At 38.4% G+C, this 288,358-nt stretch overlaps 3 protein-coding genes and 1 long non-coding RNA gene across 8 annotated transcripts; 1 reads left to right on the top strand and 3 right to left on the bottom strand.

Annotated features, from left to right (window-relative positions):
* Window positions 1-77,095: 77,095 nt before the first annotated feature.
* Window positions 77,096-88,873, bottom strand: LOC108701862 (inducible T-cell costimulator). Its single transcript, XM_041577120.1, has 6 exons — window positions 87,494-88,873; window positions 85,566-85,916; window positions 82,605-82,717; window positions 81,736-81,839; window positions 78,550-78,583; window positions 77,096-77,711 (listed from the first exon to the last, which is right to left on the bottom strand). Exons 1-5 carry the CDS (start codon window positions 87,543-87,545, stop codon window positions 78,577-78,579), a joined length of 627 nt encoding a protein of 208 aa, XP_041433054.1. The 5' UTR covers window positions 87,546-88,873; the 3' UTR covers window positions 77,096-77,711; window positions 78,550-78,576.
* A 6,657-nt stretch (window positions 88,874-95,530) lies between these two features.
* Window positions 95,531-149,067, bottom strand: LOC108701459 (alsin). 2 transcript variants are annotated; one of them, XM_018236174.2, is made up of 34 exons: window positions 148,464-149,067; window positions 145,304-145,404; window positions 144,183-144,337; window positions 141,222-142,093; window positions 139,444-139,813; window positions 136,646-136,814; window positions 136,013-136,109; window positions 135,604-135,681; window positions 133,257-133,433; window positions 132,187-132,358; window positions 131,078-131,258; window positions 125,863-125,928; window positions 119,296-119,458; window positions 117,868-117,999; window positions 117,241-117,369; window positions 112,699-112,769; window positions 111,891-111,957; window positions 110,735-110,934; window positions 107,987-108,052; window positions 107,802-107,900; window positions 107,311-107,475; window positions 106,927-107,038; window positions 106,335-106,412; window positions 105,606-105,739; window positions 104,503-104,667; window positions 103,635-103,752; window positions 102,210-102,367; window positions 101,101-101,229; window positions 100,394-100,570; window positions 99,676-99,721; window positions 98,621-98,682; window positions 97,500-97,649; window positions 97,322-97,418; window positions 95,531-96,366 (listed from the first exon to the last, which is right to left on the bottom strand). In XM_018236174.2, exons 2-34 carry the CDS (start codon window positions 145,321-145,323, stop codon window positions 96,328-96,330), a joined length of 4,914 nt encoding a protein of 1,637 aa, XP_018091663.1. In that variant the 5' UTR covers window positions 145,324-145,404; window positions 148,464-149,067; the 3' UTR covers window positions 95,531-96,327. The 2 variants fall into 2 exon arrangements, with proteins under 2 accessions (XP_018091663.1, XP_018091664.1); XM_018236175.2 differs by having other exon boundaries at window positions 148,687-149,067.
* A 5,453-nt stretch (window positions 149,068-154,520) lies between these two features.
* On the top strand, window positions 154,521-227,446 carry cdk15.L (cyclin-dependent kinase 15 L homeolog). Of its 2 annotated transcripts, XM_041575877.1 has the most exons (15): window positions 154,521-154,960; window positions 157,728-157,759; window positions 165,786-165,935; window positions 166,707-166,804; window positions 169,988-170,067; window positions 171,330-171,424; window positions 175,624-175,686; window positions 179,171-179,294; window positions 186,742-186,862; window positions 190,620-190,713; window positions 191,237-191,300; window positions 201,689-201,737; window positions 214,685-214,824; window positions 224,169-224,289; window positions 226,949-227,446. In XM_041575877.1, exons 1-14 carry the CDS (start codon window positions 154,915-154,917, stop codon window positions 224,276-224,278), a joined length of 1,266 nt encoding a protein of 421 aa, XP_041431811.1. In that variant the 5' UTR covers window positions 154,521-154,914; the 3' UTR covers window positions 224,279-224,289; window positions 226,949-227,446. The 2 variants fall into 2 exon arrangements, with proteins under 2 accessions (XP_041431811.1, XP_018091662.1); XM_018236173.2 differs by lacking the exons at window positions 154,521-154,960; window positions 157,728-157,759 and adding an exon at window positions 163,018-163,157.
* Window positions 175,536-210,437, bottom strand: LOC108701458. 3 transcript variants are annotated; one of them, XR_001933176.2, is made up of 3 exons: window positions 207,928-210,436; window positions 206,999-207,100; window positions 175,536-176,842 (listed from the first exon to the last, which is right to left on the bottom strand). It is a non-coding gene; the product is annotated as an uncharacterized LOC108701458 (long non-coding RNA). The 3 variants fall into 3 exon arrangements; XR_001933177.2 differs by lacking the exon at window positions 175,536-176,842 and adding an exon at window positions 195,666-198,002 and having other exon boundaries at window positions 207,928-210,435; XR_005963999.1 differs by lacking the exon at window positions 175,536-176,842 and adding an exon at window positions 199,448-202,585 and having other exon boundaries at window positions 207,928-210,437.
* Window positions 227,447-288,358: the final 60,912 nt, after the last annotated feature.

Here is a 288,358-nt window from a genome sequence, read left to right as displayed (position 1 = left end):
CTGCAGTACATCAAATGATAAGGGACAGAGGTCTAGAAATGGCTAAATAATTCAGCAGAAGTGATTAGACTATATAATATTATAACAGATGACATCATGGCTCTGCTGTGGCTCACATGCCAACGGCAACATGAACATAGAACACATTTCTCCTTCATGTTACAGATGACACATTGAAATAATGCAGTACAGTCAGGGAGCTCTAATGTGATTGAAAATGAATGCCAGAGCGTTTATGAATAATAAAATAAAATACAGTCTTTATAAAAAGTGTATAATTTCACAGATTTATGTTAAGGTTACAAGAGCCTTTGAAAAATCTGGGGAACTTCTCAGATAAAAGCAATTTGCTGAGCTGCATTAATTGCCTCCTGATTGGATCTGAATTAAATGCAACTGGGGCATTTTGGCTGGAATTTTATTAAATGTTCCAGATTTGTCACTGGGTCCTTTTACCTTAATTTATGGAAATGTTTTCAAAGGTATAGAATATAAACACCCATTATAGTTTCAATATTTTTATTTCCCTTTTGCATTTTTGTAGTAAAAATATAACAAAGGTATCTTTTTGTGATGTCTTGTCTTGAAGATGGAGCTTTTGTTCTCATAATTCCATCTCATCTCCAAGTTGCTGGCAGGGGAGTTGGCTTAGAAATCAAGTAGGTATTGTCTTTGTCATTTGGCATAGCATTAACAGGAAAATCCTCTAAGTATGCTTATAGTCTGAACAGAAAAATAGCTTCAAACTAAAAAGTGTAAACAGATGTAGTACACCCTTGAGTGTGAATTGTAGGGAGTTATTTACTAAACTCCGAATGCAAAATCACAAAACATTTGTGATATTTTTTTATAAAATCTGACTTTTTTTAAAAATCATAGATTTTTCAGTATTTATTAAACCCCCAGGATACTTCCCTGAGCCTTCCTCTTGCTCCTAGAGGAACTATGACAAAACTTACTAGCACTAACTAACCCTTTTCAAATCTTGACCACCACAGTAACCCTGGGTCTGTAACAACCTCTCAGAGAAGGGAGGTCCCAGGAATGACCTTGAGCACATGGGGCTATACCCCTTTATACTTTAATATGCTGCCACCTAGTGGGCAAATCATAACTAAACAAAATTACCTCGACCCAGGAAGGGAGACATAGCTGCCTTGGTAGATCTAAAGGACCACTTTAGGCATCCAAAAATACAAAGGGAAAAATGCCTCAGAATGTCTAAACCCCAGAGTCCCTACATAAATATTGTCCTTTACTACACACATTTTAGCAGAAAAATGCTTAGGGCCCTTAAGATATTTCAAATAAGAGAAGAATATACACACTATTTTCCTTGCATTCTCCTCAATAGCATCACAAGATTCTATTTTTATAAAGTTTATAAAGTTCTATATAGCCATAATTCATACTGGTCTTAATAATTTATATTTACTAAGGGGCTGTTTTGATAAATGGGCAAAGGGTGCATTTGCTCAGGGCCCACCAGGAAAGGGGGCCTACCAACAGATCTCTGCTATAACCTTTGACTAAAGCATCCCCTAGAGATGGCAGACACCTCATTATAATCCACTGGGAGAACAACATTACATTTTAGAAATGACAAAATTCTGTATTTTTCACTTAATATCTTGTTTTTTTTTCACATTTTGTACTTATGGTTCATCCACTACCTAACTGGACAGTGCACCTGGGCACACTTCTACTTTGGTAAACACGGTCTAATACTACTCTCATCCAAGAAAGGACAGCCCCATCTGCTGTTGATATCTCTATCATGGCTTCCCATTAAGCAATGGGGCTGAAAAACTCGGCTTATACTCGAGTATATACGGTAATGTTTATTGTCAATGTGAGAGAAACACATTAAATTCCACCCCTGACATAGTTTATTCGAAATACAATATCCAAAATATCAAAAACAAACTCTGTGGATTTTTTTTAATTATGTTTTTTATTGAACATGTTTCAAATTAATATAATCTTTAAAAAATATGAGGAAAGTAAGATAGGGGTGGGTGTTAAAGAGAAATAGGGATAAAACTTTATACATTCCTTCATGTCCCTTTACTCACTCCTTTCTCAGTGCAATGGCATACACTGCATTTTGATCCGTAGAACACGGTGTGAGCGCACAACCTCGCCTTCCCTTGTCAGTGGCCTGGTGCACAATCCTCCGGGGAGACGGCACTCCCACGATTTCCAATGTAAAGCAGAACAAGGAGAGATCGGCACACAGGAACAATTGCAACATGGGGCAAACCCCTAGGTGTTTATTGTGTCATAGTTTGCACAACGTTTCGGGGGCACGCCCCTTCGTCAGGTGATCAATATATATACACTGCATTTTGATCACCATTACTCCTCGTGGCAATCAAATAGCCACTACTTACCCTAGATGCCCAAATTAGCTCCCACCCCCAGTCTGCTGCATAGGTGACTGATTACCCTGCTTCCCATTCAACTGAATGGGAAGAAATCTGGGGCAGGTAGTGACTATTGAATCACAGGCAGAAACAGTGGCATGCAAAATGCTAAGTGTACCATATTTCTTTACAAACTAAGCATTGTCTAAGCAAGGATCATTGCCCTTCCATTCTTTCAGTTACATTTCTGTTTTTCTTTCTACTTTTTCTTTTAGTTTTCATTTGCTTTTTTCTTTGAGAAGGAGGAAGTTGCCTTCTTCTATTGAAGCTCCTCCTTTGGCTCAATCAGTTGTGGCTCAGTAATCTTCAATGGTCGCAGGATTCTTTTACTTTCCACCCATGGGAGGTATCACTTTCTCAGTCTTAACTACTTCTGAGTTTTGTAGCCACAATATCAGTTAAACCAATCGATCCTAAAACATAACATTGCACTGATTTAATAAACTGTTCCTCATAATTCAGTAATCAACAACACTGGGGCATCCAGCATATACCATATCTGAAATCATGAATATATTTGCAGGCAGGGTGCAGTCAGGTCATTATCACATGTACAATAAAGCATTTATAATACACAAAAGCCATGAATATCCTGTAAATTATATCCTTATAAACGGTGAGTAGTGATGTCATCAGTTATAAACGGTGAGTAGTGATGTCATTTCTGTCACATGACTCACTAAAATTTGTGTATTATAATAAATAAAGTACCCCCAGTTGTAAAATATGAGGATATTAGAAGTTACCTCGGAGTTCCATGACCTGTATAAAAACACTCGGCCTTCGGCCTCGTGTTTTTATATGGTCATGAAACTCCTCGGTAACTAATAATATCCTTATATTTTACAAGAGGGGGTACTTTATTCACTATATATTAAATTATGATTTGAAAGTAAAAGTATAGCAGCTTTACACTATAAGACTAAAAATACCTTGGTTGGAGCATTTTTGGAAGAAGATGAGTGCCAGGCTGTGTATTTTTGGGCAATGCATTTTGTCATCCATGATCTGTAAAAATTAGGGCCACTTTTGTAATATCCAGCTAGAAGCTCTACACCATTTGCATTTTATTTGAATACAATTAGTTTGCAATCAATGAGACCCAGTAAACTGCATTTTTTATAAGCATCCCTGACTCTCCCGCAGTTCTGGTAACCTTACTTTGATAGCAAGAAGAACTACCCAGATTCATTGCTGATACAGTAGAAAGTGATTGATGAGTATGGCCTATGAACAGTCACGCATCTCTTACCACTAGTCTAATCAGGAGGTGTCATCACTCACTGCTGTGCATGATTTAACTCAGTATCTATAGCATTATTCAGAGATATTGAAACATATCTAATATAACTCAGAAAATTTAGTCAAGCAGAGGTGTAAGATTTAGAAGCAAAAGCCTTCCATTATAGCTAGTTACAATGCAGAGCAAAGATTCAAACAGACTAGAATATATATATATATATATATATATATATATATACTGTGTGTGTGTGTATATATATATATATATATATATATATATATATATATATATATATATATATATATATATATATATATATACTGTATATATATATATTCATGTTGATATATAAATAAACCTACAGTATGTCTATTAAAGCCCTGCAATACAGCAGGGGTATGGCAAATAAGGTGGTTTCATACTTTTTATACTGTGAGTATATACAAATTTTGTAGTTGTTTATGAAAGATGCCATTGAAGTCAGGGGCATGAGGCAGAGGTGGTATTGAATGGAGTTTTTTTCTGCTGACAACAAATGGAAAATGGTGGAAAATGCACATTGCACAACAGCATAAATAATCTAACCTTAATAATCTAACCTTGACTATGTAATGTTACAAGGCAACTCAGACATTGGTCTTGTTTCTTTAAGCTAGCGTTATAAACACAAGTTTTTAAGCTATTTGGTCAGTTTCCATTGATAATCATGTGTGCTTATGTGTAATTTAAGCAGGAGACGGATCTTCTGGAATTCAGTTCCATGTTTTAAACTTTCTCCAACCTTACAACTTTAAACACAATGCTTTATAGAAGTTTACCTTCACCTAGTGTATATCTCCTTTTATTCATAATATACTATAAACTACTGTATGTTATGTACCATGCACAGTGTCGGACTGGGACACCAAGGGCCCATCCAAAAACCTCAGACCAGGGGCCCACTCTTAGTATTATTTTTCTTCCTCTCCTCACTCAACCTCTATTCTCCTAGACTCTTTTCTTTACATACTATAATCTATTATTCCACCTATTTAGCTTCTTTGTTCTCACAGAAATAGAGAATGGCCATGAAATAGGCCAAATGTTCAGCAGCATGAGGCCCACTGACACATGGGCCCACCGGGACTTTTCCTGGTATCCCTGTGTGCCAGTCCAACACTGACCATGCAGCATTTTTTACCTACAATGCAGTTTTTTTTACCAATAATGACCACATTGTTGTTGCTATGAAGGGATGTGCCTGATGCAATTGCATAAATTATTTCATTTTGCGCAACTGTGCTTATTTGTGACCATTTTTGGTGTCAGGACTGTGATTTCTGGGGATTGTCTTTAAAATGGCTTCAAAATGCAGAATTAGCTGCTAGTGTTTTTTATTGGCACTACATCTTAAAGGGGAACTCCGGCTTCCAAACCAAAATTGGATAGAGAGACCCACATAACACAGAAACCCCTAATATATTAATTGCAGTTACCTGATTCTTCAAAAAGTATGTATAAATCCAATTTTCTATCCTGAAATCTTCTCTTTCTGCATCATTTGAAATCCTGGCAAGGATTCTTTATCTCTTTAACTTCAAATTAAAGTAGAATCTAATGAAATTACTCTTTGAATTGTAGTGGGCATGTGGTATCTAGGGGTAGAATTCTATAGAATAATACATTCTACAGGGAGTACTTGTCAAGCAATAGTGGAATTTAATTTTCTCGGCATGTGTCATAATATTATACATAGAATACCCATGGAGCTCAGCTAAACATACAATGACATGTGTTTCATGTCTTAAAGACAGCCTATTAATTACTCACTTAATTGACTCTATTTTGTATTCATTCAGGGGGTCACATAGGCCATAACTGCACGAGCTGCAACTCCCATTGACCTCAACAATGCTGGGGAAAAATTAATTTTCCCAATTCTTGCAAAATGGTGCTTGGGTGATTTTAAAAACAAACTGAAAATTTAAAATTTAAAATAGCATGACTTTTTTCTTGCTACTTTTCTCTTGACTAACTATTAAAGTGAAAACTTTCCAGGTTTTGCTTCCAACATGTTTATTATCAGAGAAATATAATTGCGAGCATTTGGCAACACTGACATTTGTCTAGAGTAGCATATTGTTAGTGTTGCCTAAAGCCACTAGTGAAGGAGTGCTTTATAATTTAGTGAAAGTCTAATATCAAATGCACACACATAGGATGTTGTGTAGGGAAAGAATCAATCAATGTCATAGATAACAGATGGCATATTATCTTGGGTGTCAGTGTAGGCCTTGATGTGAAGGAAATCCGATGAAGGAAGAAGTCATCTGAGCAGCAGTCCATTTTAGCTAATCTCCAAATGACACTTCAGACACAGGCTGCTGTAATGTTGACTTTTATCCACTTCCTTGTCTAATCGGTATTTCCTAAACTTTCTCTGTCCTGTGTGTGCTGTCTGCTAATGGCCCCCTAACGCTAGTAGGCCAAAGGTGGGATCACAGTTTTCTTCAGCTTCCTGCTTTCTGTGAATCTGACTGATGGGGGAGGAAATCACAATTTTAATGAAGAACCTAAAGTGAGTAGGACCAGCATGAAAATCTCTGTAAATAAAGGTCAAGAGCAACCTTGTATAAGGAGCTCATTCAGAAGATTGATCCTGTTCTCAGATACTACAAGAAAATCCCACACACATTTCTGCCATTTATGCAAAAAAGGAGGAAAGATGAAAATGCAAAATTATTCAACCATAAACAAATCCAGGAATGAATTTCTTTCAAACAAGGGCATGTGTATATAGTTCCATAGTCAGACACATGGAAGCAGATACACATGGAACACAGGCAGCAGCTATACTAAAATAAGCAGTGATATGTAAACTGTAAAGAGGTGTACTTTTGGGGTAGGAACAATTTTCATGCTTAATGTTCTCTAAGTTTAACAAAGGGGTCTTAAACTAAGAAAGAAATGTCCAGTTTGATATATGCGCAATAACCTGGATTTTTGATTCATTCAAATTATTTTCCCTTTAAGTCGTTCAAATCATTGTGTCTTACAAGTCATTTCAATATTTAGTTGCTTCTCCAAACACTCTCCTGCACCTGCACAATGTGTCCATCCTACTTATTCTGATGAATTGTCTCACAACCGTGCCTACTGAAACCTGGAGCTACTGCCACCCTGGACTGGGTGGCAGTTCCAGGGTTTTCTTTAGTGGGGTGCAAAAAAGAATCATATGCAAAACCATTTTAAAGGAGAACACTCCTAAAGTGAAGTAACCTTTACTCTAAAAATGCTAGAATAAACTTGCACCTGGTTTGCATCAAAACATTTATGGGAATACTGCTACATTATAGGTAGGAAACCTGACAATTTGCATACACTGTGAAATTATCATAGTCAGTGTAGAGATTAATTGTGCTGGTATGCATGGCTAGGCAACACACAGTTCATGAACATCAGTATTTTACTCAATAGGTTACTCATCGATAGGTAGGAGTATGAAAATGGTTAGCAAGTGTCAATAAAAGATAGTGGTCATAATTTGAACATCTACCCGTTCTCTATCCCATGACTAGAGGGCTAGAGTTCTAAAAAATATTAACCTTTATTTATGCCACCTTTCTGAAATTTTTTGTCTGACATGCAACGGAAGGTTCTGCTTGATGATCTTACAGGGTGTAAAATGGGCGGTTCAGTTATATCACTGGGGTGAGGAACTAAGCAGGTATAGGACATCCAGAGGCTGGAAAGACGGCGTATTGGGGGAAAGCTAAGCCAACTACATTGACAAGAAAAGATGTAAGGGCTCATGTGAGGGCCCATGTATGTCCACAAGTGCAATTTTCATGCAGTCAGTTGCGTATAAAACCACTTTATTAAAAAGTGTCAAAAAGCACACCTTGGACTTCCTTGTAGTTGCAAGGAAACTACACTTGCACTTTGCACACTGCAGTTGTGGACATACATGTCTCCTGTAGTGGTTATACTTTTGCTTCATGAGTAGCTGTGATAAGGATTTTAGTAGCAGAGGAGTCTGTTCTCTTAGATGAGAGGAGGAAAATTCAAGCATCATAGTGGAGGTCATTTATAAACACTGGGCAAATTTGCACCAGGGCAGTAACCCATGGCAACCAATCAGAAGATTGCTTCCAGTGTTCAACCTGCAGCTGGCTGAAAAAAGATAATCACTGATTGGTTGCTATGGCTTACTGCCCAGGTGCAAACTTGCCCAGTGTTTATAAATGAGCCCCAGTGTCTTTGCTTTTAAAAGAAAGTGACAGATCTTAGCAATATTGCATAGGAAGGAATGATAGGTCTTGACAGTGGTGTAAATATTATCATTGAAATTTGTAAAAGGATGAAGAGTCATCTCTCACCTATATAATGGCACTGTCACTGTGGTCTCAGACTGTGGTCACAGAAATCCTGAGTGAATTCTTAAGTTCTCATAATAGCAATAGCAAAGGAAACATTATTTTATATATATATATATATATATATCATTTGCAGTCTTGATGTATTACTGGTTACTTCTGTGCTAAAGAGGTTAATTAATATTGCTGGCCCTCTAGCAGCAAGGGGGTTCCTGCTTTCTGACCGAACATGAAAGATGCATAATTCAAGTGAGCTAAACTGATATGTCTGCCTAATTTAAGATGCCTGAAGATTTTAACCCTCATTTTCCAGCACCCTTCTCTTGAAATTCTCAAAGCAAGAGCAGTCATCCTTATACTGGCAAGATGACAATGAAGCTGCATATCAGTCCCAGACATGCTTAACATCCGCAGCGTGGCCCCAGGCCGGTTTGAGAAGCAATAGCAAATGTGTGAGCAGCCAGCATGATCTGTTGTGATAATAGAGAGCGCCAAACGGGTGGTACCGGTGAAAGAATTAGGATCCTCGCTGAGAGGGAAGACGTTAATTGCTTGTAACATGACAGATAGAGGAGGATGTTCCCAGATGTGATTTGCCAGCACAGGAAACAAATGTTTGCCTGCAGAAAATTCTTCTGTAAAGCTGCTCTCAGTAGCCTTTGCCTTTTTTATTTGTAAACAGTTTTAAAACCACTAGTTTCTCTGTGACCTTCTCAATGAGATTATTTTCTTTAATCAGTCAGTTGCCCATTATTGGTAGAAATCTCTGTTCCATTTAATACAGTATTAACTGCTTTATTTTGTTAAATTACTGATGCCAATTGGTTAGCTCTTCTCTAGGCTAAAGTCATGGTGGGCAGACTCTCAGCCAGCAGAGAAACGTCTAAAGTCACTGGAACCAACTCCTATAGACCTTTATGGAAATGCTCAAGAACCTCCCAAAAATGCCTCCCTAAGTGGTGTCGGGAAGTTTCCAGTTAAGTATAAGGGAGACCAGCAGTTTTCAATATTGCTATAGAATTTGCTTAGTTGTGATATTAATCTACTTAGTCTTGCAAAAACCTTAAAATGGGTATGGAAAACCATGGAAAATCTGGTTCTGCTGAATAACATCTAGCAACATACTAATGGAGGAATGTAATAAAAGTCGCAAAAAGAGCAAAACAATTAGCACTAGTGATGGACAAATTCCTCCTGTTTCGCTTCACCGAAAAATCGGTGAATTTCCTGCAAAATTCATGAAATCCGCAAAATGGTGAAAAATTCACGAAAAAAATCGTGAAAATCAGAATTTTTTGCGGATAGTTGGTGAAAATTGGAAATTGACGAAAAAGTCTATTGCGTCAATTTTGATGCTGGCGTTAAAGTCAATGGGCGTCAAAATAGTGTTGACGCACAGCGATTTTGACGCAATCGACTTCTTGGACACGCATCCAGAATACTTCTTCAACTGTTGGAAGTGGACACTAAACAGTTTCTGGGTTCGCAAAAGCTATTTTAAATTCGTACAAAGCAAATTTTTCACACAGAGGCATAACTTTTCGCATTGCGAATATTTTTTCCGTTACCGACTTTTATTACATTCCCCCATTGTAAAAGTTCAGTACATTCAGGGGCACATTTATTAACATTGGAGGCCCATAGCATCCAGTCAGATTTTTGCTGTTGTTTCTTGACTTGTAGATGACACTTGACATCTAACTGCTTAATGATTGCTATGTGCAACATCACCAGTGATTTTTGTCTCCAATGTTAATAAATATGCCCCGAAGTACAGTGTTCTGAAGTGTCTTGCATCCCTAGCATTTTTTATGCTTCATGAATACCAAAGAAAAGAATGCCTAGGTTCCCCAAAATGCACCTGCCACTCTTGTATGCAGTACATGTGCTGCAAGTCTGAGAGTGGCTTGTGCAACTTAACATATAGGGATATGGTTTATATAGGTAAGCCTATATAAACAGTTGCTACTATAAATGTGCCCGACCAGTTGGTAACGGGTTAGGATGAGTAATTCCCTGAGGCAGGAAGTAGTGGGAGAGCGTAGAGTTGCTTTATTAAGTATGTAAGATCTTATATAGTAGTGTCTATGATAGAAAGTAATATATGAGGGGAAAAAGTTGCCTCATTTGTCTTTCTCCTCCATCCTACACTTGAAATGTGTGTACAGGCCTGAAGGGGATAGAAACCAGTGGAATCCAATAAAATATATCCAAGAAATATAAAGGAGTTAGCATAACTTCAAAATTTACCCTTCAAAAAAAATAATGGCTCCACAGCTCCAAGTATTTTACTTACATCATTAGAATTAAAAAAATTAATAACTAATAATACATCATGTAGGTTGCAAAGATGATAGAATCTCCCCTATTAAAGCAATATTCATCTAGCACTTGCACCAACCTGCACCGTGTAGCAGCAGGGTGTTGTATATTGTACATAGTTTCCTGCTTAAAGGGATACTGACACTAAAAAAATATTTTCAAAATGTTAATCTAAAAGTTACCTATAGGTCATGTTGATTGTATTTTGCTGAGAGGTTTGTTTTTGCAAGTTATTGTTACTTGAAGTTCCTTAACCCGACTGTTTTGCCAACCTGACTGTCCCTTCTCAACCTGTCAGTTAGAGTTTCTAATGCTAATCGACTACTGCTGCACAAATAGGGCAGCCCCCTCTTAGAGGAACATGGGGGTAAGAAAGGTAATGTAAAAGCATCAGGCAAATACTTTTATGGCAAAATTATAAATAGTATACAAAAACAATAGTAAGATAGATATAAAAAAAAGTTATTTTCTGGTGTCAGTATCTCTTTAAAGGAGAACTAAATCCCCCAATAAGAAAAGCAACTACCCTAGATAGTTCCCCCCCCCTGTGCGCTTCCTACCCGCATAGGGCATTATTGCAGAAAGTGCCCCTGGACGGCATGTTCACTTATTTATGCAGAGTAGCACAGCAGAACTCTTGGCACCATCTTTGGGGTCTTTGGTAAGGGGACTCTGTATTCTGTGCATGTGCAGTTGGAGCAGTCCAGTATTCATACCAAATGGGGAAGAATGGTGGCAGAGATAGGAAGTCATTGTTTTCCAGTTGGCAACCCTAGCTACAGACCTTACTCTTACTTTTACAGTAAGTGTAACATGGTGGGGGGTTTCTTCTTATTCATGCAGTGTAGGGTATACCCATAACTTTTCAGGAACAAATGCACCACCTTAATTTTTGGTCTGCCTGTGTCAATTAATGTTAAAGATTCTTCTTTCTCACATACTGCCAGTTGCTTATTTAAGTTATGTTATAAATGTTTTTTGCCTGCTGTCAGACATCTAATATATATAATTTGAGACCACATACACTCAGAAATATAATGAGTATTTGGGAGTCTGAAGGTATAAGGCCATGAGTTTCCTGGATCCTGAGTGAAAGATCCTGGATCCTGAATAACAGAATGGAACAAAAACAATGAGCAATCTTTAATGAATTGTGGACTGGAGTTTGCAAGCCTTGACTTTGGTGCTGAACTGTTTATATGAGCAGTAACAGAGATAGCGGAATCTAATATGCAAGTCATGGAAACGAAATGAAAATATTTTTCTGGATGTCTCTATTGTTTCATTTTTTTTCAACATTTCCCATCAATATATCTGTAAAAGAGACGAATGCCTGCAAAGGTATCCAGTTCTGCCAATATATGCATCACTATCAGTATCTTCTGCTTTTCACATGTTTAAAACTGTATTAGGGGATAGGGACTTTGGGAAATTGAACTTCATTGTGAAGGAATAAAAATGACAGCTTGCTCATGGGACACAGAAACAATGCTGCCTCTTTATTACAGTCTGGTTTCATGGAGGGGGAGATCCTTCTGAATAAAAGCTGGATGAATAAATAGTGTCAAATATATAGGCATGTCAAATTACTTCCCCTGAGTAGAAGAAGCTAACAGCCTCATTGGCATCACACCAAGTCAAGGATTGACAGCTTTTCTTGAGAACATAAAGAGATCCCAGGCTCTGTTAGCCTAGTTTACACATGCTTAATAAAGAAAATTAAAATAAAGCAGAGCTTATTTTCTGAAGCTGTTCCATAAATATTTGGGTTTATGGACTATAGCCAATGACAGTGATGCTGCACTATGGACCAGAATGAAGATGGGTAGAAAGTTAAATATGCACATGGGGTGTCCCTTGTTAAGATCCGGCTCATAGTGGAAGAATGCATACATTTAGCAACTGACTAAGGGAATTATTTAATGTGCTCTTTAAAATACTATATGGTGGGTTTTCATTCTCAAAGGTACAATTCGAAAATGTCCTTGCTTAGCTGTGATAAGCTCAGGGAACTATACATAATAGGCACCGTTTATTTCGCTATGACCAAAGTAAGAAAAACATTCATTTTTGCTGAAAAATAATTATTTGACATTACTGTTATTCATAAAAGTTAGTATAGTTGTTGTGGTGTGTGTGTTTGCTGCCTAGACCAATATTAACCCCCCACACACACACTTTTATCTGGATACCCTGGGAGGCCCATTTATCAAAATTCTCATTTTAATGGTTTTGGAGGCTTTTGAAACCATGTCATGATGTCATGTAATTTATTTAAAGATTCAAATATAACAAGCACACACAGAAAAAAAAGCTGAACGATGCAATAAAAATCTGAAAACCTCTAAAACCGGACAGTTACTAGTGGGAAAAAATCTGAAAATCTTTAAGGGGGGTATTTCCAAAACTTTTAAGTTTAATTCTTTTTTATTAAAACAAAGTCGACGTAACTCCCATCCACAAACTGAATTCATTTATCAATAATTCTTCTTGAAAAAAATCAGTGCGAAAAACGTCACAGCAAATTCGTGCGTCCTTTCAAATCATATGACTTTTTCGAACTGACGCCTTGAAAAACTTGTGTTTATCGATATGTCGTCACAAAAACTCGACTTTATTGGATAACCAGCGTGGCTCACAATGTCAAGAAACATCTTCATGGACATCTGCCATTGACTTCTACATGACCTCAACAGGTTTGAGATGAAGTATTTTCGGATTTGGATTTTTAGCAGCTTTGGGGTATAATAAACTTTCTTTTTTCCCACTAAAAATTTAAGTTTTCCCCTTTAAAAACTGGACCAGAAAAGTTAAAGTTTGAGGCTTATTAAATGGGCCTATAAAAGTCAGATTTTTAAGCAATTGGATTAGTGCAGCTCCAAATGCCTTCTATAGGACCTAATTTACTAATTTGCTATTAGATTTTTTTTCATAGTTTTTACACTTTATAATCTCACATTTTTAGAGTTTTAAAGAAATAAAAAAAACACAAATTGTTAGAGAAAACATGTAATTTGTTAGAAAAATATAGAAATAGAAATTTGAATGTTAACAAATAGGCCCCCTAGATTATCACTAGTCATGTGCTTTCAGAAACAGCCAGCATGTTATGATGGAACTGCTTTTAGACAGGCTATTGTTTCTCCTACTCAATGTAACTGAAGAAGTCGCAGTGGGACTTGGAGGTTTACTATTGAGTGCAATTGTTAGGCTATGGAAACACAGCCTGAAGGCTTCAGCTGTTGTCAGCCTGTGTATTTTTTGTGCAGGCTGATAGAAGCAGATCTACTCACTGCCACTGCTCCATTGAGTTGAACATAATTATCCTGTGCACCCTCACACACAGCGGAGCTGAAGCTGAGGTCAGCCCAAATAAGTGAAAGGAGGCTGAACCTTCAGACTGTGTGCCCATAGCCTTATATCTACCAGTGCACTGCTTTTTGTGTCAGAGAGCTGTTATCCTGTTACCTTCATTGTTCTGCTGATGGGCTGCTGGGGAGAAGGGGAGGGGCGAAATCATTCCAACTTGCAGTACAGAGCACAAGTCACATGACAGGGGCACTTGATAAACTGACAGCATGTATAGCCCAATGTCAGATTTCCAAACTAAATATAAAAAAATCTGTTTGCTCATTTGAAAAACGGATTTCAGTGCAGGATTCTGCTGAAGCAGCACTATTTACTAATGCATTTATGAAAAGAAATGTTTTAATGTGACAGTATCCCTTTAATTGAAGGGGATAATTCACATTATTTTGGTGAAACATAAAGACCTATCCTACACAGCATGGGGAACCATTTCTGGGTTTCAATCCATAGGCAACGCATGATTGGCAAGTAAATACATTTTCATAGAAGCTTATTAGCAAGCATTGCGAGCTAAACCTGTACATATAAACATTTCCCTTCATTTGTTGTAGGGGAAAAGTTTTCTGTGTGTTGTTCTATGGGGAAAAAATGTTGACTTTATTAACAATTAAGTAACAGTCAGGAAGAAATGTAAATTGTTTCACTTAATATGGGTATAACAGTGTTCCTGGTACAAAAATTGTACATATTTTATCATTTTTTTCTGCCCAAAAAAATATTTATACATGCCACAGGTGATGAAAAAGGTTTTTATTCCAACCTAGAGTCAGCAACAAAATATTTGGAGAGTACTCTACAGTATATGAATACTGGTATTTAATACACACAATCATCTAATATTGGTAAGCAGATTTGCTCTTCATGAGGACAGTTACTGTAGATTTCTTTCTATAGTATATGAAAGATGATTACATTTTGTTACGTTGCTGAAGCTTGTCTTTAGGAAATGCATAGCCAAAAATCTCTACTTGTTTATAAGGTTCTTAACAAAATTGGGGCTTTCCCCAATTCTTTTCCCCATGGATGAAGGTCGCGGGTACATTTTCCAAAACAAAAGCCATTTTCTATTAATTTTCCTAAGCTCTTCATAATTAACATGATCCTCAGTTCGTTTTTTTCCATTAGAATTCTCATTAAGGTTCTATATAAATGAAATGCACAGTGTAAAATGCTTTGAATGATGAATACAGCTGCCTTTAAATGTCACTTTTTTCATTACCTTATTCATTAATTGCAACATCTGTTTTGGACTATTATAAAACACATGGGAAGAGCATCAGAAATGAAACAGAAGGCTTTAATGTGCCAATTAATTTTAATATTTTATGCTTGATATACCAGAGAGGTGCATGGTTACTTTGGCAATGTGAATCAATATTAGTGATGCACATTTGTGTATAAGTAATGTTCTATTCAAACTGTAATGAATGCCAAGGCATGTGTATTTATCTGTTGAAAGATAAACAATGTTATTATTTTCTCACGCAGAAGCATTAAAATACCAGTATACTCGAAATAATATTCATCCAATACTCTCTATCCAATAGTTTTGCTAATAGAACTGATCCACTTGACAGACACTGCAAGAGCCCTTTACTTGACTGTATATATGAGTGGTAGCATGAAGGGGTTCTTTATTCACTTCAAAGGCACATGCCAACTTACAACCTTTATATTTCATTGAATTAACACATTTTTAAATAATCAACCAAAGTATGCGCCAATGTGAAGCCTCTTAAACCAACCATAAAAAATTTGGGATAAGAAAGATTAAAATGAGTACCCATTGATATTCAATAGCATCGAAAATAATAAACAATGTTGAAAGGAACATTTTGAAAATGAGTAAAAAAAAAAAAAAAGTTTCAAAGAATAATTAGAATAATGTGACAACCATTGCCATTGAACCACTTTATTCTGAAGAAGACCGCAACATTGTATTCCAGTTATGGCATATATTTTCTTCTATGGAAGCAGTGTAATATATCGGCCATTTTTGTGGACAACGGTAACCTCATTTCACTAGATGGACGAGGCTTCAATGTTGACTGTGTTAAGCATCATAGGCCTAAATGAAAAATAGTCTGAGAACATTTTTTCATATATAGATTTTTATAGATTATCACTCTTTCGAAAACTTGCAATCAGTTCTTTGTAAGAAGCCCCCTAAATCCAATTCAAAGGCGTTTATCAATCATATCTCATTTTAGAGACAAGTCTTAACCTCTGTGAATCTCTTTTCTCTTAGTATTAAAAGCAGGATTTACAGGCCTGCCTATCAAAATAAAAATGCTTGGCCCTTTTGTCCTTTATCTAATCTAAATGTTCTACTAATTAATACATTTTTGACTATTTATACATCTGCAGGAACATCTAATTAAACTGGCAATATTACTGATTTCTGCCAACAATCAAAATACATGTTTGTTCAGCTGTACTTGTAAATGTTAATACTGAAGAAGTAAATTTCTATATAGCTAATTTTTTAATCTTTTAACACTGATTTAAATTTCCAAGATAGCCACATCCCACCTTAGATGTTGCACTAGGAGTTTTTTTCTATATTGTTATATCCATTAAGTATAAGATTTGTGTGCCATAAAATCCTGAAGGTTGGGATGGGGAAAACTAAGTCCTCCATATTTTACAATTAAAGGCTTCTTTAAACAGAAAATGTACACACATATCACACTACATAGATAGAACTTTTTCTAAACTGAAAATGAGAGTTAGACTCACACAAAGGCATGGTTTGAGATTAGAAGAAAAGGGGTTCATCAGCTTAAGCAAAAGTTAAGCAGGTTTCACATAGAGAATGGGTTGAACTTGATGGATATGTCCCTTTTTTAACCTATTATGTAAGTATAGATTACTTTAAAGGCAATGATGTATCTGAACACCACGTAGCTTGATGTATCTGAACACCTTCTGCTTTAAACAGGTTTTTTACTGTTAGTTCACACAGTCTCTTAGCATTACACTTTCAATCTCCTCAGCCAATAATATTGTTAGACTAGATTTAGACCAGACTGGTACAAAAAATTGTATACATATTTGCACTGTCATTTATAGCTTCTTTTAACAAAATCTACATGGGCTGGCACATTGCATCAACCAAAAAAGTCACCTTTCTCACATTGGACCAAATTCAATTAGATGAGAAAGACATAACCTCCTTATGTAACCTCCTTATTCTATGTCCCATAGAGCCAGATGCAATTCAGTGAGAGAAAAAAATAATCTCACTCTTTATCAAATGAAAACTATATTGAAGTCTATGGGAAAAAGTGAAACATACAGTATACAGTGTAGCAGCCTTACTTTCTTTTTCTTTCTATTTTTCATATTATTGTGCCAAAGTAAATGAAGTTAAAAAAAGGAACAGGTTGTTTAAACTCATCCTTATTGCCTATGTCCAACCTAGCTTACGAGAGGTTGATCCAGAGTTAGGCAAAAACCTCATCTAAAGCTAATACAAAATTAAAAGACAATGATACCAGTCCCTGAATCAACATTGTGCTAAGAATGAATTTCAAGAAATTTGTATTCTCTTACTTTCTAAAATCCATCCAACCTACTCTTGAATATACAGTGTAACTGCCAGTACAACAGCTTTGTGAAAAGAATTCCATAACTCCACAGATCTCAATGTAAAAACCCTTTTCCAGTCTTTAAATGAGACTTTCTTTCTTTTAATCTGTATGGATGCCCTTAAGTCTGCTGAAATTATCTCCAAGTGAATAAAGTATCAGAGAGTTTACTGTATGTCCCCTTGTAAAATACATAATTAACATATCTCATTTTAAGTGCCTCTTCTACAATGTAAATAATCCCAAATTTCCTCATAAATTAGGCATTCCTAATTCTGTTTTATTAAAAAAACCTTTTAAGGACCAGAAATCATAAGTGTACTGCATATTTTTTTTTTGTAAATCTGGCAATTTATATTAAAAACATCTGCAGAAGCATTACAATAGTTGTTATGATTGTTCAGGTATTATAAATGGCAAAAGACTTTAACAACATTTAGATTATTGAGGTAAGAGTTAGTAAAAAACACACTGAAAAAATTAATGTCCTTATGTAGCCCAATCTTTTTGAAATTTTTAGTGCCACTTCTGGATTTGTAAATCAGGATTTCTATATCTATACGTTTTAGGGGAAGATTTATCAAGGGTCGAAGTAAAAAGTTCAAGTTTTTTTAGTGGAATTCGACTAGGGAATAGTTAAAAATTCGATTCAAGTTTTTTAAAAAAAATTAAAATGAGATTTTTTTTTAGATTTATCATGTACTGGCCCTTTAAGAATTCAAATTCAACTATTTGCCACTTTAAACCTGCAGATTTGCCGTTTGAGCCTATGGGGGATGTCCTGGGATCGATTTGGAGTTGCTTGCAGCCTTTTTGAGTTTTTCCAGAAAAAAATCTGTAACGAATGAAGTGCGGAGCGCACTTCAGGGTTTTACGCGCAGGCGTGACGACGTCATCGTGCTTGGCGCGAAATTCAAACAGTATTTAAAGGGATTTCCGTGTTTAGCACATTGCCGTTGTTAGGTTCTATTAGTTAGTTCCAGGTGCTTAACTCTATTTGAATCCTGCTTGTTCTTCTGGTTTGACCCTTGCCTGTTACCTGACTATTGTGAACTCTTTATCCTGACCCTTGCCTATATTCTGAGCTCACCAATCTGACCATTGCCTGTCTGACTATTCTCTACTCTGCTTGTGCTGGCCTGGTCTGCTCATCCATGTTATATTGTCTGGTCTATCTTCCATCCAGTATCCTTGGTGAAACGAGCGTGCCCCATTGCTCGTCCAGAACCTTTAGCTTTGCGCCTCTCTTATTAAGACCTGGCTGTATCCAATTAGCCGAGGCTCCTCCCGAGGTGAAAGGTGGCTGTTAAAGGCAGAAGCAAGAGTCGAGACCAGGGAGCCTAGCACTGGTTCTGGATTTAGGGTGCCGAACGTGACAGAATCGAATTTGATTTGAATTCGATTCGAGTTTGTGGGTCGATCCCATTCACCCAAGTTTGAAAATTTTTATTTATTTTTTTATAAATTTCGAATTGGCCCATTGTGGGGTAGTGGGAGGCAAGGATTCTTTCCACCTGCGCATAATGAGTTTTTTTTAGCAATAAATAAACATTCTCTAATAACGATGCTTTGTAGAAATGTATCACCGAACCCAATTCCAAATAAACAAGCTTTTTGTGTTCTGTGTCCTTGCACCTGTGACCAAAATGTGGACAGAGCTGTGCATTCATACTGCATATTTTAGATGGGTCCTACAAGTGCTTTTTTTTAAGGGGAAGAATGACTCTATTCAAATTATTCAACCAATTAAATGAAAATGTACCCCATACAGAACTCTGTGGAACTCTACTCTAATTAGAGAATGCACAATTGACTACCACCCTCTGCACACTATTCTTAAGCCAATTTTCTATCCATGTACATACAGCATTAACAAAACCAACACACCTTAGCTGAAACAGCAAACATTTATGTAGCATTATATCAAATGTTCATGGTAATCCCTTTTTAAATGCAAGAACTACTTACCAATACCCCCCCCCTCCACACATGGAAAATCTCCACTGCCACCTTATTGTGGCTCTGGCGTGCCCCAAGAAGGTGCAGGCCCAGGCTCTACTTGGCACTTTACTTAGTTTTTATGAAACCAAATCTTGCTTCTAAGCCTGGATTGCAAAAATAAGCACCTGCTTTGAGGCCACTGGGAGCAACATCTAAGGGGTTGGGGAGCAACATGTTACTCACGAGCCACTGGTTGGGGATCACTGTATATGTTTCCTGCTGCTGAAGCATGTGGACATTGCTAAATTCTTTATGTGTGTTGCCAACTAAATACAAAAGGAACCGAAGAACTTGGAGCCTTGGGGTCCTATCAGTTTGCCAGAATAACAAGAGAGAAAAATATCCCCTTAACATCATACAACCCAATTCTGTTAAAAATGTGCAATGCAAAATAATAGATGAATAAAAAGAAAAGCTTGCATCTGATCATTAACCATAACTCATTTTAATGAAATAATGTAAAAATGCCCTTTAGTATAAATACACTATTGCAAAGACCATTTAATACTGCTCCTAAAATTTATTTTGCCTAACAATTATATCTTGAAAACTATCTTGTTTTAAATTTAGCTTTGCTAATTAGCTCCAAAATGCTGCAGGGGAAAACAGCACTTAATAAACTAACTAAAAAAATGACAGTTATACAATAATGACAAATATTTTATCAGTCTTCTGAGCACTGCCGGTGTAATTTAATATTGCAGACTTTTAAATGTTTAAGTTTGAAATAAAATGTAAAAAGACAGCATTGGCAAATGAAAGTAGGGAGATGTACTTCTCCAAGCTCTGTAAACTGTAAGGAATTTTTTTGATGGGCGCTTATGGGCATCATAACCAGGCAGTAAGTACAATGTTCACTGGTGCTTTGTGGAACCTGATGCTCCCTAGCTTGTACATCAGAATTATATACTATATAAGTAAGATGGATATTATTTTTTGATACTAGTTTACTGAGACGAGGTTTAAATTCCATGTCTTTAGTAAAAATTGTATTGACTATGTCGCCAGGGACATGATATTGTACAGTATATAAGCACTATAAATCATGGAATATTTTGAACAAGATAGGTAAGAGAAGTATATTGTAGATACACTGAATTTGTTTATTCATTAGCTATCTATGGAAACCATTAACCACTATTATTAACTAAGTTACTAACTATTATGACTTATACTGAGTAATTTATTACACCTACATGGTAGATGGGGGAGTGTGAGGGCTCATATGCATTTGTGGAGTATTATGTGATCTAGAGAGTTTTGATGGATTTTCTAATAATGAATTATATGGTTTTTGAACTGCCTTATTCTAAGTGGGTAAGGGATTAACATTTTAAGACCTTACAAGAGGGGTGTGGTTTTAAGTGTTTATAACTGGAACATTTTCATTTGATGTTTTATGTTAATGAATAAGTACAAGACACAAAACTCCTCATTTATATGTTCCAATAAAGATCTTTCATTTTAAATTGATTGTAATGTTTATGTTTTACCACTAGATGTAAAATAGGGTGCAATTACTGGAAACTCCAAAAAAAGCAATAGAAATGTAGGAGGCCTAAAAGGGGTATAAAAGGTGGTAAGGAATAGATTGGGATTTTTTTAATCAGTTGGGAATACAATTACAATTGGGACCTGAGCAGAAAGCCCGAGGTGCTGTAGTGAACAGGACTTGTATTCCAGTGGGATGCTGGTTTAGTGCCTAGGTTAGGAAAGCTGGAGTAATATTTCACTGTAACAGTGATAGACACCAAGGCATGTGAGTAAGGGCAGCTTCAGGGTGAGAGGGGTTCATACTCCAGTGACTGTAGTTAGGTCCCAGGGGGAGAGATCAGGGCATAAAAGAAATCCATGATGTAACGCATATATCCCTACTGCACTGAATTAAATATTGTGGTTAAATTGTAAGAATTGGCCTTACAAGAAAAAGTAAAGATATATTTTAGAGCTTTGCATGTACTGTATAGTCAGCTAAATTTAGCTGCATTGGCGTAATGTTACTTTTTAATCTTCAGCTTATTATGAAAGATCAGATATTAGATGTATACTGATGGGCTGTGTATTAGTGTAAAGAAAAACTCTCCTCCCCACTTGTTTCAGTCCCCCAACCATTACTTCCCATTGTGATGTTGAGTTCCCAGCCCAATATGAAATTGTACAAATAATGCTGAATGGTTAATTATCTGCCAACCCAAGATTAGGCAGGGTCACTAAGGGACCTGTGCAAAATACTTGGGTGTCTTTAATAGGCTTATTTAACTGACTGTGTTGGGTAGGTGTGGGTGTGTGAGAGGGAGTGATGGACTTCTAGGACTCTAGCTTATAGGGAAGTTTGTAAGGAGTAATACAATTTGTGTTATGCAAGTATTTATTGTTTTAAATTGATCATCAATTGGCGCTGTTGGGGGATCCACAGGGACACGTTATACAAGGGAGCGCTCAGCAGATAACTTCCTCTTTGGCTAATATGAATATCAAGGGAATGATTCTGGATAGCTTGAGGCCTGTCACTTCAGAGAGGTGCTATGGAGAAGCTAGATCACTTAGTAGTAAGGTAGCATGTTTGAGCTGGCAGTAGTTGGTGAGAGTCAGGTATAGGTTGTTTAGCCAAGCTGCTGAGCTCCAACGAGGAGAGAGAGAAGGGCCAGTATCCTGGGGGTACCTTGCTAACATGGATCCTGGTGCTAAAAGTCTGTTAAAGTTTTCCATTACTCACGGAGGAGACAGGGAAGGTAGGCAGCAGGCGGAACCTAGTAACCTGGAACTCTAAGTTGTGGTTATGAGAAATTGAGGAAGATAGTGTAGCAAGAATCACTGTAGAAGCTGTGCCAGTGACTAAAGAAATGTTCCTGAGAGTCGCGTGGAACCCTCCATGTATATGCTTGTAAGGGGCCTATTTATCATGCTGTATAAAAATTGGAGGAAAACATCGCTGGTGATATTGCCCACAAAAATCAATCAGATCTTTGCCTTGTTTTCTAACTTCTATAATACAGTTGAAATCTAATTGCTGATTGTTTGCTATGGGCATCATCATGGTGATATTTTCCTTAAGTGTTTACTACAATCTCTTTAGAGTTGTGCTTGTGGTGCAAGTGAGAGTAGGCCAAGTTACATAGGGCCTTCTACAAGTTGGAGAAATATGCTTTTTGTATGTGAAACAAATGTAGGGACCCATACTATGTCCTTATGGCTTTAAATCTCTACACTTCCTTATCTACTTAGATGCTGGGCAGATGACCCTGTACCTAGTTTATCATTTGTATATTTGTATATAGTTTATCATTTGTATTTAGCAAGACTTTAATATAGTGCCTGGTTAGGGGTGAATATTTCCCTTTGACTTCTGCTTTCTGACTCAGCTGGATGTTTTACAGGGAGCCTGGGTACACCAAGGCCCAGTAAACTATTCTGCCCTAGATGGACCTGTGCCTCTAGTGATAAATCAGGGAGCAGGGACCTGTCAATGAGGCCAGCCAGTGACAGGTTAACTCTTTCATAGCACTCTCTAGGAGAGTGAGATAGAGATGTTAATTTGAATGAGCAGCCTGTGCTCCAACAAGGATTTGTAGTAGGGAGTAGCTCTCCCCTAGGCTCTGAGTTTGCCTCAGTTAAGGGACAGCAGCTGAAAAGGGAATCAGGATTAGAATATTTCTCCCTGATCATTCCCCTGTATGGGATCTGGACCACAACAGGGCGTTCCATTGTAGAGGTGTACCTTAAACTACCCTACCTGCGTCAACATGGTGTCGCAGTGTACTGTCTTCGCTTCAACTGTCCTGTCATTCTAACATCTTATCTGCAATTGCACCTTTGGATTGTGAGTATACCCTGTGGACTATTGTCTCGGACAAATAAACTTGTTCTGTTTTGTTGGTGCAAGAACCTCCTGGAGTCCTTATTTTTACTTGTAAGCACAATAGCCCATGTGAGTTGTAATTCCACTACATCCTTTCCTTTATATCTTCCATATAGCAAAGGTCCAGCCTGTTGTTTTAGAGTCCAAGGTAACCCATTCTCTATGGCTTTCGCTGGACATTGACCCCTTTGGTCTAATATAGTCCAAAATAGTGTTACACACATCTGATAGTTGCAGAGCTGAAACAAAATTGAATTACTGTTTTGGAAACAATTTTCATTAGTGATTGCACCTTAAAAAATTTTAACATGAAACATTTTTTAAAAGTAGCTTTAAATCCCCTAAATGAATTTGGTATATTGGCCAAAAAACAGTTGTTTCTGAACATATTTCCAAAGAAAAATCTGAAATGTCTTTACTTCAGAAATTTGACCTATTATTATGTGCGCGCATTTAACATCTGGGCAACACCAGGCCTTTATGTGCTTTAAATTAGTGTCTATGAACTTGGCCAAAAAGTGACTTGTTTTACGAACAATGGAGCACCGGGAGCACATCTGAAGCCTGAAATACGTGTAAACCTTAGATACATCTGACAATGCAAGATTCCTTTGACTGTAAATGATGCAGAACCAACCATAAATAATCCACAGTTACATTGTTCTGGCTGTGTTGTGGATTTATTTTTGATTCCCTTGTTGCCCCCACAACTCACATTTGTGCACTGAAAAAACAGTAGTAACTAACATTTGTGCCTTTGGCAATAAAACCGCAGGCCTAGCAAACCCCACATGGCAAGAAGACATTTCCATTCCAATCCCAGTTTTAAATTAAACTGTAATGAAAAATCAGAAGAGGCAGCTGGGACCGGAGACAGTGATTGTAGGCAGGAATGTACGTAACAAAGAAAAAAAAACACGGAGAGAGAGCAGAGGAAGAAAGATTGAGAAGGAAAGCTCTGTAGGGTAATAAAGCAGCTGGTAAACATAAAAGTGAGGAGAAATTAGAAAAACAAATCTAGGATAGAGACAAGCAAAGATGTCTATGCTGCCAAATAAATACATTCTAGAAGGATGGCAAGACAGGCCCAGTGAATAAGAACGAACAACTATTACATGGTAGAAGAGTTACATAGTCTTAGAGTGGCCCCTACAGGAGAGTCCTTGCATATGCTAAATGGGAAATCTTTTCTGTTTCTCTTTTCTGATACAGGTATTTAAGTTACTAATCTATCTGGTGCTGCACTATTTTCAGTATTTAAATATAATATATCAGCCTGAAGCAGATGTAAGCAGTGCTAAAATCGGGGAGGGATGCGCAGGGATCTCATCCCTCCACTGTTTTATTTCTGTGAAATATCATCTCTTTGGGATATCTGAACTTTTTTTATTGTGATACCGGAGCTTTCTTTTGCTCCTCCCCACTTCAGCATGCAAATAACATGGAGAGGTTAAAAAGCACAAGTTAAATGAGTGAACATAAGATAGCATGAGAGAAAAAAGATTTCTGGGAGGGAAGCAGAGAAGAGATGGAGAAGTGTCAAATATACAAAGAAGGTGGAGGCATCTGAGTGGGTTATAGAGAACAGAAGATAAAAAAAGAAAATGAAGGTAGCGGGCAGTAGCAGATTTAGGAATGGGTTTGGCTTATAATCATGGTAGGGGCTTAGTTTTTAGTATGTTGTGCTACGCACGGCATCCCTTCATTTTTCTTACCCTAATTCAAGCACAGGATGTATATTACTTTTAAACTGATATGAGCCAGAAACCTACAGCATGTAAAGTAACTGTGTATAAAATAATGAGCCACATTACATTTAGTAGGAGAAAGCATTTTAACTGACTTTGTATTGGGCCTGTTAAATTGTTTTATTTGAACTAATAGTAGCACAGGAAAATTATATCTATATATACTCAATGTGACATTTGTTTTTGACTGAAAGCAGGCCCAGATTTGCGGCATACCGTCCAGCCGCACGGGTGGTTTGCCTGATTCTGGAGTGCTAAGCTCTCTGCACTTATCGCTCTGGTAAGAAAAGAATGAGCAATCAATTTGCACATAAACAACCTTTCCAAATAAAATGAAGATCACAAACCAGTATGTGGCATGTGGTTTTTATGGCATCATGCAGCATACATTGAGTATACACTAATGTATTACTGTTCAGCCTGCCTTTTCTTACTCACTCAAATATCTATACCCTTTCTAATAATAATAATAATCCTACTGTATTTGAGAAAAGTAGTTTGATTACAAATTGGGTAGGAAATTGGACTTTATAAATTGATCTTATCCGATCAGATTTTATAAAGCCTTATTGAAACCATAATCATAATCAGTGTCGGACTGGCCCACCGGGATACCAGGAAAACTCCCGGTGGGCCCAGGTGTCAGGGGGCCCTTGTGCTGCTAAATAGTTGGCCTATTTCATGCCCATTTCCTATTTCTTTGCGAACAAAGAGGCTAAATAGATGGAATAATAGATTATAGTATGTAAAGAATAGAGACTAGGAGAATAGAGGCTGAGTGAGGAGAGAAATAATAATAGTACTGAGAGTGGGCCCCTGGTCTATGGTTCTTAGGTGGGCCCCTGGTCTAAGGTTTTTTGGTGGGCCCCTGGTGTCCCAGTCCGACACTGATCATTTTTATTTCATAGGAAAATCTTTCCTAAATATGAGATTTTGGTTACTGTGTACTACATGTTTAGCATTTAAATAATTTTTTTAATAATCTTATTTCACTCTCAATACGTTATATTTATACGTTACATTTTATAACAAATACAGGTAAATCTACATATCTCCTGAGAGTGTTACACATACGCCAACCTTGCTGCAGCGTCCTGAGCTCCCGACTGCCTCACACGTCTCCATCAGATTAGTCTACATTCCAAAGCATTCCCAGTTGAACCTCTGTAGTTCTACCATACCAACAGTTAGATAACAGATACAATACCTGTTAGCTGCAGCAGATATACAATACAATCATTGCATTTTATGCTTTGATTAATATATAATTATTTTAAAAAGTAAATTTTGTGTAAAACATTTTAGGGCAAATTCACTGAAGGGCAAATTTTCGCCTGCGAGGGCCTCGCCACACTTTGCACAAATTGCCAGGCGCAAAATTCGATACCACTATACTAATTCACTAAAATGCAAAGTTACGTCTCATATACATATAGGTAATATTTCTTTATTAGAGATGTTGGTGCAAATGCTTGAAGTGGCCACATAATTAAAAATGTTCAAAGACAAAAGAGATCCTCTAATGCCCTACACAAGAGCCCACCCTAAAACAAATGTGCCATGAACCTCAAATGGTTAAAAAAAAGGTTAAAACATTTGTAATAGTTATAACTTTTTAAGACAATTCCACTTTAAAATATGAAAAAACAGCAGTGTTTTTTTATCATTATAATAACTTTTCGGCATACAGGATATGATGTCACTGAAATAAGATTGAGGAGAATATAACTTTATTTTATCCGTTCGCCAGGTCTAAGCTGGTGAAGGAAACTCTGGGGAAAGAGGTAACGTTCTGTAAAATTTGTACTTTAGTTTGCGAAGTAGCGACTGAGTGAAAATTCGCCTGGCGATACGGAGCAAAACTGTGCTAGCACAACGGTGAATTGTCCTCTATGCCTGTTAGTAAATTGACGATGTCCCTGCGGATGGGATTTTTGGTGAATTTTTGCTAGAGACGGCCACTTTAATAAATCTGCCCCTTTATTTTTTATTTAAATAAAAATGTCACCATTGCTAGAATATTCTCAATCAATAATGCTGCCTGTTTAACCTGCATGTTGTGATTTCATTTGGTATTGAATCAGGAATCATATTCAGTTACAAATATCGGGAGTAGGAGTGTTCTGTAAATACAAGTAATGCCAGTCAGCAGCATCAAGGGCAAATAAGGTCTTGAGCTGTATTGAAAGGGGCATTGATTCACGTCAGGAAGCAGTCATTCTTCCACTGTATTGAGCACTTGTAAGACCCCATCTAGAATATGCCGTTTATTTTCTGTCTCCATCACTCAAACAGGACATTATTGAATTAGAGAGGGTACAGAGAGGGGCAACTAAGCTGGTAAAAGGTATGGAAAATCTTAGCTATGAGGAAAGACTGAGCAAATTGGGGATGTTCACGCTGGAGAAGAGGCGCTTAAGGGGTGATATGATAACTATGTATAAATATATAAGGGGATCATATAATAATCTCTCTAATGCTTTATTTACCAGTAGGTCTTTCCAGCTGACACAAGGTCACCCATTCCGATTAGAAGAAAAGAGGTTCCGCCTAAATATTCGGAAGAGTTTTTTTTACAGTGAGAGCTGTGAAGATGTGGAATTCTCTCCTGAATCAGTTGTACAGGCTGATACATTAGATAGCTTTAAGAAGGGGTTGGATGGCTTTTTAGCAAGTGAGGGAATACAGGGTTATGGGAGATAGCTCATAGTACAAGTTGATCCAGGGACTAGACCAATTGCCATTTTGGAGTCAGGAAGGAATTTTTCCCCCTCTGAGGCAAATTGGAGAGGCTTCAGATGGGTTTTTTTTGCATTCCTCTGGATCAGCTAGCAGTTAGGCAGATTAAAAAAGTTAAAAGGTTGAGCTTGATGGACATGTGTCTTTTTTCAACCTGACTTACTATGTTACTACGTTACTATAATACAATAACTTTCATTGAGGTTACATTGTGTTGAAAGGAGAAGGAAAGGTGAAATCACTGGGAATGCCTGATACCTAGTAGAAAGCTGTACTGGCTCAGGGTTCTTATGCCCAGCACCATGGAGCGATCCGTTTCTGCTGCTTCTTTCTTTGCACAGGTATGCATTCACAACAGAGTGTAAAGTCAAACTTAAACCAAAAAAAAATATTTTTCACAGGCATTGAAGAAAGATGAAGCAGAAAAAGAGGATTACTCTGTGGTGCTCGGTGGAAGAATTCACCTGTCCTACTGTCCAGTATAAAAATAAAAACATTGAAAAATAAAAAATGTTTCTAATGTAGTTAGTTAGTCAAAACTGTATAAAGGCTGGAGTGATTGGATGTCTAACATAATAATTAGAACACTACTTCCTGCCTTGCAGGTTTCTTGGTTTCCACTGACTAGGCAGTAACTAATCACTGACTTGAGGGGGGCCAAAACTGTTGCTTTTCAATCTGACCTGCATGCTGAAGATCAATTGCAAACTCAATGAACAGTTATGTTCCATGTGACCCCACTTAAAGTCGCTGACTAACTCAGAGAGCTGAAAAGCAGGAAATTGTGTTCCCTTCTGTTAGACATCTGCTCACCCCAGCTTTTATAGATTACATTTTTGGCTAACTATATTAGAAACATTTCTTACATCTATTTACCCAGTTTTTATTTTTACACTGAACTGTTCCTTTAAATAGGTAAAATAAAAAATAAAGCCTTCTTGTAAATAACTATTGCTAGAGTACATACACATAGAGGTTTGCCTTAACTGTACACTTATAACCTCACAGCAAGGCATGTGTTTACTCATATTTCCAGCGGGTTTGTATCCACAGGAATGGAAACCAACACTGAACAACACAATAGAAATTGAGAAAGAATATTCTTTATTATTGCCAGAATTGATCTGCTTTCCCTTTGGAGATATGAATTCAGTTATCCCATGTGCTGCATATACAGGTTGAGAAATATTTGTAGCCACACAACCATTATTGTCTGATGCTAAGTAAGCCATAAAGTCTGCCATAACCATACAGTATGGGGCCCATTTACTTAGTTCGAGTGAAGGAATAGAATAAAAAAAACTTCGAATTTCATATGTTTTTTTTTGGCTACTGCAACCATCGAATTGGCTACTTCGACCTTGACTAGGACTTCGAACTGAATCGTTCGACTATTCGACCATTCGATAGTCGAAGTACTGTCTCTTTAAAAAAAAACTTCGACCCCCTAGTTCGCCACCTAAAACCTACCGAAGTCAATGTTAGCCTATGGGGAAGGTCCCCATAGGCTTTCTAAGTATTTTTTGGTCGAAGAAAAATTGTTCGATTGATGGATTAAAATCCTTCTAATCAAACGATTCGAAGGATTTAATCGTTCGATCGAATTGCGGTAAATCCTTCTATTTCGTAGTCGAAGGATTTCCATTCGGCGGTCGAATAGCGAGGGTTAATTAACCCTCGATATTCGACCATAAGTAAATTTTCCCCTATATGTACAAAGGAGCCTCTAAAAGCAATGCAACAGTATTGAGCCCTATGTGGTCCCAGAAGGGCTTCATATTGGCTGGAATGGTTCAATGTGTTTATGTGGGGGGGGGGGACAAAATGAAGCAGTTTTAGGATTTGACTGTACTGACACTCCCCATTGGTGAATAAATAGATGGGTGATTGGGGAGCACATTGCCAAAGTGAATCAATGGCTACAGCATGCTTTAGGGCTCATGTACAATGGCAGTTGCAATTGCTGTCTTGTGCAACAACAGAAACAATAAAAGTATTTGCATGTAAATGTGCTCATTGCACTTGTGCTTATTTGCACTGTTTAGTGTGACTGATGCAAGTTCACCTATTGATGCAATGAAACCATGGAGCTACCTCCACCCTGAAGATGGCAATAATCCAGAGTTCCTACAGTGGGCTGAATCAATACACTCAGAACACTTACACCTGGGTAGCATTACTTATAACATTACGATCGTGCTGCTTACAAATGGTTGATTGTAAGCTCTTAAGTTCAGGGACTGCGTCCTAACCATGTATTGACACATCTTAGTACTTCAACGTAGATTTAATTTTTTTCCCTGTCTAATTGATTATAATTATACCTCTGTGTTTACACTTTGTTATTTGTGATGCTAGATCGATAAATACAAACATACAATACTGTGGAATGTGTTTACTCGAATAATAATAGAACATGAGTAGAGAAGAGACATGGGCAAGGATCACCTTGGTTATTTTATGCAACAATAGACTTGGCATAAAATGCAGCTCTAACATTAGCTACATACCAAGCTCAATGTCACATTATTTTTAGTGCTTTTTCTTGTACCTTGAATTCAAAATAACACTGTGGGGCTGTGTATAATGCTAGAAAAAGCTAAGGGGCAGATTTACTAAGGGTCGAATATCGAGGGTTAATTAACCCTCGATATTCGACTAGGAACTAAAATCGTTCGACTTCGAATATCGAAGTCGAACGATTTAGCGCTAATCCTACGATCGAACGATCGAAGGATTATTCGTTCGGTCGAACGATTAAATCCTTCGAATCGAACGATTCGAAGGATTTTAATCCAACGATCGAAGGAATATCCTTCGATCAAAAAAACGCTGGCAAGCCTATGGGGACCTTCCCCATAGGCTAACATTGACTTTGGTAGCTTTTAGCTGCCGAAGTAGGGGGTCGAAGTTTTTCTTAAAGAGACAGTACTTCGATTATCGAATAGTCGAACGATTTTTAGTTCGAATCGTTCGATTCGAAGTCGAAGTAGTAGTCGAAGGTCGAAGTAGCCCATTCGATGGTCGAAGTAGCCAAAAAAACACTTCGAAATTCGAAATTTTTTTAATTCGAATCCTTCACTCGAGCTTTGTAAATGTGCCCCTAAGTATACAGATATATAGGTCACTGAACAATGTTTATATAATGCTCAGAAGTGTTGGATTATCTTTTCAATGAATTGCTTTTATGTAGTGTGATGATTCTTTTTTATACCTTAATGGGGGGCTGAATTATCATAAAATGATGATGTCATACAAATAAAAAGCACACAATGAAATGAAAAAGGCTGATGGAGGGCGACATTTAAGCTCAGTATCTTTCTTTAGGCATCTATATTAAATATAACTATGTAGGTAGCAAATGAGTGATATTACCATTTCTATTTTATAAAACTCGAAATACATTATACTGGTGGTTACAGTTTCCTACATGATCATGGAGTTCAGGATTGACAAGTGTCTCTGACATTAGAAATATAGCAGCCACTTGTGTCATTAATGCTTCAACAACTCAAGCTCTCTCCCTTATGTTATCATTTAGGTTGTGTATTAAAGGTCGAGTTGTATTATGCCCTGAAAAATTTAAGTTTTCGAGGGTAGTTTCAGTAAAAACTCAAATTTTTCGGGATAAAAAAAAATGGAATTGTTCGAGATTTATTATGCCCTGAAGCTGCTTAAAGCACAAAACTGAAAATAATCCTGCTAAAACCTGTCAAGGTCAGGTAGGAGTTAATAGCAGAGGTCCCTTGAAGCATTTGAAGATGTTTTTAGCCTTCATGATTTTCTCTTTTTTTCCCAATGGTTTGTGCTTGAACAAACAATCAATTTGAGGTATTCAAGGTTTTTTTCACCAATAAATCGGTCAATTCGAGTATTGCAGTTTTTCCCCCAGATTTTACATTTGCACTTTTTAATAAATGTTCAAGTTGTGAGTTTATTCGAGGTAGAAAAAAACCTCACAAATAGTGATGGGCAAATTTGTCCCATTTCTTTTTACTGAACAGCGAACATGGATTTTGGCGACCACGTCAATTTGGCGGCCAGTGTTAAAGTCAATGGGCATCCGAATAATATTGCTGCACGAAGCTTTTGAAGCAAGTAACTTTTTTGACACCGGAGAATTTTTAAGTAAATTTCGCAAATGTATTCACCAGTGCTGAAATGTGAAAATTCGCACCTGCCAAATGTATTCGCCCATCACTACTCACAAACCTCAGAAACTTGACCTTTGATAAATAACCCCCTAAATGTTATGATGAACATAATGTTCTGCATTAGTCATTATGCTTGTAGTACTTATAGCTATTACTGTGAATGCAGAGTATGCAGAATGCCATAGCACCTATGCAGGAACACTTCCTCGGATTGACAAACACCCTCATGCACAAAGTAATGACAGATGCATCTATCTCCTGAAAAAGTGTTCAGTCTACTTTTAGAAATGCTTCCCTGAAGATGGTGTTTTATTATTATTATAAAGGTGTCACTAGTGACCTATGTAATCCCAATATAAAAATCATTTTCTCATTCCGTGCCTCTGTACTCTACTTCTCCCTTATTTACTTCATTGCTTGCTTAATATATGTCTGCAGGAATTATAGCTCCTACATTCCATTTCTTTTGCTGTCAGGGACAGTAAATCTTTGCAAACCTCTTTGAAGCCACAAGTGATATCACCAAAGAAGATATTGAAGAGAACAGGACTCTGTACCTACATGTGGTAAATATTCCAGTTTATCCATCCTCTGAACCTGATCATGAAACGATAAGATTTACTAAGCCATATATGCACATAGTATATAGTATTTCAGAAGCTTTCTTTCATGGTTTTGGGTTAAGACAAATTGCTTGTGCCTTGAAAACAAACTGCTTTGGACATTGCTAATCAGTAGTGGATAGAAAAATAGATTTTCCCTTTCCAAAGTTCTTACTTTCAGGTATATACAGGTTGAATTGCTATGTTACTCTGTATGGGCCTACAATAGCCAACATACTAACATATAACATGCCATTAGCCTGGTTACTGTCTGCAATTGGATTTTTATGATTCCAGCTATTGCCAAAACACACAGTATATCACCCTAAAAGAAATGCCATCTATGGGGGTTATGGACAAACGTGTGGATTTTCGGCGCGGGTTTTAAAAATAGACGACTGCTGTGTAAATACACTAGTGTAATGTGCCATTGCCTAAGCTTGAAACCGCTAGTGTATTTACACATTGTCGGCTTTTTTTAAAAACCGCGATGAAAACACGGCGAAAATCCACACGTGTGTCTCTGCCCTTTAACCGTTACTAGTTTACTTTACATACTATACAAATAGGGGTCAAACTGGCCATTGAAAAATAAGAAATCCTGCTAAGCCCTGTGGGGGTAAGGAAGTTTTGGCAGGAAGGAAATTCCAGGGGGAGGGGTTTGGGGTATCTAGTGCCAAGGGGGCCCTGAAGTTACATTCTCTGGTGGGCCTCAGATACCCCAGTCCAACACTAGGGACAGCTGTAGATGCAGTATAGAATTACATTTAAATCCAACATATATCTTGTCTGTCTAATGGGGTCCAGGCTCCAGCCAGGGAGGTGGGGCAAGCACTGAACTAGATATGGGCCTAGGGCGGCAAAAATGCCGACCAGCCCGTGGTGTAATTGCCTCGATCTTGGAGCACTAATCGCTAGACGCTTAGCGCTCCACCAAGAAAATATGCCCAAAAGTATGTGTTCCCCAAAATGGCTGGCTGTTACCTGCAAATGTTATTAGTAAACTTAAAAGGGTTGTTCACCTTCCAAACACTTTTTTCAACTTAGTTGTTTTTAGATTGTTCCCCAGAAATAAAGACTTGTTCCAATTACTTTCCATTATTTATTTTTTACAGTTTTTCCAAAATGTAAGTTTAAAGTTGAATGTTCAGCTGCTTCAGAAGGTGAAAAAAAGACACTTGACACATCAATATTAGAAAAACGGTCACACATATAGAAATAGAAAGTCATTGAAAAAAGTCATTATTTCTGGTGATCTATCTGAAAACGCCTAGTTGTTTGAAGGTGAACCACCCCTTTAAGAGGTCTAAGATATTTGCCATGGTTCTGTCTGTACATAGTACATTCCAATTAGTCTGCACCTACAGTCAGATATCAATTCATCTATTGCTTTAGGTTGTGCATGAAATGTAACTGGTAGAGAGGCCTTGCAAATGCCCCCATAGTGAAACATTGTTATTGCTATTTTTTTTATTCAGGCTCTCTGCAATTCATATTCCAGTCTTTCATTCAAATCAATTCTTAGTTGCTAAGGTAATTTGGACCCTAGCAACCAGACTGCTGAAATTGCAAACTGGAGAGCTGCTGAATAAAAAGCTCAATAATGCAAACCGCAAATTAAAAAAATGAAAAAACCAATTACAAAGTTTCTCAAAATATCCCTCTCTGCACCATATTAAACTTAATGTAAAGGTGAACGTCCCCTTTAATGCTGCACTGATTAACCCTTGTCATTAACACAGTATTTCAGACTCCTGTGCTTATAGAATGCTCAGGACCTGGGGTTTCCAGATAACGGATCTTTCCGTAATTTGGAACTTCATGAATTTAAGACTACAATCATGTAACCATTAAATTAACTCAGTAGGCTGATTTTGCTTCCAATAAGGATTAATTATATCTTAGTTGGGATCAAGTACAAGCTACAATCATGTAACCATTAAATTAACTCAGTAGGCTGATTTTGCTTCCAATAAGGATTAATTATATCTTAGTTGGGATCAAGTACAAGCTACTGTTTTATTACAGAGAAAAGGGAAATAATCTTGAAAAATTTGGATTATTTGATTATAATGGAGTCTATGTGAGACTGCCTTCCTGTAATTTGGAGCTTTCTGGATAATGGGATTCTGGATCCCATACCTGTACAAGTACTAAAAGTCTATTTAAAAAAATAGAATAGTCTTTTTAAAAAGAATAGTCTTTCTGAATTGGAGATGTCGTTTTTGTTAAAAAAAACTATTTTTGTGCTAAATGTATGTTAATTTTTTGCCCCATTAAATTATTGTATGATATAATTTGAAATAGTGACTATGAAGATTTTCATTCATCCAGGTCATGGTATATCTAATACAAGTAATTCAAAAATAAACAACTGGACTTGCTGAGTTATCAATGAAGACATTTCACTACTCATCCGAGCAGCTTCTTCAGTTCAAGTGACTGGTGTGGGAAATTCTCGGCATATAAACTCTTCCACTAATCCAATCACAATGGCACATTGTAAACTATTCAGAGAGGTGACATCTGAAATTCATAGAGGTGTAGATTCTGTGTAGTTACTGTGATAGGATTACCAATGTGTCATGCAACTCAGGTGTTACTTGTGAGAGTTGCATGAATGGATGTGTGAAGTGTTCTGAAACCACCGGGGCACAGATGTTAGAACAGCATTGTATGTAGCAGACAGGTGGTGTTGAAGGCCCCCGCCTCTGTTCAGGGATGGTTGCTCCACCTTGACATGAATCGCCTCTTTCACGCCTCTTTCAAACCAGCGGTTTTCTTTGTCCAAGATTTGGACCTTGCTATCTTCAAAGGAGCGTCTTTTAAGTGTAGAAAGACAACTGAGTCTTGCCCTCCTATGCTAAGCCATTTGCTTGGTGAGCAGTTGTTTTGTCTCCCCAATGTATAGTTCAGTGCATTCCTCGCTACACTGGACGGCGTATACCACATTGCTTTATTTTTCTTTAGGCGTTGGATCCTTTGGGTGTACCAGTTTTTGTCTTGTTGCTATGTTTGAAAAACACAGGGATGGGGTGTTTGTTGAAAATCCTCCTGAGTTTCTCCGACACTCCAGCTACATATGGGATGACTATGTTTCGCCTACTATGTGTCTCTGGGCAGTTATTTCTTTTGGTGTTCCTGTTGGGCTTGGTTGCTGCTGTTTTGACAAAGGACGAGTCTGGGTAGCCACACACTTTCAAAGCTCCTCTAATTTATTTTCACTTCAATGGACACCTCAAAACTACACATAATCAACACCTCTGTGAATTTCAGATGTCACCTCTCTGAAGAGTTGCAGTGTGCTGTTGTGATTGGATTGGTGGAAGAGTTTATATGCCGAGAACTTCCAGCGACGTAACTAGAGGGGGGCGGGCCCTGGCGCAGGACGTGCAGCCGGGCCCCACCCCCCTCCGTACGGCCAGAATAGTGTTTACCAAAAAGTCTATATTATCACTGGTAATTCATACTAAGGCGCATATTTATTATGCTATGTAAAAAACAGCAGGATAATACACCACACATCGCCACAAAAAATGGCGTAAAAAATGGTGTAAAATTATTAAACATTTTTACTTAGAGTGACTTCTGCCGGAAGCTATGTAAAATAACGGTGGCAAATCTGGCATTCACATGGCATAAAATTACACTCTTTTTGTACAGAGCTTTTTTACACAGTTTTTTTGGCAAATTTAGTTTTACACAGCATAATAAATATGCCCCAAAGACTCTGTTCTTGGTAAACTGACTTCCGTTCCCATGGCAATAAAATGGAGTCTTTAGTTTCCATATGAACAGATTCAGTTGGTAGGAGAGAAAGGACTGAGAATTACAATAAATAATTTATAAGTTACAATTTTGTCTTTTGTTTGTTGAGCACTGAACACTATGCGGAGAATAGTACATTCGTATATTGAGTGATGTGGATATTACCATAAGGTAAATTTAACATGGACGGCAGTTAAATTACCTGTTAAGTTGTTTGATGTCACCAAACCTGTAATTTTCCTTTCAGATGCACAGGCGCTATGGAAACCGAAACTTTTTATTAGCATGTCACAAATTTTGAAAAGTGAGAGGAGACTCTGCTTTTAGACTGAATCACGTGCTTCAAATCACGGTGATCGCTTACCCTGTAATTTATAATGAGCCAAAATTATATTTTATAAGCACGGCATGTCCATTCATTTTGCGAGGCCATGTAAGATAATTGCTAAAAAGTGCTCCTTGGTTTTAAGGTCAGAATACTGGGCACTATTTCATTTTTGCATATAGAATTAATGTATTATCTGCTGCTCTTTTTTTTTTTTCAACTTTGTGTTTATTCAGGTGCATCATCAGATACAGAATGTCAAAAGATAGCTGTGATTTGCAAACCTGTGTTATAACACATAGACATAAACAAAGAAAAAGGAAAACAAACAGAAGAAAATAAAATAAAAAAATAAAAGTACATGTTGCATACAATGTCTAGTGTCACCGTGTCACCGAGTCATAGTAACCGTATAGGCAAAAAACAGGGAGATAGTGGATGCAGGAGCAAATGAGCAAATTAGGTAGGGCCAGCTGTGGCAGTCCAGGGAGACCATATGAGGTCATAAGTGTCCAGTTTATCTTTCATCAGGTAAGTAATTTTTTCGTTAGCAGCAATCCACCAAATTTTCCGCTCCAGCTCAGACCGATGAGGGCCAGGGCCCTTCCACATTGAGGCTAACACACATCTCGTAGCAGAACAGATTTGTGTGGCCAACTTGTTGTGATGGCTGGAGAGTTTGAGGCGCCTGCCAAACAACGCCGCCCATGGATCCGGATTTACATGCGTCTGAAGGATTGAAGAAATCAAAGCAAACGTGTCAGTCCATACTCGTTGGACGATTGGGCAAGTCCACCAATTGTGCCAATTATCAGCGTCCTGGCCACAGCCACGGAAGCACGTTTTGGGTTTAGTGGGGTCCCATTTGTGAAGCAGAGTGGGGGACACATACCAATCATACAGAATTTTGTATGGCTTCTCTTTTATAAGGACATTCATTGATACCTTTGCCATGGTGAGAAAAACATCAGTCCATTGCTCATCCGATAAACTTTCGCCTATGTGGGTCTCCCACCGTATTTGGTGTTTAGTTTTTGACGGCGGCCTATCATGCCATATCAGCCTATAGAGTTCAGAAATCAAGGCTTTACGAAAAGACAAGTTGCAGTATAACCATTCAAATCTAGTAGGCTTAGCTATGGGCCCTGTAGGAAATCTAGTAGAAATGTAATGGGACAATTGTAGAAATTGGAACTGATCTTGGTCTGCCATGGCAAATTTATCTTTGAAAGCATCCCATGTAAGGACTTTGTCCCATTGGATGAATTGGTGCAGAGACCACAGTCCCTTAGCTGCCCAGCGCTTGTAGCCAAGGGTCACCAGGCCCGGGGCATAATCCAGGTTGTTATGTATTGGGACGACCAGGCCTGGGGAGCCTTGTAGATTATATCTCATGCGACAGGAATCCCAAACTGATAGCGTGTGATGTATATAGGGAGATGGGCAATCTGACAATGCTGGTCTGTGTCTTTTTGCGAGCCAGGGAAGCCCTTGGACCCCAACAGGAGATGTGAGGGAGTGCTCAATGTCGACCCATCTATGGGACCCTATAATAGAATTCCATTGGACTAGCTGTGCCATCCTTGCAGCCAAATAGTAGCTTTTAATGTCCGGCAATCCCCACCCACCTCTGCCTTTCGACCTAGCTAACATAGCCGTGGAAATTCTAGCCCTCTTGTTTTGCCATATAAAAGAGGTTATGTGGGATTGGAAGGTCTTTAATTCTTTACTAGGTAGTATGATGGGCAAGGCCCTAAATAAGTACAGGAGTTTCGGAAGGATTATCATTTTTACCGCATTGACTCTACCCAGGAGGGATATCGGGTAAGACATCCATTTACACATAAGATTTTTCAAGTGGATATACATTGGTGCGAAATTGAGAAGGTGAAGCGTGGTGGGATTGTCAGCCAATTTAACCCCCAAATACTTCATACCATTGCCTATCCACCTGAAGTTAAAATTTAATTTAAGCAGCTTCAAAGAGGCGGCTGTGAGGTTATGTGGGGTGGCCACCGTTTTGGAGTCATTAATACGAAAGCCAGAGACAGCGCAAAAGGATGCAATGCAGCGAAATAGGTTTGGGAGCGACGTGAGGGGACGTGAGAGGGTGAAAACCGTATCGTCAGCAAACAAAGCGACCTTGTAAGTTCCCTGACCTATATCTATCCCCTGTATGGAGGGGTCAGACCTGACAAGTATTGCTAGGGGTTCTATGCAGAGGTCAAACAGTAGTGGCGAAAGCGGGCATCCTTGGCGGGTGCCGTTGAGTATAGGGAAGTCATTTGAGGATATACCTAAGTTGCATATTCTGGCAGAAGGGCTGGAGTACAGGTTCATGACCGCATTAAGAAACTTGGGGGGAAGGCCGAATTTCACGAGGACACATCGAAGGTACCGCCAGTCAACTCTATCAAAAGCTTTTTCAGCGTCCAGTGACAGAGTGACCGACGGCACCTTCTTCGCCTTAGTATAAGCCATGATATCTAGCACCCTCCTGACATTATCAGTGGACTGCCTGCCCGGAACGAAACCGGTTTGATCCGGGTGGACCAATCTGCCTATCACTGTATTCAATCTGTTAGCCAGGATTTTGGCCAGCAATTTAACATCCGTGTTTATCAACGAAATTGGCCTATAATTGCTAACATTGGTTAGATCTCTGTCTGGCTTAGGAATCACAACTATAGTAGCTTGAAGCATTTCAGAGGGAAACGAAGCCTTACCGTCTAGAACCGCATTGTAAAAGCGAGTGAGATGTGGGGAAATATTGGTAGCTAATTTTTTATAAAATTGTGCAGAGAAGCCATCAGGCCCCGGGGCTTTACCTGCGTGTAGGGATTTTATAGCCTCCTCAGTCTCCTCAGCAGTGATCGAACCGTTTAACGCATCTTTTTCATTAGAATGGAGGTGAGGGATGTCTAATTTATCAAGGAAGGAAGCAATTTGAATAGGGGTATTAGTGGCCTGGTCAGTTGTTCTCCCAGAGTATAAGTCTGAGTAGTAATTCTGGAACAAATGCACTATATGCTGCGAATCGTACGTCAGTGACCCATTGCGGTCTTTAAGCGGGTGAAGGGATTGGGCATGAGCTCTGGGGTTGAGTTTACGTGCTAAGAGCGTATCAGCTTTATTAGCCTTGTCATAAAATTTATTACTAGTGTATCTCATGGCCTGATCCGCCTGTTCATACAGAACCACATTGAGTTCGCCTCTACATTGTATAAGAGCCCGTTCTATGGCCTCGTCACCCCCCTGGCTGTGTTCTTTCTCAAGGAGCCTAATTTTAGACGTAAGCTGCAATATTTTCTGTTGTCTAGACCTCTTCTTTTGGGACGCCAGCTTGATAAGGTGGCCGCGAATTACGGCTTTGTAAGCCACCCAGATGGTTGCTACACTAACGTCTGCAGAAGTGTTCTGTGTAAAGTAATGCTTGGTCTCATCCGCTAATTCCTGGGTAATGCTCTCCGCAGCTAATAGTGATTCGTTAAGCCTCCATCTTTTGCCCGTGCGAGAGGTCCCCCAATCTGTTAATGTATGAAGAATCGCCGCGTGATCAGACCAAGAGATTTCGGTGATATCTGTGGATTTTATAAAGGGTAAAGTTATAGGGTTTGTGAGCCAAAGATCTATGCGAGAGTAGGTTTTATGGGCGTTGGAGTAGAAGGTGTAAGACCTGTCATCAGGATGCTGAATACGCCACACATCCCACAGTGACAGATTAGTCATAAAGGTGGTAAGTATTTTAGTGGGCGAGGGCACTTGGGAGGGGTGGGGATTGCCTGACCTATCTAGACTAGCCTGCGGTGTGATATTAAAGTCACCCCCCACTAGGACATAGCCTGACTGAAGTGTAGCTAATCTCAGTTCCAGATCAGTATAGAACAGTTTTTGCCTATCACTAGGAGCATAGACCGAAACCAAGGTGGTGTCTCTATTATTCAATACACATTCAATAATCAAGAAGCGCCCCCTGGGGTCCCTGAGCACTTTCTTCTCAACAAAGGGGGTATTCTTTTTGATGAGGATCGCTACTCCCCTCTTTTTGACTTGGTCAGAAGCATAGTAGCTTGTTGTATAACCTCCTGCCCAGTATTTGGGTTCCTTGCCTTTAATAAGATGGGTCTCCTGCATATATATCACATCCCCACCAAGTTTTTTGTAGTATTCCGCTGCTAGTCGCCTTTTACGAGGGTTATTAAGGCCCTTGACATTATGGGATATTAATTTCAAATCCATGGAGACCCTTATTATGGATAAGTAGTGATGGGTGGGACCCAGGGAGCGCTTCAAACAAATCGTGACACGGTGACAACATGATAACTACGTAATGCATTAAACAGAAACAAAAACATAAACAAACAAAATATGTGCCTGTGAATGGCAATGCCCACAAGCCAAACAGAGAAACAAGAAAGGGAACCACACTGGGTTCCCTAGACGGAGCGGGCACTTTCCCACTGCTACCCTCCAGGCAGGTAGCAATCATTAGGGAGCATGTACTCACGCCCGGGCACCCGCTGTAGGATCAGTCGCGGGTATGCAGGCGGCCAATAATGGACAGAGAGAGAGGCTTCATCTGCATTGTGCGGCTGAGGATGGCTGTGCCGCTGAAGGTTCCGAGGTGCGTTGTGGCTTGGGTGAGGACCACTTCGGAGTCGGCGGGGGTATCCGCTTAGAGCTGGGTGGGGCAGTATCAGCTGTCGGAGGGAGCCCTAGGGCCGTCAGCAGCCGGTTCTGGTCGCTCAGATCAGAGATTGCGGTGGTCCGTCCGTTGTGGTTCACCAACAGTTTAAACGGGAAGCCCCAGCGGTACTTCACCTGGTGTTGAGTCAAAAGTTCCGTTAAGGGTTTTAGCTCTCGCCGTCGTTTGAGCGTAGTTGGAGAGATGTCGGCATATAGGTGGACGACCGTGTCGTCTTCAAGCTTAGTCTCTTTGTTATACGTGCCGCGGAGGAGCATTTCCTTGGTTCTAAAAAAATGCATCCTCAGCACGACATCCCTGGGTGGGTCACCTTCCCTGGGTTTGCCTCGCAAAGTGCGGTGGATCCGGTCAATTTCGAGCTTGGCAGGCTCAATGTCCGGCAAAATAGCTTGAAAGAGTTTTAGAACAGTCGGTTCCAGGTCTGTGTAACTTTCAGGCACATTTTTAATGCGTAAATTGTTGCGCCTCGAGCGATTCTCGAGGTCTTCCTGCTGGTCTTGCAAGGCAAACAGGTGTCGTTTCATATCAGAGATGTCTGCCTCAGTTTGAGCGCAGTAAGCACGAAGGCCTTCAATGGCGTCTTCATTTTCGGACACTCGTTCCCCGAGGGCCGTCACCTCTGCAGTGATCTCTTTCACCGTTCTTTGTTGCGAGGTAGTTATAAGTTTAGCCAAGTCCTCATATAGGGCCTTCAGATCCTGTTTGCTTACTTGGTCGGTCGCATCTGACGGGGGCTCTGATGCAGTCGACTCGTCGCCATCTTGGCCGCATGAGGCCGGATCTTTGCGCTTGAAGAACTCGGCCACTTCGCCAGGTTTGTGGGTGGCTCTCGGTTTGGGAGCCATCTGGTGGATATCAATCAGGATCTGCTCGGTATCGGAGCTGCAAACCCGAATAAGATGCTTATTTGCTGGGTGCTAATGAAGCGGGTGCACGGAGCTCGCGGATCACGCTGCCATTCAGGAAGTCAGCTTGGCCACGCCCCTATCTGCTGCTCTTTTTTGCTGTTCATTTATTGTTTTTTTTATTTTATTTATTTTGAAAAATAATTTTGTCAAATATTTAAGCTTTTTTTTCAGTTTATGCATTGAAATAAAAGTGTAGGCAGAGTGATGAGGCTGAATAATCATTCATTGAACCATAACTGCTTTTAAGAAATGAGTAGGGTATAATCAATCTATAAAATTCCAAAAACAATGAACGGGACCCCAAGATTCCCTTTCTCACTCCATTTTTTTTTAATTCAGCAGTTACTTTTCCTTATTAATATGGAGTGCAGAAGTCATAGCCATGGTTTTTGTTCCTGCCTTGCAATGCGGAGGGGACATGGTATATGCCAGCTGCGGAGGGGGCACCAGTAATGTCATGTACTGTGTGCTGATTTGGGATTGCATATAATAATACTATACAATGGGATCATATAATAATACAAATGGTGGGCAGTATCACACATGAAACCTTAATTTGGTTTACCGAACAATCATAAATGTATCCAAAATGCATAAAAATCGACCATGCCTAAAACAAAGGGGTGCCTCCATAGTGCCTGAACTTCTCCCATTTATTTTCACTTCAATGGATACTTCATCAACTAAACACATTAGGAGGGAGAAGCTCAGGGACTACAGAGCACTAAACTACCTCTGTCCAGGGTCGGACTGGGGTGGCCGGACCCAGACCTGAACTCAGCTGGCGCTCCCCCAGGCTGCTGATCTCTCTCCCCTGACACACTCAAAGTAATTTACGTGTGCTCAGGGGGAAGGGGAGGGCAGGTGGTGGTGGCCCTCCTAAAATTGTAAGATGATGAAGGTTACAGTTCCATTTTGGTCAGTGATCCATATAGTTGCCACCTTCCAACATGATGGAGACAGGGCAGGGGGCAGGGCTGTGACATCAGTGGGTGGGACCGTTGTGTAGATGAGCGTGGTTGTGATGTCAGTGGGTGGGTCGTGATGTAGATGGGTGTGGTTGTGCCATCAGGGGTTATGATGTGGCAATCGGCGATTGCCTGATCGCTGTCTCAATCAAGGGAATCCTGCCCAGTTTTCCTTATTTGGAAACCAGGCAGGAAGTTTTGAGATTCAAAATACCCTGCTGTCCGGGTCAAAACCGGATAGATGGCAACCGTAGTGACCCATGAAGAAGACCAGTGCTTTTATAAAAACTATAAGGGGCATATTTATTATGCTGTGCAAAAAACAACAGGATAATACACCACATGTTTTTCCTTCGTGGTTTCTGCAATGTAAGATGTGGCAAATCTGGCGTTCGCATGAAGTAACACCTTGATAAATTCACCATTTATTTAACACAGCTTTTTACACCATTTTTTTCAGCTAATTTTGTTTTACACAGCATAATAAATATTCCCCTTAGGCTAAGGCCACACTAGGCGATAGCGCCGCGATTTGACTCGCGGCGACTTTTCGCCGCGACTTTTAAGCCGCAATCACTGGGGAAACTTTTGCGCTGGCGTCTATGTGGAATCGCGAAAAATCGCCAGCGTAAAAACACACGCAGCGATCTTTTCTCTACTGTCGCTCGAAATTGCCTCGCTATGCGATTTCGAGCGACAATAGAAAAAAGATCGCCGAGTGTGTTTTTACGCTGGCGATTTTTCGCGATTCCCCATAGACGCCAGCGCAAAAGTTTCCCCAGCGATTGCGGCTTAAAAGTCGCCTAGTGTGGCCTTAGCCTTAGAGTTGTTCTGTTATAAAGATCAACAGGTGTAGTCCCAAAGGATTGTCATATGCGTGCACTTTATGGTACAGGTATTGGATCTATGACCCAGAATGCTTCGAATCTGGAGTATTTTGGATAAGGGATGTTATGGGTTAACCATACCCTAAGTTTGCTAAAATTAATTTAAACATTAAATAGACCGAATAGGATTGTTTTGCCACCAACGTGGACACACAAAAAGAAGGCATTGCTTTATTAACAAAGAGAAAAGGGAATTATTATTTTTTTTAAATTAGAAATATTTCCATAAAGTGGATTCAATGGGAGATGGATCCTGTACCTGTATTATCCCCTGAAATGCTTCAGCTCTTTTAAGTAGTAAGCAGAATCTATTGCATATTTAGCTCAGGAACACTGTCAAACACGAGGCAGCACTCTATAAATCACACTTTTCTATTCTATTACATGATCTCCTCCATAATGTAGCTTGCACAAATCTGGTACTGTAGGGGCAATGCCACAGGCCAGAAAAACAAATGATGCTTTTGTTGTTATGAGCCACAAATGGAGACAAATTGGTATTACATTACTTTTTCCTGCTCACCTGATTAATGGTCTGATGTTTACTTAATCACAAGACAAGCTATATATTTATATTCTAATGCTTTATGGATCATTGTGTTTAATGTAACAACAAAATAATATGTGATATGAATTGCTCCTTATGGTCTTTCTAGGCATGGTGAAATAGAGGAAATGTAAACATTTATAAATATTTGGCAGATTTTTTTGTGGTCCTAAGATTTACAAAATAAACGGAAATATGTGAATTTCCTAATTTTCAGAGAATTGGTGTAATTTAAAACTCTTGTCTTGTTATGTTAATCTGTCTATAAATATTTTACTTTAAGTACTCATTTGAACATATTCATCTATTTGATTTGAAGAAGTAAGAAGTGATATTCTCTAAAAAGAATTGGTGCCAACAAGAAAATTGATCAAATCCAGCAGGAAATGCTGTGTAAATAAAAATAATAGCAACTGCAACATCTGTTCCTTAGACATGCTAATAAGCTAAGGGGAAGGGAGATATGGGCAGAACATATTGCAAAAGACACAGAATGGAACAATGTGCTGCAAATACACCCCCAGACTGCTACTTAATTGATATAATTTGCATAAAAATAGCAATAAAGAGGTGGAACTGAAACTTTGAGCAAAAAAATGAAACTCACAAAACAGATGGGAATAATACTGTAAATAGCCCCTGAGGCGTCACATAATAGAGAAACATTAAACATAAGTTACAAATTACTCTGTTTAAAAATTTGCTCGGAATATACATGTATAAAGGCTTCAGTATGTTAACCTCAAGAAAAACCTGCAATAAGGCTTTCATCACGGAAAAGAGGCCAGTTTGACTACATGTGTATTTAACAAATGCAGGTTTGTGCAGCAGAAGTGTAATTTGGGTGAATCCTGCTTTCTGTGTGTGTCTTCTAGGATCCGGTGTCTAGGGGACAACTCCCTGCAAAGGGAATTCCTCTCACTCTGACAGGTACCAGCCAAATAGTTGGGGATAAAATCGCAAGTTAAATACTTATCAACCAACAGATTGGGCAAAATGACCAGCACCAGAGATGTATCTTACAAACAAATGAACTTCTTTATTAACTCCCAGGCATACTATATCAGATGATATCAGTAGTATCTCAATTGGACAGCATATATAGAGTGATATGAGGTATCTTCTAGAATATGTAGTGGTAAACAGATTTCAGAGTTACCCTCAAACGTGGAAACACAATCCTCCCTGAAGGTAACAAATTTTGTGCTGGTTATCCTTTCCCAGAGGTGGTATCTTGCTCCTTGGCACCCTGGCTAAGCTCACCCTACATGAGTCGCTTGATCACTGCTGGGTCCTAACCTCATTAAACTCCTTGTTGAAGCAAAGGGCTGCACAGCTTTCTCCTGAGCCTACCTTCTACTCCTAGAGCAACCATAAACTTACTGTACTATCACTAACAAAGTTCTAATTAGGCCTGTCACCTTCTTTGGCCCTGGTCCTGTATCCACCTCCCCAGCGAGTTAAGGCCCGAGGAAATACCCTTTTTATACAAAATTACACTTCCCTCTAGTGGGCTTTTGAGAACTGCAACCAACTATTTTAACCTCAAGTCCACTTTAGTTGTCCAACCTAAGGGGAAACTGCCTAAAGAAATCTAGATAATCCTCAGGGTCTCTACATGTATTTTTCCTCATTAGTATGTTTGAATACACCGAACCAGCAGCAGTGGCTCATGTAGATGTCATAAATAAATTATGTTATTTCCACTGCTGTCTATAGAGAGGTTGGTGTCTTCAGTAGATGCAAGGAATATGGCAGTCATGCCTAGTTGCATAAGTATAAATAAATTGAAAACGGAGTATTCCATTTGCTATTTTTTCATTATTATTCTTTCAAGCTTGCTAGATTTTATAGTAGCCCAACCACATGGAACCTAAATGGCTTAGGGGCCAGCAGAGAGTTATTATGGGGTTGTTTGCCCATATGTTTGGATAACAAAATATGCATTTGCAATATGCTCATAATGCTCGCACATGTCTTTGCCTTTAACTGGTGTATAAACTGTACTTCTTTATAAACACAGGTCCTACATGGCTATGTGAAAGCAATGCTGCATATAAATATTGATTGTGATTTGTGATAGGTTTTTTATTTGTTTTGTTAAAAACTATTCTCAGTATAATAAGGATGCTGCTTATTAGGCAAAGCGATATTTCACTTTAAACCAATTCCTTTCCATTCTAGTAATATTACGTTATCCTTCTATTTTAGGGAAATCCATTGTGAATTAGATGGATCCTGATTAGATTAGACTGTCATCTGTGAGCATGATGAGTTGTGCTTCATAACTCGGCATCTGTCCTATCGCCACCAAACCTTTGTTTCCACAATTTCCATTAGACTCAGCTGAACCCTTCATTCACTGGCTTTCAACAATGGGCTTTTCTAGAACAGGTCAGATCAAGTTCATCTTAGAGATTCATTAGCGTAGCTCTTGCGTTCTTTTACAATGACATTTTAGGGCCATAGTTCACTTCTCAGAGAAAACAGTTGTGCTGTTATATGTTCTGTATCAATGCAAGATGTGCAGCCATCTTAGTGATAAAGGCCAGTAAAATATTTTATGGGTTAGAAAATATGAGCTTAAGTTAAGGTCATGAGATCAGATGTGTGTTATTTCAGGAAAAAGTCATTGGATTATTATGTGTTGTTATCATTAAGGAATTGTTTCCATTTTAATTGCTTGGAATTAATGAAGCAAGACCATTGCCATCTGCATGGAAATCTTGTCTTGTTTCTTCACAGCAATAACAATGAATATACATTTTTTATGTAAGCTACCTGACAGTTCCTCTGTTTAGAAAACAACACCATCAAATGGATACGGTTTCAGCCCCAAATGGACCATCTAAATTATAACTAGAAATTGCAACACAGGTCTGAAAATCTGTTGCGTGTGCCTGCACCTGGGCAGACACAATGGTTCCAGGTGCATAAGATTGTTGCATAGGGGCTGATTTTCATCCCTGTGTGGCATAAGCCTTAGTATATACATCAATAGTTCAAAGTGGATTTTCTAGATTCTTACATCAGTATCTGAATGAGCCCTGATGGTGCTGATCAAATATAGATGGAAGACATCATTCTGATCTTATACACAGGACATTAGGTGCAGTAACGTAACTAGCCTCTTCCCGGCCCTGGTGCAGCACCCAGGTCCCTCCCACCCCTCCAGACGCATGGTTTCTCTACCCCGTTTGCTGCGGGGGATCTCCGGCAGGCCCCAGGGGGGGCAGGCCGGGATGCAATTGGGGTGCAATTGGTTCCCCCGATAGTTACGCCACTGAGCAGGTTGAAAAAGTGGCCTGGTCACCGATTGGGAAATAGAACAAGTTTTATAGAACAGATCAGATCAAGAAAGACATCATGGAAGCAGGGGCGCTCCACCAATGAGGCGGGTTAAGACACTTGCCTCAAACGGCAGCACCCCCTGGTTGCCAGGAGCAGCAAAAATGGTGCTCCTGGTAACTAAGAGCCAAATTTCTGTTTTTCCTAGTGCTCTCCTAGTGCAGAGAGCGCAATCGCCCTTTCTGCACTAGCAACGCGGAACACCCCGACCTCCTCCTACACACCGCGGACTGCCCCTGCCCCCTCCAGCTTGAAAAGGTGAGTGCCGTTGGGGAGGGTTGGGGGGCAGCAAAAGGAAGGCCGTCTCAGACGGCAAAATGCCCAGGATCGCCCCTGGATGGAAGAGCACATCAGTCAGTAGATAAATGCAAAACTCAAATATAAAGAAGGCTTCAACACAAGGAAGATCAACACATCCAACTTCTCATTGGAGGCCAACATTGTCATTAGCTTATTTACACCACTTAAGGGCCTTCCTTTTTTCACTTACCTGCAACTGAACACTTGCCAATCCATTGTTAATGATCACACCCACCAGTATATTTACAGAATATTGCATATATTTTTACTGAGCACATACAACTGATATCAATAACAGAAGCAGGAGTGGAAAAAGAAGCAGTTTTACTAATTATTTGCCATAGCATATAGTATTATATGGGTATGTGGTTATTTTCAGATCTAATCTTTTTTTTTTTTTTGTTATTTCATACATTTTATTGAGGCACATAAAACACATAAAAGCAGCATGGGAGATAACAGATTTCCACTAACTGCAGCTAAACCTTGTCTTCAATTGTACTTCTAACATGACATGGGATATTGGTTATATTGGCAACTAAACTAAAGTGCGATTTACTGCCACCCTGGAGAAGGATTTGGGGAATAATAATCACAACATTAACCATAACAACATGGTTTCCTTTGAGATTGTATCACCCAGGCAGTTTTATAAATTATCAATAAGGACCTCTAAAACACGATAACAGGATCTATGTGGCTCACAGACTCGAGAACACTTTTTACAGAATTAAAAAGCAAGAACACATCTTGGAATATTCCCTAGGGGAGTAAACGTAACAGAAGCAAATGAAAACCTGTGCAGTTAAATAGAAAGATTAGCATAGAAATTGTTTTTAAAGAAACTGCTTTTCAAGTTTACAATACAGAACTTACAACATTATCTTTCACTGATTGTAAGGAAGTCACCAGTGGTGCTCGGATGTAAATAGACCAGGCAAGGGAATATCTGTGACATTTTGCTAATGCGAGCAAACAAACCACCACCAAAAATGATTTCAACCATACATTTATATTTCAATAACTATTTTTTTAAATTTAAAGTACAGTATGGTGATGTTCCCGTTTTTATACACATTATGATTAATATGCCCTTTCATGGAGCTAAATAATTATGGAAGAAAGTTAAAGGAAGGCCACAGTCGGGTCAACTCTTGGTAACTTGATTATGCTTAGTTTTGGAATAGATAAACAGGTATGGCACCTGTTATACAGAATGCTCGAGACCTGGGGTTTTCTGGAAAAGGGATCTTTCTGTTATTTGGATCTCCATAACTTAAGTCTACTAAAAATTTATTTAAACAGTAATTAAACCCAAAAGGACTGGTTTGCCTCCAATAAAGATTAATTACATCTCAGTTGGGATACAGTACAAGGTATTGTTTTCATACCACAGAAAGAAAGGAAATCGTTTTTAAAAATGTGAATTATTTGATTAAACTTGGGTCTATGGAAGATGTCCTTTCCGTAATTCAGAGCTTTCTGGAAAATGGGTTTCCGGATAATGGATCCCATACCTATAGTGTGACAGGGTAGCACTCAAACATCAAGTAAACATTTGGTCCTCAAAAGACCTTTTTTTCCGCTCGTTCTCCAGTACAGGATAAAAACAAACTAGCAAATAACTGCAAAGTAAGTGCTCATAAATATTGCAAGGAACTTACTATGATAAAGTGCATGAGCATAAGAATGTATAGCACACAATAGCACCCTGACCTGTACTGCATTTTACCAGGCAACTTGCAATCGAGTGTTTAACAACCTGGAAACATGGAATTGACAGTATTAGCACTATAACTGGCATGTAAAGTGTTAAAGAGAGAACACACAAGATATATAAATGAAGCAAGCTACATTTTATGGGTTCCAGAAGCGGTCATGACATAAAAACTAATAATAATCTAAGATATATGATTGCTATAAACTGAGAGATATGATAAACTAACAGATATAAACCACTTGTTTGGAATGCCTTTTAATATCAGTGTGAAATGGGTACTTTGTGCAAAGAATAATGATCTCGTCATAATAAAAGGAAGATTTTTTTTTCCTAATTTAAATATCTACAGCACAGCATGGGACCAATGAGTTTATTCATCTAGGCCATTTGACCCCTGCTGATAATAGCTGGAAATTATCCATTAGTAAAAATAATTGATGAGGAAATGCTATTGATGGCACTCATCAAAACGGAATTCTTATGTGTCTGTAATTACAGAAGATTTCAGGTCGTTCAGTAAATACATGACGAACATTTCCCCCCTTTCTTCCTTAATCATATAACTGAAAGAATGCATCCTATGGTTCAGTATGTTTGTAAAACTGATTATACTAGAACAGTGCATATAAGAGTTGACAATGAATCACAAATCTGACAATGATGTTGTAATAAGTTGTGATAACCTGGAAGGTATTTAAAAAAGGGGATCTCCAAAATCTAGCCAGTTATGGACTGCAATTGAAGTCTGAAGGAATCACACACAAACCTCAAGAATCAGGCACAGAAGCCACTCTGACACTCAAACACTGGAAAATATGTCAAGCAGACTTCCAAACAATTGTGTCTGTAAATTTTGGTGAATCTAATGCAATTGAGCCAGGCACACACACAGGTCTGCTTGTGACCACAATGACACTGACATTCTGGGGGAAAAAACCACTGCATTGTGGGGAAAAACATGGCAATGGCACCTGAGATTCCACTTTGCTAAGTGCTATTGCGGGTGTAAATCAGCCCTTGTGTGTGAAAACAAAAGTTGGCTGAATATATATTTCTTATAAAGATAGCAAAGGTCTCTTGTTTGTGATTATATATATATATATATATATATATATATATATATATATATATATATTTCAATTGGATTAAAACAAGGCAAACATATATTATATAGGGTATTATATAGTAAGCATGTTGTTCACCAACCCCTTGGATGTTGATCACAGTGGCCTCAAAGAAGGTGCTTATTTCTGAATTCCAGGCTTGTTTTAGTTGCATAAAAACCAGGTGTACTGCCAAGCAGAGCCTCCTGTAGGCGGCCAGTCCACATAGGGGCTACCAAATATCCAATCACAGCCCTTATTTGGCAGCTCCAGGAATTGTGTGCATGCCTGTGTTGCTCCCAAACTCTTTTTACATTTGAATGTGGTTCATGGGTAAAAAAAAAAAAAAGCCTGGGAACCCTAGCATTAGAAAGTAAAAATATGAATGAATGTGGAGCACATATTCCATTGACACCAAGGCCTCGAACTCAATCTATACCCACTGACATGTGTGACACGCATATTAAGATCTTGATAGTTAATATTGTCTTGTGTTAATCTGGTGGTTTATTCTAATAAATGCCAATAAAAACTATTAATAAAATGAAACAACACCAAGGCCTCTCAGTAGGACAGAGGCCTGGAATGCTATGGGTGCGAATACTGACACTATTTATGAAAAGTGCTTGTGCCCAAACACTCTATTGCATCAAGCCTGCCTTTTCTGCCAAATCACAAGCAAGTACACCTCCTGACACTGTGAAAACCCCTCCCTGAATGTGACAGGATTCCCACACTGGCTTGTGCCAAAAAAATCACTTCATTTTAATGGTTATCACCAGAAGTGGCAGCATCCCAACTGGCAGCAACTTGTATCACACGCACTATTGCACACACAACATGTTGAGAATATAGTGGTCATGTCTCAAATGGTGTAGTTGAACTTTAAGAGCACTATCAGAATAGAATAAATAATTATATATTCAGTTCTTATATTGGTAGTTCATCATTAAATTTACTTTTAGTATGATGTATACAGTGATATTCTGAGACAATCTGCAGTGCTTTCTATTTGTCGTTTTTGAAAGATTTAGGTTTTTGTTCAGTGTCTCACCACTTTGGCATTGGAACAGCTACCTGGCTCTAGGGTCCAATTTACCCTAGCAACCAGGCAGCGGTTTGAATGATAGACTGGAACGAATAGGTGAGGGCCTGCATAGAGCAATCACTTCTTGACTGACAGGGTCAGTGACCCCATTTGAAACCTTGGAAAGTTTGAGACCTACCAAAACCAGAGAAAAAGAAAAAATAAAGCAGGTATTTTGCATTGTAGAAGGTCCTTAAAAAACAGATTTATCTTAACAAGCCTGCTCTTCCATATTCTTCACCTACGGCACAAAGTCACCCAAAACATATATAAGTTGATCCCTTTTATACCGGGGAAGGGGGTATTGTACTGACATGATATGAAAATGCAGTCAATATTAACTTCAACAGCAAGCTCTGTCCTTCTAAATAAAATGTCTACTAGTGTCCTTGAAGCACCTAAACGCTAACAGTTTATTGATGTGAAAATTAATTAATAAAGATATCTTTGGAGCTTTCCATAACACTCCTCCAGTCCTTCAGTCTGATTCTATGATGAAGTACTAATCAGTGTTTGTTAAAAACAACATCATCATTTCTGGTGGCAGCAGATGTTCCTGAAAAAGCAAATAAATGATAATTAACCAAGCAGAGTGTACTGGAAAATGAAAAACAAAATAATGTAGAATCTAAAAGCTGTTTTTCCCCGTCATATGTCACCTCCTCCGGTGCCTTGAGATGCATTGCCTGATTAAGGCTGCGGGGTAGGTCATGATGCACTGCGGTACAAAGAGATCAATATCACTTTTTAGAGTATTCATGTCAAAGTGCTAAGTGGGAAAGAATAGACTACGTATTCTGCAAGTGCAGCGTCTTTTTAATAGGGCTGTTTTTACCCATGAAAAAACAGGATTTTTTATACTTACCATTAAATCTGTTTCTCTGTGATCAATAGGGGGACACAGGGACGATGGGGGTTAAGCTCCACCCTCCAGGAGGCAGGACACTTACTAATAAATTTGTGGGCGTGCCTAACCGGCTTAACCCCCACACTCCAGCTTATCCAATCAGTTTGTCACAAAAAAAGCTGTAACAAGATTACGTAATAATCAAAATAATAATAACCCACGTAGAAGGTAAATCAGGGAATTATCCCGACATGACCAAACGGTCAATAAACAAAAGTTTTAGGGCGGGCCGCCCTGTGTCCCCCTATTGATCACAGAGAAACAGATTTAACGGTAAGTATAAAAAATCCTGTTTCTCTGTCATCATAGGGGGACACAGGGACGATGGGGACTTAACAAAGCAGCCCCCAAAACAGCAGGGCGGGGAAAACGAATTAACCATTACTTCAGCACAGAATGTAGCACCTTGCGCCCAAAAGATGCTTCAGCTGAAGAAAAAATATCAACTTTATAGAATTTTGAAAAAGTATGTACAGAGGACCAGGTAGCCGCCCTGCAAATCTGGTCCAATGAGGCTGAATTACGCCAAGCCCAGGAAGCTCCGATTGCTCTTGTAGAATGAGCTCGAATTCCCTCCGGTGGAATCTTCCCTTTGGCCATGTATGCCTGTCTGATGGTCTCCTTGATCCATCTAGAAATGGTAGCTTTAGATGCAGGATGACCCTTCCTGGGCCCTGATGGTAATACGAAGAGAGTTTGAGACCGTCGAAAAGACCTTGATTTTTCAATATACCATCGTAAGGCTCTAACTACATCTAAGTTGTGTAGCCGACGTTCCTTATCATTCTTAGGTTCCGGACAGAGAGAGGGAACAACAATGTCTTGGTTGATGTGAAATGACGAGACCACCTTAGGAAGGAAAGACGGAACTGTGCGTAGGACTGCCTTATCCTTGTGGAACACTAGAAAAGATGGATCTGCCGATAGTGCACTCAGTTCTGACACTCTTCTAGTGGATGTAATTGCCATTAAGAACACTACCTTCCAGGTAAGCCAAGTATCTGAAATAGATCCCATCGGTTCGAATGGTGGATCCAGAAGGGCTTCAAGAACAACATTCAAATCCCATGCTGGAACTGGAGGCTGATATGGAGGAACTATATGTGCCACTCCTTGTAGAAAAGTGCGTACTGTATCATTCAAGGCTAGTTTGGACTGAAATAGGATTGACAGAGCTGATACTTGTACTTTCAGAGAGCTGAGTTTTAGACCTCGCCTGAGCCCGCGCTGCAGGAAAGACAGAACTCTCGGAATGCTAAGCTTGTGAAAGGATAGATTGAACTCCTCGCACCAACTCCGATAGGATTGCCAGACTCTGTAGTATGATTTTGAAGATGAAGACTTACGAGCTCTCAATAATGTGGCAATAACTTCTTCTGTTAACCCTTGTCTTCGCCAGATGTCTGCCTCAACAGCCATCCCGTCAAAGCGAACAACCCTGGGTTGTGATGTGCCACGGGCCCTTGGAACAGAAGGTCTGGCCTGTTCTCGAGACGTATCGGTTGTGCTATTGACATTTCCTGAAGGTCGTAAAACCAAGTCCTCCGAGGCCAGTAAGGAGCCACCACAATTACCGTGATGTCTGACTGTCTGATCTTCTTGAGGACTCGTGGAAGCATGGGTAGCGGAGGGAATATGTACGCTAGACTGAACTGCCACTTCTGTGTCATGGCATCGACCCCTGCTGCCAGTCTCTCTCGGTAACGAGCAAAGAATCGAGGCACCTTTGTGTTGTTTCTTGACGCCATTAGATCGACCTGTGGTTGTCCCCAATGGAGTACTAGTTTTGCAAACACTTCTGGGTGAAGTTCCCATTCTCCCGGATCTAGACGAATTCTGCTGAGGTAATCTGCTTTGGTGTTTAGAACTCCTGGGATATGGATCGCGGACAGCTGTACTTCGTTGGTTTCTGCCCAACTGAGAATTTGTTGAGCTTCCAACAGCGCCGCTTTGCTGCGAGTACCTCCCTGGCGATTTATGTACGCCACTGCGGTAGCATTGTCGCTCTGTAATCGAACCGGACTTGCTTGTAATAACGCTGTCCATTCGGCCAGAGCTAGTCTTATTGCCCTTAGCTCTAAGATGTTGATTGGAAGTTTGGACTCCCTTGGAGACCATTGACCTTGGGCAGACAAGTTGTCCCAGGTTGCTCCCCAACCCCTCAGTCCAACGGAAGATGCACCATTTGTGTAATGGTATTGAACTCGAGACCCAGGAATGTCATGTGATGACTGGGTCGCAAATTGGACTTCGACCAATTTATGGTCCAGCCAAAATTCTGCAGAAGACTGATTGCCTTGCTCCGATCTTCCTCTGCCTTTTCCTCTGATCTGGCTTTCAGAAGCAGATCGTCCAGATAAGGAGTGACTGAAATCCCTTGCAGACGTAATGCCGCCGCCGATACTGCCATTAGTTTTGTGAACACTCTGGGGGCTGAAGAGAGTCCGAATGGCAGAGCCACAAACTGGTAGTGTTGGTTCCTGAATGCGAATCGAAGGAAGGAGTGATGCGGCGGCCAGATTGGTACATGGAGGTACGCATCTCTGATATCGATAGACATCAGCAGTTGATTTTTCTCCATCCCTCTTATCACTGATCTCAGAGTCTCCATTTTGAATCGTACTGATCTGACGAACCTGTTCAGCTGTTTGAGATCTAGTACCGGCCTGAAGCCACGAAAAAAACCTTCCCCGTCTGGTGGTAGTAGTTGTTTTACTTTTGGCCTGTGGAAGAAAAGTGCTTTTTCCTCCCGTCGCCTGCGAAATAATTTTTTCGAGCTCTTCACCAAACAGGCGCTGTCCCTTGAATGGAAGAGATGTCAAGGACTTCTTAGAACTCAGATCTCAGAACTCAGATCTGCTGACCAATTTTTCAGCCACAATGTTCTACGTGCTGCAACAGAAAGAGCGGAAGTACGTGCCTGTACTGTGTCTAGTGCGGAGTCGCACAAATAAGCCGATGCCTCTGCTATCGCATTGGCTGATGATAACAGATCGGATCTGGAAACTGCATTCTGGATGTCCTTGACAAGCGATTCGGACCACGCTTGTATTGCTCTGGCCACCCAAGCCGAAGCCAGGCATGGGCGAAGAGCTGACCCAGACGAAGAATAAATTGACCTAAGAAAACCTTCCAATCTTCGGTCAGATGGGTCTTTGAAGGATGCCGCATCTGTGACTGGCAATGTAGTGGACTTGGCCAATCTTGATACAGGTGCATCAACTGCTGCCCCATATCATCCTGGGATTTGGGCGTTTGTGATATATTCAACACATCCATAACACCCTTAATAATACCCTCCACATCATGCTGACTATCATGATCTCTGTGGTCCTCCACAGTTTCTTCCTCCTCCCCAGACGAAACTTCAGAAGGAAGTAATTCTCCCTCAGATTGTGAGGATGCCTGCTCAGCTGCAGATTCGTCAGACAAACAATGAATAGACGTAGTACGCACTTTAGTTTCTTCAGACCGCTTTCGCTTAGAGCTAGTCTTTTGATCAAGTCTGGCTAACATTCTTCCTAAATTGTCAGCAATAGAGGGAAGACCCTGCAAGGAAGCAAGGGACTGTGTTAAATGAATGGCCCACAATGGTGCTGGCACATCAGCATCTGAGCTGAGCCCCTGACCTTGAGAAATACTCTCCCTTGAAGGATTCTCTGGCTGAGCCGCTGGAGGGCTTGAAACATCCTCTGAAATGAGCGCTGTACTCTGCCCCACTAAACAGGACTTACAGAGCGGCTCCCCCTGCCCTCGAGGCAGCTTAACATTGCAATTGGCACAGGCAAAAAATTTAATCTGCGCTGTTTTGGCAGCCTTCCCCCCTGCCCTGGTGAATAACCCCTCTGACCTACCTTCTGCCATGGAGATTGGGTAAGTAGGAGTGTGTGGGGCAGTCAGCAACCGCTTACAACTCGCTAGCACTTGCAGGAGCGGAGAAATGGACCATCCGGTGCGCAGCAGAAGCACTATGCGCAAGATGGCCGCTGGAACGCATACGCGCATGCGCACAAGTGCGCAAAATGGCCGCTGGAACGCATACGCGCATGCGCACAACGTGCGCAAGATGGCCGCCGGAACGCATACGCCGCATGCGTTCCAGCGCAGCGCGATCCGGCCCTCTCCCCCCTCAGCCGTCTCCTCACTTAGACAGAAGGCGCAGCGAGCGCCCAGACACAGCATGGAGGGAAAGAACCGGCCAGTACAGGAGCACGCCCTGCACCTCTTACCAAAACAGTAAGGATAAGGGGGGGAACGGGGGGAGGGCTACCGTGCTAGGGGGGAGGCTGCCAAGCCAGACCTGTGAGGTGAGTTGTTATGCCCAAGGCAGGTACTCACCTCGTGCCCATCCCGGCCAGACCATCTGCCATCGCCAAACTTAGCAGGGATACGTCTGGGTGGTCGTTATAGCCTATAGCGGCTAGAAATGACCCCGGTGGGCGGAGAAATACTGGGACTGTACTAAGGACAAACATGCGCTGCCCAGAGTAAGACCACAGAAAGAGAGTAGTCATCCTTGACTAACATCGCTGGACGTCCATCCTCCTGGTAACAGGACACTTAAAAAACTGATTGGATAAGCTGGAGTGTGGGGGTTAAGCCGGTTAGGCACGCCCACAAATTTATTAGTAAGTGTCCTGCCTCCTGGAGGGTGGAGCTTAACCCCCATCGTCCCTATGTCCCCCTATGATGACAGAGAAACAATGATTTAAAACACCATCAAATCCAGAATTGCTTTATTGAGTTTACCAGGTTTGCCCTTTCTAGGGGAACAAAGACTCAAATAAAGCAAACCTATGGTGCAATGGGTGAGGAAAGAAATACAGAAGCTGATATTTATAATGACATACAGGGTCATTGTTAGTGCAACGGATGACTGACTTTTTCAGTTCAAGCCCCCTTGGAAGCTCAACCTTTGGTCACAGCTCCCCCTTAACTCACAATAATGGTGCAGATACAGGGTAACATTGGGAGCATCAATCATTCAATTATATTTACAAGAATAGCTAGGACAGCATATACTTTTTCACTGCCAGATCTCACCCAACGTCACATTGAGCCCTCCTTGCCACTCCTCCAGGATCAACACGGGAGCTATCTCCACAGAACCCAGGCTTAATGGTTAAGTATCTTCCAGTCTTTACTTCCTGGGTCCTCTGGGTACACACTGGCAGGCTCTAACCTGATAGGTAGGGATAAGTGAAATATTTTGCCAAGTTTCACGCTCACGGAAAAATGTTGCATGGTTTGAAAAATGCTGCATGTTGGAAAATAAATGTGCCTGGCACATTTTTTGCTGTTTTGCAAATTTTTGGTGAAGCGAAATGGGTCAGATTGACCCATCACTACTGCTAGGAAAAGAAAGGAACCCATAGCAATGTTTGCTATAAAGCTTCATCCCTAAATATCCCTATGCCTGTAAACATCCATATGTGTAAAATACAAGAAAAAGACACAAGCTGCAAAGTTTTTTGCACCTTGCACAGCAATTAGCTCTTGTGGGTTTAGATATTTGTGCTCCAGAACAGAGTGCTAGAACCTGTACTTTCCACATAAATACAGTGCAAGCGGAAACAAAATTTGTTTCTACATACCTCCCAACTGTTCTGTTTAATGCGGGACAGTCCCAATTTTGAAAGCTCAGCCCACAGTCCTGGGTTTCTTACTGAAATGTCCCGAATTTCTCTTTGATCTCCTGCACTGACGCCAGAAAAAGATACGAAGTTTATGAAACGTAATTAAATAAGAAGCTTTTTGGCAGAGAGCCCAGAACACTTAACAGCAGCACGTGGATAATTTTGTAAGCAAAGATAAAATTGTACAGTTTAAAGGGCAATTAATAAGCAAAACTGCAACACATAAAACATTGCACCAAAACTCTGAGAAATGTGTTCAACCTATGATAACCTGCCAACTTTTGTAAAATGGACACGGTAATTAGGAGGTGTGGCTATAAAATGGGCATGGTCCAAAAATTTGTTGGTCAATCCACGGCAAAAAATTTTGTCCATCTTTCCACTTTTTTACTGTTGGGAGGTCTTTGGGAAGTATGGTCCTTTCTTTTCTCTGGGTCTGATGTTTAAAACATTGTATAAGTAGACAGGTCTCCTCTATACCCTATAATCAGCTTTAATTAGTTGCCAATTTAATAATTGTAAACAGTCAAACAGTCAAACAGATACTGAATATGGATTACAGTACATTGACAAAAACATTACAACCATTGAAAAATTGCTTAGAATTACATTTTCTTTTTACTGCGCACAAACAGTTTTTGGCCAGTGTACCCTTTTAATGTTGGTGACATATTTGACATAGTGTAAAATAACTTATTGCTTTCTTTTTGGGTACAAAGAAAGCATCTTTATAAATACCACAATTATAGTATTAATACAAGAGCCATGAATATCCTGTAGATTATATCCTTACAAACAGAGGAAAGCCCTGGAGCTACTGTATAAGCACAGGGGCTGCATTTCAAGGGATTCAAATGACCAGCAGTCCAATTACACTGGTTTATGTTTAAAGATTAGAAGAATCAGATGTAGCTGTGATTGGGTGCGAAGGATGAGTTAAGATAGGGGAAAGCTGGGGGCGAAGAAAGAGAGGGATGTGATGTTAGGGGAAGAAGCAGTTCACATCCTTATCTTCTGAGCAGGTAGAAACATCCCACAAACCTGCCCTACCTTTTTGCTTATTTTTTAAAATAACAGGAGAATCTCTTCTTTATGTTCTCATATTATCTATTGCAAATGTAACAGCTTCTAGATGCCTCCTATAGCCTTTGATGAGTGTCTGGATTATGGATGGTGGTATTTTTGACCATTCGTCCATACAAAATCTCTACAGTTCAGTTAAATTTGATGGCTGCCGAGCATGGACATTCTGCTTCAAATCATCCCATAGATTTTCAATGATATTCTTGTCGGGGGACTGTGACGGCCAATTCCAGAATATTGTACTTCTCCCTCTGCATAAATGTCTTTGTAGTTTTCGAAGTGTGTTTAGGGTCATTGTCTTATTGGAATATCCAACCACTGCGTAACTTCAACTTTGTGACAGATGCTTGAACATTATCCTGAAGAATTTGTTGATATTGAGTTGAATTCATCTGACCCTTGACTTTAACAAGGGCCCCAGTCCCTGAACTAGCCACACAGCCCCACAAGCATGATGGAACCTCCACCAAATTTGACAGTAGGTAGCAGGTGTTTTTCTTGGAATGCGGTGTTCTTCTTACGCCATTCAAAACGCTTTTTGTTATGCCCAAATAACTACAATTTTTGTCTCATCAGTCCAAAGCACTTTGTTCCAAAATGATTGTGGCTTGTCTCAATTATCTTTTGCATATAACAAGTGACTGTTTGTGGCGTGAGTGCAGGAAGGGCTTCTTTCTCATCACCCTGCCATACAGATATAATTTGTGAAATACGCTGAATTGTAGAAGGATGTACAGATACAGCATCTGCATCTCCATCTGTTCATGCATGTCTTTGGAGGTGATCTTTGGCTTGTCTGTAACCACTCACAATCCTCTGCATAGGCCACTCCTGTATTTTTCTTGGCCTGCCAGACCTGGGTTTTACAGCAACTGTGCCTGTGGCCTTCCATTTCCTGATTACATTCCTTACAGTTGAAACAGACAGTTGAAACGTCTGAGATAGCTTTTAGTAGCCTTCCCCTAAACCATGATACTGAAAAATATTTGTTTTCAGATCTTTTGAGAGTTGCTTTGAGGATCACTTGCTGTCACTTTTCAGAGGAGAGTCAAACAGAATCACAACTTGCAATTGGCCACCTTAAATACCTTTTCTCATGATTGAACACACATGCCTAAGAAGTTCAAGTCTTAACGAGCTAATCCAACCAATCTGGTGTTGCCAGTAATCAGTATTGAGCAGTTACATGCATTCAAATTAGCAAAATTACAAGGTTACCCAAATTTTTGCACAGCCAGTTTTTCACACTTGATTTAACTTTATACAACTAAATACTGCTTCACTAAAAATCGTTGTTCAGAAAACACCCCAGTACTCAGTTCCTGGGAAATGAAAGACATACCACTGTTATCTTTGTTGTTGAAAGTGGAGTAAATTATTATGCAGGCTTTTCAAATGACTGTACTCAGTGGTGGATATAATGACATAGTGCTGATCTCAAGTCTTCACTGAAGAAGGACAGAGCATAGTAGCGATCTTTTATGGAATTCTGGCTTTGGAATATTGCCTTGGGTTAGGCTGGCAAGGTCCTATTTATCTGATGAAATGTGAATAAATGTTGTGGCCATTCTACCCCATTACTGGCTTCCAGTGTTTCATTAAGGTATGTAACAGTGGGGTTCAGTGGGATGACTGAAGGCCAAGGGTCAATTAAAGAGTCCCCATGTCAAGGAAATTCATTTTTTTATTTTACAGGTATAGGATCCATTATCCAGAAACCCATTATCTAGAAAACTACGGGCCGTTGCCCATAGACTCCTAATTTGAATAAATTATTCACATTTTTCTAAATTATTTTTTTTCTGTAATAATAAGAGTTCCCATGTCAAGGAAATTCATTTTTTTTATTTTACAGGTATAGGATCCATTATCCAGAAACCCATTATCTAGAAAACTACGGGCCGTTGCCCATAGACTCCTAATTTGAATCAAATAATTCACATTTTTCTAAATGATTTTTTTCCTGTAATAATAAAACAGTACCTTATACCTTATACCTGATCCCAACTAATATCCAACTAAGATATAATTAATCCTTATTGGTGGAAAACCAGTCCTTTTGGGTTGATTTAGTGTGATTTTTTTTAGTATGGCGATCCAAATTACAGAAAGGCCTCATTATCCAGAAAACGCAATCATTTTACTTATGAATTACAGTACCCAAGTCACTCTCCTATTCTTGCTTCTAGTCAGAATGGTATGTCTGTAGTTAATTATATCTGACTAACAGAACCTGTCTACCGCTCAGTTGGGGATCTTGAGAACACTGCAGGCTACATTTGAAGAAAAGGGACTACTACACCTACTTACAACAATAGTTTATTACACATTTTGATAGGGAATGTATATAGGAGATCAAATTCCTCAGATGGTGCAGAGAATCATCAGTATCTTGCTGGGCAGAAACATTCCTTGTAGATACCTAGTGGAATGCAGAATACATATTCAGAGAGCAGGGGTGCATCTAGGGTGCCCCCCTTACCTTCAGAGCACAGACTGGGATAATTAAGAGGGGATGACCATTTAATTAGTGCTCAGAGCACAAATTCTCTCTCTACACTTAAAGAACTAAATTTCTAGTTAAAAGAAAATAAATTAGATACCTAAAGTTACGGAGTGCTGTCTAAAAGTGCAAATATAGCCCTGAGTAAGGTGTGGATTTACTAGACCAAGGGACAGATTTATTAAAAATCAGCATTTTGAATTATATTTAGAGTTATTAATGTGCTCAGTTCTCCTGGCAGTCTGGATAACATTTTAATGAACTGACACATTTATCAAAACCTTTTTGGCTTTTTTTTTTTATCTGTGCCAGTTGGTCAGAATCAATTTGACTGCTTTGAGCAGGTCCTGGAACTAGGGGTAGGCAGCAGATGTGCAATGTTTATTAGTGTTTATAGCTGTTTTAATGTCCAGATTTAATTCATTACCATCAGCAGTACCACATATCTTCATAAAATGTTTAGTGATGCATTCATGGCCTTCATAATCCTCTTTTCTTACATCAGTTTGAATCTGTGAATTCCTTTGCCTTGAATGCTCCTTGGCCCAGGTCAGGCTTTAAGTAATCTAATAAAGAATAAACTCTCCAGGCGCAAATTCGTGGCGAATTTCCGTGTTTCTCTGATGTCGAATAAATTTGTGAAACTGTCGCAAAAATTCGCCAGTGTCAGAAAATTCTGGGCGCGCGTTGGAAAAGTCACTTGCGTCAAACCGACGTGCGTCAACATTATTTGGTCACCCATTGACTTTAATGCTGGCGTCAAAATTGAAGCGAGCGTCAGAACTGATGCAGGCAGCAAAATTCACGTTTCTCAAATTTTTTGCTGTTTTGTGAATTTCATGGGAAATTCACAAATTTTCTGGTGAAGCGAAACGGGGCAAATTTGCCCATCACTAATCTAATCAAATCCAATGTTTTACCCAGCATTCCAGTATAATTGTGAGAATCACAAAATATGCATCTTTTGCCCAATGTGTCGGTTCTGATGCACAATTTGCACACTTTATAAATGAGGCGTTGCCATTGACGTGGGCATTGCACAAACACTATTTTGCACACAATTCAAGTGGCACAATTAGGGACATCATGTGCGAAGGCAGCCCTATATTTAATGAACTGCTCAAGGTATATTTAATATACAGGGCTTCCTTGTGTTAGTGCAGTGATCCCCAACCAGTAGCTCGTGAGCAACATGTTGCTCTCCAACCCTTTGGATGTTGCTCTCAGTGTCCTCAAACCAGGTGCTTATTTTTGAATGCCAGGCTTGAAGGCAAGTTTTGGTTGCATAAAAATTAAGTATATAGTGCCAAGCAGAGCCTTTTGTAGGCTGCCAGTCAACATAGGGGCTACCAAACAGCCATTCTCAGCCCTTATGTGTCACCCCAATGAACTTTTTCATGCTTGTGTTGCTCCCCAACTCTTTTTACATTTGAATGTGGCTCACGGGTAAAAAAAGGTTGGGGACCCCTGTGTTAGTGTATTGAACCTTAGGCCTTATCCAATAAATTGGGCATAAGCATAAAATTGGCACTCAGTAAATAGATCATATAAATTGTCTTATAAATGCATAACTAATTTGAGAGAGTCCACAAACAATTTGATAGGTGCCGATTCTGTACACATTTTAATACCTAGGGATTGTAAACGAACCCTTGTGGCTTTATTAAAGTAAACGGAATATAATATGATTGCTTTTGCTAGGAAACCTCCCTTATTCCTCATGGAACATCAGACAAATATGCATTTCAGAATTACAATTCAAGCCATTCACGTTCGAAAATCAGCGGATGAATAACAGATAATAATGAAAACACTTAGTACCTGTTTCCCATTCTTATTTGTTGATTATATTCTGTGCAGGACCATAAGCTGCGTACACAAAGGATTTCACTGGCTTGTTTTAAGATAATTTTCTATGCATTCTATTGTGGCAGTGGAAAATCAGCCTACCCTGGGACATCACTTCACTTATTAGTAAATTAGATCTTAAAGACATCAAGTTGTTTCCTTTTGACTGTGAAGCAATTAATGCTTCTCCAGAAGCTTCAGATCACTTAGCCCAGTTCATTAAGTGTGAACGCTGGTTATTGGAATCGGCGCGTCTGCAGGGACTGAAACTGGCAGCTAGAAAATCTCCTGCCGAAATTGTTGCTCATGGGTGGCATGCAAACCAGCACTTCACAAACAGGAAAGACGCTATTTCTCTGAAGCACATGTATATGCTGGATATGAGTCACAGGATAAGTCAGAGTGGTTCTGTCATTTGCAAGTGTGTGTGGGAAGTGCTATACACACAGTCAGCCAACCGTATGTACCTACAGCTTGATATTTATTTTCAATACATTTTCATTATCTCTTATTTATGTAGCGTCAACATATCCCACAGTGCTTTATGGCGATTATTCATTTAAATCATTCTCTGCCCTAGTGGAGTTTATAATCTAAATGCCCCTATCAAATTCATATACAGGTATGGGACCTATTATGCAGAATGCTCTGAACCTTCATACCTTATGTCTACTAAAGAATCATGTAAACATTAAATAAAACCAATAAGCTGGTTTAAGGATAAATAATATCTTAGTTGGGATCAAGTACAGGGTACTGTTTTATTATTACAGAGAAAAAGGAAATATCTTTTTTAAAATTTGGATTATTTGATTAAAATTGATTTTATGAGACATCCTTTCCGTAATTCAGAGCATTCTGGATAAAAGGTTTCCGAATAACGGATCCCATACACAGCGTTTGACTGGGGAGCCTAAGGCCCACCGGTCCTGCAGCCTCAAGGGCCCCCATACCACCCCCTGGGCCCCCCAACTGCATAGCCCCCGCTGCCCCAACCCCCCTCCAGCAACCCCCATCCAACCGCAGCACCCCCCGGTGTGTATTTTTTCCTGCTTATCTGCAGCGAGGGCCAGGGAAGGAGGTTGGGTCAGTGACCAGTGTCAGACTGGGACACCAGGGTCCTACCAAAAAACCTTAGACCACGGGCCCACTCTCAGTACTATTATTCTTCCTCTCCTCACTCAACCTCTAAAAATCTCTTTTCTTTACATACTATAATACTATGATCTATTATTCCATCTATTTAGCCTCTTTGTTCTCACAGAAATAGGGAATGGCCATGAAATAGGTTAAGGGGCACATTTACCTAGGGTCGAATATCGAGGGTTAATTAACTCTCGATATTCGACCTTCGAAGTAAAATCCTTCGAAGGATTTACCGCTAATCCTACAATCAAAGGAATAATCGTTCGATCGAACGATTAAATCCTTCGAATCGCGCGATTCGAAGGATTTTAATCCATCGATCAAAGGATATTTCTTCGATCAGGAAATTGTTAGGAAGCCTATGGGGACCTTCCCCATGGGCTAACATTGGCCTCGGTAGGTTTTTAGGTGGCGAACTAGGGGGTCGAAGAAATTTTTAAAGAGACAATACTTCGACTATCGAATGGTCGAATAGTTGAACGATTTTTAGTTCGAATCGAAAATTCAAACTATTTTTACTCTATTCCTTCACTCGAACTAAGTAAATGGGCCCCTTCATGTTTAGCAGCATGAGGACCCACTGACACCTGTGCCCAACGGGAGTTTTCCTGGTATCCTGGTGGGTCAGTCCAACACTGTCAGTGACCGGGATCAGGAAGGGAGGTAAGGAGAGCAGCACGGCAGGGAGCAGGCCTGGGCCAGCGGGGTCCAAAAGAGCTAGGACCCACCGGGTCCAGTCTGATTCTGCCCATACCTATCGATACATTATGGAGATATCCGGAGCTGCCCGTATGTTTTTGGAGTGTAGAAGGAATTTAGAGTACTATTAGAGATTTTCCTGAAAATTGCCTCTGTTTTTTCACGGCCCTATACAGGCAAGTGCTGTTCCCCCCCCCCCCCCGGATTTTGCTGTATGTTTTTCTGGAATTTATGACATTTTGATGCCATCCACTGGGAAATGTAACATTGGGATTCTACAGCATAAGGATCCACATTCTAACAAATAACCATAAAAAAACAATAATAACTAATATACAGTGAGCCTAATTAGTCTCAGACGATATGTGTACACTGGGAACCAGGGCCGCCGTTAGAAATCACGAGGCACTGTACAACAACATTTTCGGGGCCCCCTGTTCCCCGCCCATCGCATGTACAGGTCAAAAGAATTTTGCACCTGATCCACACAACCCACACCTGACCTAAACTGGCCGGCACCCACATATATAGACCTGCGCCCGCTCATCTCTGACATCACAAAACGAGGCAGAGAGCCTGGGACAGCGGAAGTTGAGCTCAACCCAAACCTGCAAAATGTGTGTAACTTTATATATATACAATATATATAGATATAGATATAGATATAGATAAAGATATAGATATATAGATATATATATATAAATATATATATACATATACTGTAATTTGCTACTTGGGGATGATTAACAGAACATTTTACATTCTGTATGTTCCTTTAGGGACCTTTAGAAAATTATTCATTGGGCCCCAGTAGCAGCAAATGGTTGAGAAGAATATTTAAACGATTTTTAAATGCTGGTTTGTGCAACAGAAAGTAAATAGCCTGAACATCATATTTTTTACATGACAGGCACAAGGGTGTAGATGATGAGAACTACAGACAGCTTTAGTGTTTACAACACCTGTTAAAGCTGACCTGATATATCAAGCTTCTATATTTAACTGAGAGAAAACGCTTGGAAAAAAGTGAAAAAGTGGTTGACTCATTGCTTGTTTCTTAACAGATTTCCACTGGTATTAAATATTGGTTTAAGAAAGACATCTTTTGGATAACATTAGAAAAGCCTGAGAGGATACTGCCATCTTCTGCTCGTTATAAGAATCACATGGAAAGGCTTTTTATGCAAGTATAAGGGCTAGTCCACACAAGGAGATTTGGGGAGACTTTGACGACGAATCGCCTCGTCTATTGAGCGACTATCTCCCCGAACTGCCTCAGCGTTTTTCCCCATAGGCTACAATGAAAAGTCGCCTGCGCTAATGCACACGCGGCAATGCGTTTTCAATAGTCGCCCAAAGTTGCCTCAGTGAGGGTTAACTTACCCTTTACTTCTGTATTTTGTATATTGCATATAACTATATTTTCTTTAATTAAACAAAAAGAAAATAGAGTTTTGGGGTCCTTTAATAAAGCATGCCCTTTATTCAAATGTGGGGTCTGAAAACAGATGTCTCTAGCTCATGGATCCTGTTCTTAAACTTTCCAGTTCCTCCACACCAACAGCACAGCATACTCCAAAATTAGGAGCGGCACAGGTGATTTTTGGTGAAAGCAAAGTGAAAGCACTCCTGCATTTTGACACAAAAAAGATGGCAGCACAAGCTTACAGGGGTGACTTCCCTTTCTCAGGTGTAATACATTCTACAGTGAACAAAACAGCACATGAAATACTTTAACAATAATGGAAACATTGGAAATAATGGATAACTCTTGTGTTATGCAACTAAAAGGTTGAATGACAGCCTTCATGGCTACATGATAACTTTTTTTTTTTTTTTTACTTTTTTTCTCTTGTCAACAGTCATTTACAAATTAATATTTAATTAGTTAAAAGTACATTAAAAATGAGGAGATAAAATGTTATCATTGCAATGTATGGCATCCGTTATCCGGAAACCCATTATCCAGAAAGCTCTGAATTATGTAAAGGCTGTTTCCCATAAACTCTGCTTTATCGAAATAATTAAAATTTTTTAAAATGATTTTAATTTTTCTCTGTATTAATAAAACAGTAGCTTGTACTTGATCCCAACTAAGATATAAATTAATCCTTATTGGAAGCAAAACCAGCCTATTGAGTTTATTTAATGTTTAAATGATTTCTAGTAGACTTACGGTATGACGATCCAAATTACGGAAAGATCCGTTATTAGGAAAACCCCAGGTCCAGAGCATTATGGATAACAGATCCCATACTTGTAGTACATTATTTTGTAATATCTCCACTGTATCTTCAGGCTGGAGACCTCAGCTAACAATTCATCACACAACAGGTTGCAGTAAAAGAGGCACCACCAATTCATTCGGTAATATAATAGTAAAAAACATATACAGAATTGCATAAACTGAGCTGTATTTGGAAGGAATTGGCTGTCAGATGCATAACAACACCTACTGAATCCTTTAAAATATTTAGCAGTACACCTGTTTTTTTGTGCAACTAAAACTTGCTTCCAAGCCAGGAAATCAAAAATAAGCATCTGCTTTGAGGCCACCGAGAGCAACATCCAAGGGGTTGGGGAGCAACATGTTCACGAGCCACTGGTTGGGGATCACTGGGTATACTATATTACTATAGTGTAGCGCTTCAAAGGAGGAGCCAAAGCCTTGCCCCCTGGGATCAGAGAGAATCGCTGCTCAACTTTATACAGCAGTTGCTTTCTATTCAAATCAGAATTTGTAGCAGTCTTTGATGCCTGAAAACAATAACCAAAATAGAATATAAGCACAAATAATGCATGCACTGCCTGGTCAAGGGAAATCTATTTGAAGGCAGAATTAATAATTGATTAAGGAGGAAGGAGGACCTTAAACAAGTACTCTATATAAGGGCATATATTTTAGTTAGTATGTAGTAATTATATATTTACTGAATTCAGTTTTTGTGATAACAATTGCAATTCCAAAGAGTCTTTTTTTCCTCTGAAGGGATACATCACAAATATTTCCATTGTTCTTGCCACTTTTATATTCCTTGGCTGTTACAAGCAGAATAAAAATGTCTTGTTGACTTAAATAAAAATCAATAAAACATGCTCAGTCCTTCATTTTCATTAGGCAAATCTGTCACTGGTAATGTGCTGTTATGCATTCTGTATGTATAACAATGGGTATAGATTCCAGGTTTGTGATACAACTGCTTTGCTTATCACTAGGCAAGAACTGATCTGCAATGGATTCCTTTCTGTACTGATTTTGCTTATGTAAAAACAAATAGAAACTGAAAATAGAAACACTGGTTGGGAATCACTGCACAAGTGGATGCAAGTCCTGAATGTATTACCTATTGCATGGCAGGGGATACGGACAGGGCTGTCTAGTGCCCACAGGTGCTGTGCTTTGCATTGGATTGCCAATGAATGTTTACAGTACAGCCAGACCTTGACAACAAGTGATTTTAGCATGAGCAGTCAGGGACTCCCATTTGGACCCCTTAGTGCTCTTTCACTTGCTTCCAGACTTGCTGTAATTGACCCAACCAGTACAGGTATGAGATCCATTACCTGGAAACCTATTATCCAAAAAGCTCAGAATTACGGGAAAAGTCGTCTCCCATAGACTCCATTTTATCCAAATAATCCAAATTTTTTAAAATGATTTCCTTTTTCTCTGTAATAAAACATTACCTTGTTCTTGATCCAAACTAAGATATAATTAATCCTTATTGGAGGCAAAACCTGCCTACTGAGTTTATTTAATATTACATGATTTTCTAGTAGACTTAAGGTATGGAGGTCAAAATTACAGAAAGATCCGTTATCCTGAAATCCCTAGGTCCTGAGCATTCTGGATAACAGGTTCCCTACCTGTACTTGGGTGGAGGACTCCTTAAAGTTTATAATTCCAAAATAACTCTTCTTACAGAATCTTTGTGTCGGTGACCAGCATGTGAAAATGTATGATCATATTATCATTGCAAATGTATTTTCACAGTGTAATACGCAGCCAACTGTATTGTGTTCAGCTCACTGTGTCATTTCAGCTTTATAATTGTTGGTAATGGGATCTTACTGCCTCATCTTCCTGAACCTTAAGATGAATTGTTCCACGGGAATATTTCAGTCGCTCTATAATATCCTGTGTATAGAAATGCAGAGACCCTCGGGGCATATTTCTAGAACATTTTAAAGGATTCAGGAGGTGTTGTTATGCTTCTGACAGCCAATTCCTTCCAAATACAGCTCAGTTAATGCAATTCTGTATATATTTTCTTGCACTGCAAACTGTTGTGTGATGAATTTTTGGCTGACGTCTCCAGACTGAAGATACAGTGGAGATATTACAAAATAATGTACTATTATTATTTCAGACGTAGGTCAATAAACAGTTGCCTGGCATCATGGCGAAAGGTGTAATGAACTGAGACGTGTTTCCAGGGTAGGTTGAAGATCCATTTTACTTAAGTGCATATTTTATGATTCTATGCATATAAAGTACCACATTAAGGTCAATAAGTACTGTAAATATCAATAGCATCCACATATGTATACAGAGACAGGCATCATGTTCTATTCTATTCATCATGGCCAGGAAGCTGACATTGTCTACTGAGTATAGTCATTTAGGATTAGATGAAATGCATATGAAATGCTGTTTGTTTCTGTTAGTAAAAACAACAAAAAAAAACCAACAAAAACGTAATAGTAATAATAAAGCATAGTGGAAACTGATAAAAAAAAACTCCTACATAGGATTCAGATAAATTTAAATATATTATCTATCATCCAAAAAACCATTACCCAGATAGCTGTAAAAAAAAATAAAGTGCCATCTCCCAAAAGGTCCTATTTACAAACAATTTAAATTTTTGACTGATTTGTACTTTGTTATATTAAGACAGAACCTTGTTTTTTTCAATCCCTAAGGGGCACATTTACTTAGGGTCAAATATCGAGGGTTAATTAACCCTCGATATTCGACTGTCAAAGTTAGATTTACTGCAATTCGTTTGCTCGAACGATCAAAGGAAAAAACGATTCGAAGGATTGTAATCCATCTATCGAACGATTTTCCTTCGACCAAAAATTTGTTAGAAAGCCTATGGGGACCTTCCATTGACCTAACATTGAGGTTCGGTAGGTTTTACTTGGCGAAGTAGGGGGTTGAAGTTTTTTTAAAGAGACAGTACTTCGACTATCGAATGGTCGAATAGTTGAACGATTTTTAGTGTGAATCGTTCGATTCAAAGTCGAAGGTCGAAGTAGCCAATTCGATGGTCGAAGTAGCCAAAAAATCATTCGAAATTCAACGTTTTTTTTATTCTATTCCTTCACTCGAACTAAGTAAATGTGCCCCCTACAGTCTAATATATTGCAGTCTGTATATTTCTGGCTCCCATGTTCAGTCTTTTGCCTGTTTCACTTTTACACTCACACATTTAAATACCAAAAAACATATTGTTCCCAACCAGGGGCTCGCGAGCAACATGTGGCCTCAAAGCAGGTGTTTTTTTTGTTTGTTTTTTAATTTCTAGGCTTGGAGAAAAGATTTAGTTGCATAAAAACCAGGTGTACTGCCAAACAGCACTTCCTGTAAACTGCCAGTCCACATAGGGGCTACCAATACCCAATCACAGCCCTTATTTGGTACACCCAGGAACTTTTTTCATGCTTGCTCCCTACCTCTTTTTACACTTAAATATGTCTCATGGCTAAACACCCAGAAATGTGGAATTAACCTTGTGAGCCAACAGATAATGGGGTGCAATAAAAATAATGCAGCCATATCCATATACCCAGAAACTATGAGCAACAAGATGTTAGGTAGGTGTTATTTGAGTGAAGGGTTGAACTTGACAGGCATGACATTGTTGCTCAATTATTAGTAATTAATCCTACAGTCGCCATTTTTAGCTACAAAAACATAGGTCAAAATTAGGCCATTGTTATGATATAATGAGTTCATTACTTAACTTGCGTTACTATAATAATCACTTGACACTGCTCGAGTTGAGCTTGGTGGTTATGATAAACCTGAAACAGAGATTATTTACCGTTGAGTTTCAGAATTACATCCCTGTAAAAACAAAACCTAAATAAAACCACAGTGTGGTTTCACAAACATGATAAAAAAGGTAGAATTTTTAGTTGAGGGGAATGGGTGAGAACACGTGAACCGAAAATGTTCTTATGCTTGTCTGTTAGCCGCAGTTACCTAAAAGAAAACTCATAAACAGTATAATTCATACTTTAACTCTACCCAAAGCTAAATAATATTATTCACAATTAACAAAATGGCTATGTAACATGTTTTCCTTATTTTTACAAGGCACTAGCTGTGTTATATCTGACAAGCTGATGGTTGACACAAGGCAAATTTCTTGTTTCAGAAGCATAAGAAATCTTAAATTCTAACACAGCTTCATGTCCTCCTACACATATTTCTTGAATTTCTTATGGTAAACTGACATACAATTGAAACCTCATGTGTTTCAAAAAATAAGCACAGGAAAATTCAGGACATCAAATGCATAAACATGCTGTATGTACGTTATATCACTCAGAAGTGTCAGTCCCTAACAATAATGGGAATGGTCCCCTTCTAGCATGAGGCAAACAATGTCACGACTGGTCTTTCTTTATTATTGCTCATTTTTGTTTATTTAATTGAATGTACCTTTTGTTCTATTATGTGGATGATAGACGTCCACTTTCCCTAGCAACTGGACAGTGGTTGATTGGCAGACTAGGAAATGAACAGGAGAAAGCTTGAACAACAAAAGAAAAACAGACATTTTTAAAAAGGCCATTGTAGAGAGGCCAAAACTAAAGATGAGTAATGCAAATATGAAGAAAGAAGCCCATGTGCAATTTAACTCAGAATAGGCAGTATTCATTAATGGTGTTCTACAAAGAAGGCTCACCCAGCATATTCCCACACAAGTGCAAGTATATGTGAAATAGTTTGTAGTGATCTGCGAATTTCTCCCCTTTTTGTTTAGCCGGAAAATTCGTGAATTTCCAGCAAAGTTTGTGAAACAGCGAAAAATTGGTGAAAAATTGGTGAAATTTGAAAATAGACGCCGGCGTCAATTTTGGATGCGATTCCGAAAAGTTGCTCGCAGTAATGTCAATGGGCTTCCGACAGCACGTTAATTTTGACGCAAGCGCCCAAAATGTTTTGACAATGGCGAATTTTCTCCGGCGTTTCACCAATTTATTCACCGGCGGTGAAACGCAGAAATTCGTTTCGAATTCACACCAGGCAAATTTATTCGCCCATCACTAGTAGTTAGTGCTTTACTTAATGTTTTGTTCTGGTTCAGTTCTGGTCTTGCACTTGTGATCATTAATAAGCCCTGTTATGTTCAAATAGTGTCACAAATCATGACCTTTTCAGTTGCTTTCTATTTTATACTTTAAACATTTTTCTTACATGTATATTTAAAAAATGTTTTTTATTTTCCTAGCCTGTTCCCAGTAGCCGATCATCCACCCTGGTGGCTGAATTTGATAGAAGTTGCTTGTATTTCACAGCAGCAGTACCTTGAAACCAAACAAAGCAAGTTCCCTTCTTTGCCAGAAATAAATGTATCAATCTGCTCTGTAAAAGATGCAAGTAAGGCTTAAGAGAAATGTAGCAAATAGCAAGTTTAGCAAGTTTGTTTAGTTTAACAACCTGACTTGATATGCCTAACAGAGCAATAGTTTTTTGGCTGGAACTGGACAAGAAGGCGCAAGCAATTCTACAACTATAACAACTTAATAAAAACAGAAGACCAAATTGATATTCTAGGTTGCTTAGAATAATATAATAAGGAAGTAACTGTAGTGACTTGTGATATACTATTTGAAAACATGTTTTGTAGGTAGGTGAACTGCCTATTTAAATGGAAAAAAGTATTTGTAACCCAATAAATGTGCAGGCAGCCAGACTGTGGTGTAAAACATGTTGCTACAATATTTTAGATGCCTGGAGAAGGATTTTCCAGGCAGAAATTCAGGGTAAGTCCATGAGGTTTGAGCCAAGCGTTGCACTAAATCAGTGATCCCCAACAATTGGATTGTGAGTAACATGTTGCTCTCCAATCCCTTGGATGTTGCTCTCAGTGGCCTCAAAGCAGGTGATTATTTTTGAATTCCTGACTTGGAGGCAAGTTTTGATTGCTTGAAAATCAGGTGTACTGCCAAACAGAGCCTCTTGTAGCTGTCAGTCCACAAAGGGGCTACTAAATGGCCAATTACAGCACATATTTTGCTCCACCCACAAACATTTTTAATGCTTACCAACTTATTTTTACATCTGAATGTTGCTCATCGGTAAAAAAAAAAGTTTTGGGACTCCCGCACTAAAGTAATTTACTTAAGTTATACTTGGAACAGATATATAGAAATAATTTCCACGCTACCTTAACATTACTTGACCTCTTTTCAGAGCCCTCAAAATAACCCTCACTAAGATTTTTTACTAAGATATATTTTTTAACCAAGTAGTTTCCCCACAGATAGGCAGGTGCCCTCAAGTTACATTGCACAGCTGTGGGCCTTCAGTTAGACATCTGCAAGGATTGCTGTTAAGTAACAGGAATAACTGGAGTGCAGTGTTTTATACTCAAAATAAAAGACACCATCCAATATGGCTTATAAAGCTCAATATACAGTAGCTAGTTTTATACAGTAATTAAATACTAATGAAACATAGAAAATAACATGTATCTGAGTTTCCCCATTGAAAATGCAGTAACAAATACATACATTTAGCAAGAATGGGTCTAAATAAGCCCATTATGAAGGAAAATAAAGGTGCGCCATATAGAATTTTGAGCGACCCAAATATACAGAAGTTTCTGTGGTTGAAGTGCCATTATGTGAAACAAACTGATAAGTGGCATGATTCATATGTATTCTCAAATTGTCTCAGAATATCACAGAATATACATGTACATCATACTAAGGGGGATCAGAATATTTTTGGGACTTCTCCCACTGACTTATATATAACCTTGGCAGTTCTGAGATGGATGATTTTCGAATTCAGTATTTTTCCATCCTAGGGGTATAATAAATCCAGAAAAAAAATTAGGTTTTTTTACACTAAAAATGTGGATTTTATAGTCAAAAAAACTCAAATTTTTCGAGTTTTTAGCATTTGGACTTTAATAAATAACCCCCTAATTTTAATTCAAAGGTGAACAACCCCTTTAACCCATAATCGTCTATGGATTTCTGAGGACCGCAGGAGTGAATAAAAATGATGGCGGAGATAGAAGCATAGATAAAAAAAAGTAGTAAAACTAAGTCTGAAAGATAATTGAAAAAGGAGAACACTATTAAAAAATAAAGCAAGAAAGAGAGAATATGAAGAAAAAAGCAGGGAAGACAGAGAGAGAGAAAAAACAAAGCATAGAAGAGAAAAGATAGGCAGAATTATATATCTTACTATAATTTGTGTAAGTTGTGGCAAAAAAAAATTTGCCCACTATCTTGATTTTTTCCCCCATGATTTCTAAAACTTGTATCTCGGCAGGTTTTAGGTGGCAAGTGAGTCATAATTCAAAAAAGGATTACGTTCTGAGTAATAACAGATAATATATCAAAACACATTTGTACAAGTCTGAGTTTTTCACAGCTTGGCTTCATGCATATTACACCTTGCCAGAAAAATATGCTTTCTATGATGAAGTAAGCAGATATCAGCTACATGTATGTCATGCTTTGTTAAATAGAGCAATAAAGTACCATGTATATATGCCAGTATGTATACCATAAGATGTCTTCCTGCACATTTGGGGAATGGTAACCAAAAAAAAAAAAGTGCAATTCTTTGGTATGTCATGCAGCAATGTATATTCTTCTTCTATGCTTATCTTGACATACTTAATATGTAAACCATAATCTGTTGTGTTTATGAAAACCCAATAAAACATCGTTGAAAACAATGAAAAAAATTTGTAAAAATTGCATGATTCGGGTTTTCACTTGTTTTTGTCAGGTTTTTTTCACGATCTGATTTATTCAAGTTATTTTATTAATAAATAAGGCTAAATCAAGCATGGGAGTTTGGGTGAGCTCTTTTATTTTAAAGGAGAATTCAACTCTGTAGAAAAAACACCCATACCTCCCCACCCCACATAGACCCCCTCCCTCCTCCCCCAGTCTAACTGCCCCTCTGGGTAAATGCCCCATACTTTATACTTATCCCTCGGCGCAGATTCTAATCCATCCGGGTCCTCGGTAAACTGACTGGGAGATCGGTACGTCAGCATATGCACAGTTGGAGCAGTTTTCCGGTTTGGACAACTGCACATGCGTCGAATTGGACGGAAATTGCCAAAGAGCCAGAAGAAAACGCGAAGACCCGGAAGATGGCTGCCGTGAAGTCCGATGCCAGAATCTGCGACGTGGGGTACGTATAAAGTATGGGGCGTTTCCCCGGGGGGAATTCTCCTTTAATTATGAAATAAATTCAGATTTTAGTAAATAGCCTCTAAAGTTGGGAATCAGAGGAGGCAGGATGGAGACTTTGGCAACTATGTGGAAGCACAAAAGTGTATTTGGGCACAAGCACCTTAATGAATCGTATCAATACACACTATCCATTGCTTCCGTTTTAAAGCGCTCGCATTTGTGGGTGCAATCATAAATGACCCCCTATACCAAATCTAACATCAATAGAAAAAAAGATTGTAGATTTTTCCATTTGCGCCACTGCATGTATGTGATAAAATATCTTATTGCATTTATTTTGTGCTAAAAATAATGGCACCACCTTCAAGTAGGCCTTGAAGTGCAATTAACATTTGCTGTGTGATAACAAAATACTTTTTTTGTTCTTATTTTTGCAAATTTAATTTGCATCTGTTATTGCATACCACCAAAAACCTTTAATTACCAGCCTCCAAATGTGCAGTGTCCAGTAAGACATCTTCCGGCATACTTAGGGCACATGTCTACCAGCTATAGCTGGGACACTCAGAAAGGAAACTGGAGCTCATCATATTGAATAAGAGGATTTAGTTGGAAAAGTGTGTGAGAGGGAATGGAAAAAAGGGCATTTATGAAAGTAAGAATGGAAGAAAAAGAGGTATCCAGAAGAATATAAAATTATTACAAATTAAAGAACACTCATGTGTCCAGAATAAATGATGCATGTAATAAAAAACAAACAATGGTTTACAACTTCAGAGCAGAACAATTAAATACAGTGCTTTTATGTTTATTGTAAAAACAAATATACAACAAAATTACAAATGTAATAAAAATAAAAATAAATCTGCCCCCCTCCTTCCCAGAACTGAGTACAACAGACTATTAAATGTAGTCTGTCCCAGGCCAAAAGTGCTCACTAAATGACTACTAAATGACTCACACCTAGTAAACGCCATAGTTACTAGGTGTTATACAATATCTTTATTATATAATAATATAACAAAAAAATGTTTGTTGTCCCAAACTGCCCAGTAGGATAGACATAAAGTATGAACTAACAAAAAATATATTCCTTTGTCAATATGTGAAAATGTTTTTTCTTTCTGCCAATAGGAGTGGGACAACATGGGCTTGTACTCCAGGAACTGCCTATTCAGTATTGCAATAGAAACTGAAATTTGTCTTCTGACAGTTGTCTATATTAACCATGATAGTTTTTTTTAATGGTTTGATGTTTTGCTGAAACCGTTGAGCCAACTAATGGCTTGTATCATTTTGTGACGAATCTTCACCATTTGTTTTCTTTTGAAGAAAGATGCACAGGTCCCACTTATGTTATTAGTTTGATTGAGAGTTTTATTGTGCCTGATGGTGAACAAACATGAAACTGAAAGAGAGGAAAAGACGAATGGATTAAGGGGGATAGGGGGAAAAATGTGTTTTTCACCCTTTGACGCCCTTACCCTGTTTGACACCCTCATTAACTGGTTTCATCATAATAACTGATTAATATTTATTCTTGCACATCTGACTTAGCTTCAAACGATCTCAGCATAGAAGATATTTTAAAGGAAAACTATACCCCCAAAATGAATACTGAAGCAACAGATAGTTTATATCAAATTGAATGACATATTAAAGAATCTTACCAAACTGTAATATTTATTTACATAAATATTGCCCTTTTACATCTCTTGCCTTGAACCACCATTTCGTGACTCTATCTGTGCTGTCTCAGAGATCACCTGACCAGAAATACTACAACACTAACTGTAACAGGAAGAAGTGAGGAAGCAAAAGGCAGAACTCTGTCTGTTAATTGGCTCATGTGACCTTACATGTGGTTTGTATGTGTGCACAGTGAATCTTATGATCCCAGGGGGCGGCCCTTATTTTTTATAATGGCAATTTTCTATTTATGATTACCCAATGGCACATACTACTAAAAAAGTATATTATTATGATAATAGTTCATTTACATGAAGCAGGGTTTTACACATGAGCTGTTTTACTCAGTATCTTTTAATAGAGACCTACATTGTTTGGGGGGCATAGTTTTCCTTTAATGTAACTTTTTTACATAAGGCTTCATGTGAATACATGACAACATACACAAAATATTTCTACCCTGAACTATAACAGGTGATGTGACTTTTCTGAACTTGCAGGAACCTGTAAAATGAAAGGGGCTGTTGTATATTACATTTTTCTGCATTATAATGTACCTTTGCTTCCCTCATCATAGTTCGAACTCATAGCCTGTAAAAGAAAAGAGAAAAATGTTAGAATAAAACTCACCAACTTGTATATTGAATGTGATGATCAGGCTGTACTGGAAAAATACATAAGTCCACAAAACAATCACTCTGATTCACCCTGAGACCTACATTCTTTTTTTCCATTAAAAACAAAATATCTGAGGCAGTGCTCTCCACAAAAACAGAAAACAGAACGACTTACACTGTCTTCAGTTGCATAGCACTCTTATCTATAAGCTCTGCTGAAAAGAAACACTGTCAGTGCCATAACTACAGAGGAAGCAGACGACCCCATGGTTTTGGGGAGGGGCTCGAAATAACAGAGTGTGTGGATATCATGTAGTGTTTACTCCAGAAGCACTTTTGCTGAACAGTTGGTTGATTGTTTTGGTTCCTCGTAGTTCCATTTGAAGTTATTGCACAATAGCGTGGTTCTGTGTGCGCACCCCCTAGGTTTCTACATTTGCCATGTTGTCAGAGCAAGAAGCAGAGTGACCCTACGATTAACAACTGTGGAATGTTTGTCAGGTTTCACTTTTAAACAGTCTTGCACAGGGAAACTGCCAGATTATTCTTGAGAGAACATTGGTGGTATAAATGGCTGGTGTGACATGTTCCTAAGATTCCAAACTAAACAGTTTAACTAAAACTGAAGACTAATTAAAAAGTATCAATAAACAAAAATACATGCAACATCCCTTTTCACAAACATATTCTGGAAATGTTGATTTTTACCAGCAAAAATATAATATTTGTGAAAAAAAACCTGTATAAATAATTGTAAGGTTTTCTTAATTGTTTTAAATTCCTTCTTATCACTGGTATAAAGACATTCAATTTATTGAACAAACCATTGGTGTATTTACCATATAGGCCAAAGCCCAGTGCAGCAGAAATTAATACAATATACAGTATGTGTGTGTGGGGGGGTATTTACACACATTTTGCACATGAGCCCTTTATGAACAACCCCAACACTTTTTATTACTATAATTACAGTATAGTTAGGCATTTTAAAATGTTGGGTTACTATTAGTCAAATTCCTTTGTCAAGTGTTGATAACATGGTGCTGGTAATGGGTTTTGATGGTGAAAAAAGAAAGGCAGTGATCTTTTCCCAAAATTTTCACACGACTTTGTAACAATAAAGCATCTTTAAAACTTAAAATCCATCCTTTTATTTTTTCTGTTCTTTCTTTCTCTAAACATATGTGAACCCCAACAGGAGATGGCAGTGTTTTTAGGCTGGATCCCCCAGGCATAGGATTGGTGCATTTCATTTGCTAGGCTGGAATCTTGCCTTCAGTGATAAGGTGCTGCTGATAGTTGCAACATCATTTATTATATTATTACTATTCAGCACCCACTAAGGACACAGCTCTCTCTCGTCCCCATAAAATGCAAGGCTCTAAACACAGCCAACTCCTCAGAGAACCTGGAATACAGGCCCTGGGTCCAGACTGCAGGATATTGTACAAATCTATAGGGGAATAACATGGCAAAAATATGTGCAATACTAATGGTGTTTCCTTTGCATGTGTTTAATATGGGTTTGCGAACATGAAATTATTTAGCAACCTTTTTGTCAGTGGGGAAAAAAAAAAAGATTGGATGTTTCACAATTAAATGAAATTTGTTTGCCCTAAAAACGACCTATAAACAGGTCTTAAAAAAATCGCATTGTAATAACTGTCTGATTGATATTGAAATGCAAAATGTTTCTGTCTTTTTCATAGACAAATACAAGAGTCCTCTGCACTCAACCCATTATCAATATATTAAGGACATTGAAACATTTTGTACATGCAGCTACTAAAAAATGTCTTACCCTTTTAACAAAACAGGGATTGTTTGTCCATAAATTGCAATTTATTCAAGCTGGCCAACTACATTGGTGTGGCCAGTTCCTACACTCAACTTCTGATTCAACTCAGCATCTGATTCATTAAGGGGCTGATTTATCAAGGGTAGAATTGAAAATTTGAAGTAAAAAAATCCAAACTTTGAGCTATTTTTTGTGTACTTTGACTAGGGAATAGTCCAAATTCGATTTGAATTGGAAAAATATTTGAATATCCAAATTCATCATGTACGGTCTCTTTAAAAATTTGCCTTCGACCATTCGCTATCTAAAACCTGCGGAATTGCAGTTTTAGCCTATGGGGGACCTCAAAGAAAAGTGATCCCCAACCAATAGCTCGTGAGCAACATGTTGCTCTGCAACCCCTTGGATGTTGCTCCCAGTGGCCTCAAAGCAGATGCTTATTTTTAAATTCCAAGCAAGTTTTGGTTGTATAAAAACCAGCTGTACTGCCAAACAGAGCCTCAATGTAGGTTGACAATCCACATAGGGGCTACTAAATGGCCAATCACAGCCCTTATTTGGCACCCCAGGAACATTTTTCATGCTAGTGTTGCTCCCCAACTCCTTTTACTTCTGAAAGTTGCTCACAGGTTCAAAAGGTTGGGGATCCCTGTCCTAGAACCTATTTGGAGTTAATTGGTGGACTTTGTAAAATGTACGTTTTATTTTGAAAATACTTTGAATTGAATTTGATCGAATACGATCTTACTTCGATTTCAAACGATCGAATACAACCTATTCACCTGCAAAAAAAACCCTGATTTTTTTAAATAAGTTTTGGTTGGTCTTTTTTTATTCAAATTTCGAAGTTATGGGAGTTCAAAATAATTCCCATTACTTCGAAATTCGACCCCTAACAACTGAATGTACAAAACTGCAAGTAAGATTAAAAGTTATTAAAAGTTATTCTTACCTTTATTGTAGTTTCTATAGAAACTAGAGCATTCCTTTTTTATTAGGCTAATATATATTTTTATTATTATTAATTTTATTATTATTAGCATGTATTTATAAAACACCAATATATTCCACATCAATGTATAAGGGAAAGTTTCACATTAAGTGAATGCCTTCCCATAAATAACTGTACATATTAACAAAAACAAGCATTTCGGTAGTTAGTTAACTTTTTTGTTTATCATTTTCCAAAAAAAACTTTCCTTTTTTTGTTATGCAAAAAATTCAATTTTTTTGTAGTTTAGTTATGATAAACCATTGAGTTCTAGCACAAGAACAGAAGTTAATCATTACTTGAAAACCTACCGGGTTATTTATTACTATTGAATTACCTTGGAATAATTGGACGTTTAGCTGGATTGACAGATGCCATTGGCATGTATTCGCTGTTGCATTCATTATTCTGGGTATTGTTTTGGGCTGTCTTGGGCCGATACTGTAAAATAAGCAATGCTACAATAAAGATTGATACATTTTTTTACAAGCACCCACATAACAATAAGGCCAGTAAGACAAGCAGCATCTGACACTGGGTTGTGCAAATGGTAGATTTGCACCACACATATTGATACACAGGTATGGGATAGGTTATCCAAAACCCCATTATCCAGAAAGCTCAGAATTACGGAAAGGCCGTAGACTCCATTTTATCCAAATAATCCAAATCTTTTTCTTTGTAATAATAAAATAGTACCTTGTACTTGATCCAAACTAAGATATAATTAATACTTATTGGAAGCAAAACCAGCCTATTGGGTTTATTTAATGCTTACAGGATTTTTTAGTAGACTTAAGGTATGATGATCTAAATTAGGAAAGATGCATTATCCAGAAAACCCCAGGTTTCAAGAATTCAGGATAATATGTCTCATAGATGTATGATGCAGATATCCTGAGATCTCAGAAAATTTGGCATGAAAATGCATATTTTTTGCATTTCTGCTCCAGCTGATCCCAAGCAAGTCCATACTCAAGATCGATGGAAGGGAGCAGATCAGCCTATTTTCTTCCTTGGGGGAACTTCACTAGCAGAGAAAACATTGAATGTGACACTGTCCTTAGTTGTCAGGGTATTAGCCCACCACTTGCATGCCCCCCCCCATTATAATTGAGTAAAATAACTAACTCCAGGGTGCAGCCTTAAAAAAGGTTGTAAAATGCCAATGTTTTATAAATTATCCTCCCCATTGAACATACATACCCTATTTTGGCTCCAAAGACAGAATGTTAAAATGCAGCAAAGAAATAGAAATCCAGCAAGACCAGTCAAAATCCATATAATAAATACTTGCATTCCATCGCACTGTTGTAAATCTAAAAGAAAAGGGTTATAAATATATTAATATTATGCTGGAGACGGATACAGCAAACTAGTTCGAATTTAGCACCAAACTGGGGTTTTAGTTTTTATTTTTTCACATAGGGATCATTATGAGAATATTCAACTGAACTGCTAGAAGGGATAAGAGCAAAACAAATGGATTAATTAAAAATTAAAAGCCAATAGAAAACATATTTCAACCTTTAAATCTAACTCATCAGCCCATATCTTTGGCCTGCGAACTGCCATCTCATTAATGAATTCCAACCCTTTAACTTGAGCCTGAAAAATATACTCATGGCACTTACTTTGGATGCAGCATGATACAGTGTAACCATGTGGCTTGGTACAAAATAGATGCAATGATCTCTTCTATTAAAATATTCGTCTCCTCGTTGATTTCTGTAGCTCAACCTTGTGACTAATGTTTTACCATATAAAATAAATTTAATTAAACTTTCAGCCCAAAATCTAATCAGAGTCAAAGTATGTACATAAAAAAACAAGGTCAAAAAATCTAACTACCTGTACTGTACCTGTACTTTCTTTTTTTAATACTGAATTAGAACTTTAGACATCCAACCTGCCTGTCTAGTGTTAAAGAATACAGGACTTAAAGGGATACTGTCATGGGAAAAAAACTTTTTTTCAAAATGCATCAGGTAATATTGCTGCTCCAACATAATTCTGCACTGAAATTTGTTTCTCAAAAAAGCAAACTGTTTTTTTTATATTTAATTTTGAAGTCTGACATGGGGCTAGACATATTTTCAATTTCCCAGTTGCCCCCAGTCATGTGACTTGTGTGTATATTGTAGAATGATTTAGTTGCAGTGTAAACAGTGTCATTTAGAAATAAAAACTACATCATAAAAATCATGACAGAATTCCTTTAAGTCTCTGCCTGCAATACATTGGGGAAACTATAGCATTTTTGAAGACATGAGGGAATGGGCAATGCCAAGAATTTAAAAATCAACTCTTTTCCAAATGGAAATTTTTAACAACCTACTCTATGTACTGCCCTATGACATACTGTGATTAATAAAACTTGTACTCTTCACTCTTCCAACCCCCATACATTTGTTTGTTAGCAGGTACAAGCAAGTTCTTGGCCTCAATAAACCAGTCCCGTGAACAACATTATATAGCTATCTTGCAAGAAAGGAGTCCACATTATTTGGCTATTATATAGACAGGATTTTCTTTATATATATAATCAGGATCACCTAATTAAAACAAACCAGGACTGGTTTCTGTTTGGTGCCCTGGACAAGAGTATTTCTAATGGAGACCTTTAAAGTAGTTTAAAACAGCAAGGCTCTTTTTGCATCAAGAGCTATAAATAAAATATACCCTTACCTAGTACTATCAAAAGCTTTTTGCCCAAGCCATTTTATTGATTCACTTGGGGATATTTGAAAAATGCTCTAGGCAATCCATATAAAGTAGTTACATTGAAAATGAGTTGAAGGTGACCAGTAAATATTTTTCAGGAATATGGTTGAAAGTAGAAGCATCTACTGCGTGTTTTTAGAGATATAATAGTACATGCCTCATGTTCCCATGATTAAGAGGGCACTCCATTGGATTCAGTTAGGACTTGCCTTGATAAGAGTTGCACTTTAACCTTATAACTGTTTAAAAATTAAGGATAGTCCCTGCCCTCATGAAGCTTCCTCTTGAATTCTCAATTGGCTACAAGCTTTTTGCCAGGGATGATGATGATGGTGCAGCTGCTTTGGGGGAGAAGATGGCAGGAGGATTGGAGGAGATTTAAAACCAAGTGTGGGGGAGGTGGTGCAGTAAAAGATTCCATTGAAGATAGGTTAGATGACGTAGTGGGCATACAAAGGGAAATGGGGGGAGGAGATTTGTTTGGGGGTACTCTTAAGGATAGGGAGGACCACATGGTGTATTTACAAAATTCTCACTCTAATTCTCACTCTGGTTCCAGTATGAAATGTATGCTTTCAAATACAAGGAGTCTAAATGGTAACATGGGAGAGCTGGAGGTGCTGGCACTGGAGGGAAAATATGATGTGATTGGTGTTGCTGAAACTTGGCTGAATGTGTCGCATGACTGGGCAGTTAATATCAGTGACTATACTTTGTTTCAGAGGGACAGGGGCAATAGAAAAGGAGGAGGGGTTGTTCACAAGGGAGAAGAACTACTTAAAGGGTGATATGATAACTATGTATAAATATGGGGATCTTAAATTAACCTCTCTAATGCTTTATTTACCAGAAGAAAAGTTCTGTCTTAATATTCAGAAGGGGTTTTTTACAGTGAGAGCTGTGAAGATGTGGAAAATTGTGGCTGATACATTAGATAGCTTTAAGAAGGGGTTGGATGACTTTTTAGCAAGTCAGGGGATTCAGGGTTATGAAAGATAGCTCTCTCCGGCTCTCAGAACAAGCTGATCAAGAGACTAGTCCGATTGCCATCTTGAAATCAGAAAGCAGTTTTCCCCGTTTGAGGCAAATTGGAGAGGCTTCATGGGTTTTTTTTGGCCTTCCTCTGGATCAACTAGCATTTAGACATTTAGGTTATATATAGACTTAAAAGGATGAACTTGATGGACAAGAGTCTTTTTTCAAATTATTATGTTACTACATATGCAATACTCCTGAATGAAAATTCCCATGCTAAATCTCATAAAAGTATTCCCCTACATCTCATGCAGTTAGGCATGGACATCTTATAAAAGATGAATTTAACTATGCATGTTAGGGGGGCTTTCCCATCTCCATATTATGACTTCACATTTTAACAAAATCAGAATATATATGAATTTAAAAAGTTTTTTTTTTTTTTTTTGCTAAATCAGTAGATCTTACCATGGATGTAAACATAAGTCTCATTTATGATAACACTTCGGAACGGAGGGGGAAAAAAAATCCTAATCTCACAAGTGTAATTATCTGTGTGCTTGATGTCAAAATTGGATAGAGTGAAAGAAATGCTGTTATCATTGGATGTAGTCCAGTTACATGTAGGTTTGTCATTCCAGCTATAAAAGGTGGTATTTTTTCTATCAGTGTACACCATGCACACTTCCTGTTTCTTATTGCCTTTCGTCAAGGTTAGATTAAACGTGGAATCCATTGGAGGTACATATTGGCAGAGAAGGTAAGGCTCACCATCTCGTGATGCAATGACTACTTTTGGGTAGCTCTCGGACAGCTGTGCTGGAATATAGAAGAAACAACTTTAAGCATATATGTATGTCTTCTATACGCCTGCGGCGTATTGCATAAAGTTTAATCATCCATAAGAAAAACAGAAAACCACAAAGATTACAATGATTGTCATTTCTGGGAACTGAGATACAGTCTCAGTTTGGTTATGGTGTATATTACATTCCTGCCTTTTATCTTCTTACTAGATGTATGAGCTCATTGAACTACGCCTACATATGAAAGTACAGAAAATGTTACTGGAAATGTATTGAAGTTTGCTTTGTTGAAGCAGTTGGGCTTGGGATCCCCCTGAATTTATATGCAAATATCCAGTCAGGAGTTTTGGAGAGATATCTTGAGGACATATTTATGAAATGATGGGTTTATTTTTACAACAAAAAAGGTAATATTTAATAGTTATTTTTACATCTGCGGCATTAATATTAAAGGCAAGCTACCCCTTTTGGGTAGATTTCAAGGTAAAGGCTGTGGGTGCACTATGATAACACTGTGTATACCTGCCTTCTGCCAGAACTTACAGAAACACCCACAGTCAAAAACTGTGTTAAGCAGTTGATGTACTAAGCAAAGCTGCATATTTTGTATATATAATTACACTATTTTGCTGTTTATGTCATTTACTATGTAACTTTAATAGAGATAAGTTAGGCTAGGCATCAATTAGCATAATCTATTCTTTGAGAATTTTCACGAACGTTCCTGAGCGTAACCCACCTAAACGAAAGGTTAACTTGCTTAGCTACAAAAGGTACAGGATCCTGACTTACTATTGTGTGCTACTTTGCCCTCTCACTGGGACTAACAACAAGAAAAAGGTGAATGTGCTTTTTCTTCGAATCTTTGTTAGTATCAAGACTGAAAACGTAGAGCCTAACAAACATATTCCCCTGTACCTTTCATTTTTTGTGCAGCTATACTCCCTTCATGGCACCACTTATAGCACATACAGCAAAACTGAGTATCCTCCTTTCAGCATATTGTCAGTAACAAAACAAGAATGTTCCACTGCACAGACAATGTGATAATAGATATGGGGCTATGTGTTTAGATGAAAGCTACATAAAGATGGAGAAATATTTGAAGGGGTTATATACCACCTTGTTCAGTGAACTACTAGTATTTTTTTGCATAAATTACCATTGCAAATTTTGCACAGATAAGTAGACTAGTTCATTATGCAGGCAGATTATTTGTGTACTAATTATCTACATTGCAAGGGTCAAACATGGAGTAGCTTCAGTTTGCCAATTTATCCTATGTAGCTCAAGAAATAACAAAAACCATAGATTTTTCAAAATTAAAATAGGCAAAATGTATTTTCAACACAATCCCTATTCATTGCACTCCCTTTAAACCATATTAACAAGTAAAACATAAATCAGATCCTACTGTATACGTTTGTTCTACAATTATTCAACAACATTCCTTAACAAACATCAATGGTTATATAGATTTGGTACAGCTTGGTTGAGTTGGTACAACCTCCTGTATTTTAAAACATTGCTATTGTACGTTGTAAAAAAAAAAATAAAGAACAGGAATATTAGAAATCATAATTATCTTACCATGCAGCACCAGCAAAATAAACAGAGAAAACTCAGGCAGTTTTACATTCATAATGGGGCTGGAACATCAGCCTGTGTCAGGTTTGAAATCTTAACAATACGTTTTTGTAACTCCAGATAAAGGAAATGACTACTTCTGCCACTATTTGTATAGGGCATATTTTACAGCAAAGCTGCATCAGCTATTTCATTTTGCCTTGATGTGGCTGTTGTTATGCTCAGCAGGTGCACAAAAATAAACTCCGTGTTCCAGAGGGGAAAAAAAAGTACATTAAAGGGAAAATATACCCCATTTTTGGCATGAGCTTATTCAGCTGGGCTTATATAGAAAAGGTGCCTGAATGTCTAATAAATATTATTTTTTTCCTACCCTAATGTACCTGATTCCACAGATTGAGTAATTTCCCAGTACCCCTTAGACATACAAACTACCCCTTCCCTTGTTTCATTATGAAGTGATGGATTCTGCAACTTAGGGGCCCATTTATTAAACCTCAAATTTTTCTGGTCAAATATTTAAAGGGGAAATTTGTGCACCACCCACTATGGAAAGCAGAGGGACTTCTAGTTTAAATTCTATCATTTCACAAGGGAACATAGTAAAGTAGGGGTCGAATTGCATATTCTGTCATGATTTTTATGGTGTAGTTTTTATTTATTTTACACTTCAAATAATTCACTCTACCATATAAAATTTATTCCTGAACCAACAAATGTATTTTTTTTTTAGTTGTGATATTTGTGTGTAGACATTCATCTCAGGCTATTTTGCTTGATCCTGCACTTTCAGAAAGAACCAGCACTTCATTATGGAACTGCTTTCAGATAAGCTATTGTTTCTCCAACTCAATGGAACTAAAGGGGTTGCAATCGGACTTGGAATTTTAATACTGAGTGCTATTCTCATATCTACCAGGGAGCTGTTATCTTGTTGTATTCCCATTGTTTTGCTGATTGGATGCTGGGGGGGAGTCAATATCAATTCAACTTGCAGTGCAGCAGTCACATGACTGAAGGCACCTAAGAAACTGACAATGGAGCTCATTTATAAACACTAGGCAAACAAAAAAACCTGTTAACTCTTTTGAAAATGGGTTCCAGTGCAGAAGTCTGCTGGAGCAGCACTACTAACTGATGCATTTTGAAAAAAAAACAAAAAAAAAAAAAACACGTTTTCCCATTACCGAATCATTCATGGGGATGGGCAACTGGTGCCTGGAATGGACACACATCATGGTTTCCTTTCAATTTGTTATGGAAAAAGTCCAAGCTGCCAACGCACACTCAGGCCCTCTTGAAAATAAAGTATCCCTGGTGCTCAGTAAAAGGGTTTCGGTGGCCCCACAACTGTTGCAAGAAAAGATTCCCTGGCACACAGGTACTGCTGGCAGGATGAAAAACCTTTAAATTTATTAATGTGGCATGCAACGTTTCAGGGACAACCCCTTTATTAAGCATTATGCTTGATAAAGGGGTTGTCCCCGAAATGTTGCATGCCGCATTAATAAATTTAAAGGTTTTTCACCCTGCCAGCAGTACCTGTGTGCCAGGGAATCTTTTCTTCCTTTCAATTTGTGAAATCAGTTTGTGTAGAAAGAGAATACCTGAAAGTGGAGATATTTTTTAAAGGGGTGATTAACCTTCAAGTTAACTTTTAGTATGTTATAAAATGGGTTATTCTAAGTAATTCTTCGATTGGTCTTCATTATTTGTTTTTTTGTTTTTTTTTTAGAGTTTTTGAATTATTTGCCTTCTTCTTCTGATTCTCTCCAGCTTTCAAATGGGGGTCACTGACCCCATATAAGAACAAATGCTCTCTAAGACTACAAATGTATTGTTATTGCTATTTTGTATTACTCATCTTCCTATTCAGGACCTCTCTTATTCATATTCCAGTCTCTTATTCTAATTAGTGCATAGTAACTAGGGTAATTTTAACCATAGCAACCAGATTGCTGAAATTGCAAACTGGAGAGGTGCTGAATAAAAAGCTAAATAACTGAAAAACCACAAATAATAAAACAGTAAAACCAAATGCAAATTACTCAGAATATCACTCTCTACATCAGACTAAAAGTTCATTCAAAGGGGAATAACCCCTTTAAGCATTTTGCTACACAAGCCCAAGCGAATGAGTTTATGTAAAAAAGGATGGTATCTTTGGGTAAATAACATAATAACTTCCTGTCCCATGACATTTGCAAAATCAGCTAGATAAGCAGTTGTCTCACCATCCTTCTCCTATTTAGCCCAAGTAGTGACTCATTGTCTAGCTGGGTGTCTAGAGGCGTTTTCTTTTTTGCAGTAACCAATAAAAACCCATAAGCACAGATGATGGCCTACAGAATATCTTCCAGACAGGAGCCTGCCCTACAATAAGCTACACAAATAATAACTGGTAAATAATCAAAAACGTTCTCTGCACTGCCTTAGCTGTATTATCGAATGCATCAAATCCTCTTCCGCTATCCTGACATAGACTGATAAATTCCAAAATGAGGAGAGCACTCAAAAGTAGCAAAAATAGAAAAAAAAAAAGGTGTGGTGTCACACTTGATAAAGGGTTTAAAGACCCGAAACATGTCGTGTAGTTGCCTTGAATAAATGTATCCATAGCATATTTTTGCTACTTTTGAGTGCTCTCCTCATTTTGGAATTTATCAATAACTGGTAAATATTTAGGCATAAAAGAAAGAGAAAGATTGCCAGCATACAGTCTGCCTTTAAACATAATTATTACAATGAGGTGTTAGTAGCACACTTTGGCCATAATAATGTAAGCGTACGTGCCACATTACGGCCCCTCATTGAACAGGAGAAATACACTGCCTATTAACATTCTTAGGGGGTTATGCCATAAAAGGCACTAAGTTTGCCCAAGAACAGTAACCCATAGGAACCAATCAGCAGAAAGCATTTACTGGTCACATCTTATTGGTTGCTATGGCTTACTCCTCCAGGGCAAACTTAGTGCTTTTTATTACAAATGGGGGTAAGTCTGTAAGAAATCTTAAAATTAAGTTTCCCAGCAAATAGTGAGGTTGCATAGCAAGACCCATGTTGCATTTAATTTTAACTCAGGAGCTCTAGTGAGCAAGCTGGGAGCAAGTCTATTAACACTCCCTTAAGTAGTTCCTTATTCTAATGGCTGATCTGCAGCTAGAAACAATATTCGGCAACAATTTGTACATGAAACACAGAAAGAAACCACCAGCGCTCAGTCTAATCCAAACTGTCGCATTGCTATTCGCACCTGTCTGATGCTAAACTGGTGGCACAAGTGACACTTTAAATAACCAATGTCCAGAAAACCATTTCAGTAGCTGCCAACCACAGACTGTCAGGGGCAGGGGTGCAGTAATATAAATGAAAAAATGTTGTACACTTTTTTGCTCTCTTTATTTAAAAACCATCATGGTACGGAGGGAAATGGTAATGCAGGACAGGGGGGCCACTGATTGAAGCTCTTGCCTAGGGTGCCGAAGGATGCCACTCATATGTGAAAAAAGCTAAGTCATATAAGACATAAATCCCCTAAATCCATATGCCTACTCCTCCCCTGTGTATAATACATTACCTCAGCATATGATTAAACACCTTAGGGGCCACTAACAATCATTTTCAATTGCTAACAAACCCCCAGAACAAATACCAAAGTATGACACACACAGGGAGCATAGGGAAGGCAGAACAGAGCAGGAGACAGGAAAATCAGAACCATTCTAAGATGTACTACATACAGTGACACAGTGCTGGTGTCCGATTAGCATTTTGAAAAAGGTGTGAACAGGAGAACAATGTGGGCAGTTTCAGTCTCAGGTGTAAACAGTACAAGGGTTGTGGGGGTGTGAACAATAGAGGTGTCACAAGTATGAACAATACAGAAGATTACAGTCTGAATTTGAGGTTTAGACAATGCAGGGACCTTTTAAAATGTACATATGGTAAACAGACACAGCAGGCAGATTTTGATGAGGAGGGCCATATAAGGGAGGGGGGCAGTTGGACAGCCCTGAATTAGCCCTTTGTGCTGGTCACAAACTAATGAAATGTACTGAAAGTAATGCCCCTTTATAGACGTCAATGTTTAAATCGCTTTATATCATCATTTGCACCCTTTAATGCGTTCAACTTTACGATAGCTTTTAGTATGCATTAGAACAGGGGTCTTTCTTAGTAATCCGGGAGGCCGATGGTGGAGCCCGCTCCAGCACGGCATCTCATTGTTGGTGGCTAGCTCTCGCGAGATTTCGGAAACCTGCCCGAAGCTTCTATTAGAGAAAACAATTTACTCATGTACAGAGCGCTGACTAAAACATATCGAGGGATGCATTTTGCAGTATCAGTTCTGCTTTATTTCTGCATACAGTGAGTTACATGCAGTGGGTGTGTAGACAAGTCCTACGCGTTTTGTGCCCCTATACCAGGCACTTCCTCAGGGTTCAAAGTGCATCACGTGTGAGAGTGTTTAAATAGTCTTACAAATTCATTCAATCAATCAACCATTTAAAGGTAAAGTGCATGTGAACAGAATATTTAAAAATGTTACATACACAATAGTGAGATACAGAAAACCATCAATGCGATTAGTGTGTAGATTACATAAAGTGCAAGTGCTATATGATAATCTATTGTGCCATATCTTTTACTATTACTATAATGATCTCAATTTTTTTAAAAATGACAGATTAAAATTTGCTATGTACAATCATATTATGTTGCATGTACTTGTGCATTGTGATGTGTATATAATTCATAAATAAGTTAAATTACCTAATCAATCTAGATCTCTTGAATTCATAGAGACTTTCACTACATATATAATTCATAAATAAATTTAAATGAATTAAACAATTAACCATTCCATGAATTCATAAAAACAATTACATGAATTAGATGTTTTTCCTTATTTCACTATTCTTTATTCTATCCTGGCAGTGGTAGTGCTTTGGTATATATTATTACTTTAAGTTTACCAAACACGTGAAGCATACCTCTATTTATTTGGAATAATATTTTATGGTTCAGGGGATATCCAATGTACATTTTGTATTTCTACTATATGTCGGTCTATTTTATTTTGGTTATTATAATTATCGCAGTTCACTTAATTGTTCATTATTTATGTATGAATAAATGTAAATCTCCAATATTGGTTATTTTTTTTATATTACAATTAATCCAAATAATACCTGATATCACATTCTTTAGAATTTGCTTTTAATTGGTCTCTATTTAGCAGTTTTCAATTACTTGCCTTCCACTACTGCCTCTTTTGAGCTTTCAAAGGGGAGTCTATGACTCCTGCAGCCAGACAAAATGATTATCTATTCAAGTCCTCTCCCATCCATATTCCAATCTCTCATTCAAACCACAGCCTGCCTGTCAGGGTGAATTGGACTAAAGCAACCAGATAGCTGCTGAAAATACAAACAGGATAGTTGCTAAAGAAAGTTATAATTCCAGTTCCACAAGACCAACTGAAAATTGTCCACTATTTATAACAGAATAAAAGTTAATTTAAAGTGGTGGTTTCCCTTTAAGTTAATTTTTAGAATGGCCAATTCTAAGCAAATTTTCAGTTTGTATTCATTAATTAATTTTAAAGGGTTTTAAATATTTGCCTTCTTCTGAATCTTTCCATCTTTCAAATGGGGGGGTCACTGACCCCATCTAAAAATAAAAAGCTTTGTAAGGATACAAATGTATATCACTATTTTTTGTTATTCGTCTTTCTAGTCAGGCCCTCTGCTATTCATATTCAAGTCTCTTATTCAAATCAGTGCATGGTTTCTAGGTTAATTTGGATCCTAGCAACCAGACTGCTGAAACTGCCAACTGGAGAGCTGCTGAATAAAAAGCGAAGTAGCTCAAAAACCACAAATAAAAAATTAAAACGAAATGCAAATTATCTCATAATATCACTCTCTACTTCATACTAACATTTAATTTAAAAGTGAACAACCCCTTAAATAGTGAACAAAGCCTTTAACCCAGCATTTTCATGGGAGGCCTGTTAAGCATTTCTCAGAATATTGTGTGTGGGAAGGGTTAAGATACTGGCCATATTATTCACGTTTCTGTGAAAACAGCAGACAAACATCACCAGTGATGTAGCCCATAGCAATAAGATTATAACAGTCACATATAAGTTAGAAAACAAAAGCAAAGATCTGATTGGTTGCTTAGTGCAACATCGCTGTTGATGCTGATCTCCAATGGAAATGCAAGTAAGTTGCAGGTAAAACTTAGTCCCTGTGTAAAATGTATAATGAAGCAATAGAATTCTTAATGAATCAGATGAAATTTGAGCATAGGACTGGCCAGATATGGGATGACTTTGACGTATAATATGATAATGGGTTGAGTGCAGAGGACTCTTGCATTTGTCTATATGTATTTTGTGGTCACAGCCTCATTGCACCCCCGCCTAATGGTTTTAAAAACTAGTGGTGAGCACAACTTTCCCTTGTTTGCTTCAAGCCCCCACCCATGAAAGTATAATCCGTGGACCAACCTGATAACCATTTGGTGTTCGGATTGGAAGTTGATGACACAGAACTTCTATACAGAGGTCAGTGACAAAATGTTCTGGACAAATAGAACTCAAATGAACAACAATTTGACACCATGTGTGGCAGATTTATTTAAATCCACCAATTAAACAAATTAACAAATAAAACAAAAGAACCAACAACAATCTGAATAAAAGCGCATCCAATTAAAACTTAACAACATTGCTTATTTGTTGGTATCATTTAGCGGATAACTGTAAGCAAATTCAAAACACTTCATCATTTTGCATTGGGGCTTACTGAAAGCTATGAGATTGCTCCTACAAAAGCAGCAGGACAGCAATGATTTCAGTAACATCATTAATTAAAACAGAAATAAAAATCTCATTCATAAAAGTTTTACATTATATGGTTATGTGAAGCTTCCCAGGAACAACAGAGCTATACCATTCATAGCGATTGTGTTAGGATTCTATTGTCAGAGAGACGTTTAAAGGGGTCCTTCTTTTCGAATTAAACATGAAATTCAAATTTATTTTTTTTTATTAAAACATTCATAACAAAAATCTCAATCAAATATTGCCTGTCCCTCACAGGCATACTTTCACTTTCCATTCAGCACTTACTAGATGTCACTGCACTCCCCACATTCCCGCTCTCTCTTTACCATGTAATTGTGTAGCCAGCGCATGGGGATGGACATCTCAAGATTAGACGATGCAAGGATTGTCTTAATAACAGTGTCCACAAAATACCTCCAGCCTGCTTGCTAGAAGTATGAATTCCCAGACCAAAGGAAACAGGATTCAATCCAGGATTCGGCCTTTTTCAGCAGGATTTGGATTTGGCCAAATCCTTGTGCCTGGCTGAACCGAATCCAAATCCTAATTTGCATATGTAAATTAGGGGTGGGAAGAGAAATGACGCAACTTTTCGTCACAAAACATGGAAGTAAAAAAATGTTTTCCGCTTTTTCCTCGTCTGCCCCTAATTTGCATATGCACATTAGAATTCAGTTCGGTATTCGTACAAATCTTTCATGAAGGATTCAGGTATTTTGCCAAATCCAAAATAGTGGATTCGGGCATACATATATGCAAATGATTTATATAATGTAATTAAAGTTTATTTTGCTTGCATAACATGATAAAACAGGATTTGGAATAATTTTTTTGGGTGGCAGGTCCCCTTTGAGGATTATTTTGTGTGATGTTTACAATAAGTTCCTTCCTTTTCAGTGATGCGATGGAGCACTTGTGGAAGTTAACTCTTCTGCTAGGCACATATATGGCTGAAGCAAATGGTTCTTTTCCATTTTAAAAACAACCACTATTTCACTTATGAAATCTCATCTATATCTCCCCTTGCTTAAATTATAGATCTGTTTCTATAACATTTTTAAAAGTGGCACAGAACAATATACACTTTTTGTTAATACATAAATACATACACTACACGTATGTAAACATATATTTAGATTTGTGCATGCACTCTATTTACATATTCACATGTACAATCTTTATATAGCCCCCATAATGCTTTCACAAAAAATAACAACTAGATCAGGTAAAGCCATCCTCCGTTGATGGGTGTCTTCGTTCAATTGCTGGAGGATGAATGTTGGACATCCTTCTTCCAGTTTGTCAGTACAGCCGTTTGTATATACAAAACAATTTATTGTATAAGTGAAACAAAAAGCCTAAATAAATTAGAGCCAGAGAAATATGATGAGGTATGTAACTTACTTACAGTTCGATCATAAGACCAAGTTAGGGGGCCAAGCTATTAGCTTAGAAGAAATATTACTCTTCCAACAGTCATCAGGAAAAGCCTGATAGCCTAAGCTGAACTGGTTAATACTGTAGCCAGACCCTTCTTCTCCATCCTTGTAATCCAAGGTACATGGATCTTCCTTGCAGAAGTTTAGAATCTGTACACATTGTCAGCTCTCACAAGTAGCTTCTCAATTATTTCAGTAGCAGATTACTCATGCTGTATGTATGCCCATAGAACAGAACATACTTATACATTAACAAGTGTCAGTCCAATTACCACTAACATTTTGGAAGGGGGTTTTCCCCCTTTGACATGAGAGCACATAAGAACATTATAAAATTCAAAGCAGCATTTGCTTCAGTTAAAAAAACTACACTCCAGCTGTAACCAAATATTGAATCATTTTTCTGTAGAATGCCAAAGATCAAGGCCCCCATTTCTTGTAACTGTGATGCCCAATCTTCCATCCACAGTGCAGCATAAGCGTATTAGAGTATTACAATGTGCCTGCCACTTGTTCAGAAGAACAAATTCTGTCAGTTTCTAGTGGAGCTTTTCATGTTGGATCTGGTAGTAGCATGCCTGTAGAAACAAAATGATTATCTAGTGTTTAGTATTCACTTCATTTTCATTTGGGAGTTTTGATTAAAACATTCACACACTATAAATCAGGAATGAAAGTTTAACTGCACTAATCATGGTTCCGCTGAGACATTCTTATAGAATTCTATGTTGGCTCAGCAAAACAATATAAATAAATTTACTAAAGGGTGAAGTGGCTAACGCTAGCGAAAATTCGCCAGCGTGACGTCATTTTGCCACTTCGCTCATTTACTAACGGTCGCCAGTGTAACTTTGTTAGTGAAGGAGATAGACTCTAGCAGTACTTCGCTCCCTAACGCCAGGCGAAGTTGCGCTCTGGCGAAGGGACGTAACTACGCTAATTCAAGAAGTTGCGGGTTTTAGTGAACGTTGCCTCTTGCACTAGACTTTACTACGCTACCTCAGACCAGGCGAAGTGCAATAGAGTAGATAGGACTTGAAAAAACGCTGGCGTCTTTTACTTTTTTAAGGGTGATAGGCTGAAAAAGATCGTAACTTCCCCCCTACATTTCCTAACATATGGCACAAACTATACAGTGGGCACATGTATAGGGGAAAATAAAAACTCTTTTATTTTATGAAGGTTTCCCAGGCTTGTGCAATGTATTTGCTGCTACATATACGTCCATTGTACTTTAACTTGGAGCCATATGCAAATTAGGCATCGCTAGCATAACGTTGAACCGCTGATCATAACATCGCTATTGCAACTTCGCAAATGATCGGTAACTTGTGCGCAATTTCGGATCTTCGTGAATTTGCGCAGCCCTGGTGAATCTACGCCTGGTGAAGCCAACTTCGGTGGTAAGTAAATTTGCCCCTATGTCTGTACCCTTTTATTTGCAAAAAAAAAAGTGGACTGCACCTATAAAATTATATTGTTATTAAAGCTAAAACACCAATTCTAAGTACAATTTTCATGTTCTCACTTTACCTTTAGCGTTGTAAACATAATTCCCTGTTCTCCATGCTGAAGATATGGATCCATTAAGTCCTCTATTAGGTGCACTTCAGAACCTAGATTTCTGATCCTTAGAGGAAATATCAGAGAATTTAAGATTATTCTTTTGTAAACATGAATCTTATACCAAGTTAAAGGGGATTTAACAAACCTGGCACGAAGAACAACATAAAGAAACAGTGGGAAAAGTTCATCCATAGACCAAAGGAAATCTTCCTTGAGCATTCCTTGTACCTCCTGTGTGATCTCCTCAAATGTTTGCTGGATAACCTTTAGTTTGTCTGATGGTGTGAATCTTGTGCTGAAAAAAACACAGGTAATTGGATTCAACTACCTCAAAATAACATGGAAAAATTGTTTACGAATACTTAATGGGTTGTTCGCCTTTAAAGTAACTAAGTATGAGGCAGTGAGTGATATTCTAAGACAGTTGATTTAAATTTTTTTTATTTGTGTTTTTTGAATACCAATTAAAAAGTTGCTTAGAACTGGCCATTCTATAACATTCTAAGAGTTAACATAAAGGTGAACCACCCCTTTAATGTAACAAAACACAGTATAGACGTGTTTAAAGGAGTTAGAACCCAAAATGCTGTATAAAAAAAAAAAAAGCAATAAATACAAATGTAGTTCTAAGCAGCTTTCCAATGCCTATTGATTGCAAATGTTCAGAGACTCAGATATTTGAAAGGTATTTGCTATTGAATGTAGTACTGGACTGTCCTTATCTATTCACTGCCCTGCTGTTCTGACTACATGCAACACTGGAACAACGCTGCAATAATAATGCTCAGTCAGATACGTCTTTCCATATATTTATACACAATTAGAACTTTGCAGTAAATGTACAAAGTAAAGTTGAAATTAAATGAAGTTTGTTTTCACTATGCAAAATTTTTATTTGGGCTTACAATGTATATAAATATATAGAAACCTTTCTAGTTAAATCTTTAGGGATAAGAAGATGGCTATCAAACTTTGATGCAATGTATGGGCCGGCAAAAAGCTGATCTGCACCCTACCCTAACCTGTCCAATCCCAACCCTACGGTCTCAGCATTTGGGGCAAGGTAATGTTGTTGGCACTGTTAATTGTGGGCAGAGTTTGGCCTGCGATCTGCTGAGCCAGGTTTTGGGCCAGCTCACATATCACTACTTTATTCCTTCTGTGCCTAGCTCTGAGTTTACTCAAAGCCCAGCCACAAATTACTACCAGCTGACAGAGTATAATCACATTAGCCTGCTCCTAGTCAAATTCCCCACTTAGACATACCTTATCTGTTGCAGGCATTCTACTGCAGAGGCAAAACAGGAGTCTTTTGTGCTTGTTAAGACCTGAAATTCAGAGAAAATGTACAAATTAAAGTGATGTGAGAAAGACAATGTGTTACTATGATTTTTATTAGTTTATCAAAACAGGCAAAAAAGGCAAATTGAAGTTACTCCATGTTTGATCATTGCAATGTATATAATTCGTTTGCCAGTGCACAAAACCCACTCTTTGCGCTTTGTTGTGACTGTTTTGTTAGCAGGAGTCCATTATGAAGGGTGATTATCAGTGCACTGATAATCCAATAGCACAGAACAAACAAATTGCTTTAAATTGCTATTCATTTCCAATTACTTTAAAATCAATGAAAATATTTAATCCACACTGGAGAGGGTTCTAGAATTACATTTTCACTCCTTATCCAGTTAAAAAAGTACAAACGTTTGCTTGTACAAAACAAGTAGCATACTACCATATACTTTGGGGCAAGATGTAAGCATGACACAATAAAACACAGGAATATATTAGTAGTATGTGTTTCTGATTTATCAAAGGAAGAGGCATCTGCCTTATACAAGTCTCATCATAAAAAAATTTCTATGAGAAGTATCAAGTATCAACGGTTTTTCCAAATTCTAAAAAGTTCTTAAAGTTTAATGTTCTTGTCTTTGAGTCTGGCAGCTCAGTAATTCAGGTGCACATTCTGAGCGGTTACAATTTCCTACATGTAGTGGATACATTTCTCTTTGGAATATTAACAACTATTATATCAATTATAACAGCTGCCTTTAATGAAATTCAAGGATTCTGCTAAGCAGGGACAAAGATAAGAAACGTATCAACACAATGTATCAATTTAGAACAGATACAGAGTCGATGACCCCCCCCCCCCGCTGCTTTTACACTTCACTATAAGAAAAATGGTCGCACATAGAAAGTAATTGGAAAAAGTGAACTATCTGAAACCAACTGAACTGAAAAAAGTGTTTAAAGGTGAACAAGCTCTTTAACTAGAGGGGATGCCATACCAGGGATTCCTTACATGTAATCTTTCTTACCTTTGTAGTCTCACCAAGGAAATTAATGGTGGTTGGCCAGAATTTGCTGCCACAATGGAAAAAAATTGAAAAAAACAAAACATTATCCTGATGTATATTTATGCATTGTTAGTATTCAGCAGTACAATGAAAGTACCAGAGATGTGACTGACCAAGACACAGTCTTTCACTCAATGAAATTAAAAACACAATCTTAGTAACGAAGAATCCATTGTACCATGTAAATGAATGGAAGTAGGTTCATGAACGTATTGCTGAGGGCTCTGACCATATTTCTGTTACGCTTGATTTTTAACCTGGCCAGATGGAAAGTTTAGTGTCTACACAAATCCCACATATCACAACTGGACATTAGCTGCACTCACAGGTGTCTCTATGGATTACATGGCACACGTCTGTGTTGGGAAACCTGTGCTTACTATTTGTAATAGGGTAGTGGTGTTTGCAAAGACTTGTGAATCAAATGCACAACCTAGATGAACAGGCTTTTCCCTAAACCTACTGTATGGCCGATATTTAGCATCTAGGGCACAGAAAGTAACACTGGAACACAATGACATTTGCTGTAAATGTTGTGTGCCCTTATTAAATGGGTGCTATGCCTTTTAGCCACTGATAAATGTATAAAAGTGTAAAGTCTTATACTTCTGTTTATGATATATCATTATGGATCATTAAAAAAAATGAGTTATATCATTTTGCGTCTTTTATAACTTACTTCTGTACTCCCAAAAATGCAAGCAATGCAACGTCTGGCTGTTTGTTGAGACGCAGGACACAGTCCCAGTAGGCGTTTTCATCTTTCTCATGCTCCAAAGCATACAGCATGAACAGAGGAGGGTAGAGCCTTGGCAGCAGTACAGGGAGCAGCAGTCCAGAGCAAGTCACTACATATCTGCAAAGAAACACCACACTGCAATGAATGGATTAGGTAGCAGAACTCATCATTCTATAGAGCTACATATCCAATGATATTGCCAGGCTGAAGTTGGTTGGGCATTAGATGCAGCTCTGTAAAGGAAAGGACTATTGATTATGATGCAGAGCACCAAATATCTACTAGCACACACAAGTACAGTTGTCCTTGCACAAATAAAAAACTGTACCATGTAGCACCTGGGGTGAAAGGGCTGCATTGGTGTAACATCTCCCCTCTCTTCCTACAACCTTGATAAATATAAAAATCTATTTAAGCCAGAAGTCATTGCTGGGAACTGCAGCCCTGGAAGATTTTTGTGTTATAGCCTAACAAAAAGATCCCATGAAATGAAAAGAACTTTATTTTTAATTATTTTCTGCTTCACATGAGAACATAACACAGATTCTTTTGTCTTTAATGCATTTAGAAAATAAATTATGCTTTTCGCTAATGATATATATTTATTTTCTGGTATATCTCAGAATATATTCTGGAGTGTAATTTACCCTGGTTCTGGGGAATCTGGAACAGATTCTGTCCCCCCATTACAAATATGGATCTTGTCTGGGGAATCTTTTGGGGCCGGTAACAGCTGGATCATGCTGCCCTCTTCAGGTAGGTCAGGAAAAAGAAACCTGTTGAAGAAAATAGCCACTCTGATAAGTATAGTAGATAAATATGGAAGAGTTAAATTGAATACATTACCATAAAAGTTCACAATTTAGGACCAAGACTGCAATGCTTAACTGAAGTTTGGATTGTTACCATCCGGCTACTAGAACAGCAACAATGTGGGGTAAAAAAAGGTTTTGTAAGTCATGTAAGCAACTTGCAGTATGAAAACTAGGTCTGCTGATTAGGCAGCAGCTGTGTACAGTAGTTTTGCACATAAAATTGTGTGGATGCACACCTGTGCAGAAACGTCAACAAGTCCCATGTGATGAGGAAGATAATTATCCACTTAAGGATTGGATCATCATTTTTCTCATGACATTAGGTTGGTTGATATCTCTGCCTGTGCAGAGCTGGAAAAGCAGCTTCAAATGTGCCTAAAACAGGTACCTTTAAAAACATTGATTGCTATTCTGTTTGAAGGGGCTTAAAGTGTTATGGTCAAACTTACTGTAGCTGTTAACTTTGTTGGCCAAGGCTTGGAATAAATATAGGTGCATTGCCCTTGTTTAACCGTACATTTATTATCATTTGTCCACAAAAGTGTGCCACGGTCTATCCCTAGAGACGGTGATCATGCAGGTTATTCCCTCACATTATCCACCACTAGTGTTGTCAGGGGCTATTTTGGAGAAGCCCAACGGCCACACACATGCAATTTAATGGCAGAAATCTGGGCTATAGTGAGCATTGAAAATATTATCAGTGAATGCTCTAATTCAATATATGCTATACATGTTATTGTTTGTAGAAATTTGTCCCAGCTGTTTTTTTTTAATTGTAGAGAATCAAATCATTACTGACTGATTGCTTGTCCAAGCTTAAACAAAATAAACAGAGTACAGTATTTAATACATGCCAATGAGTAGTAAAACTGTACAGTTTAGGATTGTAAACTAGATTTATCAGTATTTACAGAGTTACTCAGAACATGTAGTCTTACCTCACAAGCTGGAAGATACGTTTCAAGTAGGACTTGATCTCTCTTACTGCTTCTTCTAAAAGCCTCCGATTGGATCCAACACCAACATAAGTCATTCTGTACACCGCTACTAGGGTCTCCACAAGCTTTCCAAGTGGATGCACTGGCGTCTCACAAGCCTAAGATCATGCAACAACAGTGTATAGATATGCGTTATACTGAAATAATACACAAGAGCCATGGCCATGGATAACTTGTATATGATAGCCACATAATATACAAAAGTCATGAATAGCCTGTAAATTATATGCTTATAAACAGTGCTTAGTGATGTTACCAGTTATAATCACAGCTTAGTGATGTCATTTCTGTCACAACATTAACTGAAACCTGTGTATTATAATAAATAAAGTATCCCCTTTCAGTCTTGTGTTTTTAAATTGTCATGGAACTCCTCTGTAACTTATAATATCCAAAAGGTTATATTTTAATCTCTATATAAACAGTGTGTAATGACATCATCAGTTATAATTGGTTCTTAGTAATGTAATTTGTTGTACAACTCACTAAATCTTGTGTATTATAAAAAAGTACCCCCTGTTGTAAAATATGAGGATATTAGTTACCTCAGAGTTCTAGTACCTGTATAATAGTACTCTGCCTTCATCCTTGTGCCTTTATACAGTCATGGAACTCGTCTTTGACTTAACGATACCTTTATATTTGACACTAGGTGGTACATTATTTCATATATACGATCTAATATATATTTGATGTCATGGAGAGGGTTGAATGCCGATATAAATGCATAAATAAATGCTGTAGACAAATTGCATTTTTAAAGCAGGGATAAGCAACTTTTGGTGCTAGTGCTGTACAAATAAAACTCCCATATGATCTAGATGAGGAGGGTGAATTATATTCCTAATAAAACTGTAAGATGTTCATTGTTCATAGAATATGTCCGAGTTATTCCTGTTGCTGAAATCTATGACGTAAGAGGCGTGTTTGTATATTTCATAATGGTACTTATAATAAGTATGAACACCACCTTTAATATACACCAGTCTGCAGGATACCCTTATTTTATCCTGGCAAAATGGGTGTTACTAACAAATATGGCAATAAATGTGTGTCAATAGCATCTACAACTATATAACAATCTTGCAAATGATCGACAAAGTTTTGAAAACGGCAAGTGATTTTGGCACGCTTTACCTTTCCTAGAAAGGACTGACATGTAAAAGCCAAGGCAAGAAACAGTATAATACAGTAGATAGAGAACTGTATAACTTAGTAATAGCACAAACATCATTCGTTCAGGCACAAATGTGAATAGAGCAATTCTGTATTTCTATTGGCTGTGTGAAAAGATAGATTCTAGTTTGTAATTCATATATACAGTAAATGCACAAATACGCAAAGGCAAAAAAAAAAAGGCATTACATTGATAAGATACATCTTTATCTTGTCATATTTGTCCATGTTAAATGGGCTGAGGTTCTGAGGAATAAGCTCCAAACTCTCCAGGGCCTGGCTTTGTGAGCGTCTTTGGTTCTCTGGGCTACGAGAGACAAAAGGCAAAATTGATAAGGGCAGCAGTGGATCAATTAACATACTTAATATTAAATATGCAGAGCACAGCCAACCATAGATATCTGCAGTCTATAATTGTACTGTACAAGCAGAACTTAAAGAAGGTCTGAGTTCTGGTACATTGTGGTGTATTTTTGTGTCCACTGTTTATGCATTGTAAACTGATGTATAAATGTACTAAAATATTAATATTCATAGAACATATCATTAGAACCAGTCATAATAACTATATAACCTATTGCACTCGCTTCAAACACAGAGTCTAACTGTGAATGATAAATAATAAGGGCAAATAGTGTGGAAAGTTTAAATTACCATTGGAGGACTAGTCCTTTCCAATCAATAACATAAATGAGACAATGGCTAAAAAAAGATGTATCTTCTAAATAAAGTCTTTAAAAGCAGAGAGAGTGAATTTTCAAGGGGCTGAAAAAAAAAAAAAAAAAAAAAAAAAAGAGTAAAACAGCCACTCTTTGCAGCGGTACATCTAACCCTTCACTGACATAAGAGGCTATGCAGTGTAAACAACATCTATGGATTTTGACGGATGATTTAAGCATAAACAAATGCAAAGCTTAATACAAAATACAGATTTAATGTGTGCTGCACAGGTGAATTTCCAATTCCTAACCAACTAGAGGGCTCTAAGGGGTACACAATGGAGGAATAATAGGTGATTTTTTTTAGGTCACAAAATGTCAAGTCATGTCCCACTGACCTGTCTCTCTGTTGCCATCTACCAGTAGTTAGTGCTACAGCAATGTTGTCCCAAGCTTTCTGTGTGTCACCTTCCCCAGGAATCTCACAGCCAAGATGGGACCAGCACTCATTGAATATTGATTTCCATTTCTCATCAGCTGTCACAACAAGGTGGCCTAATTTCCTGCAAAAAAAGCTCAGTCACTAAAAACTATAATAATGTATACACACCTTCCCCAACACACAGAGGACACTAAGCACCAATAGTGCTCAATTTACAAAAGCATTAGTGCCCTTTCCTTGAGCAGCTTGAGAGAGAGGAGGTAGCACTATAATCAGGGATAAAGTGTGTGAAAGAATAGAAATTGATAAATAAAGGAATATATTGTATAAAGGATATGGAAGGAGTAATACAGGACATGGAATCTGAGGAAGGAACAGGGAGAATGGAAAAGATCTGAAATCTGGGAAGGAGCCAGAAAAGGGCACAAAGATCAGGCAAGGAAGGAGTTGATTTTACATAAGTTTGGAAAAGAGTGAGTTAAGGTGGCCATACACGGGCCGATAAAAGCTGGCGACAGACTGTGTCGGCAGCTTATTGGCCCGTGTATGGGGGCCCCCGACAGGCTTCCCCGATCGAGATCTGGCCGAAAGTCTGCCAGATCTCGATCGGATGGGACAGAAAATCCCGTCGGATCGCGGCCGCATCTGTTCGTTGATGCGGTCCCGCGATCCGACCGCCCGTTTACCGAATGCTAGGATCCGATCATTGGGCCCTAGGGCCCACGTTCGGATCTGCCCGATATTGCCCACCTCAAGGTGGGCATATCGGAGGGAGATCCGCTCTTTGGCGACATCGCCAAACGAGCGGATCTATCCATGTATGGCCACCTTAAGGGCACAAAAGCCTGGTGAGGGAGCAGTGATGAGAGTGAATATACATAGGTTTAGAAGGAGCAGGAGAGAACACAGATTTCACAGAAGTTCATAATGTCCAGTATTATGTTCGCTTAATTAAGGCATATAAACCCATTACCGACTGGCATATTAACTCCTCATCTTGTTTAGTTTTAGTAAGAATTTGACTGTCATATTGCTTGTGTACAGTGAAGTGATACTTACAAGCTTTTTGCCTTCTCAGTTTCCCCATCAAATAAGTTTGGCTTAGAGAACATGCCGCTGACTTTGATGCCAGATCCCCACTCTCCGCCAAAAATCCCTTCAATGCAATCTCCATTTGACATAATAAGAACTCCCTATGCAAAGAAGAACAACAGCATTATGTGGCATACTTATTAAAGGGGTAGTTCACCTTTAAGTTAACTTTAGTATGTTACTGAATGGCCATTTCTAAGCAACTTGTCAATTGGTTGTCACTGACCCCATTTAAACAGCAAATGCTCTGTAAAGCTACAAATGTATTGTTATTTGCTACTTTGTTATTTGCTACTTTTTATTTGTTATCTTTTTAGTAAGGTCCTATCCTTTTCATATTCCAGTCTCTTTTTCGAACCAATGAATGGTTGCTAGGGTAATTTGGACCTAGTTACCAGATTGCTTAACATGCAAATTGAAAAAAAAGCTAAATTATGCAAAAACCTTAAATAATAAAAAATTAAAACCAATTGCAAATTGTCTCAGAATATCACCCTCTACATCATACTAAAATTGAACTCAAAGGTAAACAACCCTTTTAACTGAATAGCGTTAAACTAGTGCCAAGTGTAAAGGTAATGTATCCGGGTGGAGGAGCAGATTCTCGACCCTGCTTTTTTTTTCAGGCCGTGATCCGCTACATCTGTCACTAGCTTAAGTGTCCTATACTATGGGCACAACGGTTTATTTTCTCACCTTCCCATTCAAAGTCCAGTCATCAGAGAACTCTCCCTCATAAACTGTGTCATCTTCAGACAGTAGAACCCCACATCCCTAGAAAAAGAACACAGCAGTGATAAGGTGCTCAGTTTCACCCATTCAACCCACACAAAGAACGCAACTCACAGTGATAATTATGCAGATGTTGCCAGATACAGGGATGACATTTTAAAAAATGCAATTTGGCCATTGTATTTATGTAACAATGTCAAAAATTATAAGATACCATGTTTTACAAAAGAAAATAAAAGTAAGATACTTCTGATAGGAAGAGATGCAGGCAATATAATTTAAGAAAAAAGTAAACATTTGTAACAAACAAAACATACGTTATGCTCATTCAACAAAGAGAATGCCTTTTAAATCTGGTGATTCAGGGCAAAAACATAAAAGAAAAAAATTCCTGTTATAGCTGGTGTGCTATCATTTACCCACCCCTGCTACCTGGTCTCTTGTATATTTATTGTTCATAAAATCATAAGCAAAGACTGTAAGAGAGACAACAGCAGAGATGGTAACTTTGCTATAGTCAATAAAGGAAGTAGTATTGACCGTAAGCAGTACTCACCATCATCCTGTTAAGGTTAAAGGCACCTTCATAGTAAAGGCCAAACTGTGTGACTACTAGCCCGTTACCCTGCCGGACATCATCTTGCCACATTCCCATGAATTTCTGCCCCCTGCCAAAAATTGGAGAATCGAGAGTTAAAGTCCTTGAAATCAGAAAAAGCATGCAGTTTCACATGTGTTTTTTTCAGTAACAAAGGTTAGCCTGAAAACGGAAGGTAGTAAGAATGCTAAAATATCCTATTTGAAAAATGTATAATAATAATAATAATGAATGCAAGCTTGCACATGGCAGAATTGTCTGAATATAGTACAAAATATCCATCTTAACAACGACTGATACATTGCAAGTTACACAGAAGCATTATGGTACCAAGAAATTTACCTGGTGATATCATCAAACACTCCATAGCCAGACTTTTTGTCCATTACCCACTGGCCAATGAATATGCTGGGTGAATTGGATGTCAGTTTTCCACTCCTAAGAAGGCCATGTCCATGTCGCATATTATCTTGAAAATACCCTTCGTATACATCCTCATTTGCATACCTTACAAAACAAAGCAGCCATTTACTGGAACGTGCACAGAAACAAGCAAGAGCATGTGCAATCAATATAAGGTTCAACAACTCTGTTGTTGTTGGAAAAGTAACTTATCAGGCTGATTGGGAGAGATATCAGTAAACTGGCACAACTCTACAGCTAATGTGTAGCTGTATTTCCCAGACGTGTAACAAAGTGACATAGCCAAGAAAATCTTTACACAGAGGGTTGCTTACATTTGCTACACAAATTACGATAATGGCCAGTAATAGCCAAGCCAACACAAAAGGACCATTCGATTTCATTAAAATATAGTATGCAAAGATAATTACCAGTAGGTGCCATGGCCACACATTTTGCCATCTTTCCAGTGCCCCACATAGCGATCATTCTTGTTTAAGGCTTTATTTGGAATTGTGAATTCTCCGTATCTGCAAAGAAAATATGGCTCTGAAAAGTCTAAAATAGAGTTGCTCAATGAAAAAAAATCTACCTGTAGTTTTTGAAAAGGGCTTACCCATCCTCCAGGCCATTGCGAAAAGTCCCAGAATACATCCTTCCATCCGGCCAACTCAGAGTCCCCCTGAAACATGCATGAGATAAACGTTCAGCCCACATTTATCATGGTTCATTCCATTAGCAGTATTTCCCAGACAGGTGTATAACCTCACAGTTGTATGTTGAATCCCTTTCTTTGCTTATCTTTTACTATAAAAATTGCAAGAACTTTAACAAAGATACATAAGGCTTGTTGACTTTGAGCAGTGCAAAAATATCATTTTTTTTGCCCAGATACTGGCCTTATCCATTCAGACCAAAAGTAAATAAACATTTTGAATTCAAGCCCCAAACTCTGATGAACATTTGTTCATGTCCGATTTCTTGCTTTAGTTTCAAGTACAGGTATGGGACCTGTTATCCAGAATTCTTGAGACCTGTGGTTTTCCAGATAACGGATCTTCATACTTTAAGTCTACTAGAAAATCATGTTAACATTAAATGAATCCAATAGGCTGGTTTTCCTTCCAATAAGGATTAATTATATATTAGTTTGGATCAAGTACAAGCTACTGTTTTATTAAAAGAAAAAGGAAATCATTTTTAAAAATTTGGATTGTGTTATTATAATGGAGTCTATGGGAGACAGCCTTTCCATAAATCGGAGCATTCTGGATAATGGGTTCAAGATAACAGATACTGGAACAAGATAGAGCAGGCGCACACCCACGGCAACCTCCTGAAGATAACGCCTGGTGCTCAGTAATAGAGGGTACGGCAACCTCCAAATTGAGTCAAGAAACAAAGATAGCGGCACACAAGGCTAGCTTGCAGGGAAACCCTTGCTTTAATTCAAAAGTGCGGAAGTGCAACGTTTCGGGGACACGCACCTTTCTCAGATGCTTGATGCTTGCCGGTATCTTTATTTCTTGATTCAAGATAACAGATGCCATACCTGTATATTTAGGCCAACATTTATTTGTGTTCTTCCCAAATGTCACCATAACTGGTTGAGCTTTGAGGAATGTGAAGAACAGCAAATAAGCATTCACCACAAATTGCAAACTAACTACCTTATCCACTGCTTTAAACCAAGTATATTGATTATAGGTTAGGTCAGAATAGATTTTCAGATTTCAGACAGTACACCAAGGGGCAAATTTACTTAAAGGGATACTGTCATGGGAACATTTTTCATTTTTCAAAATGCATCAGTTAATAGTGCTGCTCCAGTAGAATTTTGCACTGAAATCCATTTCTCAAAAGAGCAAACAGATTTTTTTTTATATTCAATTTTGAAATCTGACATGGGGCTAGACATTTTGTCAATTTCCCAGCTGCCCCAGTCATGTGACTTGTGCCTGCACTTTAGGAGAGAAATGCTTTCTGGCAGGCTGCTGTTTTTCCTTCTCAATGTAACTGAATGTGTCTCAGTGGGACATGGGTTGTTACTATTAAGTGTTGTTCTTAGATCTACCAGGCAGCTGTTATCTTGTGTTAGGGAGCTGCTATCTGGTTACCTTCCCATTGTTCTGTTGTTTGGCTGCTAGGGGGAAAAAGGGAGGGGGATGATATCACTCCAACTTGCAGTACAGCAGTAAAGTGTGATTGAAGTTTATCAGAGCACAAGTCACATGACTTGGGGCAGCTGGGAAATTGACAAAATGTCTAGCCCCATGTCAGATTTCAAAATGAAATATAAAAAGATCTGTTTGCTCTTTTGAGAAATGGATTTCAGTGCAGAATTCTGCTGGAGCAGCACTATTAACTGATTCATTTTGAAATAATTTTTTTTCCCCATGACAGTATCCCTTTAAGGTCGAATATCGAGGGTTAATAAACCTCGATATTCGACTGTCGAAGTTAAATCCTTTGACTTTGAATATCTAAGTCGAAGGATTTAGCGCTATTCGTTTGATCGAACAAAAAATCGTCCGATCGAACGAATAGCTCTAAATCCTTCGACTTCAAATATTGTTCGATTCGAAGGATTTTAATCTATCGGTCGAAAGATTTTTCTTCGACCTAAAAATGCTTAGGAAGCCTATGGGGACCTTCCCCATAGGCTAACATTGGCTTCGGTAGCTTTTAGGTGGCGAACTAGGGGGTCGAAGTTTTTTCTTAAAGAGACAGTAATTCGACTATCGAATGGTCGAATAGTCGAATGATTTTTAGTTCCAATCATTCGAAGTCGTAGTCAAAGGTCGAAGTAGCCCATTCGATGGTCGAAGTAGCAAAAAAAAAAAAACATTCGAAATTCCACATTTTTTTCTTCTATTCCTTCACTCGAGCTAAGTAAATGGGCCCCCAAAAGTAAAGACTTTCTATTTTTTCTGTTTTTCGAAAAAGGCAGTCCTGCTACCACTGTTTCAGTTTGGCATGTCAGAAATCCTGGTGCAGACCTGGAACTTCTACCTGCTACTTCAATGGATACATTTTTCAACAGGTTCTGTTGGCAACTATTCTATCAGTTATAACAGCTGACTGAATTAATGAAGGGGTTATGCTATATCAAGGTATAAAGATTTGGTGACCTCACTCCCAGAGCAGCTTTAGGGAGAAATGAGAGGGTGGAAAATGAAATGTTAAAAAAAATGTCACAAATATCAGATCAAATAGAGAGCAAAGAGGGAACGAATTATTTATTTCTGGCATACTATCTGAAAACAACTGAAAAGAAAATGTTTGGAAGGTGAACAACCCCTTAAATATTAAAGAACATATTTAGCTAAATGTTATTAGATAACTAAACTAGCTTTCACATTACCTGCCATGTGGTTTTCCAGAAAGCCAGCGCCCTTCATAGGTTGCATCTTTTAGCCGAGGATCCTTGTAGAAAGTATACTTGGCAGTGCGTGACATTGGGGGTTCCTGCCGATGAACGCTTCCACCTGACTGGGCAAGTGGCTCCGTCACACCCTTCAAGGCCTGATCCACTGCCTGACTAATTGACCAAAGCCATTTAGCCTACAATAGAACAGCAAATCAAATATTTGAGTTGAAGAAACACTAAAAGGGCCATAAGTTGCATTTATGATTTTAAAAAAAAAACAGACTAAAGTCAATAACCTGGTGTCCATATTTAGCAGTCCAGTAGAATGCAGTGCATATTAAACTGAGGTAAAATGTAAGTAAACAGAGCCAGGTATGTATAGACCTACACAGGAAACATTCATGGATAGCAAGATACTTTTCTATTTGTTCCTGTAGTACAAACATGAAGATGCTGCCTTCTGCAAATCAATGCAGAACTATAAGGAAAAAAATCAGCAGTTCGTATGAAAAAATCTGGATTTTCAAATTGTGTACATCCCAGTCCTTGTCAAATGAGCCACAGTACTATGCAGCTTCTGGCAAACATTCAAAAACATCATCACTGCTTTTATTATAGAGAACTGCTTTTTTAAAGAGCCATAACATCAGAAAATACAAACACCTTTAAAGAATAACAAATCTTCGGGTCTATAACAGCTAAACACTGCCAGCTCCCAGTTGAGGAGAGAAGAGGGTCTTGGACACAAAGTGACCTGATGCTGTTTACATACCCAAGTTGGTGAAAATAAATTATTTATAGATTAACTGCTTGAAAGCTTTCCAGACTCTCTCTCAGAAAGACAGTAAAATAATTTTATTTTCAACATTAAAATTATTTAATGTTTGAACAATGCAATTAACCTATTTGAACACAGCATGTTACTTCAAACCTGAAGTTATGGCACTTTGTTTCTCTGCAAGCCTCTGCAAGGAAGCAAGCACAATTAACAGAAGTGGTGTGAAAAGTTGTGGGGAAAAAAGATAGTGGTTTGCATGTACATTTGTGTCCATAAAGAAGTCCTAATAAGTAAATGCTAGATTGTTTTGTACCAAAAAAACGCAGTATTCATAAATTACCTCATCTAGAAATAATATACTTCCTAGCATACCTTTTCCTGTGGAGATGAAGAAATCAGAGTTAATTGCTCTTCTGGGGTAGTGATCTTCAAACCATTGCTGCAACAACAAAGCACACACTATTGTTTTTACGTTCTTCTAAATGCAGGAAACTATAACTTAATTGTGGTATATTATTTTAAATTTGACTATAAAAAGAAAAAAACATTAGCAGTGCACACAGAGATGCAGGTAATATATGCACTCTCTGATCCAGTTCATATACTGCTCTGTTTGCTAATTGACCCAGTAGCTAATAACTATTTAGTTCAAACTGCAGGAACCCTATCATCCCACATCACTATTTTTGGACTTTACTGTTTTTTAAGGATCTTTTTACATATGCTTTGAAAGTTTGCCAAAATTGTGCTGTGTGTGTGAAAATATTCACAGCCACAAATATTTTATGGCAAATGTACAGACACACCAATATATACCATTTCGAGACAGAATGCCTCATCTAAGGTAACGGTTATGTCATGTTCAATTACTATATACAAGTATCGGTCAAAATAACTGCTAATGAAAGCAGTATCTGTTGGTTCCTTTTTTTGTTCTGACTTTGAAACAATATAGCTGAAGTCAGTTGATTAATAAACCTCTGAAGAAGCAGGCCGACATCTGCATCAGAATCAGCAGTGCAGAAAGGCACAGACGAATCATGTGTTCAACTTTTTAAAATAATCAATACCACAGAACATATTTATTATTAAAGAATACTGTAAAGTTGCTTAGAATGACATCATAAAGTTGTTTTTATACCCTATTTAATTCATTTGGCTACAAAGTATTAATACTCACACTCCGGTCATTTCTTCTGACAAAGTCTCCACCCAGACTGTGGATAAGGGGAAAATGTGGTGTGTAGAAAACTAGATAAAAAAACAAGAATAAATGTTGGTGAAATGTGCTTTTCAGAATTTCTGAAATGATTATGCAATTCACTAACACCAAGCTCAAAAACATGTAGTATAGATGGATTTCCAGAACAGGTTATTTATTTTGACTTTTTTATTTATAGAAAACATATCTTCAAACAAGAGATCTGCCATAAGTATCATACTTTGCGCAAAAGCTACATTTCAAACATTAATGTCTGTAGCACAAATAATAACTCTACAGTAAACATGGAGTGGGGAAGCAGTACTACAATAACTTTTTAATACATAATCTGTAGGAATGCACCGAATCTAGGATTTGGTTCGGGATTCTGGCTTTTACAGCAGGATTCGGCCAAATTCTTCTGTGGATTTTCCTATCGCTTCACGAATCCATCTTGATAATGTTGTCTTGGGATACTGGTTGACTGGTTGAACGTCTGATCTCGAGTACGCTTAATATAAAATTTCAGTGCTCTAACAACGTCCAAGCTGTGCATTCGCTTCTCTTTAAGATTTTTAGGGTCTGGACACACTTTATTGAAATGAAAAGACGAAACCACTTTGGGAAGGAATGATGACTTGGTATGAAGTACCGCTTTGTGTTTGTGAAACACTAGCAGTTGTCAGTAGCATGAAAGAGCAGCCAGCTCTGAAACTGCTACCAGAAAAACTACCTTCCAAGCGAGCCATTGGAGGTTGACAGAAGAACTCGGCTTGAATGGAGGATCCATAAGTGCTGTGAGGACAACTTTTAGATCCCAGGTAGGCGTAGGTCTGCGTCTCCGTGGAGCTACATGAGCAACTCCTTGAATTAATTCTTTCACTACAATGTCCCAAGCTATATTATGTTGAAACTAGATTGAGGAAGCTGAAACTTAAACTTTGAGGGAATTTAATAGAAGTCCCATATCTAGTCCTTTTTGCAGAAAGGAAAAAATTGATGGTATCGACAAGGATTCAAAATTGACGTTATGCTCTTGACACCATAACCAGTAACTTTTCCATATCCTGTGATAAATTCTGACAGAGACTGGTTTTCTAGCTTGAATCAAGGTAGCAATCACTTCTTCGGAAAACCCCTTCTTTTTCCAGATGGACTGCTCAATAGCCATGCTGTCAAATTGAAAAGCATTGGATTGTGGTGCTGAATGGGACCCTGTAGGAGTAGGTCCATTTTGCGAGGTAGACAAATGGGCTGGGTCCTTGACATCTTGTAGGTACCATGTTCTTCTTGGCCAGAAGGGAGCTATTACGATAACTGTGAGATCCGACTGACGTATCTTCTTGAGAACTCTGGGTAGCATGGGAATCTGGGGAAACATGTAAGCCAGATCGAAGCTCCACCGCTGAGTCATGGCATCGACCCCCTCGCAGATGGATCTGGGCGAATGGAACAGCTTCTATGGTCGACACCATGGAGCCTAGAACTTGACTTGATGAATTGTTGAGTGTGATAGATTGGAAACTTGTTTCCTCATTTTGGTCTGTTTGTCTCGTGGCAGAAAAACCCTCTGGGAGATTGTATTGAATTCCAATCGATGGGACGGCCGTATCTGCAATTTTCCAATTGATCCACCAACCGAACTGTTGAATTATTTGGGTTGCCTGACTCAAGGTCGCTTGGGCTTGTTTCAATGTGTTGGCCTTGAGGAGAAGATCGTCCAAATATGGAGTCACTGATATTCCCTGAAGTCTCATGGTCGCCGCTGTGACTGCCATTAGTTTTGTAAAGACTCTTGGGGCTGACTAAGGGTAGTGCCACAAACTGAAAGTGCTGGTTGCGGAATACAAACCTCAAGTAGCAGTGATGTGCCGGCCAGATTGGGACAGAGGAGGTGCCCAGAAATCTAGGTGGTAGCCTTCTGACACGATTTCTGTTATCCAGGACTCGGAGGTCTGCTGTATCCACGTGTCCAGGAAACGCAGGAGTCTGCCTCCTATTGCACCCTGCGGTCCTGGGGGACTCGCCCAGTCATGCTGAATTGGGCTTGTCCTGAGAGGACTTGCCTTGGGATTTGTTTGACTTCCTGCTGACCAATTGTTCAACCATAAGGCCCGACAGACGGCTACTGCCAGGGCTGAAGAACGTGCTGCCAACTGCGCTGCATCTAGCGCTGCTTCACCGAGATATGCGCTGGCCTCCAGTAGGGTTGCTCTGGAGGTTCCGTCTTGCAGTCAAAAGATCAGAGTTGTGGCCCATGACTCCTTGGCTCTACCGACCCATGCAGTGGCTAGAGTGGGTCGAAGTTATGACCCTGAGGCTGCATATACTGCCTTCAGGAACCCCTCCATCCTTATATCAGCGAGATCCTTGAATGCTGCAGCGTCAGTCACCGGTAATGTGGTATTCCTGGACAGTCTAGAAACTGGTGCATCCACCAGAGGCAATAGCCCACTTATCTACAAGATCTTTCGGATATGGATACAACTTGGCAAACTTTCGTTTAGGCTGGAATTTTTTAGCTGGCGTATTCCATTCGTCTTGGATGACCGCCACTAGTTGATCATGTGATGGAAACTAGGTTGTTGATTTTCGTTGTCTCTTAAACAGGCCTTTAGCTAGCGGCTGTTGGTCTGTGGGGGAGTCCAACTTCAGACTTCAGTCCAACTTCAGTACTGATGACTGCCTTTATGATACCTTCCACATCATGGTGAATATCCTTTTCAGCCCCTTCGTCCTCCTCATGTTCTGAATGAGAGGTAGAGGAGAAGGTTTCCCCCTCTTGTTCGGAATCAGAGTCAGATGCTTGAAGGGCAAGAGTAGACGAGGAAGGGAGTAGGCTGCATTTGGAACTCGTTCTCTTACGTTTATCCTTGTATTTTGGACATGGATTTTCCAATGGAATCCACTATTGTGTTAGCGATAAAGTTGACTAGGGAAGGAATGTTCTGAAGTGATGCCAATGACTGAGACAGTTGGATAGCCCAGACAGGAGTTGCTATGTCAGGTAGAGAGCTGGGAATTTTCCTCTTGGGGAAATGGTGTGGCTTGGCCAGCTTGGATGTATAGTGAGTCTGTGGGCTCTGGCTCATCCCCAGGTGAACAAGAGCGGCAAAGCAGCTACAACTGGCCCACTGGAAATTTAGATCGGCACCTAGTGCAGGCCAAATAGGTTACCTGTGCCACCCCTGCTGCTGATGCAGCCCGTTGGGTAAATAGTCCCCCAGTCCATTATGGAGAGGTGCTAGGGATGAAGCCGGAGGCTGCTGGCACGAATGTCCCACTGCTGTAGGTATCGTGCTGTGCACTGGGACACTTATGTGAGTCTGGGCCCTCTATGCTGCTGCGCATTGTGAAGACTGATGCTGACGTCACTACTGTGCGCAAGGTGCGTGCAGCTTTCAGAATGGCCGCCGACGACAACGGGCACGAGAGTAGCTACCCTCCCGGCCATACAGAGTCCTCTTCCTGCACCCGACTCTCTCCCTCAACGAGGAGGAGGAGAAGGGAGCGAGGAGAAGGGAGGTCTAGCTATGGGAGGGGAAGGGAGGAGAGAGGGGGGGTAGACCCACCTCCGTTAGTACGTTTGTGAAGCCGCCTGAGGTAAACGTAAGTTAGGAAGACTCCTCTTACCTCAGTCTGTGTGTTTCCCGGCCAGAGTCCCTCTTAGGTAGCGATCTGGGAGGCCACTCTTTAATGGCAGGGTAGTCGGCCCCTGTCTGTGTAATTTCCTGCATAGGGGGTTAACTATCTGGGCACAGGGAACCCCTGCCCCAAGTCTAGCCCTGGGTGTCAGCGCTATTCGCTGACCGGGTATTTCCTCTGACGGGTCTCACTGGAGACTAGTAGGTCTATCCTCCTGTGGACAGTACACTTGAAAAACTTAAGCAAAAGAGGAAGTGTTAGGGGTAATGCCTGAGTCCTGGCACGCCCTCTTTTTGATCTGTCAATCAAGTGTCCGGCCTCCTGAAGGATGGAGCTTTACCCATCTATCTCCTGTGTCCCCCGGAGACGTCAGAGAAATAAAAGTTACGATACAGACCAGTGCAATTTATCAACATGTTTCTATTACAGCCAAACCTTATTTTCTGCTTGATTTCAAATCACTCCAGTATAGCTTCTCGACAGCTGTACAGAGAGCACTAAGTATGTGCAGTGTAACTGACACACAAATAATAGCCTAATAAATCCAAGATGACAGCTCTTATGGACAACTTACTCACTGCTATATGACTGCTGAACATCTTTGCTGGTTCTCTGTTTAGGACTACTGTGCCAATTTTTTGCATTTTTAATTTTATATCTACCTTATGCCTAGCACCCCCAGGGATATGGTAGATATACTATACGAGGAAAGTATCATTGTGCCCATATACCTGTGTACAGTGCTGCAAATAATACAGTATGAAAATGATGCATCTGGCAAAAAATAAAAATAAAATAAAATGAATCACTACCCCCTCACTTATTTCTTTATAGCTCTGCTGCTAACAGCCAAGTTCAACTGTTACTGCAACATACCTGGGCATGCACCAAAGCATCATTGAACAGGATGAACCAGTTGACAGAAAAACGTCCTGCATTCTGCAGGGAGAGGCCGCGGTTGCTACTGTCACAAATTAGCCGCCTATCTGGCTTCCTCAGGGAGTCCTGTAATAAAGCATAAATATGCAAACAATATTTCAAGGAGAAGTGTAGGAATTTGGAATTAGTATTTTAAAGGGAAAACTCACAATGGAAAAATACTGTAGTAGTTTGCCAATCCAAAAAAATCTGGCACTCAGTGAACCATCCAGATTTTTTCAGCCGATTTTATTTTCTGCTACCTCCCAACTCATTTCTAAAGAATCTGCACAATGGCATTGAATACTACAGTACATCTAGGCAAACTTTGTTTGACTGTAACCGCACTTTTATGATTTACACACGTAGACTTTACGGAACTTAAAAACCACCAGTTTGCATATCAAATATCACTTGCAGGAGATTATTCCTGTGCATATTATTACTGAATTAACATTTTAGAGTGAATACGCAACAAAAATTTATATGTGGTTTATAGATATTTTTTTAATTTCTGGGCATCAGCAAAAGCAATAAAACTACATTGTCAATTAGGAAACTGTTTCTTTGTAAAGGAGGATATACCGTCATCTTTCCTGGGAAGGTCTTCCAAAAACCTAATGTGTATTCTGCATCCTTCTTCTTCCTGCTCAGTAGCAAGGCCAGAGAGTCATAGCTTGAACTTGAATCTTGCAGTTTTTTGTATTCTGGAGAGGACTACAGAGCATAGGAGGCTTAAGTAAGTAAATTACGTTTTGTCATTATTCATCTGAACATGTTATTAAAGGGATTGTATAATGAAGGGGGGGGATAAAGGAATGGAACAGATGAAGTTTATCATAATTTATTTATATGGAGCCAGCAATTTATGCAGTTCTTTACATCAAGCAGGCTTCTTACAATAATTTAACAAACAATGATTAAAGAACAAATATGGGTTCAGAGGGCACTGCTCACAAGAGCTTACAATTGATAACATAGGGAACATTTGAAATAGAAGGATGATGAAAACAATTCATGATTCTTTATAATACGCTGATTTCTGATCAATCAAGATGCACTCAATATGCTTTTCTAAACAAGCGAGTCTTTAGGGAGCATATAAAGGTTTGGAGGCAATTGAAAAGTCAGAGCTCATGGCAGGGAGTCCCAGTGGCAGGCAGAAGCTAAATAGAAGTCTTGAAGTCGTTCATTGGATTACAATTGTGTGAAGGAGTATATTTTGAGAACACATCTGAGATATAGATAGGGACTTGGTTAAGTGCCTTCAATATGTGTTAGTAATGCGAACGTCATTGAAGGAAGCAAGTGAACGGATTTGCATAGGGGAGCAGCTGATATGGAGCATGGAGACCGATTTAGGAGTCTAGAAGCAGTGTTTAAAACAGATTGGAGTGATTAAGGATACCTTGGAAATCTTGCAGTAGTCAAGGTGGAAAATAAGTGACTGAATAAGTTTTTTTATATGTTTCTAAGCTGAAGTAAGATTGTTTAAAGGCAATGTTGCTCAGATGAAAGCCACAGGATTTGGCAAGGGTTTGGATGTGGGGTATAAAAAAAACATTTATAGACAGTGGGCTTGTATTGTTTAATGAAACATGGTGTTGATGACAAAGTTAAACCTACGTTACAGAATGAAATGTTGATGGAAATATTACACCATTTAGAGGGGTGCAAATTAGATGCTGCAGTGACATTCAGGGGGAGATACCAGACAGGGAATCTTTAACTTGGGAAAGGAAAAAAGAAGAAAGGTCAGGACAAGACATGTAGTCAGCATAAAGGTTATATTAAAGTCCCAAAGACTGAATAAGTGAGAACAGGCCAAGGCCATGACAGAGACTTGAGGAACTACAACAGAGAGAAGGAAGAAGGTGGAGCTATATGACTCAATAAAGGTGCAATCAGAAAGATAAGACATGGTCATGGTGTTACTAAATTAAAATGAATGACCTGAATGTACATGCTACTACAGACATGTTAGATATAATAATATTGGCACAAGCACCTTACCACTTCAAAGCACATTGCGAGTTTCAGTAGCAGCCGGGCATATTCTTGTAATCTACTCATCGGTGAGAAAAAGAGAGAATTCAGCTTCTCTGCCATAGAAATGCCTTCCTCATTTCCAGTAAAAAAACTTTGCCAATGCTCCTGGTTCTTGCTGAAGAATTCCCTGAGAATGGAATTTAACAGATTATTTATGAACAAAATAAGAAAAAAATACACAGTAGCCAGGGTTGTCACCTTGCCAGTATTTTACCAGCATGGCCAATAAAAATTATGCTTGATGCCAAGGTTATTAATAGGGGAAAAACTATAGAAAGGCCGTTATTTTTAAACAGGAAAAGTGGCAACCAAAACTGAAGCTCCTTTCCCAGTGGCACAAGATTTCTTTTTATGACGTTAGAATTTCAAGTTGGCAGAGTAAAGTTTCCCAAACTGTTTAGACTATAAACAAATGCATTGAATACCGGACCTCCCCCATCCTAACAATAACAAGTAATCCCAGAGGAAACCATTATAATAAAAAGGAGATCTTGTTACTTACCGTTAAATCTTTTTCTCTTCAGTCACTTGGGGGACACAGGGACCAAGGGTATAGCTAGTACCACTAGGAGGCAGGACACAACCCTAAAACAGAACTGACTCCTCCTTCACTGGCTATACCCCCAGTAGGCGGAGCTTAGGTCAGTTTGTACCAAAGTTAACAGGAATAATAAAACTAAGAGTAAGAAACAACCATAACACTTAATAACCATAAAATGTCTGACGGAAGTGAAGGCCTCAGTCCAGGGAGGGAAGCCCTGTGTCCCCCAAGTGACTGAAGAGAAAAAGATTTAACGGTAAGTAACAAAATCTCCTTTTCTCATAGTCAGCTTGGGGGACACAGGGACCATGGGACGTACCAAAGCTGTCCCCAGAGCCGGGTGGGACAAGAGGCCTAGGAAGAAAACACCGCAGCCTGCAGCACCCGTCTGCCGAAGCGAGTGTCCCCCAAGTGACTGAAGAGAAAAAGATTTAACGGTAAATAACAAAATCTCCTTTTCTCATAGTCAGCTTGGGGGACACAGGGACCATGGGACGTACCAAAGCTGTCCCCAGAGCCGGGTGGGACAAGAGGCCTAGGAAGAAAACACCACAGCCTGCAGCACCCGTCTGCCGAAGCGAGTGTCAGATGCCGCAAAGGTATCAAAGTGGTAAAATTTGGAAAATGAATGTAGCTGCCTTGCACAGCTGTTCAGCCGAAACCTGGTTACGGAACGCCCAGGAAGTACTCACACCCCTGGTGGAATGAGCCGTGACTCTGTGTGGGGGATCCTTCCCCCTCGCTGTATAAGCTCTTTGGATAGCTTGTTTGATCCACCTGGAAATGTTCTGCTTTGTAGCCGGAGTACCCTGGCGAGGTCCCGAAGGAATCACCAACAGCGCATCGCACTTGCGGAAGTCCTGAACCCTATGCAGATAAAACTTCAAGGCTCTCACAGGATCAAGGGAGTGCAAGGCTTGTTCCTTAGGGTTTGCAGGAGCAGGACAAAATGATGGCACAACAATTTCCTGGTTAAGGTGAAATTCCGAGATGACCTTCGGCAGGAAGGATGGAATAGTGCGAAGAACAGCCCTGTCGTGATGGAAGATGAGGTAAGGAGCTCGACAGGAGAGTGCACTGAGTTCAGAGACACGTCACGCAGAGGCGATAGCTAGCAGAAAAACGACCTTCCAGGTGAGCCACTGGAGAAGCACAGAAGCTAGTGGTTCGAATGGAGGCAGTTGAAGAGCATGTAAAACCAAGGTAAGATCCCACACAGGAACTGGTGTGCGAACTGGCGGAGCTACATGAGCCACTCCCTGCATGAATGTCTTGACGATTGGAAGTAGAGCGAGCCGTTTCTGGAAGAGAACCGAAAGGGCAGAGATCTGGGACTTCAGAGACCCTAAGGACAGGCCCATGGAGAGACCGTCTTGCAGGAACTCCAGGACGTGCGGTATGGACAAAGTCCAGAACGTTACCTTGTATTTAGAGCACCACTGGCGGTAGGTGGACCAAACTCTATAGTACGCCTTGGCTGATATCGGTTTCCGTGCTGCACACATAGTGCGTGCAACCGCTGTTGTCGGACTGAACCTTCACCGCTTGGCCCTTGAGGACGTGTTGCCAGTGGAGGAGACCCAGCCGTATGGCTCGAATCTCGAGCAGGTTGATCTGCAACCGGCGTTCGGATTGCAACCACTGTCCCTGGGCAGACTGGCCCTCGAGAACTGCTCCCCAGACGAAGAGACTCGCATCCGTTGTCAGAATGCGCCAGCACGGGTCCCCTAGACGTTTACCCTATGTGAGATGTGGGGTCTGTAACCACCAGAGGAGAGAGGATCTCGTCAGCTGAGAAAGTTGAATCTCCTGCAGAAGGGATTTTCGTTTCCAGGAGGAGAGGATGTTCCACTGAAGTTCCCTGATGTGGAATTGAGCAAATGGCACTGCTTCGATCGAGGATACCATGACTGCCAGAACCTTCATGCAGAATCTCGCTGTGTGACGTGGCTTTTGAAGTAATGTTGTCACCAACTTCTGCAGGCAGACGACTTTCTCCATTGGGAGAGATATCGTCTGTGATTGAGTGTTGAACGTCATACCCAGAAAAATCATGGAGTGGCTGGGTACTAGTGAAGACTTGTGAGGTTTAGAACCCAGCCCAGGTCCTGCAGCTTGATGATGGAGGTCCGAAGAGATTGGTGAGCCTCTTGAAGGGAAGGTGCCTTGATCAGCAGGTCGTCCAGGTAGGGAGTGATGTTTATCCCTGTGCTGCGAAGCTCTGCCGTGGCTGCCGCCATAATTTTGGTGAAGACTCGGGGAGCCGAGGTGAGGCCGAAGGGCAGACTCGTGAATTGGAAGTGACGATTTTTGAAGGCAAACCGCAAGAATTTCTGATGCGGAGGGAAAATGGGGACGTGTAGGTAAGCGTCCTTTATGTCGAGAGACATGAGGAATTGGCCTGGTGACATCGCTGCGATGACAGACCGCAGGGATTCCATCTTGAACTTGCGAGGACGGATAAATTTGTTGAGCTCCTTTAAGTCTAAGATAGGTCGAACGGATCCGTCCTTTTTGGGGACAACAAAGAGATTGGAGTAGTATCCCCTGAATCGCTCCGCAGGAGGTACAGGAATAATAACTTCTGCGAGAAGAAGACTGGCAATCACATTCTGGAAGGCTGATCTTTTGCTTGGCACCTGCGGGAGTCGTGACATGAAAAACCGTGGAGGGGGAGGAGACGAAAATTCTAGGTGGTAACCTCTGGTGACGACCTCTTGAATCTTGAGTGATTGCAGACCATGTTTCTGAGAAAAGTCGTAACCTCCCCCCCACTGGCATTGTACTTAGGGAGATGGCGTCATGCTGAGGTAGTCTTGTCAGTAGTCTTAGAGGTGTGCTTCCGGTTTTGCCAGGAAGGTCTTTGCTTGTTCCCAAACCGACCTCTATTTGTGAATGATGTTCGTGGAGGAGAAGATCTCGATCCCTTGGATTGGGGGACACGAAAAAACTTTCCTCTACGAAAGGTGGGACGAGCCTTTGGTTGTGGTAGCAGAGTGCTCTTACCTCCGGTAGCTTGGCTAACGATCTTATCGAGGTTGGGTCCGAAGAGAAGCTTGCCCTTGAAGGGGATGGAGGTAAGAGACTTTTTGGAGGAAAGGTCGGCGGACCATAATTTCATCCAAAGGGATCTGCGAGCTGCAACAGCAAGAGCTGATGATCTGCTGATGACTTGCGTTGCGTCCAGTGAAGCTTCGCATAAGTAGTCCGCTTCTTTGATCTGTGAGGCTAATTGAGACAGCTCATGACGTGGGGCTCCGTCTGCTATAGAGGTAATGAGAGTATCGGACCAGGATTGTATGGCCCTGCTGACCCACGCTATGGCAATGACTGGCCGAAGGGCTGAGCCAGAAGCAGAGAAAACGGAACGTAGTAAGCTCTCTAATTTCTTGTCCATGGAGTCCTTGAAGGATGAAGCGTCAGGGACTGGCAGTGCTGTATTTTTTGGAAAGTTGAGACACGGGGGCATCAACTGATGGCGGAGATGACCACTTGTCAGTGATATCGGCCGGAAAAGGATATTGCTTAAGGAAACGCCGGTTTGCCTGGAAGCGTCTCTCTGGTTTGTCCCATTCGTGTTGAATAAGCTGGTCAAGCCGAGAATGAGAAGGAAAAACAGGTGATGTTTTACTGTGTCGTTTAAAAAGAGCCTTTGAGGATTCAGCTGTAGCCTCCGTTTCTTGGAGATTTAGAGTTTCCAATACAGAGGAAATCAAGGAATCCACGGATTCTGATGAAAATTTGTGTGATTCCTCCGCATCGTGGCCGGAACCAACCGAAAGTTCCCCATCAGATCGGTCTTCATCCTCAGAGTCTGGAGGAAAAGGAGACTGGTGTCTGGGAGGAGAATCGCTCTCTTCATCAGATGGAGAAGGAGCTCTGCGTTTGGAAGGTCTATGCCTAGGGTTATCTAGACGGGAAAGTAGCCTGTCCAGTGACTGAGCCAATTTTGGAATTCCTGTGGCCAATTGGGAGGCCCATTCTGGAGTAGTATGCCCTCTGATTGGGGAAGCATGTCTGCTGGAAGCTGGAGAGTCTCCTTGCTGAGACTGATTCCCCTGAGGTGGAGTAGGTACTGAGGGTTCAGTAACCTGAGGCTTGCATTTAGAACATAAGGGGTCTTTGTGCCCCCGTGGCAAACGTTTGCAGCATTTGGCACAGGCCAAATAAGTAACAGAAGCAGTGGGTGCTGCCCTGGTAAAAAGGCCCTCACTTGGCCCCTCAGACATTATGATGGCTAGGAAGTGGTAGAGGAAGTTTAAACTCAGAGTCATGAAAAACGTACTCACCCCCAATGTCTGTGAGCTACACGCTAACCTGCGAGATATAGGCAGGGAAGGAGGAGTAGACTGGTCGGGTAGTGCAGAGAGTACTGAACTTCCCTGTGCCCCTGCGTGCAGCCCTTGTGTTGCAGAGAAGGAAGCACGCGAATCCCACAGTGCGCTCCTGTGCAAGATGGCGGCACGGACCGAGGGGAGTGGACGTGTATGGCGTCAGTGGCCGAGTTGCGCATGCGCGCGAGTGCGCAGCGTAAGGAAAAAACCCCGCCAGAAGAAAAGGGAAAAAACGCCGCTCCGCACCAAGTATTAATGGCGGCGCTACAGTACAATGGCGTACCCGCTGATGGTAGGGAATGTGCAGAAGTGTAGCGCCAATAGTGCGCACTGCCTGAGCGCCCCCTGGCCCCAAGGGAATAAATCCAAATCCAAGAAGGCTTGAGGGGGAATGAAGGGAAGAGCCAGGCGCCAAGCCTGGTAAAGGAGGGATAGGGGCTGAGGATTCAGACTTACCTCCAGCCCAAGGCATCCAGTACTCTCCTTGTCTGCTGGCCAGCTTGCTCCTCCTGCAAGGAAAGGGAGACATCAGTAGAGCTGGGTGGTCTGTGCCAGAGCACAATGTGACCCCGGAGCCAGGCTCCCACGTTGGGGGATGACATTGGAGCCTTTACTCAGTGTAAAGGGTCCGCATTGCCCCTGGTGTCAGCTTAGCTGACTGAGAAGTATTAGTAGAAAATAAAAAACGTCCTAACCTCCTGAGGACACAACTCAAACTGGCCTAAGCTCCGCCTACTGGGGGTATAGCCAGTGAAGGAGGAGTCAGTTCTGTTTTAGGGTTGTGTCCTGCCTCCTAGTGGTACTAGCTATACCCATGGTCCCATTGTCCCCCAAGCTGACTATGAGAAAATAATGTTGCATTGAGTCCCTATTCAAGGGATCATATATCTCACAAAATTGCCCTTCATTCACTTTAAGCAATGTATCAATTAAAGGTATAGTAATACCAAAATATGACTACAGTCACACAAGTTTGCCAGTCAGGATAACTGTAGGTAGCTTCAGCGATGAGCTATATGAATGGGAGTTTCACAAACCAATGTTGCAGATGAAATGAACTGGTGATAGATAACAGCAGACTTGCTCATGTAGGGATAACAGATATGACCCCATATGCAATAAAAGGCACTAAGATTGCTTAGGTGCCATAAACCATGGCAACCAATAAGATGATTGATTTTAAAAAGGTAACCAGTATATACTGACTGCTGGCTTCAGGTTACTGCACCTGGGCAAAGTTAGGGGGGCTCATTCATAAACACTAGGCAAATTTGCACCTGGGCAGTAACCCTTATCATCCAATCAGCGATGAGCTTTGATTCAGCTAGGAGCAGGTTGAACAGTGAAAGGAATCATCTGATTGGTTGCCATGAGTTACTGCCCAGACGCAAATGAATCCCAGTGTCTTTTATTACATAAGCCCACGTTGTGAGGCTACACGTCTGCCTCCACCTGCAAACCAAATTCTTGCATACAGTTCTCCTCCGTGTAGTGAACAACATCCCACTGAATCACAATGAATGTTCTGCTGCAGTCAAGGCCTAAAGAACGAGTAGTCATACTTTGTAGGTCATATATATTAGAAAACAAAATACTCATTTGTCACTAATGACTGGCACTTTTGGTATCAGCAGTTCTAACTTAAGAGGAACTTACATTGCCGTCTTAGAAAGAACAGTGAATCCTCCCATCACAAGGAAATTGGAGAGCAAAGTACAATACCTGCAGACAACACAAGACAAAACAAAGAGAAGATACATTAAGGCATTAAAAAGTCACTATGCCTTCAAACTTCCCAAAGTAATGGTGCGTTGTACAGGGAAAAACCTGAACACTGAGACTTATGGTGTCTCGCTATACAGGCTATGAAACGAAACAGGAATTTGTCCCTGGTAGTATGCCACTCATGCCCCATTCTTCTGGTCACATCCCAATGTTACTATTCCACCATCAGATCAAGCACCTTGTGGCTTCTTGTAAGTTAGAAATAAAACAGAGACCCTCTGTAAGTTTTTGGACAGACATAATATTAAAGGCTATTGTGATACTAAACTCTATAGTTAATATAGGTATGGGTATATAGAATTTTAATTAAAAGTAGGGAGGGGTGTGTGTATGGATGCTGGGTTTTCATTTGGAGGGGTTGAACTTGATGGACTTTGTCTTTTTTCAACCCAATTTAACTATGTAACTATGTAACTATGTTAAGGAGCCGGTGTCTATACAGTTGATACTCAAGAGAAATATCTATAAAGGTTTTAATTCAGTTACAGTTAAGGTTGTTGTATTCAGTATCTAGTAGTGATAAATCTAAAGTAACTGGACTTGGAGTAATTTTGAAAATGTTTTAAACACTCATATGAGCAGCTTCTTCAGTTCAACTGAGCAATAGGGAATTCCATGGCATTTTATACACTTACAGTCATCAAACCCCAATCACAGTGGTTCCATTGAACTTATTCCGTTAAGTATTAGCAGATACTCACAGAGGTGTAAATGTACAAGTGTGATCCAGTCACAGTGTTACCATGATTCTCATTGAAGCAGGTAACGTATATACTCGAGTATAAGCCGACCCGAGTATAAGCCGAGGTACCTAATTTTACCTACGAAAACTGGGAAAACTTATTGACTCGAATATAAGCCTAGACACAACTACAGCCGTCTCCCAGCAGCGCACATTCCGCCAAAGCGACCCCCCCCCAGCGATCAACCGGACTTCTTTGCAAAGTTGATGGTGACAGAGAATTGCCAAACGGATTACTGTGTGCATTGTCCCACTACCATGTGCAGAGGGTGCTGTGTGATATTGCCATCACTGTTAATCTTTCGTATAACCAACAGAGGGCGCTGTGTGACATTGCCATCACTGTTAATCCTTCATATAACCAACAGAGGGCGCTGTGTGATATTGCAGTCACTGTTATTCTTTCATATAACCAACAGAGGGCACTGTGTGATATTGCAGTCACTGTTAATCTTTCATATAACCAACAGAGGGTGCACTGTTATTCTTTCATATAACCAACAGAGGGCGCTGTGTGATATTGCAGTCACTGTTATTCTTTCATATAACCAACAGATGGTGCTGTGTGATATTGCAGTCACTGTTATTCTTTCATATAACCAACATAGGGCGCACTGTTATTCTTTCATTTAACCAACAGAGGGCGCTGTGTGATATTGCAGTCTCTCCCCAAGCTAACTGTTGGTATAGGAATGATTAAAAGTGACTGCAATCTCAGCTACTGCCCACTGACTGGAGTATAAGTCGAGGTAGACTTTTTCAGCACATTTTGGATGCTGAAAAACTCGGCTTATACTCGAGTATATACGGTATTCATTTTTCAAATAGCACAACTGCATAACTGTGAATAGTCATGAAGGAGGCCATTAATGTCAAACTGGAACAACCACCCCTGAACAGAGAAGAAAAAATAAAACCTACCTGAATAAGTTCAGTGGAACAATTGTGATTGGATGTTGGTGACTGTTTTACCCTTAAAGGGATCCTGTCATCGGAAAACATGCTTTTTTCAAAATGCATCAGTTAATAGTGCTACTCCAGCAGAATTCTGCACTGAAATCCATTTCTCAAAAGAGCAAACAGATTTTTTTATATTCAATTTTAAAATCTGACATGGGGCTAGACATTTTGTCAATTTCCCAGCTGCCCCAGGTCATGTGACTTGTGCCTGCACTTTAGGAGAGAAATGCTTTCTGGCAGGCTGCTATTTTTCCTTCTCAATGTAACTGAATGTGTCTCAGTGGGACATAGGTTTTTACTATTGAGTGTTGTTATTAGATCTAACAGGCAGCTGTTATCTTGTGTTAGGGAGCTGTTATCTGGTTACCTGCCCATTGTTCTTTTGTTAGGCTGCTGGGGGGGGGGGGAAGGGAGGGGGGGGGTATATCTCCAACTTGCAGTACAGTAGTAAAGAGTGATTGAAGTTTATCAGAGCACAAGTCACATGACTTGGGGCAGCTGGGAAATTGACATGTCTAGCCCCATGTCAGATTTCAAAATTGATTATAACAAAATCGGTTTGCTCTTTTGAGAAATGGATTTCAGTGCAGAATTCTGCTGGAGCAGCACTATTAACTGATTCATTTTGAGAAAAAAAAATTTCCCATGACAGTATCCCCTTAAAGCTTTCCCATCTCCCGACCCGCCACTAACCATTCAGATCAAAGTCTTACCAGTCAGATTAGTAAAAGAACAGATCAGCAATGTTCTGCCCCTGACAGCAATCGTACGATATCTATGTCCAACCAAAGCTAGTGACAGTCTCCCACTGAAAATCGTACGATCGGCAATACACGCAGAGATATTATTGGCAGCCGACAGAAATTTTCTAACCTGTCCGATCGACCAAACGACCGATCTCCGCCGGACGAAAAATGTCGGGACTCTCCACACACGTTCCGAAAATCGTACGAATCCTCGATTCGTACGATCAGATCTTTGCGTCTATGGCCAGCTTAAGGGGTTACAATGCCACAAAATTCCTTAACACTCAGCTGAACTGAAAAAGCCCCTCAGTCCAGTTGTGAAACATTTTCAAGATTAGATTAGAGAAAAAGTGAAATGGAAAATAATTTGCTCTCAATATTTATATTATAAAAAAGGGAAAATACATATATATATCTTATTTAAAGTGTAGAAATAAGTCAAATCAACTGGACTTGCTGTGTGAAGATGTTTCACCAGTCATCCAACTGGCTTTCTCAATTCAGAAAAATTCAGAAAGCCAGTTGGATGACTGGTGAAACATTTTCAAGAAAAACACAGCAAGTTCTGTTGATTTGACTTATTTCTACAGATATTCGATGACCTGGATGAATGAGAATCTTTACAAACTTATTTTAAGTGGAAATATAACTATTCCACAAGTATGGTTTTTTAAACAAAAATGCACATACGCATAATCTAACATGAAATAAATAATTTCTCCTGTTTCTCTACACTAGAGGTTCCCCAAGAGTGTAAGTGTCCCCCAGAGGGGCCCTTACGTAATTGCAATTAACAAAGCTTGAAGCTAAATTGTGACTATATTTTGCATATTATTTATATTTAACATATATCTATTGTAAACCTCCTTATAAGATAATGGGGGATTAGCCTGGCCTTAGAAAAGTAATTTAAGCAACACATCATCAGTATAGAGAGAAAAAACAGAAGTGCAAGCAAAACTTAGCCATGCATATGACATAAGGAGAACAAACAAAAGTCAGTTGACATAACCTCATAAAATCTTCCATAAGAAACACAAGGTTGATGCAAGGCTAATGCAAGGCTAATGCTTTACTGTTTGCTGGGTAACAAACAAAATGGCATATTTTCAGATTCAAATGTGTAATATCCAATAGCAGGTAAGAAAATAAATAATCAATGAACAACCCCAAGTAAGTATTTTTTTTAAAGAACTCTTCTTATAGTATTCTGTGAAGAAATATTGATACAATTACTTTTTGGGTTTATTATTTTGGAATGTATATTTGCTGCAAAACAGAACAAAAAATCCAATAAAAGTAAAGGACATCATGAATACCAGATACATTTAATCTGAAACCGTATTGAGGTTTGGAATACAAAAAATGTTAATCTATAGAGTTCTTTTAAAAGTACTCTTCATTAAATATAAGATACACTTCAAACTAAACCTTTAACGAATTTGCCAAAAAATAGAGTTAAAGCTAGAAAAATCAAGGTGAGCTACATACTGCTGATGTTGGAAAAACTTGCCTTCCCTGCCTGCCTCCAGCTCCTTAAATTGCTAGCTCCTAAACGAAAAAATTCACCAAAAACAAATGTTGATTCCCCCTGATTGGACCACAGCAGGTAAGTATAAGGTACACAGGTGGGAGTCCCTGAGGTGGCACTGAACACCAGTTAGCCGCCGGCTACTGAGCTAGCTGCATCTAAAAGGTCCATGCTGGGTGACATGCCTGTAAAATAAAATCCAAAAATAGATAAAAACAAATATAACTATATACCCAGGAGTTTATTAAAGCAAAGAAGTGGAATATACTTGAATGGCCAAGTCAGTCACCTGATCTGAACCCAATTGAGCTGCATTTCACTTGTTGAAGACTAAACTTCTGACAGAAAGGCCCACAAACAGCAACTGAAAGCCGCTGCAGTAAAGGCCTGGCAGAGCATTAAAAAGAAGAAAACCCAGAATGTGGTGATGTCCATGAGTTCAAGACTTCAGTCTGTCATTGCCAGCAATGGGTTTTCAACCAAGTATTAGAAATGCACATTTTATTTTCAGTTTTTTGTCCATTTGCTTTTGAGCCCCTGAAATAAAGTGATTGTGTTAAAAAAAGGCTTTAGTTCCTCACATTTTTATGCAATCTTTTTGTTCAACTCACTGAATAAAAGCTGAAAGTCTGCAGTTCAACGGCATCTGAGTAGTTTCATTTAAAATTCATTGTGGTAATGTACAGAACTAAAATTAGAAAAAAAAGTTGTCTCTGTCCAAAGATTTATGGACCTAACTGTATATGATGGCCGATATATATATAGCACCCAGGCTGAGGTATTGGCTCCTTTAAATCTCCATGGAAAGACAGGCTAGGACCCAGGAGTACTCTGTCCAATTAGTCAGCAGGTGGGACTGTTTAAGGGAAGTTGGGTGTGATCAGGGAGTTGAGTGAGTTGGGAGGAAAAGACTGAATTTTGTGTCAAACTACCATTGGGAATCCAGAGAAAGACTGCCTGGTAACGGCATAGCAGACTTTAATTTTGTGTTCTTTGAAAACTTCTATCTGGTGAGACTTTGCTTTATTGTTTTCCCCTTTACCTGTTTATATTTATATGCTGTGAATATAAACCACAGGCATGAGCCTGAGTTCCAGGTAGACTCACTCTGTATAGCTGTCTAGGAAGAGACTGGAATGCTCCAGAATAGACAGGCTCCGGGCATCCTTTGCTCCACGCAGAAAGTGAACGAGTGAGGTAGCATGCTGGCCAATCAAGTAGCAGAGTTTGCTAAATTTAGTCGCCATATTCTGTAGTTGCTGAAGAGCAGTGGCTGAACCTAGGTTATCTTAAAAGGAAAATAAACATATTATGGATTAACAATTCTATAAAATGACATGGTAAATACAGTAACTATATGAGCAAAGCTGTGAAACATTACATGTTTATTGAGAAAGGATGTGCAAACTTTGGCCCTCTAAACTGCTTCCAACTGCATATATTAAATACTCCACTCCAAGAAATTTAATTTTTGGAAACAAAATATCAGCAAAACTTTGACTTTTTTCCGCAATCGTGACTTTTTCTGCAGTGCTTTATAAAAAAAATATAAATTATGCCACCTAGAACCTGCCGAGATGCTGGAATAATGGATGGGAAGTGAATTATTAGCTTTTTTCAAATTTACAAATGTAAAAATGCCATTATTTTCTGCATGACTTAATGCGACTGTGATTAACCCATTAAAGGATTTGCCCAGAATTACTTAGATGTGGAAAAAAACGCAATACAGTTTAGTCACAAATTTTGATAAACATGCCATTAAGAGTTAAATATACAAATCCACAAAGATTTTATTTTACAGACCGGCAATTTTAGACAATGGCACACACAAAGATTATGGGTGTCTTGTTGCCTAGATTATTAACATCTCAATGGGCGGGTCACTGCCCATTTATTTCTATGGCTAGTGTTTGCAGTCATGTGTGTTTTCCTATGTCACATGGATATGCTGACTTATACCTTCTGGGGTATGTACCAACTTAACATCCTGTTTATTAGTGATTTTTGCCCAATTCTTCCAGGCAGATTTACTCCGAATTTTTCTGGTAAGTTGAGGTCATGGTGCCATGCTATTTATTCATAATTGTAGATATACACTAGCAAATCAAAATAATCTTGACTGCCAATAAAATCCTACAGTTTATACAAGCAAGAGTACTTCCTGGTCACTGGACACAATGGATTTTAGAAATGGAAAAACTCTGGCAACTTACCAAGCCCCAGAAGAGGTCTGAGTATCACAGACTTCATATCACTAAGGTGGCTGTAGAAGCGCATTTCTGTGTCTGCTAGCTCATGGAGACTTCCAATATAACCCATCATATTTTGGTCTACCAGGGCTAAGCATCGATCAGCTCCAGCAGAGATACTACAAATGTAGCCAAGCTTGAAAATAAATAACATTTATTTAGTAAAGGAAATGCTAGTTTCATAAAAAATAAACACTACAGAAAAAAAATTGCTGCCAACTCTGTAACAATATCTCTGTAGCTATTGCTTATTCTGGCTGTATAATATTATAATCTAATGTATTTGTTTACATTTTGGAATTATTTAGACAAACTATGGGGCAGATTTATAATTGATCAAACCTTCAGTCTATAAAATTGATAATACAGCAAAAAGGATTTCAAGGAACTATGATTCACAGAAAATTGCATCACCTTTAAATAATATATGCATTTTTCTGCATATGATAAATGTGGGTAATAGAATAACTAGTAGGCTTAAAGTTAAACCACCCCTTAAATTACATTTTAGTATGTCATAGAATGGTTAATTCTAAACAACTTTTCAATTGGTCTTCATTAGTTTTAAATTATTCTTCTGGGTCTTTCAAGCTTTCTAATGGGGGTCACTGACCCCATCTAAAAATCAAATGCTCTGTAAGGCTGCAAATTTATTGTTACTGCTACTTTTTATTACTCCTCTTTCTACCCAGGCTGTCTCCTATTCATATTCAAGTCTTTTATTGAAATCAATGCATGGTTGTTATGGTAATTTGAACACTAGCAAACAAATCGCTAAAACTGCAAACTGGAGACCTGCTGAATAAAAAGCTAAATAACTCAAAAATTACAAATAATAAAAACCAATTGCAAGAAATATGACATTCTACACCATACTAAAAGCTAATATGAAAGGTAAAGATTAAAAAGTGCATTTTATTTCTAACCGAACTTCTAATTATCTGTGTTAATCATTTCAAGTTATCATTATAAGTTAATAGGAAGTGTACAGCAGGGCGCCCTAATTTTATATAATAGTGGTCACAGCTTAACACCTTGCCACACTCAACGATCTCTATTGGGTATTGACTTGGATCAGGTCCACTCCAGTCATTTGCTGTTTGAAGTCCACAGTATAACACAGCAGGCTGAAACTCTTCTTTTTTGTGTACCAAAAAAAGGGAGTGATCCCGTCCTGCAGCTACAGACCACACGCCATCACTTTCACACACCTGTTGGGAAGAAGAAACAACATCACTATTCCCTATTTAGGCTTAGTGGTTATTGCTAATACTGACATTTTTGTAATGTCATAAGACACTAATTCTGTTGTGTTTTCAATAAAGATGTAAAGCTTTAAATTTAAATCAGAGTTGTTTAAGGGGCAGATTTATCAAAGGTCAAAGTGAAAATTCTAATTTAAAAAATTCGAATTTCAAGCTTATTTTTGTTCGTTTCGAATTTAAAAAAAATCAAGTTTTTTTTTTTTTTTGGAAAAACTTCTAATTTGATCGAATGCACTATTACTTCAATTTGTACGTTTCGAATTCGATCTAAAACCGACCTATTCAATCAAAAACGAACCTATTTGACCAGGTCTTTTTGCATTCGAATTTCAAAGTGTTTCAAAAATTCGAAATTCGACCCTTGATAAATCTGCCCCCTAAGTGTAGGGTTGTGGGCCAGAGGACACAATTAAGCCATCTAAGAAAATTGGCCTATCAAATGATGCGTGTAAAGAACGCAATGAACAAGGCACCTTGATCTTTGTAAAAGCATACATTTTATAATATGTTTCATTTCATGTTTCATAAATGCACAAATTAAAATAAAAAAAAAAAACCTCCGTTTTGTAAAAACACAGAACATACAGTTGAGTCATAAAGTTTACATTCCCTACCATAAAGATGATCAAATGCAATTTACAACTTCTCTCTTATTCTACATTGTCTTTGTTAAGTCAAATAGGCTATTTACATTAATTTTCTTTTAAGACCATTTCAAAGAAAATGCTTACAGAACAATTTATTTAAAGTGATACTCACACTAAAAATTTTATATTCAAAATATTAATCTACACGAAAAGTTACCTATAGGTCATGTTGATCGTTTTTCGCTGATCGTTCTGCTAATGGTTACTTGAAGTTCCTAAACCTGACTGTTTTGTCAACCTGACTGTCCCTTCTCAACTTGTCAGAGTTTCTAATGCGAACGGACTCCTGCTGCACAAATATGGCAGCCCCCTCATTGGGAAAAAGGGGGTAAGAAAGATAACATTAAAGCATCAGGCAGATAATATTATGGCAAAATGATAAATGGCATTCAAAGATAATGTTATGATAGATATTAAAAAAGTAAATTTTTTGGTGTCAGTATCTCTTTAAAGGAGAACTAAAGTCTAAAAACAAATGTGGATAGTAATGCTGTATTTTATATACTGAACTTACTGTCCCAGTCTAAAGGTTCAGCATCTCTATAACAACAGTGATCCTGGATTTCAAAATTGTCACAAGAGCTCACCATCTTGAGTTCAGTTAGGAGTGTCAGTAACACGCACATGCTCATTGTGCTTTGGGCTTAGCTTAGGGTTTGCTGCAAATCGACAAGCAGAACATGAGGGTTGCCTGTTATAGAAACTGATTATACAGGGTTGAGCTGCCATGTTTATTATGTAATGTGTAACTGCCTTGTATCGAAACTATATAGGCAATGGAAACATGAAGTGAAGTTGTAGAAAATTGAAAATGAAGATCTTTAGTATAGGTGTATGTTTTAGGACTTCAATGTACAGGTATTGTATCAGTTATCCAGAAACCCGATATCCAGAAAGCTCCAAATTACAGAATGGCCATCTCCCATAGATTAAAATGAAATAATCCAAATTATTTTTCTCTGTAATAATAAAACAGTAGCTTGTACTTGATCCCAACTAAGATATAATTAATTCTTATTGGAAGCAAAAATGATTTTCTAGTAGACAAGGTATGAAGATCCAAATTCCAGAAAGATCCATAATCCACAAAACCCCATGGTCCTGAGCATTCTGGATAATAGGTCTCATACTTGTATCATATGCCGTTAAAGTTTAATAAAAGAACAATCTCATTTTACTGTTCCGTTGGTTAACATTAATTTTCTACCAATGTAGGACCAGAAGTAATCATTTCTTTTTTTTTTTAGTTATATTTTTAAATTGATTTTAAACAAAGTTGGGTTCGAAGACAAAAACAAAGGTCGGATTTACGTTTTCGTTGTTTCATATTTTTTACATATTGTTTATTTAGTACAGGAATTAAATTGCTTGTGGAAGCTGCTGTATGTTGCTCTAATCAGTATAATATCATGCTAAACCGTTGCAATTCACCACTGTAATGTTACATTCACATCATGCATTTCACCAACCTTAACAAGACGTGGTATGGTGGTTGGAGACTGCAGATGACCAAGCTGGCCACAGGAATTACTGCCCCAAGAATAAACCTACAATTGAGAAAAACTTTAATATAAAACCCACATTTCTCTAAAGATTCAGTGTAGACAAACATACTGCAGTGATCTATTTGTATGGGACTTCCAAAGTAAGTGTAAAGATTGCAGCTAGTCAAACCAGTTACGTTAGTATTTTTGCAACAAAATAAGGGGTCAATGACATCTGTTGCAACAGGTAATTATTCAATTAAAAAAGGTACATATAGGGAATATGAAAATAGGTAAATAAAAGGGTCAACAAATTTTAACTTTCAACAAATAGCATGTTCTTGTTACACTCTAATATTTCATTTAGCAGTTCTGTTTCCAGTAAAACAATTACCTGAGATCTGGCAGTAAGAGCCACTGAGTGGTGACTGCCGGCTGCCAACTGAATCACTTCTTTGCCATCCATACTTCTCACGCAGAGAGGCTGCAATCTACCAAAAGTAGTAAAAGATAAACATATTACAGAAGCTCACAAGTGCATTAAAGATATCAAAATGGTCATAAAATAAAGTTGGTTTTATTTATATAGCATCAGTATATGCCACAGCGAATTACAGATTATATATTATTCACGTCAGTCCCAGCCCTAGTGGAGTTTAAACCATTTTTTTTTAAAGCAAGTCAGAGGAGAAAAATATTGCTTCTTTTTCCTTATCACAGTCAATAAACCCTCACAGCAATGACCAGAGTAAAACCAATAATGTAGGTGAAGCCATGTAGCACCCTGCATTTACCTGTGTGGTAAACAGCCATAACACATGCCCATGTACATATGGGAGAGGAGGGATTATAATGTTAAAGATCAAGAAAATTAAACATACACAAGGAAAAACAAAAACAGATGATAAATAACATATACAAATCTACAACTCATCCGTTTTAAATATACTTTTATGCAGGCTAACATATTCTTCAGTTACTTCCATTCCTTAGATGTATCCACTACTGTAATTATAAGCTAACGTACCTAGGCAAGACATCTCCATGTCCAAGCTGTCCTTCCTTCCCTCTTCCCCAGCTCCACACCTCCGTTTTCAAAGAGGGCAGAAGCACATCAGCTTCACCACTGTTTGTGGGTGTCAGAGCCACGGTCCTCATTCTGGCTCGTCCTACCTTCCGTAGCAGTCTAGGAGACACTACGGAATAGAACAGAATCCAATAATGATGGTTTACATCGTAAACCGTATATTTACAGTACATTGGCATGATCAAGTATATAGGCACACATCACTGCTTAAATTAAATCTGATTTATGTTTATGCCAGGTTACAATTTTTCCAAAAAGATGTTAACATTTAAATAATGTTTATGTGCATTATTATAATATTAATATTTATAGAATGTTTAAATAAGCTTGTTTACCATTGAAAAATAATAGTGTTATCTACAGATACCAGGTGAGTAGTGTGCCATTATATTGCACAATTATGGGACCTCTTATCCAGAATGCTTGGGACTTGGGGTTTTCCAGATAATGGATCTTTCTGTAATTTGGATTTTAATACTTTAACTCTACTAGAGAATCATTTAAACATTAAATAAACCCAATAACCTGGTTCTGCTTCCAATAAGGCAGGTATGTCAAACTCAAATACACGTTGAGCCAAAATTTTAAAAATGCTCCAAGTCGAGGGCCGGACAAGTTCAGTGTTTATTGAAAACAAATTGAAATAACCTTATTGTATATATTGAACCTGGAACTAACACAGCTCAGAAGTTATTTCCTATAAAACAACATAAACAAAAAAAAAAAAAAGATAGAAATTTTTTTTGAGGTACCCTCCTTCCCCCCTACATTTGATAACATATAGCATCTAAACTAAACTGTGGGCACATGTGTAGGGCAATGTAACCTCTATATAATTTTATTAAGGTTCCCTGGCCATGTGTAGTATAATATATTTGCTGCAGCATATACGGCCATTCTACTTTAACTGCACGCCATATGCAAATTAGCCAACGCTAGAGTAACTTCCAACTGCTGAGCGTATTTTCCCTACCGCAACTTCGCCAGCGTTCAGGTACCCTGTGCGCAACTTCGGATTTCGTGAATTAGCATTGTCCAGGCGACTTTACACCTGGCAAAGTGCTGCGATGTGCGCGAAGCCAGCGCTGGCGGATTTTCGGAGGTAAGTAAATTTGCCCCTTGGTGTCTTGGATCTTGAATAAAAGTTGATCTATGTCTGGGGTCAGGCACTAAGCTTTCAGGGAGGGGGTAACGCTAGCTCCACAGGTAAGCTTCTGATACACAAGCCGCGGAACAGGGACTCGCGCGCCTTTGATTGACATTGCGTCGTACTAGCAGTGCATTGTGGGACTTGCAGTTCTAATAATGCGGACTCCCTGTTCCGCTTGTCTATCAGCAGCTTACACTGTGAGGCAATATACCAGCGGGCCAGATCTAATAATAATTATAATTTATCCTGCGGGCCAAAAATAATCCCTTCGTGGGCCAGTTCTGGCCCGCGGGCCTTGAGTTTGACACATGTGCAAGAAGGATTTACTATATCTTATTTTGGATCAAGTACAAGGTAACATTTTATTATTATAGAGAAAAAGGAAATCATTTTCAAAAAAAACTTTATTATTTTATTATATTGGAGTCTATGAGAGACAGCCTTTCCGTAATTCGGAGCTTTCTGGATAATTGGTTTCCGGATAACAGATCCCATACCTGTACCATTTATAAGGTCATCTTAAAGACTTGTTCACAAAGTATTTGCTTTTTGCATATCTTAAGGTAGAGTGATATCATTTGATAAATTCCTTTAATGCAACTCCGTTACATGTACATAATGTACGTTATTTAAAGAGATACTGACATCAGAAAATAACCTTTTTTAATATCTATCATAACATTGTCTTTGAATGCCATTTATAATTTTGCCATAAAAGTATTTTCCTGATGCTTTTACATTACCTTTCTTACACCCATGTTCCCCTATGAGTGGGCTGCCATATTTGTGCAGCACTTCTCCGTTACCATTAGAAACGCTAACGGACGGGTTAAGAAGGAACAGTCAGGTTGGCAAAACAGTCAGGTTTAGGAACTTCAAGTAACCATTACTTACAAAAGCTAAACTATCATCCAAAAACGATCCACATGACCTATAGGTCACTTCATGTAGATTAATATTTTGAAAAGAAATTTTTTAGTGTCAGTATCACTTTAAGAAACATTATACACTAGTCTCCAGGGCCAGTATACATCAACTATCTCTAACAATCAGTGGCATGTTTAATTGGCTTTGTCAATATGATGGTAACAGATACTTGACAAGCCCAAATAATCCAAGAAAATGGTCTTCCAACAAAAACTGCCCCCCCCTCCAAAAAAAAAACATGCTTAGTTCAGGGGAATCCTGTGCTAGTGTGCTTAGTTTTTTTTTCTAGTATTTCTACACATTAAATGCAAACTAAAAGAATTGTCACTGCTTATGTCAAACCTGATTAATTCCAGTTAGTGCAATTTCCAGATAGGCTTGCACCCGCAGGATACCATAATAAATCCACTTTGGTCACTTGGGGATAGAAACTAATAGGACGACTATGGAAGCTGATAAGGAAGGCTGTGTATGGCCTGCCTCAGAAAATGACAGCTAAGGTGAGACTAGAGAGTACATTTCATAGAAGCTACTGAAACTAAAACAAGAGGATACAATTATACATTTAATATTGCTATTAAATTAAGAGGGGGACCATCTACTGCAGGTGAGTACATTTACTCTTCTTATGGGGTTAGGCAGTTTTCCAATCCTTAAATACCTTGAGACAGCAGGCCTGGCAGAGAAAGTCTTCTGTTTCCAGCATCTGCTTCTTCTTCTCTGATGTCTACAAGGCTGGAACTCTTCTTGCCTTGCATTGATTCCAGTTTAACCTGTTCTTCACGGCTGTCCTTCAGTCCATCATGTGCAGAGGAACTGATAGCTTGCTGAGCTCCTGGGTCACACAGAGATCCAGAGTAAAAATTCATGACTTTCTTGAGTGAAAGAGCCCCGGCTTCACAGGTAGCGGCAACCCTCACACTTACAGCAGAGGCACAAGATACCACCAGACTGTTAAGACCTGATGCCGAGATAGCAGTGGAGCTCCCAGCAATCTCACTCAGTTCTTCTAATGGCTTCTGCTCTTGCAGCTACACAGAAATAGAGATATTACATGAACACATTAATGGAGGAGTATATGTAAATAACTGTTTCAGACACACATACACTGCTCTGTCTTGTGAGACAAGCGTTCTGATACTGGGTGTACAAATTATTACTGCACTACTTTACAAATTTGTTTTCAGATATATGTAAATACAGGTATTGGACTGGTTATTCAGAATGCTCGGGGCCTGAGGTTTTCTGTAATTTGCATTGCCACACTTTTTCTACTAAAAATTTATATATTTATATATATATATATATATTTATATATATATATATATATATATATATATATATATATATATATATATATATATATATATATATATATATATATATATATATATATATATATATATATATATATATATATATATATATAAATATAAATATCCCAATAACATTGTTTTGCCTCCAATAAGGATTAATGGTATCTTAGTTGGTATCAAGTACAATGTACTGTTTTAGCATTACAGATATAAAGGAAATTAAAAGTAAAAAATAGATTCCATGCGAATGTCCTGTAACTCAAAGCTTTCTGGATAACAGATCCCATAACTGTACTTTGCACTCTAAAAATAGCATCATTCTAGGCCACATTTTGCCCTTTCCTATAGAACACAAGCAGCTTATCTATGTGTATGCACAACATATCTAACCCTCTCCTCCAATGAATGGCTTCACAAAGAAGCCCTTCAGTTGTTTACAGCCTCCAAGGATACTCTTTTTTTGCTCTAGTATAAAATTAAAGTGTTAGGCAAGTGTTCTCAGCAATGATTTACCTAAATGGAATATTTATTAAGATTTCTTTAACACAGACTTTACACACACTGTATATAAAAATTAACATTATTTTTTTAATCAAATAAATGCAGGTTTTTGTGTAATGTACTCAGGTGTGATTAAACACTCATACATTAGCAGTAAAGCACAGGGGCCCAAACTAGAACACCAAGGCCAAATAAAAAATAAAAAAACATGCAGCAAATAAATAATTCTACTTATGTTCAGTCATCACTAGTATTTGCATTTATTCTGTAGTTATCATTACATGTGAAACCACTGCTTAGTTCACAAAAGGGGACTATAGATTCCTACCACAGTGACATAACAAGTAATGTAAAATCAAGCCTGTGAGAGAGAGAATGCCCTATTATTAAATGTTAGCAGAAGAAATTCGGATGCACACCTAGGTGTGCATCCGAATTTCTTCTGCTATTGACTCTATGACCCTTATGCGAGGGAAGGGTCTTCCGGATCAGCACCCTACACTTACAACAAGTGTGTAAGGGATCAGGTAGAGCTCTTCATATTCGTGCATTCTATTATTAAATGTTGTGAAATGAAAATGTAAAAAAGAAATACTATAAATAAAAATAAGCTTCTCCTTACCTGTGTAATTTCTGCCATTCCATCCTTTAGACATTGCTCGGTTTGAGAGGAGGGTGATGAGCTCATGTCATTGGATTTGCCAAAAATCTGAGAAGTTTCTGTTTCACAAAAGCTAGCAGCATCTGTACCCAGCTCTGTATCACATTCGGGGTATTTTTGGGAAGTCTCCTTTTCTTCATGGGTCATTACATGTTCCTTCGTAATGCTTTTAACACTAAGTCCAAAAGAAGTGGGACTGCTTTTGCTGCCAGGATGGGATTCTGCCAGCATAACCCCCAGTGGGCAGCAATGAGCATCAGAAATGACGACATGGTCTTCCTTGTCTGTCATTGTAATGAGCAGTTGGCTGCAGTGGTTGCATCTCTCTGGAACAGGTTTTAAGTCCTGAGCAATGGGACACTGAACAAGGGCCAGGCTGTGAAATGCCCCACAGACAACCTGAAGAACAACCCGTCCTGACAGATGCTCCAACTTTTGTGGCTTAATTACTGGAAAAGTGGTGGTTATCAATCCAAGCTGACAGCCAGAGCCCCACGCCCATATTTCTCTGCTGACAGACAGTGCCAGGGTATGTTCTTCTCCACATGACAGCTGTATAGCCCTTACCCATCTTGGAGGGGTAGTCTCCTGGTCAGCTATGGTAATGGCTGTAGGCTTTGGTATGGATGGGCAGTTTGCAATTGCACACTGTCCTGCAGTGTTTTCCCCCCACATGTAAACCATTCCACTTTCTGTTACAGTTCCATTGTGGTAGCTTCCTGCACTCACACATATTACTTGCTCTCCACATAGAGCTTTCTCTAAAACAAGAGTTTCCGGGGTTGTCTCTTCCTGCCTCCATGGTTGTTTTCCAAAGCTAAACACTTGACCATCTGAAAAACATAATATATATTGCATAGTTACAAAAGAACTTATTTGTGTAAACACATGTTGGAAAATCCTGTAATGATGTCTGGAAAAGGTTTGTGTATGTACTATTACATTATCTGTAAACAGTGCACCTTTAGAGAAGAGAAAGAACATGCATTCTCAAAAGTACCTCTCTTGAGTGAATGCATGCCTATTATAAGATGAAAGATTTTATAAATTAAACAATTAAGTAATGCCATTCTTTGTACAATAAGGGAATATGTGCACACCACACCGGCTATTCAGCATAAAACACATTAATCATCAAATTTCTGCGGCAGCTATTCAGAAGAATGATAAACATAAAAGTATATGGGAAGCATACAAACACCTAGTTGTTTTCAGATAGGTCACCAGAAATAACGACTTTTTCCAATTACTTACTTATCTTTGTCCCTCCTGAGCAGAATCCCTGAGTTTCATTAAAGGCAGCTATTAGAATTGATACAATAGTTGCTAATACTCCAGAGATGCTGCTGAGAAATGTATTAACTAAATGTTGCAAAATTGGAACAGTTTAGAGTCTGCGCCTGAATTAATGAGCTGCCAGACTGAAAGAGATAGGTACATTCAAACCTTTACCTTACATTTTGGGAAAAAAAGTAAAAAAATAAATAATGGAAAGTAACTGAAAAAAGTCTATATTTCTGGGGAACAATCTGAAAACAACCGAACTGAAAAAAGTTTTGGACGGTGAATGAACAACCCCTTTAACACAAAGAATATGTATGATCACATTACTGGTAACGAACTTTGAGGCCTAAAGTCCCCTTCTCCACCCATAAGCTGCAAATGTTACAAAGTTAGAAAATGTTTCTAGAACATTATTTGTGAAATTCATGTTTTATACAGGCATGGGATCCGGACACCAGTTATCTAGAAAGCTTTACAACAGCTATGAACGCTTCAATAAAAAAAAGAATTTGAATTTCATGTTTCATTTAAAAATTCTGGGTGACAGGTCCCCTTTAAAGGAACAGTAATTTTTTTTTTAATGCTCAATTCCCCCAAAATAGCTATAATAATAGGCAAGGCTTAATTCCTCTTAGATTTTATAAAATCTTCAGCTTGAATTTGACGTTCAAAGTGCCCCATAGGATAAAGGCAAAAAGGCGATGGCAGCTTGAATTGCTCTGAGAGCTGAACTGGAAGTCCGTTTCAGAACGATGACCTAAATATATGTTTTTTCAGCGTTTGCAGCTTATATATGCTCATATAATTACCCCCAAAGCTGTCCGAAGGAATATAAAAATAAATTTAAGCTGCAGGCACTACAAAAAAAAAAAAAAAAAAGCTTAGGTGCTTTAGGTTATCAATGTGAAGCTGACTTCCGGTTCAGCGGTCAGAGGAATTCAAGCTTTTGTCACCTTTTCGACTATGGGGCACTTTGCATGACAAATTCAAGCTGAAGTTGTGAAAAAATCCAAGGGGAAGTAACCCCTTACCTATAATTATACCTATTTTGGGGGCAAATATGTATTTAAAAGATTTGGTAGTACTGGTCCATTAAGGTATAAAGATTCAAATTACGGAAAGACTGCTTATCGGAAAAGACAGGTCTGGATAACAGGTCCCATACCTGTAGTAGGTTGCTATGCTGTTTCATTAAATTAAGTCTATAAACTGAAATTGCAAATATGTTAACCTGTTTCAAAGAAACTATTATTTTTGTTGCTACTGTAGAGCTATAAACATTTTCTAGTTTGTCATGCCACAGTTTGCATTTGGACTGCATTCAACAGTAATCAGATGTTTCCTTTGTCTATTGTAACTACAGTTTTCCAGAGAATGCTAATTGCTGACTGGCAGCAACAAGTTGCCTAGTATAAACGCTAAAATAGCATAATGGGGGCACTCACCACATGTGTGCTAAATATGTACGTATTGCTGCTTCTGGAAATAAACATATAGCTAATGATAAAGGGAAGTTGTAGACACTGTAGTAAAATTGGCTAAATAAAATCACTATTTGCAGGTTTAAGCTTTATTTTTTAATGACTTCCAAATACAAATGCCATCCATGTTTTTGCAGTGTCCCGTCTTGATCCATACCTCTAGTTAGCAATAGTCCATGATTTTTCCCAAGGCTTGCTTGTAGCACTATTTTCCCTCCCAAACCTTGAAGCCGCTCTGGGTTAACTGGGTTTGTACCAGCTTGCCACACATGGACAGTTCCTCTTTCTTGGCCTCCTTTGGTATCATCAGGACTAGAGAAATTAGGGAAAATAAGAATTTATTCGTATTTATTAAGTATAACAGAAAAACATGCCAACTCTGCATGTTTTTACTACATTAACATTGATCATATTGAAGTGCTTTCCATGTGATAAAGGACATGCTACATTGACAAATGAGCATCCACGTCTTGCCTAAATCAACCATCTGATGAAACAATTTTTAATGTTACCAAGTAGCCTAACAATAAACCTTAGCAAAGCATGTGAAAAAAATCTGTCTCAGCATATATCCAGCAAGATGGAAAAGCAAATGTTTTCTGGACACGTCACCTTAAAAATCACACAGAAAGAGTTTAGACAAAGAAAGCAAAAACAAACACAAAATAGGCAGCTTGTACTTGCACAGTATCCTTTCATCAATCCCTTTTGTGAAGAGCATATTTAAAAGAGATAGATTCCATAAGTCAGCTCATCAGTATCAGAATGTCACAATGTCATATCTTTCTTTCTGTTTGTCCATCACTTAGTGCTCCAGTGGCAAACCACACCATCTGGGAGCATAATCAAATGTTAAATGCACATAAAATTCATTCTACTTTGTTTCAACAGAATTTTTCCAGGAGCATTGAAAAACAAACATTTTCTGTACACGGACCTTCGAAAACAGAAGGTTAGAAAGAGCCAGAAAATATTTAGATGATAGTTAGTACAATGAACAAATCCTTTCCTTATTAAATGGTAAAAGTATGATTAGGACAAGTCCTATAGAACAGATGTTGAACAAAGGTGTATACTGCCCCTTAAGCAAAGCAACAAAAAAAAAAAAAACAGTGCATACACAATTGTTAATGTGAACCGCGCCATTTACAGTACAGGAATGTTTGCCATAGGAGAAAGGACATTTATGTGTTACTATGTAAAACTTCATAGGGGTGGCACTATTAAAAGGCATAGGGTGGCACTACTGTAAGCAGAAAGACATTTCCAATATCCTACCTTTCTTTCTGTTCTTCCATCAGTCAGTGCTTTAGTCCCGTAACACACCTTCTTGAGGAATAATCATAGTTTTCTAGAGCAGATGTAGTTTAACTAGTAACCTGAAAATCAAGCATGAAAATCCATTTTATTTTTAATCAGCCAAAACATTTGTATGAGCGGCCACACCGTAGATATAACTGCAAAGAAATTTCAAGTATTTCATAACTTGGTGGTAAATACTGGGAACTTCTGTCTTTTGAGAAGCTCAGATCCACAAAGATACGCAGCCTCCAGCTGTACACACCCGCGCAGAAGAAAGTAGCATAACACGGCCCGTTCAACAGTCAAACAAAGACAATAGTCTTTATTCATTAGGCTAGAATAGTATTGGCCTAGACTTCATCACTCAAGCAGATACAAGGGTAAAACGGTGCCATTTACATCAAGGTATTTCAATGGACTGTACCCATTTAACCTATGCTCTTATATGTTAGGCTAATTTCATCATATTAAAATGGAAAAAACATACCATATTTAAAGGTACGAACTTTCAAGAGAGAAAAACCGCACCAACAGGTCTTTATACAAAAATAGAAAACCTTTTATTCAACGTTTCGGCTCGACCGCTGGAGCCGTCTTTTTTTTTTTTTTTTTTTGTTCCTGAAGACGGCTCCAGCGGTCGAGCCGAAACGTTGAATAAAAGGTTTTCTATTTTTGTATAAAGACCTGTTGGTGCGGTTTTTCTCTCTTGCCTATGACTATTGACACATGTAACCAGCACACAGGCATTGCTTTTTTCAGTTATCCGTGTGCACTGTACTCAAATTTGCTATATATATATATATATATATATATATATATATATATATATATATATATCTATATATATATCTCAACTGAACAGGTTTGTCTGGAGGCATCCCAGGCCAATAAGCTTGCAACTCAGTTAGCAGGGTCGAGTTGCCAGCTTATACAATCCAAGCATAATTGGCTTTGAGTAACAGCATTATAAATCCAAATATGCCGAAAAGGATCGCTTTGTGCACACAATAAGATATGGTTGTTAAAATCTCTATTTAAGGCAATATAACCACAATATCCTTGAATATTTACAGGTAGTATTAAAAAAAGATGATTTCAGTTACTGGAAGGAATAGCAAGCCATCAGAGATGATTTGCTACACTTTGGTCTACGACACACAGACTATTAATCAAAATACTTGTAACTGTAGACTTCAGACTTCCCATAGACTACAATTGGAAGCACCAGAAAAGGACTTTTGCCAGTGATTGGTGCCTAAGAAACTCATACTGAAGTAGCTGTAGCTCAAAAGCTATTTGCTACAGTCAATTGTAAATGACCAAAAACTTCTTCCATGATACTGATCACCACTACAGCAGCTGTCCAACTGCCACAGCACTTAGTCTCCGGATACTAGTATTAGTAGCTAACTACCATTAGGCTTTGTTGTTTCCTCTGGGAGTAAATAATACATAAGGTCAACCAGAAAACATAAAGCCTCTTTGTATGCAGTTACAAGAAGAAACTATACATGTGACAGTATCTGTCGTAAATCATTGTACGAGTACCCTCGTTTAGTGGAAACAAGTATGTAAATCCATAAACCCAGTAGCCGAGGGACCTTGTTCTCTTAAATGGAACAATCTATTATTTTAACCAACCCTAATATTATGTATAAAGACATGAAAAAAAAAATGTAATTAAAAATATCTGACCAATTATCCCAAGGGTGGAACAGATGGATGTTGTATGACTGGTCATTCACAGGGATGGCCAAACGCCGCTGCTCCAAGGATGGCTTTTTTATGGCTCCATAGTCTTTGCTATTTGACATCATTTTAATTTAACCTGGCCATTGAACATGCTGTATGAGAAATAATTGGCCCACTACAAGTAACAAGTTGAACAGCACTGGTTCCAATAGAAACACAGAATGATTGGTAAAAAAAACCCTGGGCTGATATGCATAACCAGATGGTATGCGTAATATGATTCAAATTGTCTAAACTGCTGGATTAGATGTTAGCATGCATGAACTGAGGAAACAAATGAGTAGATCCACCACACATGCTGTAATGGAGAGACAGAATAGAACTAAAACACTTTCTAACATTTAGGCTCTCTGAATACGTACAGTTCTATAGCTGAAATTGACAGAACACAATTTTTGATAGTCTATACCAGCGATCCCCAACCAGTAGCTCATGAACAACATGTTGCTCTCCAACCCCTTGGATGTTGCCCCCGGTGGTCTCAGAGCAGGTGCTTATTTTTGAATTCCAGGCTTGGAGGAAACAGGTGCACTGCCAAACAGAGCCTCAATGTAGCTTGACAATCTAAATAGGGGCTGAAAAATGGCCAATCACAGCCCTTATATGGCACCCCAAGAACATTTTTCTTGCTTGTGTTGCTTCCCAACTCCTTTCACTTCTGAATGTTGCTCGTTGGTTCAAAAGGTTGGGGATCCCTGGTCTACACCTTTGAAGTTCTTGAGATTAGCTCAGGGTCAGCAGCATAAGTATAGAGGATGCAGACTCAGTGAAAACTGGGGTCCTGGGCCTGCTTCCCCTTGAATAGGGGGGATTTGTATACAGGGGGAAAGGACTTGTGAAAACAAACATTTTTGCAGGGGAGGGGGGCAATGGGTCCCAAAGTTACACCACTGCTGGGATAAATATAAATAGATAGATAGATAGATAGATAGATAGATAGATAGATAGATGAGATGAGTTTCCAGCACTATAAAAGATATAAAAATAGAGGAGCTGTAGTAACTGTGCGGTCTTCCTATACTCTCCATATAAGCAAATTGGGAAAACCGGTTAGTACCCTGAATTAATCGAATTCCTGAAATATATTTATGAACTGGTGTTTTAATGATCGCCAGGGCTCATGTTATAAGAGAAGCAAAAGTACAAATTGACACCTTACAAAAAGTGTGAAAACAGCAACAAGTTTTTAGTTTGAAATCAAACCCAAACGCAAAACCTGCATGGACTTTGTACCCGATCAAATAAGCTGAGAACTCAGAACTATTTTCGCTTTTGATTCCTTCTGGTCAGAGCCGCCATCGGGGGAAGGGGGGGGGAGCAGTCGTCTCTGGGCCCCTAGGTTTGGGGTGTTTAGGGGATCGGGGAGGTGTAGAGCTGCACTTACTTGGATTTCAGTGAGCCGCAGACTAAGAGAGGGAGGGCTGTTGCTATGGTGGCAGCATCTTCTTTGCCGCACACAGCTGTCTGTAAGGTAAGTTCTATCACCGTTTTCGACCCGATAAAGCAGTATGGGGATTTGATAGGCTGGGAGTTGCTCAAACGTCACACTCTATTCCGCGTAAATGCACAGTCCCGCTTTTGATAACACGTCCCGGATCTGTACTTACACCTTGCGTAAAGCTCAGCTGCTAACTGCAAGCTTCCTCCTGCTGTCTTACAGACAATCCCGACGCTACAAGTCTCATCACGCGAGACTGACGTCACCACTACACGTGAGTGCCGTGATGCTTCACTTGTAGGAGTGACGAGCAGAGGTCGAAAGCGGATCGTGTGCAGTGGTCGTCAATATGTTTTTTTCTCTGCTCGCACCTCCCACTTTTGCTAGTGAAATATACTTTGCCCTGTAGTTTCTCAGAAGTCATTGGTAGTTTGTCCTGTAGTTCCTCAGAAGTTATTTGTAGCATGTCTGCTCAGTAAAGAAGACGAGACACCTTTGCTGTTTTATTCATACGTTTGTTTTTTCTTATTGGATGTACAACCAATGAGGGTTGCCATTGGCTCTATTATCCTGTTATTTTCAATAAAAATAATGTAGAAAACAAAAATAATTCTGCTCACAGCTCCGAATTGTGGTAGGGAACTGGAAAAAAATAAGTTTTCGTGGTTGCTAACAGTTCCATGAGTCCCTTCTCCCAATTTGAACAAAAAGAAAAGATTTTTTACAGAGCCAGGTTAAATGATGTTATTCCTTTTGTGTTTTTGTGCTTTGAGGGTCCCAGTATTGTTGTGCAAAGAAGGGGCAGAACAAGGGCTACTTTTGGAGAACACAATGGGTGAAATGAAGCAAAAGTAATCTTTCACTCTTTCTTTCCTCAGCTCCTAACTCTGATGTGTTCCAGTTCCCAGACAGTTCTGCAGCAAAAATGTCTGCGAAGACCAGTGCTGGAGTTTCCCCCGTTTCACACAGGAGTTAGACCCGGGATTATCCATAAACAAGCTTTCAGTTATTTTGAATTCTGGTCCAGTGTTTTATGTGAAGACAAGGACAATATTTCTCACAATTTAGGATTAAAAAATGGGCTAATTTAGGAGAATCGAATAGGTATCAAAACTAATTTTTTTCTGGTTGGCAACAGCATGGCCGGAACTAGAGTGCAAAGATGTGGGGGTGCTGGGCAGGTACCTTTTCAAAGATCTTCTGCCTACCCCAGTCCAGGTTCCCTCCAATGCTGCTGTCACCTCCCTTCTCCCCTCTATCACTCTCCCCTCCCTCTCTCTGTCACTCACCCCTACCATTCCTCCCTCCCCTGTCCCTCCCCTTCATTGCCCTCCCTTCTATTATTGCGGACACGCTCACGCACGGATGGGAGGAGAGGATTGGGCAAGAGTAGCCGACGGGGGTGCTTAGGACACTGTTGGCTGGGCCCAGCCCTGGCCAGGTGAAATTAAAGAATCTTATGCATACCTCACAACTGTCCCTTTTTCGGAGGGACAGTCCCTCTTTTGACAGCTCAACCCGCAGTCCCTCATTTGTACTGGAAAGTCCCTCTTTTCTATGCACTGAACAGCCAGAAAAAGAAACAACGTTTCTCACTTAATTGGCTTTTAGCAGAGAGACCAGAACAGCTAACAGGTGCAAATAAGATACTTTGTAACAATTTTGAAACACAAAAACACAGTTTGGATAAGGAGAAATATTTTCAAACTTTCATAACCTGCCAAATTTTGTAAAATAAACATGGTAATTAGGGGGTGTGGCCACAGAAAGGGGTGTGGTCAAAAAAATTGCTGCGCTACGTGAAGGAAAAATTTTTTTGTCCCTCTTTTTACTTCCAAAATGTTGGGAAGTATGTCTTATGTAATGGAGAGTTGGCTTTAGGGGATTTAGCTGCCAGTGGAGGTGCATTATAGTAATACTGACACTATAAAAACTTCAAATCATTCATGTACATTAAGGGGCCCATTTATCATGCTGTGTAAAACACTGGAGAAAAACATCACTGGTTGCTCATAGCGACCAATCAGCAATTAGATTTCAACAGTCAACTTCAAGTTAGAAAACAAAAGCAAATATCTGGTTGGTTGCTATGGGCAATATCACCAGGGATGTTTTTCTCCAGTGTTTTACACAGCATGATAAATATGCCCCTTAAAATTACCAATAGGTCATGTTGATAATTTTTCTCTGCTAGGCCTGTTTTTCTAAGTAATTGTTACTTGAATTATTTATGCCTGACTATTTTGCCAACCTAACTGTCCCTTTTCAACCTGTCAATTACAGTTTATAATGCTAATGGACAACTGCTACACAAATATGGCAGCCCCTGATCGAGGAATATGGGCAGGGCCGGATTTACATAGCAGACCCTCTAGGCCCCTTTGTGCACATGTGAAAACTTTCACATGAAAACTTTCATTGGGTCCGGAGTACTGGGGATTGGTGTACAGGAAATTTTAAAAACAATTATATCTCTTGTGAATCCCCAGTGCTTCCGAACCAATGTTGGGCGGCATGCCGTCCCCCTAAAATTCTGCCACCCTATGCCTGGGCCTTTGTGGCCTTTCCACAAATCCAGGCCTGAATTTGGGGGATCAGATAGGTAGTGTAGAAGCACTGAGCAAATAATCTTATGGAACAGTTATAAATAGCATGCAAAGACAATGTTTTGATAGATTTCAAGGTGTCAGTATCTCTTTAATACGATACATATCCTTATAATCTGGCCTTGGGGGTACCGTATTCACCTCAGAAAATGTCACTGCACAAGAAACAAGATTTCTTGTGAAGTGACATTGTTAAACAAAGGCCTAACAGCAGCAAATTTATAGGCCCCACACTACTTAAGCAATTGCATACCTGCCAAGTAGCCCACTTTTGCCAGGACTGCGCTGATTTTTGGCCCCAAGCTAGTGGTCCCAGACAGTTCCTAAATGTCCCATTTTCTTGCTGGCCCATTGCAGTCTCATGAGACTCAACATTTAGCTTTAAAATGGCCAGGAGTGGCCTGAAACGTCACTGTGATCCAGGGTCTTTGTCATGTTTTTGGAATAAGAGTTTTTATTGGAAAATGTGCTGTATGCTTCTTCTCTACAATTATTGGAATACATGACTGGGAGGTGGGCTGTGTTTGGTAACCCCATATAGGTTTATGGCTGCAAAAAGATTTTAAAAAAAATCTTCAAAAGATTGTTGGTTAGTATACACTTTTTAGGTAAGCAGTTGTTTACTGCAGAATTAGACAAAATTATCACACAAGCAACAGAGAGCAAGAGTACCTTACTGCCTCAGAAAAAACTCAAGCAGACCAGTTGTTTGTCCATTTTGCCAGAATTAAAGATCCAGGGCACAGAGTGAGAAACACCAACTGGCAAGTCGAACCCAGTATAGTTCCAAACAAGTCTCTTCCTAGTCCTCAACCAAGGACACTACCAATGGAACAATCCAATTGTTACGATCAAAATCCCAAACCCAGAACAAACCCCTAGGTTCCGGTCACGGCTCAGCCTTCTGCCTTTAAAGAGATACTGACATCAGAAAATAACCTTTTAATTATCTATCATAACATTGTCTTTGAATGCTATTTTTAGCATTCATGACCTATAGGTAACTTTTCATGTAGATTAATATTTTGAAAAGAACATTTTTAGAGTTAGTATCACTTTAACAACCACCTTTCACTTCGGGAGGAGCCCTCCGCTACTTGGGTTTTGCCAGGTCTTAGTATGAGCGGACCAGGGAGAGAGTTCTGGGCAGACAATGGAACCTCACGTCATACAGGAACGGAGAAGAAGAAGCGTAGTTGGGGTTCATATGCCAGGTCAATGCACCAGACAGACAGCACTGTACAATGACAGGAGACAAGAGTGTAATTACAGTCACAAGCCGGGTCAAAACACCAACAGGCAGCGCAGTACAATAACAGGAATACAGGAGCTTAGTCGGGGTCATAGGCCGGGTCATTACACCAAAATCTCAGAGACTAAACAGGTTCCGAAAGAATGGTCAAAGTACAGGCAGAGGTCAGGACAGGTAGCAGACAAGACTTGGTCAGGAACAGGCAGGGTCAAACATAACTAGAATTATAGCACCCAGGAACTAATGAATAGACCTTTACGTTGGGCAATGAGAATTACACAGAGACCTTTAAATATTTGAATTTCGCACCACCGTTGACATCACGTTCGGCACTTTCCGGATATAGCCAGAAACAGCCGAGAGGCGCAAAGCCGAAAAACGGCACATTCATGCGACGCCGAAGAGGACAGAAGCGGCGGGCTTACTTCTGAAGTTATCCTTGTGGTTAGACTTTCTACTAGGGTAAGTGTCTGGTCCTGTTCTAAATCATGGTATGTGCAAAATACTGTTGGTCTAAACGTCTACAATTCATTCAATTCAGCAGAAGAAAAGTTTGGTGGTGCTGTTCAAAATACTTACCCAACTGTGATGCCAATGGAAAGTGGCCATTGAAGAACGTGCACTGCCTCTGCAAGGAAGTGAGAATCTTTGTTCTGACTACTTGTTCGCTGCACGTTATAAAACACACATGGGTAAATATGTTTGTTAATAAGGTTTTTAGGGCTGAAATCGACGGCACATTGATGTCCGATTTGTCGTCATGCGATGACATGCATGCGTGATGTCGGATGTGCAGAAGATAATGGAACTGAACGTGAAATCGCAGGTACAAACTACTGTACATGTATCCGACTGTCTGATGAAGACACAGCATGTGACGTTCAGTTTCATTTTCATCTGCACATCCGACACGTCGCATGCGTGTCATTGCATGGCAATGAATCAGACATCAATGCACCGTGGAGGTCAGCATTCAGTCTTGCAGCCTCAATCTTTTGAGGCTGTAATCTGTATGGCATAGAGCCTATATATTGATCAATTCTTAATCCTGGATTCAGCTGCTTCAAGACCCCTTCTTTTTCTCCATCTTACCTCTCAAGTGAGCCAAGCAGTTAGACTTTCTATTAGGATAAGTGTCTGGTCCTGTTCTAAATCATGGTATGTGCAAAACACTGTTGGTCTAAACCTCTACAATTCATTCAATTCATTCAGTTCAGCAGAAGAAAAGTTTGGTGGTGCTGTTTATAATACTTACCCAACTGTGATGCCAATGGAAAGTGGCCATTGAAGAACGTTCACTGCCTCTGCAAGGAATTGAGAATCGTTGTTCTGACTACTTGTTTGCTGCATGTTATTAAACACACATGGGTAAATATGTTTGTTAATAAGGTTTTTAGGGCTGAAATCGACTGCACAATGATGTCCGATTTGTCGTCATGCGATGACATGCATGCGTCGTGTCGGATGTGCAGAAGATAATGGAACTGAACATGAAATCGCAGGTACAAACTACTGTACATGTATCCGACTGTCTGATGAAGACGCAGCATGTGATGTTCAGTTTCATTTTCTTCTGCACATCTGACACGTCGCATGCGTGTCATTGCATGGCGATGAATCAGACATCAACGCGCCGCGGAGTTCAGCACTAAGTCTTGCAGCCTCAATCTTTTGAGGCTGCAATCAATATGGCATAGAGCCTATATATTGATCAATCCTGGATTCAGCTGCTTCAATGCCCTTTCTTTTTCTCCAGCTTACTTCTGAAGTGAGCCTTGCAGTTAGACTTTCTACTAGGGTAAGTGTCTGGTTCTGCTCTAAATCATGGTATGTGCAAAATACTGTTGGTCTAAATCCCCAGCTTGTGAACCCCCCTGTGGATTTCCCTTATGCCACACACCAATGAGTGTAGCTGTCATTTAGCCAATACTGTGATGTATTACTATTTTTTAAGTAGGCACAGAATGTGCTTGGCAGATTTGCAGTTAAATAAAAAAAAATATACTGGATGGCCATAAGTTTAACATTGATCATACACACACACACACATATATATATATTATATAACTAAGCCCCTCCCTTCTCCCCAGCTTCAGAATGAGTTGGTGTTCAATATAAAGGGTTTAACTATTTTATCCATTCTACTGCATATATTAATATATCATGTTATATGGTAATAAAAAACTAAATTGCATGGGCAGGAATTTATTAATAAGATTGAGAAAAATGCTACTCATTGGTACATTGGCTTCATTCCAAACAACTAAACTGCATTTGTAATCATGACAGGAGTACTGGGTGCATCCATTTAGTAATCTTCTTTTTGTGCCTGAGCCTGCTGCAGCCAGCTCTGCATAATACAGTATACAGAGCAGCGTTTCCCTCTTTTTATTCCTTTCTTCTATGCCAATACACTGCCACAGCCTTTTCCCTGCCTTCTCTAGAGCTGCACTAGAACAGTGATGAACATAGCTGCCTGCCTCTCTTTCGATCTCTCTCGGTCTCCCTGTCTCATCTCTCTTCTCACGCTGTGACCATCATGCAGAATATAAGGCAGGCTGCTACAGAGGCCTTCTGTCGGCTGGGTAAGTACCTATTTCCACCCATTTAAGCAAAGGTAGGATAAGCCTTTTTCAAGATATTTGCAAGTCATCAAATGCTAAGCAGTTTTACATACAGGTCCTTAATACTAAATGTTTACTGATTATAAAAAAAAATAATTCTGCGTGGTCTTTATTTGATTTATAAGAGCCCTGAATTGATCCTTCCTTTTAAAACCTTGTGAACCTCAAGTAATTTAGTAGCTAGTGGAATTAGTGCATTTTAAATTCCCTAACCTTTATGTTTAGTCCCTCCTACAGACAATGAGGTTAAACTGCCAGGGTGAACCATTCACATCAAGAAAAGCATCCCTCCATAAAGAATAAAAGACACTGCAGATAGGGTTGGCAAGTTTCTTCTTTACACACCTAATAGAGTGAGTGTTTCAATATATTGCGGTAGATTTAGGGGAACGAGTTAATTCATGTTACACGTATTCATTGTAGCAATGCGGTTAGCAGACGCTTTGTGTAACTAACCACTCGTAGGTAATTCAGTAATAAATCTGCCATGTGGTATATGGGATTTTACTCTCACATACTGGAAATTGTGAAGCTTTTGTGCAGTTAGTATAGAGTTGTCAGGGGTCCAAATAATCACTGACAAATTGTATTAATGTCCCCAAAGACACTTTAGCTGATAAGCTTGTGTGTTGGTCCATAAACATCCATCAGCAAAGATCTAGGATGCATCATATCGCATCTGTACATCAACAGTAGCATTATGCTGGCCATAACTCTTTTATTTTCATAACTCATAGTGATTTCACTTATTTGTATATGTTGTTTTTGTATCATTGTAGTAATCCACTCCAAGGTGTGCCGTGCCTTCAATAAGCTTTTTCTCGTAGTTTGCCTAAATAGTCCTTTTAATAAATAATTTATTTGATACAATATTACCCAGTAAATTACCCTGTGTAACTTTTTATGGAGTCTACAAGTTTGGGTGTTTTTTTAGATGATACCCACTGAGTGTACCTTAGGTGTAAATTTATGCAGAACTAAATTTATTGGTGTATAGACAACAACAGACTTTAGATACATTAGATATAGATTTTAAATACAATATTTAGATACATGATATGATGATTTTTGTCCTTCTTAATAATGAACCTATTATGTGAGAGAAGTGCTCTGGATAAGCAACTGGTAGATCATCATCAGCAGATGATCCTTTGTGACCTGAAGTTGCAGGTACCCATAGAGTTTGTTTATTAAACACAACAGCACATTAGAGTTTGTGTATTAAACACAACAGCACATTTACACAACACTTTACAGAGATTATTCACATCAGTTCCTGCCCCAGTTTACACTACCCTACTACTACTACTATGACATTCACAGCAGACTACTGTCACTAGAGTCACTTGAACCTGCCTGTATGTTTTTTTAATGTAGCCAGAAACTGTAGTACCCTGACACTACAGTACCCTGAGGGCAGCCATGGAGACATTGGGAGAGCATACAAACTTCTTCCAAATAGTGCCTAGGTTTAAATAGAGCTTGGGAGCCAAATCCTAAAGGAAGACGTGCAAGTCACTGTGTCACCTGAGGGGTCCAACGCCCCAGCTGCCACTCCTCTCCTATCTAGATAGCTGATAAATTTGGCGGCCTATGTTCAGACGGCCTTGACTCTCAGAGAATTATTTGCTCAATATCTAATCATGTGGGACTTCCTGTAATATCAGTATTGGTCATCTGTGGCCTTGCATGCTGGCAGCACAAGTTTTTTCCCGACTTTTTTGAGTTATTTTATTGAAAAAATGAGATAAAACCACGGATGAGAGTTGGATCAAGCTTGATTTAAAGGCAACCCGTCACCCAAAAAAAATATTCAAAATCCGATTTTATCACATTACTCAAGCAAAATGAACTTTAATTACACTATATAAATTATTTGAATCTTGTTTCCTTCAATCTGGGAATTCATAAATTTAGCAAGCAGGCAGGAGCCATTTTGTGGACAGTGTTATTAAGGCAAGCCTTGCATCATCTCAGAAACTTGTTTGTGCCCCAGAATAGGGGATCTGATGTCCATCCCCACGCACTGGCTACACAGTTAAATGGGGAAATGTGGGGAGAGCAGTGACATCTAGGAAGTGCTAAATAGAAAGTGAAAGTAATTGACTGCCCCTCCACTATGCCCATGGCATAGAGGAGGGGCAGACAGTATTGATTGACAGCTGATATTTTTAAATGAGTTTACAACAGCTATGAATGCTTTAATAAAAAATATCAATTGGATTTCATGTTTACTTTGAAAAGGACTTTTATTATACAGATTTTTGTGTCTGGATGACAGGTCCACTTTAATAAAAAGATTAGATAAATTCGAGGTTTAGTAAATAACACATAAGCATGTGCTTGTAATGCAAATTATATTTGGCCCATTTTTCCTTGTCAACGAAATTACTAAAATGGCAACTGCCTGGAGAATACATGTAAAGGTGCCTTATATGAGACAGATTAAGTCTGTTATTTGTGAGCATTGATTTGTCATTTCATATTTCATTTCTGAATTTTTCATTATATAAACTATGACTGCACAGTTATTAATGTGGTCAGCCAGTTTGTTGGCTTTTGACAGGTTATATAAATATATTAGTACATGTATACATGCATAGTCATTTAAAAAGGACATGTGAAAATGCAATACTGCCCCACCCTTTTTTTTTTACTATGACAATCATTTACATGAATTTGAATCTGTACATAGTTTCCAATAATTGGCTCATTTTTTCTATTCTAGGCTTGAAGCAAAAACACACAGGATATGAAGAGGTAATGAACATACTTTATTCAAAATTAATAACACAGATTGGTTCAATGGTTGGTCTTAACTTTAATTTCGTGGCTTGTGTTTGAGGGGTTAAGTCCATAGATAGGAGACCAAAAGCCTGTCCATATAGCACTGGAGTAAGCTCCCAATGTATGTAGATATTTTGCTTGCAATGTAGCATTGTGAAGAATGTGCATTTACCCAAAATATGTGGGTAGCAAATGAGATAATAAAAAAGGAACTAGTTTACAAAATGGTGATAATTATCTTTCTTTAGAAAAACGGAATACGAAATATAGCATCTTGTAAAGATATAGAAATAGAATAAAAAAACTGATCATTTATGATATACGGAAATAAAAAAATAATTGCATGTAATGCTAGCCATTGCTTTTTGAAAATTCCTAAGTAGTTTTGCAACAAAAATGATTCACACGTCACTTAATAATTGCCATGCTATATTTTGTTACAAATGATGTGGTATCTCAGTATTGCCTTATATTAATGCCTCATTTTAAAATATTAGGAGTCACCTCAGAGTTCCCTGACATATATAACGGCATTGTACCTTTTTGTGTTCATGGAACTCTTGGATTTCTATAGTGTGCATTATTGTATATACTATATATAGTGAATAAAATACCCACTCTTGTAAAATATAAGGATATTAAAAGTTACCGAGGAGTTTCATGACCATATTAAAAAAAACGAGGCCGAAGGCCGAGTGTTTTTATACAGGTTATGGAACTCCGAAGTAACTTCTAATATCCTCATATTTTACAACTGGTGGTACTTTGTTTATTATAATACACAAATTTCAGTGAGTCATGTGACAGAAATGACATCAGAACTCACCGTTTATAACTGATGACATCAGAACTTACCGTTTATAAGGATATAATTAACAAGCTATTCATGGCTTTGTGTATTATATATATATATATATTACTCGGCCTGCCTGATTAGCTATTAGCTTTATTTACATATGTGGGAGCTACTATACTTTCTATATTGAAGAGCACATTTGAAAGTTGTTTTATAAACAGTAAAGTCAAACAGTAGTCTGTAGTGGTCAGATTATCATGCAACACCAGAGACTGCGTGGCTATTTCTAACGTGCAGTAATTTTTCAGCCAGGCAGTACTAATGAATCATACTTTGTACAAAGTACATGTTGTATTCCAAGAGAATGATTTTTCACAGTGTCCCTCTAAGCCATATGGCATTCCTTCCAATTGTAATACTTCTAAGATAGAAGTGTGTCATAAACAATGTAAAAGAACAATATTCCCCAGGGGATGGTGACACTGAGTATATGGCAGGGTTACCCACTGAATTAGCTGATAGGAGCCTACATGCTAAGTGTTTTCTAGCAAACATATCAGTGACTTGAAAACTAGAGGGACTGTGCAGCTGAAGCAAAATTTACTAAGAAAAAAAAACAAGGACTGCAATTGAGGTATTCTACGAGGAATAGCGAAAAGCAAGTCCGTAACAGAGCCCACAATTGAAGTCCCTTGTTTGAAAAGAACAAAGCATATTGTTATAACATGAATGGAAACAGGCCCAGGGAAATATAAGAGAGAAAATCAATGTAGCATATGGGGCAATTGATTTATAGCTGAAAACACATTGCCCTTATGTGAATGATTATACGAGTTAACTATATAGCTATACCTCCAAAGGCATCCATAGGTGTATATACATAAAGAAGGTGTATCTTTTTTCTCTTTTTTAATTTTTTCACAACTGCATTAGATGTTTTTTTTTTAAAGTGAACTAAAACATATTGGTTTAAGTGAGAAAACTATAGTGGCTGTTTAAAAATATATGTCAATATTGTAGTTTCCCTGCTGCTGCCAGTGCTTACAATGTGTAAATATTATCTCTGATCAGGATGCTGGACAACGATATTGCATATTCTGTATCCAAGTATTGGCTGGATGATTTACATCATTTCAAACAAAACAGCCACTAGCTTGCACAGAACAAGTAATCTATTCATAGATCAAGGTTCTCTTTCTGAAAGCACATGACCAGGAACGATGACCTGAGATGGCTGCCTACACACCAATATTACAACTAAAAAATATACTTATTTGGTTCAAGAACAAAGTGTTACATGGTAGAATGAATTACTTGCAATGTACGCAATGTAATTTAGTGATAAAAACAACACAATAAAAATCAAAATGATAAGACAGTATTAATTGCATATTTACCAGTTAACACTGCTACAAGCTAGTTACATACTGCAGCCATTCCAGTACTTTCTGCTGTGTTTCCCTGTAAAACCGAGAGAGAGAGAAACTTTGGGGCAGATTTACTAAAGAGCGAAGTGGGTAATGCTAGCGCCAATTCGCTAGCATTGCCACCCGCGGGGACATCGCCAATTCACTAGCGAAAGAGACCATCGTTAGCATTCATTCACACTCTATCGCCAGGTGACTTTTCACACTGGCGAATGGTCGTTACTCCGGCAAGTGCGGATTTTACTGAGCGTTACCTCTTTTGCCAGGGTTAACTTTGTCACCTCAGACGAAGTGTCGAAGTCGAAGATTTTTAAAGAGACAGTACTTCGATTTTCGAATGGTCGAATTTGTGAAGTATTTTTAATTCAAATTGAATTTTGGCCTATTCAATGGTCGAAGTACACAAAAATTACTTCGAAATTCGACGTTTTTGAATTCGAAAATTCACTTCGACCCTTAGTAAATGGGCCCCCAGGTTGCATTTAAACCCAATATATGTGCTTTGATCTGCTTATCATGATTTTTTTTAGATTCACAGCAACATGGGGTTTGTGGCTGATATCTAGTCTCAATCTGGTTCCCAGTAAAAACATTTTAATAGCATGTTAACCCTGGCAGATAGAGAGACTGTGCTTTTGTAGACATGAAAGTTCTCAGTATAAGGACATATTTATAGGGTATATAAAGCACATTTAAAGGGGAACTAAAGTCTAAATAGAATAATGCTAGAAATGCTGTTTTTTTGTATGTTAAACATAAACATGAACTTACTGCACAAATCATTTATGCTTTCAAAGTTGGCCACAGTGGGTCATCATCTTGTAACATCTTTGCAAGACCATGCTCAGTGTGGTCTGGGCTTCAGTTGGGAAGTTAATCTTAGGGATTGTCATACATTATCAAAATAGCACAAGTCAAATAATATCTGCCAAAAGCCGATATAGCAAGACTGATTAATAATCAGAATATGCAGACTGCACTGTGTCTGTGGGTACAAATCTCTACATGGTCGACGCTGCTCTACAGGGAAACAAACAAAGCTGCTCGAGTTCTGGGAAGTAAGGTGGGGGCTCCCCCCTGCTGTTTGAAAGTATGAGCGTTTCCCTGCAGAGCAACTATGGACTGCAGCAGTCAGAACAAGTAAAACGAAGGGGGAATTGTATTGCATACAGCAGGGCCGCCATTAGAAATCACGGGCCCCGTACAACAAAACTTTTGGGACCCCCTGGGCCCGCCCACCCTGGCCCCCAGCACCACCCTGGTCCCCAGCCCCACCCCAGATCGCGCCCACACCACAGTTAAAAGACCACACAGACATCAGCAATAAAAAAAGTTAACCCTCCCACACACACAAGTTATAAAAAGTTATTGATGGTCAGGGCCCATTTATAAGTTAAAAAAAATAATTTGTGACCAGGGCCTCCCTTTGGTCAGGGCCCTCTCTTCTTATAAAAACAGTAGACATTTTTCATTTGAAGTATATTGGAGATAGAATTCTTTTTCATTTAAGAAATTAAAAATGGGATTTTAGGTTCTTGACTTTACATCCCCTTTACGTATGTTTACCACTTTAAAGCCTTGCTGTGGGCAGCACAGTGGCTCAGTGGGTACCACTTTTGCCTTGCAGCACTACTGTGTGCTAGAAGTCTATGGGGCAGATTTACTAACCGTTGAAAATTCACCAGCATCCACTTCGCACCCAGCACAACACTTCGCCAATACTGGTGACTTTTTGCTAGTGTTACTTCGCCAATGCGAGCATTTGATAGTGAAGATACACTAGCGTTCATTTCTGCCTAGCGAAACTTCGTTACGGATCTTACGCTCAGGTCAATTTGCATTGGGCGGGAAATTTAAAGTTTTATGGACGTCTTTATGTTAAATGGTGCAAAAACTTACAAATTACACTTTTTAAACACATGTCCAGGGAACCCTAATAAAGACAATAGAGTTATTCTAATGCCCTACACATGAGCCCACTGTAAAATTAATGTTCCATATGTTTGCAAATGTATGGGAAAAATCGGTTACCCAAAAAATTGTCTTTTGCAGACAATCAGGCTGAAAATGGAAAAGATGCCAGCATTTTTTGGACTTTAATGTAAGTGACAGAAGATTGAGGAAGAGCTAGCTACTTTAATGCACTTCGCCTGGTTTGAGCTGGTGAAGGCAACTCTGGCGAAAGAGTTAACATTCAGTAAAATCCGTATTTTAGTTAATTTGCGGAGTAACGTCCATTTGCCAGAGTGAATTGTCGCCTGGCGATAGAGTGCGAATGACCGATAGCGCCAGTCTCTTTCGCTAGCAAATTCACCTGCGCCAGTTAGTAAATCATCGATGTCCCTGCGGTCGGTAACGCTAGGGAATTGTCGCTAGCGTTAGCCTCTTCAACTTTTAGTAAAACTGCCCCTAACGGTAAGGTCACACCTGGAGATTCGGGGAGATTTAGTCGCCCGGCGACTAATCGCCTCTTCTTTGGGGCGACGATTTCCGAAGTTGCCCGAAAGTCGCCCCAAAGAAGAGGCGCTTAGATACCAGGCGACTAAATTTCCCGGAATGTCCAGGTGTGCCCTTACCCTAAATGTTCTCCTCATGTCTTCCTCGGTTTTTTTCTGGTTTCTCATAAAATTTACCCTGTGTGTGTTTGAATGTGATAGGGGCCTTAAATTGTAAGCTTCACTGTGGCAGGGTCTGATGTGAATGAAGATGAACATCTGTAAAGCTTGTATAACCGTGTTGGTGCTGTAAAAATGCCAGGAAATAAACAAATATATTTGGGATTGGTGGTATTTGCTAATAGAATCAAGCCTTTCGGTATACTGCAAATTGTTCTGGCATTTAATGGGTCATTTGTCTTATGTTAAAATGTATGCAGAAAATGAGTGTGTGTAACACTCCTAGGGAATGTGTGATGGAATTTTGAGTCATGGGGCTGTTTGCTGGAAGCTCGGGGTGTCATGTGAGTCATATGAACAGGCTTATGGTGAAGAAGATGAGAGAGAGCGATACATAAAAAGCATAGGAAGTGATGGGTGATGTTCTGTGTACTAATGCTGTGTCTGGCTGCTTATGCTGCCGATCCAACGTAAGGCCCCAGGAGCAGCATCAAGAAATACATACTGTACACGAGGAATTTGTTCCACAGGAGGTAAATTACCATTGGCTATGACTCCTGCTTTTTTCTACCTTGTTTATGTAGTCTGCTTGAGAATTCTGTCCTGTCCTTTACTTCATAAGCTCTTATCTGACCTGTGGCTTCCAGAGGAGTTGAAGGTATATTTTGATTAAAATAACTTCAGGTTAAATTGCAGGTCGTATATGGCTTAGTCTAAAATCTTTACTAAATAAGCTGGATGTTGGATAGTACTAGGGCAGCGGTTTTAGTAATTGTTGCCTGCCTCATGTGCCTTTCGTTGTTTTCTTATTAGTTTCCCTTATTTGCTTTTGTTATGGACAATGTAACTTTTTTATTCTTACTGTTATTTATGCAGAATAAGAGAATGGGTAAGGTGATATAGGCACAGGACAAAAGATCCTTGGCTCATCTCTATCTAAAACAGGTGCAGGTAGCATGCCTTTACACTTCTGCTTTAATGCAGCTAGTGAAATTTGCGGGGAACATTTTCTATTCAGCTTTGCTGTTTCTTTAGTAGTTTTGTTAATATTCAGTTATTGTTGGAAGGTATCATTTGTGTTCTTGTTTTTCCATAGCAACAGTTAGAAATGGCACTGCTTTCATTTACTGCCCTTGCCAGCTTCTTCATAAGCAGATGGTTAACTGCACCAAGGTAATTTGGAGACAATGTTCCCTCGATGTTTAATTTTTTGACTGTGCACACTTTTAACCATTTCTATGCTGCCAAAGCAGTTAAGGGTGCTTTGTTAAAAGCAGATTGCTAAACAACACATTACAGTAGTCATATTTTAATAAGACTGTTAATATAGTCAAATATTGCAAAAAAATATATGTGTAGCTTTAAAAATCTGTTTATGCAGAGGGGTAAGTGGCTCATAAATATTACAACTATATCATGTACTTTCATACAAACGTATTTGTGCATAGGCCTCACAATCTGTGACTTGAGTATATGTGGTAGCAAATGGTTTTGGTTTATTGTAGTTCGTTGTTGTTTGTTGTGGCAGGAATCTGGTTTTGCACCTGGAGGTGACAAGCTTTTCATTACCATTGTGTTGGTAGGTATTGTATATTCTCACCTTCTTTATCACATTAGAATATGGATGCACCAAATCCCAGTCCTGGATTTGGCCAAATTCAAGAATTTTCAGCAGAATCTGGATTTGGACAAATTCAAGTGCCTGGGTGCACTGAATAGAAAACCTTAAGATCATGTGAGTTTTGGTCATACAAATTATTTTTAATCCGTAATGTACCCTCATTTGCATATGCATATTGGAATCAGTGTGTGACTACATTATAATAAGAGACCAAAGCACGTACACCACAAATTTGTATATGAAGGAAGAAAATGACAAAGTATATTTTAAAGAGAAAGGTAAAATATGAAGGTTCCTTGCCTGTGTGGCTCAGTGTCTGGAAAAACACTAGAGGGAAGGAAGGTGCATATCTCCCAGAATGCTCTATGAGACCCAGCATAATAGAGGCTGTCTGTAAATCAACTAGCACAGGTGCTGTAAGAGATTAGTCACCACCTAGAGGAGGGGATCTCTGCCCAAGGGGAAACAGGAATTCTGTGTGAGAGCTTGCTGAGGATTGGTGTTGAAAGATTCTGAAGAAAACCAATGCACGATAATGGAGAGTTCAACCCAATCCCAAAAATAACACTTGTTGTAAGTGCAGGGTGCTTACCCAGAAGACCCTTCCCTGGCATTGGGGTCAGTAGAGTAATTGCAAAAAAATCTGGATGCACACCTGTTTGTTGAAGTAGTATCAAAAGTGGTTTATTGAGCCAAAATATACATCACAAAAGGGCAATGTTTCGGATCCCTCCGGGCCCTTTATCAAGCCGATAACTGAAGAAAACCAAGGCTGTGGTATACTGTTATATGGACTAATTACACTAAGAGGGGCTAAACCTTTGCTGTAAAGAGCAGGACCTGTGCAGCCAGTCTGCCAGTGGAACAGGCTGTACGTTCCTGTTACTTTTGCTGCACACTGTTACAAGGCACTTCTCTCTTAAAAACTCAGTTGTGAATAAAACAGACTGTCTTCTGTTTAAATTGCCTGGATTTTGCTGCCTTACTACTTTGACAAGTTATTGCTAAGGCTAACATTTCAGTGAATTCCCACACCTGCTACTCCCTGCAAACTATTTGATTTGTGAAAAAAAAGTATATGGAGGCTTCTCTGTGATTGACAAGTAACACCTGCTATTGCAGTGCAATTGATTTATAAATAGGTGTTTTTACAAAATTCACTAGAATCAAAAAAAGTTTTACTGTCCTGGTTACATATATTAAATTTTTTGATGAAACATCTCAGATACCTTGTTATTTCTTAGGTTTTCAATTTCTTATTAAACTGCAAATGTCTCTTTCTAGAATTTTGTTGCAGTCCATGAAATCAAGATTTACAGTATAGGTATGGGATCTCTTATTGCTCCAAAATACAGGAAGGCCATATCCCACTGAATCCATTTTAAACAAATAATTCTTACTTTTGGTAATGTTTTTTTTTCAGGAGAGGTATGGTGATCCAAATTACAGAAAGACCTATTATCAGGTCCATCAGGTACCAATTATTCTAGATGATAGATCCCATACCTACACTTTAATCCTTTGTTTTTTTTCTCATTAGCTTACAGACTTTAGTGATGTTCCCTGTCCTGTAAGGTCTCTACCACCACAGTGGTACCACACAGTCCAGGTTCGAAGAATACGATCATTAAGGGCTCGGAGTAACAGTGACCCACTACAGGGGAAGAATTTGGGGCAGGCTCTGCAGTGGGTAAGTATGAAGCCAGCATGCCCAGCTTTTGCCCTGATTATAAATGTGCATCGTCTTTGGCTTTTAACCATCACATGTTCTGTTTCAATGATGTTACTGTTTCATAAAATAACTGAATTCTGTCATCTCTGTAAGGCTTATGATACTACTCTTATGTACCAAAAATAATATTATTTATGTACAAAAAATAATATTACTTAAATACCACAACAGGATACCCCCTCCTTATACTACAATTATTAATATCAGAAGTATTATTATTAATCGAACTATATATTATATTTCAGTTTATGGTGTCTAGAATAGTTTTTTTGTGAAAGCATTTGCTCCCCAGTGTGGCATTCAGTGGGTTTCACCTTCATATCCACCTGTGCTGAATAGCTGCCAACTGTTTGTGTAGAAATTCAAGTTTAAAACAGTGAATTCACTTGTGGGTCCCATTAATAGCAATGCTTGTGATTTTCTATAGGGATTTGGGTGCAAATGGAGGAGTGTTAGTGGCAGAGCAGGTCTGTACATTGTCAACATAAAGAAGGTGATGTGTGAGGAGAAATTATTCTGGTACCAGATATTTGGGGTCTTTGGAACAGGATGTTTTACATTTTATAATCAAGCAATTCAAATAAACTGTAATGTTAGAAATACTCCCCTTTTCTAAAAAAGTTAAGATTTGTCAGTGTTGTTCATAACTGTAACATCTTATTATATCTGTTGATCAATATAATTTCAATCCAAGGCTACTCTTGCAATTTACCATTTCTATCATTGCAGCAGAGGAAGGGCCTGCCTTTTGGAAATGCATCTTCCTACCTAAATCTTGAAAAGCTTGGGGAAGGTTCCTATGCAACTGTGTATAAAGGCATTAGCAGGCAAGTGCATATTAAGAACCAAACACATTACTTTGGGTGCGCAGGCATCAAATTCCGACGTGCTGCGTCAAAATTCGGCGGCCTGGGGGCCCCTGTTATAAACGGCGCGTTCTGATGTCAGAATATAATATATAATAATTATATAGTGGATAATGTACCCCCTACTGTAATTTATAAAGATATTATGTTACCGAGGAGTTATGTGACCATATAAAAGCACGAGGCCGCAGGCCGAGTGCTTTTATACAGGTCACATAACTCCGAGGTGACTTAATATCTTTATAAATTTTCAGTGGGGGGTACATTATTCATTATAATCTACAATTTCTGGGTTCAGTTTGTACTTTCTGACGAGTTCTTTGCTTTTTAAATTATGCCATACTTTAGTATATTTAGCTGGGTACCTTTATTTCTTCTTGCTATGGTCATGTCACATGTGTGTTGCAGCTGGGATGTAGTTGTTTCCTTTTTTTCTTCACAGGATTCCTCTCCATTTTTGCGCCCCCCCCTCTGCATTACCAAAGTCTCCTCCCCTTTGTATACACTACCTGGAGTCTCTCTCACCCTCCCTTTACATTATCTAAGTCTCGCTCCGCCTACCATCCACTCTGAAGGCTAGCTCCCGCACTGTGTGACATTTTCTTTCACTGCATCACAGACGGGTGAAGGCAAGGGAAGGAGGCGGAGCGAGTCTTCAGAGAGTGGACGGGAGGTGGAGCGAGACTTTGGAAGGGTGAGGGAGGGGGAGCGAGACTTCAGATAGTTGATGCGAGGGGGAGTGAAAATGGAGAAGAGAAACGCTAGTGAGGCAGCTGCAGATTTTTTACTGGAGTGAGATCTGCTATGAAGGAAAGAGAAGCCGAAGGGAGGGGGTGGAGCGCGTTGTGGGAGGTAAGCAAATGCAGAGCCGAAAGCTATAGTGGTGGGAAGGTCGGGTAGAGGCGATGGCAGCAGCTGCGAGTGCTGTCCCTTTAAGTTTATAAACGGCGCGCTCTGGCGTCAGAACGCGCCGTTTATAAGGATATAATTTACAGTCTGGTCCCATTGGGAAATGACCAGACTGTAGATTATAAGGATATAATTTACAGTCTGGTCCCATAGGGAAATGACCAGACTGTAGATTATATAATAATATATTATGGCAGTGCTCAATTTATAGTCACAACACCATATTGCACCTTTCCTTATAAGGAGTAAGGAAGATTTAGAAAAATGCTATCTTCAGTTAATTATGTGACTACTGCAGTTGTGGAGCTGATTACTGTAATTACAACACACAATAGTTAGTTCAGCCCTAAGGATACAATTATTTTTTATTTACTTCCCATTGGCAAAAGTCAGAGAGAAATGCAAAATTTTTTCATTTGTATAGTAGTTTTATCCACTAAGTAAATATTGACACTTTGGATATGGCAAATGATTGGGATAAATAATAAGCAAAAGGGATCATTCACAACAAGGAAGGCAGTGTGCAAAGTACAAAAATGTCTGCTGCACTGTGCTCAGCTAAGCCTTTCCCCCAGGCAAATGTGTTGCCTTATTTTGCTTTAAAGCTATTGACAAATAAATGTTAATAAATTAACCCCTTAGCATTTTGCAACTGCATTTCACTGGAATTAAAGTTAAGCATAAAGCTATGACATCCTTTGGCTGGAATATTACTTTGATAAATGAGCAAATAGGCTAAAATGTTAAAAACTGGCACAATTGCTATTGATTATATTGTTAAGTGTCAGTTCATATTATCTCTTTAATCTGAGCACACTATTGATTAACAGCAACAACTATATCTGGAGGCAAATGCTCATGTTAGACACATTGGAAAATTCAATGCAAGCCGCTAACTGACAGAGTTGTAAATACTACTTAATACTGACACGGCTGCTTTAATCAATATGATCAAGTCCTCTCATCTGAATTTCTAAATCAGTTCAGATAGCTCATGTACAGATTGTATATGTGACAGACATTTACATCTGTAAATCAATAAGGATGGACACAAAATTTAATAGTACAGGTATGTGATCCATTATCCATAAACCCATTATCCAGAATGCTTCAAATTATGGGAAGGTATCTCCCATTGATTCCATCAAATTATTATTTTTTTTTAAATGATATCCTTTTTTCTCTGTAACAATAAAACAATACCTTGTATTTGAGCCCAACTAAAATAGAATTAATCCTTATTGGGGCAAAGCATTCCTATTGGGTTTAATTAATGTTTGAATATTTTTTTAGAAGACTTAAGGTATGGAGATACATTTACATACAGTATAAAAATTTGTTAATATAAATGTAGCATTTACTGTTGCTTTGTGTTTCTATAATGCTAGACCTAGTGTGGTTATCAAACCAGCTAGTATTACCAAAGACTTACTGTGAATTCTGCAGAACGTGTTTTACCATTAATACTGGTACTTTTTTTGGAAAATGCTGAACTCTGTATGACATTGCCTACAGTGACCAGCACTGCATATAGTGCTATAGTGTTGATATAGTTCCAGTGTGCAGTCCCTGTGAGTTTCTTGAAGCAACAGACTCGCTTCTTTGAATCTCCTTGTATGTAGAAATGTATGATATAATCTGCAGCTCTGGTTAGTGCCTCAACACAGTTACTTACATCAAACAGGGCCATACACGGTGACTTGGTTCCCAATTCTGATTGTTAAGCCGGAGGGCTGAATCACTAACATGTGGGTGACTGCATTCAAATACCAAAAGTTAATGAAAATTCTTATCAGGGTCCTGTATGGTTGCAGTTACATGGACTAGAATTGTGTTTCTTCAGCAGAGCTTCCTTGACTTTAGTTAAGCGTCAACACACTATCTCACCATACTGTATGCCAGTGATGTGGATTTGCCAATCCAGATGATAACTGTCCTACAAAAACAGGGTACAAACTTTGGCCTGACCCAGCTACCCAAATTGCCAATTTCTACATTCCAGTGCAAGCTGCAACCAAAATAACCAGGTAATTTAAGAGAAGGTCCAGCAGAACTAGTTCTAGTCTTTGCAATAGACAAAAAAAAGCATGAGAATTTGACAGACAGACACCACTTTCAATTTGAGCAAATAATCACTTGGTATACCTTGGGCATTTCACATATTGTAATAGTTGATTCCAAAGATCAGAGATGCTCCAATGACAAATATATTTTACTATATATTTTACTTTCTAGAATTAATGGCCAGTTGGTGGCACTAAAAGTGATTAGCATGAAAGCGGAAGAAGGAGTGCCATTTACAGCAATTCGGGAAGGTGAGTAATCTTATTGGTATGTCTTAGAGAGCACAGTACAACTGGCAAATTGCAGTATACAGGTATGGGATCCGTTATCCAGAAACCCATTATCCAGAAAGCTAAGAATTACGGAAAGGCTGTCTCCCGTAGACTTCATTTTATCCTAATAATCCTAATTTTAAAAAATTATTTCCTTTTTTTCTGTAATAATAAAACAATACATTGTACTTGATTCAAACTAAGATATAAGTAATCCTTATTGGAGGCAACACCAGCCTGTTGAGTTTATTTAATGTTTATATGATTTTCTAGTATAGTCTACTAAGTATACTTTCTGTAATTTGGAGCTTTCTGGATAACTGGTTTGCGTATAACGGGTCCAAATAATCAACATTTTTAAAAATGATTTCCAGTGCTAAATGAGCACTGAGGACCCCTTAGTGCTCTTACACTTGTGTCTGGGGCTTAAGTTAATGAGCCCTATAATGTTTATTGGCCTTATTTGATGGAGTCAGATTGGCTTGATACAGTAATAATATTTTTATCTGAAATCATATTTTCAATAATAATTTAAGAAAATTTCCATTATACATTAAAAGGATGGTCAAGAGCTGAATAGTAATACAATGGGGAAAATTTGCAAAAATGTCAACATATTTTTGCAATTTACTATAAACGTGTGTACAAACTTTGGGTAAAACTGAAAAATACACTAATTTATAAAGAGCACAAATGGGATTTTTTGGCAAAGGTAATTTTACCAGGTCCAGGCCAGTAAACTACCATTATAAAGGTACTTTTGCATTAACTAGCTATGTCATAATCTCCATGCTAATATCCTACATACGTCATTGCTATGCACTTTAGATTTTCTCTCTTTTCTCTGTCTCTGCTCAGAGTATTCACACAAACAAAATGTCACACATTATACTCAAGTCACAAATGCAATTTTAAGTAAAATGCATCTAACCTATTAATGCTAAACTTGGTTAGATTAGGAAAAAAATTAGCCAGTAGTAATTGGGCCCTCAAATTGCAAGGGTATGAGTAGTCTGGGAGAGAAAGAGATTATCTGTAAAAGTCAGAAAACTGCTTTCAATTTCAGTTACATTTTACAAATTTGGACATTTTTAGAAATACATTTTCTGGGTATTTAGGTAGACATCACCTTTATATCATGTTTACCACAGTCAACTGAGAAAAGTGAACTTGAAGTACTGCTGTATATAAATGTATTTTGCCTATAGCTCAGTAAGCCATAGCTTTTGTGTCTGAATCAGGGTCACTACTCAAGGGTCTGAAACATGCCAATATTGTCCTGCTCCACGATATCATCCAGACCAGGGAATCGTTAACTTTTGTTTTTGAATATGTGGTGAGTAGCTCTTTTTTTACTATTTAAATACAGATAAGAGTACATTTTGATCCCCACTGTTTCATACTTCTGACAATTATGAGAATTTAGGCCATGCCTAGGTTCATAGTGGGCAGTGGCGTAACTAGATGCTACTAGGCCACACCGACAATAATTTTATGGCCCCCGAGATATCCAGAGTTTATCCCGTTTTACCAACATGTATTACAATTACTCATTAATAAGGGCCTTATGTGGCCCCCTATACCTCCTGTGCCCCCCTGCAACAATCGGTCCCTAAACTCAGGTAGTAATTTACATCCACAAGTGCAGTTGCAGTCACACAAATTTTCCCGCCAGTCAGTTGCGTGTAAACCCCCATTCATTAAAGGTACATGTATCAAAATGCGCTTCTTGCACTTATAGTGTTACTCAATGCCACTGCCTACCTCCTGGTCCTGCTTCTGTACCTATTGAATTTGGAATTTCCACCAACTCCAGTAGCTCCAAGTTTTCCACAGCGCTCTGCATAGATAGGTGATGAAAAATCATGTGCAGACATTATTTTGAAGGTAAAAGAAAGAAATGACAAATTATTGACAAATTATTGCATCAGACACAACACTGGCAACCACAACAGCTTTGGAATTCTAGGAAAAATTTTGCATCATGGGAAAAAACTTGCACTGGAAATTACACTTTGTTCATCACACTTGCAGTTGTAAATGACCCCTAATATGTGCTGTGAATCATTGGAGGCATAGATCTTCACTGCTAAAAAGACAGTGGGCTACTAGAGAATCCCAGTTCCTAATGTGCAGCATTATATAGCCTGCTTCTTTGTTAAAGGGCTTGTTCACCTTCCAAAAACTTTTTCTCAGTTCAATTGTTTTCAGATAGAGATAAAGACTTTTTTTTCAACTGCTTTCCAAGTGTAATTTTTGAATGTTTTTACAAAATTGAAGTTTAAAGTTTAATGTTTCCATTTCTGGTGTTTCATTCTGGCAGTTCAGTAATCCCCGTGCAGATTCTGAACTGTTATAATTTGCTACATTAGTTGATACATATCTCAGCAGCATCTGTGTCAATTATAAAACTTTTAATACTTTAGTAAAACACAGGAATTCTGCTCTGCAGGATGAAAGAAAAGAAATGTATCAACTAATGTACCACTTTTCATTTTTACCCCCCTTCCAGAGCTGCTTCACAAAGACATAAGAAGGTGAAAAATTCAACTTTAATCTTTAATATTAGGAAAATGGTCACAAATGGAAAATAATTTTAAAACATCTCTATTTATGGTGAACTACATTAAAAGAATTGAATTGGAAAAAGTGTTGGAAGGTGAACAACACCTTTAAAAGGGGTTACAATTAAATTTTAGCTGTAAATGTAGATCAGGGCTGTCCAACTGGCGGCCCTCCACCCCCCCCCCCCTCATGTGGCCCTCCACATCAAAGTCTGCCTGCTGTGTCTTTTTACCATATGTAAACTTTAAAAGGTATCACTACAGAGATCAACTGGCCCCTGCATTGTCTAAACCTCAAATTCAGACTAATCCCCTGTATTGTTCACACCTGTGATCCCCCTGCATTGTTCACACTTGTGACACCTCTATTATTTACTCCCCTAAAGTCCTGTACTGTTCACACCTGAGACCCAGACTGAAACTGCCCACATTGTTCTCATGTTCACACCTTATTCAAAATGCTAATAGGGCACCAGCACTGTGTCACTGTATGTAGTACATATTAGACTGGTCCTGATTCCTGATCTGTTCTGCCTTCCCTATGCTCCCTGTGTTTGTCATACTTTGGTATTTGTTCTGGGGGTTTGTTAGCATTTGAAAATTATTGTTAGTGGCCCCTAAGGTGTTTAATCACATGCTGGAGTACTTTATTATACACAAGGGAGGAGGAGGCATTTGGATTTAAGGGTATGTCTTAATATAAGTTAACTGTTTTCACATATGAGCAGGGGTGCTTCGCCAATGAGGCGAGTTGAGGCTGTAGCCTCAGGCGGCAGTGCCCCACTAGGTACCAGGAGCAGCAAAAATGCTGCTCCTGGTACTTTAAGTGCGAATTTCCGGGGGAGGGGGGCAGCAGCAACTGCTGCTGCCTCAGGCGGCGGAGGGGCCAGGATCGCCCCTGCATATGAGTGACATCCTTGCCAGGGCAGGCACAAGGTAGTTTGGCACCACAGGCAAGAGCTTCACTCAGTGCCCCCCTGTCCTGCATTACCATTTCCCTCCTTACCATGATGGTTTTTAAATAAAGAGAGCAAGAAATGTAGAACACTTTTTCATTTATATTACTGCCCCCTGTACCTGTGCAAGCAAGCTCAGCAGCCATCCATCATACAGCCTTCCTGCAGCCATCATATTGCCCCCAATCTTTACCTTTGTCAGCAGCAGCCAAAAATAAATCTGATCACATCATATTGCCCCCAAGTATTTATGTACCTGTGCCAGCGCCCAGCCCAGCAGCAACAGCAAACATATGGCTCCCAAATCTGTACCTGGCTGTTCCAGCAGGAAGCTTCACACTTTCACAGTAATAGAAAGAATGTCTTCAGTTCAGTGCAACTGTGCAAGGCTGAGAGCAGCGAGAGCCACACCAAGCAGCCCCCCAGCTCTCTGCCTCTCTCTGTCATCTAACACATCAGTGATGTCATTGACGCATGTACGCACGTCGCGGTGCACGGCATTGAACGAGCTATTACTTGCCGGCAACAGGGAGAAGGGGAAGGAGATGGATTCCACCCAACTGGGTGACCATGATTACTGAAACAAATTATTAAATAAATGCTTGAAATGTGCGCCCCTCAATGATGGTGTCCTTGACAGCCGCCTACTCTGTCTACCCCTAGTTCCGGCCCTGATCCCTGCAGTGAGCACCAACCATTTGGTTTTTTTGGTGTGCTATTAATGTGGACTTGGTCTTGCGGTAACATGGGTGTGGTTTCAAGTGGGTGTGGTCTAAAAACAGGGAGTGGCTAACACTGGCTTCCGTTATAGGCCCTCCACCATGTAGATTGGAAAAATTCCGGCCCTCGGTACCATAGAAGTTGGACAGCACTGATGTAGATGATGATGAGTGATATTTTGAGACAATTTGCAATTTATTTTCTTTTGTATTATTTGTGTTATTTAGCTTTTTATTCAACAGCTCTCCAGTTTGCAATTTCAGCAATCTGGTTGCTAGGGTCCAAATTACTAGCAACCATACACTTATATGAAAAAGGGGCTGGAATATGAATAGACCACGAATTGACCATCAACTAAAAAGACCAATTTGCCAGGAAAACAAAGGGGAGCTGCCTGCTTGGCCCTGCAAGATAGATTGTACTGGGACCGACAAAGCTTTTTTGACCTGGCCGATCAATTTCCTTGCCGAAAAATCGTAAAATCGTTTGAATCCCACTAACCGCACGATAATTTCGAAGGATTGGTTGAACTTCCCTAAAATCGGTCGTTCGGCAAGAAGAATCATCGCGTCTATGGGGAGCTTAACACAACATTTGTTTTAAGATGGAGTCAAAGAACCCCATTTGAAGGCTGGAAAGAGTCAGAAGAAGAAGGCAAATAATTGTTTAAAATTTTTAAAAAAAAGACAAAATAAAGGCCAGTTGAAAAGTTGCTTAGAATTACCCATTCTGTAACATATTAAAGTTAACTTAAATGTGAACAACTCCTTTAAGCTTTAGTTTTTCTTTAAGTTGTAGTTCTATAGCAGAGTTCAAAAAGCTGGCTATCACTCTTCTAGTCTCTGCTGGTATGTCTGTTAGATATTTTATTGCACTATACATAGAACCTTCTGATCCATAAGCTTCTGATCCAAAGAATATTAGCTGAACCCTCTAATGTTTTGCTTTTATGTAAATTACTGCTACCAATGCAGCTACAGTTCAGAAATCCTGAAGAGGGAGCTCACTTTCAACTTTCGGAAAATATACAAGCAAAGAAAAGGTCTTTAAAACGAATAAGTAGGTGAGACACATGTTATGACTATGAGTGAATGACATAGGGGTTAGGAAATAATGTTAAATCCATTGCGTTCATGCTTTCAAAACACTCTAGTCAGCACCAGATCAGCCTCACGGCAGGAAAATGATAATTGAATTACACCCTGCATAAATTAATATTGTTTATTTAGAAAATTGTAGTTCTGTTGTACATTGGAAACTGCTGGTTTAACAGTTTTACTCTTTCCTCGTTGCAGCACACAGATCTGGCACAGTACATGTCCCAGCATCCTGGAGGACTTCTTCCCTACAATATCAGGGTGAGTTCTTTACAGCCAATAGCATTACTCCACTATAGGGGTTAAATGTTAAATATTACAAGGCCTTTATTAACTCCTGTCTTGGTGTGTCTGTATGTCACTTACTGTTCAGTGAAGTGTTGGCACTGCTGAATATACTATAAATTTACATAACTATTTGTATCATTGGCTAGCACTTTATACAATGCTCCAGCTAGCCAGCTCACTATGAAATAATAGACTTATTTCCAGTTACTAATAGCAACCAAAACAATCCTACATAATATATGTATAAATATGCCAGGGCCAAATTACTTGCATCCATGATGATTTTAGTATAAGGGGAGATACAGCAGACACAGGTGGTATAAGCAGAAGTAGAGTGACTCTAATAAACTTGTGACTGTAATAACAAATAAGAACATTAGATGTCACTGCATCTCTTCTAAGCACTTTTATTTTTATTTGTATGAAAGTAGTTCCATACATGTTGCCTTAGCCAAGGCATGTTCCTTTGAATTTTGTGAAGCAGCACAATATGTTTCTGGCCATTGACTTCTGCTGTTGTTGGTTAAACTACATTAAGGTTAAATCGATGTAATATCAACCTCTTCTTATTTATAGCGGTTTTATCCAATTTTCAAAACAAATATTTCTATTTATGTCACAAACTTATCTTGGACAAGGATGAATGCAGCTTTCATGTATGCTTACAGGCAGTTTCCGCAATCTGAAAAAAACCCAATTGTAATCAAGTATCTAAATTGTATTTTATGATTACAATTTCTCTGTTGCAGAGGATGTGGTATATAATCAATCTGGTCAATCTCTGATCATTAATTCATTCCATATATATTGTGTAAAGAAGTTTAATAAAACATTCTGTCAAATAAAACATTCTGTTAGTCCTTCTGTCTCTCTTCCCATGCATCTTGTCTACTCTAATCTCTTTTTGTCATACTTTCTACCAGTTCCATCTTTATTTGTTGTCTGTTCTTCAATTCTTTTACCCTTGAGACTTCAATTTCCTCTGATGCACAAACATCCTCATACGCATGTCCATCATCAATATCATCTACCTCTTGGGTTGAAACGGTTTGCATTCTATCCCACCCTCAGTGTGCTCCAGTAGTTCACTTTCACAAAGGTATGTTCTTGTTGAATAGACTGTTAATGTCTAGACATGGAAAAAGAGTTGTTAGAGGGTAAGGGTTTTAGGCTGATTTTAAAGGCAAAAAAAATAAACAAAAGCACTATATATACAGTAATTAATAGGTCAATGCATGAGAGACCTCTAGTGACCAAAATGGGCATATATCAAACCAAAAAATTACATACTCATGCATTTATAGTTAAAAAACAAAATTGTATATGTGATAATACATTTTGTTTAACTGTAAGTGCACGAGTATGTAATTTCGTGGTTTGATTTTACAGGCAATCTGAACAATTAATTAGGCAAGAGGCAGAATGTCCGCAGTGCCAATACTGTTGACATTTTCCCAATGTGCCACTGGATGTCAGCAACCTTAGATTGTAAGCTCCACGGAACAGAGCTATAGAGTAAAACTGTCATTGGATACACAACACACTGACTGATGGCATTCAACTAGATTTGAAACACTAGGCCTAGTATTACTAGAACTTAGGCCTCGGTTTGTTAACGGAGCCCAGTGGTGATTCAAATCCCTGTTCCCTTTGTATTGTTGCTTCTAATGCAGAGACGGGTTTATGAGATGCAACAAATACATTGGTCTGTTTACCAACATACACTCATTCAATGGGGTTTTGATATGCAATGATGTGCTGGTGCAAATTTGCACCAATTTTTAATGAATGCCACTGTGCTCTCCTCAAACATCTACATTTTTCTCTTCAGGGCAATGGCACACAGGATTTCTTGCCGCAGTAATACAGTATGAATGAACTGTTGGAAAACATAATCACAAAGTAGCCCAATGCATGTTTTCCCACTAGCTATTCACCTTACTGTTGGTGGGAAGGAAACTAGGGACGTTTGGTCTCCCACAGAAATGCAAATTTATAGCGGACAACAAAACATCCCATGCGCCATGGTACTCATACTACTACTGTTGCCTTTTTCTGCTCTGCCACATACAGGTTGGGTACTTAGGCATCACTATACTATAACATCATCTAACTACATCTAAATACTGCTCCCATGTTTACTAAATTGCGAAGTGTCAAATTTTCTTGCAATAGCTGCTGTCATTTATGCAAGCTTTTAAGCTAATTTTAGGATTATTTCTTTTTTTTTAGTGCTTACGGAGGCCAACTGCAGAAACTGCATGATATTTGTTAGTGCTATTGCAAGTGACCACACAAATGAATTGTTGATATAAATAATCATTATTCATATAAATAAATGATTAAATGTAATTATGGTCTGTCGATCAATATTATTGCATTCATTCATAAAAAATGTATAACCATCATACTTCTCAAATGGACTGACCTATTTTATTCACTGCTAAAACAACTGACATTGCTTCTCCCCTACCTATATTTCTAGTATTTTTTCCACCTTTAAGTTAACTTTTAATATGTCATAGAATGGCCTATTCTACTCAGTATTTCAATTGGTCTTCGTTATTATTTTTTTTATAGTTGCTTATTTGCCTTTTCCTTCTGAATCCCTCCAGCTTTCAAATCGAGGTCACTGACCCATCTAAAACACAAATGCTCTATAAGGCTACAAATGCATTGTTATTGCTACTTTTTATTACTCACATTTCTGTTCAGCTCCTCTCCTATTCATATTCCAGTCTCTTATTCAAATCAATGCATGGTTACTAGGGTAATTTGAAACCTAGCAACCAGATTGTTTAAACTGCAAACTGGAGAGTCGCTGAATAAAAAGCTAAATAACTCAAAAAACATAAATTATAAAAAATTAAAACCAACAGCAAATTGTTGTATCACTCTCTTCATACTAAAAGTTAACGCTAAGGTGAACAACCCCTATAGTAACACTCAGGGTGGTAATAGAAATGTGCTATTTGGTAACAATTCTGGTGCTAGTTTTGAGTAAACCTTGTAAAACAGCTTACATAGCTCGGATGCGATAATAGCCAACATTTTATTTGTGTGCCAGATGGGATCGCAGTTTAGTAAACCCACTCTGGCTTTTTTTGGACACAAATCATTAGAGGCATGTAAATTAGAGGACTCGTTCCTGTTAAAACATGTTAAACAGCAGACATACAGGCTGTAATACTGTCAGATTTGTTTTAATTACTGAAGTGTCCTTATCTGAAGATACATACAAGTGTGCATACATGTCCAAAGCTGCTGTCTCTACTGACTTACAAGTATACTGTATGTCTGGAACTTGAAATACCTTTCACACAGATTAAAATAAGATGATAGTTCATAGGCATTTGTGTTACTGATTCTAACCAGAGCTCTATGCAAACAGTGCAAGTGATTCTGTGCAAGAAGGAGAAAATCCCCTTTTGATCTGTCTTGTTGTCTCCGTTGCCAGCTCTTCATGTTCCAGCTGTTGAGAGGCCTGGCCTACATCCATCACCAGCACATCCTCCATCGAGACCTCAAGCCCCAGAATCTTCTCATTAGCTACATAGGAGAACTAAAACTTGCTGACTTTGGTAAATCAAAAACTTTAACCATTTATTTCAATGGCATCAATCTCACTGTTGCAAATTGTATAGATGTTAAGATAAAATAATTGCTTTCATTTGTGTTATGATATGGATGTACTCGGCCACTTCCCATGAACAGAGGCCCTATAACATATATGCATGTTACATTGAATACTTTATTGCAGTGGTTAGGCTGTTTTCATTAACCCTCCCATACCCATTTACATGGTATGGGGTATATGAAAACATTTCATACAAGGTGTAGTACTATCGTTTCACCTTACCTCCAAATATTCCCTTAATTGACCACTGCATTTGCCCCCAAGGGCTGCTATCCCCAAAGTTTGGGGACCTTAGTGCCACCACTAGCTAGAGTATTAACCATGTGTAATGCATGTGTGTATATCCTAATTAAGTGATGAATAAAACTATTAGCATTATTTGTTTTCCAAATTAACCTACCAAAAGACATTTCTAAATGACCTATGTCCTAAAATCCTTGCACGGTAGATAATTAGGATACCAATATACAACTCCCTCCCTAAACCCTTTGATGTGACTATTTAGTTAGCTGGAGTCAATTATGATGGGAGATTAACTATATACTGGTAATCGAAATATCTACCTCACAATGACCAAACATGGAGTCGCATCACTCTCCCTGTTTACCTTAAGAAATAATACAAAAAAACGATTTTATGTAATAATAACAATAGTCAATTTTTTTTAATTTTTGGCACAAGCCAAACAGTTATCTGTTGAACTAGCCCCCTTCCCATATATTTTATACAAATATACACCACGATCATCGGGCTATGTTGCCTTTGTCTTTTTGTAAGGGCATTTTACAATGTACTGAAGGGCTATGGCATAACTTCCAAATGATCCCTAACATAATAGGTGGTGATTTAACCCAGGTTTTTGGGATTTCTAATGGCTGAAAAAGCATGTCTGGGATTAAGTGGCACATGACCATGGTGGATTCTAAGCAACTTTCCAATATACATTGATTACAACTTTTCAAATTTAATTTTAATTATTTGTGAATATAACTACAACTGTAAACCATAGGTGTCTCTTACTTTCTATCCTCTATCCTCTGCCTTAGTGGTTTTGAAACAGTGTAGCAGAAGCCAGATAATTAAAAGACCCTTGAAAAAATATGCAAGGCTGACCAATGCTACACTGAGACAGAAGCAACGGCACAGAAAGGGACAGAAAATAGTGCTTTCAATTGAAATTAAATTTACAAATTACTGTAAAATCATTGAAACTTTTTAATGAATGTATATGCACTGAGAATTACTTTTGCTTCCATTAGGCACAATATTATGTTTGTGCTGACCTCCCCTTTAAAAAAACATTAAAAGAGAAGGAAACAAGAACACTCCATATATATGTTAGCCATATTATATGGAATAACACAATTCTGCCCTGTGCTTATTAGTTTGGCTGTTATTGTCCAATGTCTGCTAAAATAATCTAGTACCTGTATCAGGATAGCTCGCTTCCTATTCTTCATTGTAAGTGATGGCCCAAATTGCTACTTATATAGCAGTTTGGTTGGGGGCAACTACATCAACTTTTACTAGTTGTATTGTACCTTTCCTTCTCCTTTAAAAGATAAGAAAAGTTTAATTCACTGGAGGAGGTGGGCTAATTTGTTGCAATATTTTTGCTATGGGCCTGCTCTCCATCTTGTGGGGAAAAAATGCAGACAGGAATGGGAAAAAAGGAATGAATCCAAGCTAGAGTGATATTAATATTAATTAAGTAACGTGCTAAAATTCTGGCAATATTTAAGAATCCAACTTTCATTAATAGTACTTAAATCCTTTTCTTTGGATGAAATGTTCACATTTGCCAATTGACACAGGAAACATGGAGCTACCGGTACCTCAGATCTGGTGCATGCATCATTTTAATAGTGAATGCCATCATGACAAAAAAGAGGTTTAATTATATGGTAATTATATGAAACCTAGAGGCATCCTACTACTTGCTTAAACTCTCTTGCTACTGCCAGGCAGAAGGTAGTTAGAGTCTTCAGTAATAATTAGATCCCATATACATTGCCACAATCTGACATGAAACAATGGACAATGGAGAATAATTTTGGTTGCTCAGGGACCAATGACCAAAGAATCACAGCACAGTGTTGTTGCAGATTTGCTCACCCCAAAAGCCTATTAATGCTAAAATATAGATAAGGTATTTGCTTTTCTATTCAATTCTTAGCATTCAGGTTTATTCTGTCCACAAAAATATAGCGAAATAACTAGACCTATTATTGCTTTCCAGACCCCTTTTGCAACACATTTTTCCTTGTTTTTTAAAAGCATTTTTCCCTCTAAAAGCTTATGTCTACTGCAGGACCAGTAGAAGAAGTTCCTCTCACAGTATGGTTTTACAATCACATGGCTCCCTGATTTGCATAAGCTGCTTTACTCATGGCTAGTTGGTTCAATAATTGTTCTGGGGCCTTAATGGGAACTGGCAGTTTTCTGCAGCCTAGCACATCCTTCTGTCATCACTAAAAGTCTCAATGCATTGGTAGGTTGGGCTATGGCAGCAGTTTAGCACAGACTGATATAGAAAAAAAATAGAAACTTGATAACTCAGTTACATTTTGCTCATCATTTGAAAAAATGAAACTGCATGAACGTGCTAATTTTTAGATGCTGATTTTGAGTTTTCTATGTTTTTTTCGCCTCATTGCAAGAGTTCTGTTTATTTATATTACTGAGAGAATCTCCATTAAGGATGTATACTGACAAGTGCTTGCTTGTACATTTCCCTGCGGTGTGTTCCAACACCAATGTACTAGTCAGTCCCATTTATGCCTGCAGCTGGTCTTAATGCAATCACCAATTAATTTGTAAAAAATAGACAAAATGTTCTCATGATAATAGGTCAAGATCAGGCCCAAACTAACAATCTGTGGATTCAGGCAAATGCCAGAGGGGCTGCTGTAAGATGCCATAGACAGTCACTATTTATTTGGCTGGTGGGGGCTGTTTGGGCCTCTCTGCAATTGAAATACCAGGGCCTATGAATCCCAGTAAAGACCTGATCAAGACCTTTTTTCATCTGTCATCTGTCTTCCAAGGTACAGGCCTGCTGTGCATTTGAAAATGTTATTTAATTTAATGTTGAACCCAAAACTCAAGCCTGTATTGAATTTCCCCCAAGCATTAACATTGGCATCCCAAGGATTAATATGCTGATCCGCCCTGGATAAGAGAGTATGCTCTTAAATCTGACTGCCACTACTCAGTGTTCCCCTGGAATGCTCTTTCCCTTGTTTGTCTACAAACCATGTTATCAATAGTCAACTATTATTATCAGCATACTTACTGGTAATTAATTTAAGGCTGCAAAGAGCTGTCTTATTTTATCCAAAAAAATCGAGGATTCGTACGATTTTCAGACCGTGTGTGGAGAGTCCCGACATTTTTCGTCCGGCGGAGATCGGTCGTTTGGTCGATCGGACAGGTTAGAAAATTTCTGTCGGCTGCCGATAATATCTCTGCGTGTATTGCCGATTGTATGATTTTCAGTGGGAGACTGTCACTAGCTTTGGTTGGACATAGATATCGTACGATTGCTGTCAGGGGCAGAACATTGCTGATCTGTTCTTTAACTAATCTGACTGGTAAGACTTTGATCTGAATGGTTAGTGGCGGGTCGGGAGATGGGAAAGTCCGATCGTACGATGATTCGTACGATTGGATCTTTGCAACTATGGCCATCTTAAGAAGGGTAACACAAACTATCAGGGGTTTTGTAAATAAATAATTTGCTAGGTTAAAGATACTACTCAAACCTGCTGGGGGCAAACTGCTAAACAAAAGCTAATTATATAGTCCAGAATCAAAAGCAAAGTTACACAATGTCATTTTACACTTTACAGTCATAAAAGTTATCAGCAGTCTCGATCAGTAGAGAGTAACCTGAGGCATTGTTAAACAGTGTGATGTTGTTACACGGAATGTCGCACTCACACAATGCACTGATTCACAAAAGCATGGAAGAGAGATGAAGATCTAAACTGAGATCTAATTTGTGTGAAAGAGGGGCAACAATCTCATCATCTATTTCACTTTACATAAATTATACATCATTCACATCAGTTCCGAGTGGCACTTACAATCTAAGCTACATTTACACACACACTATGGTCAGTTTTAGCAGGAGTCAGCCTGCCCGCTTTTGGAGAATGAGAGAAAACTAGCAGGGCTGTTTTTGGCACTTAGTATCGATGCTGCCCCCCCCCTCGCCATTTTTATTGTTTCACAAGTGCGAGTGAAAGGGACCTGCATTTCTTGTGCAGAGAGCGCCATGTAAAAATCTGAATTTTGGCTCTTTTAAGTCACCAGGAGTGACTTTTTGATACCCCTGGTAACTTGTGGGACGCTGTTGCCGGAGGCAGGTTTCTTAACTCACCTCATGGCAGCAGCTCCCCTGAAAACCAGAATTCCCAGAAGGAATTGAAGCAGACATGGAGAGTACGAAGTCCCCTGGCTTCTTTTTCTCACTTCAAATGTATTAGTCAATGTGCTTTTTTTTCTGACACCAAATGCATTAGAATGAATGAGTGTTTTTTTCCACTGTATTTTTTATGGCAAATGTTTGTCATAGTTTCGAGAAAAAAATTTGCTAATGACGAAAGAATTCCCCCCCCCCGAATATATGCCGCTCATGCAGCTGAAGCTGGCATATGGAGGCCCATTTATCAATATTCATGTTTCTGTGATTTTAGAGGTTTTAGAAACCATGAAAAACTAATTTTCACTAAAACCACAAATGCCAAGAAATTTATTAAAAGATCCTAATATAACAAGCACAAATGAAAAAAACATGAAAAGAATCTGAATAAGAATACAAAACCCCCAAATCCTTGTTTTCGTAATACTTTTCGTTCGATTATAAGCACAAATAAACCTGAGACATTCTAAAACCAAAGAAGATTTTACAGTTGAAAACGGACAACTCCCACTGACTTCTGCATGACCTCTGCAGCATTTAGATTGCAAAGTGTTTCTTGTGTTTTTTTTACGGTTAATAGATTACAAATTTTTCATGGTTTAAAGTAATTGGTATAATCTACAATTACTTGTGCTATAAAATACGATTAGTTCTAGAATACTGAGACACAGGAAATAATCTAGATTAAACTGTTTTCTGTTATCAATTTCAATGAGATGCACTAATAACTTAAATAATAATCAGAAATATTATAAGAAACAGATAATTACAAAAATTCTATCAAGGTTAGGCAGTCTTCAATGCTCTAGTATTATTATTATTAATATTATTAACATGTATTTCTATAGTGCCAACATATTTCGCAGCGGTGTTCTGCAGAACTACAATTCACAGTACCACAACTCCTAGCAACCCTCTAACAGCTGTGCAGTTTGTTCCAATGGAAGCAAATTACATAATTGAGCCAAATTGCCTGAGGAGCTATACTAGTGTGGATGACAAAATACCCTGTGTGCCATTACCCTTAGACAGTGCTTTACTGTGATTATTGTTTATTACATCAGTCCCTGTGGAGTTTACATTTTAGGCTCCCTAATAAATTAGCTTGTCTGTAAATGTTTTAGGGTCATGGCACACCGAGTGAATTTGAACAATTTCCACTGAAATTTGCCTATTCATAGACTTTCATGGTAAATTATCTGACAATAGTATCCCTGAGAAACACTTACTGGCGAATTTCCAAGGGTAAATTTCCTAACCGTGGGTGCATTGGCAGGGTCAGAGCATTTACCATGAAAATCTAGCAAGAGCCATTTTGCTACCTGCCCACCAATCTTTACATTACTGACCCCCATGATCCAAAGCTGTAGGGAAAGCCTGAGCCACTGTAATTAAAAGTCAGTTTGTGTTTGATAACTGCTTCACATTCACTTAAGTAAGAAATGCTTGTTTATAGCAGACAACAGAAGTCAAACAATACCGACCTATCTGTTATTGTGTGAATTATCATCATCCTCATTTATTTATATTGTGTAAGCAAGTTACGTTGTGATTTATATTAATTTATTATGAACAGGGGTCTTACAGTAATGTAACAAACAAGGGTTACAGAGTAAAAATAGGATCAGAGGGCCCTTCTTGTATGAGCTGGCAAGTATCCAAGGAATTCCCAGATCAAGTGAAAATAATGTAGATATTACATTGTTTACATGGTTTTCCCAGAGAGGACCATATTGATGATGATAACATTAGCCCTCCAACAATGTACATGTCATAGGACGTAAGGGTGCTTAAAGGAGTTGTTCGCCTTTAAGTTGCATTTTAATATGTTATAGAATGTCCTATTGTAAGCAGCATTTCAATTGTTCATTATTTTTTTGTAGTTTGCTTTTCTCTTTTGCTTCTTTTCAGCTTTTACATGGGAGTGACTAATGGCAGCAGCAAAAAAACTTTTGATCTGTGAAGCTGCAATTTTATAGTTCATTTTTATTGCCTAACTTTCTATTCAAGCACTTTCCTATACATACTCCAGTCTCTCATTGAAGCCACTGCCTGGCTAGTAAAAATCGGACCCTAGCATCCAGATTGCTAGAATTCCAAATTGGAGAGCTGCTGAACAAAAGCTAAATAAAAGAGCAACACACAAATTAGGATGAATTGCAAACTGTCTCAGAATATCATTGTCCATATCATACTAAATATTAATTTAAAGGTGAACCACTGCTTTAAAGAGCAAATTGAAATATTCCATACAAGTCTATGAGGGTTATTTATTCAATTCAAGTTGTTTTGACTATAAAATCCGAATATTTAGCGGAAAAAAAACTAGAATTTTTTTGGCATTTATTATACCCCGAGGATGGAAAAAGTCAGAATCCGAAAATCCGGCAACTTGGACCTGTTGAGGTTATACAATTTTCAAGATTTTTTTCAAATTTTTCACGAACTGGAATTTTTCAGGAAAAGGTATTGTTAAATAAGTAGAAATAACCTGTGTGGATTTGGTTGGAGTATATTTCAGACAATTATGAGATAAATTTGGATTTTGATAAATAACCCCCTATGTGTATAGTTAATACTGTATTATTACATTCAAATCTGGACATGCTCTAAGATTTTTTCACAACAGAATTCTTTCCCAGAGTATAGTAAAATACACCGCAAACTGCAAAACATGCAGCAAATTTGTTGCTGATTTACACTTACACCAAATTGCTCACACAATGAAAAGTTGTTTGTATTTCCATTAACAGGTTTTTTTCTCCATTGCCTCATTAGTCTGTACAGAATCAGAAGCCAATAATCAATATATTTGCTATGCTCAATACAATATATTGTTATTATTAATGTAAAACATTAAGATTCCATACTAAGCCTACTTCTGAAAAGGAAAGGGAACCTAAATGGGAAATATTAATAGCCAACTTTAAACTCAGGAACATATATTTTCCCCTTCTGTTTGTAGGACTTGCCCGGGCCAAGTCTATTCCCAGCCAGACATACTCCTCAGAAGTGGTGACGCTATGGTACCGCCCACCAGATGTGCTTCTTGGGGCCACAGATTATTCCACTGACCTTGACATCTGGTATGAGACTAATTATTTTACCAGCCTGTTCAAAGCAGGAACACATCTAGACCATCATGTTATAACAATTTGTACTATGTAGGGATGTAGTGTTACTTGCAGTATTGAGAAGAAACATGTTTACAGGTTTTTTCAGTTTTTACAGCCTTTGGTTGTTGGTGGGATTCTGGGAGTTGTAGTTTAAAAAATATGAATAGTCATATGGTTCCAAGTCCTGCTGAAATGTGAAAAGAGCTCTGCTTTGTATCTCTTAGTCTGCTGCTTTCCATGACCTTTATCATTGTCAATGACTTCCTGAATGTATGATTTCCACTTATTTAATACCACAGGGATCTAGCCTAATTCTGTGTTAAAAACCACTGTTCATGAAGATTCATCAAAAAATATATAAGCAAGAAAAACTAGGGCTTTATTAATTAATAAATATGAAGTATCATATATTCTGTCTCTGAATGTCTTGAATTAACCTTTTTCATGCGTAAGATGGGCCTTTATTTTTATCTTCATTTTTATAAAGCATTACTAATTGTCTGTAATGATGATGGCACACACAGCAGATTTCCAGGAAAACTTTTGAGTGACTACCTGACTGATATGTTTTACCCACACAATTTTCATTGTTCTAAGTGCAAAGTTATTTTAAGAGATTTGTCACTCGCAATTAGCACAGATTTCCAGCAAAAGATAAATAGCCCTGCCTGCCATCACCCACAGTTTTTTTTTTATGTCTGAGGTCTAGGTAAACAATGGCTTGTTCAAGGTCAAACTACAGAACCATTCCTTCTCCAAGTGGTCAGCCTTTCATTTTTTATTCCCACTTGTGTATGTCCATGTATTTAGAAAGAATGTTTCCACATTGTGGATGTCTGGAATATGGAAATCCTTTTAGGTGTGTTTCTGCGAATTCCAGGATAGACACAACTTCAGAAAGCATTGTCTCACCACTTCTTCTTTCTTTCTGTTATCCACACTTGGCAAGAAGCTAGAATGCAGGAGTTGTATGCTCAATATTAATTAAACAGTTAAATAAATTATTCTTAAACTATGGGCCTAAACCCAAAACTTGCTCCCCATGGCTTTTAGGTTGAGTCCCCTTATTAATGTTACATTCCTTCCTACAACGTAAAATAGTATTTAAAACAAGACTGATAACAGGTCTTAAAACTATTTTTGGTTGAAACATAGTTGAGTTCGCTATTATTTAGGGTTCTCTAAAAAAAGAAAATAGAGAGACTAAGTAATTCTGATTTATATAAATACTTGGAAAAAGGGACGTGGACTTGGCACGTTTTGAAAAATACTATGTATTTATTAAAACACCAGATTTTCTGCTTTAGCTGTCTATCAACATAAATACCTGTACAAGTAATTGGATACAATGCGATTATGTGTATTCTGCTTATCCTAATTGTCCCAGAGAAAATCTCTGCAATAAAAATACCCCTTTCCAGTTCAATGTAAGCCGTTTTCCCATACAATGTATTCAAAGACATTAAAAGTAGTGTTTTATTTGGTCTTGTAGATAATTTGAGTCCATAATTTATATTTGAACCTTTGGTCATTGTTTTTTTACAGAGCTTGAATGCATTCTTACTGGATGAATTATATATTTTTTTCTTAAATATCTCTTTCAATTATAATTTGCACAGTGCGCAGAATTAATTTTTAGGAGAAACATGTGGGGAAATCTCAAGAACAGAAAACAGGTTAGAAACTATTCAAATGTGAGGCAGAAGAGAGAGATGGAGAATAAAAAGAGCGACTGTGAATCTGAATCTAAATGATGCTCTGAGCATTCCCAAGCAAGAATTCTCCGTTCACAAGCAGCACACAAGCAGGATGAAAGATAGTGCAGGCTGTTTTATCCTGGCAGCAGACACTAGCACTGCATATCAAGCAGCTACAGAAGAAAGCTAAGAAAGATAGCCATTTTAGAAAAATCTTGCAGATTCTTTGCCTTGTGGAAGCTTCAGGCACAACAGTTTAACACTTTGGCTGCTGGAAAACAGCCAAACTTTTCAGTACAGTTTACTGGGGCCATGATATCCCCAATCACCCCCACCCTATTTACTAAAGTACTATACAGACACTTCTTTGGGTTGAAAGGGCTGCAGCTAATTTATTCAGATTTTAAATAACTTGTCATAACTGTACACTGAACATTATTGGCATGAGTATCAAAACTATTCCCATCCCTATTCAAAACCTCTCTCCAAACTAATTCCGCCGATTAGCTGCTAAAGGCTGCTCTTGTGAAAGCCCTGTTCCCCACCCTATCACAGCCCTGAGGCCAGGCCCGGACAGGCAATCTGTGGGTTCTGGCAAATGCCAGAGTGGCTGCTATAAGGTGCCTTCAAAAGTCAGCATTTAGTTGGCTGGTGGGGGCTGTTTAGGCCTCTGTGTGGGTTGATTCGACCTGTGTGTCTGAAATGCCAGGGCCTATTTTGATTCTCAGTCCAGACCTGCCTGAGGCTAGCCCCTTTTTTTCTTAACATACCCCCATATCACCCTCTAACTCCAGCTTATAGCCGCAACCACTAGCCTAAGGGTGGTGGCAGATGGGTAGATTAGTTGCCCAGCTACAAATCTTCTCTACTTCTGGCTCCTAATCTCCCCAATTGCTTTCCAGCCGGCAAATATCGCCAGCGGGATTGCTTTGGATTTCCAAAGTTGCCCTAAATTGCCTCATGCTGGGCGACTAATCTGCCTGTCTGCCACCACCCTAAGACCCCTGTCTGCCACCACCCTGAGCAGGACTCGATTAAACCTCATAGCCCATCCCCCAGACACTCAATTGTGGGACTACATTGCCCAAAGTCCCTTATTGTTCTTATTAACATGTATTTATAAAACGCCAACATATTCCGGCAGTGCTGTACAATGAATGGATTTATATATTGAACATACAGAATTACATACAAAGCAACCTGTAATCAATACAAAAGGTGAAATGGGCTCTGTCCAAGTGGTAGCCTCTACTACTCCACTATCATTGCCCTGTCCCCTCCAACTGTATTTTTAGCAGTATTAATGTACTATGCCACAGAAAATCCAATATTAGTAAGGAAATCAGTAAAGAAATTTTGGTCATGCCATTGTTCCATTAAAGTGTGAAAGAGCTCACCTCAAAAAAGCTCACCCAACTTTCTAATTCCTTTCTATGGGATTTTTAGAAGTGTATTTATCAAATGGTGAACTCTAACTTTCCATTGATGATTATGCTTCTGAAAATCCCATAGAAATTAATAGAAATTGGGTGAGGTTTTTCTGTGGTGAGCTCTAATAACAGTTAGATAATCTGGCCCCTTACTGTTTGATGCCTGAAACGCTTGCATCTGTATTTATAAATGAGCCCTGCCATTTTCTTCAGTTGACATATATTTAGTTAGTTATGATTTGCTTACTTAGCTTTCATGTCACAGTCATTTCTATCCAAATCTCTATCCACTGTAATCAGTAGAAAGTCCTACAATTCATGATTAGCAACCCCTTGCATGACATCAGCTGCTTCTTAGAATATAGTTAAACATGTCAGCCTGTGCTTAAATACATGTAAGGATTTATGGCAACTTTCATGAACTAAAATAAAACTGTATATCTGTACTTAACAAAAATGAATAATTTGCTGATTACTATTACTATGCAATAGAGAAATTGCCCAGGTAACTGGATCATTTGTGTTACCGAATGCAAAGGAATTATAAGTTTGCAAATGTTTTATGATGCTAACCATTGACTTATCTTCCAACTTTTGCAGGGGTGCAGGATGTATTTTTATAGAAATGCTTCAGGGTTACCCAGCTTTCTCTGGAGTGTCAGATATTTTTGAGCAGCTTGAAAAGATCTGGTTGGTAAGTTTCTGGTTGGTTGTTTAGTTTCTGCTGGACAAGAAGAATATGAGGCGTAGTTTTATATATGGATGTTTTAAAGATAATGCATCCATTCGATATTTTGTTACCAGGCCTGTCTGCACAATGGTTTGGGGTCTGCACAATGGTTTATGCAGACCCCAGTATCCCACTAGACCCTCTACATGTCAGCAATTGCTATATCTACCTTCTTTATTATTGTTTCACTGCTTTTTGCCACTTATGTTTATTTAGTTTTCGTTTTTTTGTCAAAAAACAGATTTGCAGTTATTCAGAGGCTTTCCACCAAATAACTGGGGCTCAGAAACAGAATCCTGCAAACATTGTCACATTGTTATATTCAGTAAGACATATACTTTGCCCATGCTGAAGTTTTTCATCATGGATGAAATGCAGAATTATATTTCTGGGCCCCAGCACCATTCTACTGGCCTGAAAATAAGATAATTCTACTCTTGATTTTGCTTGTATTTGTTATTCAAATCAACATATTTTCTTTTTACAGGTAATTGGGACTCCAGCAGAAGATTCCTGGCCTGGAGTGTCAACACTTCCAAACTACAAAACAGGTAAAACATTAAAGGGGGAATGTAATTAAATATTATAAGCAATGTTTAAAATGGTGTTTTTGCAAATGTTTGGTGCTGCTCTCATTGTAAAATCACTCGCTGGTGAATATTATATCTCTAAGAAAAGGTTTAGCGTAAAGAGTTTCTTTAAAGATTTGGTTGCAAAATACACTTTGCGATTGCTTTTATTTACATACTCTGCGAATGTTCGCAAAAGCTATTTAGTCGCAAACTTTGCAAGGAAGGAGCAGTGACCAGCTGCATGTTGTAGCTCCCACCCTTCCCAGCTATAGTCAGGTGATCCCACTGGTGTCTAATAAAAGGGCAGCCAAGTTTGGGAGTTTTACTTTGAAAGCAGCTAGTAAGTTGCAGGTAAAACTTAGTCCCTTTGTCAAATGTATAATTAAGCAATTGAATTCTTAATGAATCAGATGAAAATTAAGCGTAGGACTGGCCAGATATGGGATGACTTTGACTTAGTTGGCCAGCTTAAATATATTGCAATATACTGTATGGACAAACAATCCCTGTTTTGTTTAAAGGGTAAGGCATTTTTCAGTAGCAGTATGTCTCTGTCTTAAATATATTGATAATGGGTTGAGTGCAGAGGACGCTTGTATTTGTCTATTTGCAAGGAAGTCATTGAGGTCTGTAATGGGTCAAAAAGGACACAAGCATGATCGCTAACATTCACAATGGTCTCTGTGAACTTTTTTTGAGCTAACAAAACATATTACATTACCCCCCATTGGGGTCTTGCTCAATGGGTGTACTTGCAGGTTCATGGCCTTGAAAAAACAGGACAGAGGCTGGTTTCAAGGTAAACCAAAGATACCAAATGAAGCAATATTTTTTTTACATATAGCAATATTTTTCTTTTGCCTTACATTCTTGGTAAATGCATTGTGTAGATATTTTTCCAATATTCTGATATAGCTGATTGTTCCAGCTTGCATACCTGACTGTACAACAATATTGGTTACAAAAAGGCTATTTTCTGTGATTCCCTTTGCTGACAGTGAAAACTTACCTCCATTAATACACCACTCACTGATGTTCAAATCATTAAATGGACCATAGCCTTTACGTTTGCTGATCTTTTCTTTAATGAAGTGAGTATTGAACCTTGTACCACCAATGCCTCAAGCAAGAGGGTGCTCTATGCAAAAAGTAGTAATGAGGGAATGGTTTCAAAAGGAAACAGCCACTGATCAGTTTCCCAACACACTCAACGCTATGTCCAAATATGGTTATAACTTTGACAGCTGACTCTGCCGATTAAAGACAGAATACACAGTAGGGCTTGGAGTAATGGGTCAATACATTAGAAAATGGGTATGCCCAAAGGGGCCCAAAAATGGCATAAATGGTAAATCTGGTTTTGGCAATACACAGTTCACAGTAAACAACACTCAGACTTTTAAACTAATCAATATAAGATATATGCTTGTGTTTTCTCTGTAGTTAATATGTCTAGTTTTTTGTCAGATTAAAAAAATGCAATTTCTTTTAGTTCCCCTCTTCGGTTGCACTGAAGGTGCAAGGTGTGCTCATTTTTGTCTTATATCAAATATCTATACTTTATATATTGTAAATAGGGGTTTTTCAAAATTTTTGCCTTTTTAAATCCAGTTTACAACAAACATATACAAAAACCTAATGCTTTGTGTTATTTTATTGGGAGTTGCACAAAGAGGTGACAATTAGAACAGACAATATAACCTTCACAAAAAGACAAAACATTTATTCATAGGGCATTGCTTGTGAGTGCTTACTGTTGATGACCAGGAAAGCCAGTCCAGAAACTATAACCCAGGCAACTGGGCTTTAGCAACGATAAAAAAACTAAAGGAATGCTGAAGGAATCAAAAGCAAGAGAGAAAAATGCACAACTGTACTTAAAAAAGGGCTTTGGGATTTATAGGAGCATAGCAACATCACCTGAAAGAAGTGGGTGTTACTTGTGACTCTGAAACCAATTTTGATCGTTTGGCAAAGGTCCGTTCCACCCCTGGTACCCTTTTTCAGATGCAGCCAGCCCATGCACAATGACTTGGTTACACCACCTTAAAGATGCCATTTTACAAACAATTAGCAGAGACACATTAATCAGTGTGACCTTGGAATCATGTCTAGGGAAGGAAGACTGGGTTGCAAAATGACACTACTACCTAGCTACTGCTAAATTATGAAATATTTTAAAATTAATATTTCCATGGGACAATTAAAGCACATTTATAGGTAGGGTTTATCTATGACTTTTTTAGCAATACAAGCATCAACAGATGCAGTCACTAGTGAAAACTGTATGCAAAGTTCCTATAATGACATTAAAATGCTGTTGGGAGTATTTGAGGTGTGTGTATCTATTGCCAGGAAGCTATGACATTATGGGTTTATCACCTACCAATTTGTCCCTGTAGTACCTACAGTAGTTAATTCTTCATGGGAGCCAGTTGCATCAGATAGAGTTAAGACTGACCACTTTGTTGCTTGAGTAGAAAATGCCAAAGTAAAACAGTAAGGTAAAATTAATTCACAATTATAGCTGTGTAATATGGTGACAGGGCAACCTGGAAAATTGAAGCTACTCAACACTTGGTTCTTATGAGGTAGAGAATTAGATTACCATTACACAACTTCCCCTCTCCATTTGTTGTGGCTGTTTTGCCTTACATATATGTAGAGGGGTTATCTGTGCATAATCTAATTATCTACTTCACACAGACCCAATGTTCCTGTTTGCTGTGTTCAGCTCAAGAAATAACAAATACTATAGATTTTTCCTCATTAAAACAATAACGTCCCTTTAAAATAATGTGAAGTTTTTTTAATTGTGAGAAACAGTCCCCTTTGTTTTGCTTGCATAAAGCCATTGTGCCAGTTGTGTTTCTTTCTTGTGACACTTGTTTCCCCAGGAACGTTTCTCCTGACCAAAGCATTGTTCCCACAGACTGCTTCCCACTGTTGATTTTATAGGGGAGAGATATAATACAAATGATTTAAAATATAAAAACCACTATGGGAGAGAACTTGGAAATGCCACAAAATGGAATTGAGGCCCATAAAAAAAGGGCAGAGAAAATGGAAGCACATAGAGTATGATTCTTTGATCATAATGTTGTGACTTATGGCCATAGACGTTGCAATTCTGATCTTTCCTGGAAAAGATCTTTCTGGGAAAAATCTTTTGTTTCAATACACACATGTAGAGCTGAATCGTTAGATATACAGATAGATACAATAACATTTTACCTGTATCTGTTGAATCAGCACTAACAATGGCTGATGTTCGGGTGCCTTCAAAGGTGCCTGATCAAAATTTTCCACCCGGCCCAATCGATGAGCCGACCAATATCCAAGTCTTCTGCCGATATCGGCCGGCTTGTCTCCCACCATACACCCACGGAATGTAGTATGAAAACTAGTTTTGTACGATATTATCGGTGCATCTATGGCCACAAGCTGTCCTAGTATGCCATTGCAGGGAATGTGCACTGATGGAATTTTGTGTCATAAGATAATGGCAAAACAGCAGGAATGCCCTTAACCAAAATGGCCACACAAGCAGGTTTCTACAATAAGAATAGCCATATCACCTAAAATGATCATATTTATGTTTTGCATACTTTTCTTTTTCTACAATCATTATAAGTGCAGCATTATATTTCTCAGCCATTTGTAAAAACTTCCATTTATGAACCTGTAGTGTTTAAAAGCAGCTCTTTTAGGAAAGGTTTGGTCATGTTTATTACTATGCAGCACAGGGGACATTAGAGGGCACCCTCTATAGCAGGCCTTAGCCATGTGGAGCAGAGCTGGCCATTTCTCATCTTGTTTGTATATGGCAATAAGCTTTGTTTTTATTGGTTCAGGAATGTGACTGACAGTGTTGCTTCACAGGTTATTTTATCTGTTTTGTGAAACAAAACTGTCATTTTGTGGAAAGAATGAATCCTGTACTATAAAATCTTGCTTTCTGTCACAGATATCTATTTTTTCATTCAAATCTAGCTTGACAATCACTAGTTAGTTACACTATTATATATTATGTCCAACTTTGTTTTTACATAATTCATTCTGTAAGTAACTCTGCACATAAGTGTGTCCATTACATGGAGGTTATACATTTGTGAGACAGATTGCTTGTTAAACTGTACAGAATGGAGTTTGTGATATAATGACATCCTTTTGTGCACAAACCAGATTTTGTTTTCATTCTTTAATAGAAATAAGTCTTGTGTATATTTTTTTATCTGTGTATGGTCACAAATACTTATATAACATGAGAGACATTCATTCTGTGTATGAGGGATAGTTTTGTATACAGAATGTATTTGGGACAAACGGCACCCCATAGTGTTCTGGCTATTATGTTAGATATCCAGTCACTCTTTATACATTACATTTTTGGCTAAAAAACTATATTAGAGACATTTTTTATTTTGCACAGTCTATCTATTTACCTAGTTTTTATTTATAGTCATTGCTGGAAAACCAGAGCCCTGCCAAATGTAGTAGAAATGCTAAACAGGCCTGCTTCAAAGGACCATTAACACCAAATATAGCTACTGTATGTCTATTTAAAAATGTATATAGTGCTACTATACTTATAGTATACTTCTAGAGTAGTAATATACTTATATACTTTATATTTAATATACTGTTACCTTGCACTGGTGAAATAGCTAGTTTAATATAATATAATTATTATAAATAACCTTCTAAGTAGCAATTTACATAGGAGAGCCCAGATAAATTGTGCAATACAGTGAATTTTACGTTTTCAAAGGAAGATAAACAGGGCCTGCAGAGTTAATCTTCACGGATACTATACGGGTGGGATACTGGAATGCCAGCTGACCAGAGTATCATACACTCAGTTCACACACATCTACAGTGCTCACAAAACTCCGGCTATGCTTAGGAATGCATACCCAGGTGTTATGAATTTAAAGAGTTCCCTTTGACATCTTAACGTCAAAGTATGCATCATTTTCTGGATAGGGGGTATGGTACAAGGCACATTTTTAGGGCCTAAGTGAAAGGAAATGTAACCATGTTTGGACTGTGTACAGTGTACATACTGTATGTATTGAAACAAGAAGTATTTATCTGTTCCTATACTGAGAAAAAAGTGCAAGATTCCTGTAATTCTTTATCTTCAGTATTTACAAGATTCCTATAATCCTTCTATTGGAATTCTAAAAATGCATATCCATGTGGCAAAATGTGAGGGCCTCATGTGCTATAATAGGTGCAAATAATATGAGCACATGGTTGTGCCTAAAGTGTATTGCCTCTGGTTCCTATGCCATCAACGAGGCACAAGGGAGCCTTGTACTTTATACTCGCCACTGGCTAAGAGTATTTTGCTATTTTTTAATTTTAAAATTTTTGCATCCCAATTAAATTGGAATTCCGTAAGTTCATACTCCTCTGGAGCAAAGATTTCTAAAAAGATATTTGTTTTTTTATCTTTTCCTGACTTTACCAATCATAGCCAGCTGGGGGAGACAACGCACAATTTCAGTAACTCCTGTAACATCCGCAGAAAGAAGCTTGAAGAAATGATCTCAGAGCTGCAGAAATTGTATGACTAGATCATTAAAAAAACTCAGCCTGGCAAGGGAGGCATCAGTCCAGTTTTATCTACCAGCAATTATACCCTGAGTTAAAAATAGTACTTAACAAGGCATTATCCCATATTGTAGGAAGGACAGAAAATATGACAAAAGGGGAAATACAAATTTTGGGCAAATATTTAAATTGTGGCACATGATGATTATTTAATTACAGTTTCTTGACATATTTCTGTACAAAGATTTATTCTCTCCACCAATGAATAATTCCAGAATATTGGCTATGCTAAATAGCCACCAGTCCACAAATTGTGAAAAGTGAATTGAACACTAAGCTGTTACATTCTGTAAGCAGCTTCTTATTTTGGATTTTATTCTGTGATTTACTGAACAGGAAGGGGTGGGGGGTAACATATTATGCTGACATAAAAGTCCAGATTTTATTTGAAAAACTGTGCCCTTCCAATTTCCTTTGATGTGTGCAGACTCACTATCCTACTCTTTGTGTGTCATTAATAGGTAGTGAAATAGTTTGAACAAATAGTGATGTCGAGCTTCAGCACAGTTATTCAGCGATTGTTAAGTACACAAAGCAGCTGGGGGATTACAACAAAGTTTTTAATGCTAAAATGCTCCAGTAGCCGGTGTAATCCTAATTTACTTAGAATGTGCCATCTATGACATTTCACAGCAGCAGAGAAAACAAAAGGAAATAGGATTTCATGGGTATGAGCAGAAGCATACCTAGAACTGTTCCCCTTCCTCCTCCCCCAAGCGAACTCTGACCTATGGATTCTCATTCAGTGGTTTAAGATATCACTACAGCAGGGTTATGTTGTCTGAATGCAGCACACTGCTGGGCCCCAGTTTAAGCTTTTCTGTTAATTTGCTTTGCAACATTGAGCTTTTTATGAATGTTGAAAATACAACTATTTAACACGTTTTTTTGCAAGGGCAACATACCAATATGTTATCACTCATGACAGGCCAACCACGCTTCAAGGACTCAGTGCCAGCAGGATGTGTCTCCGGACTGCTCCCTTAACATAACATTTAATCTTCTTCCTAGGGATTCCTGCTGCTTTATACCCATGTGTATGCTGACAGCTTCATGTCTCTGCTAATAAAAATATTTCAACAGTTGAATGCACGCAAGTCCAAATGTAAACTGCATTCCACCAGGGTAGATGCTTCAGAGGAAACAACAATTCACTTTCTTTACAATAACAATTACAGTAACTAAATAGCACTTAATCTAAATACAATGCTTGCTAAATTTACAATTTTTTGGGTTTAACATTTTTGAAATGATCTCTTGGACTCTTTACAAAGACCCAGGCCAAAATGCAAGAACACCAAGGAGCACAAGAGTGCATTTTAGTAAAGTGATGTGCCAATTAAATTAACATGGGGATTTTGTTTTTGATTGAGTCCGACAACCACGTCCGGCTTCTGTGTCATAACTGGTGCTATACATCTGTTTGTTTTATGGACTGATACTGTATATTCCTCCATATCTATTCATATATGTAGAATAACAAAAAAAACTAAGTTTACCCAAAATTACTAAATTTTTAATATAATCTTACAGAATACTGAAAGTGGTAATTTAGCATTTTTGTACAGGGAAGATGAGCTGTGTCAAATACAATCAGGTATGGTATACAACATATTATCAGCTGCAAAATTAGTGCAATTCAGGTGCCATATATGGGACTATATTGGTCTCTATGCTGTGTTACTGCAGAAAGCAGATTTATCTTTATATAGTGCTATTTGTAAATGCAAATAGTGCTATACAATACTTTAATAGCACAGACATTACAAAAAATAAATAAACACACTTACAGAGATTAAGTGCCATGTGTTGTGTGATAGAGGAGATGCCACATAAAGATTACAATCTAAATGGATGGCATTTAAAGGAGAAGGAAATGCGAAAACTAAGTAAGCTTTATCAGAAAGGTCTATATAAATACACCAGTAAACCCTCAAAGTAGTGCTGCTCTGAGTCCTCTGTCAAAAGAAACATCACATTTCTTTCCTTCTATTGTGTACACATGGGCTTCTGTATCAGACTTCCTTCTTTCAGCTTAAACCTCCAGGGCAGGGCTTAAGCATGCTCAGTTTGCTCCTCCCCTCCTTGATGTAATCTGAGCCCAGAGCTATGAGTGAGCAGGGAGAGACTCAGGCAGGAAGTGATGTCACACCAAACTAATATGGCAGCTGTTATCCTAAGCAAACAGAGAGAGCTTCTAGAGTTGTTTACACTGTTATGGTAAAGCATTCTACAGACTAAATATAGTGTTATAGCTTGCACTATTGTGGCTAATCTGTTGGCAATAAACTGCCTTATTAGCTTTTCTTCTTCTTTAACTGTATGTGCCTTGATTTGTCTGGATACGCATCTATGGGCAGATTTATCAAAATGTTAGATTAGAACTAACCACAGAAAAACTCACTCACTTTCTATTCATTCCTATGGGATTTTAAAAGAATATTTATCAAATGGTGAACTCATTTGTTGATAAATACGATTCTAAAAATCCCATAGGAATGAATAGAAAGTGAGTGAGTTTTTCTGTTGTGAGTTCTAATTTCACATTTTGATAAATCTGCCCCACTTAGTGTTTCAGGAGATAATTGAGATGAGTTTAGGATTAAAGAGACTGAGGGGGAGTTTCTTAGGCCAGTGTCAAACTTGGAGTTTTCTCTTCCAGTGGAGAGAAGGCCGATCTGATCATGTCTACCATGTCTTGTGTAGGCACTGGCGGCATGGGATCAGCCGTCAGCACACACAGGCTGATTTCCAGCAAAGATGCATACTGATGCTGATCAACATTTACTATCTATGTCAGCAAGGAAAATGGCAAGTGTGACACTGGCCTTGGGAAGAAATGAAGAGTTCTAGAGGTAAAGAACTGCAAGACAGAAACTATTAGCAGCAGAGGCAGTGGCTGTGATTTGAAAAGTCACCGGCTGTGAGGGACTAGACACGCGTGAAAAGGTAAAGAGGAGGGGTTGCATGGATTCTATAAGTTGTAAGCACTTTAAAAGCTGATTTTATAAGTAGGCCACAAAAGTGACATTAAAGCCTCTGAAACAACCATTGCAATCATTGACAACAATTGCTCATTCCAGGTTGGATAATACACCCTTCACCTGCTGCAGTCAAACTTTGGTCTGCAGACACACACAGTTTTCAACACTCCAGGCAGCATTAATCTCCATGTTAAAAATTACATGCTTATTGGTCCAAGTCTGTTTACTATCAGATGCTAGGAATTGTACTGGGGACCCCTAACTCACATTAAGATTATTCCCTCCTTCTTCTCTGTTTTGCTGTGTGCAGAACTACTTCTTGGCTTATGGATCTTGTGATCTAATTTTGGTAACATTGAAAAATAAATTTACCTCAGGCCGCTTGAAACAGTTCCAACAAGAAACCATGTAAATATTTGCAATATTGTATGACAGGGTAGTTTCCCCACTGTTTCTGAAGCATATTCCAGACTATTTATACTTTTTGCATTCCCCCAAACAAACACACACAATTGTGCATGATACATACATGAAAGCATGAATTACAAATAGTGCACAAATATGGGCACAGTTGTTTGATCCATTATGACATGCAAGCATATACAGTACTAGCTCACGTAAAGCTAGATATATTTATGTACTTATTATTGTAGGAAGCAAAGGATTGTTGGAGGGAATTCTGAAGTAGTGCAACCCCCCACCCCTGGTTTCTGACCCACAAGCCCTAAGGCATAAGAAAGATAAACAATCTCAATAAAAACACAGGTTCTAGTGGAGGAGCTGCTAATGAAATCCTTCATGAGCCTCCCTGGAGCAGGCGAGCTAATGTAAAACAGATCACTGATTACCTTTGCAGTAAGCGTTTACTAGACAAGCAAACAAGCCTGCAAAAATATTCAACAGGAAGAAGGGGGTTAGAAAAAAATGGATTCTAATTGTTTCCTTTCCTTTGTGACTGAAGACTGTTTCACTGGATTCAATTCAGTGTTTTAAATGCAGAACTGAATGTTTCATGTTTTCAAGTTCTTCCCTCATCTCTACAAAAGAATTGCTTGAACAATGCAATTCATTATTAAGATACTTTAATTATACTTTATAATTATGGGTATATTTTCTATAATATGTTTTTTATTGCAGGTCTTATGAACATGACGTCAGGCAGTTTAGTAAAGAAAAGTCTGTAGGCTTATCTGACCTCTTACATGGAAGTAAACCATTTATGTCTAGCTATAAATACACTGATAATGGGGTATTGTGTTTTCTTGTTGCACACTCATGCTTTTGGTTGATGAAAATATGAAATTGCAGCATTTCACACTTACTATTAGGGATATGATGGAATAGGCTTTGAAAGTCACAGATGAGTAGAAACCTCTAAAACCACTAAAATACAACCTTTGATTAATAGACCTCTAAATATTTTCAGCTCAATTGTGTCCAAAGATGATGAAAAGCGCAGGTAACAGTGCAAGTTTCTATTCATCAATCACAATTGTATCACGTGTGTTGTCCCATCAAGACCACAGTGACGCCAGAATTATCAAAAATGTTGTACTCAAAATTGGTTTTTATACACTGCATTTAACAGGTTGCTTGTAAATGAGCCCTAATGGAAGAGACAATAATGGGAAAAATGAAATGGATGGCATCACAACCTCAAACAGATCATGCAATACTGTTCATTCTTAGCATTGTTATATAGTAATGTTTATGTTTCTTGCTAAATATAAAAACAAACATTTATATGTTTTTTTCTTGTTTTAGAGTGGCTTACTTTACATGAGAGTCAGCCATTTGGAAATGTTTGGGACAGGTAAGTCAATGTAACAAAAGAAGCCTTTTAGAAGTCATATTTCAGTGTATTGTTAGTGACAAAAATCGTAATTTTTGATTGTAATATTATTGTGAATTTTTCTGGTGCATAGGGTATTTTTGAAAACTTGCATGATGGTGGTTTTCAGCATATACGTTTTCTCAGCAGGGAGATTTATTATGTACTGGGGACTCAGGGCATAAATTGCCATGTTATATTACACAAAATGCAACATTATTTCCCCGAATTCTTGCTGAGAAGCATGCACCTCAAGTTCTGTGTGATTTATAAGTGCAAATGATAAAATGTGTCTACTTTGTTAAGTCACATGCAAGTTGCTTTTATGTTTTGTTGTGTCAGAGGGTTGTGCGGATTTCATCATTTCTAGCATGTCAATATGTGCGCCAACGAAAAACACTGTGTACAATAACCCTGAAGATAACCCTGTAAGTACCACCTCATCAAGACAGGTGTTAAATCCAGGGCTCCCTTGAGTTCATGCACCGTGTACTTTGAACCTTATTCATCAAAGCAGTTTAGAAGATCAAGCTTTGTACTGACATATGTACCCTTGTGAATAGCACTTGGATAGTCACAGTTGTCTGCTTTGCACTTTTCTGTTTGTGAATTAGCCCTACTTTGCAAAATATGTACTATCTGTACAATACACAAACTTTTTTCTGTTGAGGATGAGGCACTTCAGGCTCACAAATATATCGCCCAGCGACAAATCTCCTCTTCTTCGGGGTTGACTAATCTCCCCGAACTGCCTCCTGCCAGCAGGATGGCACTCGGAGCACTTCATTTTCCGAAGTCGCTCGAAGCTTCCTCATGAGGCAAAATACATTCTAGGAAAAATTGTTAGAACAAAGGAAATTTTTCTTATTTAATGTTTTTTACTTTAACAATATTTACTACTTTCCACAGCTAATGTGTATTTGACCTATTTTGTATAATTCCCCCTACAGCATCCTACAATTGCCAGCCCCACTGTTGCATACAGTTGGCCCAATACTCCTCTTGCAGTATGCATCATGTTGTGCTTGGTGATGTAATGCACACTGGCAAGCTTGAATTCACTTTTATTAACTTTATATTTACCATTTCCACCTTATTGCTTCTTCTCTGAAATCACCCATTCCACTGTACTGGTGCGAAAATTGCCTTTAAATCCTATTTCTCTCTGTATCCAATCTGATCTCTGAAGTGAGTAGGTTCCCTGCTGGTATCACAGCAGAAGGTTCCAAAGTTAAGGGGCCCCAAATGGGGTGTCAGTAAAGACCAGTTCTAGCAGGGGCTCTCCTATTTTATGACAGATCTGTGCCAGCTGTCTTTATTTTGAATTCTAGTCTATTAAATCATCACATCTACTCGTCTTATGGCTGTGATTTTTTTTTCTTGAATTCTAGCCCAAGCAAATTAAAATGTATATTGTGTATCAAGCTGGGTTTAAATTCAAGATATGTTCTATGATGTTAGCTCCACACAAGCCAGCATGACAACACCTGGCCCCATATTGTACCTTATCCTCTCTGTATAAAAAGATAAATATTATTATGATCTTATTTCATCCTGTTACCACCCCCAACATATTCTACTGCATGACTGAAATATAGTCAACTTAATTTTGCCAAAACTCATATCATATAGCCAATTATAAAGTCTAGCAAAACCAAAAAAACGAAATCCTGGTTGCTCTAATTTACTGCACCGGAGAAAAGGTGTACCTTATTTTGTTAGCACTAGGGATGGGCGAATTTTTTCGCCTTGTTTAGCCGCAGAAATGATGTCTGTAGACTTCAATGGACGTCGGCGACATTTCACCAGCGGCAAAACAAAACGGGTCAACTTCGCCCAAGCCTAGTTAGTACCTTCTGAGGATATAAAAATAACTAACATGGCCATTAAGCTGGTCTTCAGTCAAATGCCAAAAATAATTATTTTTACAATTGGATAAGTAATAACATTCTTCATTTTTATTATTTATTTTTTATTTTTTCCAGTTTCTGCTGGCTTAGAAGTGAAGCTTTTCCTTCCATTTTTCTTTCTTTATAAAGCATCACTATATGTGACAAACAGAATCATCTGCATTCATTCAATGCTCGAGATTCAGTGTAAAGCAGTGACAGAAGATCGTAACTGTATATAAAGTGGGTGCAGACTACCCACAAGGTAATGCAAGTGTTGAAATAAAAATTCATAGTGTATGAAAGCATAAGTATATGAAAGGTTTTAGGAATCTGTTTTGCCTTGAGATACTAACTGCTTGATGTGTCTAACAGAAGAGAATATTTTCTCTTGTCCAGGAAGTAAGAAGTGCAAAGGCAAATGTGTTTAAACAGCCTACAGAAAACAGACAATAAAGTTTTTATATTTTCATTTCAGGGGTCTGGTTATATTTAGAACTACAGTTGGGAATACTAAAAAATTCACTTTATAGAAATTTGTTATATAGCATAAAGGTTCCATTAAACCTTTTCAATGTAAACGGAAAACTTTTGCTGTAATATTCATAAACATTTAAAAGTTTCCATTGCTTTAAAGAAAGTTCTTGAAAATGTGCACATTTTAATTGTTACTTGGCAATAGTCTGTGCCAGTTGAATTCTGTAGCTTATTTGCTACAATAGTGTAAGCCTTGCACAGTCCCTTATTCATTGTTAGTCTTCTAATCTTCCGCTGGACCATTGAATAGATATTTAATGAAAACCATACACACAGATGGTCAAGTTATATCGACTGTCAATGGGATGATTAGACTGATAATGTGAAGGTAATTTTGGTAAAGTATGGACCCATTTTGTAATCAAAATGAAATTAACTCCTTAACAGTGGCGTAACTAGAGTGCACCCCTGCAAAAAAATCTTCAGAGGGGCCAAACGCACTCCGATCCCGATCCTTCCGCCCACTTTCTACCTCTGCCCACTTCCTGCCCTGACTCTGCACACTCTCCACTCGGACTCCACCCACTCTCCACCCCGTGCTGACTTGTGCTCTGCTTCTCTGCCGCAGGTCAGAAAGCAGCTGGGGGGGGGATTCTTGTTAGGTATAGAGGAAACAGACCCCACAGTCTGAGCCCCCCTTTTCCTGGGCCCCCCTGCGACTGTGGGGTCTGCTTCCTCTATAGTTACGCCACTGCTCCTTAGTCAATTTTATTATATGTGGCCAAATTCAAACCAAATAGGTCAGCTCTCCGACAGATTGACCCACAGGCCAATCAGACAGCAAGCATACAAGGAACCAGACACAGGATTCACTTACTCATCTGCTCATGCACCATGCACTAGCTGACATTGTGCATAAACAGATTACATTTTCAAACCTGCCTGATCCCCAAACTGATCGATATTCCTAGTTTATGGAAACTGATTGGGACCGGCAGGCCTGATACAACCACAGAAACGTACAAAACAATCTTATGGCCACTAGTGATGAACTAATATATGCCGAAAAAAATCACAAAACTGCAAAAAACTTGCAAAATACATTTAAGCCAATAGGCGACAATTTTTTTTAATGCACAACAATTTTTTACCTGCGCAACTTTTTTTCTCATTCCAAGTACATTAAAATCAATGGGCATTTTTTCTTGTGCTGACTTTTTTGTCTTGGCAACTTTTTTTGTCTTGGCGACTTTTTGTCCAAATGAATTAAAGTCAATGGGTGTTTTTTCTTGTGGCAAACTTTTTGTCACTGTGATTTTTTGCCAGTTTTGAGAAAAATTTTGCAGATGACTAAATGTGGAATTTTCTGCTGAGAACGCATGCCTAGTGAAAAAAATTCGCTCATCGCTTCTCATCATTAGTGATGGGTGAATTTATCCCATCAATTCTGACGCTCGCGTCAATTTTGACACCAGTGTTAAAGTCAATGGCCGTCCGAATAATGTTGATGTGCAATGGTTTTGACGCGAGTGACTTTACCTGAAGTGTGTCCAAAAGTTTTTTGATGCCGGCGAATTTTTGCGTCAGTTGTGTGAATTTATTTGTCGCCGGTGAAGCGTGGAAATTCCCCCCCCCGAATTCGCGCCTGGTCAATTTATTCGCCCATCACTACTCATCACTAGTGATGAGCAAAATTTTTCGTAAAGTTTTACTATGAAAATGACACCCATAGACTTCAATGGGTGAAAAAAATGTTGTCGCCCATAGACTTCGATGCATTTCAGCGAATTATTGGCTAAGCGAAATGCGTTAGATTTGCTCATCACTACTCATCACTAATGGCCACCTTTAGGCTATCAGTTTTGGTGCAGATGCCCCAAAGACTGTTCAACCAAATGAATTGCTGAAAAAGGCTACACTCACAGATCCATAATAAAATCTCTTCACTTATTATCACACACTATCAGTCCATAGAAAATTCCATTATTCAACATGTTTCAAGCATTAGTATGGTCATTATCAGGAATGGGAATATAAACAAGCCCATTAAATTCACCAACAGCAACACAAATAATCTACATCTGGATGTGTGACATCCCTAAATTACATTCCAAATTGTTAAAACGATTTTTAAAACGATTATAAATATCTTTAATTGTGCCACAAATAAATTTAATGTGATATGCTATTTCAGATCATTTTAAATCTGGGGGATGCAACCGTGACAAGGACCATAATAAAACTTGAAACGTGTTGAGTAATGGAATGTTTAATGGATCAACAGTGTGTGACAATAATTAACTAGGAATCCTGTAAGTGGCAATATATATCAGTCAGAAGTGCACACAAGGAAACAAATACGAAAATAATTAATTATTGATAAGAAGCACATGCCAAAGCAGGGTGTTTTACAATGATCAAGATTTATTTGATGTTTCCAGGTAAAGTTTTGGTAAAAGAGCCAACATGTCAAATATATCTTGATCATTTTTTAAAAGTCCTTCTGTGTGTTGCCCAGTACTACAAGTCCCTAAATGGCAGCTTCCAGTGTTATAAATGACTCTATTTGTAGAAATGGAAGTAGAGCTTCCGGAGCAAACTCAACAAGGGAATCAGTGCTTTGATCCTCTGTGCAGGAGGCCTGTCCACTCAGAGGTCTCCTACATAGGAAGCCCTCTCTCACCCCATGGGGGATATTTACAAAGTGTGAAAGTCCAACTCTCTTTTCATTTCTGCGTTATTTTCTAGGGGCATATTTATCAATGTCAATGTATTAAACAGAGTGCTTTTTTTAACTCATACCAACCCTATAAAATGAAAAATATTTTTTGCATAATTGTAATAATAATTGCTGTTAAAAGCGGTATCTTCTATTACCTCCCACTGCTTGCCCTGACTTCTTGTACCACTGAAACATTGTATCAGCAGCCATCTTTTCTCCAGCAATGACTCCAATGCCCACAATTTGGTGAATGTTCCCTGAGAAGAAGAATAATGACATAAACTGGCAGAAACAGAACAGGCAGAAACTGCTTTCAGTTGCTATTACATTTACACAAAACATTTTTTAATCAATGTACAATGTACATTATGGACATTCCCTTTAAAGTAACTATATATTTAAAAATCAAATGAAATACATTGCCTAATGAGGCAGAATTATTTTAGAATGCTGCAGTTGCGTAAAAATGGAATGAAAGAGCAAATAACTGAAAAGAAAGACATCACATATTAGTGCACATTAAGTTAATTTATTTAGTTTGCTTAATTGTGCAAGATAAATCACAGGAAAGCTTCCAGTTTATTTTCTAGCTGGTTAGGGGCAGACAAGCAGATTCGCGGAGATTTAGTCACCTGCCGACTAATCGCCTCTTCTGCATGGCGACAATCTCCCCGAACTGCCTTCCGTCTGCCTTCCCTATGCTTGAATGCATAATCGCCTGCGCTAATACACTCGCGGAGCTTCGATTTCCAAGGTAGTCTCACGAGGAAACTTCGGGCGACTTCCGAAATCGAAGTGCCGCAAGTGTATTAGCGCAGGCGATTCTTCATTCAAGCATACAGAAGGCAGACGGAAGGCAGTTCGTGGAGATTGTCGCCATGCAGAAGAGGCGATTAGTCGCCAGGCGACTAAATCTCCCTGAATCTGCTCGTCTACCCCAACCCTACTAGTACTAGGCAACTGAGTTGTTAGGAGCTGAGATACGGTATGAAAAGCTTTTCCACAAGCCTCCTTCCCCCACACAAGAGCAGAATTTAGAATAAAGCAAAGGTTTTTGAAAGTGTCAAAAGAGGACAGAACATACCTTCCAATGCTTGTATTTTTACTCCTGTCCTTCTGAGTTCTCACCCAGCCTATCACCTGACACAACATAGATATGGCACCTGCAGGCCATCCTCAGCCAACCAGCCGTAAAAATATGTGCCCCATCCCTCACGCTCTGCACTACAATATGTTAGGCTGAGCATGAAACGCTTGAACAGATGGCAGTAAAGGAAGGAGGGGTCTTCCTCTTAAAAAGAAACCCCAGCTGGGCCTGTCAAAAGCAACAAGGCTAAAAATTTGTGTCTGGTAACAGCAGAAGAGATTACCACTTGTGAAGCTTCATTGCACCATTTGCTGTGATATAATTTGCAGAAACTCTTTTCATCCTTCGAAAGACAAATCATTTTGATAGAAGAAAGTCATAATCAAAATGATGTGGACAAGAAACGTTCTCAGTTGTCCATGATAGCGTAGAATTTAAAGGCACGGTAAACCTGGTATAAATGGTATACACTGTGAAAAGTGAAAACTAGATTTTTTAAGGTGAGGGGAGACTTGTCTACAGCTATTGTCTTTGTATTTTCATATTTGACCCTATTAAATTAAATTATGACTTTTTTTTTGCAAGTATTCTAAACATATAAATAAGATTTTTAAGCTGGTTAGCAACAGAACCACAACTTGGGGACATAGCCAATTCATAGAAATGCCTTCTATTCTTTGCTTTGCAATCTAAAACATGAAACACATTACAATTGATGTTTCATTTGAGAAACACTTGTTTGCATTAATACTTCCACTTTGTCTTATGTCGTCACGGTCCTTTCGATGAGATCTGCACTTATCACAACACTATGTTCACTGACAGCAGCTTCTCATTAGTCTCAGTGGGAAATGTGCTTTTTTTATGGCAGACTCAGGGGTCACCCAGGTATGTTAAATTCCAAATTCCTAAGCAATCTCCTCCTCCTGGCTAAAGCTTCTGTCTTACACAGCTTGTTCCTCATTCACATGAATGAGAAGCTTCTCTCAGTAAATGCAATGTTTTAATCACTGTGGTTCTCGGAGAAAGGGCTCTGGCAATATACACCAATTGCCATAAGCCTTAAGATGCAAAAATTGCGTCTAAGGGAAAAGGCTGAGATATATAAAAAAATTCTCAAATTGTGCATACTTTTAGCATCACTTTCCCATTGGTTTTTGAAAAATTCATATAACTGTATTAAGTTAATTTAAGTTGTTTTTGTCTAAACATGGAATTTGTGTTTTCACCATATCATAGTATTTAATGAAAGCCACTGACCCTTCAGTGAAAGTTCTCCCAAGAGGAGGAATTTAAATGTGCAGTGATCTAGCACTGAAATAGCTTTGGGAAAAGACTGGACCTTGCAGTTGAAGGAGTGCTAATTTCCAAACTCCTCGGCCATTGTTTGTGCAGATAATGCCAGCATTGTGTGTGAACGAAAGGACTGAGGCCAAGTAGACAATTGGTTTCATGACCCTAGTTTCAGTTTAGTTGTCATTCCTTCCTATGCAGACAACTTTCAAATTTGGTGCAGCCGCCCATAAAATGATCCGGCCCTTTAGTCATTCAGGGAAAGGGTTGAAAGAGAAGGGAAAAAAACATACACGCCCTCAGGGGTTTCTAGCGGCCAAACCATTTTTAAAGGCTGAAACTTCAAAGGGAGGATTTGGCTTTTTCTGGGATTTATATTCTTATCAGGTGCTCTGATGCAAAAAAAAAAAAAAGCATACCATTTAAAAGATCAAGTTTAAAGACACAATAAATCCATAAAAGCTTGAGAAAACAGAAAATCGGAAAGCATTTTAAAATGTTCAAAATGTTGTCCCAAGTAAGTTTGGGCTTTAGGAGATAAAAACCTAAAGCCGTTTAGTTGAGTTACTTGTATTTTTATTCAAATACATTTTAGTTTCTTGCACCACAGTGTATGTTTCTATATGTTATCATTCCAATTTTCTTTCCTTGCAGAGGTCTAAAAATAGAGGCACGCATTTGCTTTTATAGCAGAGAGCAGTGAGTAAACTGCATAGATTTGTTCTGAGTCTATTGTATGAAGACATGTATCCTTGTGAAGCCAGCCACAAACAACCCATTTCCTGTGAGATCCAATCATTTAGCCCTCACAGACAGATGCAACCACATAGACATACATAGACAGAGGTCAACTGCCAACCGCATTTTCTATTCTAGAATCAACTGATCAAATGATCCTAATAAATCTAATTGGATCCAGCTTTTCAGTTCATATTTTATAAACCTTGTTAGTGAAGTACAATATAACTCTCTATAATGAAAGTTATTTTCCTTTCCTATTTATAAAGAAAAAAATATAGTTATAAGGGCAGTGTCACACTCAGCCACTATGCTCCTGTCCACCTACACGGGGACAGATTTAGATACAGAAATGCAAAAATATGCACTGATAGACCTGTTTTCTCAACTGCAGTATCTATACCAGCGGAGTGTTGAGTGTGACATAGTAACATAGTAACATAGTAAGTAAGGTTGAAAAAAGACATGTCCATGAAATTCAACTTTTTTTTTTTTTTTTTTAAATTTGCCTAACTGGCAGTTGATCCAGAGGAAGAAAAAAAAACCCATCTGAAGCCTCTCCAATTTGCCTCAGAGGGGGAAAAAAATTCCTTCCTGACTCCAAAATGGCAATCGCACTAGTCCCTGGATCAACTTGAACTATGAGCTATCTTCCATAACCCTGTATTCCTTCACTTGCTAAACACCATCCAACCCCTTCTTAAAGCTATCTAATGTATCAGCCTGTACATCTGATTCAGGGAGAGAATTCCACATCTTCTCAGCTCTCACTGTATAAAACCCCTTCTGAATATTAAGGCACTGCCCTTAATGTTAATGCCATGATTTATGTTATGCAAATGAAACCTGGTATCCAGCAATGCTATTTCCTACAGTGTATCATTAGTTTTAAAAAAAAAAATTATTCTTGACTTATTCACAATGTAATTTTCTAATTTAATGGTATAGTTGTACAGTGGGAGCTTTGAGGTTGTAGAATTTTCTCCCTGCAGTGCTTGTACTGGCAGATACATTAGATAGCTTCAAGAAGGGGTTGGATGACTTTTCATCAAGAGAGAAAATATGTGGTTACTGAAATGAGCTCTTATTACTCTGTTAGCTCTTATGTTTGGCCCTTGTGAGGCAGATAATTAGATTACCAATATACAGATTCCAACCTTCACCGTTTGCTGTGACAGCTATTATGCAGGGTCTTTATCTGTGGACTAAGAATTGAATTATCTACCGCACAAGGGCTGAACATGGGGTAATGTCAGTCTTGTAATGTCAGTCTTACCCAATGGCCTTGTGTAGCTTAAAAAATAAAATAATATACATTTTTGCTTAAAACAATACACAAATGTACCTTCAGCCCAAGCAAGCAAGGACTATTTACTCCACTAGATATATGCTACATGTTTGATTAATGGACAGCCATTACTTAGGTGTATCAAGTTTGGGGATAAACAGCTCACCTGGGCCCTCTAGTTGTTCTGTGCCACAGGTTTCTGATGACAACCCTGAATACTGTTGCACTGTACTCTCTCTGAGTATAGAATAAGGTAAAGAGCCATTCTCTTTATTGCTTCATTTGCAACAAGTTTCTCTCCATTTAATCAGCTCTTTATGGAGATACTAAGCATTGTCTTGCTTGACAAAGATAAACTCTCAGCTGCTTATATATTGTATTTAAGTCACACTTAATGAAGTTAGAGCAGGGATAATTCTATCATTTGGAATGCAGACAGGAGAATATAAAATAAAATTTCACACAATTATCAGTGTAATGTTTCTGCAAGGCCTGGGTATTTTGTTGTAAATGGCAGTAATACACAACATTTTATTGTTTAAGTGCCCCTTTAAAAACACCATTTAAATGCTTAAATGTCCAAAATTACAGGTTCAGTTATTTTAACAAAGTAATAAAAGAACCTTGACTTTACTCTGATCTCATTTGGTCAAGGCTGTCCAATTGGAGGCCAACGGGCCAGATGTGGCCCTCCAGAGGACTTTTATAACCCCCCCCCCCGTCTGCTTAAGGGCTACATAAACACTATTTTAAAATAATCTGACATAATCAGCCCATGACATGTAATGAGTTGGACATCGCTGTGCATTAAACTCTGCATAGGGTAAACATGCAAGATATTTTATTGCCTTTTCCATTATATAGTTGACATATTTACCCCCACTATAATGTCTACTAATTGTTTTAAATGCCTAAGGGATGTACAGTATACAAACATTACTAAATTGACAGACTGTCAATTGAGCATATTTACTACAGAGCAAAATGTCTAATTTGATGTATTTTAGAGAAATGAATATGCGTCACATCACGGGCAATAGTCTAAAACCATAATGTGACAAGTATTGGTGTAATAACTTTGCATTGGTGCTTATTCCTTTCTTTTTGCCAGGTGAGTGTAATTAAAAGCAGATGACCTAGTTTTTACTGAAGGAGTTTGCTCTCAACGTTGCTGTGCTGAGCTGAGCTATCTTTTATCTGTTGTCTAAATAAAGCTATACCCATTTTATTATGTTCAACCTAACAAAACAAGGTTACAAATATTTTTTTTAAAAATATAATGCCTTCTAGAATTTATGGAAAATTTTGAAAAGGTAAAGAGTAAATTAACATTTAGTTTAAACATATTTCATGGCTGTTACTGGCAAAGGCAAAAATATAACAGTCATGGCTTTATTTACCTGTTTTTTTTCTGCACTTTACCACCCCATTTATAAATGAATTGAAATTTCGAATGTTTTTTTTGGCTACTTCGACCATCGAATGGGCTACTTCGACCTTCGACTACGACTTCGAATGGAACGATTCGAGCTAAAAATCGTTCGACCATTCGATAGTCGAAGTACTGTCTCTTTAAAAAAAAACTTCGACCCCCAAGTTCGCCACCTAAAACCTACCAAAGTCAATGTTAGCCTATGGGGAAGGTATTTTTTGGTCGAAGAAAAATCATTCGATTTGCGGGAAATCCTTCGATATTCGAAGTCGAAGGATTTCCATTCGGCAGTCAAATATCAAGGGTTAACCCTCGATATTCGAACATAAGTAAATTTGCCCCTAAGTGTACAAAAGTACAGTGAAACCTCAATTTTACATACCCTGATTTTAAGTTTTCCTGCATTTTATACCCCAAAGCTGCTAAAATTCCAAAAATACTCCAGCTTAAACCTCTCAACGTCATGTACAAATCAATGGCAGATGTTCCTTTTACAATTTGAAGATGTTTCTTGACATCGTCATCTGCGCTGGTTTTTTGTACGATAACCCGAAAAAGTCTGGGTTTTTGTCGACAGAAACTGAAAAAAATCATACGATTCCAAAAAGACTTTTCCCATACCGACTTTTTAAAGCTGATATTTTGATAAATTAGTCAAATTTCTGGATGGGAGTTAAGTTGACTTTGTTTTCATAAACATCATTTAGTAAATACAACCACTGGGGCTTTCATGCTTCAAGCTACCTTAAGACCACTCTCTTTAGTCACAACCACTTGCTATATGCCACATTATGACGAGGATAAGGTGCAGTCTATATCAGACTTCTGGACCTGGTCATGTAATTAACACCTTGACAGGTTTTACGGTGCTGAGATTTTATCATACTTTGAGACCTCAATGAGTTTCAGTTAACTTGAACCATTCAATGGAACCATTGTGATTTGATTATGGTTATTGTATTACTCTTAAAAATTTGAAATGCTGGAGAATTCCTTCCAACTCAGATGAACTGAAGAAGCTGACGTGTTAAGCGCTGAAGCATTTTCAAGCTTACTCATCAAGTCCAGTTTCTTTAATCTAACCATTACCAAATACTGTATATTTCACGGTGCTGTTTCTTGTTCACACCAAAGACTCTAACGCTTGACTCATTAAATGAGCACTGCCCAAGTGTGTCTCCTTGTACAACATTTGATTGACCCTAATACCTTTGTCTCCATAAGTGAAATCACAAAGTGTGGCCTCCTCTATTTGACTCACAGACACACGTATGAAGGATTTGAAGGAGACAAATTAGTTGTTCTACAGAAAGTTCTACAGAAAGTTTGTCTTCTATCAATCGATAGGATAACCTTAAGGCCTACGTCAGCAGCTTATAGCACAGTGTACGGGGGTCCCCAACAGGTTTCTCTGATGGATATCTGGCCGAAAGTCAGCCCGATGTCAAACTGACGGTCTTAAAAATCCCATTGAATCGAGGACAGCATAGGTTCAGTGATGCAGTCCTCGATCTGACCACCCATTTTCTCCTCGTTATGATCCAATCGTTGGGCCCTAGGGCCCACAATCGGATCAGCCCAATATTGCCCACCTGATATTAGGGGGGGGGTCCGTTCATTTGGTGATGCTAGGAACAAGTGAGAATCTCGCACACCCAATTAATAACAAGGATATGCCTGGTGCACAATGGTAGAGGTTCGGCAAGTCCCACAACAGAGTACAGCAAAGGAATTCCAACGGCACACAGGACTGTAGGAAATCTTCAAAATTTATTTCAAAGCGGAGTGCGATGCAATGCTTGACAAAGGGGTTTTACTCCCCGAAACGTTGCATCGCACTCCGCTTTGAAATAGATTTTGAAGATTTCCTACAGTCCTGTGTGCCGTTGGAATTCCTTTGCTGTTCTCCATATGTATGGTCAGCTTTAGTCTGTAGGGCTTCTATGCTAACATTTCCTGTAGAATATGAGAAATTAATCAGTATAATTTTATGTTGACTGCAGATTGGGCAGATCGATGGGAGCCGAGGATCTTGCAGAGAAGATGCTGAAAGGTTGTCCTCGAGAAAGGATCTCTGCAGAGGATGCCCTGCTTCACAAATTTTTTAGTACGCTGCCATGTCAGCTACACCAGCTCCCAGATGGTATGTTGAATGTCAACTATTGTGTAACATTTCACAACTTGTCACAATTATTTTTGATAGTTTAAAAGACAAGATTTATTATAGCTTTATGTTTACTATGTTAAAGTAGATTATGGAACGCAGGAACATTAGTCTGTGCTTTATTGGAATTTGTTCAGTCTCTATACATGGCACACTCAAATCCATGTTGTAGATATGGTAGAAATTCTTGAATTACTGCTACATACAATATACATGTGGAATACTTAGAATGGCCTATCTATTTATAACCAAGAGCTACTCCAGTAGCTGTCATCAAGATTATTTGTTTACCAAACAGTGCCTTTTGAGTTAAACATCTCTTAGCAACAGGATACAGCAAGTTTATTATTATTATTATTATTATTATTAATAATAAACATTATGAAACACCAACAAATTCTGAAGAATTGAACAATAAATGGGGGCATACATTTGGGTTTTCCCTCTAAAAAACTCAACCAGAAAAAATCGAGGCTTCATAAATAGGCCCCCTAAACATACATGAAAACACCCCAAAACAATCGATAACCAATGCAAGAGGTAACAAGGGTCCTGCCTAAAAGAGCTTACAATAGTTACACGGTAATGTACTGCATCTCTATTTGGAGAGGCTACAAAGAACACAGGGGCTGATGTACTAGCATAAGTATTAACTCAACCTAGTTCAGTTACTGGTAGGGTTGCCACCTGGCCGGTATATTACAGGCCTGGCCGGTAAAAATGATGGTTGATCCCAATGTTTTTAATTGGGAAAAAAGATAAATATATAGGAAGGCCAGTATTTTATTCCAGAAAAGGTGGCAACCTAGTTACTGGTAGCAATCATTGCTTTTATTTTCTAATTTATAGTTTATCCTCCTTAACTGTATAAATCCATATACTGTAGGTGGCAAAACAATCCTATTGCGTTCATTTAATATTTAAAAACTATTTAGTACACTAAAAGTGTGGTGACCCAAATTACACTCTGGATAAAATATCCTACCTGTACATTCTGGATAAAAGATTCTATACCTGTAACACAGAAGTGAAATCTTTAACAGTGAAATCTGAGTTCAGCAAAATGTTAGTCAAAAAATTGTGTTAATTTGTCAATATTTTAGTGCTTAGGATTTTGCTTCCGTATTTTTTTCTTCCTTAGAATTTAAAATACAGAAATTGTAATATTTGTCATAATGAATACAAGATGCCATATACACACATGTAGATTTAGCATGAAACCAGGAGTGCACAGAAAACATGCCATCATGTGGCCTATAGTCTCTTGATGAGCTTTGTGTTGGATTAGCCCATAAATTCCTAACATGCCAACCTTTTGCATTATCTCTTAAATCCTAGTCATGAAAGTACACATTCTTAGCTTCATTAGAAATGCTAGAGCTAGCTAGGTGGGCAGAGTATACCAGTCATCCATTTGGACAATTTACATTACTAATTCTAAAATAAACATGCTGTGATGGAATGTTAAAAATCTTATAAAGATGATCCTTAGAATTGCATACCTCCCAACATTTTGGAAACAAAAAGAGGGACAAAAAGATTTGGCGTGCATAGTGCCACAACATTTTTGTGGCCATGACCATTTTGTGGCCACAACCCCTAATTTCCATGTCTATTTTACAAAATTTGTCAGGTTATGAAAGTTTAAATACATTTATATGGTTTTTATGTGTTATTAAAGTTTTGCTAATGGAGGTGAATTGCCTTTAAGGAGTCTTTGTTCTCCCAAGAGACCTCCTTATCTAAAACTGTTACAAAAGTATCTGTCTATTCTGGGCTCTCTGCCAAAAGCCAATTAAGTTAGAAACTTTGTATCTTTTTCTGGCTCTTCAGTGCAGGTGATCAAATAGAAAGTTGGGACATTTCAGTACAAATGAAGGACTGTGGGTTGAGCTGTCAAAAGCGGGACTGTCCCGCTCAAAATGGGACAGTTGGGAGGTATGGAATTGTAATATACTCAACAGCCCTGCACGGTAGACAACATTAAATTTTTTTTAAATTGAATGACAAGCATGTGTTTCTTTTTTAGTCAGTCTTATTAGATAGTTTTGTTCTGGAATATTATGGAGCAGATTTTTCAAAGGTCGAAATGGAAATACGAGCTAATTTTTATGTACTTCGACTAGGGAATAGTCCAAATTAGATTTGAATTTGAAAAAAATTAGAAAATTTGAATATCTAAATTTATTATGTACTGTCTATTTAAAATTTTGACTTCGATCATTCGCCATCTAAAACCTGCCGAATTGCTGTTTTAGCCTATAGGGAACCTCCTAGAACCTATTTGGAGTCAATTGATGGAAAAACTTTTTGAATTCGATCGAATGCGCTGTTACTTCAATTCATACGATTCGAATTCAGATGAATTTGAACTAATACGGACTATTCGCCTGCAAAAAAAACTATTTTCTAATACATTTCAGTTGGTCTTTTTTAATTCGAATTTCAAAGTTTTTTAACTTTGAAATTCGACCCTTGATAAATCTGCCCCTATGTGTCAGGTGTATTTTTAGTCTAGTGTAGTGTATCACACATCTTTATGAATAATTGCTAAACTAAAAGGATTTCACAGAGATTGTTTTGCTAGTTATGCCTACAAAGATATTTACTCATGGTATCAATGGTTATCCTTATTATTAGGGTTATTTGCCATGCTTTGAACAACTAGATTTGTTTTGTTTGCATAGGCCAAAACGTCATTTACAAAAACTGTTGTAGACTATTCATATTTGGGGTCTGTACATGTCACTTAATTTCACAGAGTAATCATGTGCATATGAGGTACTAAACTATTTGTAAGATCAGTGATATTAATATTTATGAGGGTAAATTTTGCAATCAAAATTGTATTGCACTTTTATACTCTAAGGCCTCTGGGAGGTACATGCATTTTGGTACCCTATAAATAAGTGCAGTCTTTTAATTCAGGATTAGTCAGATATTATTGATATAAACTACTATATGGCTTTATGAGGCTACCTTACTGGTAAGGGCTTTTGCACATACACAACATGCAGTGTTGTGGACTTTTATCAGACCCCTCAGACACAGACGTTGATGTTGCTTTAAAGAGAAAAGTTTATTGACACATCTTTTTGCGGTGTTATCATACTGTCCAACAAACTTCAGATAGTGAGTTTTTTTTTTGTAAGAGCTGAAGTGTCAGCTATGAAAATTCAATGTATTATTTACATAGGTGTGTAGAAGGCAATTTCAAATTGTCTTTGTATCCTAAAGCTTGTGGGTAATACTCTATATGGGGCAGATTCTAGTCATTCCTATGGCATTTTTAGAATTGTATTTATCAATGGGTGAAAGTTAGAAAGTTAGAACTCACCATTTGATAAATACAGTTCTATGAATCCCATATGAATGACTAGAATGTCTGTGAGTTTTTATTTATTCAAGCTCTAAACCCACATTTTGATAAATCTGCCCCATATAGAGTATTTCTCGCAAGCATGTGGGTGACTTTTTATTTATGAATCCTTAAACTCACATGTAGATAAATCTGCCCTTATATGTTAAGAAGCTTTTGAAAGATCATTCTGTGGAGTTTTAGAATATATAGATTGTGTGCTTCTTCTGTACTCCTGTGTAAAACTATACCCCCTTACATAAAGTTCCATGGGGTAAGGAGCGTTAAAAATCATACTCATACAATATGTTTAATTATATGTCCCTACAAATATATACTGTATATACTTTTTTTATGCGAATGGTTATTAAACTGGGTGCACAATAAGTTGAAAATCAGCTTGACAACCATTGTTTTTGTAAGTGGAAAATTAGTTGTATTAAATATACACAGGAATTCTACATTTATTATATTCTCCATTTTATTTTTACAAACATATTGAACTCATAAAATATAGGTTATCACATTCCCATTTAGGCCAATTTTATAAGTGTTTTTTTTATTGGCGCAACTTTGACTAAGACAAATCAAGGCAATAAAACAGCAAGAATTGTCACACACTGCTTCTCATTATGTTAATCATTTTGGCTATGGCAAGGGTTTTGGAAAAAAATACCAGCTATTAATAACATTTGCATCAAGTATCAGTTTTACAGGCCAGGCCACTAAAATACTGACCAGATGGCAACCGTAGCTTCATTGGCAGATGATAATTATCACCCAGAAGAGGTGGTGATTTATCTCACGATAAGTTGCATCTTTGTGTTACACCAGGAGTGTCCATACTTTACTAATGCAAAGTCTACTTTTAGTGATGTTGTCACATTGTGATCTACATCCATAAAAGGATTGTTAGCATTCTGTTCCATTGAAAATATTATATTGAATTTCTATTGCTATATTTATCAAACAACTATTTCTTATGTAACCTTAACATAATAAATATCTGTCTAAGGGTGATATAGACAAGCTGTTTGTTGACAGTGTCTTGAGATCTACTGATCAACAGCTAAAGGTCTACTGGTAGATCCCGATCTAACTTTTGGGCACCCCTGTGCTACACTATTCTAAAGCTACAGTTACATAGGTGCCCACTGGATCAGGTGTAGCTCTGTCCATTGAATAACAAGTTCTGTATCTGTGTCAATCCTGATATTTGTCTTCTGACTAGCATAGCTCCGTTCTGTGTCAATCCTGATGTTTGTCTTGTGGCTAGCATGGCTCCAGTTCTGGCCTGCTTCCCTCTGTGGCTGAAACACACCAGTCCCTTGTTCATAATCAAAGTTAGCAAATGCTGTAAAATCACATAAAGAGACTAAAGCTGCTGATACATTATAAGATCCACTCGTTTGGATAAGCAGATCTTAACTGATATGCCCACCTTGAGGTTGACAATATCGGACTAATCAGATTGTTTGTCCCTTGGGCTAATGATCATATCATAATTGCCATTATTCTAGCCGTCGGATCAAGGACTGCATCATCGAGCAGATGTAGTCCTTGATCTGACAAGGAAATCAAATCTGATTAACTGTGCATAGTTTGCTTCTGTTCTGTTTTTAACAATTTTATTTAGCATATATAAAATATATGCTGAGAACAAAAGCGTTTAGAGCCATTAGAGAGGATGTAGAAGACCAGGACCTTCTACTAAAGCTCCTCCTCCTGCTCCTCATTTTTAACTCCTTGGCTATTTACACATCTTTAAAATCCCCTTCAAATTGTTGATTGCTCTGTGCAATGGCAGCCAGGGTGCCAGGTAAGGTGAGGAACAGAATGTAGAGAGCAGGAGAGACATGCCTGCATTCTTCTTACCCAGACAGCTGTTGAGTGTAAATCTACACTGACACTTTTATAAAAATAAAAAGATAGAATCTTATATGAACCTGCCTATCTAGGGAGAGAAGTGGGGGGATCTCACAGCAGGAGGGAGTTTGACTTTCTTTTCTACATATAGGTTTTTTTTTCCATGCAGAGTTTAAATTATGCCTGATAAAAGGAGTTCCGTAGACATGTGAGTTCTTTCAAACCCTCTTGGCTTTCTCCCAATTAAATGAGGTTTGTCAAAGCCATGGGGCTCTGCCACTGTATGAGAGGCGGACAAGCGAATACCGCGGTGACATCTCCAGTCCCTAAGGGAACAGATGAAAGTGCCTGCAACGGCAGTCAGGAAAAGAGAGAGAGAGAGAGAGAGAGAGAGAGGAGGGATATAGATACAGAAATAAGCGAGCAGAGACAGGGGAAAGGATGAGAAATGGGAAGCAGGCTAGAGGGAGACATTGGTAGCGTGGAAGCAAAAATTATGCTAGGAAGAAAATGTAGAATATAACAGTTATGTAAAAATGTTGCCTGGAAAGGATCTGAAGAAAAGGACTGGCAAAATAGACACTATGTCCAGCATTACGGAAAAACCAGTATTAATATTTTTAGCCTTTATGTGTCAGGTGGCTTAATTTATTTGCATAATCAGTTAACTGGAAAAAATATATAACTGCCTACACCCTATTAAAGGGGTGGTTCACCATTAAGTTATCTTTTAGTACGTTATAGAATGGCTTATTCTAAGCAACTTTTCAATTGGTCATTTTATATTTTTTAAATTATGTGCCTTCTTCTTCTGACTCTTTCCAGCTTTCAAATGGGGGTCACTGACCCCATCTAAAAACAAATGCTCCTTAAAGCTACAAATCTATTGTTATTGCTTTTTTATTTTATTTTTATTACTCATCTTTCTATTTGGGCCCTCTCCTATTCATAGTCCAGTCTCTTATTCAATTCATGGTTGCTGGGATAATTTGGACCCTAGCAACCAGATTTCAGAAATTGCAAACTGGAGAGCTGCTGAATAAAATGATTAATAACTCAAAAAACACAAATAATAAAAAATTAAAACCAATTGCAAAAAGTCTCAGAATCTCTCTCTCTCATACTAAAAGGTGAACAACCCCATAAAAAGATAATTTCAGGATGAACTGCCACTTTAAGGAAATGGGAGAATCCTGTCTAAAATCATATTTCAGATGCCTAAATGTAAAGTTGCATTGCAGTCCCATAAACAAAAAAAATTAGGTATGTGGATCAAGTAATAGATTGAATGATTTGTGGGGCTTTGGCCACCCATATTGAACCCTTGCATACCCCCCAAACATAAGCCTCAGTGAAGTGAAGTTACTAAATAAAGCCTACTGAATTGGAGGACAAAAGAGGTAAGTGCCTCCTAAGGCCACAGCTTTATTAAGTATTAAAGGGATACTGATATCATCAGTTAATGCAGCAGAATTCTGCACTGAAATCCATTTTTCAAAAGAGCAAACAGATTCCCAGGTTCCCTCAGGCATGTGACTGATGCTCAGTCACTCTTTACTGCTGCACTGCAAGTTGGACTTGATATCACCCCCAGCAGAACAATGGAAATGTAACAAGATAACAGCTCCCTGACACCTGCATTGCAAAAAATGCTCCCGTTCTCCTAGTGGTAGATATGAGAATAATACTTATTAGTAAAAATCCAAGTACTGCCCCAACTCCTCCAGCTACATTGAATAGAAAAAATAGTTAATCTGAAAGCAGCTGCATTGTGAAGTGTTGGCTCTTTCTAATAGCACAGGATCAGACAAAATTACCTGAGATGACTGCCTACAAACCAATATCACAGCTAAAAAAACGCACTTGTTTGTTCAGGAATAAAAGTAGAGTGAATTATTTGTAATATAAACAGTGATTTAGACATAAAACGACACCATATAAATCATGACAGAATGCCTTCAAACCTGAAACCAAACATTACAGCAGCTGCTGCACAGGTCAGAATAAGTGATGGAAATAGCAACAACCAAGAGTCCTAACACGGAAGAGGCCTAACCTGAGGGCTACAGGCCCAATAGTGTAACTCACCAAACGAAGGCCTAGTTTAAACAGGCAATGCAGCAAGCACCTCTAAAATCTGGAACATTGATAGACACAAGATGGTAAAGATGGTAATGGGATGTTTAAAATAATAATTAATTATAATAATTCCTGAATTAACAAAGGTAACAAGGTTGGATGAGAGTAAAGAAAAACAAGTTTCCTGTTTCCATTGTCCAGCCTCCTGCAGCAGTGAGTTAATATTTGTTACCCAAAACTGGGCCAGAACTAGGGGTAGGCAGAGTAGGCACATGCATAGGGCGCAATGTTTGGGGGGCGCCTAGCACGTACTTCCGCCACTGAATGTATAGCAAACGTGATGAGAAAATTCAGAGAGCATGAACACTATAATGTCTACTGGCCAAGATGTACCCTATGTGTGCAGTGATAGGCAGATCCCACCCATGCCTGTCACTATGTACAAATGACAAACCCAAACTATCTTTCAGCTCTATAATCTCCACGCAATGGCATTCCCCTCATGCAGATTAAAATGCAGATTCATTTTTTTTATAGAGTCATCTGCGCAATGTTACAGAACTGTAATCTCTCCTGCAAGCAAAGTCTGGTATTTTTGGGTCCTTGCAGCTTAGTTTGTGTTAATGAGGTACTTTGGAGCTAGAGAGTAGATGCTGCAAACTTCTGCAAGTAAGAAGCACTTCAGCTCAGTAATTCATGTACTTTCAGAGTAGATCATTAACTTCCATATGATATTAAGACACCAAGTGGATACAGTTTGAAATTAAACTCTCTTTTCCTTGTCTGCTGTCAAACTAGTCTAATCTCACTACCTCTAAGCACCCACTTCCATATTTATTTATTCCAAGTACGATATACCTGTGGTAATTAGGCTGTCAGATATGGGGTGTTAATAAGCACCCGCCAGACACAGGTTGGAATTTCACATGTTTTGTGCTTTCTATATTTTATATTCTGTATTCACTTTTACACCATTTTCCTTTTTTTTTGGAGAATCAACTTTTATTCTAGCATATTCCAATTTCTTCAAACCAAGTCTCCAACAGAATGTGTTGTTATTAGTCTTGTTTACTTCAACTAAAGACTGTTAAAATCCATACCTGCAACACTACCAAGGTAGTACAGTACATAAAATGTGTCATATTTATTGGTATATCTTTGTATCAGTATTCTGCCCCCACCCCTGACTGGAGAAGGGTACCCAGTAAGGACCAGGATCCCCTCCACTCTGTCTTCCTGCCTGCACCTGCTCTATCCAATTTAAGTTGGTGTGCAAAAGAGACAGCAATCCAGTGAGGGGAGCCTGGTGCTACCATGGTAACGTGATGTGGAGAGGACCCAGAAATCTTTTTAGCAGGGGTCTGCCAATGATCTTTTTTTTTTTTTTTTTCTACTATTAGACAGTACAGATATGGGACCCATTACCCTGAATGCTTGGTACCAATGTTCCCTTTAAGCTGTGCAGTTGTGCGTGCACACAAATTTTGAGGCCAGCACACAACAAATTGTGACCTGAGCACACCGTTTTTTAAAATAGTGCACACAATTTTAAAATATGCTAACAAAATACTTTTTTGAGCACATAGCCGAGAAAGAATTAGAGGGAACATTGCTTGAGACCTATGGTTTTCCAGAAAAAGGGGTCTTTCCGTAATTTTGATCTCCATACCTCAAGCCTAGTAAAAAAAAATATAAACACTTGTTATTGTTCATTTTCTCAGTATTCTCCATACAATGGCAGAATGCACAGTCCTTTAATATTTCTGATATATGGATTAGGTGTAAAATGTATATAATTTACAATGAGTACAATAGGGTTGATATTTTTGGTGTGGGGGCACAGTTCTGCTTCCCACTGCCAAAAAGACCTGTGGTTTACTGCAAATGGAGCAATGTTAGCATAGATAAGAAAAGGGCTGGGTAGCTTAAGCTATGGGAAATAGGGAACAGAGATGCAAAAAATACAAATAACTGGAAATGTTTTTGTTAATAACCTGCCCCTTTTTCTGGTTTTCTCCAGTGCGGTCCATTTTCACAGTGCCAGGACTAAGTCTTAAACCAGAAATCCATGACCTTTACATTTCTCATCGGAAGGGCTCAAAGTCAGATGCACATCACAGGCTGTGGTGAATACTACACAGGTGAGAAACTGGTAAACATATGAATGGGAGCTGCCATATGCTACACAGCTCAGCAGCTGCTACTTGTGACTGGCTAGAAATAGAAATAATAAGGTGCTTTCCCCGCAGAAAACAACTAACCCTATCTAGAATGTAACAATGTTCCTTTGTGATTAGACCATATATTCAGTAAATGACATCTAGTAAATGTTCTTAGTATGACTAACTTGTTGCACACCTGTAATATCTCTGCAGTGTGCTTTCCTGTGAATAAAAGGGAAGGGTACATTGTTTGATACGGTTCAACCTGTGAGGTCAAAATGCTCTGAATGACATTATATTTGAACACTGATAATTTTTTAGACTGAATATCTTAAGTGTCTGAATACTAGCTTAGGTCAAATGTAGTTCTTCAACCCCTCCCCGACCGTTTCAATAAACTGCACATTTTAGAAAACCCCTGTTGTTCCCAGAATTGCAGACTCCTCACATCCCAAGGCAATAAAAGATCATGTATGTGCAGCATAATAATGGCCAAGTTTGGGGTTTCTGAATAAAACAGAAACAGCTCTCCATTATGCTGCTGTAACAAGAGAGTCTTATTTTGAAATAGTGTATGCCTGGAGGAAGCTGTGTCCTTTATCTGTCTCCCCACTTCCTGTGTCACTCCTCTCCCCCACCATGTCCCATGCCTCTCATCTACACTTCCTGTCTATCCCTTCACACTCGCTCCTTTGCGCTTTCTCTACAGGATTATTTTAGTTCCCTTGTCTCTCAGCAGATCACATCTCCTCATTCATGTCTCTCTGTTTCCTTCTCCAGATCCTGTGTGATTTATCTTGAAAATCCCAGTTTTTGTTTCTCTCACAACAATGTTTCCTGTACTGTCGCTTAATTTATCAAATGTAGATTGTTTTCAACTTTCTCTCCCGTTGGTGTGGCCTTGCTTAATATTGCAGGCTTAGACTACCAGGCTCTCAAGCAATCAATGGAGCATTTATTTGGGAAAAAATACAGATGCATATAATTTGAATGGAATAATGTACCCCCTATTGTAAAAAAGAAGGATATTATAAGCAACCAAGGAGATTTTATACAGGTCATGGTACTCTGAGGTTACTTCTAATATCCTCATATTTTAGAACAGAGGGTACATTATTTATTATAATATACAAGTGAGTCATGTGACAGACATTACATCACTAAGCACCAATTATAACTGGTGACATCAATAGCATCTTTATATAATATACAAAATATTCATGGCTCTTGTCTATTATATAACGCACGCAGGGTCGGACTGGGCCAGCTGGACACCAGGAAAAACCAAGTGGGCCCCGGCCTTCACCAACCCAGACCAATCCCCTTGCTGCCTGCTTCCCTCCTCTAATCATGACATGGGGGAAGGGGCTGACGGTGGGTGTGCGAGCAAGCAGCGGTGGGCCTCTATGGTAGCAGCCCCAGGTGTTATTGTGGAATCTGGTGCTCACCATGCAAATGACACTCTGTTTATTTTAATGGTGGAAACAATTAAGTTGTGTGTGCTGGGGTATAGACCCTGTGGCAATGGGGGGCTCAGCAGTGTAAAGGGCACAGTTTGAGTCCAAACCAATATCATTCATTATTTCAAAATCAAAAAGTAAAAAGTAAAGGTTTGGATCACTAAGGGTTAGTTCACACGAGGAGATTCAGGGAGATTTTGTCACCTGGCGACTAATCGTCTCTTCTTCTGGGCTACAATCTTCCCAAACTGCCTCTGCGTGTCTTCCCATCCGCTATAATGAAAAGTCGCCTGCGCTAAAGCAAACGCGGCGCTGCATTTTCAGAGGTCGCCCGAAGTTGCCTCACGAGGAAACTTTGGACGACTTCGGAAAACGAAACGCCGCTTGTGCTTTAGCGCAGGGGACTTTTCATTATAGCAGATGGGAAGACACGCAGAGGCAGTTCGGGGAGATTGTTGCCCAGAAAAAGAGGCGATTAGTCGCCAGGTGACAAAATCTCCCCGAATCTCCTCGTGTGAACTAACCCTAAAAGATTTGTTGTGGCCTCAATAATTTGCTGTTAGATGACTATGCCAAATGTTTCAGTAAAGCCTGTTCTACAATTACAGCCTCCGCTTTCCTTGTGGGACATGATCGCTCCCACTGATGGCTCTAAGCATCAATCTTGTTTAAGGTAGACAGCACAGGTACAAGAATTTACTTAGTAGCCCTCTACTCAGCTGTTTTGTTGTTCAGTGGAGCTGTTAATGCCATCATTTGTTTAAGATAGCTATACATTGGTCTATATCTGAGTTACCTATCCAAATTTTACTCATTCACTAGTTTGGAATCTCAAAGAAAGCGTGAGGCATGTGTGTGCCTGTCGTTTCCTGGTCATTGATCAGGATACAGGTCCAGACAGTCTGACTAGGATCAATATGCTTGGGTAATTGTCCGTCCCTATCTATGTAGGTAATTAACTGCACTGTACTTCCACAAGCAACAAAGCAAAATGTCTTCATTAGAATATGAGATTACTTAACTGAGCAGGTGTTAATGGAAACAAAAACTGCATTTGCCTGTTGGTAGTTTGTGTTTACAGAACGTTTAAAACCATTAACCTTTGTTTTGCTTACCTAGTTATTGATTTGCACAAGATGCTAATCTAATTTCCTTTTTGTCTCTTTATTCATTTACAGCTACTTAAAGTCATTCTGTCTCACGCTACAAACTCATCCTTATGAATGTGCCAGCACTTAATTATGGTCCCTAAATGTCTATTGCCGCTGCCTTTTAAATGAAGAAGCCATCATTAAATTACATTTGGGACAGTCTTGCTCTAGACCAGGGCTAATGTAGCCCTCCAACATACAGCTCAAAAGCCAAAGGGGATATCAGGGGATTCTGGGATTTGCAGTTCAGCCACAGCTGTGTACATCCACAGGTTACCTGCTTCCTCTATCTTCCTTTATCCTCCTTGCCCTCTCATATTTGCTCTGCATAAATGTATTCATATATTGGGAGCCATTTGCTTAAAACCAAGCCTACTTATGTGCTGCTTTTTTGTATCTCTTAGCCCATTTAAAGTGGCCCCAAACCTACTGTACTGATTATCATACTGTGAAGATTCATACCCTGTATGGTAGGTAGCTTCCAGTTCTGTAACCTCTGAACTAAAACTGACATTATTCCCAGTTTCCCAGTTTTCTATCCCTGCTTCAACAGATGTTACGACTCAGCATTTTAATGTAAATTAAAATCAAATGCCAATTCATTTCGTAAACACACGGCAAACTGCATGTGGGAAAAATGCATGAGAATCAGCAGGTATATCTTCATTCAAAACACAGTCATTACTCTACTGCATGCAGAATGGGCCATAGCACAGGAATAATGCAGCTGTTATGCCAAAATGAATGCAATTGCGGTGGAAATATAAACACATAGTGGGGCAATGGAAAGCATTGCTGTCTTGCACTGTTGGGCGAACCAGGTTTGATTCCAGCCAGGACTAGTGATTGGCGAATTTGTCCCATTTCGATTTGCCGAGTTTGTATGTTAACCCTCCAAAAACAAGCAGGCTCCCACTAAAATGACCACAGTGCGTATGTGATGGGACCTGACTGTTTCACTGGCACAGGAAGTTTAAGAATAATGTAAAGTGCTAAACAATATGCCATGACTATATAAGTAAAGCTATGCAAAAAGGAACCAGCAGCACACTGTGTTTAAGTTGCAAAAGTGCACCAAAAATTTATTTAGCCCACATCATATAAATAGGCAAAGTTTCGGGCCTACCTGGCCCTTTATCAAGCTCAAGAACAAGTGTATATAAGTAAAGTTGGCCATAGACACAAAGATCCGATCGTACGAATAGAGGATTCGTACGATATTCGGACCGTGTGGGGAGAGTCCCGACATTTTTCGTCCGGCGGAGATCAGTCGTTTAGTCGATCGGACAGGTTAGAAAATTTCTGTCTGCTGTGGGTAATATCTCTGCGTGTATTGCCGATCGTACGATTTTCAGAGGGCAGAACATCAGCTGTTCTTAATACTTCTGAATGGTAAGACTTTGATCTTTATGGTTAGTGGCAGGTCGGGAGATGGGAAAGTCCGATCGTACGTTGATTCATACGATCGGATCTTTGCGTCTGTGGCCAGCTTAAGGGATGATAGTCAGTTGTAACCAGTTCAAAACACATGGTTTAAATCAGTGGTGCTTTGGGAACCCAAAAATGGAGATTTATAGAGGGTCTCCAAGGTCCCCTTAAAGGAGAAGTATACCCTTTGCTCAACACGAGTTTAATGCATAGGGCTTGTACTAAACATAATTTTGTTTTGATCGGAAAAAATCTATGATTTTTGTTACTTCTTGAACTAAATCCAAGGACCAAACATGGAGCAGCTTTAGTTTCCTTGTTTGTCCTGTTTAGCTCAAGAAATAATATCCAAAGATTATTTATGCTAAAACAATAGGTAGAAGGTATTTGCAGCATGCAGAGGTATAATGCCCCTTTAAATACAATAATATTTCCAACTACAATAAAAAGATTCATGAATTATGGCTTCACCAAGCTGTCTCCATTACCAAATTTGAGTCCAGGCAAAAAAAGAAACAGCAGTTTAACCCATGAATGCATTTCTGCTTAGAATGTTAAGGGAAGTTCAGCATCCTTTCAAATGTATTCAAATGTATTCAGACTTGTCTTAACAATCTCATCATGAATTGGCATTTGATTTCTTTACTTACAAGTTCAGCCCCCACTACTTATACTCTTAATGCTCAGTGTGGCATGCTCCAGGCCCTGCTACAATATGGCTGGATTACTTGATGCAACTTAGGTCAGGACTGTGATTCAAAATATATTACAAGTACACAGAGGCCCAAACAGCCCCTGCCAGCCCAATAAGCAGTGACTGTGTATGGCATCTTACGGCAACCCATTTGCCAGAACCCACAAATTGCCAGTCTGGACCTGGACTACAACTAATTTCACATATGGTGAAAGAGGGATGGCAGTACATTAAGGTTTATGTTATAAAGAGATCAAAGAAACGTCTCTGTTTCTTCCAAAAGCATTATAACCTACTGTCTCCACAGAAAACAAAGAAATGTGTTTCCAGCCAGCTACAAGTAGCATCTACTAATCTGATTGTCAGATCTCTTAAAGGGCAAGTAAACCCCCAAGGTTATATAATCATTCAACCTCTATTGAGTTCTGGTTTCCTCCACAGTAGACATCTTCTTCTTTTAAAGGATCAGTAACATAAAAAAAATGTTGTATATATGAAAAAAAACCACCAAGACATATTTAAATTTAAAATCGCAAAGTCTTTATTAAGAAATAACTTACCGAAACTCCGCTTCTGCTCCTCTTCAGGGCGATGATCCATCGTGCGGCGCTCGATTTCTCCTCCATGGCTATCTCCTATAGAAGGCAAGGAGGAGAAATCGAGCCCTGCGCGATGGACCATCGCCGCGTCAACTTTTCTGAAGAGGAAGTTTCGGTAAGTTATTTCTTAATAAAGACTTTGCGATTTTAAAGTTAAATGTGTCTTGGGTTTTTTTTATATTATATACAAACAAAATTTTTTTAAAAATTTTTTATATTACTGGTCCTTTAAGGCCAGAATATAGTTCATTGGAAGTATGCCTCAGAGGCACATTCACTATGCTTCATGGAGGGGGAGGCTATACCAGAGGAAACAGGAAGAAAGGGCCCTGCTATATAGCCCTATACCATAATGCAGATTGAACAAATGTATTTCAGTTTGGGGCTTTACTTGCCTTTTTAACAAATTCACAGTAGAGATAAGGAAAACTTTAATTAAGAAGGGATAAGTAAATGAATCTCTTCACAGCTGCACATATTACCAAAATGTTGCTGATTAAGTTGCTGAATAAAGTTTACCAAATTATGGCTACATTTGTGTCTATTATTTATCCATATGATAGTATTTAAACCTTGCATTGGTACATGCACAGGTAAATAATTTAAATAACAGCTAAATATTGCATTTTAAAGCCTAAATGTTCTCCTTCTGTTGCTGAATATTTGTGTATATGTGACTGTGAAAAAGACACAGGCCAATAATCAACCCCTACACTGCTATCAGCCTTTCCCAATGCTTGCACCTGGAGCCATTGTGTTGGCTCAGGTGTAGATATGAGCAAGTAGCATCTGGTTCCGAAATCTGCTCCTTGCTTTGGCACCGGGCAGGCACAATTGTTTTGGGTGCAAGAACAGAGAAAGGCTGATGCTAGTGTAGGGGCTGAAATGCAGACCGAGTCTGGAATTAGCCTAAGGGTCAGGCAGGCAGGTTTAGGGAAATTAGTCTCCTCTTCTTTGGGGTGACTAATCTAGTATGCAGCAAAGGAAATATTGGCACATTAGCACTGCTGCCTTGTATCACTTGGGTCCTCAGATGGATTGCAACCTGGACATTCTGCAGGGATATTCCACCAGGTAATCTGGTTTCCTCCCAAACTCCAAAAACATACATTTTTCCTGATTTCTATTTAAATTAAACCTCGAGGATTGTGTGATTATGATATGGACATTAGTGATGTGAATGGTGATCTCTTTGTAAACTTGTCAGCATTACATAAATAAAGGGTAATAATACTAGAATTACCAGCTTGTAAATAAACCACTGTTGTTTATTGTCATCATTTGTCACTAACGTATTGGAGAATTATGGGATATGAGAGAAAGAAACCACAGTTAAACATTTCTAGAAAAAAATGTAGTGGCAGGTATCAGTTTTATAAGGTGACTAGGGGTCTCGGAGATAAAAGTCAGCACACTGCGATTGCATGCCATTGCTTCATTACCTTCTCAGCAGGTGGTCCGAACAGCAGTTTTTTTTTTCTTTCTCGTTAATAATATTCTGTGGATAATGAGAGAAATCCGCAGACATCCCCTCTCCCAGTGTTTGAACATGTCTGCCTACTGACAGCCGCACACCAACCTCTTGATCACACCTGAAGAAAACTGTGTGATCCCCGTGATATTAGAATGTAATAGCAAAGCTGTTAACTATTTCAGAGCAAGAGGAACACATAATCCAGACAAATGTCGATTGAGTCCACATGGAGCCCCACAGTAGCTGGTTATAAATAATATATGTATGCCATATGTTTAGTGATTTTAATATGTAAGGTATGTACTTTTAATTTTGACAGTTTTAAAGCATATTATACTGACACCAGTCAGAGAGAACAATAGAGGAGTATAGTGGGCCTTTTGGCAGGGCTGCCATCAGTTATCATGGTGCCCCCACTACAAAGTTAGCAGTGTCCACCCCCCCTTAATTACTGGTTACCTGGAGCCCCTGGGAAAATGGCCTTGCAAACAAGTACAATGGGGCCCCATAAAAAATGGCCTATGCACACATGCCCATCATCCAGCCAACCAGCCTCCAAAACTCAACCCATGATCTGCTCAATCTCCCCTCCCCCAAGCTCCATATCTTACTGACTCACGGATTGCACCTTTAGTAGACATTAGGTCTACTAAAAAAAAGAATGTAGATATTAAATAAATCCAATAGGATTATTTACCTCCAGTAAATATTTTAATTATACTGTATTTTAGTTGGGATCAAGTAGAAGGTGCTGTTGTATTACTACAGAGAAAAAGGAACTCATATAACAACTGAATTATTTGAATAAATTGGAGGATTGTTTAAATAATACTCTGAGCAAAATGGCATTTCTGGTTTCAGAGCTTTCTGGAAAATGGGTTTCTGTATAACAGATCCCATGTGTGTAGATTAATTTGTATGGTTAATGGTGAATACAGACGTGCAAATCCCATTTGTTTCCTCTTGTCACTTTTTTTCTGCGATATGGGGCAAATACTTTAAACTGAAAAAGACCCATTGGCCATTTCTTCAGTGCCCTCTGCTTATAAAGACTTAATTTACAAGTCCAGTTTACATAGTAATTAGTAGCTGAGCGCTTTAGCGTTAAACACAGATGTTGCAAATGGCAAGACGTGTCTCTCTACCAAACTGTAAATAATCCAGACAGGAGTCTTCGTGATCAACTGCACTAGCATGTGTTTCCTAAGCAGCCTTCCAGGAGCTTCCTAATTAGACAGTTGGTGAGAGACTCTCAGAACAGGGAGACGTAAACCGGGTTGTTTTCTCCCTACCACTCCCATCAGTCTACTCGTTTGATACATAACAGTTCTAGTCTGCCTAAAAACTGCTTTTAATTGCTGAATTCCTGCTCAGTTCCAACCCACCCACACATTTTATATATGCAGCACTCCGAAGCTCACAGAAAACTCTGCCAGAAAATATAAGCCATACTGATGGGTGCTTTTTAGTGTGTCGGAATGAAGCAAATACATGTGATTACCTATCTCCTCATATCCTTATTTAATAAGCATACAAATGAAAAGAAAAGAAAAGTGATATCCTTGTTAGGAAATTCGATCTAAAAATATGAATATCTAATAAAAGACTCAAGAACAGAGGAAACGCAAATGCCCTAAAATAATTTACATAGTATTTCTCTATGATACATGCTGGTCACAGCCCTTGTGTGCTACAAACAATGACACAGGCATATACTCTATCTATCTATATATCTATTTATCTATCTATTATCTAGCTATCTGATCTTTTGCATAAGACGTAGAAACCATTGAATAAGGGTGTTTAGTCCACCGTGGTTTTTCCCTGTACCTTGGCAGTCAAAAAGGCATGTGTTTTATGGCAGCTAAAAAGACTGTTTCTAAAAAGAGTATTTGTTTTGGGAAATATCCAAAATATTTTGGGGCAGGTGATAAAAATGTATTTTCCAAGGTTGACTGTATAAATACCATGAATTTCGTATGAAGCAAATGTATGAAGTACATGAATGGTGGCCTGCCAATCCCAACCAATATCCATATACTTAGACAACTGTTTGCCCATACTCAGTCAAACCTTTGAGCGTGGCTTCTCCTTCCATGTCCCATCCAGACGTTATTAGTGCAACTTTAACATTAAAGGGGTTATTTACTTAACTCTTTTTTTTTTCTTTCTAAAATCGGACTTTTAAAAAATCACAAATTTTTTGGAAATTATTAAACCCCAAGGATCGAAAAGTCTAAATCAGAAAATCCAGCATCTCAGACCTGTCGAGGTTGTATATTAGTCAACGGGAGAAGTACTTATGATTTTTTGATGGGTTTTGTGCAATACCCCAAAGTTTTCTGAGGTTTTTGGGCAAAAATCTGAGTTTTCGGGTGAATAATCTGAAAAAAACATGAAAACCGGATGAAAAATCCGAAAAAAACGTAAGCGTAAAAAACCCAAGCGAATTTGATCAGAGTTTGTAGCAGAAAATATTGATATAAATTTGGACTTTGATAAATAACCCACCTTATGTGGAAATAAACGCACTATAGTTGCAATATCCATATTCTATGTATGTCGGTCAGGCATATTTAAAAATGTCATCACCATGTTGGGCAGTACATAAGCCGATGAGAACGTGAAGAGGAATCACAGCTCTGATCATTCACGCTCTTTGCATAATGGCGGCCATCTCTTGATCAGTGTATGATGTGAGCAGCACTAGAAATGGCATTAATTAGCATGAGGTGCAAGTTCAATAGTTGTGTGCTGCTCTCAAAGGGACCCCTGGAAGTAACGCCTCTTCAGGTTAGGTGTTAATTTTAGGGCTCCCTTGCGTTTGTGTGCCCTGCAACTTGCACCTTGCATGCAATTCATTGAGGTAGGCAGAACTGGAGTAGAGGATAGGGGCAGTTTTGGAAAAGCATGTATAAGCACAAGTCCTCTGGTGACATTTCCAATCTATTTTTCACTTTGGGTTCACAAATGAGCTCTAAGTGGTGATTATTTTCATACCGAGAAAAATAACAGCAGAACTGATAGCGATCACACTGAATTAAAAAGCACGACTCCCCCTAGGAAAGACTAGAAATAAATAGTATGTCAAGCCAAAATAATTGGTTGCAAAGCTGAAACTTAAAGGAATTGATATAAGGGCATCATCAGGAGTGATGTCTGCAACTTAATTGACTCAACACAGGAAACCTCACTCTACCAGGACATGGAAACGTTTTCCATTTTAAAGTTACTGGTCCTTTACAGTAGAGCAGACAGGGTTCTGATGGGCCCCAAAGGACATTGTCTGCTACTGTTACAGGTATCCCCATAAAATGCACTTTTCCTCTGACGTTTTACCCATTATTAGCACTATGCACTTACCATTATTATTCTAACCAACAAGAAATTTTAGAATCACACTGGTTACCTCGCTGTATGTCTGACTTCCTCTCCCTCTTACATTGTAAGCTCTTGGGAGCAGGACCCTTTCCTTATTGTCCCTTAACAATATGCAGTTGTAACTGTGCATCTATTCCAGTGATATGTTTTCCTGTAAAGAGTCTTCACTTGTATTTGTATCTCCTCACTCTTTAAAGTGTGGTGGAAGACTATGGCGCTATATAAATAATAATAATGTGTCCCTCAGGGGGTTTGCTTAGAGCACCATAGAAAGAAGACCCTTACTGTCTATTGTCCTTCTGTCTAAACATAAAGAACACAATGATGTTGAAATTTATATATTTTATCAGCCCATATCCATGCACTAAAAGGTATGACACTGTAGGCAACTGTACCCTGTGTTTCAAGCAGGCGATAGTTCTAGGGAGCAATGTCCAAAAAAATGATGTAAGATGAGGGAAAACGTAAAATCATGGGGTATAAAATTGAGATTTCACTGCACTTTATAGACTGTTTATAAAGCTTTCCAAATTGTCATGGAAAAGCCACTACACTATTGGGCATGAGGCACTATTTAAGTCAAGGATAGCCCTGTTGACCAGTTTGTTGGACTAGAGGGAAAGCATGTTCACACAAAGGATGTTTTTTTGGAGGGGGGTTTATATGCATTCCCCTGCCCCAACTGTCCCAAACAAAAATGTATCCTTTTATAATTTTCAGTTTTTGTCTTTAATCACATAGTAGTGGTACAGTTAGACATGCTGACATTTATTGGGCACATCAGCTGAAGCCTACACAGAGCTGCACATTCCTGCTTCATGCTTTTATTTTTTGCAGTGGTTTTTAGTTGGTTTATTTTATATGAAAGGCACTGTACACATGCCTACTGCAAATGTCACATTTATTTATTTATAAAAAAAAAAAAGAAACAAAAACGGCAATAGGCCAGATTCATTCATATATGTTCTGGAACTCCAAAGTAACATATAATCCTATATAATAAAGTTGAAGTGTCTCTGCGTCCAGTCCCTGTGTCCGTGGAATTGCGCTACTGCGCATGTACCCCACGGACCATCTAGCGCCCGTTAATTTAACGGGTTTAATGTCTAGTGTATATTATAATTTCCTATTTCCTCCTAGCAAAAATTATTATAAATAATGTAGAACAAATAATGATACATGTGCAGGCACTATTTTTGTGGCCTCTTGTTCTCAAATAGGATACTAAGATTATATTATATTATATTTTGGTGCCTGAGAAAAGGGTCACTTCATATACTATGGTGTCATTTGCTCCCCTGAGAGTTTAACAATAGTTAGGGTGGGCATACACAGACCTGACCCGCACAGAATCAGACTCATTGGCTTGTTGGCCAAACTGACTGATATCATATGAGGGCCTTACACATGCATGGCCACATTTGCTTTTTTTCTGTTCATTCAAGCACAGACTGTTGGAACCAGCCCTGGACTTGGATTCAAAACAGGTCCTGGCACTTCAAGTACAAAAAGGCCCAAACAGCCCCACACCGGTGCACTAAATAGTGACTGTCTATGGCATCTTACAGCAGCCCCTCTGATATTAATCAGAATCCACAGTCTGGGCCTGGTTGGAAAAACAGAAAGTGAATGGAACTGTGGCTCCTGTTCACATCCTTTCAGCTGAAAATTCTCAGACAGGGCAGTGAATCCTTGAATCTCCAGGATAGACTTGCTATACATACCCATATAATCGGGCCAAGCTGCCCAGCCAAATTGGGGCATGTATGGCCAGCTTTAAAGGAGAAATTAAACTGTGGGGCAAAAAAAATCCTACCTCCCACCCCAGGAAACCCTCCCTCCCTCCTCCCCCCAGGCTAACAACTCCCCCGTCCCCCTGGGGAAATGCCCCATACTCCATACTTACCCCTCGGCACAGATTCCAGCGATGTTCCACGCGTCCATCTTCCGGCTCCTCTGTAAGTTGACTGAGAGATCAGTATTTCTGCGCATGCGCAGTTGGAGCAGGTTGCCGGTTTGTGACAACTGCGCTTGCGCGGAATTACACAGAAATTGCCAATCTCTCACTCAGCTTACCAAGGAGCCAGAAGATGGACTTGTGGAAATTCGCTGGAAGAATCTGCGGCGAGGGGTAAGTATGGAGTATGGGGCATACTGTACCTGTGCAGCTGCCAGTTTCAAACAATCAATTAATTTAAGGTGGCCATGCATTCAAGGATATTATCATATGAAGCAACCTTTTGTACAATATTCAATGCATATATTGGTCGGCGCGTTGATCGGGCAGGTCGTAAAATTTTGATGGCCGAACATCGGACACTGTTTACTGCTGAATCATCAGATGCAGGTAGATTTCTATTGTTTCTACTTTTATATCTGACAATTCAGCTCTAAATGTCTGTGTTGAAAACAAAAGCAGCCAATGGTTGTTGGAAAGATCGTTGTTATAATGTCTATGGCCACCTTAAGTTGTAGTAGACTTTTTAAAATTTCTGGTTGGTTGGTATTGGAAACTGCAATGCTGCAATTTAGCATCTAGGTGAGTACATTAACCTCACTGACCTTCAACCTATGTAATATAGCACCATTGTTAGTAAAACTGCTCCACTGACTTTTAGTCATTTTCAGGAGTATATGATTCCCTAGTATATGAGTGATGTCATAACTGCAGGATACTATTGTTGTTATAAATGTTTTGCTGTAACATATAAAATAAATGTTACATTTTAGCAAATTGTATGAGAATCTGTGATTATTATGTCTACATGCATCTCCAACACTTCAGTCCTTTTGCTATGTATCCCTGATTATTGAAGTGCCTCTTGCAATCTAGGACCCCTGACATTTTGATGCCATCACACAAGTGTAACTAAAGTAACAAAAAGAATTATATGGGTGAGTGCTCACAATATATTAACATTCCTGTATTTGCTGAGTGGGTGACGATCAAAGTGGCCACCTATTTGAGTTTGTGGTTGAGTGGCTAATGGAAGCCAAACACAACTTTGTTTGGTCACTGAAGTACGATTCCAGTTCTAAGGCTTGGTTTGCACAAGTCATTTGACTCATCAGGATATGACGTCAAAGTCTGATGACTTCAGAAGGTGGGGGGGGGGAGTTTTAAAGCTGGCCATCCATGCAAAAATCAGCTCAACCGAACAACAAGGTCTTTAGTTTTTTTTAGGTAAATTAGGTGGATCTGCTCATTTGGTCCTGGAATAATGATTTGACTACATGGAGGGGCTGTGCAGAAAGGTCAGGGGAAGACCACTGAAGACCACAGCAAACATATTATTCTGGAATCTTAGCATTTTGGGCCCAAACATAACTTAATAAGCTACAGACTTGATTAATAGTGGCTGAGTTGGCAGGCAATATACATGGCCAGCTTTACTTTATCACTGCAATGGCTTTTTGTATCTCGAATTATCTGGGTCCGATCTCTTTTCACATGGTATCCAAAAAATGTACGACTTGCTACTTACCAGGGTTGTAAGTAGAAATAGGGACCACACTCAATTTAAACTGACTTGTTTATATTCAAGTTGACATTTCTTCCATTTGTTTTTGAATTCAATAAAATGAGTCATGGAAGTGAGGCCTTGTTTTCCAGTGCTCATTAACCTTTTGCCATGTACTGAGGGATATCCACTATTTCAACCCTGAACAAGCACAGCTGTCATTTTTCATGTAAACTTCTCCTTTGAAGGAAGACTGCAATAAATTACCGACATATTCTCCAGAGTTCTATTGGCCTCTTTTAATTCCAATTTAAGTAAAACTCTCAATAAACATTTCAATAGGCAATATGGCTACAAATTAGAGATGGTGTAACTGAAGCCCAATACTATGAAAATGTTCCAGATACATTCACGCATCATTTAAAGTCAAACTATCTAAAAAAAAAATGTTTCTTTTGCCTTCCCCTAGTGTATTGCTAGGGGAAGGCAATTCTGTATTCAATAATTCTGTTTGACTACTTTGCTGAATATGAGGATGAAATCCTTGTGAAATCTGCTGTAATCATGTCTATTTTGTGTTTTGATGAAGCAAGCCAAATGACCACTATTCACTGTGGATCTTTTTCCCTTGATACTAATAGGATGTGTCATGAGTCAGTCTGCATTGGTTACTGTCAACTGGTTTGCACACTTGTATGTTTCTTTCAGGTATGTTGCATTAGGGCAGTGATCCCCAACCAGTGACTCACGAGCAACATGTTGCTCACCAACCCCTTGGATGTTGCTCCCAGTGCCCTCAAAACAGGTGATTATTTTTGGATTCCTGGTTTGGAGGCAAATTGTGGTTGCATAAAAACCAGGTATACTGTCAAGTAGAGCCCCCTGTAGGCTGCAAGTCCACATAGGGCCACCAAATAACCAATCACAGCCCTTATTTGGCATCCTCATGGACTTTTTTTTAATGCTTGTGTTGCTCCCCAACTTTTTATTGCATTTGAATATGGCTCAAGGGTAAAAAAGTTTGGGGACCCCTGCTCTTGGGTAACCGATGGTGGTTCCCATCAGTGTCAGTACGAAGCACATCATTTAAGAATCATTTCCCTAGATCAGTGTTGTGCAGCTTTTTACATGTATTAAGCCAATTCTCATTGCACATATTTAAGAGCAAGTCAGTCTCAGATGTGGCACCAGTAATGATGCTAATTTTAGTCCAATTGCATCCCATTCACATTGATGTACAAGAGAAATAAAATAAATATTGGCACAGCCGCAATTGCATCAGTCTCAATACCACCTGATGAATTATGGGGTGAAGCACTGCACTGTGGGTAAAAAACTGTTTATACTTTTACACAAATTACACTTTGCGCCATTCAGTGCGCCAAGTTAATGCCTCCTAATATATTTTGATCATTGGAGATATCCAAGGGTGGGTTAATCTTGTGGCTACATATAGATCAGTTCTTAAACACTAAGGGGGTTATTTACTAAGCTCCGAATACCCGAAATTCCCCGAAATCCGAAAAATTTGTGATATTTTTTTTTTATAAAATCGGACTTTTAAAAAAATCACAAATTTTTCGGAATTTATTAAACCCCGAGGGCTAAAAAGCCCGAATATAAAAATACGGCGGGGGTATCAAAATGGGACAGTTCCTATTGACTTTTATGCAACCTCAACAGGTTTGAGATGCTGTGTTTTTATATTCAGGCTTTTTAGTCCTCAGGGTTTAATACATTTCGAAAAATTTGTGATTTTTTTTAAAAGTCCAAATTTATAAAAAAAAATCACAAATTTTTCGGATTCCGGTGAATTTCGGGTATTCAGAGCTTATTAAATAACCCCCAGCATCTCAAACCTGTCGAGGTTGCATAAAAGTCAATGGGAACAGTCCCATTGATTTTTGGTTGTGTCGGGGGTTTCAGGCAATTTCACTATGTTTTCCGAGCTTTCGGGTGAAAACTCAGAAAAATTCTGAGATTTCAGGGGAAAATTCATGAAAAAAACCGTGAAAGTCTGAGCTTTTCCCGCAAAGCAAATTTTTGGGAAAATGTAATAATAAATAAGCGTTAAGAACACGAGCGGTTTAGATTGGAGATTGCAGCAGCCGATATTGAGATAAATTCGGACCTTGATAAATAACCCCCTAAGTGGGTTATTTACTAAAACTCAAATGTATCTATTTTTTTTTTATTAAACCAAGCTTGATCAAACTTCCATCCACGATTTTATCTTATTTATCAATAAAATAACTCGAAAAAGTTGGGTCGGGAAAAAGACAGATAAAATCTAGCGAAAACTTGAATCGTACTAGTTATTCGGTTTTGACGCCCAAATTGCTAAAAAATTTTTTGGCTATTTCCCGAAAACCCTGAATTTTTCGGATTATCAGACGAAACCCAGCACAGATCATGATATCTTCAATTGTAAATGGACTTCTATTTGGCCTAGACAGGTTTAAAATGGCAGATTTTCGGATTCTGACTTTTAGCAACTTCGGAGGATAACAAATCTCGAAAAATTCAAGTTTTTTCTTCCCTCTAAAAATTCGAGCTGTGTCCAAAAAAACTTGACCAGAAAAAAATTGAGGTTTATTAAATAACCCCCTTAAAGTACAGCTGATCTGGTCACACACTGACATGCTTTCCAAACAATTTGGCTAATTTCCTAGTGAATTGCCAGTAACCCAAAGATAACAAGTCACCATTCATGCTCATATGTTGTCCAAAATTATCAGGTTCTATATTTAAATGATCAGGTCTACTGTCTATATGTAAATTGCATCTTACACATTTGAGTGTTAGGAGTCAGCCCTACCACCCCCTGTGGTCTTTTTCAAATTCCTTTGTAGCTCAAGGAGTGTTTTGTGTGCCTTTGTGTTTTTTAAACACTTAGTACAGCTGCCCACACACCTCCAGTTTTTTCCATACAATTTACTCAATTTCCTAGTTAACTGTGTGATCAGTTGCACATGTGTGGCCCCTCTCACCCATTCTACTTGGCACATAAAACCTCTGCTTCTGCTACCTCTGAACCAAAATTGATTGGCCAAAAAAAGGAAAACTCAAATGACAAATTACCTCATTTAGGCCTGATCAGACAGGCCTACCAAAGGTCAATCAACAGGATCAGTGCAATTGCTAAATTGAACTATTATCCAACTAATGGTCAGAGTTTTTTTCCCAAAACCCAAAATATGGGAAATTGTTGCTAAAAGATTGGTTTGTCAAGAGCTTTGTTATCGGAAATTATAGTAAATAACAATGAGAAAAAATTTCCTTCCAAAAAAAGGAAAAATGGTAGAGAATATCTTCCGAGGTATTAAAGACATATTACAGTTTGGCATTTGTTGGGCAGTGGACAAAATGCTCAGAAATGCCCCTTATTCACTTGAATACAAGCTGCTCAAATGAACGAAGTGCACTTTCAAAATGATTATAAGCATTTATCTGAGCTCCACTCAACAAACTTCAAAACAATGGCGCAACAAAACTTTCAAAATCACCCTGCATGCCATTAGCCTTAGGAACAGAGAAGAATAAACCAAAAGGAATAACTGAAGCATATGTGTACAGTCCATAGTGGCTCAAATATGAACAAGGATTTGCATCTTTAGAGGTATTGTTGCAGGCTGAATGTAATTTGAGGTGCAGGGGACGTGTGAGGCCCTTGAATTCTACCAGGTTGCCTTCTGCTGATCTATATCTTGTTTATACTAAACCTGTATAGGAATCATTATTCCCATTACAACTAATAGATTCATTCTGGTTAGCTCCATCTCTCCGAGTCTTGGGTTACTAATGCTATCCAGATGGGATGAGGAGACTTACAATGAAAGAAACCATTTCCATTGCAAATGAACTTCTCCCCCATGGTGCTGGGAATATGCGGAAATAAACACCTTCTATGTTTCCTCACTCTGATAAGACCTTTGAACTGCATTCTCAATAAACTGTCAATACCAAAGTGGGAGGTAGTCCCCGGTTAACCCATATGCAGAATTTTTTTTAAAATACCATTACAGATTAGTAATGAGAACCCAAGAAAGAAGGAAATAAAAGAATGCCCCTGTATATAAAATAACAGATTATAAAATGGCAGATATTTTGAATACTTTCAATATAACAATGGATACATTCTCTCTGAACTATCCTGTAAGATGAATATGTATTTATTTGGTCAGGGACCTCAGTTATATTATTGGCTTTAATTTTTACATGTTTGGGAAAGACTTACAGCAGAACCCTCATTTTATGTTTTTCATGGGAGCAAAAATAAATGGTGTAAATCTAGGGAAATGTAAAATTAGGACAATTAATTATGATATATGATATATATATATATATATATATAACAAACAAGGGAAAGTTGTGCTCACCACTATTTTTTAAAAACCATTAGGCGGGGGTGCAATGAGGGTGTGACCACAAAATACATATAGACAAATACAAGAGTCCTCTGCACTCAACCCATTATCAATATACTTAAGACAGCGACATTTTGTGCATACTGCTACTAAAAAATGCCTTACCCTTTAAACAACACAGGGATTGTTTGTCCATATATTGCAATATATTTAAGCTGGCCAACTACGTCAAAGTCATCCCATATCTGGCCAGTCCTACGCTTAATTTTCATCTGATTCATTAAGAATTCAATTGCTTAATTATACATTTTACAAAGGGACTAAGTTTTACCTGCAACTTACTAGCTGCTTTCAAAGTAAAACTCCCAGAGGACCTCTTGTAGTTGACTATATATATATATATATATATATATATATATATATATATATATATATATATATATATATATATATATTGATGGGACCACAGAAAAACAGTGTAAAATGTGGGAAAATGTAAAAGTATGGTATGTAAAATTGAGGTTTCAATCTATAAAGAAAATTCCCAACGCCTTTAATTATGTAATTTTGGTCAGTGTATTGGCTGAAATGTAGTGTATTGAGAGCAGTTGTTGGTGTCCACATACACAAGAAATTGTTCAGACTGTAATGGCACCACTTTTATTAAATCATTCACCTACCTATCCTGGCCACATGTGGGCCAAGCTACCTGATATGTGGGATCATTTTAGTGCAATTTTGCCCAATATATGGATGGTCAAACTATTAACTTTTTAGATGCAAAAAAATACAGAGGCCCAGAGAACTTTAATATTATTGAAAATGATTAAATAATGCATACTGGAAAGTTGCTTAGAATTATATTTTTTTATAATTATATTTTTGTATTTAAAAAAAAAAATCAGGTTTTTAGTGGTGAGCCCCTTTAATGAATAACTATTTTGTACGGTCATCCAGCAAAAACAAATATCCAAAACTAAAAAGAGAAAATTTGTAAACCATTAAAAACTCATTCCAACTTTCACTGTACCTTGTGTTGTTTACGAGTCTCGACCCAACAATAAAAGAAGACTGTTAATGAGGTATACATTTATGTGCACAGTTACACAATCGGATTCTAGCACAATTTGAGAAAATAATTGAAGGCCTAAGAAAGATTATGTCAAAAATAGTAAAATTAAGAAAGTGATTGCACACTCAATTTGAAAAAATATTTATTACATCAAAAAAAAAGTCACAAAAAATACCAAAGTCGGTAGTGAGACCAACGTGTTTTGACCATAGTGGTCTTCCTCAGGGGCACAAATAATAAATCTTTTGATCTTTTTATTATCAGCACACTGCACCAGTTTTTCAATCCAGGCAGATTTTTGGCCAGATAGGCCCATCACTGTGTCCCATACACAAGGCAATACCTTCCCAACATGGTCACTTGGCGCATTTATTGACCTGCGTATGGTAAACAATGTTGCTCAGAGCACACTACCTATGTCTGCATTGATCTCTGTGTTTATATCACTTAGTTGTGTAGCTTATATTGTGAGACAAGCTACATTTGTTCCATAATAACAAAAAAAAGTTGCAGCAAAGAAAAATGCAAAAAACATTGGAAAAAGAAAAGTAAAATGAGAGTTTTTTGGCTCTTCAGAAAACATAAGATAATACTGCTGGCTTGACTAGGTCTGTTACTAATTTTGGCACTGTTTTTACAGCTGACTGTACAAAGGGGGGACCCCAAAGGAGGATCAGTTAATGCTAATGTCATGGTCATTGCTCATTTTAAACAAGAGAGTTTAAGAGTTTTGTGTGGAACCTCTGCTTTAAAGGGCCAGGAACAACAAACACTGAAACTGACCCATATACATTTAAGTGTAAATGCACTCATAGGAGTAGATATGCTGCACAGCTGGGACATTTGGGACAGATATTTTACGAGGGTTGCAAGACTTATTTATATGCTTCTAATTCAGCTTAGAATTTGGGGAGTTAACTTGGCAGCCCACATCTATAAAAAAAAGATAGGCAAACTTTAAGGAAGCTTCTCACCATAGAAATTTGTCAGATTTTCTTTTTTATGCTATTTATTTTGTGGTTTTCAGTCTGAAACCCAACTAAAATATTATGTTTCTTTCAAGCATATAATGTAATGATGTATTTGATACTTCCTTTACTGCTGTGTGTATGTATATATATATATATATATATATATATATATATATATATATATATATATATATATATATATATATATATATATATATATAGTGAATAAAGTACCCCCTCTTGTAAAATATAAGGATATTATAAGTTACCAAGGAGTTTCATGACCATATAAAAACACGAGGCCGAAGGCCGAGTGTTTTTATACAGGTCATGGAACTCCGAGGTAACTTATAATATCCTTATATTTTACAATTGGGGGTACTTTATTTATTATAATACACAAATTTTAGTGAGTCATGTGACAGAAATTACATCACTACTCACCGTTTATAACTGATGACATCACTACTCACCGTTTATAAGGATATAATTTACAAGATATTCATGGCTTTTGTGTATTATATATATATATATACCGGTATGGGATCAATTATCCGGAAACCCGTTATGCAGAAAGCTCCGAATAATGGAAAGGCTGTCTCCCATAGATTCTACTTGAATAAAATAATCCAAATTTTAAAAAATAGTTTTTTTTTCTGTGTATGAATAAAGTAGTACCTTGTACTTGTTCCAAACTAAGATATCATTTAATTAATCCTTATTGGAGGCAATACCAGCTTATTGGGTTTATTTAAAGTTTACATGATTTTCTATTGAGAGACAACAAAAGAATTGTTTATTTAGAATTTTGTCATTTTGTCAAATTTTGTGTCCAGGATGAAACTGAAATAAATACTACAGTCAATTTTGCACCAGCTGTGATATTTGGATTAATAATAAATGTAAAAATGTGATTCTCAACAGTTTTATACAATTTTATGTGATGGACCCATTTGTTATTTTTTTATATAAATATGTGGGAAATCAAGGATAAAACATGATGGGGAAAATAACTCTCCTTTAATTTTTTCCAGGATTGTGCAATTTTCCCAATTTCTTTTACAAATGTACCCCATATTTTGTTTTGGGACAGTTTTCAATAACATTTATACACCTATAGATATATATAATAAATAGGGTTGCCAAATGTCCAGATTTCACTGGGACAGCCCAGTTTTTGCAAAAGGCTGCCTGGTTGAAAAGTTCCTTCCGGATTTCCAAATGCAATCGCTCATCGCCATGTCATCAGTCCAGCCCCTGACATCACTAGCCCTGCTTCACCATGTCACTGGCCATGTCTAGGGACAGCTACATGCCTGGAGTTTCTAGCATATTGAACAACAAATATTTAGATGCCACCTAGAATGCTACCATTCCTTACACTTCATCACTTTTATCAGGGGTACGTACTAGATGTGTTTGTTGATATTCAAGTCATTTCTCAATGAGGGCATCAGTAGACATGGTAACATCCCACAAGCTGTAAATATATGTTAGTTTTACCTTCTTTTTATTATATTTTAAATAGCACTGTACAGGTATTAGTTATAGTTTATTGTGCATACATGCCATTTCCTATTCACTCACTTGTATCTTAATATAGGGAAGAATTGCTTAGGCATTATTAGTAAACTTAAGTTGGCCACTCAGAGCCCAGTAATTCAGTCATTTTTGACTAAACTGTATAAACACAATAGCTTAATTTATTATGACCTCCAGGGCACAAGTACAAAGAGCTGAAAATTACACCCCTTAAAGGAGAACTAAACCCCCAATAAGAAAAGCACCATCTACTACCCTAGTAGAGTAGAAGACCCCCCCTCCCTGCTCCCCCCTCCCCCCTGCATAGTTCAGTACTCATTCAATAAGAAGGAAGAAGACCGAAGATCTGGAAGATGGTGGCCAGATACTTGAGCATGCTGTTAAGGGCACTTTCAGGAGTAATGAACTATGCGGGAGGGAGCAGGGAGGGGGGAATATTTAGGGTAGTAGGTGGGGCTTTTCTTATTGGGGTTTAGTTTTAAAAGAGTGGTTCACTTTTAAGTTAACTTTGTTATAGAATGGCCCATTCTAAGCAAATTTCCAGTTGGTCTTCATTATTTATAGTTTTTGAATTATTTGCCTTTCTCTTCTGACTCTTTCCAGTCTACAAATGGGGGTCACTGACCCCCATCTTAAAAAACGAATGCTTTGTAAGGCTAAAAAGTTATTGTTATTGCTACTTTTTATTACTCATCTTTCTGTTTCGACCCTACCTTATTCATACTCCATGTATGGTCGCTAGGGTAATTTGGACCCTAGCAACCAGATTGCTGAAATTGCACACTGCAGAGCTGCTGAATAAAAAGCTAAATAACAAGTCGTCTCTACTTCATACTAAAAGTTAATTTAAAGGTGAACAACCCCTTTAATGTACCTGGGATCTTGCTGTGCTCTGCACCTCGTGTTGGATGAAAAGTCTGGCTTGAGATGTAGAGTGCCCGAGTGCTCCTTAAATTGCACTTCTGAATGGTTACTAGTTAGAGGTTGGAAAGGGGGTTTCCTACGTCGCCCCAACCCCTCATGCAGCACTGCTGAATGCAGCAGCACTGTATTCATGGGGCAGACACAAGTCTTAGCACAAAAACCAGTAGCTATTCTGTAAAGTGCAGGGCATAGGGCAAAAACATTGCAGATTGCACACTGTCCCACTGTCAGTAAATGAGCCCTACTGTGGGTGGAGATTAAACAAGAGATTATGCCAATGTAACTCTAAAAAGATTGCACCAGCACTAATCAGGCAATACAGAAAACCAGGCCGACCAGTGATCTTCATCAGCATGTGTATAAGGTCACTGGCCAATTGCATGTGCCCAGCCCTCCACATTAAAATATGAACAATTGAACCACAGGCTGATCAGTTGGATTCCTTCCATTTTATTTTGCATGTACTGTAGTTGGATATTGCAAAAGCTGAGTTGTCAATGGCCAGATATATTTCTAATCAGAGGAGCTGCTGTCCTTTTAATATATTTGGCGAATCCCTCAATTAAGTTAGGCAATGTGGCAGCCTTCACATAAATCAAACATGCAGTGAATGATTACCCTGGGTACACAGCAAGGGATACCCCCATACTAACCTGCCGTTTACTGGAAAATAAATGCAATTTAACCTTGCTTAACAATTCTTTTAAAAAGTATATATATTTTCACTTGTATAAAACAAATAAATACATGGAACAATATTCCACCAATGCAGAAGCAACAGTCGAGTTTTGTGCATCATGGTCACTTTTTACAGTTTTGTTTCTAGCTTTAAGAAGCTTCTCGCTTGAAACTCACTGAGACAATGAAATCCTGCATAAATATTTGGAAGTGAAAAAGAAACTCCCGCTAACTGTAAGCAAGTTGTCAGTCCGCGAATATTCATGGATGATAATGGATGATAATGTGGTGAGTGGGTTTCAATGATAATCCAGTGACATGCAAATGGATTGCCAGCCTGTTTATTGTCTTTCTAATCCCTATTGTTGTATAAATATCAGAATACTTTCAGCAGCTGCTAATGAGGAAAGTGGAGGAATAATGTTGGAATGTAGGAAATAATGCAATTCCTAATGGCAGGTGTAACTTGTTATTGCTTGTGACAGGGAACATAGCATCGAGTTGTAGCCTGGGTCTCCACTGGGTGTCACATGTGCCTGTTGGCAGACACTTATTCCCGAAACCGTTCCAAATTTTAAACCTTTAATAGTTCAGTCATATTTTATTGCTCATGTCATGCTTGCCTGAAATCCAAATATTCTATAGCAATAAAAATTACATTTTACTGAGTTTTGATTGACTGGACAAATTATACTGGGGATTCAATGAACGCCCATATCATTCCTGACACTAGACACGCCGATTTGTAATACAACACCTAATAATTCAAGAGTTTTGAGTCTTATATTAAAGTACCTCATTTCAACCCTATTCTGTGGCCATGGCTCTTAGCCAAAGTCTTGCTAGCGGTTTAATAGGAATGAGACACTTATCAAGATATTGCACTGGGGTCAGTCGTTTTTTGAGTTTGGCATATGTAAAATATTCATTAAAGTAAAATACACCTTATATTTGAAGTGCATTTTATCTTCAATGTATTTTGCAGTGACAGCCATCAGAAAAGACAGGAAACAATACAAAATGTAAGACATATACAAACTGTCATTTAAGGTGGCCATGGACACACAGATCCGATCGTACGAATCGAGGATTCGTACGATTTTCGGATTGTGAGTGGCGTGTGCCGACTTCTTTCGTCCGGCGGAGATCAGACGTTTGGTCGATCGGTCAGGTTTGATTTTGACCCGACCGATCCCGCCGGAGCCCATGGCACATCGTAATCTGATCGTTCGGCCATACGGCCAAACAATCAGATTACCCCCGATATAGCCATGCCTGTTAATGGCATATCGGGGAAAGATACGCTCGTTTGGCAACATCGCCAAACGAGCGGATCTTTGCATCCATGGCCACCTTAAGTCATTACATTTACAAGTACAGGATCTGTTATCTAGAATCCTCAGGACCTGGCATTTTCCAGATAAGTCTAGTAAAAAAAATAATTTAAACTTTAATTAAACCCAATAGTATTATTGTGCTTCCAATAAGGATGAATTACATCTGAGTTAGAATCAATAACAAGGTACTGTTTTATTATAACAGAGAAAAAGGAACTAATTTTTAAAAATTTGAATTATTTGATTAAAACTATAAGCCTTCCGATAATTCGGAGCTTTCTGAGTTACGGGTTTCCAGATAAGCATCCTATACCTGTAAATACATAAATCTTGCACAGAGGTTTTCAGTCACCTCATTTTCAGTTATGTACCTCTAGTAATTAATTGGTGATACCAACCAATAAACCAATAGAGAGCATCACATTTGTGTTCATTTTTGTGGCCACAGTCAGAAGTAAATTACAATGGTAATGAAAGCTTTATCAATATCTGTAATTTGAGTGGCCTCAAAATGCATTATGTTAACAGCTTGGAGTTCCACACTTAGGGGAAAACATGGGGAACAGTATATAAAATGGCTTGTACAGTATACCACCAAATATTTGTAGAACTTTTATTTTCTTTCATTGACCATTAAAGCTGTTTATTCAATCAGCCTGGTCAGTATGCTTTAAGAAACAAAGCCTTCAACAGATTCGAGATTTGTTAAAAAGGCTATTTCTTCCAGGCACTAAGACAGGAGACGTCAGTAGAATCCCCTTTCCAAATCCCACAAGTCAATCAAGTTCTAAAAAATATGTCAGACAGTTCTTTTCTCCTTTGCACTCATGCCTGTGTCCTGATTTTACCTTCTCTACAGCTCTTGGGGACACATGAAATTAGATATATTTTCATTAATTTGCCGGCACAGTAAATTATATCCTTAATCAGGGCTGGAGATTTTGCATTGCTCAAGTCCTTTTTATATTTTAACATTAGGACATTACGTTCCGTGGTCACTGCCAAAATCAAGCTAAGCTTCAAATCCCCTCACGAGGCAGAATAATTGGGGTGAGGGCCATTATATACCTGCATACACTGCTTTCAGTATTATAGAGTGCACATTAAAGAACAAATAGGAAGGAAGGCAGCAAACCTTCTGGCCTTATTTACATTCTAAATGTCACATTAACTGGTTCCATACCACAGGGATAAAACCACCAAATCATGGCTAAACCAGGATTTACTAGCAAGTAACCATTCGACCATAAGCAAAATGACAAATCGAATTAAGTAGATAAATAATAAACATGAATCTGTGAGTATAAATTCAAAATGGTGGCTTAAATCAAGCTTATGAAACAACACTGATATATATAATAAGAGAGGGTAGGACATGCAACTGAAATATTTTACTTTCCAGTGATTCTTGGTTCTCATTGACCCATTATTCACTGAAAATAATCTATCATAAACGTAATTGTTGCAAATGTAACCCCTAATCTTTGCTTTGGCTTGCTCTACCAGAGGAAACTAGTTTAAGTACCTGACCTGAGGGAACCACTAAGCAAAGCTTGTTATTGATTTTGTTGTTACATGCAGCAGAATTGTGCTTTCACATTAGAAATGTGATCCAACAACTAGAGGGGTATATTGGTATCACTTACTTGATGTAGGTTCCACAGCTATAATGCATGTTAACAACAGTAGTGGTGTTTTTTTCTGGGCAGCAATAAGCCAATTTACATATCTGTACACTGATCAACAGATACCTCTTTGTAAGTAATGGATCCATAACAGTTATTTACAGCCCTAAGTACAAGCCGTTAAAGACATTATTTAACAGCCTAACCGTTACCCTATTACTTACACCTTAAATAGTTTTACTCTAGTACACTTGTAGCTAACTCCACATTGCATATACTGCAAATGTTTGTGTAACTGATGTCACCTAGAATTTTAATCAGCAGAATAAATGGAATTTCCAACCGAAAGTGTTGTAGTGATGTCCAGCCTAAGGCTTTTCAGCTGTTGTTATGATTATTCTTTATTTATATAGTGCGGACATGTAATGCAAAACTTTACAGGGTTGTTCGTCATTAACTGTTGAACTTCAAATCCCAATTGCCCTTGTCAGCAGTTTTGTGCAGTAGATGCCCACACGGAGCTACATAATTTGATTTCAACACAATTGTGTCTCCTCGACTGGAATGCCTTTGTTTGTAGCCATGACACTGTAATGAGGAAATAATACAACACCAAAGTTTTCGTTCAGTTGCAATCTCTCCAGGCTTTATCATTTAAAATCTTTTAGTGTGACTTTGAGCTATACGCAGACCAACAATGGTTAATGTTATGGCAAAGATGGAATGTGGCCAGTGCTCCATCCAGTTCAGTTACCCACGACTGGTTCAAGATCAAGGCAACCGCAGTAAGGAGATGAAGACTCTACCCCCCAGCAGTTTATTTAATGTCCCCAGCTGCTGTCCAGTCACTCTGAATGTTACTTGTTATGTTATTTGAACTTCATACCCATGATGAATCTATCATGGTGTGGTTTGCTCCTTGGGTATTGCAGCATTGTAAAAAAGGAAAACGGTGAAGGGGCTGAGTTGCATATAGCCGCAGTTTGCCACTGGATAACTGCAATATAAATATGAATAAGTTCTGGAGGATATTATGCAAAGACACATCTAGAGAAACCTTATTTGTTGCCCAGTCAGCAACATATTGTAAAACTCTCACAATACACCAGCTTATTCCAGTGGCCAGTTTATGTTCCAGACTGTGGCATCATGGAACACACTGGTGAGATTATTATCATTCTGCTGAGCCAATGAGTCACTATAAACACATCGTAATTCCGTTTTAAAAAATCCACATATTTTCATAGCACATTGCACTAATGTACCAAACATTTTTTGTCATAGTTCCAATCAAACTTTCCTTCACAACTCACTCTGCATTATAACAAGGTTTAAAGATGCAAAACAAAAGTCAGACATAATTGAGGTTTTTATTTTATGTGGCAACAAGCAGCTTTTTATTGGAAGCTAACAGTTCAGTGAGTAAAGCATTAATATGATTGCCTGTAAAAGGCATACAACTTCTTTTATAAAATTATGAGCTGCCCTGCAGTAATGGAAGGGTAGTTGTGTGGTAATTAAAACCAGTGCATCAGGCACATGCCCTTTAGCACTTAGCCCTGTGTGACCTTGGGCATCACACAGATCAAATTCCCTTTGTCCTTGCTTTTTGTGTGTATTGCATGGTTGATTTTTAAAAAGCAGGAAATTTAAATGACCTCAAGCAAGTCACCTTATCTGCCTAGACCTCTAGAACTCAAAATCAAAGGCTCACCAAAGCAATCTCACACAGCTGTCCAATAGTTCCTGATATACTAGTATCAGTTGGCCCCACTATTACCAACAACATGATAAGACAGCATCCAAGTACTACGGTAAAGCTGGCCATGGATGCAAAGATCCGATCGTTCCAAACCTCGAGTGATTGGACTTCCCCATCTCCCGACCTGCCACTAACAATTCAGATCAAATAAGGTAGTTAAAGAACAGATCAGCCGATGTTCTGCCCGACAGCAATCGTACGAAAGTTATGTCCGACGAAGCTGGTGACAGTCTCCCACTGAAGACTGAAGGCAATACATGCAGAGATATTATCGGCAGCCGACAGAAATCTTTTAACCTGGCCGATCAACCAAACGGCCGATCTCCGTGGGACGAAAAATGTCGGGACTCTCCACACACAGTCCGGAAATCAGATCTTTGCATCTATGGCCAGCTTAAGGCTAATGTCACAATAAGCTGACACTTGGCCTGCTGAAAAATGTTCAATCAGCCCTTATCTGACTTGCACCCGGATCCACTTTGCCAGCCTTGGTGCAGGCACACTCTCTGGATTTCAGAGCCGAAATGCAAACTTTCACATTTCCAAGAAATGAGACATGGTTTAAAGACATGATCTCCTAAATGGAACCCGTTAGGCCTTTTTGGTGCAGGTCTATGGGGAGCAGGTTAAGATGCCTTGGTGCTTCACTTTTGGGCTACTTAAAAACACTGCTCAAAGCACATTGTTTGCCATTAAAGTAAGATGGAGCCATTTCCTCTTATCTCAGTGTATGCCCAAAACATCTACTAGTTAAAAAGTCATCCATTTCTTATATATATGGTGCCCATATAAATTCAACTTGCAATCTCAATTTGCCCAGCCTTTCTTCATCGCTGAGACCTTCCATTTAATATCTTAGTCACTCTTCTTTGGACTTTCTCCAGTTCTTTACTATCCCTTTTGAGCACTGGAGACCAAAACTGTACTGCATGTTGTAGATAAGGCCAGCCCCTTATTTCTGTGTTGCTTTGTGCAATAATATTATTTGTGTAAAAAAAATGTTCACATGTATTTTTGAAAGAAACAAATCATACTTTCCTCTTATGAGTCTATCCACCGCCAACAAGAATGAAAAAAATTGATGTAGGAGTGCTTAGCTATATCTACATCTGCAATCTGTGCTGAAACAAGTTTTAGAGGATGGCAATGAAAGACTTTGCATTACCATGTGTCTCTCCTTCTCCAGCCTGTGATAAAAATACAGCATCAGCCCACCTTTCAGTTCCCCTAAAACTTCTGGCTGAAGTAACAATGTATAGTGGGTATTTCTGGCTTAGATAACATGTATATAACATGTATTTATAAAGCACCAACACATTCTGCAGCACTGTATAATAAAGGGGTGTATACATTAACATACAAAAAACAACTATTAACCTATACAAGAGGTAGAGAGGGCCCTGCCCAAAAGAGTTTTACAGTATATTGCAACATGGTAAAAGCCACTGTATCCTGTAACACAACTAATTAAAATCCCTTGCAATTGACTGCATATTGTTTAAATATAACTTTGATAACGAGTTTTTAACAGAATATACCGCACTGGTAGATGCACTCTTCCTTTTCTCTAGTTTTTCACTTTTTTCACTTTGTATATGATAACTATTGAAGCCTGTTTATTGAGACTATTATTTAATCTTGATACAAACTTGGACTTTATGGTGATAATGAGGCAAACACATTTTTATCCAGCAATTAATTTAGTTATCATAACCCAGTAATAATAGTACTGTTGCGGTAAGCTCTTATAACTGATACATTTAATTTATCACTACCTATATTTGGGAATTTATAAATACTGAATTCAGACATCATGTCTTTAGATATTTTTCTTATTTATTTTTATTTATTATGTTAGTTCGTGTTTAGAAGTATAGGTCTGATTCACACTGGACATATAGATAGATAGATAGATAGATAGATAGATAGATAGATGATAGATAGATAGATAGATAGATAGATAGATAGATAGATAGAATATAGATAGATAGATAGATAGATAGATAGATAGATAGATAGATAGATAGAATATAGATAGATAGATAGATAGATAGATAGATAGATAGATAGATAGATAGATAGATAGATAGAATATAGATAGATAGAATATAGATAGATAGATAGATAGATAGATAGATAGATAGATAGATAGATAGAATATAGCAGGCCTGGATTGGAAATCTGTGGGTTCTGGCAAATGCCAAAGGGGCTGCTGTAAAGTGCCACAGAAAGTGACTATTTAGTTGGCTGGTGGGGTATGTTTCGGCCTAAGTATACTTGGAATACCAGGGCCTATTTTGAATCCCAGTCCAGACCTGGAATATAGAAAGATAAATAGAATATAGATAGAAAGATCGATAGATCAATAGAGATAGATAGATAGATAGATGATAGATAGATAGATAGATAGATAGATAGATAGATAGATAGATAGATAGATAGATAGATAGATAGATAGATAGATAGATAGATAGATGATAGATAGATAGATAGATAGATAGATAGATAGATAGATAGATAGATAGATAGATAGACAGACAGAAGAGAGATAGGGAGAGAGAGAGAGAGAGAGAGAGAGAGAGAGAGAGAGAGATAAATAGAAGAGAGAGATGGATTGATAGATAGATAGTTCAGTGATACTGATATTTTCCTCTTATTACCACTTCCTGTGTGAGATGTATACAGTAGCTTCTACTGTTATTTTCTGACCACTATTCCCTGGTGGTATCTGGTTAGCATTTGTTTGTAAGAGTCAATGCAGCTTAGAGGGTCATTCCATTAGAATAGAATGCTTGTGCTGCATCACAATGCTTGTTTTTCAAGGTTTATGGAGAGGGGCAGGGGGTTGCCTTGCACACACTATGGTCCATAGAAAGCTGTTTGTGCACTGTAGGAAAGACTTTCGGCTGAGAATGGCCTTGGGGCCTGCCTTCCCTGGGAAATCTTTTGCAGTGTGAAATAAGAACCAGCCAACTGATCACAGGGTGCCAGATAACCTTGCATAACCTCATCCAAATTCCATGCCATAGCAGATCTGTCAATCTGCTCATTCATTTGCTAATTGCCACCAAAACGTCCTGAACTTTTCACTATTTTCCATAGCATCCTTAGAGTTTGTATAATTGTTTTGTATATTTACATTACTAAGTACTAAAATATTTCTGAATGTGCATTTTCTAACACTGTCTGGTCATTGAGAAATACAGATACTGATAATAAATATAAACTAAAAAAAGTATTCTTACTTCTTCTGTGTCACAGATTTCCATTACAAATTACAAATTAGTACAACTGCCTACAGTATATTATAAGGACATTTAAAATCTTTATATTACTTTTATGAAGGTTACTATTATGTCATGGTTACATTAACCTGTACTGTACACAAATAATGAGTGATGTTTTCCAACTTGGAAAGTAGCACCATATTGTGGAATGAAAAGAATCACAGTTACTATGTTCTCTCATGTGTTGGTGCATTGACAATACCGGGTGCAGAGTCATTCTGAAATTCTTGGGAACCTAAATGGCAAGTTAAATCCAGATTCAACCCAATTACTGAGGAATGGGGACTCACTTTCTTTACTTTGGCCACAAACATTAATGTGTAATTAATAGGTAAATTAGGTCATAGGTAATAAATAAGTATAATATTATATATAGTATTATATAAAAAGCACTAATAAAAAAAAAGGCATTTGTAAATATTGGAGGGAATAACCAACATAAACAGACTAAGGCATGAGACTAAGGACCAGGTAGTTGGGGTGTAATTGGGGGTGAATGTACATTTGCTCTGCCTATGATGAGCAAGATTTGGCAGTTACTGAAAATAAACCATCTGTAGTAGTTTGGTGTATATTATTGAATATATTTCATCAATTAAACAGGATTAAACTTTATTTTCCAATTGACATATTTATGTATATTTTCATTTATATAGCACTACTTGTGTGTGAATACCTCTAAAATCTCAACAAAATGTTTTTTTTTGACAATTCTTAGCGAAAAAAGATCTAAAAACCTCTAAAAGTCCCAATTTATTTAGAGCAGTCCAAGAGGATCGAGCAGCTTCCATTGACTTCTATAGGACCTTAACAACTTTTACCTGGTGAAGTTTTCTTCTTTTTTTTTTAATGGTTTTCGTGGTTTTTACACATAATAAATCTCAAAGTTTTAGAGCTATTAAAAAAGATAGGAAAACCACACACTTTAAGAGATACGTGGAAAAAAATCCTAAATCCTAATTTGCATATTGAAATGTAACCAAATTCAAGTTTCCCTGGGCTTTAGAGTTACGTGATAATGATTTACAAACCAAATCGTAGATTCAGGGTATCCTAAAAAAATAAAAATCTGTGCCTGATAATGCTCAGCTACTTGCACAGTGCAACAACTAAAGCATATATGTAAGACAGTATTTAAAAGGGTAGTTCACCGTTCTACTTAACTTTTAGTAGGATGTAGACACTAGTATTTTGAGGCAATAAGCAATTGGTCTTATTATTTGTGTTTTTTTTAATTATTTAGCTTTTTGTTAAGTAGCTATCCAGATTGGAATTTCAACAGCTATCTGATTGCTAGGGTCCAATTTACACTAGCAACCAGGTAGTGGCTTGAATCAAAGTCTGACATATGAATTGTAGACAGCATAAATAGTAAGCTAAGTAGTAAAAATTAGCAATTAAAAAATTGTAGGAGCAATAGTTTTTGACTGTTGCGATTGTGACTCCCATTTGCAAGCTGGAAAGAGGCAGAAAATGAAGTAATAAAAAACTATGAAAAATGGAAAAATAAAGTCCAACTGAAAAGTTGCTAAGAACAGGCCATTCTCTAACATACTGTACTAAAAGTTAACCTAAAGCTGAACAACCCCTTTATCGAGAGTTGTTTGTTGTACAAATGGTTATGTCTGCATGATGGACTTTATGCAATGGTATACCTACCATAAAAGTCACAGCATAATCAAGATTTTTTAAGAACTTAAGGCGTAAATATTTAGTTCTTCATGAAAGACATCTGTTGTTATCCCTGTTCCTGCCCCCATCTCCTATTCCACAGCAAACTGTATGAAGTACACCCCTTACCAGTTTGACCACATATTTGATGGATTGAGTTTCACTGATCCAATGGATTGTTCTATGGAACAGTCAGTTATATCCCTCTGTGAAATTAATTTGATTTAATTTTTCTCCTTCTTTCACTTTTTTAACCACACTCACTTCCATACTATACCTTCCTATACTTACTTCCATTCATTATTTTTCTTCTTTTTACCACCATCATCTTCAAGTTTTTCTCCTTGTCTATTCCTCTAGTTCAGGCAAAATTAAATAACACACAGAGCTAAAATTATATCATTTATATGAGGGTTGTGTAAATTATATTCTCAAGGAGTTACAAGATTTATAATACTTAATAATACTCAAAGTAATAATGTATATCAAAATATATTACAATTCATTTGTATTTTACATTTAGAACTTATCATTCAGCTATTAAATAATATAATAACTTAAAGGGATACTGTCATGGGAAAACATGTTTTTTTCAAAACGCATCAGTTAATAGTGCTGCTCCAGCAGACTTCTGCACTGAAATCCAATTCTCAAAAGAGCAAACAGATTTTTTTATATTCAATTTTGAAATCTGACATGGGGCTAGACATATTGTCAGTTTCCTAGCTGTCCCAGTCATGTGACTTGTGCCTGCACTTTAGGGTGGAACTACTTTCTGCCAGGGTGTTATTTCTTCTACTTATCTTCTTCTACTGTAACTGAGCCAGTCTCAGTGGGACTTGGCTTTTACTATTGAGTGTTGTTTTTAGATCTACCAGGCAGCTGTTATCTTGTGTTATGGAGCTGTTATCTGGTTACCTTTCCATTGTTCTTTTGTTAGGCTGCTGGGCGGGAAAGGGAGGGGGTGATATCACTCCAACTTGCAGTACAGCAGTAAAGAGTGACTGAAGTTTATCAGAGCACAAGTCACATGAGTGGGGGGCCACTGGGAAACTGACAATATGTCTAGCCCCATGTCAGATTTCAAAATTGAAAATAAAAAAATCTGTTTACTCTTTTGAAAAATTGATTTCAGTGCAGAATTCTGCTGGAGCAGCACTATTAACTGATGCGTGTTGAAAAAAAACATGTTTTCCCATGACAGTATCCCTTTAAACAGGTGATATGTAACTATTTCAGAGGTTGTGGGACACAATCAAAAGGTCAAAGCCACCATATACTACAGAGAGGGCAGAATGCAGTCCAAACAGTTCAATTCTCCCTAAATCCCTGGATTTCTTACTTCTTGCTATCAGTCTTTTTAACCTGTTTTTCCTCATTCAACTCGTTTCCAGTCTTCCTCCTACAGCCAGATCCTTTTGTAATTCTAGGAACTAGTTAGGTTTGCTTTTGTTTTGTACTGATAGACTGTCCTAAAACAGTTGACTGGATTATGTAAGTAGGAGTTCTGTGGACCCAGTTTGCAAAGCCTTTGGGATGGGTCGAGGCGTAGCCAGTGATGTCATAAGGGGCAAGGCAATGAGATCACTCGGCAGGGAAATGGGCAGAGTAGGTGGGGAAATAGACAGGGAATAGCTGGACCTATCCATATCCTTCCCTTCCCTGACAGTCTCCACTGAGAGTAACCTAAAGGGTGTTGCAAATATATTGCTGGTGAATTCGTAATTCCAGCCCTAGTTGGTGATTTATCGGCTGGGTTGGTCAAATACTGTCTGATGGCAACCAAAAACCTAATGCCACACTGGCATCTCACACAGGTCAAGAAACAGCCCCTCCGCACATATCTTTAGTCTTCTATGTTTGCACCTGGGCCAATGCAGTGGCTTTGGGTGGAGACACATATGACTGAAGATATGAGTAGTGTTTATGGGTAGTGCTTATACACAGACCAAGAAACAGGCCAGCATGGCATTAGCCTTAGGAATGTTTGTAGTATTAACAACTAACGTAGAATTTCCTTTTCCCTATTATGCTGATGAAAATTTTTTATTATTTTTGGGTAACAGAATGTAATGGTAGTGGCAGCCGACTGATTTATACCAGAAGTGTTGACCATTCAGAGAGAGTGGTGGAAAAAATATATATATTTACTATACAGTATACATTCAACCCTTAATATTGCCATTAAATGAAGTGACATTTAGGGAGTTATTTATCAAACTACGAATTTTTCAGATTTTTGTAAATTCAAAAAGTCTGACCAAATTAGAATCTACAATTTGACCTTATTTATTATTATAAAAAGCTTGATTTAATCAGTTTGGATAAAAACCAGATAAAATCAAATGAAAACCCGAATCGTACGAGTTTTCAAATCTTACGAGTTTTTTCCAAATCTTACAATTTTTTTACAAATCGTACGAGTTTTTTTTCCAAATCCTGCGATTTTTCAGTCTTTTTCGCAAAAACCTGAAAAGGTTAGATTTTTTCCCAAAAACCCTGAAAAGGTCAGATTTATGGGCTAATTCCAGCGCAGACTACAGAAACTTCAAAATAGGATAGGAACCTCTGCCATTGACTTATACACAACCTCGCCAGGTCTGAGATGCCGGATTTTCTGCATCTAGCTTTTTGCTGCATCGGGCTTTAATAAATCTCGAAAAAATAGAGTTTTAAAAAAACCTGACCGGAGTTTAGTAAATAACCCGCTTAAACACTTGTTGTGCATTTATGATATCTGCCAACAATTAAAATAGTAATATTGCTTTTTAAGTCCCTTCCCTTCTTAAAAAGTGGGTTATATTTCTATTGAAATTGCAAGTTAAAAGATGGACTAGCAATAAATGGTTTTCTATGATCAGTCATTCATTTGTAAATCCGAAATATGTAATTTCTGTCAAAGTTGATAGGAAAACAATGGAGCAGAGAACTTTCACAATGTACTGCATGGTATTACTGTCCTCTTCAGAAAGGGATCACTTTCCATCCCTTTTTCTATGATTGCAGACCCTGCAGCCAGAACCCTTAGCCTTCTAATGTTTTTGTCCCATTTCCCAAGAACACTGAGACAATTAGAGGTATTCATATCAACCTTCAGACCACCTGCCCCTCTGCTATACATATTCAGCACTCCAAACAATACAAACCTGGTTGAATCTTCTCAACAAGATCTCTTCTCAACAAGAATGCTGCTTTCTGACCCTACTTGCAGCTGGATTCACTTCTACCATGAATTTGAAATGGTTCATTCTCTCCAATTACAAAAAAGAACAGGAACAAAAGGGTGGGCACAAGACAAAAATGGGCACTAACTACAGGGGGTACTAGAGTACTTAAACCTGAAAAAGACACATAGGGGCACATTTACAAAGCTCGAGTGAAGGATTCGAATTAAAAAAACTTCGAATTTCGAAGTGTTTTTTGGGCTACTTCGACCATCGAATGGGCTACTTCGACCTTCGACTACGACTAAAAATCGTTCGACTATTCGACCATTCGATAGTCGAAGTACTGTCTCTTTAAGAAAAACTTCGACCCCCTAGTTCGGCAGCTAAAAGCTACCGAACTCAATGTTAGCCTATGGGGAAGGTCCCCATAGGCTTGCCTGTGTTTTTTTTGATCGAAGGATATTCCTTCGATCGTTGGATTAAAATCCTTCGAATCGTTCGATTCGAAGGATTTAATCGTTCGATCGAAGGAATAATCCTTCGATCGTTCGATCGTAGGATTAGCGCTAAATCGTTCGATATTCGAAGTCGAATGATTTTAGTTCCTAGTCGAATATCGAGGGTTAATTAACCCTCGATATTCGACCCTTAGTAAATCTGCCCCATAGACACAGAGAATAATGTCTTTCAGAACATACAAAGAAAATTTCAGTAAAAATACAGGGTTTGATGAGTTTTGATGGAATAACAAGGAAGATTATGAAACTTATATAAATAGGGGTCTTCTACATGCTAAATGGTAATAATATCGCTAAATATGTCATTGTAATTGTAATATTTTAATTTAGATGCACACTTCCCATGGACCTCCCATATCATGGTGTGGGAGGTCCTAAACATGTTTTGCTGTGAGCTTGTGACTGTGATTATTTCGCTGACAAGTGACATCACTAAATGCACATTACAATGATGACATCACTAAGCACCATTTATAAGAGTATATTTTTATGACTTATTTGCATTTTATTTTATGAATTCCAAATGAACACACACACATCATCCTTTAGCAAACTAAAAAATAACAGATATTCAAATGCCAGCAGTAAAGGAAAGTTCCTACTGATTAACCAAGAGTATATGTAAACATCACGCACCTAGTACATATTGTGAAACTTCTGGGGTGAATAACCATAAAGGCTCATGCTACATTGGGTATCCTGCTGCAGAGCCTCTGATTAATTTAAATTTTAAAAAAAAAGTCTATCACCAGCAGCGACAGGGGGATTTCATTCCAAACAATGCAAATGTATGTTTTCTGGACAAAAATTCTGCCTGGCTGTTACCACTGGTGATAAGCTGTTTCCATTAAAACTAATGAGAGTCTGCTCTGCTCTTTTTAAATCCTTCTTCAGCATCTGAAAAATATGGCCAGAGAATACGTTCTGTGTGCCATGAGCCTAACAATGAAAATGTGTTCTCTTATTATGCCTTGGGAGTGCCTTTAAGGCGTTTCTTTGTGCCGCTGATGTCAGCGACGAGTTTGCACCCACATAATCTATTAGTGTGATTGGAAAAGTATTATGTATCCCAATAAAAATTAAGGAAGAGAGAGGAGGGGGTGTAAAATACATGCAGGGAATGTACACAATGTGGAAATGTGACACAAAGTGAATGTAATAATGGTATTGATATTTGATTTGTATATTGATTTATCTGTGCCATTTGGCAGTTCACTTGTTAGCCTCTAGTAAGACTGCAATGTCCTTAACCTGCACATCAACAGTCCCTAGTATGAGCACTTGTACTTATTATGTTGCTGAAGCTCAAATGCAAACAATGGAATATAACAAAGGAGGACAGAGTATGAAATAGTGTCTTAAACATAGTTAAATATATATTACAGGGACATATACCAATACTATACAGCACTAGGGATGTAGCGAACGTCGGAAAAAAAGTTCGCGAACATATTCGCGAACTTGCGCAAAAATGCGAGCGGTTCGCGAACGGTTCGCGAACCCCATAGACTTCAATGGGAAGGCGAACTTTAACATCTAGAAAAGACATTTCTGGCCAGAAAAATGATTTTAAAGTTGTTTAAAGGGTGCAACGACCTGGACAGTGGCATGCCAGAGGGGGATCAAGGGCAAAAATGTATCTGAAAAATCTGCCTGTGTGTGCTTGGAAGAGATAGTGTAGGGGGAGAGCTGTTAGTGATTTCAGGGACAGATGATAGTAAGTTTGCTGGCTAGTAATCTGCTTGATACTGCTCTGTATTGGAGGGACAGAAGTCTGCAGGGATTTGAGGGACATTTTAGCTTAGGTAGCTTTGCTGGCTAGTAATCTACTGTTCTCTTTAAACAACTGCCATACGTTGACCTTGTAGGCATTGTTTGCCCAGTTTTTTTGGACGCAGCCACTGAAGCACAGTTGCCAGAAAAAATATGCCATATAAATGCTGAAAATAGTCATTTTTCGCCATTACGTAAAATATATTATGGCTGCTTGAAAAAAGTGACTCCGGTGTTTTTTCTGGAGACGGTAATATTATGGATATTTAGACAGAATGGGAACAAGGTCACACAGCTCGATGGCGGGTTGAAGAAAACAGTGTGCAAATAATGCCTACAAGGCCAACGTATACACTACTACAGCGGTGGATACGGATTACGTAAAATATATGAATGCTGCTTGAAAAAAGTGACTCCGGTGTTTTTTCTGGAGACGGTAATATTATGGATATTTAGACAGAATGGGAACAAGGTCACACAGCTCGATGGCGGGTTGAAGAAAACAGTGTGCAAATAATGCCTACAAGGCCAACGTATACACTACTACAGCGGTGGATACGGATTACGTAAAATATATGAATGCTGCTTGAAAAAAGTGACTCCGGTGTTTTTCTGGAGACGGTAATATTATGGATATTTAGACAGAATGGGAACAAGGTCACACAGCTCGATGGCGGGTTGAAGAAAACAGTGTGCAAATAATGCCTACAAGGCCAACGTATACACTACTACAGCGGTGGATACGGATTACGTAAAATATATTATGGCTGCTTGAAAAAAGTGACTCCGGTGTTTTTTCTGGAGACGGTAATATTATGGATATTTAGACAGAATGTGAACAAGGTCACACAGCTCGATGGCGGGTTGAAGAAAACAGTGTGCAAATAATGCCTACAGGGCAAATAATGCCTAAAAGGTCAACTTATACACTACTACAGCGGTAGTAAAATAAAAAAAGTAAAATAAAAAAAAATGAATATTAAAAAAAAAAATTAAAGTTGGTGCTGCTGAACTACTAGGAGCAGCAGATTAGCACACCAGTCCCACTCCCCAACACTGCTAGACTAATAGCACTGGGCTCTTATAGTAGTAGTAGTAGTAGTAGTAGTAAAACAACAAAAAAATAAATAAAAGCAGTCCTTACAAGGACTACTGTTATTGCAGCAGTCAGCAGATGAGATCAGAAGCAGGACAGCTGCCCACTGCAGCTACATACAGAGCACTGCAGTAGAAGGTAGATTACTAGCCAGCAAAGCTACCTAAGCTTAAATGTCCCTCAAACCCCTGCAGACTTCTGTCCCTCCAATAACAGAGCAGTATCAAAACGATTACTAGCCAGCAAACTTTCAACTGTCCCTGAAATCACTAACAGGCAGCAGCTCTCTCCCTACACTATCTCTTCAGCACACACAGGCAGAGTGAAAAAACGCTGCAGGGCTTCGGTTTTTATAGGGAAGGGGAGTGGTCCAGGGGAGAGCTTCCTGATTGGCTGCCATGTACCTGCTGGTCTGGGGTGAGAGGGCAAAAAAAAGCGCCAACAATGGCGAACCCAAAATGGCGAACGTCGCGCGACGTTCGCGAACTTCCGGCGAGCGCGAACACCCGATGTTCGCGCGAACAAGTTCGCCGGCGAACAGTTCGCGACATCTCTATACAGCACCTTTGCTTTAAAAGGGATTTAGATGTTATAGGGGCAATAGAAAACCTTATTTACCCTCAGGTGTAATTGTTAAAGGAGGTTGCAGTGGCCCTATAACATGATTTTGCATTGGATCCTAGCCTCTTTTCTATTATAACTTTCTACTAAAGCTAACTCTGTATACTTTATCTGCCTAAATCTGTACTATTTAACACAAACTACTGGCTCTGAATCCCGTTGGAAGACGCTCAGAGGATGATGAGCACAGCTGGTCATATTACAGTCTCTTCACTCTGCCTTTAAAGGGACAGTCATAGGCACAATGTTGTATAAGTCCTTACCAGTCATTAGCTACTAATTCAGGCCCCCAAAATGTCTAGGGGTTGACCTGTTTTACCAATATTAATTGAAATTGCATATGAATTAGGGCCTTGTGGGGCCCCTATACCTGCTGCCCCCTCCCCCTGCAGCCACAGGGTCTGCTTCCTCTATAGTTACTCCACTGGATGAAGTAGAAGGTACTTCTTATTATAACAGAGAAAATGGAAATAATTTTTAATAATTAGAGTTATTTCATTATATCATAGTCTGTGGGAGATGACCTTCCCATAAGTCAGAGCTTTCTGGATAGTGGGTTATCTAATAACAGATCCCATACCAGTAATAATAAAGCAGTGTCAACTGTTTCTGAGAAAATACTCTCTCATCTAATTGTCAGCAATTGGTCGTGGAAGCAGATTTTCAGAGAACCAGTGGGCTATAAACAACTCTGTTTATATGCAGATATGATATTAGTAAGCCTACCACATAGCACCATAACATTCTTACACTAGGCTTTAGAAAATAAAAAAATAGTGAAAGTATGGAAATAAAGCACAATGACTAGAAAGCATCCTTTTTTACTGTCAGCACAAGGCTTAAAAAAGACTGAAAAGAACCCTCTTTTGTGTGTGTTTTATTCACCCCTCTCAACTAAATACCACAAAACGCATCCAGAAAAGCTCCATTTAGGTTTGGCTTTCAATGTGGTTTCTCTGAACAAAACTCAGTTCTCCTCTGACTGCGACCCCTGACCTCAAGGGGCGCAGAGTCATTTTATCCTGGGTGCATGGCTTTCCCACAGCTTTTAGAACTATTCCTCTGGGCTGTCTAAAGGGAACACAAGAGTTTAGTGCTGGTGTTGAGCTGTAAAATAGCAGGGGGAGTTTAGTAATTAATATTCATGAACAGGAAACAGCCTGGTTCTGTAAATGCACTGAAATCTCTCATGCAAGGTGGGTTTTAAGGGAGGAATATATTAGAAGAAAACAATCTGAGAGCGGGCTTTAATCATAGTGCTGCACAATGAATATAGAAGTCCTAGGAATTAATTCAAAATAAAAGTTAAGGGCATGGTTGCTAATTGGAAAATAGCTATTTTTGCTGTTTTTTGTAATTTCTACTCTGAAGCTATAACAGCACTGCAGTTCTGAAGGAACCTCAACAATATTTCCACCAGATCTTTTCTTAGCAACTCATGGGCTGTTTTCAGTTTATCCATATCTCTACTGTGATGTGTTCATGTCTTTCATATGTTGTGCCAAGTGAGTAGAGGCTGTTTTGGGGAGTAGAGGCTGGGAAAATGAACACAGTCATCATGTTATGTCAGCTACAGTTTCAATGCTTCTGCTTTATCCCCATGAAAAAGCATATAAAAAGCCTGTTGTGCAATTCAATTCAGAAAAACTTATCTCACTTTTTATCACGTAAAAACTCCATTGAAGTCTATGGGTAAAAACTGGAACTGAATTTGGAGAAAACTTTTTTTTCTCCTTAAATTGAATCTCATCCACGAGTTTTCGCATGATAAACCATAAGAAAACATTTTCTCATTGAACTAAATCAGGCCCATTCTGTAGTAAGCTTTACTGATAAATGGCCATATATATTCAATTCAAAAAGTTATCTCAAAGTTTATCACGTGAAAACTCATGGACAAAATTCAGTTCGAGTAGAATAAACTTTTCTCCAAATTCAGTTCCCCCATTTTACCCATAGACTTCAACAGAGTTTTCACGTGATAAACCATGAGATGAGGTTTTTCTGAATTGAATTGCATCTCAAAATGAATCTTGTCCATGAGTTTTCATGTTTCAAACTTTTTTCTCACTGACTTGAATCTGGCCCAAAGCCTTGTATCCAACTGGTATCATGCTGCTCTCCAGCACAATGAGAGTTAATGGCTTGCAGAGAATACATTCCATTGGTGCACAGCAGGTCTCTGATAAAGCTGTCATTTTAAAGGTAACTCTGAATCAAAGCATAACTGGTCACTTATCAGCTAGCTCCTGATAATACTATCACCTTCAAACACAGCTTGAAATATTTCCCTCCTCACAGACCCCAGCTCCAGTGTCTAGCATTCCAAAATGTCTAAAGGTCCCCATAGACGCAAAATTTTGTCTTGCCGAATGACCGATTTTAGTGAAGCCCGACCAAACCTTTCGAAATTATCGTGCTGTTAGTGGGATTCGAACGATCGTACATCTTACGATTTTTCCTGGCCGACATCTGTCAGGAAATTGTTCGATCGTTCCGAGAAGATTGTGGTCTCATGATCAGGATCTGATCTTTTAAAAATATCAACATCTATGGCCAGCTTAAGACAGATACATCTCATGAGTGTGTTGTACAATGTTTCAGTAGTCATTAGTAAGGATGTTTACCAACTATACCCCTCAAACAATGTAGGTGTCTATAAAAAGATATTGCAGAAAACAGTTCATATGTAAAACCCTACTTCATGTAAATAAACCATTTTCATAATGTGCCATTGGGTAATCATAAATAGAAAACTGCCATTTTAAAAAATAAGGGCAGCCCCCTGGGATCGTATGATTCACGGTGCACGCAAACATACCAAACAAACCATACATGTTAGATTACATGAGCCAATTAACAGACAGAGTTGTGTCTTTTGCTTCCACACTTCTTCCTGTTACAGTTAGAGTTGTAGTATTTCTGGTCAGGTGATCTCTGAGGCAGCACACAGACCATCACAAAATGGTGGTTCAAAGCAAGAGATGTAAAAGGGCAATATTTACTTAAATATATAAATACCAGTTTGATAAGATTCTTTATTATGCCGCTTCATTTGATATAAACTGTCTGTTGCTCAAGTATTCATTTTGGGGTATAGTTTTCCTTTAACTAAAACCTGAACCTTTTCCTTTCCATGTTGCAAATAATTCTCTTCAGAATCCTTTTACACTGAAAGTCAAGCAGAATAGACCCCGAGAGGCCTAATGCAAAAGCAAACTAAATGTTTAACATAGTATTTGCATCCAATGGATATTTGCTAACGTGGATATTTGCTAAAGTGGCTGTAGTTGGTTAGTAAATACAGCTGAAAGTAGAGAAGTAGAGGACCTTTGAAAGCAAGTAAAAAATGGCAAGGATTGTTCTGAAGTCATTTCTTTATATATATATATATATATATATATATATATATATATATATATATATATATATATATATATATATATATATATATATAAACATTTATTGGCATTGAAATTACTGCATGTGTTTACTTTAGTGCTCAGAAAATATTTCAAGACCAGATTTAGGCCAAAGAAAAATTGACAGAAAGCCCCATGAGGCATAAACCAAGCAGTCTATTGCACAGGACCAATTTCAAGTGTGATAAACTGGTGCAAAACAAATTGATTCCAACAAACCAATGCACAGGCTTATAAACACAGACATAAATTAAAAAGCAGACACTCTTATCTTATTATTTGATTTCTAAGTTCAGAACTATAGAAATCAAAAACTCACAAGGAATATTTGTAAGCAGGGGAGCCCAGAAATACAGAGGGTCATGTGGAGCCTCCACAGGGGGAAATTCAGAACTTTTAACCCAACTACTTTAATGCCAAAACTTGGTTGGGCACATGAAGGCCAAACCGCACAGGTTCCACTAAGCACCTAGATCACAGGACATCTGTGCTGTGTGGTTAGCTAATGATAATGTATATATGCAGATGGGATCATAGTCCAGTCAGATTCTTTAACTCTTTTGTTCAAAACCCAGTCATCTCTGATCCTTGAAGTTAAAGCTAATGTTAAGAGATCTGAAGTGTTTGTACTTTTCCTGTAGTCAGGCAAGTGTCTTTATCCATAACAAACACAACTGACGTCTGCATTTGTAAATCATCTCTACGTTGCATTTATGCTTTGCTTGCATCAATGACGGCATCATTCTTGTGGAGCAATGCTCATTATTCCAAAAATATTATTAGTGGGTGATTCATAAGTCTTGTAAGTATGTATGTACAAGTATGTACAACATGCAAGTAACTATGTTACTAGAATTTTAGTGGACAGAATTCAGTATTTTGCAGAAAGAGAGAGAAAATAGGAAACAAATCCTCATTCTCCCCACTACCATATCCTCTTCTTTCTTGTCCTTTTCCCCCTCTAATGAGTTTTTTAAAGCAGGTCCAAAACTCTAGATTTCATCTGGGAAATATAACTGTGCTGGTCTCTAAAGCTTATCACTTACTAGTGCCACATTGTATTGAGTTAGTTTTGGTAAAGATATGAGAGGCTTCTCTTAAGATATAACTCCATTCTATATAGCTTTTGTGATTAAAATAGCATTGTTTCCATCTCAATTGATTTTGAGAGGCAGGGTTCAACAATAGAGTTCATTCTTTTTAGTTTGTAGCTAGACTTTCAGGGTTACTGTGCGAAACTAAAAGCAAGCCTCCACCTACATTAAACTGTTTACAGTATACTTCATTTGTAAATAAGTTATTCCAAATATATATATATATAAGTATATACAAGTTTCAATAAGTATCGGTGAGACAGTGCGGGCACTTAGGTAAATTAATCACTGTCAGCTGCACTACAAAAAGACCAGTCTATTCTCTTGTCAACTCAGCTGTCAATGTCTTTGGCCTGGAACTACCACAATACCGTGAGGGCACCAGCAACCTGGGCAATCAACTGGGCCAAGAGAAATAGCTTTGTTCTATTTGGGCCACAGCTGGGGCATTATATGAGGATGGTCAGGAGTAAAAGATACATAGGAGTAAAAGATATATGATGGAGTCCATGCAGGTGGCTGTCTGTGGCTAACTATCCCAAATCATATATTTTTTGGGGGGGGGGTGTCCTACAAACTGGGCTGAAGAAGTTATTTTATATATATACTAGATACTTTATTTACTAGATACTTTATTATACTAGATACTGTATACTAGATACTTTATTTAGAATACATTAATCTGACATACTTTGCCAACTGCAAACTATGGTCTAACAAAGTCTTTAGACTGAAAATATGTAATATGTTCTATGTTTCCTATGCAATCATTTCCAAACCCAGAAAACTGTCATTTGTAATAATCTCAAGGCTCCAGCACTTCTTCAATTCCTCTTTGGTTCAGAAAATCCCCTGTTTATTTTATACAGTGGCAATGGAAACAAGGAGACCTGCGGTCTACATAAAACATTGTTTGTTTGCACCTTTCACAAGATTTCATATGAAGAAATATTATATGTTTAAAAGTCGGCAGCAAAGAGAGGGTCATACATTTCATTCACTACCACCCATAACAATGATTTATTCATATTCATATATAGAATACATATTTTAGTTTTATATCTTTGGCTGCCCTTTATCAAATTAATTGAAGACGACACTGGAATTTTTTGATAACACTACCCTTTCTGTGCACAGAGAGGATTACACAAGAAACCCAAAACAGAACATGCTAAAACATATTCGCATTCCTGAAAATAAATGCTACAGTAAAAATATACAACTTTTACTACTTGCTTGGTCATGGTGTATGGTGAGTTACTGTACAGATGAGATACGATTTAACTAGGCCTATTAACATTCCGAAGAATACAGAAATGTATATCATAGTGTGCCATGTATATGCATTATTGTTTTTATTATTATTATTATTATTATTAATACCCCATATTTAAAAAGCACCAACATATGCACCGTGTTGTCACTAAATGGCTGTATTACGTAACCATACAGGCTTGATTAATCAGATAACTGTACGAGAAGTAAGGAAAACCTAGAAGGAACTTACAATCTGAAAGTTGTAGGGGTGACTGCTAATGATATACTTTTCGTAAAGGCCATACACACACCCAAAACATAACAGTTTGTCACTATGCTACCCATTAGTTCTCCCTAACAACCCCAAAAATACATCCTGCCATAAGCACAAGAAAACCACCAAACCTATGTGTTAGTCATAACAAGAAATGACCTTTCTTTATCCCACTCAGAAGAAGTTCTGCTATGTTTGGAGATCTGGCTAGGAGATCCCATAGAATTAAAATATCACAAACATACTTCTCTGGACAATGAGCATGACCTACATGGCTGATAGGAGATAATATTGTGAAATTGTTAGAAATGTAGCCTATAAAAACACATAAAAAGGCAGCTTGGAGGTTTTGAGTGTATGAAATATGTATAAGCTCCCTTAAAATAATTAAGGTCCTTAATGTATGGTTAATTAAATTGTAAACAGCGCAGCCCTTCTAGCTTGATTTCGTGTATGCCATGCAAAAACATCAGAAAGAATTTTGTCAGCTAGGGGGATAAATAGATGGAAGTAAAAGGTTTATGTCGTGTGGCATGAAGTAAGAAAAGAAATTAAGGCCAGAGAATAAAATAAACCACTGGAATGTATGGCTAAGAGTGAAAGTGCATGCATGTGTAGTAATTTCTTTTTCTTTGATTTAGAAATTATGGCAGAGCACACACGACTCTTTAGCCAGATCTTTGTAGAAGATCTGTAGAATGGGGAAACAAAAATGCTGGTTCCAGAGAGCTAATAAAAAATACATGAGGGAAATGAAGGAAAAAGTGCTTTGTCAGAATATAAATATTTTCCTTTGTATCTTTCATGTTCCATGCAAGACTTATCAAAGGAAAGTGTAGTCCATTCCCCAAGGACCATCCACATAAACTATTCTCAGAAAAGGTAGTGGGAACAGGACAAAGGAAATTAAAGACAAATAAAGACTGAAAGGTCCATTAAGTTTGTCTCAGCGCCATCTACCCAACATGATCCCTATTATTCATTAATCGCTACAGGCAAGCTGATTCCCACCAGCCCATTCTCTCCCTTGAGCTATATTGTGACTTTTCAACTGCCTTCTACTATTCTAATATGTAAACTTGGGCAAATAGTATCCAGCATACTCCTGAGCACACAGACATGATACATGCAGAATGAAAATAATATTTTATGCAACATTCTTTAACTTATATATGATTTTTATGATTAAGGGTCAGGGCACACTCTCAGATTCGGGGAGATTCGTCGCCCGGTGACAAATCTCCTCTTCTTCGGGGTGACTAATTTCCCCGAACTGCTTTCCCGCCGGCTAGAATGAAAATCGCCGGCACTCGGAGTGCTTTGTTTTCCGAATTCGCATGAAGTTTCCTCATGAGGCAATTAGGAAAATGAATCGCTCCGAGTGCCATCCTGCCGGCGATTTACATTCTAGCCGGTGGGAGGCAGTTCGAGGTGATTAGTCGCCACGAAGAATAGGAGATTTGTCGGCGGGCAACTAATCTCCCCAAATCTGCGCGTGTGCCCTGACCCTTACATGGCACTCCCTATTTAACACCTAGCTGACCAAGTGAGCTGCACATGCATCTTCTTTTTAATTGGTATGCAAATGAGATGCATTTGTGACACATATGCATCTTGTAAAAAATGTACAACCTGGTGCAATTATTTTGCCTGTATCACTATATTGCGTTGAATTGTAATATCTTGCAAGCAGGGTTAATTAATGACTAATGAGGTTAGTAAGAGGCATTTAAGAGGCATGTAAAGTAAAATTACATAATTTGAAGGGTTTATAGTTCACTTTGAAATATAGTGTTGTTTATGAAACAATAAAACTATACTTTAACTATAGATTTTGCTTATTGTGCTTTTTAACCTATTAGTATATGGAAGGAGAAGGTTAAGCCATCTGCAAGTATTTTTTTCTGCAGAAGAAGAAAGAATGGGTGTGAAATGCGATACAGAATTAAAAATGACATCTAATAGCAAATAAAAGGCAGATTCAGGAAGGATAACAGGAGTTCACACACTATCCCCATCCTTTGGAGGGTATCTGGTTTCTACTAATGTATTTGTTTCAGTGTCAAGCTCCTCCTCAATCACCTCTCACTGCCTCACTCAAGATGTCTAACCATCTGCTCACAAAGGACTCCCTCCAGCCTTCAGTGTTTTTGGGATTCAGACAGAGGCACAGTTTCTGATTTCTGACAACAAACTTCTCTTATTGTTACTGTTTCCTGGGCTGTCACACAGGTGTCTGCCTATATTAAACTCAGGCATCTGATATTCCTGAACCTGAGGAAAATTCACATACTATTATCTACTGTTCTATTAAAGGTATACAGTCATCTCTGTGGCTAGGGTTACCAAGTAGAAAACATACCTCACACACCCATGTATACAAAATAAAGAAGAGCTTGTTAGTCATGCTAGTGAAACAGACAATTGCTGAGAATTGGATATTGCCTAACCCCTCTATTGGTCTATGGAATAACTCTGTAAAACTGCATGGTAGGGGAAAAGCATTTGCTTACAACACTTTATAAATAAAAGCTATACATACATACATTACATTTATAAAACAATTTCAGTGGCTAATGTCCATCTTTATACTTTGACCTTAAAGCACACAGCTAGCATAGGCCATATGCCCATATGTTCTCATCCAGAACCCACTAGTTAGAAAAAGATTCCCAGTGCTGCCCTGTGCACTTTGATTGACAGTTAATAAGGACTGGCTAAGTTGGGCACAGCTTTTGATAATCTAACTGATAATTCTCTCTGTGGTTCTACTGTGCTGCACTCTGGAGGAGGGTGATGTTGGTTTGTATAAGACTCAGTAACTGTAACATCTTTCTCTTGTAGCATAAGCAAAATGAATAGGAGTGCACCATTAATAAATCCATTCTACATATAATTTTTTTTTAATTATTTTATTAAATGTCTTCTCCAAGGTTCAGCCTATGACACAAGGGGCATATTTATTAGCAGGCAGAGCATTGCCTAAACATGGCTATGCAGCCCATCATTTATATGAAATGAATCAACAGTGATGGGAGGATTTTAGACAGACAGAAGTAAATGCCAGGCTGCACTGCCACGTTCGGACATTCCTTTGCCAGCTGAACATCATTGCCAGACAATATGGCCTCTGTGCCACGGGCCTTATATAATTTGGCGTAATGTATTGTTGTGCATTGCTCTTTATTTTTCTTGAACAGCGAATACCACAACTAATAGCCACATCCCAATCCCACCCAAATAGTTCTGGAGAGAAATGAAAGAAAATGAGCAGTCATTTGCCAGATGGAATTCTACAGATGTCCTGAGCTGTAGCTTTTCAATGCAGAGTAATATTTAAAGGAACGGTGCTGCGGTACGAAAGGACTCCTCATTTTAAAGTCTTTGATAAGCTAGAATTAGAAACAGAAAAAGTATTAAGAAAATACTGTGGTGTATTCACTGCAGCTTGAAATGTAGTGACTGGCATTCCTCTCGGTTTGCACCCTTGTGACTGTGCTTCATATGTATTTTGCCGCTTGTAATTCATGCACATGTGCTGCCAGCTGTTTCCTTTCCAGCCATGAAGTTGAAATATTGAAGCAAATTAACTGCAGACCTCAGACAGATCTGACACGCAGCTCTTGATTTAAAGCTAGAAAGCAGCTCCAAGTTAGAGAGTCCTCCAGAGGAATGTGACTACTTTATTGCTCGCTGATGTATGGCTATGTTTTTGCAGCCAAGGTAGAGCAAAGTGTGAGCTCCTTCACTGCCAGAGAGGCGGCAAGTGAGACATAAAAAGGAGCGAGCAGTTTCCCTTTGTTCTCAGGCAAACACTGTGGGACTTACCACACTTTTTGCTAGCTAGCATTGCAGGGGGAGGGGAAAGAGTGATTGAGATAACCTTTATTGAGTATTAAAAAGTTTTAGACTGGCATGCTTTTTTTAAAGTGGAATAAATACAACATGAAAATTAACAAAGCAACAAGAAACAGAACTGTCTGAAAAACAATATCACTATAGTTCAAGAGACAGAATGGGTAATTGACAAGGTTTGGGCACAACCAGTGGCGGAACTACCGGGGGAGCAGGGGGTGCGAGCGGGCCAGGGCCCACACCCCCTCAGGGCCCCCCGGCAGCCCTTGCACCACTAAACTGCAGTCCGAAAATTGCGTACGGAGGGGGGCGGGGGGCCCGGCTGTGTGTCACGCACCAGGGCCCGCCCCACTCTAGTTACGTTACTGGGCACAACACACATTGTATTTGGGCCCTGCCTTCCACCCTAGATGCATTGCTGCAGGTCTCTGTCCTCCATTTCAAAGCCACCTATGAATACATCACTGCTGGTAGCAGGCAGCTCTTTATTCATGTGGGGGGGGAGCACATAAGCACCCTGTCATTCCTGTAGGTCTTTGTGCTCCAGTTCACAGCACAGAAACCTGTGGACATCCCCATGAATACAGTGATGTCTGCATTTAGCACCACTGTATTCATGAATTGTGGGTCGGGGGAGGCATGTAGACACCTCCACTCCAAACCCCTTAAAGCTGGCCATACATCTTCAGATTTTATTTGTGGTACGGCGAACGTTCGGACATCAACATTTTAATGCCACAATCTAAAACCAACCATTCAGATTTATTCTGTAGGATATAACAAATCAGATGATGTTCTGGTCATTTACTTGACAGACAACAATCCTATGAAAGTTATTTCCCAGTGTTAGTCACCCATGGATTTCGTCAGATAGGCAATACATGCAAATATATTTTCGTAACCGTCTGATAGACTGAACAACTTATTTATATGGTACTAACATTGTTGGGATGATTATTCAGACCCCACACACAGTCTGAAAATCGTACGAAATGTTGATTTTTAGGGCTCTGCACTTACCGCCTACCATATGACTGGCAGCATAGACAGGGCTGACAAATGGAAAAAGGGCTCACAATCCCCATATTCTATACACTTTATTTCAGTATTCATTACTAACATGTGGTAAACTAGAAATTAGCAAAGCAAAACTTTAACATGAGAGCTTCCGCAGCAAAATAATAAATATAATGGGGTCATTTATCAACACTGGGCAAATTTGCCCATGGGCAGTAACCCATGGCAACCAATCAAATTGCTACATTCATTGATCTACTTGTAGCTTTAAAATGCTAATCACTGATTGGTTGCTATGGTCAACTGCCCATGGGCAAATTTGCCCAGTGTTGATAAATGAGCCTGAGTGAGTTTTGAAAGAATCTGAATAACTGGCACCTCAACTGGCATGCCTCAAAAACATCAAATTATTAGCACTTTATGAGGAATAGAATTGAAAATCATGGAGCTTGAAGGCATAATGCCAGGGCCAGATAATATCTGAACATTATATTATCATTATTATTTTAGTATTAGTATATTATTCTTATTCTTATTGTCAAAGATAAAACATATGAAGAAAATCTGATCTTCACCACAGAGAACAGTCATGTTAAAGCACTGAGATATGTACTTTATACGAGTAGAAACAATTATTTCATCCGTCGGGTATTACCATTATTAATGATAAACCTGTTTCTGCAAAGAGCATGGAATTGCAGTTCCATCTATTCCATTGTCAATCTGGCCTGAAAAACAAGCATTTTCACCTCAATCACATAACCTCATGCACCACCCCTCCAGTTGCCTAGGTCTTGGGTCAGCATGAGTTGGCTCTGCCAGTTTAGGCAACAGAATAGGTGTTAATGCATGAAACACCTAAAGTTAACATTCCCTACCTCTCCTCCAAATTTAGTTATATGCCACTCCCACACCATGCCGTTGAGTCTGCTGGGGGGAGAGCCACAACACAAGTTTACCAGTTAAGTGACCAGAAAATTGTTTTATAAGATAACCACCACTTAAAGTGATACTGACACAAAAAAACTACTTTTTAAATTATGTACATTAAAAGTTACCTATAGGTCATGTTAACCATTTTTTGCTGAGAGGTTTGTTTTTGTAAGTAAGTGTTCATTAAAGTTTCTAAACCTGACTGTTTTGCCACCCTGACTGTCCCATCTCAGCCTGTCAGTTAAAGGAAAACTATACCGACCAAACAATGTAGGTCTCTATAAAAAGATATTGCATAAAACAGCTCATGTGTAAAACCCTGCTTCATGTAAATACACCATTTTCATAATAAAATACTTTTCTAGTAGTCTGTGCCATTGGGTAATCATAAATTGAAAATTGCCATTTTAAAAAATAAGGGCCGCCCCCTAGGATCATACGATTCACTGTGCACACAAACAAACCAACAAACCATACTTGTTAGGTCACATGAGCCAATTAACAGACATAGTTCTGTCTTTTGCTTCAACACTTTTTCCTGTTAGAGTTGTAGTATTTCTGGTCAGGTGATCTCTGAGACAGCACATAGACCATCACAAAATGGTGGTTCAAGGCAAGAGATGTAAAAGGGCAATAGTTACTTAAATATATATTCCAGCTTGATAAGATTCTTTAAAATGCCACTTAATATGATATAAACTATCTGTTGCTTAAGTATTCATTTTGGGGGGTATAGTTTTTCTTTAAAGTTTCTAATGCTAACGGACTCCTGCTGCAAAAATATGGCAGCCCCCCTATACAGGAACATGGGGCATCAGACAGGTAATGTAAAATCAATGTGCAAATACTTTATGGCAAAGTTATAAGTAGCTTTCAAAGGCAATATTATGATAGATGTAAAACAGAGTTTAATTCCTGGTGTCAGTATCTCTTTAACAGAGCAAGCCTCCTCTGAATGCTACTAGATATGTTAAAGCCCCAAATTATTAACTGAACTCAGTATTAATCTGCTGCTTATTGTTGTCCTCTCTGAACAAGAGTTATCAATCAATCACATTTAACATGCCAAGGCACTCTGACCATCACTCGCCCTTCTCCTGACAAGTTACCTCCAACTGATTTGCTTTATTAAGAAACATTGGGATAAATTGTCACCCAATATACTGTAATCTATTTTTTACAAAGATTTTGAGCCACAAGTTGCTTGTGGAATTTCCTTTTAACTTGTGAGACGGTACTCATTTATACGCAACATTTAACTTTACTCAGTAGCAACAATAAACAGATAGCGTGTTATAGAACTTACATTGTGTGTGATAGATATATGAGTTTCATTTACTTCACATATTTAAAATGTCTAGCAGATCAAGCCATAACATTTATTCACAATATCTGCTACATAATGAGCTATATACTTGAAGTTTTAAAACATGAACAGGTTTGAATAAACAAACATTTGATGAAAAGGAATTCAGCTGGTAAAACACTTGGATGGAGTGATTTATGATGGCTCCAAATTCTAACGGGGCCGAGATGGCTACTGCTTCCCAGTCCCATGAAGACTTTAACCGAGGTGAGAGAAAACTAGTCAAGAAGATATTTATCTTGGTAACAATAAATTAGTCTTTGCTGGGAAAGCAATCAGGCTTTGGAATTTGCTTCCAAAGGAAGTTGTGACGTCAAATTCAGCAAAGCAATTTAAAATGAAAATGGATGCTTGTACAGCACTTGTGTAATTATGAGGAGCCCAAGGTTAAGTAAGGGCCATACATCATGAAAAAAAGAAATGACAGAAAAAATCATCAGCACAGAGGACGGCACTCACAGGATTAAAACAAAAACAAAAGAAGAGCAATGAAGGATTTATTGGTCAATGGTTTGGTCTTATATAATAAAAAAAACTAGCCTGTTTACCTTCCCCTGTAAAAAAAAAAATGGGGTGCTCCCATCTTGAACAGTTGCACACATGACTACTGGCATTCGATGGGATAATGTGTGATGGGATGGGATACTGAAGTGCAATCCTATGTGTTGAAATTAGATAACTTCAGAATGAATCTTGTCTATGAAAGGAATAATAACACCACTCATATTTGCTTCTAAATGTAAGACTAGTAATACATTCCCAGCAGTGAAGTACAATGCAGGTACAGGTGCTAACCCTCAAGCTATACAGCAGGGGTAATCCCTCATTGAGATACACAAATGTGGCTTCATCAACATGTGAAAACATCCCGAATGCAAGAGGTCTTCTATTTATGCTAAAATTGCTTCTAATGCAAAGTAAAGTTTTTATTTATCAATAACATCTTAACATCTGGCACCTGCAGGGCAGCCCAAAGCAGTGGCTGGCTCATTCTGTATCAGATATCATGTAAAGACTAATTTGCTGTTATGGACACTCTTGTGATGCTACAGCAAGCAACGGGTCACAAAGTTACATAACCAGTAATATTAAGGCCTAGCTGTCAGCCATTTGTCCCTGCTGGCAACTGCAAACTAAGTAAACTGGATTTCCAACACCATCACCCAAATTCCCCCACCTGTTCTGCAGAATACTACCACTTTTCTGATTGTCCTAAAACAATCAGTGTAGTATTGTAAATAGTTTCCAAAAGTGGTTCACAAACGGTGGTGCTGCTGCCTTTGGGGACTCAAAGTGGAATATGAGGGGACTGGCTGGAAGGCCATCTAGTCAAGTCAAGTCAAGTGGATTTTATTGTCATTTCAGCCATATACAGTAAATACAGTACATAGTAGAAACGAAGTGGCGTTCCTCCAGAACCCCCCGGTGCTATACAACAACTCTAGTACACGGTCATGCTGGGCAAAGTGGATATTTCAGTTTCTTATGAATATATTCATATATCTATGGTGACATACTGTATGGGGTATACTGATGCTTACGTCTTATTTACTTTCTTAGATATCCCTGAAACCAGACCCAGACTTGCAATCTACAGATTCTGAAAAAAGCCAGAGGACAGTCACTATTTATTTGGCCTGTGGGGAGCTGTTTTGGGTCTTTATGTACTTGAAATGCCAGGACCTATTTTGAATCTTAGTCTGGACCTAGAATGAGTATTAAAAACATATTTTTGCTTATCTGTGTAACTTTGTTATAAACCAAGGGCCTGAACCCAGGAAGTCTGTACACCAACTCAGCTGGGTCAGATGCCATTGACAAAACTGCAGGAAATATGCAAAAATCAACAGTTGCATTTGCTCTTCAATGTGAATCGGCCACAGATACACTATACCACTAGTGCATATATCCACAAAATTTACATATCCATGCTTAACAGCTTACACTATACACATCAATTAACCAAAAGTGCAACACACACTTATTTAAAAATCTATCAACAGAGTAAGATAGCATTATCTTATTATGTGTAATTTAACAACTTTTGATGTAGATACATGCTTGTTCATAAATTCTGAAGTGACTATTTAAAATGGGATTTTAAATAAGATGGACTTTAGTTATATGTACCAATAATAAAGCAAGTTATTTCATAGACAATTCAAACAATAATATATATGTATTGCATTTTTGCTTAATTGATGTGTGTCATGCAGGTGTTCACCAACACCTTAAATGGGCAGTATACACCCTTTTCAACATTACTTCAATTACATTTTTTTTATTTTGTATTGTTGCACTAAACATGGCAGATTATATAACTGATTCAGTTTACTGAGAAGCCCTCTGTATAAGCAATCCCCTCCCTTCCATCAGTTAAAGAGCAGCTCATTGTACAGTCAGTCACACCAGAATAGCTAGCTGGCAAATGTGTTTCTATGAAGATAGATCCAGCCCAGTTTTGACATTGAGAAGCAACTAGCTGATGTATGATATGAGTAGTCTGAAACACTTGCACTCGTGTTTCTTTGTGATTTAAAAGCTCCTGAAACCTCCCCAAGTAGCACTACCCTATAGACAGTGGCATAGTAGATAGTGTCCGCCCAGTCTTGTGTGTGTACTGACAGGCACATCATCGGATTTTATGGCAAACTGTTATAATTTACTGTGCCATGTGTGTGCTGATGGACTGCTCCCTTGCCTGTCAATGTGCACACAAGACATGGTGGATGGGAGCAGACGTCCCGTTGGAGAAAACACCTTATGGTCAACATTAATAAATTATATGTGCTGTACTATTTAGTCCTGAGATTTGTAATATATAAATCACAGCATTAGGGGTATTTCAGTGTTAAATAATTTTGAGTTAAGTGGAATACTATTTGCTTACAGACAGCTAATTAGAGGAGAAGAGAAAACATAATCAAGAAACTGGACTCTTGCATGAGTCTAGTAATCAATACAACAAACATGTTGTATTGTAAATGTTTTCTTCATTTCTCTAGGGAAATTATTGTAATGATTTCAAGGCCAAGACAAACAGCAAGAACCAAACATGTCTTATTTGAAACCACCTAGTCAATATGTTAAAAAGACTGTAATTTAGTCAATGATTATCAACAATATGAACAGACAAGACAGAGTTAAAAGTCCTGCAGGATTTTATTTCACCTCTTAATTCTGCCCTCTTAAACTGCTTATCTTTCAAGAGCATTTTAAGAGCCCTCTCTATTGTAAATAGAATTACCAAAAGCAGAAGAGATAGACTTTTGTACTTAGTGAATGGTCTAATTGCCCTAATCCAAAAAGATAAGGTAAAAGCCTTAATTTCATAACAAAGAGCTCACCTTTCGCTGGAAGAGTCCAGCTAATTGAAAGGGCGGCCAAAATTAATTAAAAAGAGTTACTTTTAACATCTCTTCCTATCTTTGCCCCAGCAACCAAAGTTGCATTTTTCCGTTGTTTTGCTGATGTTTTTTTACAAAAAAGAGGGGAAGATGTAATTATCTAAATGATATTATCAGTAGAACCTTCCATCCTTTCACAATACCATTGCTCTTATACTGAACAACCAATATGTATAGTTTACAACAAAAGGAATTAAATTAATCATATCACCTGTCTGGTGTAGGCAGACACTTCCCACTTTAACACCATGCACACACTAAATCCACATCCTACTTCACTAATAAACAATTCAATCTGACACATTCTGTAGTGTCAAAGAACATTGTGCAGTTTGCAGCACGTAGCTAAATTCATTAGCCATTCAATATGTGGATTTAATATGTATCCAGTTTTAAAGGGTTACAGTTATATCCATGTCTGTAAATAATATAATTTCATAATCTCCTCATTCTTTGCCCTGTCTGGTTACAAATTGCCTACAGTAATCAGACAAAGTATATTCTATTTAGTGTAGAAATATCTTGTAGAAATTATTTCATGTTATTACAAAAACTCTGACATTTATGGGATGTATTTATCCAAAAATGATTGTTTCAAATTCACATATTTTTGTCCCATTATAGTTTATTAGAGGTACAAATGAAATATTTATTATTCTTCTTCTCTATATAATGTCAACATATTCCACACAGTTTTACAGAGATTATACATCATTCACATCAGTCCCTGCCCTAACATACATACACTATGGTCAGTTTTATAAGGAGCCAATTAAACTTACATTTATTTCAAGGAGTGGGAAGAACAGAAACTGGCACTTATATTGTACCCTATAGCAATTAATTATTTGTATCATTAAGTTACCCACCCACTTAGACTTTAAGCTCTACAGAGCAAGAATCTCCTTCCTCTTGTAGCGTTTATATTTACTATAACTGTATTTATTTCTGTATTGGCAGTTTGTTCAATTAATTTACTTTTCTGCTGTATAATGCTGTGTACATAAAATATTGCTATATTCATTTTAGCCAGGCACTCCTTGACAGCGATAAACCAAACCCGAAGCTGTGAATGGAGCCAAAGCTGTGAAAAGCCTCAAAAAGACCGGAAGGCCTGAACCTGCGAAAAGACCCGAAGCCACAAAAGGAGCCGAAGCTGAAGCCACGAAGCCATGAAAAATCCAAAGCCACTAAAGCAGTCTAAGGTAAGTGCCACTGAGCACCAATGTGTTTTTTTTTAAATTTTATTAAACCCCTAACCACAAATGTATTATTTTAATACTATATAGGCCCAAGGCCACCAATGTTTTTTTAAATATTCTATGGGGCCACTGACCACCAATGTTTCTTTTTAACTTGTAAGGGGGGGCATGGCCACCAATGGTTTTTTAAAAACTTTTATGGGGGGCCCTGGCATCAAAGTTTTTTTTTTTTTAATTTATACGGGGGTCCTGGCCACAAATGATTTTTTTTTTTAAATTGTAGGGAGGCCCTGATCCCCAATGTTTTTTTTATAAACTTTTATGGGGGGGCCCTTGTGCCAATGTTTTTTTTTAACTTATAAGGGGGCCCTGACCACCAATGTTTTTTCAAAAACTATTATGTGGGACCCTGGCCACCAATTAATTTTTTAACATATAATGATCGCCTGAAAAATTAAACCTTCCCGATTGATATCGTGGCCAGACATTGATCGGGAAGACCAGTCGGAAGCCCCCATACACGGGCAGATAAGCTGCCTAATTGGTCTAAAGAACCGATATGGGCATCTTTAATCTGCCCGTGTATGGCCACCTTAGCACAATACACTTAGTTTTCAATATCTACTCTTTGTATTAAAACTTCAATAAAGCATCTTCCAAAATGGAAAAGCCAAGCTCCACAGCCTGTCCATTGTGAGATGCAATAATACTGATTAATACAAATGAATAAATGAAATTCGATGAAATGTATACAACTTCATCTTAAAATAATGTACAAATACTTTTCCTGTTATGCTCAGTTTTGCTGAATTATTAAATATGTGTAATCTTATTTCAGTAATTTCATTTACCAATCTGACATTAGCTCCTTAGAACCTTTCTCAACAGTAGCAGAGACACTGACCATCATTACCTTTAGGCATTTGGCACAAGCAACATTTATTAAATATGCCACCAGAGAATATCTGATACCATATACTCGTTGCCTGTCATTTAGAGGAATCGAAACTGACTATCACTGTTCTGGATTCCACTCATTTAAATGACAGGCAGTACAGAGTGTTTTGGAGTGTTTCTCCAGCCACCTGTTAAAATACGTTTGCCATTGCCCATATTGTAAATAACTGTAAATTGCAACGGGAAGCACTATGTAACCTGCAGTGCATTTACAGGAAACAAGGCTACTTGTAATACCATCCTTGCAGTCAATGATAGGCGACCATTACCAGATTTGATCACCAAAGCTTGTGCAATTTTTAGGTTATCGTTATTATCCTTTAACTATTAGCCTGGGCCAGACAATGCTGATATCAGCCTGCGGAGAAACACAGGCCAAGAACCCGCTCCTCTGCTGCTGCCCTAATGATTGTTCTTCCTGCACCCGAATACATTGCCTTGGCTTAGGTGCAAAGTTAACAGAGTCAGCTCCAATATCCTCTTATTTAGCAATGTATGGTGCACATACCATTAATGGCCACGATCCATTCCAGTAACTGTAGAATATAGGTGTACAGTGCCTAATTCCAATAAAAGCCTTTATTCTGTACACATGGAAAGACCTGGATAGCAGCAACGTTTTAGGCAATAAATCCTGATTGGTGATGGAGGCATTTATTGCCTGAAATGTCGCTGTTATCCAGGTATTGCCATGTGTACCTAATAAAGGCATTTCATTGGAATAAGGTGTTGAATGCCTATTTCCTACAGTTACCTGGCTCAGGTGCAGACAGATACGGCAGATTTCATTGCTGAAATGCAAGATTTTGCATCAAAATCCGCCACATCTGTCTGCACCCAAGCCAAGGCAATGTGTGGCAGCAGAGCAGCAGAGGAGGAGTAGAGGATCAACAAAATCTGGTCCTTGCCTGTGTGAAATTTATGTATAAAAGTTATGCCTGTTTCACGTTCTCTTTATTTGCAAGACTGTCAGAAAAAACGAATATACATATACATATGTATGAACAGCAATCCGTAAGTCAAGAGTTTTCTTCTCCAGCATAAAAAATGTTCAAACAATTAAGAAAAGCTTGTTTTATTAGAAAACACAGATGACTGCAAAATGCAAATACACATTGACAGTCGATCCCAATTGATTAAAGTGAAATCAGAGGATATTCATGATAAAGGTAACCAATTACAGGTACGAGCAACAGTTTGTTTACAGATTTCACATAGGCCTATAAGACAATTCCCCAAATACCTCAAATCCTACATGTCAGCATTCCTGGGAGGTGAGGCATAGTCTGCACCATCACTAAACTGATTAGTAACTATAGGGATTTTTTTCAATAAGAAATAGACTTTTATGACTTAGTTCTAATTACAATTAAGTAGCTGGCTGTTGTTGAGATGCAATCAGTTGTTCACAGGTCATAATACTTTTACCTAAGGGTAGTGGTGTTCACACTATACAAACATTCTAAAGGACTAAATCAATCAACACCGTAGTACACTGAGTGAATATTCGGATAGCCCGGAGGAGAGTTTAAGAATTTAGCTAAAGGACATCAAATATACCACTACAATACTGAGTGACAGTCTTGCCACTTAGGTCAATAAACAATATTGATAGATATTTCTGAAAGAATAAGGTTATTAGATTACAAGATAACTTTGTGTGACCTTAGGCAATAGACTTTTACTGCTTCTGTCTAAAGTACCTAACAAAGTGGATGGATTGTATTGTAAGAAGACAGCTAGCCCTGCAGTTTATTTTAGACTTTTTGTGCCTTTTTCTGTTACCCAATATATGAATAAGAAAAGACATAATGGAAAAAATATGACTGATAGAGTGAAAAGCTTCAAGGAATGTGAGCAATATTGGCATAAGGATTAAAACAGGCAATAACGTAACTAATATTCTCAGGGGCTCCTACACCCCAACCCTTGGAATTCTGCCATTTATACTTCAGTCCCCCACAAGCCTCTAGATGTGCTGCTTCTGTTGTTATACACCTGAAAACACAGAAGAAAATGTATATTAGATAGGGTGGTTCCCATTTCTGTCTGTGTAATTTATATCTATAAAGAAAAATTGATATTATGTATATATGTATAACTTATAAAGCACTAAAAGAATAAGCAGCACTGTACAATCTCACACACTACAATAAATATAAATACACATGTTGTATGAGACAAAGGAGGTCCCTGCACCATAGAGCTTTCAGTTTAAGTGGATGGATAACATGCAGGCACAAATTGAAGGGCATACGTGTACAAGGTTTGGGTAATGGCCCTCAAGTACAGCAGTAGGCTAGGCTATATAATGTTCTAGTGTTCGAAATGGTAGAATCTGATTTTTCCTTATGGAGGAATTCAAGGATAGATTTCCAGAGGTAGCAGCCAAATAAAGCCATTCATGAGCTAAATTAATAAACCCACAACTGGTTTCACAAGCATCGATGTGCCATTGGTGTTTTATTCGTGGAAATAGAAAAGTTTTAAGACGAGAGATGGCAGTGGGTGAAATGGTGGCTCTGAAAAGGAGCAAAGGAGATGGCCAATAACAAACAGTGAGACATGTAAAGAAATGTAATGAGGAGCAGAGGAGTGAAGGGCTTTGAAAGTTAGCCAAATTAATTAGCACACTATCCTTTGCTGAACTGGCAGCCATGCTAAATATGTTATTTGGGGTTGAACAGGTTTCCTCTTAGGAGAGAGCAGGAGGATCCTAGCAGCAGAGTTTGAGATTGATTGCAGGGGAGAGAGGTAGAGAGTTGGGGAGGCCGGTTAGTAAGATCCTGCAATGGTCTAAACGGGATAGGATAAGGGCATAGATTTTTTTTTAGCTGTTACTTGTGAAAGAAAAGAGCATGTCTTGCCAAAATTGCAAAGGAAAAAGCAGCAGGTTTAAGCAGTGTTATTACTCGATCAGAGAAGGAAAGGGACTGGTCAAAGATGATCCCCAGGCAGCATGCTGAATTAACAGGGTTAATGGTCATGCCATTGCAGGGCACAACAAATCCTTTAGGAGCGCTTCAGGAACACTCACTTCTTTGGGGGGTGGGGCTCACTCATTGCTAGTTACTAGTTAAGCCACTGTTTGTTGGAGGTATAACTAAAGTGGGTTATAACTAGGGTTGCCACCTGGCCGGTATTATGGTTGATCCCAATGTTATTAATAGGGAAAAAAGATAAATATATAGGAAGGCCGGTATTTTTTTCCAGAAAAAGTGGCAACCCTAATTATAACTCAGTCAATAGTCAGGGGCGATCCTGGCCATTTTGCTGCCCGAGGCGGCCTTTTTTCTGCCACCGCCCCCCTCCCTAAGGCACTCACATATTCAGTGCCGAAGGGGGTCAAATGAGCTCTCTGCACTAGAAGAGCCAAATTCCTGGGTTGAAAAAACAGAAAATCATCTCTTAGTTACTAGGAGCGGCATTTTTGGGGGCTCTTGAGGTGAGTTTTTCAACTCGCCTCATTGGCTGAGCGCCCCTGTTAATAGTAGATTCATTTTAACCTATTTTCATTCTCCTGTCCGGTAACACGCAAATTTCCACAATACTCAAACAAAGGCATTTTCCTGCAATTAAGCCTGAATAATAGTTGATGGGAAGGTAGTGCATCAAATCTCCCGGTCTGCTATCATCTTAAATGTGAGAGGGTGACGAATAAGGGAAATGCATGACTGTCACACTAATTTTATAAAGATGTGCAGGGTTTAATCTAAGACCATACTTGGATCCTTTGCTTTTAGCGCTAAAAACTTTGCTGAAAAAATCAGAAAGCTATGATCTTTAAAGGAAACGAAATGAAGGAAATAATCAAAATACCACAATAGCTATTTCATAACTGAAATTTCCTGTACTTAACCACTGTGGACTTCCGGTTTTCTGAATTTGGGAGACTGTGATTTAGGACTACAAAAGATAGAGGGCAGTGAAATAATTTTGCTTTGGTTTTGAAAACCATACTTTAACCTAAATACAAGGCATATTAGCATGAGTAAATGATTACAGACATGGGTAGCCACCAGACACTGTAAAAACAACCAGTCCCAGCACACACTGAAAGGATTGCTCTAAGAGCTCAAATGCTGTAGAAATGCTAGTAGGATCTGTAGTTTTGCAACATCTGTAGTGTCAAAGGTTGCATTTCCCTTTATTACATTTAAGATGGTAAATCTGCAGCCCTCCAGGTGTAACTCTCATTTATATATGCTCCTTTAGAGAAAACGCCACATATCCTACACAAGTAAAATAATGCATGAATCTATGCAGTAAAAGAGCCCAAAAACACTGAATTATACTTAGCTTGCATGCACACAGCCCAGGGTAGTTGTACTTAAGAAAAGAAGAAATGTGGAAATATGCACAAATCTGAAGCTCTGCACTGTTTGCATTTGAAGAAATTATGTTTTCCTGCCTATAGTCAGTATTATATTGAATAGACAATATTGAGAATATTGAGAACAACCTACAGTTCTCAAACTGTTTTCAAGTTTTTTCTTACAAAGTACGTAAGTTAGCAGAGGAGAAAAAAAAGCAATTGGGTAAAAATGTCAATTCTTTTTCACATACCCCCCCCTTTACTCAAAAATGTGTAAAAGGGCCTGCCTGTTGGTGTCCGCCTTTACCCTCAGGCACCAATAATAATTTGACATGCATTTTTGTGGCGACAGAAGAAAAAAGCAGACTATATAATTTTTTTTCTAAATTGTTTTCCCCCTAAATTATTGCATGCGATCACATACAATATTCACCATTGTCAGCCTGGCTCAATAAAGAGGCTTTAGTAATGCTCATAGGTCATATTAGGGAATATGATCTGTACATAAAACTACTTTATAAGGGCATGCATTAGCCTAATGTGTTTTGTGCCAAAATGGACATTAAGTTAGTGCCCACTTTGGCAGAAACGCGTTAGGCTAATTCATGTCCTAATAAAGATTTTTTAATTTTAAATATTACTTAGGCTACTGCTTCGCTAATAGTGGGTCTCCTCCCATTTTTGATTTCTCGTTTACTCTGTCAAACACAGGCAATGCTGTATTTATCCAGAAAATAAAGGTCATTGCCGACATTCTGGAGTGCAAGAACCTGCACTTGTGGTCACTGACCATGAGGCAGATGCAAAGTATGAAAAACATAGTGGCTTGCTCCTGTTTTCACTTTGCTCCCTACCAGCAGTCTATAAATGAGCCCTTTAGTATTACATGT

The sequence above is a fragment of the Xenopus laevis genome, chromosome 9_10L (genome assembly GCF_017654675.1).
Source record: "Xenopus laevis strain J_2021 chromosome 9_10L, Xenopus_laevis_v10.1, whole genome shotgun sequence".
NCBI lineage: Eukaryota > Metazoa > Chordata > Amphibia > Anura > Pipidae > Xenopus > Xenopus laevis.
This window is presented reverse-complemented; position numbering and strand designations above follow the sequence as displayed.

Excerpts from the sequence above, each read along its gene's own strand:
- LOC108701459 (XM_018236174.2), bottom strand. The coding sequence starts at position 145,323 with ATGGAAGAACAGAAAGAAAG. Across the intron at positions 112,770-117,240 it reads ATGCTTTGGTGCATGCCCAG|TTTTCTACACACCACATTTT; the intron begins GTATGTTGCAGT and ends TTTTTTATCTAG. Across the intron at positions 101,230-102,209 it reads CGTATCTTCCAGCTTGTGAG|GTTTCTTTTTCCTGACCTAC; the intron begins GTAAGACTACAT and ends TTTCTTCAACAG.
- LOC108701862 (XM_041577120.1), bottom strand. The coding sequence starts at position 87,545 with ATGAATGTAAAACTGCCTGAGTTTTCTCTGTTTATTTTGCTGGTGCTG. Across the intron at positions 85,917-87,493 it reads TATTTTGCTGGTGCTGCATG|CACAGCTGTCCGAGAGCTAC; the intron begins GTAAGATAATTA and ends TCTATATTCCAG. Across the intron at positions 81,840-82,604 it reads GTCTTTGGAGCCAAAATAGG|TATCGGCCCAAGACAGCCCA; the intron begins GTATGTATGTTC and ends CTTATTTTACAG.
- cdk15.L (XM_018236173.2), top strand. The coding sequence starts at position 163,038 with ATGGGTGATGTTCTGTGTACTAATGCTGTGTCTGGCTGCTTATGCTGC. Across the intron at positions 175,687-179,170 it reads TTCTTCCCTACAATATCAGG|CTCTTCATGTTCCAGCTGTT; the intron begins GTGAGTTCTTTA and ends CTCCGTTGCCAG. Across the intron at positions 186,863-190,619 it reads TCCACTGACCTTGACATCTG|GGGTGCAGGATGTATTTTTA; the intron begins GTATGAGACTAA and ends CAACTTTTGCAG.